The sequence below is a fragment of the Corythoichthys intestinalis genome, chromosome 11 (assembly GCF_030265065.1).
Source record: "Corythoichthys intestinalis isolate RoL2023-P3 chromosome 11, ASM3026506v1, whole genome shotgun sequence".
Classification (NCBI taxonomy): domain Eukaryota; kingdom Metazoa; phylum Chordata; class Actinopteri; order Syngnathiformes; family Syngnathidae; genus Corythoichthys; species Corythoichthys intestinalis.
This window is the reverse complement of record NC_080405.1, coordinates 22,726,353-23,014,710: the sequence shown is the minus strand read 5'-3', so window position 1 is coordinate 23,014,710 and position 288,358 is coordinate 22,726,353. Positions and strand designations below refer to the sequence as shown.

Below are 288,358 nucleotides of genomic sequence, written 5' to 3'. Positions count from 1 at the left end.
AAGTCTTTCTATCCGTGGATCCCTCTCACAGAAATTAATAATGTAAACGCTATCTTGAGGATTTATTGTCATAATAAACAAATACAGTACTTATGTACTGTATGTTGAATGTATATATTCATCTGAGTTTTATTCATTTTTTTCTTAATGCACGGCCAAAATGTATATAATCGGGAAAAATTATCGGGGATGATTGGAATTGAATCGGGAGCAAAAAAAAAAAAGCAATCGGATTGGGAAATATCGGGATCGGCAGATACTCAAACTAAAATGATAGGGATCAGACCGGGAGCAAAAAAAAAAAAACATGATCGGAACAACCCTAGTTAGAACTGAAATTTTGCCTTAAAACCTGCTATATTCCTATTTTGATGGCATTATATCAGCAGTTCTAAAACTTTCCAAACCAAATTCCACCTTAATAAATACTGTGATCTTCAAGAAATAAAACGCAGAAACAAACAAATGAAAACTGCTTTTGAATGTAGGAATACCTGAACATGTTCGAAAATAAACAGTTCTAAAAGATGAAAATAAACTGGATTATGGCATACTTAAACCCAAAGAAGTGACTGTGATTGTATCAGCTTTGAGTGTGTTATGCCCACCCTGTAGCCATACACATAAGTCCCATTGCTGCAGCCCAGCTGATCCAGTGTAGGCCTCTCCCAGCCAATCAGGAGACTGCTCTGACCAACTTGTTTGATGACCTCCACGCAGTTCACCTCTGCTGGAGCATCTGCAAAGGATATGAAATTAAAATCATTGTAGCAGTCTCCAATTTTTTTTTTCCAGAGGTGTCCTGTGATTCAGTCCGATGCGTCGTATTACCTGGTTCAGGTCTTCGTGTTCTAATTTCCTCTTCAGGAATGTGGAATTTTGTGTTATTTGAAGATTCCTCAGCAGAGTGTTGAGTAAAATGGGACTTGATCGTCCAGAATTCTAAGCCGTCGCATGCAGAAGGAGCAGCACCATTAGGTTTTATTACCGAGCTGAAAACCTCAGTTTTGCTGGCAGTCGCTTTTGTCAGGGCAGTCGTGTCTGAGGCAGTGCTTTTTAGATTTGTATCAGAACACACCAAAACACTCGAGTCAGTACTTTTGGAGGTCATTAAAGGAGAGGAAGCGGAATGTTCAGCAGTGGCCACATCAGAAGAAATTTGTCTTTTAGATTTTAGGGACATTGGTACATTGCAGTCATGCCTTAAGGTCGAGTTGGTTTTGCTTGAGGCAGCAGTGCTGATCAGTGAGTTAGGAGCTGAGCTGGTTTGGGACACTGTCGCTTTAAAACAATTGTTGGCCAACAAATGAGGTGTGAATGACATGTTAGCGCATTTTGCGGTGACTGCATTAAAAAGTGTTGCGGGCCGACTTCGAGAAACCGGCGTCTTCATCATGGGAAGAGGGAGCTCGGTCGTGCTCGGGAGAGTGCTGAGTGGGTAAAGGCCATTAGGTGGAGCAATAAAACCGAAGCCTTGCTGTTTTTTGTGAGAAGACGGATTAGGGGATGCGGGAGCAGAGAATGACGTTCTTCTGGATTTAATTCTTTCTTTGCCCACCACAGCCTTGAATAAACCAAGAAACACACATATTAGACATACAATGTTTTTCCAATTAAATCTGACCAAGTACTGACTGTCTATCGTACTTCACAGCCACTTAGCAGAGTGTGCTGTAACTGCTCTTGGAGGTTGATGATCTTCTCAGGACTGCTCAATCTCCTGTTAGGACTGACATGGGCGCGCGATAGCAGAGGGACAGGACTCTTGAAGGACCTGTTCATGTCATACACGTTGAATGGACTCGGGCACGACTCGGGTCTTATATCCAGATGAGAACGTTGCTCTTGTTCGGTGGAAGAGGGAGGCATCTGTATTGTAAAAGAAAACATTTTTTGGTTTGTTTCTTTGGGTAGTGTAATTTTTGGACACTTGACTATAAAGCTGCACCCATCAAATTTGCAAAAAAACGTTATTTGGGTAACACTTTATAATAACTATCCGTTTTACTAGTTAATAGATCATTAGTAAACTGTTGATAAATGATTTATTGTTTTGTGAAGTATTTGTTAACAGTTTGTTAAGCATTTACAGGGTGTTCCAATATGGTTGACCCCATAAATGCCCATGCTAGTTGATGGATCTTAATAAAACTATATGCACTTTATGTTGAAGGTCATACGTTTTATTGATTAAATATACAAAGAAAAGTACAAATATTTGTCGGTTCTATGGCAGATTTTCATAAATGTGCAACATGAGCGCTGCCTGCAAAATGCCTTATCAAAATGCCTTTTCTTTTGAAGTGAATGGCATTTCTTAACCTGAAAAGATAGAAATGCCAAACGTTACACGAAAAAAATTTGAAACGTTTCTACACAAACTGTGTTTCAGGTTAAGAACACCCTGTAAATGCTTAACAAACTGTTAACAAATACTTCACAAATCAACAATAAATCATTTATCAACAGTTTACTAATGATCTATTAACTAGTAAAACGGATAGTTATTATAAGGTGTTACCCTTATTTGTTCACATGTAGGCCTCACAGGACTATAAGCTGCAGGTGTCCCAGTCTATATTGCAATACTTATACAAAAGCTCAATAGCATGTGAAAATCTATAAATAAGCCACACTATTATAAAAATAGTTATGCCCAGCAAAAAGTGTTTCTAGGAAATGTGAGGTCTTACATTGGTTTGTTCGGGACTAGGAACATCTTTCCCAGGTTCAGATGACAGTGGCACCCGGTTATCCTCTTTAACAATTGGCACAGGTGAGTTGGCATTTTGCGTCCTTCTTTCAATCGGTGAACATATGGCATCACGATTGCAATCAGGGACATTTGTTGTAGACGCTCCCAGAAAAAAGGGTTTTGCGCTTGTCTGTTCTTTGTCGGAATCATTCAGTGTGTGGCTGCTTGTGTAGTTGTGGAATTTGGAAAGAAACCCTGGTGAAGGCTCACAATCCTGGCTGTCCTCACAGCTTGCAGGTGCAAATGCCGCAGAATATTCGAGCAGTGCAGCATCTCTGAGGAGCTCGTCAGCTCGCTGTGTCAGAGTGAAATCCACAACACTGTGCTCACGCATGACTTTCATCATCCGTGCCAAAAGGCTGTTTCTCTCTTGACACTTCACCACCAGACAGGAAAGCTTGGCCTGCCATTGAATGATTAGATCTCTTTTCATCATCACATAGTGACAGAAGTGTTCTTTTTAGCAAAGCCATGAAACAATTTCCTCACCTTTAAAGGAACTATATCCACATCAGTCTTGCTCCTGGTTTGCTGGAGTGCATCATACTTAGAACAAAAATAAATTGATTTGTATGGCGTACAGCAGTGGTTCTCGGACATTTAACAAGTACTACTTAAAAAAATATTTGGCTCTTGGAATACCACCATCTGGCCAACATTGCTACCATTGATGGCGCCAGTGATCCTATCTACAGTGGTACCTAGACATACGAATGCATTGACATCCGACGAAAATTTTGACTCGCCATCAGTCTCAAAATATGGCGACATGCTCGAAATACGACGACTTACAACAGCGTCGCATTTTCATTGTTTTCCCGCAAGATGACAGCACGGCATTTTCTTGTGAGAGAAATCAACATGGGTCCCAAAAGGGTTAGTGCAGGTGGTGAAAAATAGGAAAAGGGTGATGTTGAAAATTGATATTACAATGGAAATTATAGGAAAATATGAGCGGTGTGTGCGCGTCAGTGAATTGGCTCAACAATACGGCCAGTGGTCTGTCAGATTTAGCTCCCATGACTATTTTACATTCAGTTGGACTCTCAATATTATCCAAAGATGCTAAATAAACAAGTTACATCATAAACGTACATGTGCAACATTAATACGGCGTGGATAAATGCTTAATAGCAGGAGGTAGACGTTAACGGTTAGAGAGCAGCTTGCAGTCGAGTTCAGCGCAGCCACATAATAGGATGTGTGTGAGGAAAACTTTCCTTCGTGTGCGTCCATGACCAAACCTAAGTACATATTCATTTCTTGATAAAAAGATAGTGGTGCTTACTTTGGAGCCGCTGGATACGAGGCCATTTGTAACGTGACGCACATGCGCAGAACAGCAAAGTTGCAATTTCTGATGGGGAGCAAAAGCTGACAGAACACATACGTCTACGATCTCGACAGTCCTCCTCCAACCTCCGTTTGCCAGTCTTTATACGTTAAGGTGACAATTATTATTATTGTAACATCAACAATTAAGTCGCCAGCTTCGTCAGGTTTTTAATCATTTATTTCAGTCCGATGTAGCAGACATCTGAACAACAGAACATAAAAAGAAATTAGAAACCTCCCATTCTTCCGTACCTCCCTCTCTTGTCAGTCACACAGTGGGTTCAGGAATGGCATGCAAAACACAACCGCCACATTAGAACGTGATTCGTTACATTATTATTATTATCTTACTATTATTCAAGTTTGTATTGTATTGTATTGTTTTGATATGTGTAGTTGTCATTTGTAATTGTACATGCAGTATTTATGAAGGATTTAGCGTAGTTTTTGGCTGTGGGACATATTAATCGTATTATAGTGTATTTTTATCGGGAAATCCTTTTTGACATACGACCATTTCGACTTACAAACCAGATCCTGGAACGAATTAAATTCGTATGTAGAAGTACCACTGTATTTTGACTGGGAGAGCACGGCAGCTAATGATCCCTGCCAGACCTCCCAGTCAAATGGATTGGACATCAAGCGCTGTCAGTGGTACTGAAACATCAGCATGTACTGCTAGTCGTCTCTGGTTATATAAATCGGGATCAATGGCATTCAGTGAGTTACAATACTTACAGGCCCAAATGGTCACTAAAAAGGCAGATTTTTGTATCATTTTTATAAGCCAGTTTGAGCATTAACACTGCGCTTAGATTTTGGTGAAAATCTCGAAATGTACTTAAGGATTGCGTCAAATGGCATTACACTTACAAGTTATTCTTAAACATTTGAAAACAACTATGTTGTAAAACATTCAATGTGAAGTTTTGTAGTTTAAGTTGAATACAACTATGGCCATGTCTACACGTAGCAGGGTATTTGGCAAAAATAACTTTTTCTGCGGTTTGCTCTATTATCCAAATGCACATGCACATTTAAAAGAGGGTTCTTAAAAACGCAGTCCAAAAAGAAGATGTGCGAATTCTCCATTTGTGGCGGCATCATGTGGACACTGATAACCGAAGATTTAACTGTGGAAACGTCACTCACTACAACAAAATTTGTCCTTACGTCACACATGAGACCAATGTTTATATTTGGAGTATATTAGACGGGTGCTTTTTTGCTTTCATTTATTTATTAACTCTTGCAGTGCTTCATATTGAAGAACACAAGCGAAGGATGGTGGGCTTATGGACCATTATTTTTTGCGCATGGTAATGAATGTACTTAAAAATGAATGAATGTGGTTGGTTGTGGAAAAAAAAATCTAGAAATGTGCTGGTGTGGACGTAATTATTCTTTCCTGACCTATTAAATAATAATAATAATAATAATACATTTTATTTCTAGAGCGCTTTTCAAAACACACAAAGACGCTTCACAAGAGACATGGAATCACAGTACGATAAAAAGGTATTAAAAGGATAAAAAATTAAAAGCACAATAAAAAGAAGTAAAAATATAACAGAGCTAGGGGTTATGGTGGGTAAGAAAGAGTGAACAGGTGTGTTTTCAGTCGAGATTTGAAAAGTGATAGGGTGGGTATGCTGCGAAGATCAGGGGGTAGGGAGTTCCAGAGATGGGAGGTACAATGACTAAAAGCTCTGGAACCAAAGGTGGAGAGGCGGACACGGGGGACGGAGAGGGGAAGAATAGTAGTAGAGCGAAGTGAACGGGTTGGATTGTTTAGACGGAGAAGATCGCAAAGGTAGGGAGGTGCCAGGGCATGGAGTATTTTGAAGGTGATGATGAGGATCTTGTAGTTGATTCTTTGTTTGACGGGAAGCCAGTGAAGTTGACGGAGGATGGGGGTGATGTGGTGTGTTGCGGGAGTTTGAGTGATGAGGCATGCTGCTGAGTTCTGGAGGAGCTGCAGTTTCTGGAGGGACTTGTTACGGAGACCGAAGAGCAGTGAGTTGCAATAATCAAGCCGGAAGGTTATTAGATTACAGATCAGGGTGGAAGCGGTATGGCGGGTGAAAGAAGGGAGGAGGCGAGAAATGTTGCGAAAGTGGAAATAGGCTGATCTGGTGATGCTGTTGATATGTGACCGGAAGGAAAGTGTGCTGCCGAGGATGACACCCAGACTCATAACCTGAGACGAAGGAGAGATCGGTAAATTGTTGATGGTAATAGAGAACTTATGGACATTAGAGAGCATTGCGGTGGTTCCAACTAGTAGGACTTCTGTTTTGGAGCTGTTAAGTAGGAGGAAGTTGGAGGAGAACCAGGAGTTAATGTCATCTAAGCAGAGGGTGAGGGAGGAAGGTGGGAGGGAGACGGTTGGTTTTGAGGATATGTAGAGCTGGGTGTCATCCGCGTAACAGTGAAAGTGAATGTTGTGTTTGCGGAAGATGGAACCGAGGGGGAGAATGTAGATGATGAAGAGGAGCGGCCCCAGGACAGAGCCCTGGGGCACGCCAGCGGAGACAGGGAGGGAACTGGATTTATAGGGGGCCAAGTTTGACAAATTGTGTGCAGTTGGACAGGTAGGAAGTGAACCAGGAAAGGGGTGTGTGGGTGATACCAATTAAGGAGAGTCAGTCGAGAAGGATTGTATGGGAAATTGTGTCGAAGGCGGCAGTGAGGTCGAACAGGACAAGAATTGATAATAAACCGGAGTCGGATGCTTTGAGGAGGTCGTTTGTAATTCTAAGTAAGGCTGTTTCGGTGCTATGGAGGGGGCGGAAACCGGATTGAAAGTGCTCGTAAATGTCATTGGTAATTAGGTGGTTATGGAGTTGGGATGCAACGGTTTTTTCAAGAATTTTGGAAATGAAAGATAGGTTGGAGATGGGGCGGAGGTTATTGAAATTGGTGGGATCCAGGTTGGGTTTCTTTAGGATGGGTGTGATGGAAGCAGTTTTGAGAGATGGAGTGACTGTACCGGATGTAAGTGAAGAGTGAATGATAGTAGTGATGAGGGGGGCTATTGAGGGAAGACAAGTTTTGATGAGGGCGGTGGGAAGAGGATCAAGGTGACAGGTAGTGGGTTTGGATTTGGTGATGATGTCAGAGATAGCCGGGATTGAAGGAAGGGTAAATGAGGGTGCTAATGAGAAGAACATGAAAGGGAACAGGGTCAGTCCCAGAAACTGCAGCTCCGTGGTGAGTCAGGGATTGGTGAATGTCAGTGATTTTCGTGGAGAAGAATGTCTGGATGGCTTCACAAAAATTAGCAGAACATATGTGACGAGGGAGTGGATAGGGGGGCTTAGTGAGTTTGGCCAGAAGTGAGTACAGGCTTTTAGAGTTGTGTTGATTAGCTGAAATGAGACTGAAATAGTAAGTTGATTTGGCTGCATTGATTTGGTCCTTGTATAAAGTGCGTTGTGAACAGTACATTTCTTTGTGTATTGATAGTCCAGTTTTCTTGTACAGACGTTCGAGCTGACGGTTTCGTGACTTAAACAGGTGGAGAGCAGGGGTGAACCAGGGCGCGGATTGGGTGAAGGAAACAGAACGGGTTTTTAGGGGGGCGTGGTAGTTCAGGAGTGAGTGGAGATGGGTATTGTAATGGGACACTAAATCGGCAGGTGGACTGGTTGAGTTTGTGGGAGGAAGGTTGTCAATGTCACAAGAGTGCTTGGGTGTTAGTGCTCTCGCTTTTGCGAAATGAAATCGATCTGGGGAGGATAATCTTTGAAAAGGGGATCTAGAAAAGGGGAGTTTAGGGCATTATCCTCAGTTTAAAAAAAAAAACCTGCAAGGTGTAGACATGGCCTAAAATCAAGGGTCTCCAAACTATTCCACATAGGGCCGCAGTAGGTGCAGGATTTCACTCCAACAAAACAAAACCACACCTTTTCACCAATCTGTTTTTTTTTTTTATAAGTGTAATCAGTTGATTGCAGTCAGGTGCTGATTGTTTTATTAGAAACCACAATGGTTAAAAGGTCTGTGCTTGATCGGTATGAACAAATACCAGGACTCACAGCGGGCCGGTTTGGAGACCCCAGGAGAATTGTACTTGATAAACGCACTGTCCTGAAGTAAAGAAAAAAAACCATAGCCTGAACATTTAAATCAGCCCTTCACATGCCACTAGAGGGAGCCCGGGTACCACTGGTGGTTCTCGAACAACACTTTGAAAAGTACTGGCAGTATGACAGTATATGAGAATGGTTCAAGAATACCCACCTTGGCTCGGATATTGTTGTAACGTGCACGGAGAGAGATGAGAGTGCTGAGCTCATCTTTGCCGTCTCGCTCTTTTTTTAGAGTGATATATTCAGAGTTCAGTTCCTCTAGCGCCACCGTCTATGGGGTCAGGCACACATCAGGTTTGATAAATGTATACAAATGCAAACCACCACATCATAGCAACCATTTAATATTGTTACCTTGGCTTTGAGCTGAGCTGTGAGAAGGTTGCGTTGGTCCTCAATTTGTGACTTGAGTGTTAGAGCTGTAGACTTGTCCTGGATGAGGACGGATACTTTGCTCTCCAACTGTTTCACCTACAATGTACATAGTTAACAGTTTGGGATCAGCAGAAGCTTTCACATAAAATATAATATTCCAAGGAAGCCTGACAGAATAAAGTTCACTACAGTTGATGAATAAAATGGCTTTTTAGTTTCACTTACCTGCGTGGTAAGACATCTATTTTCCTTAAGGGTTTCTTCTGCCTGATTAGCAAAATCTCTCAGTTTCTTTAATTCATCAGCTGCTTGGATTGATAACTTCTCAGCATTTTCTCTCCTCGCTTCTGACTGACTCAGCTGCCCATGTAAGGCAATGGACAGCACACATAGAAAGTAAAGGCAAGCAAAAGTCAATATTCAATCTGAATTCGTACGAAGAGAAAAGATGTTCACACTACTTCTGCACGTCTTCTGTCCAGTTCTTCTTGTGATTCATTCAATTCTCTTTGCACAGCTTCTAGCTTCCTCACCAAATCACTCTGTTCCTGTTCTCCAAGAAAACGTTTAGCGAGAAACCAAAAGGTGCATTATTCTATTTTGAATGTTGAAATTACACTGAATCATCCCATGTATTTTGTACCTGTATAGAGTTTCCAGTGAAGTTTCCTGTCATATTTTGATTGTTTTCTTCAGTAGCTTTTATCTTTGCTGACAGCCAATCATCAGCTGTGTTCTCTGGCGTCTGACTTTGAGGATCAGTTTGTTGACCACAATTTTTTCCTCTTTGTGACTGAAGTAATGACATTATCTGTGATTCCTCATGTTTCAAAGACCTGACTGAATGTTCAGTTCTTTCTTTTTGTTCCTTCAAAGTGTTGAATGACTTAAGCAGATGGTCATAGTCTGCTTGTAAATGATCGCATGCTTGATTCCTATCTGTCGACTCTGGATGAGAATCTGTTAGTTTGTCTCTCTCCAGTTTTAAACTGAGGACTGCCTGACCTAAATGACCCTTCTCATTCTCCAACTTTTGCACAGTCAGTGCAATCTGTCTGACCTCCTCTTTTCCACTTGAGAGTGACTCGAATAGTTTTTCTTTTTCTCTTTCAAGGGCCGGAAAACACTCTGTGAACTTCTCTTTCTGTACTTTCAGACTGCTCACAGACTTTGAAAGGCGAACTTGAACATCTTTTAGCCCACTGACTACTCTGATTATTTGCTCCCTCTCATGCTTAAGACCATCCAGAGATCGAGAAACCCCGTCCCTCTCATCTTTGAGAGCCCAAATTGTCCGAGTTAAGTGTTGTTTCTCCTCCTTCTGTGCTTGGACTGACAGAGAGAGTTCTTTTTGTTTCTTTTGGAGAGGCACCAAATAGCCATACAACTGCTGTTGCTCAGCTTTCAGGCTTCGGATGGACTTTGTGAGCTGTTCTGCTTGATCACTGAGTGACTTAACATCGAGATGGCTTGGTGGGCTGTCAACAGGCTTTAAATATGTAGTCTTGTCTTCTGGTAACGAAGTTGAAATCAGTCGTATTTGTTCTTGTTTTGTTGTTACACCTTCGATCCCACTGCCCAAGAATTTCTCTGAGTTGTTCTCTTGACACCGTTCCAATTCCAAAATTGTATCCTTAGTTTGCAACAGAGATCCACACGCCACATTTTTTAGTTTATTACAATCCACATGCTCTTCTAACTTTTGCTGTAGCTCCATAATTGTATTGAGATCATCTTCAGTCTTTCTAGTAAGTTCTGTGACAAGACACGCTTGCTCAGTCTTCTCTTGTTCCAGCTTAGCTTTGTCTTCCTTCAGGCACAAAATATCTTCCCTCAGCTGAGAACGCTCACTCGTCATTTCTTTCTCACTATGCTCAATGTGAGCCAGCAATTCCTGAAGATGGAGAGCCAAGGCTCTGTTCTCATTATTTAGGGCGTGGAGAAGGCCATCGGGTGCGGTGACGTCGTCTTCCATGGGAGGTAATTGGCAAACATCTGCTTCATAAATGGTTGATGTTGGGGTCAACTAAAACAAAAATAAATACTAAGTTATAGTCGTTCAATTGATCAAGACATGATACACTACAATACCTTATGTAACAAAGACTCTTGCATCTCCTCCCCTTGGTTGCTGAGCTGTAATTTCAGTTGCGCATTCTCCTGAGCCATCATCTGCAGCTGCTGTTTTGAGTGCTGAAGGGCCGCCTCAAGGTGGTCACATTGCTCTCTAAGACCCTTGAGGTCCTCACCTAAACCCAAGCTCCTGTACGCCTCCCTCAGGGCCTCAGATTCTGCGCTGTGACTGTCCTCCACATTGAGGCCCCCTGTAGAACCCCACTCTTTTATCTCTGATACCAAGGAAAGGGGTTGGAGATTGAGGAAAGGATAAATGATTCGGGTGTCTTTTTTAGAGGAATGTTGAGGTCCATGTTTGGCAGTGAAGCTAAAATCTCGGATGGCACAGTTAGGACTCCCTTCTGCAGCCTGGTGGTGGAAGATTGGAACTGCATCTTGCTCATCTGATGCCTAGCCACACAAAAAGAGCATAATTTAGTGCACAGTTTTTTCTTGAATATGCAGGTAGAAAAATAGCTGAAATAATACATTTTGTAGAAATAGAAGTGAACAAGCATACAACAATTTTCTACAATGCTTTTCCTAATTAGGGTCACCAGTGAGATGGACCCAATTCAGTTTGGGTGGAAGGCGCAATGCTTCCTAAACTGCACAATGCACAAATAATATATACAAACAGTCACACTTACATCCATACCAATGGAGTATTTTGCATCTTCACTTCACCTAACTTGCTTTTGGAATGTAGGACAAACCCATCCAAGCATAGCCCCAACAGGCCAATTTCACACTGGAAGGCTGTAGCCAAGATTTAAACTCTAAATGTCAAAATTTTTGTGATGCGCTCTAACACAATGGATACTCACGGAAATATATGATTATCAAAATCATAATCGTCAAAAATATATAAATCATTAAAACTCACACCTTTTCAGAGTCTTCTTCTGGATGATGCACAGTTGGATCCGTCTCACTAGGGCAACCATTAGCAGTGATCGCAGATGACTGATCGGATATTTGTTTAGTTGAATCCTTAATGTCATGTTGGACCCTGGTGTTTTCCACTCTTAACTCTTCCACCTCCTTTATCAGGGCACTTTCAGACAGGTTCAGCTGTTGTAACTCAACCTTCATCTCCTCTACCTTGCAGCACAGGAAAAGGTTGTTCTCCTGTGCCTCCTGGAGCTGCTCGATCAGTCTCCTATGCTCCGTCACCCCTCTTTCTTCTCTGTCCAACAGCACCCTGAGATCCTCCTGCAAAGTCAGGATGAAACCTTGCAACCTGACTTCATTTGAGGTCAATTTGTTGTCCGTGCTCCATTTGTTTTCAGCTATTCCCTTGTTCACTTTCAGTCTTCCATTGCTCTCTCCTCCATTGTTTGGCTGCCATTGACTTGTGTTGCCTTCATTTTTCTCCTCTTCACCCTCACCTTCTTCCCTAGCACCAGGCAGCCTCCCATGCTCCTCCCGGTGTGTTTCGCTCCTGGGTGCAATTCGGACTGCATTCAGTGCAGCAATATTAGTGGCTGCGCTCACGGTCATGTCCAGTAGTTGCTTTTCTAAAGTGTAGATGCGCTTCTGCAAGCTCTCCTCTCTGTCCCTAGCAAGGCTGAGCTTGTGGTGGAGTTGGCATTTAAATTTTTCAAAGTATTCGGACTGGCGACGCATCTCATCCTCTTTAGCCTTCAGCTGCCTCTGACAGCGCTGCAGTCGCTCTCGCCACACACGCTCCACTTCCTCTCCAGTCTGCACAAAGCGGTGTATGTTATTATTGTTTCTTCTTTGACATTAATAAAACTATAATACCGTGAAATTAAAAAAAAAACAACAAGAGCGCCAACTCACCATGGTTCCAAACTTCTATCTCAGCATGCAGCGCCTCTGAACCAGCCAGTGAGAGTATTATTGCATAAAGGGGTGGATTGGAGTTGGAGACAAGCAAGTCGAGCTGGAGGCTCCTCCTTCCGCTCTGTTATTCTTTGACCTAACCATCAAAACCGCCAGACACAAAGGAAAAGTCACACTGTATCATCCACCCCCACCTTTATTATTAGCAATCAGAAAAAAGGAGCAAATTGGTTCTCTTAATGTGAATTAAATTGACACAATTGTGATGGCTGCGTACCAAAATTTAAATACGACGGCAAGGTGTGTGCGTGTCACCAGATCCCTTCTCACCTGTTACTTATGTTGCCTTCTGACCCGATGGTTGAACTTGGGAGTCCCCTCAGAGACCCTCACTCTTCTGTGCATATTATGTAGAGTTCCGAGTTGCTTGCAGCTGTAACCATGGTAATAGAACTGTTTTCACGTCTCTGGAGCAATCCGCGAGTCATGTGACTGTCTTTTGGTCTGCCAGTGTTCCCCTGGTGACTTTTTTTTCTCTATCCTATGACAGGAAACAATTGTATTTGATGGGGTTTGCGCCACACAAACAAAGCATTTTATAGAAATGTAGACACAATTCTGTAACCTTCGATATTAATTACAGTCATCTATTATTAATATTGTGAACAGCTTGGAGAGGACAGGACAGCCATTTCTCAAATTACCCCAACCTCTCCTTTTTTGTGTGTCAACATGTATTTCACCAATAATGACATTAACTTAAAATGCTAACTGGATCGAAGATTCAAATGCTATAAGCACAAATACAACTATTCTACTTCATTACAACAACTTGTGATAACCTTGCAACGTTGCACTGACGGTTGTTTCTTCTTCTCCTCGCAAACATGAGCTAGTAAATTCATCTGAGCAGCTTTGTAAACGCGCGTTGCCCTGCCGTTTCCTTAGAAACACCCCAGTCGTGATACTTTGCCAGAATCCTTAACTTGTCGCCTCCCTCCTGCTCTGCACTTTAATCCTCTTCTCTTGTGGCCATCTCCCTCTGCCGTAGTGCTTCTAATCTAGTGTTTTTCTATAAATCCAAATTGTGTGCATCAAACAGCTAATCTAAGGTTTAGTTCCAGCTTCGAATACCAGCATAGCAGTCATTTAGTCGTCTCTTTATAAATAAATCTTGCATCTCGTATATATAAAATTATTTGTTTTGCGTGCTTGCAGGTGATTTCTTCTGCAAAAAGTGCACATAGAAAAAGGCCATTGGGTTTTCATGAGCAGTCTACAAATGCATAAAAAAGTTGTTGTTTTGTCCTCTCTTGGCTCTGCAGCAACTTAACACCTGAAGAAAAAAAAAAGTAAAAATACAATAATCCATATTATTTTTTAGCAAGTCGTGAAACATGAATAAACAATGATATAACATTTTATTGCATACCTGATGTGGTTGTACAGTCATGTTCATTAAGGCCAAAGGATAAAGGCTAAAGAAAAAAACAAAAAGAGGAACAAAAACTAAAAGAACAAAAGGAGTTCAATTAATGTGTAATGAGAAAAGAGAAGAAAAGGAGTCATCAGTGACAAATGTTGAATAAAAAAATTGCACTTTTTGACAAGATACATTTTTTCCTGACTATTACATAAGTGGTACCTTTTCTTCTATTTCCTTTATTTGTCTCTTTTGCAAGTCGATCCTGTCCTCCAGCTCTCTAATTCTCTGCATGGCAAAAACATGTTAGATGGTTAAAATGTTAGCATTGACGATAATACCTTCCACACTTTTTCTAAGGTAAATTTCCAAACTAACTAACAAAGTATTTAACTATTATGATTTATTTGCCATAATCTGTTCTACACATGGGTAAAAACCTGTTAACTATATTTAATTAAAGATAAATCCATAATAGTCCCTGAAATAATTTTAAACAGAAAAAGTGGACAAATTATCAACATTTTTTTTTTAAATGTTTTCCTCAACTTGCTTACAAATCTTCAGTGAGCTCACTTCTTTTTCCAAAAATACTGTTTGCTTTTCTACAAGTCTCTCCTGTTGACTCCTTGACTCATGTGAGTTAGTCAAAATGCATCTGATCAGTTAGTACCAATCATGAGTAGTTAATCATTAATGTGTTTAGTGGTTTAAGGGTGCCCATTGTTAGTGGTTCAAATGAAATTTCAAGGTGCCTTCGATGAGCAACATACAGTAGAAGTATTGCGTGAGTTGTCGAGTGGACAGATGCTGAAGGAGAAGGGCAACACTGTCAAGGGAAAAGGGGATCCATCACAATGAAACAAACACACAACCACAGACGCAGTGTTTCACTGTGGACACATTTACAGGTAGCGTACACACAGGGATACTGCATCTTTTCATAGCACCAGAGATTCGGTGGAGTGAAAGGTCACAAGGGTCAGATTGAGGGAGGGCTGTAACCTCACTAGAGTTTGTTCTCAGCCTTACCTGCTGGGCCTGCTGTAGGAGCTCCATACGCTCCTGTAAGATCTGACTGTCATACTGCCGGCTCTGCCGGAGAATCTGACGCCGCAGCTTGTCCACAGCGAGCCTCAGCTCCTCCTTCTGCCTGTCAGTCAGGGACTCGGCCACCGCCTGGCACGATGGCTGCTCCTGCTGCAGAGCGTTATACAGCGTGGCCTCCAGCTCCTCGATCCTCTGCACAGCCAGCCGCACACACGCAAGCATAACGGCATGCACATGCAGATGAAGAAACCCACAAATGCATGCGCAAGAAATCAATACGCGGCACGCAAACATGTGATCATGTGTGAAACATGTGATTCCATCTTGTTTCGCTGCAAAATTCCCCATCAAATAAACTGCTTAACTTGTCATAGGAAAATCTACAATAATCGAAATGACTTTGTGAACTAATTATAAGGTGTCTTTTAATCGTACAATTCAGGCATTAATTATTGGTTTGAATGGTGTCTACGTCCTCACAGTAACATTTCATAATATTATTTCGATGACTTCCTTCAGTGAAAAAAAATACAATCTGTTACTTGAGAAGAGAAAACATCAATTCTCTAATTTTACAGCAATTTTCAATTCAGTGGTAAAAGATGCAGTATCCCGACACAATGTGACAAATCTAACCTCCATGAAGAGTGTTGCATTCAAATGTCTCATGCTGAAATGAAAATGGCGCACCCCTATATTCATGACTGAAAATACTATGAACCATTATTTCTTTCGGAAAAAACTTTGTAAAACAATGTTCAAAATCTGCCATTAAAATGCAAGATGTTCTGCAGGTAACTTTCTGGTGTGGTTCCGTACCATGTAAGCCTGGTCCAAGGCCTGCTTCCTATAGTCCAACTCCTCCTCAAGGAAACCCTTCTGCTTGCTAAACAGCTCCTGTGGCCAGAAAGTTGAGTTTTTTCATTTAGTTTCATGTCTGTAGGAAGAAAACACTACAAATGTGAATATAGGATACTACAAGTAAGGCAATGAAGAGGTTGTATTGAATAGCACAAAGGCTAAAATGTATCTGTAAACTGCATATATATTTACAGTGCTTAACCAGTTTCAGGACCCATCTCAAAAGCTCATGCTGATTCAGTGTTCAGTAATAAACACTCTCAAACTGAAACCACATTTTTATACATATAAAAGGCTGAATGGATCTTCAGAAGTAAAAAATGAATGAGGCATAACATTTTTCCTGTCTAGGGTGTATGTTAAAAAGTAAATTTGCATTTTTATCAATAAACATTGACTTCTCCTAAAATGGTACATTTGATTGGTAATGTATTACTATAGTTACACGTTAAGGTTACAGAGAGTCTACACTGTACAGAAGTAATTATTAAAGAAACGAGTAAATAACTGGTCATGTAGGACAGCTGTGGCTTAAAAGCCAAACTGGGTAGTAGAGCAGGGCGGTAAACCGAAAATTTACCGTCACCGAAATTCTTAACGATGACCGACGTAATTTTGACCATGTCGGTAAATTCGGTAAATTAATAAAACAAGAAAATATAGTCTTTTCATCCCGCTTTGATTCTGTGTTGTTCGTCTATGTTCATTCCCCTTTAAGAAACAGTCAATGGGCTTACGTAGGGAGTCACGTGATCATCAAGGAGCCAATCAAACAAAAGCCCAGTAAGCTAACGCTAGCAGCTAACGCTACAAGCAAAACGTGATGGAGTGTGGCTTAAGGGAGGTTCACCAAACTTTTAACCGACATTTAGTAGACTCTTGGTGGCATCCAGACGGGCTTTCACCCGTTGTCCTCCCCGCTGTTCTCACGATTTCCGGAGATGGTGCTTTCAGTGCTTTCTACTGGTAGCCAGGCTATTGCTAGCTAGCGGCTAACGCTACAAATGAACGTGATGTAGTCGGATAGCGGCTCTAATCTTGTCGAAACGGCTGAACTTAATGAGTGGATTGGGCACGGACTGCATTTAGCAATTACTATGTGGCGTTATTTTGTATCTGTCTGTGTGTGATTCCTCTGATAGCTTTTGTGATGGTAAAGCATTCAGCTTAAAGTACAATCCAACGGCGAAACTTATAATGACCGAGAAATGGCCCCAGCTATTTTTCTGTATGTGCTTATTTCTGTGTCATTATTGCTATCATAAAATCTTAAGCGTTTCATTTGAAGAAGATCAATATAGCTTTAATGTGTGTGTGTCTCTCTCTGTTTGTTTGGGGGTTCATTTGTGCGTGCATTTATTAAAAAATGCACTGGGGGGGGACCCTGAAACCATAATGTAAACACTTGTATTTAATAATTATGTCACAGCAGCCATTAACAATAAGTTGTCTTTTTGAAGTGTACTGTTCAAGCTGCAAGTCATTTGTGTTACAATGACATGTTTGCACAGGCATATTGATTTTGATAATGTACATTGTTCAAGTCATACACGCTGTTATAAATGTTCATACTTGAATTCTTATTGCTTACATTACATTTTTATAAACTTAATGTTTAGACTGCATGTACAATTGTTAAATACAGTATATGAAATTGAATGCTGGTAAATAAATCAACAAGAAACAGTTAATCTGTATTTCATGCATTGATTCAGATTTTCAAATTATATAACAGTACGCTTGGCCGAATTTATCGTCATTTATCGTTATCGAGATAAATCTGCTCAATTTATCGTGATACATGTTTAAGGCCATATCGCCCAGCCCTACTGGGTAGTGACCAAATAAATGTGATAATCGCTGAACTTCTGACTCTTGACCCAAAAAATATTTTCATACTATCATATACAGGAAATTAAAGAGGCTATTTTTCACCTTGTCATTTTCCAAGTCAATCATTTTTTGCGTCAGAGCGGCCTCTGTGTTATCAACCTGTTTTAACCACTGCAAAGTAAGAGAAAGAAAAAAAACTATTAGATGCGTTTTAATTTTATGCCACCAACATGAACCATGGTCAGCAGTTCTAAGGCTCACCTTTTCACACAAAGCTATGACCGTGCCAGCCTGGATCACTGCAACCTGCTCCTCATTACGGAGATTCTGCTCAGGCAGATAATAAGGATGACTCATTCCCAAAAAGGTCAATCACTGAAGCACATTTCAATAAGCATTAAGCTCACACGCACCCCGTTATCTCCAAGGATATCCAGTTTCTTCATCAGTTCGGGAATGACTACATCCTGTGCGGATTTACACAGACATTGCATTAACAGTGTGTTAATGTGTTAGACTCCAAAGTTTAAAATGATGATTTTACCTTGACTCCCTCCTGGCGGCAGTAGAGCTGTAGGGCGCTGCTACTGTTCTCAGGGAATGCAGACATGTGAAGATTGAGGGCAGGAGACCTTCGTTCTCTCTCCTATAGACAGCACATTGAAGATTAACTCTAGTTTTGTAAAAATGCATGAGAAAAGTCACTGTAGCAAGTGATTCTTTGCGGAAAAAAACAATTTTGAACTTGTTGTGAACGTGTTTAAATAAGATATAAGGACTGAATGATGAGTTTACTTACGATACTGAAACATGATCTAGAGCAGCCAAAATGAAGGAGGTGGGACAAAAAACACGTCAACCCAACAAGGGGTATATAAAATGCATGCCGAAACTCAAAACTGACAATGACATCTGCTTCTCTGCTTTCAGTGAAAAAGCCCTGGAATATAAATAGATGCACACTGAACAAACAAGTGACCACTGATACAAGCATTATTACTCTGACTGTAATAAATATTACACACAATAGATATAATCTACAAACCTCAGGTTCATGAAACATGTAAAAGAAAATTTAGGACACACATGCACAAACAGGAGGAAAAACTGAACAAAGATGGTGTTTGGATGGTAAACTTAAAAACATTTTATTCAAGTAAAATTATATTCAACCTAAAACAAATCATTTATTGAACATTGCAAAACAGTGCAGGGGTATGCATACGACCACCATGCAAAACGAGAAGACACGGGTGCATACTTGGACAAAACATTCCTTTCAAAATGTGGAATATATACTATACAGTATACAGTACATTAATTTAGTGAGTCATTGTATGTAGGCATGTAAGCATCTGGAGCTGAGATTGTTTTTGTCGCCTCCTGGTGACAGTTTGACGATGGTACACTCTCTTACTTCCAATTCCAGCACCCGGAATTCCAGTAGCTCGTTTTGGTCTCGAGCATCCTGAAGTTCAGCCTGCAGCCGCGACTCTGCTTGCTGCAGGTCGCACATCTGCACACAAGAGTAGGTTATTAGTATCAGCTCATTATTTGGCGGGTTTTCAATCCAATATGAATTGTCAGGATTTAATTAAAACTAAAATTTCCAAGGTACTTCGGCATTTCTGCTTACGACTTCCATTTTACACTTTGTCTAACCAAAAAAACAGTGGAGCTGGAGTGGCATTACTCATCAAAATCTCTCAAAAAAGACCATTTGGAAATGCCGCATCCATCTGCCATCATCACAACATGGGAGGACAACATGAAGAAATGGCTAATGTCCCCACAACCAAAATAGTTTTGTAATTTATTGATTTAATGGCAGTGGATGGAAACACAATCAGGGAGCAGAAAAGCTCTGAAGCATCCAATTGAATGTGTCCTAAAACATGAATTTGGGAATTTATTGTTCATGAAGACAAATGTGGAACCAAGACGGTGCCACCATAAAGCTATAACAGGTACAATTATGTTCAATTTAACTGCAATTCTGTGTGTTGCGTCACAGCTGAGACATCATTACCTTTGCATTAGCGGCAACGATCGCCTTTTTACCTAAATACATAAATTCAAGTGTTACACATTTTTTGTTCGTTTGTTTACAGGTGGAAAACGCTGTTAGGCAAGGGAAGACAACTTGATGTGCCCCACAACAACACTTACTGTACATTGATGGACATACAAGTATATCTAGACTACGTGCATTCTACTTTGATGATGAAGGCTCGACTTATGCTCCAACTTCATTAATATTTTTCTAATAATTTTATAAATTGTGATTTATTGACCTATTTTGCACTTGCACCAATCGTTTTAAATAAAACAAGAAATGGAATAATGTTGTCAATGGGTTTTATTGGGATCAATATCTACAATATAAAAAGAATGACATATTATTTGTGTTTATATGAACATGTGTGATGAGCTCATAATACCATAACTATAATCTAACCAGATGAAAAATACCTTGTAGTATTTTTTTGTCACAACAAAATCAGTGTCAGCCATTCGGCAACTGTAAGATTATTTGTAATTTTTCCTCATTTTGGTCACTCAAGTGGCCGGCGTATCAATCTACACCTCATGTTAACACACGCTGCACAGATTAGCCACGTTTACATGCTGACTTTTATTCATACCGATTCAAATCATTCCGAATGGAAATTTCACATCAGCTGTTTACATGTCACTTCATCTATTCCGATCCAGCGTTTACATGTGACTGCCTTTATTCCGAAAGGACGTTTGACAACTGCCGTCTGACATGCGCAGATTAATCAAAACAAAGCGTCACGCTTAGACATGTGCCGGTAACCGGTTTCACGGTTTACCGTGGTGTGAAAACGTGGCGGTTTCAAAACCATTAAAATTTTCCGTCATACCTTAGTACGGTATTCGCTATTTTTCACGTGCCAAAATGCAGCCGAAGTGGCTTGGTGCGGCAGCGCTCACCCCTTCCCGTTTGTTGCCATGAGTGTCAGTGATGCTATTCTGCTAAACAGCCAGCAAACCCAAAAACAAATCCTCCAAATACAAGGCGTACTTTTCTTCAACTTATTGAGCTCTCAAATCGTGGTGAAATATACAAATGAATACATTTAAAACGTTGTACAATTGTATTTTTCCACGTGTGATTAGGTTCAACAGGATATCAGTAGCACCATTAAAAAGTTCGCCAAAACTAAAACGCACATTTTCCTTTCAAATTCAATATACAAACTAAAACTTACAAAGACGAATGTTAGCCTAGGCTAAGCTGGGAGACCAGCTTCGTCGAGGTTTTATGTCTCACAGCCGCTGAGAGACAAGCTTGAATGAAGGGGGGAAAGAAAAAGAATCGCGTCAAAGATCGCTAATTGAGAAAGGAAGTCTCACTCCTCACTTTTTTTTTTTTTTAGATGAAACCTTTCCTCAACAATATTTATATTTTAACTAATTTATAAAACTAACTTATACATTTTTAACTAACTTAATAACCTATGAATTCTTTGTTCTTTTTAACACAAAGGCATGGCATCATGTAGACTAGAGTTGACAAAGTGGCTGTAAATGGCGAAACTTCACTTGAGCTTCCCTCCTCAAAAAAAGTCATACAGTATATATTTTTAATTTTATTTAGAAGTCTTTTTACTCTTTATAGCAATTATTTTGTTCTTACTCTAATATTGAGCAACTTGAGCTGTGGCTGTGGGTATAGTCTAGGTTCTATTTATTTTAATTTTATATAAAATATTTGTTATTTTTTGTTTATTTATTTTCACATTATATTCATGTTCCAATTTGCAAATATGTTTTGAAAAAAAATCCTGTTCAATGGAATTTTTTTTTTTTTAAACCCATACATCTCAAAATTTTGGAGCTATAATTGCAATACCGTGATACCGTGAAACCGCGGTATTTTTGCTCACAGTTATCGTACCGTGAAAATCTCATACCGGCACATGCCTAGTCACGCTGCAATATATGGAGATCGATCGTCAGATCAGCTGCTGTTTTAACTTTTCGAGTGGAAACAAAACTTCTGAATGATACGCCGTTCATTTAAAAAGTTGTGTGGGTGCGCTGTGCGTGTGCTTGGAAGCCATGTTGCAAGTGACGTTACTTACGTCACCGAGTGACGTCACCACGTCAGTACGGAGCATGCGCAGAAAGAACGCAACCAGACACCATTCCGCTTCCCTGTTTACATATAATTTTACTTCTAATCGGTTTGGGAAAAGGAATATTCCACCCCTGTGAATCGGAATGAAATTCCATTCAGTTTGGGCCTGTTCATTCCGAATGAGGAACACAATGGAACACATTTATTCGGTTTGAACAAATATTCCGATTGTAATTGGAATATTTGGCTCCATGTAAACGTGGCAATTGTTAGACTTTTGTCCATGAACAATCAACGTAATCAGAACAAACGCAAAGCACAGAAAGTCCCAGTGCCTCATCTACGTCGTGCTGTTTCCATTTTTGGAGATTCCGTACGTTCTTCTGGTTTGATATTGCAGTTTTAACTTTGTCTACACACTGCTTACTTCAACCGCACTTCACGTTTTTCTGTCTAAACCGGAAGTCCGTAGCAGAAAATTTCTAAGATGGGTCGCCCATGTCTCGCTTCAGAAACTTGTGTGTCCTCTATACTTGTACAGTATAATTCCTTCGAATAATGCTAATATTTACAACTGTACTGTATGTGATTTTTTTTGTTAAAATACTGTAGTTTATTTGATGTATTAGTTAATTTAAGGTCCAACTTATCCGTGAACCTGATGAGGACAAGAGGTATAGAACATGGATGGAGGCAAATTAAAGCTGGAGTGAGGAAAAATAGTATAATCTTTTTATATTTTTTTTAAAATATTTTTTTGTATGACTGTTGTGCACAACTGTATTATAAGGCCTAACTAGATTTACCTTTAGAGTGGTAAATTCAGTTTCTGATTACCTTATGGCGTTACAACTGTTGGGACATTGTGTGTATAAATTCCTACACTTCAATAATATATAAGGTACCTTCTCGTGAAGTTCCTGGTTCGTCCTGAGTAAATGTTGCTTCTCTTCCACCCATTTTGAGTCCTGTTGCAGCAACCAGACAGAACATCAGAAAATAAATGGCACTCACAGGCAGGGGCAAGCAGTGGAAGTGCGGTAAGAGAGAAAATGCCAAAAATCAGACAATGCTGCCAGATAGTGGCTGCTGCCCCTAATTCCAAATGGCACATGCAAACAAAGACACAAAGAAGAGTGGTGGTAGCAAAAGTTTATTGATCCAGAGAAAGGAAGTCCTCTTTAGAGGTGGGGAGAGCATGCTGATGAAGCCACACTCCTAAAGATGTTTACAGTGAAAGAAGGCAATAAGGAAAAATAAAGCAGCCAGTCACAACACATAATTGGATTATGCAGGCATGCAGGAACACAAAACAAAGTTTTACTAATACTGTATTGTATAATAAAACCATGCAAGAATATTAATGCTGTAAGGCATTAAAAATACATTTTGCATGACAATATCAGTGAAATAGCCAAGATATTACCGGAGATAGACAGATACTGTATATCGGCCGGCTAATATATCGTGTCGATATTTGGGAATTTTACGTACAGTATATCGTTATCAGCTTTTTTTTTTTTAAATGTGACCGGTCTACATTAAAAAGTGAATTTAAAACTAGGGATAGGGACTAGGGATTGCGCCATTCTTCTGAGGATCAGAATCGGGTTTTTAATTTTAAAACAAATATTTTTTGTTTTTCGCTTCATGCTCCTACAACCTCACTCTCCCTCCTGCTGCTTTTCTTGGTCAGCAATGAACTGCAGGTTTTGCTTGTTAAAGTTAATGATCATTGACAGGCGTAGAAGCTTTAATCGTGCCAGAGAAGCTTAGCAGCGCTACCTTCAAAGAAGCCAAATGTGTCAATCATCGTTTAGCTTGTTAAACACTAGTGTGCTGTGGCAACTTATCGTGTGTGTGCGCGCTGCTGTTCTCAGCAGTGAGTGGAATTGAGTGGACTCACTCAATAAAGCATTTAATAACGACAAGCATTTTTTTACGTTATTGTTTTTTTCCGGAGAGCTATGTATTTAACATTTTAACTTTCTAAGAGACGTTTCTGAGTCTAGTATATTCAGGCACTTCTGGAGCTATTAGATTTTATTTGTGTGATTCAATAAACATGGTTTAGGCATTTCATTGAAGTTCAGTGTTTGCATTATTCAATTTTTTTTAAAATGCCAATTTTTACACTTTTACTATAAACGAATATTGGCTCCAAAAATCGGTATCGGTCCTGAAAAACTCATAGCGATCAGTCCCTAGATACTATTACTATAGAATGCAATCCAATTATATCCAATGTACAATATATACAGTACCGCACTTAAATTTTGTACATATTACACCAACTAATTAAAATGTCAAAATCTTATCTTTAGGCAAAGAAAAATACTTGGCCTAAGAGAAGGATGCCAAAATTATAAACGATCATATTCCTGGCTACAACACAGACAGGAAACGAGAACCGTCAAAAGGAAAGGTAGTAGACAGCATGCAAGCACCAAGTTGCGATGCAACACATGAAGGAAGTGGTTTCACAGGAAAATGCGGCAGACTTGGTCGGCGTATCGCCAGCCCAGGAGCAGAACGGCCAGACAGACATGCAGGAGGGCCAGTGAGAGGAGAACCCGAGAGCTGCGGTCGCCACCCCTCTTCTTTGTTACCTGCCCCCGCTCCACCAGAACTTTCTCCAGATCCACAATCTTGGCCTGACAGCCACTGAGCTCCGCTTGCAGTTGCTCACGTGTCTGAGGGTTGTTAAACGTTAAAAAGGAGCAGAAGAGAGAGGTAAGAACTCAAAACGTATTATCAGATTATTTTTTGGGGGAGGGGGGAGGGGTTGAATCAGCAATTGTAAAAGGCGTCTGTTTTATTGAATGCACAGAATCCCTGAATTGTATGATAAAATTATGTATATTGATACAGTGGCTGAAAAACATTTGTTAAGTACAGAGGAATTGTATGAATTTTCCAAACAATACAATTAATTTGGGACAATTCTATTTCACTATTGTGCCATATACTGTATTGTGCACAATTATAGCAAATAGACAGAAAATAATTGAATGTACATACCCTGGCTTCCCTCTCGGCATCAAGAGAGCCTCCCGTCTGCTCTTGTAGGAGGGCATAGGCCCGCTGGAGAGCTTGGTATTCTCTGGTGAGCTGACGAAACCGAAGCTCCGACTCCTCTCGAGAGACACTCTGAGAAAAGAGTCAGTACCTCAACTTATCTGACAAATATATCCTATCTAATGTTACTGGTTTCCAAAAGTGATGCTGACTTAGCCAGCCTACCATCTTGCAATACTGATGAATTTTGCATAATTCCTTACCTCCTCTAATTCCTCCTCTGGAGTAGCAGGTGTACGATCAGTGAGGTCAGTGTTAAAGGAGGTCAAAGAGGAGGTTTCAGACTCAATAGATTCCTCATCAAATCCAAAATATGTCTCCACAACATGCCTCTGTAGAAAACAACAGAAGAAAACTGATGTACTGCAAGTTTTAAAAATTAAGGAATTAATTAAAATAAATGCTGATGCCCTGTCTGGAAAGTGTCAAAAACAGGCCATGTCATGTTAGTCCCTGCAAGTGTTTTCCTCCCTTATTTTTGTAAAGCCTAAAATACTTACCATCATGTTTATAAGTCATCTCCTGGCAACCGGAGAAGTAAAGGCAGACCAGCGCGCACAGACAAATAAAGGCAGAGAAGTAAAGGATGAGAAGAAAGTACTCTGTCATGTTGCTACCGTATGAAAACCTCCCAAACCAGCTGAACCAAAAGCTACTAACGATTGCATCAAAACATCTTTCTAATCCAAGAAAGCCCAATAGTTAAAGCCGCAGGATCCACAATCATATCCACCTTGCCAAGGCGACAAGTATTTCCAGCTGGTGGGAGTGTGACAGCATACGCGTCGGCTAGCAACTCCTCCTAGCAACATCCACATCGGGCATGATCACAGCAATTACTTCACACACTCGGGCATCATCATCTCAAATCTCCTCAACCATACACACCCAATAGCGTGACCTCAGACCATGTTTTTCATTTGTTCTACTTCAACACTTAAGACAACAAATAACAAATTTAAAAAAAGGAAGAAGACCATTTATTATTTTCCTCGTGTTGTTTAAAGATTACCAGTACATCCTTTCAATTCATTGTTCTCATTATGAACTGTCACCAAACCTCTCGAGCCCAATTAAGATCACACAGGCACAGACTGCAGTACTTGGATGATCAGCCAAGCAGATATTAGGTGGTTACTTAGCTCCTTGATGAACATGGTGTACTTACTTTGGTTAATTTGAGAGGTTTTCTCCTTGTTTTTTTGCCCATCACCAAACGCTCACGTTCCTGAACACAAACACGTAGATGAACATCTAACCTTCTTAGAATGACATATTTTGTTCAATCTGACAACAGGCTTTTCACACATGTGTAAAAAGTTGACCTGAGTGAGTTCGTCGATGATGCCACGTTGTTCTGCAATTTGAAGTTTGAGGAACTCGACTTCCTGCTCTTCGTGGGCATGGCTTAAGTCTGTCAGGGAGCTGGGCCGTTTCAACTGATTTTGATGGGTTTGGTGCTGCAATGGGGGACGGGAAGCTTTTTCCTTCTAAGAAAGGGAAACACCAGTCAAATAGATGAAAGGTGATCAGTTGGTTCATGTCTTTCCTCAAGTAGCCGCTAGAGGCTCTCCGTGAGCGTAAAAGTAACAAAGAACAAATGCATAATGATCATTTCAACAGCGTGAACCAGGTGCTGCCCTCATTCATCTTTTCTGTCAAACAAAGTCAAGTTGATTCTTACCATCTCAGCATTTTCCCGGCTCAAGTTTTTAAGTTTCTCCTCCATTCGCTGCAGTGTTTGCAGGAGGTCATCGTTCTTCTTGGAGAGGCGCTTGGTCTTTTCAAACATGGGCTTCATCTGGCTCTCAGCCTCTCGAACTCTTTTCAGCTGGAAAGTGAACAAAACCAGGAAGCACTTTAATTGTGGGTCTGTTGACTGAATATCCTTTCCAGATGACACTTCAAACAGGTACTGCACACTAATTAGTCTCCTATTTGTATGTTTCACTTTTATCTCTTTTCACTGTGTGTGAGCGTTGGTGGAGTAGGTCTATGAATAACTATGCGATTGTGTTATCCTCACAAGTTCATTCCTCTCATCAGCCAGCAGCGCATTTCTGTCCTCCAGCTTCCTGATGACGGAGTGGAGCTCTGCTATCTTGAGCTGAAACCTTCTCGTGTCACGCTCCTCCGCCTCCTGGGAAGCAGGGGGAAGAGGGGAGGTAGAGTACAAAAACTGAAAAATGGGGTGAACATGCAGGCAGGCAGGTGGAGGTTCATGGGAAGGAGGATGTGACGAGATAGAGGATGAGAACTATGAATGCATTGATGCCACTGGAGACTTGATAAAAAGTATTTTTATACTTGCAGTGTTATAAATGTCATGTCAAATACATATGCTTTGCATTAAAACGGATGAATCAAGGTGATATAATAACCTGGTTGTTGAGCAGGTCCATGTTTTCCCCGAACCCAGGCACCACCTCTCTCTTTGGGCTGCCATGATTGTGTCTTTCGGCCTCTCGTACGTGAACTAGCTGCTCATCCAATGCTTCTTTTTGTAGCTGGAGTTTCTGGGTGTAACCCGCCTGCATCCCAAGCTCTCTCTCCAAGGCACACACTACACGGTCCTTGGCCTTTAGCTCATCCATCTATGAAGAAGAAGGAAGGAAAAGAATGGCGGCAATAAATTGGGAAACAAAATCTTTAATCTGCAACCTGGATGAAAACATGAATTTGTAGAACAAACGCAATTGGTGCAGATATGTCCTGTACAGTAAACTTATTTGCAATGCTATTGATTAAGCTGTGGTGTTAATGAGCATCTACAGTTTTTAATAGAATAAGATCAGAAAGTCCACACAGTGAGATAAAATCACAGCGGGGCAGACAGCTTTACTTAGCCTTGAACCTTCATCAGTGAGATAAACCCTTAGCTGAATAAGAAGCAGAAAAACAGATGCACGTGAGTGAAGAAAGCTTTGCGGGAAAACATCGAACGTAAACTAACGGATGTTGCATTTATCAAGCTGGTGCCGTATGTTGATTCTGCACCAATCTGTGGGAGCCCTTACCAGTCTTCGAATGTCTCTCTCACAGTCACGTTTGATGCGGTGCACTTCATCCTGGTGCTGCTGGTAAGCTGTCCTCAGATCAGCTGCTTTGGCTTTATCGGCTTGAAGAGCATTGGCCAGCGTCTCGTCAGCCTGCTTCTTGGCTGCCTTTAGTTCTTGGATCTAAAACAAAGGTCACTATTCGTATTCAAACGTTTGTAAACACAATGTTTATTCAATTGATTACTTCTGATGATAAATGCATAGTTTCTCAGGAAAAGCCAGGAACAATAGCCTGGCAACAGGCTTTTCCACACTGCATCCTGTTTTTACAGCATGCACAGTATCCACACATTCCTCGTCAACAAAAGACTCTGAGCCACGTACATGCTAAAACATACCTCTTGTTGTAGCTTTAGTCGCTCGCCATCGAAAGCTCTCCTGGCCTCTTCTCGAGCCTCTCCGAGAAGAGCATTTTTTAGCTTGTCCGCAGCTCCGTCTCTCAGGGCATGCACCAGTCCTTGGAGCCTCTGCACTTCAGTGTCACGGATCTTAATAGTCCTAGCCAGCTCCGCTTCGTGCTGCCGTGCGAGAGCTTCGCGCGCCGCTGCGGTCTCGCGTAGCTTCTCCTCGTGGAGTTTGGCGCGCAGGTCAGTCAGTGCCACAGCGTGCTTGTGTTGCTCCAGTTCCCGAGCTTGACGCTGCTCCTGGAGTCGCTCACGCAGCTTACACACCTGAAGAACACAGCTTCTGTCAGCCACAGTATAGAACCAGGAAAAATGTATTTGCTCCTATCCTTCCTAACACTTGCACATGTATCACACTTAAATATTTCACATCATCTCACCAATTTTAATACATTTATTATTTTCCTCTAACAGAGGGGTGAAACATAATAACCGAGGAGCACTGTATTCACGTCAGCAAGTCTTCCAAATCCCAAAGTAACAAAGCACCCCCAAATCATCAGACATGAAATGAGCATGATTTTATTCATGATAACCCTCACATGCAAGTTTTGTTTATTGGTAAAATATATTTTTCATGGTTTTGGTTGTGGTCTTTTTTTTTTTTTTGGCAATCTCTTCAGGATAAATAAGACTTATCTTGGTTGTGAAAAGTGGTCCCAGCAATTCATATTAAAATATTTCAAACATCCATGCTTTAAGCCATCTGATTTTAGGCAAAAGGCTGGCCTGTTTGCCAGGCAGTCGTGTATTTTTAATTCTTAAAACACCGGCATCGCTTTCATACCTTGCCCCGCTCCTGCTGCAGCTCAATCTGGATGTCCATCATTTTGCTCCTAAGCTCCTCGTTGGTGGCCTGAACTGGGTCAGCCATTACCTCTGATTTCTCCACCTTCCTTCCCTTCCTAAAGGATGGGATCGCAGTGGGTGTGGCTGACGACATGGCACTTCCAACCAATCGGGACAGACATGAAGATGCAGGTGTGGTGTACCAGGAGGAGAGAATCAATTGCTGCTTCCACTTCTGCTCTTCACGGCGTGTCTCACCTCACACATCATGGTGCTGATCATGTCTACATCATTGCAGGAGTACGTAGAGCAAAGGACTCTACTAGAGAGAAATGCACAAAACAAACAAGAGTTATTATTAAATAGAAAGCATTATCATGTAGAAAATTGGCCAAAAAGTAAATCCAAGAGCATTTAACAGATTAGTGTGCCGTAAAAAAAAAAAATCCAGCCATTTGTAGTGACAGGTAAAACAATAAATATGACCCCTTCAGATCAGAGGGTTCCAACTCTGTACTCAAGGGCCACTATGGGTTCAGGCATTTGTTCCAACCGATCCAGCGCAGACAGTTCAACCATTAAAGTTATTGCTGAAACATACAGCACTTCGCTGTAATAAAGTAATTACCAAAATTTTATAAGCCGCCACCCACCAAATTTAACACAAAAACAACATTTGTTCATAGATAGCCGCTTCTGACTATAAGCAGCAGGTGTCCTCACTGTATAATGGGGTATTTACATCAAAAGATATTAACCGGTAACACTATATTTATCTCCTTTTTGAATGGATGAAACAGATCTGACCTGGAGATAAATGGAGTTTGTGACAAAATTTGCCGGATGACACTTAATGACATCCGTCATTAGCATTCATTGATGCCCCTGACAGTATCATAATTATGACCGTCTTATAACAGTCTTATGACACCGCTGTCAAATAAAATGTTACCTATTAACCCAAGTAAATCAACAAATAAGCCGCACTGGACTATAAGCCGCAGGATTCAAATGAGGAAAAAAGTAGTGGCCTATAGTCCGAAAATTACAGTACACTTTTAAAACACCAGATTAGTGAAAAGGTGTCCCTCCTCATCTTTGGGAATGAAATCCTTAGTAGAATGTTTGCCCACCCCTGCTTTAAATGATGGCGGTACAATTAGTCTGAGTACATCAAACTACTACACTGTATATAAAAACAAACTTTGTGTTTAACTAAACAGACCCATACACACTTCATAGTACCTGTTTGGTTTCTAATATAAGAAGAGATCATCTATATTTCAGTCCATTGTTAGCTTTGCAACATTTTTGCAAGGGGGTGTATGATTTTTCTTAGGTAAAAAAAAAATTCATTGATTCAAAGGTTGGGAAACATTGGTCAACAGCAAGTGTCATGTAAAGAGTAACGATAAAGCAACCAAAGTATAACCATCAAAAGTGGTAAGTACGTAATAGTTGACAGTCACGTATTGTCTATAAGTTCCTAGCCGCAACTTGATTTGTCTAATACCGTCCTTATGGAGGAAAAAAAAGCTAAGTGAGCATTTACAACCCCATGCAGTGCCATTTTTAAGCTATGATGGCACTACCAAACATTGATACAACACAAACAGATGGCTGCAACAGTTGCTGCCCGAAACCCCTAGTCCCTTAAAAAGTCTTTTGCGCTCACAGATGACCAGAACGAACACTTTTGGATTTTATATCTATGAGATTCTCATTTGACGTTTCACATTTGAGAAGCAAAGCGTTGAAGCACGGTGTTATCGATTACAATCTCCCAAGATGAGGTTGACTGAGAGGCAAAAATGTGGTGATGCTAGAGTGTAAGGAATCCCACTCACACACAACAAGCATGGTCAAAACTTGGCAAGCAGTAAGACAAGGAAGCAAGACAGACTAAGGTTACGGCTTCTATCAATTATAGAGAGCTAGGGAAAAAGCCTGCAGAAAAACAAACCTTTAAGCGTCTCTGCCGTTTCACATTTTCCAACCCCCACGAGCTGTCATGGAAATAGAAGTGAGCTGAGGCAATCGGGGATCTCACGCTTGTTCACAAAGATGTAGAGAGTTCATTCAGTCACAGAGCAAGCGACGACACTGGCGCATTCTTTTGAATCTTAACACAGTGTTATCAAGGAGCAACACAATTGCTCTAGCACCAGAAGCAGCCCTGTGCTCTAATCCTCATTAAAAGTACTTACAGTGATTCATTAGATGTGACTTACAAGCATGTGCACGGGAAACTGCTAATAACTGCAAAGAAGGGGTACGCTAGTTCAAATGACTGCCAGATGGTTACACTGGTTATCTAGATAGGGGGAGGAGGCAGATTTCCAGAAGACCAAAATATAAAGTGAAATTTTTATATTTTTCTGGATTTGGAAAATGCAAACCTAAACAGCATGGAGCACTCCTGGAGCCACTTGCTGCCTAGATGACAGCCAGAGGCTTATGCTGATGATGTTGAGGTTTTAGGAAATTCAGGAATGTTATGAGGCAAAATGGAACATTTTATAGGGGCGGACCGCAAGGGTATTCACAGACCCAAACAAAAAGCACAACATCACAGAGTTTGAATTACTTCTACAGAGCTTTGATTAGCTCTTCTTTTACTGGATGAGGTAAAGTCTTCAAAAGTAAAGACAGAGACTCACTCAAAAGAAAAGGTTTAGTGCTCAGGAATAAGAGTGGATAAAATGCCCCCTGTAGTTCTTATACTATATATGCCACCTGAAATTATGTGAACTATTTTACATAATACAAAACCGACTGGGTAGAATCATCTACTAGAGTGCTTCCCTTGGAAACAAAAGGTTCGGAAAACAACTTTAGCTGCATTAATTGTCTCAAGATGCTTTCACACAAAAAATCAGAGGGACTTTTTTTTTCTGTACTCACTTTTTGAAGAGTACTTGTTAAGGTCACTACTGTGTAAACTTCCTCCAATAAACGCAATCACTAATTCGCAATGTTTTCAATAAAGAGGGAAAGACAAAACCTAGTATATAAATTACTTTTAAGCAATAGCAATAGCTGTTAGGAAATGGTTTGACAATGTCATTTCTCTTTAGAATTGGATTCTTTATGATTGATATCTAGATTTTATAAAATCTTACCGCTTTTGTCCCACGTGGTATCGAATTGTATCGGTTTGTTTCCTTATATCATATCGAATTGTATAATTTTCAAACTGAACCAAATCATTAACTTTTATGTTCTTTTTTAATCGAATCTTATCCCATGTGCAGAGGTAGCCAACTCCGGTCCTTGAGGGCCCCTATCCAGCTTGTTTTCCATGTCTCTCTCCTTTAAAACACCCGAATCAAATGATCAGCTCATCAGTAAGCTCTGCAGGAGCCTGATAACGATCCTGATTATTTGAGTCAGGTGTGTTGGAGGAGGGAGACATGGAAAACAAGCTGGATAGGGGCCCTCGAGGACCGACGTTGGCTACCCCTGGTCTAGAGCAATATCAAATCGGTCTCATCGCAGGGACTCCCAACCATGATTTAAAGAACTTTCAGAATAAATTAAACAAATAAATCATCTTGTGGAACAATTATACAGATCTAATATAGGTAAAAGTCTCAAAGAGCCAAAAATATTTTAAAATGGTTTCAAACATTAACCCAAATTGCAGGAGACGCATTCCAATTAAATAAATTGACAAAGAAACTAACATACGCATGATGAAAGACTTAACTGGCTGAAATATAGAATCAATAAGGTTAAGTATGATGGAATGACAACAAGCCCTGTTTCACTACAAGCACGACACACAAACATACATTTCATGGTTATTATATCAGTATAGTGGAGACTCAGAACAGGTCTGGCCTCACTCCAGTGGATGGCCACCCAGGCACACACTAGTACACACGCAGAAATAGAAACACCCCAACAACAATGTTTGAATCCCATTGTGAGCCTGTAACGCAGTTGAGTATATCTCTAGTGGAGCATGAGGCCTAAAACTACTCTGCCAGCAGAATGATGCATGTTAGTGACCTCAATGACCAGTGAACCTGACACACATAAACACCGAGTGTCTCCTATCCAGCTGTGCAGTCTATTATCCAAGTATTATCAAGTAATATGTTAATTTAGTCTTCGTTTTACAGCTGATTTGAGTTTGTGCAGTCTTACGACTGAACCAATCCATTTCTGGAACAAGTGACCTCCAATTTGTTCAAATTTTTAAACAAATTTTGCCAGTTGGAATGAAGGAAATAATGCATCCCAGAGTCTGCTTTAGCTTTCTCAGCATAAAAGAAGGATGAGGTACCAATGAAAGTATATGGCAATAGAGTGTCATGAAATATGAATTTGACAGTGAGGCATATTGTGTAGCGTTTGATAGTGGAATAGGTGTACAGCAGTTGAACGCAAAGAGGACTCGTCTGCAGTCTACTGGGATTACGGTGATAGCTGTGCCTAATCGTGAATTAAGAATAAGAAGAACAGATTAGGTCAAGCAGAGGAGAGGAGACAGAAAACTGAGGTTGCTAAACATTGACCTGATCAGATTTGACAACCTATTACTATTATTGCTCAACATTTGTCAAACTCATTGCCCACGTGATCAGGACTTCCACATTCATTATTTTTAAATGACTTGCAAAGATTTTCCATGATTTTTCTGGCTTCTGCTCAAAGCGAGTCATAAGAATGGCCATGGACTCGTCATCTCAAAATATATGAGTTTGGGTTGAATTTTTTTTTTTTTCGGTGCCCTACAAAATGTAAAAAAAAAAAAAAACTTCATGAATTGCAACCAAATAATGCATCAAAAACAGACTTTTTTTCCCAACTCACTGGAACACCCCAAGATATACATGCAGTCTCATTTTACAAAAAAACAAACAATTTATAAACAAGACATCCCTGCATTACAGGTATTGTGGCCTTCTTCAATTACCAGTGTGGCATCTTCAATTTTTTTGCAGTCAGATCAGCTTCGACACGCACATTTGCACAGCATTGCCCTGAGCAGGAAATGCAAGTGCACCACATGTTATCTGTCCACTAGGTTATTTCATTTGAGGCACTATGACAAACTGAGTGCAGGCATTGTCGAGAGGGGAAAGCAGTTTGAGCGTTTATTTCATAGCTTTCATAACCATATTTAACTCCTCGTACTACTATAGTACGCGCTTTGACCTCACTAACAAGACAACTCAGCACACGAATAGAATGACAAGTACACTCAGAACACTAGGACAATGCAACAAAGCTGATTGTGCGATATCCTGTTTAATATAATCACTGTCATTGATGATGAGAGACTTCCAATCCATTTGAACTGGGAAAGCTGACAGTGTCCCCTCAGTTCAAATGGATTGGAAGTCTATTGCTGTCAGTGGCAGTCAATGAGTGAAGCACCATGTTGCCTAACTAGTAGTCCTACTGCTGTGCAGAGATATCATATGATAGTGGAAGGCAGTAGGAAGAAAAGGAACTTGACTCGTAAGACATACCGGTTCTTCGACTGCATTTGATTGTCCTATTGGTATGGACAAAAGAGTACTATTTTCAGCCTTGAGATTTATAGGCCTATCAATGATATTGAATAAATGCTCTGACAGCTTTCCATAGAAGAGGCTGGAAAGGCAGGCAAAGTAGGGGGTTCAAGTATGCCATTGCCATCAACCACGCCCCACGGAGATACACATGCATACGTCTGCAGCAGCTACAGCATCAAGCAGCCTCCATACAGGTCGGTTGTCCTTGCTTCCTGCAAGGTCTCCAGTTGATGTGCTTGCAAAGCGCATGCAATCATTTGCGTGAACCTTGTCATGTCATATAGTGTTCTCGCTATGCGTGGGGGTGGCATGACTGCACCACACTGCACAGGAAGTGGAAGAGAGCATAAGACAGACAGGATATTAAAGATGGAACATTTTCATCAAGACTGATTATTCTGCTTGGGGCTACAGCAGCTCCAGGGGGCGACGGTGTGTGTTTAGTACAATCACCGCATCAAGTACACTCGTTGACGGCTATCCTATTCCCCATTGCAACCTCCCTTGGCGGCTTCACTGTCCACCGCTAGCAGCTAAAACACAGCACGGAATCCACAGACAAGTTGTCCAGCGGCTGCGCTTACCTGAATTAGACGTCCAGTGATGTGCAGGCTTCACGTCCAAGAGTGTGGACTGGCTTCAACGCAGGGTGTCATTCGTCACCTTTAATCTACACAGCAAGATTTAATACAAGATCCACTTCACGCGGGTTGATTCATTAACACCCACAGCGCGCCGGTGCGGTTTTATTCGATCCTAGCTTCAATGCTACTTGTCCGCCTACCCGATGACAAGAGATAACGCGCGATGCCAGGAGTCCCCAATGTGTTTCCAAATCCACGCGTGTACATTCAAAAATGCAATAAAAGTGTCTCGACGGAGGAGGATGCGAGGGGGAAGTGGGGCGGGCGTCACCGGCAGCGTGATAGAAGCGCGACACCTGACTGCGTATTCAAGAATGACACCGTCGGTACTGATGATGACGTCATCATGCCTTACGACTGCAATGTTCGACACAATAACTATTTTATTCACCACCCCCATTATTAATTAAGACCCGTTCCTGCCATTTCCCACCAATTTTTGCATTAAAAATATTTAATTTAGTCTGTTTATACCTAGGGGCGTCACAAGTCTTTAGAGACTTTGCCCCCAGGAGATGCACAGGATGTGAGCGAACATTGCACACACGCACAAAACTTAATTAATCAAGACAGATAAATTATTCTTTATTGTTATTATTAATTCCCTCAGTTTTTTAATCCAGTAAAGCAACGACAAAGTTTGCGCAATTACATTATTACAGAATTGATTAAAACATATATACTACTAACACAGCTACAATTACATACAGGGGTGAAAGTGGTTAGAATTTCTTGCCGGAACTCGCCGATGTGAAAGTAGCCACGGAGCCAGAATTTTATTTTATTTTATTTTATTTATTTATTTATTTATTTTTAGGGTGGGGGCGTCAAAACTACTGAAATGCAAAGAAAACTGTTTTGGTCAGTTATTTCTATAACATACAAAAACTGATTTTCTAACAAAATTGTATTTTTCAATGATTTGCAAAATAAAAGTTAACAAAAACAGCTATAACCCCAATCTCAATCTCCAAATTTTTATTTTTCCTCATTTCCTCACATACTAAATGCCAAATCTTAATTTAAACCACTTAAGAACAAAGGATGTATATTAAAATTGAAGATAATGTAAACATTTACTTTTTGTTGTGTTTTTAATAATAAAGATATAAGTAACATACATTCAGAAAAATAAGTACAAATGACATATTATGCAGAGTGAAATGGAATATATTTTGAAGATCGCGCAAACATTGACTTTTTTAAATCATAAGGAAATGAATAAGTAGCCTAATATAAATGAACAAATAAAAATCCAAAGTGCACATTGACAGCAAAGATGTTCTGAACCTCCCATCAGAGCAAATAAAACTAAATATGATAAATAGGCCACCTTAACTCTTTCTTTGCTCTTGAAGATTTGATCCATTTTCTGTTACATTGCCCTTTTTTTTCATTTGCTGTTTCAGAAAACATGTACTGAATCTTATACCGGAACTGTGTTCCTGACCGTTCCTGTCCACTTTCACCCCTGATTACATATACTTCTAACACTGCTACAACAAACAATAATAATGCACTTTATTTATCAGCACCATTCTGGGATTCTAAATTAGTGAGAGAAGGAAGATTTCATGCCTCCATGACATGTCAGTGCCATTATACAGAAACAGAGTGCCTGAAAACTTATTATACAACATTTGAAAGGTAAAAAAAAAAACTCTATTCAACTGCATCCCACCATTCTGCATCTGTGTTTTAGACAATTGTGACACAAAAAAAACCTTTTCTTGTTCCTACCCCTAAAGTTGGAACTTTGGCGGCTCAACTCAGTCCCCCCATTCAATGTAACTTATACAAAACACCAAATTGCTTTGTTGATGTGTGATGTGGAGTACACAGCATAGCCCACTTTGAAAGTGTCAATACAATACCATTATCATTGTTTTGCACGTGCTTGTAGTGCTTTAAAGAACATACCTTATCCGTCATCAGCACTTTATACTACTTTATGTAAGCCTTTTTATTAGCTAGCACAGTATATTTTTATTTTACTTGTCAATTTCCATGCAAGCAACTTGTTAATAGCCCCAGCAAACACTTATGTTGCCATTAGACATGATCGCCATCACCACCCAGTGATGATCAAAACATTACAATGATCAAACATTGCACCAAGCAACAGACTTGTACTTTCATCTCCATCTTCAATCTTGAATCAAAGACAGATCAGGCGCTCTTTGTACTTTTGACCATACGACATCAAATAAAAGTGAAATAATGTAAAAAAATATATATATATTTCTATATAAACAAAAGAAACATAAAAGTACATGCAGAAAGAGTGACCCAGATTCCAGTGGATGCATTACTTCCGCACAGCTGCCTGTCTCTGCCTCCCCTTACGCTGTGCCTGCATGTCTGCCATTCACAAACATATGCAGCCAGTGGCTGCGGGGCAACACAGGAAGTACAAGAGGCCATTTAGGGAGGATTATCTGTCTACAATTCGACACTATTTCCCATCCTGATTGCACAATTTGTGTCATTCAAAATTTAGCCTTGCTGTGTGATTCGGAAGAATTTTGCATCCTTCCATTTAAATTTATATTAAACTCGACCCATGTGGAGGCCTGAGGTGGAAATCACTGAGGTGAAAATCATTGTGGTGGAAGGCAGCGGATGGTTTGTTTTGGCAAAGTATTGACTCAGAGAGCAAAAGTGTGTCAGAGTTGTAATGAGTAACTCGGTTGATTGTTTTGCCCGAGGTATTTTTATGGTTTCCTGTTATTTTGTGGCACAGGCAAACTTGCCCTTTGAAATCCTTCAAAGGACTTAAGGACTCATGCATGTCAGAGTCCTAAAAAAATTCGACAAAATACGCAGAATCAAATATCAAATTGATCGTCCCGAACACAAGTGCCGTCAATGGGAGGGCGGGCCTCTTTGGTAATATATCAGTAAGCCTATTTTCCAGGCCTTGGAATGTGAGGACTGTTTCCATTAAAGCTGGCCCTAATAAGCTTAACATATTCATGACGTCTGGTAGATTAAAGGTATCCTAATGACATTTGGTATTCAAAGTGAAGTAGGAAATCAAATGAAGAATGCATTCAGATATATGTTATCATCCATAATGCCTAGTGGAGTAAAAAACATACACACCTAAAACTTTATACATTCAGACTAAAACAATCCAAATAAGGCTTATTTAGTTGCTGTGTAAGACCATGTACTTGTTTAACTAAGGGTAATTATGGTGGGTGGGCATGACTCACCACTGTAAGACTCAAGACATTGAGTAGTCTGTTCCACATCCATCTGCCAAAAAACATAATATAAACAAAGGCGCATGACAACCCGATTTCCTGAATATAGAAAAAGGTCTACAACAGTCACATCACTTTCTTTCCGTTATGGTTCACTTTTCACTAAATAAGTTTCATACACACCACTGGAATTTGTACTTTAAAAAATAAAGGAGTCCTGAGTGTCAATTTGCCTGAGAAAAGATACACACCTACAATACGAGTACAAGCACTTTCAATGCTGTATAAGTCCATTTTCTCACAGCCCTGGTTACTTTGGTTACTGACCATACCTCTTCATCCTGAAGTCTGCTTCTTGTGAAAGTGAGTTGTTTTTTAAAAGTAAATTCATGGAAACCTAAATGCTTATCGCTCTTAAGTTTTTGTTAATGCGCAGTTCCAGTGCAGCCCTCCAATAGACCCTACTCACCTACGTCACAAAATGACGTGTCGCTGTATCCGGCCGCCATATTGTCCGTATTTTTTAGACCTATTCTCATTGTTTTCAATTAGTCGTGCAAGTTATAGAGCAATTTCATGGAAGCCCCGGTGTTATCTGACGCTGTAAACTCATTGGATGCGTTGCATAAAAGGCGTTATGTGGAAAAGCTTCAGTTTATCCATTCGCCAGATCCATATTTGATGCCTAAATCGATGTTTTTCGACCCGCTGTCTTCGCCGTCTTTGCCTGACATCTGCTACCCTGATATTTACAACTATCTTGTCCACACAAAATCAGCCTATTCTCACCAAAGTTTGAAAAACTTTTAAGAGCTTGGAGGCTTATAAATACTTCGTTGCTGGTTGGCTGAAACAAGTCCGCATCCACGAAAATTCGGCAGGAATCTGTCATGTGCTCGGGAAGATGAGTTACGAAATTTTCAATTCAATATCTTTTGTTCTTGCTAACATCCACTGTCAAGTCTAATGTATTTCATGTCATTTGTCAATGGAGCTCGGGCTTTTAATGTTTATATGGTTTAGCGATAGCGCTCTCACTACATACATATGTAATATGTAATAAATATGAAGTGCGATAGCACTACTCCAGATTGTCCCTAGTTGAATTTATTTTTTGGCTTTTGACCTCAATAGTGAAATTGTAACTTAATTGTATGACAACTGTCTTATTATCCCCTTATAATTATATATTTTCAGGTAGTTCATTCACAACGTCTGAGTGTATGTTGTCGGCGATTAGCCTAGCAATGATCTTAATTGTGGTTGTCAGCCCAAAACCCTCTAAATATGTATTAAATGCATCTTACCAGATATAAAATGACTACTACATAATCTGTGGTAGTCGTTTGGAGCCCAGTTTTCTCGTCGAATTGCAGCAGTCCATCTCGCTCTCCTCTCCGGGTCTCTCGGAATACGGTAAAACTTCAAGTCTCTCCGTCTATCTTCTCTGTTTTTGCAACCGACCGCCACACACGACTTCACCATTTTCATTATTAATGTTAACGAGCAGAAAAACACGCCATAATAGGACGAATTTACGAAGCGCTAATGCATTAACATGACGAGTAGACGGACAACATGGCGCGGGGGCGTGGCTGTGACGTCACGTGAGTAGGGTCTATAGCAGGGGTGGGCAAACCGGTCCTCGAGGGCCGCGGTGGGTCCTGGTCTTTGTTCCAACTGACCCAGCACAGAGAGTTTAAATAGTTTATCCAATGAGGTTTCAGCAGAAATGAGAAGCACATGCCAGCAATCGACTGATTGAACTCCAGATTGGTGAAAAGGTGTCCTCTTAATGGGTTGCAACAAAAACCCGCACCCACTGCGGCCCTTTGTGGAATAGTTTGCCCACCCCTGGTCTATAGACTTCACTTGCTTTTGCATAGACACCTGCTTGGACTTCAGTCTTTTCATTAAAGATACACGATAATATCGGTCGTCGATAATTATCGGCCGATAATGGCAATTATGACGTCACACAGATAATCCAGATAATTAAAAAATTCAACCGATAATGCAATCCGATAATTATACAGAATACTTGATTTAGCCTCCAAATGTGGACAACCGAAGAATTCAGCGCGCCGCCTCCTCAACCCCTCCCCTCTTTGAAGCCCCTGAGGGAGGAGGGGTTGAGGAGGCGGAGTTACACGACAAGAAATAGTTGAATATTATGGCGGCTGTTACTAAAAAAACGACGCTCTCGCCATCTGCGAAACATGTACCGCAGAAGTTCCACGAGGCCGAAAGAAAGCGTCCTCATTCAAAACCACTAACCCAGCATCCATTTAAAACTGCATCACAAAGATTTTTGGAACGGATACGAGGCTTTTGCTAGCGGGAATGCTAAAGCTATTGTAAACACAAGCTAAACTACGGGGCTTGTGACATTACAGAGTTGGGTTGTTTGGGAAAGCAGCCCAAGGCGGGTGGTTAACTCGCATCTAAGGCTAAACATTGGCACGACTGGAGACCGATAGTCTGCAAGTAGCCGTCTTCCAACGGAGCCCGCCGCTCTGGCCGGTCCGGCAGGCCGCCACCGCCACGCCGTTGGCGGGGCGGGCAGAGCCCGGTTCCCCGGCTTCAGGACCTCTGGCGAACACCCTGGTTTCTCTAGTGTTCCCCACGGCGTGCGAGCAGAGCCAGGCCCCGAATACGCCGCGGCGAACCGGCCGGTGCGGGCGGATTATCCGGTACGAACGTAGCCGCCGCCAAGACAAGACACGATTTTTTTTTTTTACCGAAATGACCCGAGAGCCAAAGCCCTGGATAAAAGAATAATGCAGTTTATACGACCACCATTCTTCATGAAAAACATGCCAATCACATTTTCACCACGGGCATTTGGAAAAGTGATGTCCAATAAGCAAGCTTATCATGACGGCACAGTGGTTAAACGATCATTTAAACATGGAGAAAACGAAGTCAGCCAGTCAATAATGCATTCAGTATGTAAAATGACGAGCGGTCAGATGACTTTGTAACGCTGCCTTTATTTTCGGCTTAACAAAACTCAGGCACAAAACGACACGCACGGAGATGCGAGCTCCAACTCCATCCAAATCGTACTGCCGTGTATCAGTTGAGCTGCTTTGAAGCAAATGTCGTGAGTGCCGCAAAAGTAAACAAAGCGCTGCAGAATGGGTATATGACATGTCACTCTTTTGAGGTAATCATTTTCACAGTGTGCAACAAAGCATATAACATTAGCAATCACTTTTCAAATTAATTTAACTTATTTGTCTGCTCAATTACAGTCACAGTAGATAATCAAAACTTATTGGCACTTATTAACACTTATCAATTTAAATATGCACATTCCTGTTGTAATGAAATAACAATAATATTCTGTAGCCACAAATATTATTCAAAATCTTTTCTTCTTCCAAGTTTTTTTTTAGGATTAAGTATAATAATGTATTGCTTAAAATAAGGCTGTTAAGATATTTTCAGCTAGCTATTTTTCTTCTAAGAAATCTGAGAGAAATACACTTGAAGCGCTGGCAGATAATTTCATTTATTTCCAATAGATTTACACTTAAAACTGACTAGGTTTAAGGAGGTGTGTTTTGCAGTGTATTAATGTTATATATGTTAGGAATGGCTTACTTATAAAGGCATTTTTGTGCAACTTAGGTGTTTACTCTAAGTAATTGTTGCCAAAAGTTTACCATTACACAGTGTCAGACAATCTGTCATTATTTAGATGTTGGAATTGAATACTTGTTCATATGTTGAAAAAAAGAGCAATAAATTATATTTTTGCACGGTAATATTTTCTTTTGTGTATACTTTAAAATTTTACATAAATCTTTTAATAGAATTATCGGCTTGACATTATCAGTTATCGGTTGGAACGAGGAGGAAATTATCGGTTATCGGTATCGGCTGAAAAATGCATTATCATGCATCACTACTTTTCATCAGTGGTGGGAGTAGCATGCCTCCCCGTGCATGGTTCGACAAGAACAGATCCTAATTTGAGAAACTTTCCGTGGATTGCCTAAATTCTATTTTGCGCTTACATTAAGTTTGCCTATAACAACTAGAGCCCACTATGTATTAATATGTAGTCTCCACACCTGCATTAAAGCACAGATCAGTGAAATGTAGAGGCAATGACCTGTCCAGCCATCTTCCATCTGCTGTTGTGTTTATGCTCATAAGGGCAGTGGAAAAGGTGGAGTCAATAACAGCTGACTTTGAATGAGAGTCAGGCAAGTACGCAATTTGCTGGTTGCCAATCAATTACAAAACACATAGACAGAACCCAAATTCTGGACTGAAAACAAGATTAGTGTTACAATTCTACAAATTTAGAGTATAACATGTGTGTCCATTTAAAAGATTGCCTTGATGAAATGTGTGCAACACCATGAAATGTATGAAGGGCCTCCTCATCCTCTCAAGTGGATCGTGGTAATCTACTAATCAAGATACATTTACATAACTGCCTCATGGCGGATGCAGTTAAGCCTGCCCCCAATTTATTTTAATGCCTGCCATCTACAATCAAGTCTAGGAAATGTTCAGTGTGTGTTTTACAGTCACCGTTTTTTTCACTTTTAAAAGTTAAGTTTGCATTAATGTTATACCCTGTTGTGGAAAAACATGTGCCATAGATGTCACACATTTCATGCTAGTTTATGGAAATGTGGACACTCTATTCTGAGTCCTTTTTAAAACTGAGGATTGCTTCTTATATAATTTTTCACGAACGAATTAGGCTTTTTTTTTTTTTTCTAACTCTAATAAGGCATTTAACTCCATATTGACTGGGAGGAGCTAATGGGTCATTGGCACAGAAAAATCAGCATTAATGGCTAGTCCTCCCAATTATAATGAATTGGACGTATATCACGGTCAATGGCATGAAATGACTTAAATATTTTTTTAAATCTACTTTAGAGTGTTACTTATAGCCTTACCAAAGTATATTTGTTTTGATTCATTTTAATATCAGAAATCTAGCTTTTGTTAACATTGTATTCATTTATAAATCTATAATTATACAAAAATATCCATCCAGCCGTCCATCATCTAACGCTTAGTCCGGGGTCGGGTTGTGGAGACAGCTGCTTTAGCAGGGAAGCCCAGACTTGCCTCTCCCCAGCCACTTCAACCAGCTCCTCCGGCGGGATCTCAAGGCGTTCCCAGGCCAGCCGAGAGACATAGTCTCTCCAGTGTGTCCAGGGTCGTCCCCAGAGCCTCTTGCCGGTGGGACGTGTCCGGAACACCTCTCCAGGGAGGCGTCCAGGAGGCATCCGAACCAGATGCCCGAGCAACCTCAACTGGCTCATCTCAATGCGGAAGAGTAGCGGCTCGACACAGAGTCCCTCACGAATAACTGAGCTCCTCACCCGAGCCCTCTGTGAGTCATCACCTTATCGTGGTGGAGGGGTTTGCGTGTCCCAATGATCCTAGGAACTATGTTGTCTGGGGCTGCCTGGCAGGGTCGCCCATGGCAAACAGGTCCTAGGTGAGGGACCAGAGACAAAGCATGACTCCAAATACCCCTTATGATGAATAACACAAATGGAGTCAGTTTTCCCTTGCCGGGACGCAGGTTACCGGGGCCCCCCTCTGGAGCCACGCCTGGAGGTGGGGCTCGAAGGCGAGCGTCTGGTGGCCAGGCCTTTTGCCACTGGGCCCGGCCGGGCACAACCCGAAAAGGAAACGTGGGTCCTCCTTCCCATGGGTTCACCCCCTGTGGGAGGGGCCAAAGTGGTCGGGTGCCTAGGGAGTTTGCGGGCATCCACAGCCGGGGGCCTTGGCGGTCCGACCCCCAGGTACAAAAGCTGTACTTTTTATTTTATTTCTTTAAATGTTAATAATTTAAAAGTTATTCAATAATTATTGCTAATATTTAAATGGACCCCCCCCCAAAAGTCAGTTTCACTATAAAGAGTTAAAAATCTTAGGTGTCAAATAGCTGTGCATTGTAGTAAAACAGTCCCTAAAATTTGTTAATTGGGGAAAAGATTGGCTGGTTTTAAATGTAAGCAATGCTGCCGTCTTCTGGCAAAAGAGGTCACATATACACGAGAATAACTTTTTCAGTAAAACCTCGAAACAATTTCAACCAAAAAGTTTCCATTATTTATCTATTAAAATGTTTTTTCTAAATATAAAAATACAATACGTAGAATCAAATGTAAGAAAACAGTGATGGTTATTCAATTTAACAAATATGATCGATTGTTTTTGCCTGACGAGACAAAAAGCTTCCTGTTTTGGTAACCAATCAAAAGCCTTGACAGAAGCTTTCTGTCCAATCATAGAGGGGAGGCCGGAACCAGCTGTTAGCTTGTATGTCGTCATTTTGAAATGAAGAAACCGATAGTAACAACAGTGTATAGCAGTGTCTTTGTGGATAAACAGGACAAAATGACGCGTCCCATAGTGTGACCCTGAGGGATACTTCTCGAAGTTCCTCTTCACAGAGACTGATATATACGGACGTCTTTGTCACGCTTATAAAGGTGAGCCGAATATGTAACAGTTGGAACATATTGTAAAAATAAACTAGCGTAGCATTAAAACTATTCAACCTCCAAGACACATGAAATCTTTCATAACCCTGCAAAGAAATCCAGCAAATTCTGTTTCTTTAACAACAAGACCAGTACCAAACACTAAAAATGTGTCAGAACCTTGCTGGATTTGTTGTGTTTTGGTACCGAACTGATTTTTCCTCTACAGAAACCAGTACGTGATAAATTTCTTTTAGTAGGGAATTAAGATCCACGTATGTTTGATTTGCATCAAGTGCTATTTTCATAGGGGTCACTGGCTAGCTTTCAAGTGCATCTGTTCTGTTAGCTTCGTGGGGCTTTCCAAAAGGACAAAGCAGGTTTCCACTTCGGGAACTGAGAGGGATGTCACCTTCTCGATTTAGCATTCCAGTCTAACAAAATGCAGACTGGACAGATAAAACAGAGTGCTCTTGTGATGTATATGGCACAGTCGCAACATACAGTAGTTCATTTTCAACATAACAACTAAGGAAATAATGCAGAACGGCTGTAGACCAGTGTAAATCAGATCATTTAAGAGTGGCCCATTGTTAGAAGTCCCAAAACGTCAATGGTTTCACCATTAGAAAAGAAACACTATGAAGTGTGTAATCTAAGGCGTTGATTTGAGAGACAATCAGACAGTTTTTTTTTTATCCATCTATTTTCTGGAGTGCTTTGCCTCATGAGTGGGGGGGGGAAAGGGGCCTGACATATAGGTCGCCACAGAGCCAGAATTTTTTTCAAAGTGATAATATATTTTGAAGATCACGCATTGACCTTTTTTTAAATTATAAGGAAAGCCTAACATGAATGTACAAAAATAAATCCAAAGTGCACATTAACATGGAAGATGTTCTAAACCTCTCCATCTGAGCAAATTAAATAAGTCTCCAACTCTTTTTCCTAAATATCTGATCAAATATCTGTTGCATTGCCCTTTTTTATCGCATTAATTCAACAAGCTTGACCTTTTTTTCTTTTTCGGAAAGCATTTGCATTTGAACTAATCAGAGCTTACTATCACTGACTATAACTGATCACATGTCAGTCTGTCAGCCAATTGAACGGACAGCCAAGTCCAGGGTGGTTTGCTGCACACATGCGTACGTCGCCTCGACTCGACTCGACACTGAGTCGTCAGACTCTGATAAACTGCTGCAATTTGGAGAGCTCAGAGGAATAAATAAATAATAAATATCGGCGGAAACAGATTACGCTACACAGGCACTTTATTAAGTTTGTTAACATTTGTGTATGTAAATCTGACATTGGTAGATTGTTTTGTTCTTGGAGATGAGATGCATGGTGGCAGCCTACCAGTTTTTTTTTTTAATGTGAGGTTTTACAGTTGCAGTCATATTTTTGGGATCAAAGCAACGTACTGCCCCGTGTTGGCCCGAATCTTTTATCGGAACGGTGTTAGGGCTGTTCCTGCCCACTTTCCCCCCTGCTTACGAGGGACAAGGGTTAGCTGGACCTGTCAATCTCAGGGCACATATAGACAAAATTTATATTGCTAGATCTGACTCATGTTCTATACATCGTTGAGCCATGGAAACCTCACCATCAGGCAACCCGAATCTCAGCCCTTCTCCACCCGCCGCTGCAGGGATAGATCCGCTGTCTCCAAGAGCTTCGACTAAACTCACCATGCGGACCCCTGCGATGGTGTCCCCTTCTCGCCATGTTTATTCCCGCTCATCTTCGCTCCCCACGCCGACCGCTTCGCCACTTTCCTCCCCCACCAGAAGCCCCTCTCAACTGGGGAGAGCGCAGCTCAATGCGGCTTCCTCGGCCACCGCCGGAACATCAGCTGGAGCTACAGCTCCAACAGTGCCTGCAACAGGTAAGTCTTGTCAGTATACCTGTAATCTCTGGCATGTTTGAAATTCCCACTTTCATTCTTGCTTTGATGTGTGCCATGGGCTTTGACTTCATTGCAAACATTTGAGATATAAGCACAAGGTGGTGGCAGCAAAATAAACTCACTTCAGAACAAGCTGTTCAGCAGATACTTAACAATTAAAAATAATGCAAGGCCATTTGCTAACATCAAGCTGTTTGTTTTGTACTTTGTATTGCCACACCAATGCACCACTGTGTATTTTTCTATAAATATATAAACATGATTGAACATAATTTTGTATCTCCTTTCAGAGGAGCCAGAAGAGGAGACCAATCTGGAAGAAGTGGCTGAACGAGCAAAGTTAGGTGACGCTAGAGCGCAGACCAAGGTCATTATCAACCAGATGGTGGACTCACTGTGCCAGGGACATTTTCTCATATTAATGAGAACTCTCAGGCCACGGGACTGCTAAAGTGTCCTTTCGTCTGTCCAGATGGGACGCTTCTTCTTGGCTCTGGCCCAAGAACGAGACGAGGAGCTAAACAACTGCACGGCGGTCACCTGGCTGGTCCAGGCTGCTAAACAGGGCCGCAAGGATGCCGTGAGACTGCTGCAGCAATGCCTAAGCTCTAGGCAAGGTACTAAACGTGCCCTTTGCTGTCAAAGTGGTCATTTAACTGTGTGCTGAACGTACGCCGTGCTGCGTCCTGTTTGCCAGGTATCACACTTGAGAACTTTGAGGAGGTGAAAAAGCTGTGTACGGAAACTCGTTTTGAGAGGGGAGTTCGGAAAGCGGCTCTGCTCATGTACTGGAAGTTGAACCCGGAAAAGAAGAGGTCGGTGGCAGTTTCAGAGATGCTAGAGAACGTGGAACATGTCCACACAGTTCAAGGTATATTGCCCACCATCATTAGCTTGATTTATATAACATTACTTTACACATCTCGTTTTTGTTTTTGTTTTTTTAAATATTTGCTCATATTGTCCTTAGAATCTAAGTTTTTGTCCCAATCTTGAATTTGGCATCACGAATCACTCTTAGAATCTTCCTACAAAAAAGGATGCTATCTTTGTCTTGTGTCCACTTTCGGAAGCTACGCAATGTTACAAGCAGTTGCAAATCGTGAGCACTAAAACTCGGCCTTCAACATAGCTGCGGCCAATCCATATGCATAAAAATTCTAACCATTGGCGATCAGGTGAATGATAACCTGCAAGATAATGTACAGTACGCGAGAAATAACTGCCCTTGGTGTGCCAATTTGCAAGACCAGAGCTATGTTGTGATGCAGTTTTCATAATCTCATCATTGATATACTTATCTTACTTCTGTTTTTGTATTACCACATGAGCTGTAATCAGCTGTGTCAGAAAAGTGCTTGCCACAACTAGACATGTGCCGGTTACCGGTTTCACGGTTTACCGTGGTGTGAAAACATCGCGGTTTCAAAACCACTAAAATTGTCCGTCATACCTTAGTACGGTATTCGCTATTTTTCATATGCCAAAATGCAGCCGAAGTGGCTTGGTGCGGCACCGCTCACCCCTTCCCGTTTGTTGCCGTGAGTGTCACTAAACAGCCAGCAAACCCAAAAACAAATCCTCCAAACACAAGGCGTACTTTTCTTCAATTTATTGAGCTCTCAAATCGTGGTGAAATATACAAATAAATACATTTAAAACGTTGTACAATTGTATTTTTCCACGTGTGATTAGGTTCAACAGGATTCAACAGTAGCTCCATTAAAAAGTTCGCCAAAAACAAAACACACATTTTCCTTTCAAATTCAATATACAAACTAACTAAAACTTACAAAGACGAATGTTAGCCTAGGCTAAACTGGGAGCGCAGCTTCTTTTATGTCTCACAGCCGCTGAGTGAGAGAAAAGCTTGACTGCAGGGGGGAAAGAAAAAGAATCGCGTCAAAGATCACTAATTGAGAGAGGAGGTCTCACTCCTCACTTTTTTTTTTTTTTTTTTAGATGAGACCTTTCCTCAACAATATTTACATTTTAACTAATTTATAAAACTAACTTATACATTTTTAACTAACTTATTAACTTATGAATTCTTTGTTCTTTTTAACACAATGGCATGGCATCATATAGACTAGAGTTGACACAGTGGCTGAAAATGGCGAAACTTCACTTGAGCTTCCCCCCTCAAAAAAAAGTCATACAGTATATATTTTTAATTTTATTTAGAAGTGTTTTTACTTTTTATAGCAATTATTTTGTTCTTACTCTAATATTGAGCAACTTGAGCTGTGGCTGTGGGTATAGTCTAGGTTCTATTTTAATTGTATATAATATTTGTTATTTTTTGTTAATTTATTTATTTTCACATTATATTCATGTTCCAATTTGCAAATATGTTTTGAAAAATTCCTGTTCAATGGATTTTTTTTTTTTTTTTAAACCCATACATCTCAAAATTTTGGAGCTATAATTGCAATACCGTGAAACCGCTGTATTTTTGCTCACGGTTATCGTACCGTGAAAATCTCATACCGGCACATGCCTAGCCACAACCTTACATCAATGAAATTTGACTCCCTATTAGGGCTGGGCGATATGGCCTTTAGTACGTATCACGATAAATTGAGCAGATTTACCTCGATAACGATAAATGACGATAAATTCGCCCAAGCACACTGTTATATAATTAGAAAATTTGTATCAATGCATGGAATACAAATTAACAGTTTGTCATTAAATTTATTTACCAGCTTTCAATTTAACAATTGCACATGCAGTCTAAACATTAGGTATTAAAAAAAATCATGTAAACAATAAGAATTCTTGTGTGAACATTTATAACAGCTTGTATGACTTGAAAAATATCACTTGAATTTCATTAAATTCATTCCGCATTGTTATACACTAGATAGTGGCATACGTTTAGATATTTAGAATAGATACAAATACGACACATCCACCCGCCCCCCAGAAATTATACTTAATTTAAAAAATAAAATGTTTCACAAACCTTTCTTTTATTCGGCTCAATTATTTACATCTTATGATTTTGGAAATCCTTACAGTATGCAATAAATAATATTCCTGTTCCCAAGCACTGTGCTTACTCTACTGTAATTTTTACAAAAAATAAACAATACTTAGTTACTCCCCGTCATCTAGGACGAGCCACTTACAAGACTAGCACTGTCGTGTATTACAAATACTGCTTTGAACACATCTTCACAGACAAAAGCAATGACACAGGCTTAAAGAGGTCAACTTTAATTGTGTAAATCACACTTAATAACGACACGATCTCCTGGTTGAAATAGACGACATCCACTTAATTCTATTGAAGATGTGTAATGCTGAGGCAATTTGTCAACTTTACTTTTAAAAAGAAACGTGCACTGTTTATCCAGTAGATGGGGCTCTTGCAGTGTGTCAAACAGTGATTCAATTTAGGGCAATTGTCTTAAAAGTGGTTCATTGTTTCAGAAAGCCTCGGTTTTTCCATCCCTATCTGGAACCCGTCAAGAGTTTACTTAATTTCGGGTGAAAGTTTGGCGAAGCTAACTTAAGCCCGACTTCATCCCGTTTACTTGTAGCGTTAGCCGCTAGCGTTAGCTGCTAGCGTTAGCCTAGCGGACTTCTGTTTGATTGGCTTCCTGAAAACCATGTGACTCCAAACGTAAGCGCGCTGTCTGCTTTCTTAAAGGGGAATGAACATAGCCGAACAACACAGAGTCAAAGCGGGATGAAAAGACTATATTTTCTTCTTTTATTAAATTACCGAATTTACCGACATGGTCAAAATTACGTCGGTCATCGTGAAGAATTTCGGTAACGGTAAATTTTCGGTTTACCGCCCTGCTCTACTCCCTATAGTCCAGTGCTTCTCAATTATTTTCTGTCACGCCCCCCCAAAGAAGACGTAAATGTTTCGCGCCCCCCCCAACTCTCTGCCGCCACTGTAAATAGTATCATTTGTCTATAAAATTACTGTTATAAATACGCATCTGCCTAACATTGTCCTTTTTTTCTAATAAAGGAAAAAAGTAACATAGATCAACTTATAATAAAGTATAACTTTATTAACATTGTTTTGTTTGTAACAGAGAAGACTTGACGTGCATCAATTTGCCTGAATTTTTTTTTTTTTTAAAATTCACATCCAAACTAAAAAATACACTCAAGGTACATTTTTGACCATTTGATACAGAAAAATAAAATGTAATAAAATCAGTAAATAATAACAAATTAAAATTGATTAGAAACATTCACTCATGAGGACAATATGCCAAAAAATTTGACCGAAAAAACAAAACTGAATAAAAGAAAAAAAAAAGTGTCCTTGGACTGGACAGTTTTTATTTTTGCTGCTCACAGTATTTACCTCCTTTGCAATGGTGTGGAGTTATTTTGCAATGAGCATGCTAACAATGCTCACTGGTTTACTGATGTAACACTGACAAAGCAGGACGATTGATGGCAATATTCGGCACGTTTTCAATGAAAAAACCAAGCGGCTTAACAATGAGATTGGGGTCTAATGTCTTTAAGTGGCGTCTTAATTGATTTGGCTTCTGGCTGTCTGCTATAATTATTTTTAGACACAGTAAACAGTAGTCTTTCATCATCACCCACTGTATTAAAAGTCAAAGCTAAAAGGCAAACGGCACGAAAAAAGCGCATTCACGGCGGCCGAGGTAGAACCGTAGGTGAGGGCGGTCGTCGTGACGATCCCAAGCCGAAAATGGCACTTCTCGGGCGGCGACGTGAGAACCGGACAAGACAGTGGGTCGCTGCGTGAGTGAGTCCGGTCGGAAAACGGCTTTCGAAAACGGCGGTAGCACACTGCTCTTCATTATCTGTTACCTGTGTGTGCTGAGTGCTCTTCCCTAGTTCAAAAATACTGCGCGCACTCTGAAAATGAGAGCGCCACTGCCACCTACTGAGTGGATGTGCAAGTACACTTTATTCCAGTACGGCAAAAAACCCAAAAAAAAAACATGTTCCCCGAGGTCACATACGCCCCCCCTGGCATCGCTCTGCGCCCCCCCCAGGGGGGCGCGCCCCACTATTTGAGAAGTACTGCTATAGTCGAAACATACATATGTATCAATTTTGATACAGCTCCTTCAAAGAAGCCTATTAGATCGTTGTTTAAACACTTTAATGCACAAATAAAATGCCTTCATTTTGAACCCATTCTGCTATTTTCTCCATTTCTAGACAAGCCACTTTCCCAAGGCCCACTTAACAGCTCTACTAAGAAGCAGAGGAGAGTCCTGGAAACAATGGTGACCAGTGAGTGTAAGTAGGATCACCAATATGACAATCCGAGCTCTGTTGAAACTACAGATCCAGCGGTCGTGTTTAGCTGGAATATACACAGTTTGTTCTTTTTACAGCCATCTCCCATTTGGGGATGGATGAATTTGTGGAAATGACAAAGAAGTACGCTCAAGGAATGGCGCCACCTCCCGCCATGGCGGCCGTGTCAACCAGCGATGAAGATGACGATGACGACGTGGTGGTGAAGAATCCAGATGACCTGCCACTACACCAAAAGGTATCACCGCAGGGGTGTGGGAAACTTGTACGACAGTGTTCTAACTTCTCAGTTTGTCTGCCACCAGCTGCTGAAGTTCCCGCTTCACGCGCTGCTGGAGATCAAGGAGCACCTCATCGACTGGGCGTCACGGGCGGGCATGCAGTGGCTTAGCGCCCTAATTCCCACGCACCATGTCAACGCACTCATCTTCTTCTTTATAATCTCCAACCTCACCATAGAGTTCTTCATCTTCCTCATTCCTTTGCTGGTTTTCTACCTCTCCTTCTTCTCCATGGTTATTTGCACGCTGCGGGTATTCCAGGTCAGAGCAATTTTCCACTTTGCTCTTTGTCTGTTTTGGGATATCAAAACACATATCTGAGAGTGCCGTTTTTCCTGATAGAATTCCAAAGCTTGGGAGAACTTCAGGGCTCTGACTGATTTGTTGGCTCATTTTGAGCCCGCTCTCGATTTGGAGCAAGCCGAGACCAACTTTGGATGGACCCATTTGGAGCCCTATCTGTAAGATCCCAGTTTTCGTACAAAAACACCTGACTGACTGTCGTATGTGGGGTTCAGTACACATTAATACAAATTACTTAATCATTTAAAGGGGTTCAACAGAAAGCAAGGCATTTTCAACCATTGTGGTGTGCCTGTCCACCTTCAGGTAGCATTAGAGTAACACATCATAAATCAGACATTTAAAATATAACCAAGCCCTATAATAGGTTCAACATTTTCATGCACAAAACGTCGTATTAGCTGGGACTGATGGTGCTAGACGTCCAATTCATTTTGACCGTTCAATCGACCCTCCCAGTCAGAATGGATTAGACGTCTAGCACCGTCAATGGTGTGCAATAAGTACGATGAAAAAAATAATCTAGAGTTAGCTGGGGCTTTAGAAGTAAAAATCCTGCCAACTGTTTTTGTCTTCACTGGCCCTAATCCTCCTTTGTATTTTTGTCATTTTTAGTTCATGTAAGGTAGAATTGATGGTTCCTTGCACTACAAACAGCTATCGTTAAAAATAATCTGGGAAAAGTAATCATATGACATGACATTGTAATTTGTTCTGAGTGTGTTGGATTGACAAGAAAAATGTCTTTACCTCAGATATTTCTTGCTCTCGGTGGTGTTTGTGGTCTTCTCCTTCCCTGTTGCTGACAAGTCATGGATCCCGTGCTCCGAACTGGCAGCAGTGGCGCTCTTCTTCACCGTCACCGCCTTCCTTAGCCTTCACGCCTCTGCCAAGTTATTTGCTCGTAGAGCCCTGCTGACTGAAGTACTGTCAGGGGCCTGCTCCCTCGTTTACCTGCTGCCGGACTATATGTGGATGCTAAGGGTCTTTGGGAGGACTTTTATCTCAGTGCCTCTGGGCGACATCTTGGCGTTGAACATTGGTGTACCCTGCGCCCTCTATGGCCACCTGGTCTACCTCCTGTTCCGAATGGCGCAGCTTAGAGGCTTCAAGGGGACTTACTTGTGCCTGGTGCCTTATTTGGTTTGTTTTACTTGGTGTGAGCTCTGCTTGGTGTTCCTCAAGAACGCCTCAGCCATCGGCCTCATACGAACCTGTGCGGGTTACTTCCTCTTCCTATTCGCTCTGCCAGTTCTCTCCTTGGGACTGGCTGCGATGCTCGTCATTCAGCTACTGCAGTGGTTCGTGGCGCTGGAGATCACCAAGATGGCAGTTACGCTGACAGTCTGCTTTGTCCCGGTCGTCCTGAGGCTTTGGACCCGCTTCAGTCTGAACCCCATTGTGGTGTTTCGCTCACTGTCCCGGAGCAGCATAGTCAAACTCATCCTGGTGTGGCTCAGTGCCGTGCTGCTCTTCTGCTGGATGTACGTGTACAGGTCAGAGGGTATGAAGGTTTACAACTCCACCCTCACCTGGCCAGAATACAGCAACATGTGCGGCCCATTGGCGTGGAAGGAGTCCAACATGGCCCAAACTCAGATCCTCTGCTCACACCTCGAAGGCCACAGGGTCACCTGGACGGGACGCTTTAAATACGTGCGCGTGACGGACATTGAAAATGGAGCGCAGTCGGTCATCAACTTACTTCCTGTGTTGGTGGGGAATTGGATGCGTTGTCTGTACGGTCAGCCGTATCCTGCATGTGACAGGATGGCAACTCCGCCAGTAGGGCCTCACCCTTTCTTGGCCCCACCGATCCAAGACCCCCTGTGTAAACTCAAAAAACTCGCCAAGCACGAATGCCATGTGAAACGCTTCGACCGTTACAAGTTTGAAGTCACCATGGGCATGCCGCAAGAAAGGAAAACCAAAAATGGAACGGTCGTGGAGGACGAAGACGCCACCAAGGACATTGTTCTGCGTGCCAGCAACGAGTTCAAGTCAGTGCTGCTGCACTTGAACACGGGAAGCCTGGTGGAGTTCAGCACCATCCTGGAGGGCCGCCTTGGCTCAAAATGGCCTGTTTTTGAGCTGAAAGCCATTCACTGCCTCTCGTGTGGCAACACCCGCCAGTCTAGCCGCAGACAGTATAAGATTGAACACGACTGGAGGCGCACGGTCCAGAGCGCTTTGCAGTTTGCCTTCGACTTCTTTTTTAACCCCTTCCTGACCGCACAGCTACACCAACTCTCTGACACTGACACTGTGACAGATGTGACCGGGTCATAGGCGCGACTTATTATTTTAGATTTCAGCCAAGCTATTTTGAGAATACATTGTTTTGGGTGAAATTTCAGGATGAACTTGAAATGTACCACAGTTCTACTCGATTTTCTATGTTTGCAGCTGGGCTCAGTTCCCAACTAATATGTCCTGATTGACTTAGAAATTGTATTTATTTAAACCGTTTTTTGTCATCATTTCAGTTCACATTGTGACAGCTATAGAGAAAGACGTCTCAACAATCATCAACAGTACACAACCAATGCAATCCTACAAACAGGATGTCCATAGAGGGAAGTTGCAACTGAGCTTTTTGTTCACTTGTTAAAGTTATAGTGCCATTAATCCTGAAAATTCAACCAAAGTCCCTGACATTTTACCCTGTTTTCAAAGGCGAACACTTGTAATAAAGACCCCTCTAAAACCTGCTTAGTTAAGCTCACATTGTGTTGCACCCCATGTGCAGACAGTTTAAAATAAACAAGTGTTAAGTTGCTACTCAGTTAAATGATGGAGCGTCTGTTGACGTACGGCTTAAATTATCAAGTGATTGACTTAAGTAAATGCTTTATTGCATTTTAAAATACACTACAGCTATACACCTATGTTGTCCTTTTGATTTCAAAAGGCATTATTCCAATTATTTATCCTGCCTTCTGTTTGAAAGCCTGCCAATCTCGGAATCATAGGTGTTTTGTATTCTGTGTCCCATTAAAATGGAACAAACACTTTTAGATTTAAAATATATTGTTTTATTAAGTACAAAAGAAAACTGCAAAGCTTCAAGTATGGAGTAACTTTGATTATTATTTGATACTCATTAAAAGCGCGAAGAGAATTGTGTGGGGGTTTTTTGTTTTGTTTTAGGATAGTGGGATTTGATTATCATGTGCATCCAAAATGGAACGAGTTGATAAAAAAGTATTGGGCTTTAAAATGAAAGCGACAGATCATTTTTCAATTACTGACACTAGGTGGCATCCTAACCTTTAGTAACGATGACTCGCTATTAGGGTAAATAAACGGTTTTTGAAATCAATGGATGCAATTGTTGAAATCTTTATTCAAAAAACATCAGCATTGTTTATACCTGCCTGTTTGACAGGTTTGTCATCAACGTACATGAGCACAAAAATATGCAAAAATTGACATTAGTTTGGTCAGCATGTGGAGAAAATTGATTTTTTTTTTTATTCAAAAAGTGAAATAAAAGAATAATTTGTTCTCCAAAAATAAACAATTCTGCACATTAGCAAAGTAATCTGTGAAGAAGGCTGAGAAGATGAAACTCGCATCTCTCTGCTATCGCTTTGGAGGCAATCATTCTTGTAAATCACTGAGCCCACAGTTTATGGATTAAAAGAAAACTCAAAAGTTGTCTAAAAAAAAAAAAAAAAAAGATACATACAGACACCGTTTAGGCCCTTTTTTTCTTTTAGAGTACAACAACAACGCAAAACATTTTCCATTTGTATTGATTCTCCTTTGCACTGGATGGATTTCTATCCAGCATCATTCCAACTGTAAGCGTATGGACCGAACATCAGTAAACATGCGTTAGCGTTTTTAGACGCAAAGGTAAAGAGTTCGGTCATTTGTGGTTTCTTCGTGCTGTAAGCATTTTGTACAGCAGGTTCTAAATGTTAAAAAGGCAGCCAAGTCAGTCTAGTAGGCTAAATCAGTTTGACATGCAGCATATTCTTGCTTAATTGCTGATTTGAAAACAAAAAAACAAACTTTTTTTGCTTCATAAAATGCAGCTGCAGACCAGAAGCAGAATCTGTAAGGGGATTTGCAAACGTGTGGAGAAGAAACTTGTGTGCGTCCACACGAGAAACCACAATTCTGCTTCTGTCTGAAGGAATGCGAGTCTCCCACGAACCGAAGAGATCTCAGGTTAGCCGTCATCATGTTGTCGTCATCATCATTACTAGATCATTATCAAGAAGGGAGGGAAATGAAATTGGACTTCAAAGTAAAATTACAACCAGTAACATCAATGCCCCATTTATCATCACTGGTGCTGGTAGAAATGGTTTGGACCGGAGTACATCTGAGGTTAAAAAGAGCAGGATGAGGTGGAAAATGAAGGAGATGTAAACATCTTTTCAGTCTGAGGTTTCTGCTCCCCAGAGGCTGAAGTAGCAATCAACACATCGATTTTCCCCTCCATAATCCCATTCTGGCCTACTTGAGGTCCTTGGAGGTTTGTGGTAGATGAGAAATTATGAGTTTTGAATGCAACGTGGTATGGCGTCCTGTCTCTTTAGGCTTTGTCCTATGATTGCGTACATTCTGGCATAGTTACATCTCGACCCGTGCTCAAGAATGCATCTCCGAGTTGAGTTTATCCTGGAAGATGTACAAGTTGTTGGTGGCGGCGATGGCGATGATGTTCTCCGTCGGGTGCCAGGCCGTGTGCAGGATCTTCTTAGTAAAGTCCAGGCTGTCCACGCTGATGTCGTCCTTGCGCCGCTTGCCCCCGGCAGCGCACACTCGACGCGGCTTGAGTACGGCCCGGGGTTTGCTGCTCTCCCGGGACGCTTCTAAGGTCACGTCGCGCTTGGTGTTGCGGTCGAACATGCGGAAGAAGTTGTTGTAGGCCCCTGTCATGATCACGCTACACACACGAGAGGAGCGAAATGCTTATAATAGAAATCATAACCATATTGCCATTAATATTCCACTTCATTATGGAGGTGACGTATGAAGGCAGGTGGTGTGTGATCAGTTCCCACTTGATGCTTGTCGGTCGGATGGCAGTGTTTCAGCCTGAGTAACCAAAAGCTAATACAGTGGTACTTCGACATACCATCGGTTCGAAACACGATCTTTTCGACATCCGACGTACATTTTGACTCGCCATTTGTTTTTGCATCCGACAAAATGCTCGAAATACAACGATTTATGACAGCGTCACAATTTCATTGTTTTCCCGCAAGACACACAAGCAGCGGATTGTCTTGTGAGAGAAATCAACATGGGTTTCAAGAATGTTAAATCAGGTGGTGAACAAAGAAAAAACGTGAGGCTTACCAATGGAAAAATATGAGCGTGGGGTGCGCATCTTTACAATACTTCTCCGACCTCCTTTTGCCAGTCTTTATAAGTAAAGGTGAGAACCATCGCCAAAGAGATCGCCAGCTCCGTCAGGTTTTTAACAATTTATTTCAGAACTTGAGCATAAAACGGCCAACAGTCCGCAACAATAGGATGTTAAAAGTGAAAGGAATATCATAACTGCACTCTCTCACTCTTCCATCAACCTCGTGGTGCGTTCAGGTACACCACACAAAATACGACTGCAGCATTAGAACCCGATTTGTTACATTATTATTATTATTAATATTATTTATTATATTATTATTCTGATTTTTATTCATAATGCATTTTGCTCTTTGTACTTGCTATTTGCAATAGTAACAGCAGTATTTATTAAGGATTTGGTGTAGGTTTTCTGGCTGTGCAACAAATTAATGGAATTATAATGTATTCTAATGGGAAAATCCTGCTCAACATATGACCATTATGACCTACAAACAAGGTCCTGGAACGAATTAACTTCGTATGTAGAAGTACCACTGTAGCTTCCATTTTGTTCCTTTAACAAAGTTTTTTTTTGCACTTATTTAAAGTTTAAGCAATTTCAAAATGAACTACGACCACCCAGCTCGCTCCTAAACGTCATGTCAGCCCAGAGACATAATAAGCACAACCCAAGAGCACTCATGCCCTCTACTGGCCATCTCGGAATCTAGAAGCAAAAATAAGTCCACAAGTAGTTAATTTATCAGAATTAGCCGTTTTAGTTCGCGTCCTCAACAAGAACAACTACAACAACAAAGCAAGTGAGACCTGCAGCCCTCCCACTGAGTGGTCTAAAAATGTTGCCGTGTTCTAATAAAACTGCCATATTAGCATCCCTTTGGGGGACTATTGGGGGAGGTTGCAGCTTCACTTTGACTAAGGCAACATTTATCGGAACAAACGGCAACAGAAACATGACTGGACATCATTGAATCAGCATGGCAAGATTAATGTATGGCATTTACAGTTCAGAGTTGCCCTGAGTTAATTTTTTCCGTGACTACGCTCATGACATACAATTATGTTCCCTCATAGAAAATAATGGAAATAAAGTAATCGTTCACTGCCAGCCCCTCCCAGTTCAAATGGATTGGATGTCTATCGCCTGGTGGGCAATGAGTTAAGAAAATAAAAAACAGACCTGTCAGAGCCGTTCCAGGCGCACTCGAACTTGTCGAAGATGCAGTCATTTTCATAAAGGGAGCACAACTTGCTGCGGAGGTAATCGTGAACCTGGGGGGGCACAAAGATTAAAAATGAATCCTCCTCACATCTGCCTCACTTGGCTATCGACTGTAGGTAAACTAAAAATAGAAGAAGCGGAGGACACGCATGTTCACACACAGACAAAACACATTAAGCGTGCACAATTGCAACACTCACCTCCCTGAAGACATTGCTAATAAGACAACACATGCCCCAAGCAATATCAAGTACCAGGAGTACATTTTAATCTAAAACTCCATTAACGCCTAGCTATTATCACACACCACATTGACTAATAATTCCTTCCCTCCTGTGATTCCATGCAACCTGTATGTGTGTGTCAGCATTGTGTCTGCACTGTGCGGCTGAAATGCACACCTTCTCTTTCCATCATGCTGTCCACTGATCCTTTTTTTCCTACTACTGCATATATTCAGCAGACAACAACTTGAGATTGCATTTTTGCTGTATATCAAAACTGGGTTATGTTTTAGTTACCCCACGTATGGTCTCTTCCTAAAGTGGGCATTACCGTATGTTGTTTTAACATTATAAGTACAGGGCCTTATTCAATATAGCGACAAGGCTCTTTGGAGTACAATGACACATTCACTTCCTTGAGGACCTTGTTATGTTTACTCCAATCTTCCTGCCACATCCCAAGTCTTCCTCTCACTTCCTCTCCCATCCCCCTTTTCTCCTCTGTGCTGCATTGCAGATCTAGGTGTCAGGCACTGGGTGAAGTATCGGTTTTTCCTGTTCATCTTCACGAGACTGTAATTAGCTCCTCTTCGTCCTCGCGTGCCCCCACATGCTCAGACATGGATGACCTTGGCAGGAGTGTGGCCACACATAACTAATTGGAGCAGTTTCATAAAGGACATGTAATCAAACAGCATTTGGGAAAAAAAGTATGGCGTAATAGCGTGCATTAGTTTGCACTTGATTGGCCAATATTCTTAAAAAAAAAAAAAAAAAAAATAGACAGCAATAGATTCTTGCTTTTTATTTTTATTGTATTTTTCCCCTATTCCCTACTGTAATAATGTTTAGTCTGTCATTTGTAAATTTGCATTCAATTTACTCTCTACTATATATTGATGTGCACCACAGAGTCAATGATGTTTGTATAAAGGGAAAACAAAGTATGGCTGAGTACTTTCCATAAAAGGATGCGGATAACATAGGCAACAAAAAAATTCAGGCAATATCAAGTCGACTAATATGAATAAGGCACTCTGTGTACTGTAGTGAATCTCATTTTAAAAAAAGGATTTATTCCCTCCATTGAACAATCGATAAAAGACAGGACGGACACAATTTACACAAAAACATTTATGAACATGAAGCAACCATAGCACCAAAAATAAATATTCAACATTCCACCACAGCAACCATCTAAATTCGATTTTACTCATAAATCAATACCCATGCATAAATTGTGGCATATCAGCTATAATTAATTTTTCTGTATCTCTTTTAATCATAAAAGATGTTTTAACCAGCAATGCCAAGTCTATGTCACAGACAAGTCAGAGTGACCTCCTTTGAAAATAAAAGAACAACCCTGCTGTGTCTAATGAATTCCTTGACAGCAGTTTAGTCCACCTTGTTCCGAGCCGCTTCATTGGAGCAAACCATGCAGAGAAATAATAACTTCAACACAGCAGGCCGTTGACTCACTTGGTAGGTCTCCAGGGGTTTGCTCTCCATGTTGAGGTCCCACACTTTGGCAGTAAGGTAGTCCCTGGTGAGCAAATAGCGGCCACTGTGGCTAAACTTGACGTCAGACACTGAGGAGATGATCTCAGAGAAGAAGGAGCGAGCACTGGGGTCCTCTGGCTCCTCAAACACTGGGGGAGGGAGGTAAACATGACTTAAACTTGATACACGTGAGCATCGAATAACTCCGATGAATTTGATGGACTGAGCCAGGCGACAATGGCCACAAACACTATGATTGAATTCAAATTTACTGACAGATGCATGTGTCCCAACGCCACAATCACCAAAGACTGAATTACAGTGCTTAACAAACTTAGAAGAACAACTGCCAGGTCAATTGTGGTGAGTGAAGCGTTTATCATAAAGAAATGCTTTATTTAGCTTTTATTTTTTGTTTTTAATTTGTGTGAGCAAACATTTCATCATTTTGAAGTGTCATTTTCTCTTCCCAAAGATTTTAACAGATACAATTAATTTACTTATAGGGAAAGACAACAATTTTATTATGTCCATCTCAGTGGAAAATTTTCTTGAAATATATTGAGAAACTACAGAATTTTATTTTTCTAATGTGTAATAATGAAGAAAACCGCATACAAAAGCCAATATTTCCAGGAAGTGGTTGCCTTTATTGCCGGCAGATTTTTATCATCGACAGTGCTATTTCACCCAATCAAATGTGAGTATTCCAGATTTCCCTTTGCCGCGACGTCAGTAATACCTTTTGTCCTGTGCAACTGTGTTTGAATTTCTTTTTTCTTTTTTTTTTTTTTTACATTGCAAAGTGCATTAATTGTTGCAGCAACTGTGCCTGTGCAAAATATAACAACAACTATTTAAAACACCACATTTTATAGAGTCCCGAACAGATACCGAGAAAAAACCCAAAACATTTTAAACATATTACTCTCCCACTGAATTACTTTTAAACAAGAATAACGTAGAAAATTACTTGTCTTTATTAAATGCTTCATTGAGTCAGTCCACTCAAATCCGCTCACACTGCTGAGAGCACTTACACACACAATAGCCACGTTTACATGCTGACTTTTATTCATACCGATTCAAATCATTCCGAATGGAAATTTCACATCAGCTGTTTACATGTCACTTCATCTATTCCGATCCAGCGTTTACATGTGACTGCCTTTATTCCGAAAGGACGTTTGACAACTGCCGTCTGACATGCGCAGATTAATCAAAACAAAGCGTCACGTTGCAAAACATGGAGATCGATCGTCAGATCAGCTGCTGTTTTAACTTTTCGAGTGGAAACAAAACTTCTGAATGATACGCCGTTCATTTAAAAAGTTGTGTGGGTGTGCTGTGCGTGTGCTTGGAAGCCATGTTGCAAGTGACGTTACTTACGTCACCAAGTGACGTCACCACGTCAGTACGGAGCATGCGCAGAAAGAACGCAACCAGACACCATTCCGCTTCCCTGTTTACATGATATAATTTTACTTCTAATCGGTTTGGGAAAAGGAATATTCCACCCCTGTGAATCGGAATGAAATTCCATTCGGTTTGGGCCTGCTCATTCCGAATGAGGTGTTTATATGGAACACATTTATTCGGTTTGAACAAATATTCCGATAGTAATTGGAATATTTGGCTCCATGTAAACGTGGCAAATGACTTGAACCTCACACTACTGCTAGTGTTTAACAAACTCAAAGATGGTTGACACTTGGCGGCGCCTTTCAAGTATAGCGCTCCCAGGCTTCTCTGGCAACATCAAAACTTCAACGGCTGTCACTCATCTTTAACTTTAACAAGCACTGCAGCGCATTGCGGACCAAGAAAAGCAGCAGGACGGATAGTGATCGGATTGGGACACCTCTAGTTTGTTGGCTTGTGGCTGGCGCTGCGTTGGCACAGCACATTAGAAGTATCTACAGTATTGATACTCAGAAAAAAAGTATCGATATTTGATATTGGGACATAAAGGATCACAATATATCGCTAGATGATATGTTTTCCAAGCTTTATAATTTATACAAGATGATGTCTGTCTCTTTAAGTCATGAGTGTCCAAACTATTCCACGTAGGGCCGCAGTGGGTTTTTTCATTTTCATTTCATTCCAACAAAACAAGACGACACCTTTTCACTAATCTGGTGCCTTACATGTCTAATCAGTTAATTGCAGTCAGGTGCGGCCTCTTTTAGCAGAAAATTCATTGGTTAAACAGTTTTTCCTCAATTAGTAGGAACAAAAACCAAGACCCACAGCAGCCCTTGAGGACCGGTTTGGACACCCCTGCTTTAACATATATGAGAATTACATTTTAATTGAATCAACATTTAAGTACCCGGTACATTTAATGCACATGTTCAGGTAATTTGGATTTAAACTTTTTTTTTTTTTTTTTTTTTTGATAGATGCCCGGCCACGACTGAAGGGGACCCAGTAGCACAATAAAACCTATTGTTGTTTGAGTGGTCCTTCACAAGTGTTAGTTGACATTTTTAGGACAGAGCATCTCAGCAGGTTTACTCACATTTGGAGTGTCGGTCGCACAGCGCCGCCTCTCTCATGTCACATAAGCGCAGGGTGCCTTTGCTGCTGCTGTACACAAAAAGGTTACAGTGATGGGGGTGAAACTCTGCTGCTGTGATCACCTCGGTCAGATCCTCCATGTTGACTGGCTTAATGTCCACAATGTCTGAGAGAAAAAGCGGCCTTGCTCAGGGAAACAGCAAACTGCTTGTCGGGAGTATTTTTGCACTTCTGTCATTAATCCGTTGGTTTTGCTCATTAAATGAGTCCCTGGGAAACTAATTATAAATCCACACAAGGCAGTGTAAGTATTATGTAAATGAAAACTCCACATCAAACATAAAAATCACTACAACAGGAATGAAAGAAATCAATGGAAAATATAGATTATGATCTGACTGTCAAATGCATTTTTGCACAATCTAATAAATCCTGTCTGGGTCAGGAATGGGGCAATACTGTAACCTATTGAGCTGCAATAATGCTCAGAAAGGATCTGTAATATTTATAAAGCCTGTGAATTATTCATTAAGGTATATTTTCACTCCCCAAGAATAATAATCCCCTCCCCCATTACCATTCCTTTTGTGTAGCAACTTGCTGCTCGATGCACGTACTATACAGTTGTAAACTATTCATTTAGAGTATCATTGTGCACTATTTTTTCTGTGACTTTTTAACTTCTCGTGAAACCAACAAAGGATACTGAAGCTGCGGTCAGTGATGTCCAGGTGCCAAAGGTTTATCCTAAGGTCATCGGCCGACATGTAGGTTTCGTGGTCAGAGTTGACAGAGATGGAGTTGACGTGATAGGTGTGGGCGTTGGCGAACACTCGCCGCGGGCTCACCTCCACCATTAAGTCCATGGGCTTTAAAACAGGCACCTGTGAAAGAGAGGGAGACTTTTACTAGCAGAAGTGACAGATTAAGACAAGACAAATGGTATAAATACAGACCGTATATTCCATTTAAGTAGTTTTATTGTATCATGAATTAATATTTAACCACCTGCCTCTGTTGGCATAAATAATAGATTTCATGGTGGAGCCCAAATTCATTTGTCTGATGGTGTAGTGGAGCTGCAGTACTGAGCTTGATGGGCAAAACCTCCTTTGGCTGCATTTCTATTACCACACAATTTGTGTTGTTATTGTAAACTACCACACACTCATGCCCAGGAGAAGATAATGCAACTAGAAGCAATTTGACTCATTTAAACAAAGTGGATATGTAGTGCTACTGTCTATGGAGTGAGTGGGTGGGCGTCTGCATTCTGTGCCAGTTACCCAAATCTGCATAAACAACTGAAGGCAGAGACACACTTACCTGTAGGGAAGTAACAGTGGAAATGTCCTTGACGCGACCCTCCTCATCTTTGAGGTTGTATCCCTCTGGACGTTTGTCTCGTTCACTCACCTTCCACAGCTTAATGGTTTTATCTGGTAAATGAGAGTGCATTGTAGATTTGTGCTCAGCTTCTAATTTGTTGACCCTATTTTTTCAAATGTATGTGGAACAGTTTTTTTTTTCTTTTTAAATTTATGGATTTACATATGTTCAATCATATCTTCTTTGATTATATTTGGACAAGGTGTGTGGACAGTTCCACATGGCCAAACTACATTTGTTTGTACCAACACAAACAAGACTTAAAAAATTAAAATGAAAACAAAAATTGAAAACAGGGATGCGCTAATCCTATTTTTTGCAACCAAATTTGAGTCAAGTTAATTGATCTTAATTATAGGTATACACATTTACATTGTTATTGACATTCATCCGTCTTAATTCATGTATGATGAGTCAAAGCAGCATTACAGTCAGTTGGTCGGTGCTACACTCCGCTCATCTAATAACACGTTAAATTGCCTTGTAAGTGCAAAATGGGCAGATTTTCCCATTACAAAATAATTCACACTTGTTATTGTTCTACTGTATTTGAAGATAAAATGTACATTTTTATTTAGTATCATGCATCTTAATATATGAAGAGTCAAAAAAGCGGCACAGTCAGTTGATCAGTGCTCGACACCTCTCATCTGATAACACGTTAAATTGCCTTGTAAATACAACACGGGCACGTTTCCCATCACAAAATAATTCACACTTGTTATTGTTCTTATGTATTTTAAGATAAACTGCACACATGCACTACATTTGCTGACCTGTTTGCTCTTTCAACTGCAGTGTATTGTATCAGGCTTTGCATACTTGTTTTGTGGTACCTTACAGATTGCTGCAAACATCAGTCCTGTAAGCAGGAGGTTTTGAGTTGTAGACGAGTGTGCAAACTTGTGGCGATTATGAGCAAAAGCACATTTTCAGCCCTTATTTCTGATCATGTCATAGGATGGGGACAAGTGTATCTTATATAGAAAAAATAAAATATTATAGCATTGAATCATAGACTTGGTTGAATAACCTCTTAATACAACTAATAGATGGGCATTCATATAAGAAAACACACTTCCTAATTCAGTCCAAAAATGACACACAGCCCTGACAGAAAATCCCCTTGCACAACGTAAACCTAATAAATCGCTTTATCTAATGGAAAAGCTACTTAGGTTTTGTAACTCTGATTGAAATGCAGCCTTAATAGAATTTATTCCTGTAATGCGCTTCACTTCGTCACATGACCATTGAAGTACTGACCTCAGATATTGCCTACTCGGTGTCTCAGAGAAAATAATATATTAACTTGGCGTGAGGCAATCAGAAAATTACTAACTTGTTTGCAGTGCCACCTAATTTATGGCACACTCACCATTGGTAGAGAGGAGGAAGTGTGCCGCGTTCTGCTGAGGCAACCATCGGATCTTATTGATCTTCTCCTCGATCTCCAGGCTCTTAAGGTAGTCGAATTCGGGTTCATGGCTCTGGAAAGTGCTGTAGACATTGTACTCTCCCTGGCAGAATAGCTCAGTTTTGCTCTGTGGACAGAAAAAAGGGTTTAATCGTGCAAAAACAAAGAAAGGAGAGCTGAGGAGGAGTGTTTTATTGGTCAAACAGCATGTGTAACATCAGTGAAATCCATCTTGAGGACACACTGTGGCGCCGAATTTGCAGAACTGTAATGATGTGCGCCCACACACAGCGAGAGCATCAATTGTTTAACAAAACTAGACTAGTGAAGGGGGACCAGTCTTCGTCCATCATTGCCCTTGAGGAAGAAGTGAAACTACTCTAATTGTGTGTGAGAATGAGGTGTTTCTACCTCAGGTTCTCGCTGAAAGATGACTACTCGTCCTCCCTTATCCCCAGTGGCCAGCAGCTCTCCCGTGTGGTTGAACTCAACAGTGGAGATGATGTCGGCTACGCGGGGACAGAAAAGGAGACAATGATGAAGGGGGATGGAAGAATAGGGCAAAGGTCATTGGAGGTGTTGCATGAAGCAAAAATAAAGGAAAATGATTTGTCATTTGAACAACCACATTCATCTGCGTCATGATCAACCAAGCTGACAGTGTGCACTTTAAATAATGTCACGAGAACACAAAACACACAATTGCCACATGTTTGCGTCATTATGATTCATACATTGTAACACTACAACCCACAAGAGTCCTGTCATGTCACTTGAGTAATCACAAGTGTTTTCTATTTTAGTTTTGTTTTTAACAAATGATGCTCTCTTTGACACAACAATGTGCTGAAGTGCATTTGTAATTATTCAACCCTCAAACGGAATAGTTTGTTATGCTTATATGCATATCTGTCAGTGTCATTCCTGAGTACCTGTTAATTGGAAATTGTGTTTAAGATATTGAACATTTAAAAAACAACTACAAAATATGAAAAATAAAACAACATTTAACATTTCAAAGATCATTAAATCATTCCATTGACAGCGGACGAGAGTGATATCCAATCCATTTGTATTGTGAGGCTGGCAGTAAATGATCATGCATCAGTGCTATTGACTTTGATGGACATGTAATCCATTAGATCTAGGAAGGACTTACAGTGAAATGTCAACTCTCTTAGTCCAAATGGATTGGACACCTATGCACATCAGTGTGAGTGAATAAGTTTAATTGGTCAAAGCTTATATCGCTATGCCTTCAACAAAAGGAATCCATGGAGTTGTAATAGAAAAGAAAGCAGTCCTCAAAAAGCTGTGGTTGTAATAAAAGCAGAGCGTACGGGGGACATTTATTGAGAGTGTTGAGATTCAAAGCTGTAGCTCTGCCAATTTTGTGGCGGCCTTGACTGAGAGACTGAATTTATGATGAGGGCAAGCATTTCTTTTTCTGCCTCGCCATCTCCAGACACAAGCACTACACGACCTCACTTCTCACACACACACAAATACCGGCTGTTCTTCATCTTCATTGGACATTGCACTTATTGTAATTTTGACCACATTCCACTTTTATCCCTCATCTTTGTGGTTGTCTTTCCATATTCAAGCCTAACTCTCATCCCTCCCCCACAATGCTCTACAGCCCGGCAGTACACTCACTGGTGGTGGTGATGCTGGCAGTAGTAAAATGGGAAAAATGGAGAGGGAAGAAGGGCTTGGGCGGAGGCGGTGGAAGAAGGGAGGTGGGCAGGGAGGGGGTGTCCTCCAAAGAGCAGGGTTGCCTTGGCAACAGGCTCAGCAAACGAGTAGCGGTGGTACTCGACTCGGTTAGTCGTATATGACACTCGAGCAGAGAAGGAAGTGGGATTAAATCAATGAAGGAAGAAGGAACATGGAGAAATAATTGGGCCACTTGAGTTTTGCCCATAAACAAATTAATTCCAGAAGATTAAAAAAAAGTATTGCAGTTAATTATCAGTGTGCAGGCAATGCTGCAAATTGTTGTGCTAGACAGGTGTAGTCGATGTGTTTGTCAGTGTGTAAGAGAAAGACAACAGCGTCTTCGCAGTCATGGAGAAATTGTTAACCTAAGCAAAAAACTGCGAAATGGCAACATTGTAGCAGCATGAAATATGCAGCACATTGTCTTCTCATCTTTCCCTGTTTGAGAAACCCTTCTGTATGCATCTTTCTCTAACTTTTCAACAGAAGAAGTGGAGAAAAGACAAGTGCTTCATCATAGAAAGTGCATGTATGTGTGTTGTTCTCTATGCATATCTGCAAGGTTATCAGTACTGTGGATGTGTGTATGCTGTGGCAAGTTAGCTGTATTGACCTCCCACAGACAGTTGATTTGCACCAAGCAGGCCATTCTGACTCACTGCAACACTGCTGCATTCTCACATGCAACATAACACATCACATAGCACAACATTTACAGTAAATAGCAGTGCAGCTAAGAACATGGAAACAAACTCATCATTAGGGCTGTATTGCAAATTGGGACAGGTTTACGCTGTTTATGTCCCTACTTTGAGAGAAGTTCCAGTTGTATTTGAAGGGATAAAAGCATCCAAAGCAGTATGTTGCCACGACCATGATTTACTTTAAGTATGGTTACCAGGCACATGGGAAAATGTGATGTAGTCTGAATTATATACTTTTTATTTCTCTATCAAGATCTGATTTATTTTATTTTTTTATTTTTATTTTTTAAATCGAATAGTTGTAGGTGACATTTTTTGGAAAAAGCTTGGGCATGCATCCTGTTAACATCTTTTCACATACTAAATACCTGTCCTCTTCACAAGGGTGTGTAGATTTGCGTAAATACTACAGTATGTAGTGTTGAGAACAAGAGGTAGTCCTGCTATTCTCTGAATAAACAACACAACTTAAAGTAACAAAATTGGAGTACAGTGATCCCTCAATTATCGTGGTTAATGGGGACCAGAACCAAAGTGAAGTGAAAAACCGTCGTGTAACCCCTCAATTTTTAACACTTTTTTTGTGTACTCTATGTACATAATGTCAATAAAGTGTATATATAATGCGTATGATGTCATTAGAACATTAAAGAATAGTTTGAAATGTAAGTTAATAATATACAGCATACAGTATATGCTTTTTTTTTTTTACAATTTTAATCATATTATTTTTCTTAAATCCGGTCAAATAATTGTCTCCATCTTGTTTTGAATGTTAAAGACTAGATTACAGATTAATGCATCTGATTATTCCATTTACTTTAGGTAAATATTACTACTTGTTCGTATTAGCCCATACATCTAAAAGTTTTTCACCTTAATCAAGAAAAAATTGCTTTCAAATAATGTTAGATGCAGGGGTCGCGTTAACCGAATATTTTCCGTCGTTGACCGGTTTTTTACAACGGTGACGGAAAAAACTGAAGTCCATCTGTCATTTTGACAGGTTGCAATTAACACCCCAGACCACAGGGTGGCGAGTGAGCATATTAATTAGCTATTGTTAAAAAAGTTATACATAGTATAGCAACGCCCCTCACTTATATTTGTAATTTATCATTTCAATCGGGTCAATTTCCAAACAAAATGAAAATTGCTGAAGTAATTCCAATACACAAAAATGACAGTAAACACAGTTACACAAATTATAGACCGATATCACTATTACCACAATTTTCTAAAATCTTGGGAAAACTATTTACCTGCCGATTTAATAATTTTCTTGATAAACACAACATAATTAACCAGGGCCAGTATGGGTTTAGAACAAAAACAACCACCTCAATGGCAATTACAGATGCAGTAGAAGAAATCACAAATGCATTGGATGAAAAAAAACATGCAGTTGGAATTTTTATTGATCTAAAGAAAGCTTTTGACACAATTGATCACACAATTTTACTCAAGAAACTACATCTGTATGGTATCAGGGGGGTTGCTGGGGAGTGGCTGAGAAGTTATTTAACAGGAAGGGTACAATATGTGAAAATGGGGAAATGGTCATCAGAACATCTCAGTATCTCTCATGGGGTCCCTCAGGGGTCTGTTTTGGGACCAAAATTATTTAATATTTATATCAACGACATATATACTGTATCTCAGTTGTTGAAATTTATACTTTTTGTAGATGACACAAACATATTCTATAGTAGTGAAAACCAAAATGAATTGGTAACTACTGTTAATGAGGAATTAAGTAAATTAAAGAGGTGGATGGATATAAATAAATTATCACTTAACTTAAATAAGACGAAGGTAATGATATTTAGTAACCTAAAATATAACGCAGAACTACAAATAAAGATTGATGGGGTCCCAATCGGGAATGTAAATGAATTCAAATTTCTAGGAGTTATTGTAGATAGTAAATTATCATGGAAACCCCACATCAGACACATCAAAACCAAGATCTCCAAAAGCCTGTCACTAATAAACAAAGTGAAATCATACCTTGATGACAGTGCACTCCGCACTTTGTACTGTTCTCTAGTGCTCCCATATTTCACATATTGTATTGAAGTGTGGGGAAACACTTACAAATCTACCATCAATTCATTAATCACATTGCAGAAACGTGCGGTACGAATCATAGATAAGGTTGGGTTTCTCGATCACACCCACCGTTTATTTGCTCTCTCAAAACTATTAAAAATCAAAGATCTTGTAAACTATCATACAGCTATAATGCTATTTAAAGCAAAAAATGAATTACTGCCCCAAAATTTACAAAACCTATTTAAGGTTCGTGAAAATATCCATAGTCTGCGAGGCTCTGGAGATTTTATGTTGCCAAGATTTCGAACCACTTGCAAACGTTTTCGTGTGTCTGTATGTGGAGTGAAACTCTGGAACAATTTAGACAATCATTTCAAGCAGTGTCAGAATATCCAAAAATTTAAATCGCTGTATAAAAATATGGTCTGGTCACAAAATAATGACATTTGCTGACAATGTGTGTTGCTGTTTATGTCAGTTGGTGTAAATATTGAAATTTTTGGGAATGAGCCAACATTAGTTGGTTGTCTGTTGGTTTAGTTGTTTTTGTCTGTTTTTCCTTTTTTCTTCTTTTCATTGTGTGGACATGAGTATCCCACGAGTAAGGATGCTGGACAATGAGATCAGGGGTGGGACAAAATAAGTTTTTTTCTTCTTCCCGCTCCCTTTCGAGTACAATTATTTTTGTTGAATTATATTGTATGTTTTTTAGTTTCTTTTGTGTGTGCATGCTCGAAATAAAAGTTTCATCATCATCATCATCATTGTCTCTCTTGATGCATGACGTCGTTGGCCTTACTCGGGAAAAATGTCAAGGCAACTGAGTGTCCGAAGTTTCTTCAAAAAGCCCCAAAACGACAATGGTGTTGATAAAAGAGGTGAAAAAAGAGGGACTGATGCAGTGAAGGATGACAACGAATCAAGTGAATCGCCGGTTCACTCCTCACTGCGGCGAGCAGTTGAAAACGCCGCCAATTACCAAGAAGGGCAGAATTGGTAACACGGTGAAAGCGGCATAAAGCCAAAAAAAGCGGACCAGACTAGCCAGAGCCTGAAATTATTTCAAGGAAAATATGGAGGGTGCCACCACTGTGTGTACTCTTTTTGCTAAGCTGAGCTCGCATACCACGGTAGCACGTCGGCTATGAACGAACACTTGACACGCCGTCACCCAGGTGTATTTCGGAAGACAACAGGAAACAACAAGCTAGCGGATTGTAAGTCCATACAACTTTCTAACGATTTTTTTTTTAAATTGGAAGTTGCCTTCATGTGCGTCGTATCAACGTGCATTTTTATTTAATAATAATAAATGAAAAAAAAAAAAATATATATATATATATATATAATGGAATTATATAATATTTTTATTAAATGTATTAGGATCATGGAAGGTCCCACTTGGGGGAAGAAAAACAAACAAACAAAATATATATATATATATATATACCTGTATATACATAATATAATAAAAATATATATGGAAACACAGTACTGGCCTGTTTACTGTAATCCATGACTGCACTAATGTTAGTTACTTTATATTATATTGTATTATTGTGTATATACATATAGTGACTGCATCAAGATATAGTCATTTTAAAAATTTAAGTGACGGGTAAAAATAGATTATGACCGGATTTTTATGACCCTGTCCGTCAAAATGACAGACAACGAAAAAGTCTAGCGCAACCTCTGGTTAGATGTGTTTGTTTTGTTTGCTAATGTTTTGAACAACATCTTTTTCAATTAAGAACATTTCTGACATACAAACTTTTTTTTAAGATGAAATATACTAATTTATTGCTTAAAATAAGACTTAAACCATTAAACCCATTTTCAGCTAGCCATTTTTCTATTTTCAAGAAATCCCAGTAAAATTTACTGGCAGAGAATTTCACTTATTTCGAGTATATTTACATCGAAACAAGGGAATTTAACTAGTTTTAAGGAGGTGTGTTTTTGCAGTGTACAGTGATCCCTCGTTTTTCACGTTCACTACAAAAATGTCTGAGTGAGTGCTTGCCCGAGACTGATGATTCCATACTTTTTGCTCGGGGTTGTATGTATCCATCCATCCAGCCATCATCTACTGCTTAGTCCGGGGTCGGGTCACGGAGTCAGCAGCTCCAGCAGGAAAGCCCAGACTTCCCTCTCCCCAGCCACTTCAACCAGCTCCTCCGGCAGGATCCCAAGACGTTTCCAGGCCAGCTGAGAGACAGACTCTCCAGCGTGTCCTGGGTCGTCCCTGGGGCCTCCCACTGATGGGACATGCCGGAACACCTCTCAGGTGTTCAGGAGGCATCCGAACCAGATATCCGAGCCACCTCAACTGGCTCCTCTAAACGAGGAGGAGTGGCGGCTCGACACAGAGTCCCTCCCGTATGACCGAGCTTCTCACCCTACTCTAAGGGAGAGCCTGGACACCGTGCACAGGAAACTCATTTCGGCCACTTGTATCCGAGATCTTGTCCTTTCGGTCACGACCCACAGCTCGTGACCATAAGTGAGGGTAGGAACTTAGATCGACTGGTAAATTGAGAGCTTTGCCTTTCGGCTCAGCTCTTTCTTCACCACAATGGACCGGTGCAGAGTTCACATCATTGCAGACGCTGCACCTTGGAGGAGGCGCTCGAAGGCAAGCATTTGGTGGCCGGTGTTCGGCCATTCCTTACTACGCGGCGAAACGTTTTACACAATGCTCAGCGTGCTTGCGCAAGCATCCACACGCATGCGCACATCGGTTAGAAGCGGCGAGTATTCACTATTTTTTTATTTAGTTATTTAGAACCTTTTCACTGCCTCAAAGATACTTTTTGCATGTATTACCCTCTCATATTTTTAACCATTGTGTTTTTTTGTGTTAGCTCTGAAGCATTTGACCACATTAGTCACGTAACGTATTTAAACCGTCCTTATTTGATATAACTACATTCCAGTATTTTCTGCAGGCATTTTTTTTGTAGTACGTTATTCCTGTATGCATCTAAACAAAACAAGTTTAGAGCACACGGTAGTACTTTAGGTGTCAAATTCGACTAAGTAGGACGTTTCGCCGAAGTAGGAGATTTTGGCAGAACACCCGGCCTGTTCCTATGGGGCCCAGCCCAAAAAGGAAACGTGGGTCCCCCTTCCCATGGGCTCACCACTTGTGGGCAGTGTTGGGCACGTTACTTTAAAAAAGTAATTAGTTACATTACTCACTACTTCTTCCAAAAAGTAACTGACTTAGTAACTGAATTACTCTATAGTAAAAGTAACTAGTTACCTGGGAAAGTAACTATTTCCGTTACTTTAAAAATAACTTGTTGTATGTCAAAGAATTTGAAATTCTCTGAGCAGTATTCGAGTCAGTGGAATAGAGAAGAACATACAGGTAGTTAACTTGTTAGGTGCTTCAGCAGATTTGAATTGCTTACCACAGATGTCGACAAAAGCTTTGCCCCAGGACATAAATTACACATTACATGCAGGTTCTTTCCTTTAATTTCGACAAACTTGAAATAGTGTCTATATCTCCACCTCTTAAAGGACAATTTTTCTTCTGACTGCTCTGCTATCCCGACCCTGTGCATCTGTTTTGCGTGTGTGTTTGCCGCACGCGCTGTTCCGGTTTGCTTGTGAAATCACCGGCTCTGATTGGCTTACCACGACACATGACTAACCCTCAGCCAATCACAATCACCTCCATCGCATCTCTCGAGGGGCTGCATTCAGTTTCAGCTAGTTTCAGCTAGTTTCCCGACAATTCACGTCACCTTCAAAGCGTCTGCCGTCCTCAAGATGGAAGCAGAATTATTGCTGGCTGACAGTGGGAGATGGGAACGGGGCTAGCATCAGGTGTAGCAAACACAGAAACGTTACCAAACTTTGGAAAGCATTGTCTAATTGAATGAGCAGGGACAAACAGCTTGGAGTCAGAAGTACGTGCGCTATTCTCGAACCTGAACGCACCCCAAGTCTTGGATGACAAATCAACAGAGCAGAGAGTCGACTAGACACAGCTGGTAGTTTCTTAAATTTATTCAGAGTAAGTAACGCACCGCTTTTGACCGTCAGTAACGGTGTTGTAACGGCAGAAAAAGTAATTAGTTAGTAGTTAGATTACCCGGTTATTGAAAAAATAACGCCGTTACGTAACGGCGTTATTTATAACGGCGTTACTCCCAATACTGCTTGTGGGAGGGGCCAAAGGGGTCGAGTGCGTAGGGAGTTGGGCAGCAGCGAAAGGCGGGAACATTTAGAAGCTAACCCTTATGTGTATACAGTATTTTAATGAATAGTTTTTAAGCACTGATGTATAAAATGTAATAATTATGATATAAATGAGATATAGTGTATATATATACATACATAAAGAAAACGATTTTCACCTGTATACATGCATATATCATAACATTTTTAAATAAAATACTGTTTTTTCATTGAAAAAATCCGTGATGGACTGAGGGCGCGAAGTCTAAAGTGCGATATAGCAAGGGATCACTGTATAAATAATACGTACTGTACATTCATTCTCTCTCTCTCTCATATTGCTATATGTTGGTAAGTGTACATACATACGTAGATGTAAATGAAGTGAACTTGTGCTTTTAGAACTCATATATATATACATATATAAATATACATATACATACATATATATACCATTTACCATACATATACATATACATACATATATATACCAATTACCATACATATATATATATATATATATATATATATATATATATATATTTTTTTTTTTTTTTTTTTTTTTAATCTGCGATCTGTGATGCTCTGTGGGCACAAAAGTTGAAACTCCAATGTGGCCCATTAAAACTGTTTCAGCCTTCAAAGAACTCCAGATTTTAGACTGTCCACGCAGCTGAACAAGACTTTTTTTTTTTTTTAATATAACAATAGGTCAATAAAATAATAAACTTTAAACAATCTTATAGGAGTTTGATTCTCATGGAATGCAGTTGACTATTGACAACACAACAAAATCTCTTGTATATCCCTTCACATTAGATGTGAAGAGAAATATTTTAAGAAGAAAAAAAAAAAGACTTATAGGAAAGCATGGAAGATGCAGATGGAAAGAGGGGGAATTCTCTCTCTCTTTTTTTTTTTAATAATAAGAAGTACAATGGGTACAAGGAGAGGAGTAGGTTCCCCACTGTCCCAATTACAGATATGTCAGCTTTGGGAAAACAACTACCATTAAAGCCCAGCCAGAAACACACACTCCTCAAAAGCAGGAACAAGACTATGCTCAGCAGGAGATTTTTGTGTATGCTGACTAGTGTGTGTGCGCAGCATGTGCACCCGGCATGTATCTTCCTGTGTACGTGTGCACAAGTCTATGTACTCAATTACCCTGTAGAGAAATAAAGAAATAAACAGCTTGAAGAGAGGAGGGGAATGAAGGTCTGGGGTAAAATTGATCCCTGCCCTGCAGTTTAGGAGTTGTCTGGAAAAAGTGGCATATGCTGAAAGAGCACATGAATGGGGACAAATGAATCTGGGATGGCACAGCATGGGATGCTGGACACAAGGAAGCAGAGCTGGTGAGAAACTAATGCTCATCGACACAAACGATTAGAAGCAGCATGCTGGGAAAAACAACTAATTCTGTTGAGATAACGCGCATTGCTCAGTGCTAAAATTAATCATGTAAAAAACAAAAATACTGCGAACTGATTTGTCAGACTACTGTGACAAATTTGGAGGGGGGATTAGGGATTTACGCTAGTGTTAAAAAGTGATTAAGTGTGAAGAGTATATAAATACTTAAATGTAATCCTGTACATCTTCAACTTTGGGAGAGGAAGCCTTGGCCTGAAAAGGAGACTGAGCTTCGTCTGGTTAAGCTATTTAAGGAAATCAATCACACAGACACACACTCAACATCACACAGTCTGAGTTAAAAATAAAATGGTAGGTACAGAAATAGTGGCACACGAAAGGAATGAGACAGACTGACAAAGTGAGGTATGAAATATTTGTAATGCTCAGACGTAGACTGAACAATTCCCCCGACACACAGGGCCTCGCATATCTCAGACTGCAGTTATGCAGTGCGACTGTGAGGCATACTGTGCACATGTGACCTTTGGGGAGAGAAGAGGATAGAGCACACACCTTCAGTGTAAGAGGCAAACGGCTCAGGCTCCAGAGAAAGGGTAGTGATGTCGGAGCACAGCACCTGGATGGGGCTCAACATCCTGGGGGAGGTCTCCAGGGTGGAGAGGGGTGGACGGGATGGGCGGAGCTCTTCAGGCTATAGCCAGGAGCAGCCCTGCAAGAGGAGGAAGGATGGAGGAAGGAGAGATGGTTGGCAAAGGGGAAGGAAGGAAGGGGGAAGTGGTTAAGGTGGGGTCTAAGTTACTACATCACCACAATTTTACATGAGTACTCACCAAATAAGACACAGAGGGGATGTAGTCATGATTACACTACATCTACGAAAGATGGCTATGAGTAAGGTTTCAGGGAAAAGATTGTCATGCAGGATGGACACATACAAAGAACTAAATGAACATCAGTAAAGTTCATTTGTAAAGATACTCTCTTGTCTAAATACATTTCTCAAAAGAAAAAAAAAATAGATTTATTGTACAATGGAAGAGAGTTCTGAAAGAAATACTTTCCACCGTATTTCTATAAATTGTGACCACCAATCAGTTAGAAATTCTGGCACGCCTCCACTCAAATAGAAGTGTGATTCCCCCCCCACCCCACCCCCCCTTCACCAAAAAATTTCAAGTGGGTACTACTAGGTGGATGAAATTCCTTTTACTATTATAATTGATACGGTCATGAGTAGAACTTATTCTCAAAGGAACACTGTGAAGGAAAATATTTGTATTCACACCTACGAAAATAGCTTATGTTGTTTGATTAATCGCCAAAAGGCAGAAATGTACACTTTTCATTTTCAAATTGAGCAGTTGAATACATCCTTTTGTGTATAATCAAAAAATGCTCACACTGACAAGCCTTAAAAACAACACATGAATAAGTTATTCCCAAAGTATAGGGGGAAGCAGAAGGCAAGGCACAATATTTGGGTGAGTAATATTTCATGAGTCTTAAAAAGCAAAGCCTCATCCATCCCTGGAGAAAATTGTACTCCAGTAGGAGCAATGTGAAACAAAGACAGCTCGTGCAGAGCGAAAGAAGAAGAGAGAATAAGGTATAAGAGATGGAGAGAAATGGGGAGGGGGGGTATGTGGAGGAAGGTTAAGCACCCCTCCCTTTGTAGGTTTGAAGGCCAGAGGACTCCCCATGGAAAGGTCTTAGGACGTACTTTTATGTATGCACATGCACACACACATTTATATAACCTGAGTGAACAAAGACTCACAGGATGTTCTCACAGACTGACAAAGTGAATGTGATTGAATATATGGAAGCAACACAGGCAAAACGGTGAAAACAAAACAGTCATACACATACAAAAAAAAATCTTTTTAGAGCCACTCACACACCTCTCATTATATCTCCCTTCAGCACTAAGGCAGCGCCTTTCAGCAATGTTGGCTAATTATTTGGCAGACTTCAGCAATGCTGCAAGACGCTTTGGAGAATGCTGGGGAATGGAAAAAGGGTGGAGGAAGGGGAATGGACATGGAAGAAGGCATTAATCATTTTATTTGTGACAGAAGCTAACTGAGTGGTCCTCTGACATTGATTTACTTATTGTTCAGCAAGCTCTTGGTAATGTGTTGCACATCCCATCTCTGTGTGAAATTTGCACGTGTTCACGTGTGTGCGTGCATTTGCAGCCGCCATGCTGAGAGGTCGTCAGTAATTCAACCTGAATAATGCCCGCATGTGGGGGCGGGGAATAATTATTCCTGCTAATATTGGTGGGCGGTGACGACCTGCCAGTCATACCGGCCAAGCATGAAAAGCAGCATGTTTTTATCACTGACTGTTGCTATGGCAATAATGCATGATAGCTGGTGGCCAGTGTTACTAAAGACTTCCTGGCGCGCTGTGGCTTTTCGGACATAGCTAGTATATACTGAAGAAATATGTGAATCAAAAGGTCAGAGGCGCAAAAAAAAAAATAAATAAATAAATCTCTCAGAAGACAATAAAAAAAGTCACACATGCAAAATATGTCCCCCATCAACAGGCTGCACTATAGGCCTCTTTTGACTGATGCTGATTGAAGGTAGTCATTTCATAGCCGAGACTCACAAGCTTCAATTTGCAAAAAAGTAAGACTACAATTGTAAATATGGTTAACAGAAGGTGGAGGGGCAGAAAAACAAATTGCTTGCATGTGCAGCTGGACCAGTTGTAATATTCCCCTTGTTTCACATCTTATACGCTATCTATTCAATTTGACACCCAGCTTTATTATATTTGGGAGGCAATGGCGCACATGTGCCATACAGAGGCAGAGTCAGATACTCTGCTGTTATAAAAACACAAACATGCAGGGCAGAACAATCCTTCCCTGTATTGAAACTACATAGGATGTTTCACTACGGAAGCGGGCAGTTCTGAAAGCTTTTTAAAAAAAATAAAAAATAAAATAAAAAAAAGGTTCAAGAATAAAGAGTATAAGGAAATTAAAGAGAAGACTTGTCAAAAACTTCAATTTGGTTAATTGGAGAAAGGCTGCTCCTCCTTTTTGCAGCTCTGTCAGCACTTCTTCAATCAATTGTAGATTTAAAAAACGATTACGGGGTAGTCCTGACCTTCTCAGTAAGCACACACGCACTTGTGCAGATATTTTGTCCACAAGACACAAATTGGAGACTGCCTCAACAACCAGTTGTCACACACAAACATTCACATGCCACTCTGCTTACCTTCAGTCACATAGTTGTGGTCAGGGAGGAAGCCGCGGTGGTTGAGCGTCGGGGTGGCCTCAGTGTCTTCGCCCATCAGCGGGGCCGAGGGGAGCGCCCGTCCTGGGGGGGCAGTGTGGGAGAGGCGGTGGTGCTGAGGGTGGCAGAGCGGTATCGGAGGGGGTGGCGGGGAATCCGGCCAGCGCAGCGTCCATTACTGCTGCTCGCCGACGCCTCGTCAGCACAGAGCTGCAGTCATCCTACAGCTGATGAGGATGTGGGGAGGCGGGGGGCAAGCCGGGTGGGAGTAAGCCTGTCCCAAGGGGTAAGCGAGGGTTCTAAAGCAGACAAGTGGGGGCCAGATGGAAACCTGCAAGTAGGGAGGTTAAGCGAGTTTTAAGAATTAAAAATAATAATTCAGGCCGCCACCAGACACATATTTGTACTCGAACAGAATTGATCATGTATAGTCTACTCATGTATGGGTAATCCAGGAGGAGAGAAGTAGTGGGGGGAGGGGAGAGTGGGATGAGCCGATGGTTGGTGTCACCGCAGTGCCAATGCTTCTGCAGTAAACTCATAAGCATGGACACACACATCCAAAACCATAAACACACCAACCTGCACTTCTCCTCTGCAGGACCTGGAAACACTTGATAGATCCTCTGGGGGGAAAAAATGTCACTTCTTTCTCATTGGCTGGTAGCTGAACCTCATTTGTCTGCTCTTCGAGGATGAGGAAAGCCCGGTGGTCCTGCTGCAGTCTGCACTCTGGTATGCAAAAGGCAGCGTGAAAGGTAGAGGGAGGGAGGGAGAGAAAGTGACTATGAGCGTGTGATGCATTAGACAAAGCCACGCCCACTACACAGCATGCCCAATCAGGTCTCTGACAGTCTTGCCTCACCAAAGGTTATTAAAGATCTGAAATAGGCGACAGCAGTGGCAGACCGTCGTTCAGGGGGAATTAAGAAGAGATAAGACGGCTAAATGGGTGTCGCAGTTGTCACCACACAGAGTAGAAATTAACCTGGACACATGAGAGAACAGATGAAAGAATATAACAAAAAGGAAAAAAAAACACACAATTGCCAGTAGAAGCAAAACTACAGAAAAATGTAACTATTAAAAAAATAAAAAAATAAATTAAATAATGAAGCGTAATAAAATTCTCTCAAAGAGTCTTTTATTCCGAGACATTGATACTTATAAAGTAGGTGGTTAGAAATTGTGTGCAATTAAATGACATTAACAGAAAATGTTTAACGAGAACAATGTCTCATCCAATCACTGTCGGACACATTTTTAGGCAGATTTCAAGTATCATGGGCTCACATAAAACAAGTGCATAATGTTCTTAGTCTGATTTTGAGCAAAGCAACAATGACACTCAATAGATGGGAACCCTTCACATAGACAATCCTAAAAGTGCCCATAAGAAGGATGATCGAAAAACTGAGGTGCACAGGTGACACAGCAGTGCCAATCCTGTTAGTTGCGGCAATAAATTCATATTTTCACCATTGCTTTATCTAATCAAATTTTTGGGGGGGGTCACCACTCAGTGGAAGAGTAGTCGTTCCTCAAACCAGAGGTTGTGGTTTTTGATTCTCCGACTCGATGAACTCGTCTAAGTATTCTTGAGCAAGATACTGAACCCCACGTTGCTCCTGGTGCTGCGTCACCAGTAGGTGGATGGGGATGTAATGTAAAGCGCTTTGAGGGCCTTGAAGGTGGAAAGGCGCTCTACAAGTATAAATCCATTTACCATTACAATTTCTACTATTTTTGTGAAATATAAAATGAGACCAAGAAAAACTTTTTTTTTTTTTAAACCATTACATTACAACCTGCAACAACAACTACAATGCTTCTAGCAATGCTAGTCTTGAGAGCAAGACGGTACTCCCTGATTCATTGATTCATCATGCAGTACCATCTTGCAAACCTCATCTGTCCAATCACTTTCCCATCCATCTGATATTTGAGCTAATCAGGAGAAAGAGGCCAGGAGCTGCAGACGTGACCAGTAAGCAAGTACCTGGTTGAATACAATCCCGGAGTGTGAAAGCGGTTCTAGGACATAGTTTAGTGTGTGATGTTTTGTCAGAAACACTTAATTGCAGATTTGAATTTTGGAATTGCCATTTTCAGATGTTTCCACAGGTGTTCTATGGGATTCAGGTCTGGACTCATTGCTGGCCACTTTAGAAGTCTCCAGTGCTTTCTCTCAAACCATTTTCTAGTGCTTTTTGAAGTGTGTTTTGGGTCATTGACTTGCTGGAAGACCTATGACCTCCGAGGAAGACCCAGCTTTCTCACACTGGGCCCTACATTATGCTGCAAAATTTGTTGGTAGTCTTCAGACTTCATAATGCCATGCACACGGTGAAGCAGTCCAGTGCCAGAGGCAGCAAAGCACCCAAAACATTAGGGAACCTCAGCCATGTTTGACTGTGGGGACCTTGTTCTGTTCTTTGAAGGCCTTTTTTTTTTCTGTAAACTATATGTTGATGCCTTTTCCCAAAAAGCTTTACTTTTGTCTCATCTGGCCAGAGAACATTCTTCCAAAATGTTTTTGGCTTTCTCATTACACTCAAAAAAATGACTCCGGTCGGTTGTAAAGTTTACTAAAAGACAATGTGCATTTTCAGCAAGAACACATCATGTTTCCAAGGTGAGCATGATTAAATCATGCAGGCCATACATAGACATGAACAATGAACGAGTAACTAGATTAGATCACGTTGATGCAACATAATGTTAACGTGCCTTTTCAACCAATTGCAAAAGTCTCGTCATTTCTCGCGAGATTTAAAAGTAGGGTTGCCAACTCCCTGAAAAAAGAAGTGACACCTCATTGGTAGAGCCGGCTGGCCCGATAACCTTCACCATTTAATTATTATTTTGTTTGTGAAAAGTGATTTTTTTTTTTATTAGATGGGGCTTTGCAAGGCACAGGCCCAGCTAGTAAAATTCCTCAACTTTTTTTTCTTTCTTTCTTTCATAATCTTTTTATCCACGTTTTTTCTGCACACTGGAGACTCCAAACTGTTTGACCGACCGGCACCGTTTAAATATCAAAATGACCGGAATTCCATTCATTTTTAATGGCAAGCATTTTCCCTTCATTTTCAATGACAGGAAAGCATAGATGGTTGTGATTTTTGACCACTTACCATTACAGCCCATTGACATTGAACTGGCGCCCAAGTAAGTCCATACCACTTACAGCTATGTACGTCCATGCCATTGACTATCATAAATGTGGCTACTATTGATGTTAATGTACTGGATTCCATTGAGGCATATATAAATTGATGCCATTGACAGCCATTTACGTAAAATTAGGGCTGTCAAACGATTAAAATTTTTAATCGAGTTAATCACAGCTTAGAAATTAATTCATCGTAATTAATCGCAATTCAAACCATCTCTAAAATATGCCATATTTTTCTGTAAATTATTGTCGGAATGGAAAGATAAGACAAGATGGATATATACATTAAACATACTGTACATAAGTACTGTATCTGCTTATTATAACAATAAATTCACAAGATGGCATTAACATTATCAACATTCCTTCTGTGAAAGGGATCCACGGATAGATTCTTAAAGGATAAATGTGAGTTTGTATATTATGACTAAATATTGCCATCTAGTGTATTTGTTGAGCTTTCAGTAAATGATACTGTAGTGACTAAACTGTTCTGCCCAAATGCATGATGGGAAGTGGCGCAACCATGACTGTGTGCAGTGGCTGCAAATGCTATATCTTCTCTGCGTTGTGTACAATGCAGGGTGTTAAGAAAAAGATCAACTCCTGTCATTCTTCCCCACGTTGCTCACCTCAATAGTTATAATTGTTGTGGAAGATTTTAGCAAAGCTTTTGGCAATTAAAAGCACGGTCCAAATGAATGCCTGTATCCACTCCACTCACTTGTCACTGCCTCTTAGCTCTGTATATACGTAAAACGGCGCTATTGTAGTCTGTTTGCGGCAATGCGTGAGTGGGTTGTTCTGTGCATGCGTTAAATATTTTAACCTGATTGATTAAAAAATTCATTACCGTCCGTTAACGCGATAAATTTGACAGCCCAATTTGTGCCTTATGTTGGCTCAACATGTGTGCTTTATGTTAAAAGAACGCAATTGCTAAATACTGAAAGAAAGCAATTTAATCAGGTGCAAATTATGTATTTCTTTCATGTCAGTTCAACATGTATTTTGGGGTGAACATGAGTGCCTTATGACTGACTTTTAGCGTGGGATTGCCCATGCTTCCTCACAATTTTGCTTCTCAAGTCCTCAGACAGTTCTTTGGTCTTCTTTCTTTTCTCCATGCTCAATGTAGTACACACAAGGACACAGGATGAGTCAACTTTAATCAATTTTAACTGCTGCAAGTTTGATGTAGTTATTGCCACAACTTGTTATGTGCCACAGGTAATTAACAGGTTTTCGTAATTACACAAATTAGAGAAGCATCACATGATTGTTCCAAGGGTGCCAATACTTTTGTCCGTTATGTGTGAAATGATAATGATTTAATTTTTTCCCATTCTCTGTTTTTCCATTGCAAGCAAAATAAATGACGATATTACTACCAAAGCATTTGTAATTGCAATCATTTTCTGGGAGATATTGAGCACTATCTGACAGAATTGCAGGGGTGCCAATACTTTTGGCCAGCAGTGTATGTAGCCTACAGTATTTCTGGAGACAAACTTAACCAACAAAAGGCAAATAAAGATCTCAGGGTACTTAGTACTGTACAACAAGCTGTCAAACACTACTAATAAATCGAAATTCCCAAGATGGTGATGTATTTAGATTTTAAAGCAATATGGGGTAGAAATAAGCTTTTTGAATAAATCTTTGAAATGCAAATGACCCATCAAATTTACCTAATTTGACTCACAATATCAATTAGATGCCATAAGCTTAGATTTGGCATTTCTTTGAAATTAGATAAGAAAATCCCTCATTAGTTTGATCATTGTACAAACACACACACACACACACACACACACAAACTTCCATCACCGTGGCGGCAGCAGTGACGGCTGCCAGTAACAGTTGGTGCCATCACTGGTGCTGGCTGACTGCCACTGGGCATTGAACCTGCCCCCCACCCACACCCAACTGCAGGATACAAGTAGAGCTGTTTATCTGGCTTTCTCAGCATGTCGGCATTGCCCTCCCCCATGAATTTAGAAACCACCCGCAGTTCAAATATAGCAAGATTGTACTTGCTTTTATCCACCTATTTAGCCTCAATCATAAGCCAACAATCCTCCTCTGGTTAAAACTATAATCCCACTACCGTTTTTGTGTAGTCTTTTTTTCACTTGTTCCTTTGGAATTTGCAAGATGGATAAGTGTTAAAAAGGAACAAAGACAATTGGATCCTCACCCAAGCTAATCCAATACATTTTCTCACCCCATTGAAAATGATTAAGCTATCATGATTACCAGCATTATGATTACATGGGTCAACAAGTAAAAGCTACTGTTACAAACTACATCCATCATACCAGATCTGACCCGTCTCCAGTAGCGACCAAGCCACTAAGGCTTGAACCTGTGTTGTTGCCTTGGCAACACATCACTAACAATCAGCAATTGCTAGCGTCACTTGGACACAGAAATGAACATTGTGTACTCACACTAGTTATGTGCTAGGCTGCAAGATTCAAATGTGGAGACCATTAAAGTTGGCCTACATTTTAGGTGGGACAAAAAGCCTTTGCCATAAGCCATTTTAGCTTGAAGACCCCATATTATGTTTTTTACCCTGTTCAATCTAAAAATATGGCTTTCAACTCCAATTTCAAAGCCCTGCCTTCCCTCCGTACACCCATTATCATTAACTTTGGCCGTAGCCACTTTCTTCTCATTGGTTGAATCGTCTTCTTCGGTTTCTTTTTTGGGGGTGAGTGGTAGTTGGCAAACGAACCAAATGGTTACTGCCTCCTCCAACTTGCCTAATTAGCGAGTACTTAATATGTGCCACTGTGGTCGAGGACAGTTTACTGAGCTGGCGCTTGACGCTAAGCTGTGCGGAGGGCGAAAACCACCAGTTTCAATTGTGTCTCCAAAAATTGCGGAACACGCACCCCTACTAACGTGTTTTTCCACCTTTGCATGTAACTCCTGCGGCAGAGTCTACTTGTACAAAGAGCAGAAGAGAGTTACCGTGATGTGGTAATACCAATGGACGCCAACATCAGGAAAAAAAAAGGAACATGAGAAGGTGGAGAAGTATCAAGGGCTAAGAAGGCAGTTGGAGCGGATGTGGAAGGTGAAGTTTAGCATGATTCCCTTGTTAGTGGGAGCACTCGGGACTGTAACCTGCAAACTGGGAGAATGGCTCCAGCAGATCCCAGCAACAACATCTGAAGCCCTCAATCCAAAAGAGTGCAATCTTAAGAACAGCTAAGATACTGCGCAGAACTCCCAAATCTTCCAGGCCTCTGGTAGAGGATCTGAGCTTGAGGATGACACATTATGTACAGTGCCTTGCAAAAGTATTCGGTCCCCTTGAACCTTGCAACCTTTCGCCACATTTCAGGCTTCAAACATAAAGATATAGAATTTTAATTTTTTGTCAAGAATCAACAACAAGTGGGACACAATCGTGAAGTGGAACAAAATTTATTGGATAATTTAAACTTTTTTAACAAATAAAAAACTGAAAAGTGGGGCGTGCAATATTATTCGGCCCCCTTGCGTTAACACTTTGTAGCGCCACCTTTTGCTCCAATTACAGCTGCAAGTCGCTTGGGGTATGTTTCTATCAGTTTTGCACATCGAGAGACTGACATTCTTGCCCATTCTTCCTTGCAAAACAGCTCGAGCTCAGTGAGATTGGATGGAGAGTGTTTGTGAACAGCAGTCTTCAGCTTTTTCCACAGATTCTCGATTGGATTCAGGTCTGGACTTTGACTTGGCCATTCTAACACCTGGATACGTTTATTTTTGAACCATTCCATTGTAGATTTGGCTTTATGTTTTGGATCATTGTCCTGTTGGAAGATAAATCTCCGTCCCAGTCTCAGGTCTTGTGCAGATACCAACAGGTTTTCTTCCAGAATGTTCCTGTATTTGGCTGCATCAATCTTCCCGTCAATTTTAATCATCTTCCCTGTCCCTGCTGAAGAAAAGCAGGCCCAAACCATGATGCTGCCACCACCATGTTTGACAGTGGGGATGGTGGGTTCAGGGTGATGAGCTGTGTTGCTTTTACGCCAAACATATCGCTTTGCATTGTGGCCAAAAAGTTCAATTTTGATTTCATCTGGCCAGAGCACCTTCTTCCACGTTTGGTGTGTCTCCCAGGTGGCCTGTGGCAAACTTTAAACGAGACTTTTTATGGATATCTTTGAGAAATGGCTTTCTTCTTGCCACTCTCCCATAAAGGCCAGATTTGTGCAGTGTACGACTGATTGTTGTCCTATGGACAGACTCTCTCACCTCAGCTGTAGATCTCTGCAGTTCATCCAGAGTGATCATGGGCCTCTTGGCTGCATCTCTGATCAGTTTTCTCCTTGTTTGAGAAGAAAGTTTAGAAGGACGGCCGGGTCTTGGTAGATTTGCAGTGGTCTGATGCTCCTTCCATTTCAATATGATGGCTTGCACAGTGCTCCTTGAGATGTTTAAAGCTTGGGAAATCTTTTTGTATCCAAATCCGGCTTTAAACTTCTCCACAACAGTATCTCGGACCTGCCTTGTGTGTTCCTTGGTTTTCATAATGCTCTCTGCACTTTAAACAGAACCCTGAGACTATCACAGAGCAGGTGCATTTATACGGAGACTTGATTACACACAGGTGGATTCTATTTATCATCATCGGTCATTTAGGACAACATTGGATCATTCAGAGATCCTCACTGAACTTCAGGAGTGAGTTTGCAGCACTGAAAGTAAAGGGGCCGAATAATATTGCACGCCCTACTTTTCAGTTTTTTATTTGTCAAAAAAGTTTAAATTATCCAATAAATGTTGTTCCACTTCACGATTGTGTCCCACTTGTTGTTGATTCTTGACAAAAAAATTAAATTTCATATCTTTATGTTTGAAGCCTGAAATGTGGCGAAAGGTTGCAAGATTCAAGGGGGCCGAATACTTTTGCAAGGCACTGTATACAGTACAGTATATACAGTGGGGCAAATAAGTATTTAGTCAACCACCAAGTGTGCAAGTTCTCCTACTTGAAAAGATTAGAGAGGCCTGTATTTGTCAACATGAGTAAACCTCAATCATGAGACAGAATGTGAGAAAAAAAAAAAAACCAGAAAATCAGTTTTATTTTTAAATAATTTATTTCCAAATTACAGTGGAAAATAAGTATTTGGACACCTACAAAGAAGCAAGACTTCTGGCTGTCAAAAAGGGGTCTAACTTCTAACGAGGTTTAACAAGGCTCCACTCGTTACCTGTATTAATGGCACCTGTTTTAACTCATTATCGATATAAAAGACACCTGTCCACAAGCTCAGTCAGTCACACTCCAAACTCCACTATTGCCAAGACCAAAGAGCTGTCGAAGGACACCAGAGACAAAATTGTAGACCTGCCCCAGGATGGGAAGACTGAATCTGCAATAGGTCATACGCTTGGTGTAAAGAAATCAACCGTGGGAGCAATTATTAGAAAATGGAAGACATACAAGACCACTGATAATCTCCCTCGATCTGGGGCTCCATGCAAGATCTCACCCCGTTGCGTCAAAATGAAAACAAGAACGGGGAGCAAAAATCCCAGAACCACATGGGGGGACCTAGTGAATGACCTACAGAGAGCTGGGACCACAGTAACAAAGGCTACTATCAGTAACACAATGCGCTGCCAGGGACTCAAATCCTGCACTGCCAGACGTGTCCCCCTGCTGAAGCCAGTACACATCCAGGCCCGTCTGCAGTTTGCTAGAGAGCATTTGGATGATCCAGAAGAGGATTGGGAGAATGTGTTATGGTCAGATGAAACCAAAATAGAACTTTCTGGTAGAAACACAGGTTCTCGTGTTTGGAGGAGAAAGAATACTGAATTGCATCCGAAGAACACCATACCCACTGTGAAGCATGGGGGCGGAAACATCATGCTTTGGGGCTGTTTTTCGGCAAAGGGACCAGGACGACTGATCTGTGTAAAGGAAAGAATGAATGGGGCCATGTATCGAGAGATTTTGAGTGAAAATCTCCTTCCATCAGCAAGGGCATTGAAGATGAGACGTGGCTATGTCTTTCAGCATGACAATGATCCCAAACACACACAGCCAGGGCAACAGAGGAGTGGCTTCGCAAGAAGCAATTCAAGGTCTTGGAGAGGCCTAGCCAGTCTCCAGGTCTCAACCCCATAGAAAATCTGCAGAGGGAGTTGAAAGTCAGTGTTGCCCAACGACAGCCCCAAAACATCACTGCTCTTGAGGAGATCTGCATGGAGGAATGGGCCAAAATACCAGCAACAGTGCGTGAAAAGCTTTTGAAGAGTTAAGGAAAACATTTGGCATCCGTTATTGCCAACAAAGGGTACATAAAGTATTGAGATGAACTTTTTGTATTAACCAAATACTTATTTTCCACCATGATTTGCAAATAAAAATTCTTTAAAAATCAAACTGTGATTTTCTGTTTGTTTTTTTTTCACATTCTGTCTCTCATGGTTGAGGTTTACCCATGTTGACAATTACAGGTCTCTCATGAGAGAACTTGCACAATTAGTGGTTGACTGAATACTTATTTGCCCCACTGTATATATACAGTACATACCGGTATATATACAGTGAAGAGCAGAAGTATTTGCACCCCTTGTGATTTTGCAAGTTCGCACACTTAGAAAATAGGTAGAGGTCTGAAATTTAAATCAAAGATGCATTTCCACTTATAGAGACAAGCTATTAAAAAAAAAAAAATCCGGAACTCACATTGTATTGTTTTTAAATAATTTATTTGTATTTTTCTGGGGTTCATAAGTATTTGTACACTTGAGAAAATCAGTGCTAATATTTAGTGCAGAAGCCTTTGTTTGCAGTTACAGAGGTCAGACACTTTCTGTAGTTCTTCACCAGGTTTTCACATATGAAAACAGGGATTTGGGCCCATTCCTCCACACAAATCTTCTATGGATCTGTCACGTTTCGGGGCTGTCGTTGAGAAACACGAAGTTTCAGCTCCATCCAAAGATTTTCTATTTGATTGAGGTCTGTAGACTGGCTAGGCCAATCCAGAACCTTGATATGCTTACACATAATAATAATAATAATAATAATAATATATTTTAATTATAGAGCGCTTTTACTGATGCTCAAAGACACTTTACAGTTGAAACAAAGAAAAGGCTCACACAACGTGCGCAGTACAAAACAGAAAAGAATTACAAATTAAAAGCCAATTTAAAAAAGGTGAGTTTTTAACAATTTTTTGAATCTGGGAAGATCAGAACAGGTGCGGATGGTTTTAGGGAGTGAGTTCCAAAGTGAAGAGGCAGCAACGGAGAAGGCGCTGTCCCCCAAGTACGGTGTGTTATTTGTGGGGGCAGTGCGAGTGTTTCCATGAGATGAGCGGCGGTGACAGGAGGGGGTGTAGGGACAGAGAAGGTCCATGAGGTAAGAAGGAGCAAAGTTATTGAGTGCTTTGTATGTAAGAAGGATGATTTTGAACTGTATCCTGTGTGAGATGGGAAGCCAGAGCAGTTTGTGGAGGACGGGGGTAATGTGATTCCTACAGGGTGTACAGGTGAGACGGCGTGCAGCGGAGTTCAGGATATATTGTAGTTTATTGAGGAGTTTGGATGGAGAAACGAAAAGAATGCTGTTACAGTAATCGAGGCTGGAGGTGACCAATGCATGTATGAGGGTTTCTGCAGCAGAGTGGGTGAGGAAGGGGCATAGGCTGGCTATGTTCTTGAGGTGGAAGAAGGCAGTTCTGGTGATGTGGTTGATGTGCTGGTCGAATCTTAGTTTATTGTTGAAAATGATACCTAGATTGCTGGAGTGTTTAGAGAGGGAGGGTGCAGTTGTCGATGGTAAGGGAAAATTGACCATCTTTGATGTGAGCTGCAGGGACGATTATGATTATGTCAGATTTGTTACTGTTGAGTTGAAGATAGTTTACTTGCATCCAGGATTGTATTTCGCGGAGGCAATTGTGAAGTGTAGATTTGGTGCTGTGTGAGATGTTTTTTGTGGAGATGTATATTTGGATGTCATCGGCATAGCAGTGAAATTGTTGTCCAAATTTATGGATGATCTGACCAAGGGGAAGGATGTAAATTCTGAAGAGGGGGCAAAGAACCGAACCTTGGGGGACACCTTGTGGTAGGGAAACAGCAGCCACTCCTTGGTCAGCTTGGCTGTGTGCTTCGAATCACTGTCATGTTGGAAGATCCCGCCATGACTCATCTTCGAGTCTCTGACTGAAGGAAGGAGGTTGTGGCTCAAAATCTGACGATACATTTCACCATTCATCCTCTGCGTTATACAGTACATTCATCCTGTCCCCTTGCCGAAAAACATTCTCAAAGCATGAGATTTCCACCCCCATACTTCACAGTGGGGATGGTGTTCTTGGGATTGTACTCATCCTTCCTTTTCCACCACACACAACGAGTAAAGGTTGCACCAAAAACTTCTACTTTGGTCTCATCTGACCACATGACTTTTTCCTATGACCCCTCTCTGCATCATTCAGATGGTCCCTGGCAAACTTCAGATGGGCCTTCACATGTACTGGCTTCAACAGGGGAACCTTCTGAGCAATGCATGATTTTAAACCATTGCGTAGTAGTGTTCTACTGACAGTAGCCTTTGAAACTGTGCATCCAGCTCTCTTCAGATCATTGACCAGCCCCTGCCGTGTAGTTCTAGGCTGAATCCTCACTTTTCCCATCATGAGTGATGCCCCACGAGGAGAGATTTTATGTGGAGCCCCTGTCCAAGGTAGATTGTCAGTTATGTTTAGCCTTTTCCATTTTCTAACAACTGCTGCAACTGTTGATTTATTCTCACCAAGCTACTTTACAACTGTCCCATAGCCTTTTCCAGCTTTGTGGAGCTTAACATTTTTTTCTGTGATGTCTTTCAAAAGCTCTCTGGTCTTGCCCATGGTAGCAGTTGGATTATGACTGACTGTGGGGTGCACAGGTGACAATTATGAGCTCAAACTCGTGGTGGTTAATCCTTGAATAAAGGTGGACTTTTTTTTAAGGTAGACTGACAACTCTTTGAGTGTGATAATTATTGCTGATTCTCAGGGGTACAAATACTGATGAACCCAACTAAATTACAAATAAATTATTGAAAAATCTTACAATGTGAGTTCCAGATTTGCTTTCTTTTTTTGTTTTTTAGATTATGTCTCTAAGTAGAAATGCATCTATGATAGAAAATAGGTACAGGCCTGAACTTTCAAAGTGGGTGAACTTGCAAAATCACAAGGGGTGCAAATACCTCTGCTCCTTGTGTATATATATTATATATATATATATCTATATATACACACACACAGACTATATATTTATACACATATACTTTTAAGATATAGTATGTATGTAGCACCCTCACTCTAGTCTTATAATACAGTATTAACACATTAAGAGAGTACTTAAATACCATCAGCAGACATTGGATCAAGCCAGTGCCCTGAGCGGAGATGTTGTAGTCCCTTAAAAGAGCAATTTCCCTTCAGTAATGGCGACCCACATGAAACAAAAGTCCCAGGGGACAGCGGAAGCAGATATTGCGATTAGAAGCCTCAGCACATAAAAAGCACCAGAGGGAAAAGTATGTTAAACCTGACACAGAAAAATGTAAATGATATGAGTGCAATGGGATGTTACTGAGTGCCTCCCGTAGAGCACTAGAAAATATTTCTTCACATTTCACATTTCAGCTTGACGTATTTTGGGAGCATGGAGCAATAACTGGCGTCTGGAGGATCATTTTACTCCTGGGGGATTATAGAATGGTGGTGAAATGATACGAAGGCCAAACACATGAGTTTTTTTTTTTTTAACTTCCCTTGTGAATTAAAGCAGCTGCCTGAGGACAGGAGAAATAAACTGAAACATGGGGACATAAAAATGTAAAGAGCACATTATAGCTTAGCCAGATAGGCGACAGGAAATTCATTGTGATATATATATTGTCAGCACTAACATTAAGAACTCATTTATACCAAATCAACCTACAGTGCAGGAATGGCCTGTGAAACCATTATTGTCTGTTTACTCAATGTCCAAGGGCAGAAAATAAAATGCCAATGTCCACATGTATTTATAATATACCTGCATTATCATCTTTGTATGTGCTTGAATTTTCGCACTCAACTCAGTCCTCTGTCGTCAGCTGTTCATTTGTTGCCTTTCCGCCTGGTTTAAAGCTGCTTAGAGCAGAAAGGAGATTAAGGTTTTTTTAATGCATAAACAGAAAACACTACACAACCACCATGACCCCCTTGAAAACACACCCAGATACACAAAAGGTATGCCGAAAACCAAATTAGTTGTGGATCTGAGTTTTCTCTATACAGTACATACAACATACAGTGCTGTCCAAAGGTATTGGCCCCCTTGCAATTCTTTTAGATAATGCTCAATTTCTCCCAGGAAATGATTGCAATTACAAATGATTTGGTAGTGATATCTTAGTTTATTTTGCTTTCAATGAAAAAACACAAAAGAGAAGGGGGGGGGGGTCATTAGCATTTTACACAAAACTCCAAAAATGGGCCGGACAAAAGTATTGGCACCCTTAGCCTAATACTTGGTAGTACAACCTTGAGACAAAATAACTGCTAACAACAGCTTCTGATATCCATCAATGAGTTTCTTACAACGCTCTGCGTTCTCCAAACTGCCATTTTCAGATGTCTCCACAGGTGTTCTATGAGATTCAGGTCTGGGCTCATTGCTGGCCACTTTAGAAGTGTCCAGTGCTTTCTCTCAAACCATTTTCTAGTGCTTTTTGAAGTGTGTTTTGGGTCATTGTCCTGCAGGAAGACCCATGGCCTCTGAGGGAGACCCAGCTTTCTCACACTGGGACCTAAATTGTGCTGCAAAATTTGTTGGTAGTCTTCAGACTTCATAATGCCATGCACACGGTCAAGCAGTCCAGTGCCAGAAGTAGCAAAGCAACCACAAAACATCAGGGAACCTCTGCCATGTTTGACTGTGGGGACCATGTTCTTTTCTTTGAAGGCCTCGTTATTTTTCCTGTAAATTCTATGTTGATGCCTTTTCCCAAAAAGCTGTACTTTTGTGTCATCTGACCAGAGAACATTCTTCCAAAACGTTTTTGGCTTTCTCAGGTAAGTTTTGGCCAACTCCAGTCTGGCTTTTTTATGTCTCTGGGCCGTAAGTGGGGTCTTCCTGGGTATCCTACCATAGAGTCCCTTTTCATTCAGACGCCGACGGATAGAACGGGATGACACTGTTGTACCCTTGGACTGCACTCCTGCAGGACAGCTTGAACTTGTTTGGATGTTAGTAGAGGTTTTTTATCCACCATCCGCACAATCTTTCGTTGAAATCTCTCGTCACTTTTTCTTTTCCGTCCACATTTACGGAAGTTAGCCACAGTGCCATGGGTTTATGGCACTTATTGATGACACTGTGCACAGTAGACACAGGAACATTCAGATCCTTGGAGATGGAATTGTAGCCTTGAGATTACCCATACTTCCTCAGAATTTTGCTTCTGAACTCCTCAGTCATTTGGTCTTCTTTCTTTTCTCCATGGTCAATGTGGTACACACACGGACACTGGACAGAGGTTGAGTCAACTTTAATCCATTTAAACTGCCTGCAAGTGTGATTGTTATTGCCACAGGTAATTAACAGGTGCTGGTAATAACCCAAATTAGAGAAACATCACACGATTTTTGAAAGGGTGCCAATACTTTTAACTGGCCCATTTTTCGAGTTTTGTATAAAATGATAATGATTTAATTTTTTCCCCCCTTTCTCTTTTGTGTTTTTCCATTGCAAGCAAAATAAATGAAGATATTACTATCAAAACATTTGTAATTGCAATCATTTTCTGGGAGAAATTGAGCATTATCTGACAGAATTGCAAGGGTGCCAATACTTATGGCCAGCACTGTACAGTTGTTACTTTACACAAATACCTCTAGAAGCTAGTACACAAGATATATTCAATCCTCATCATAAAAACATCAAATGTTACTCACTTTAAAGTCGATCATGGTCGGTTTCCATTCCTCTGGACATGTGACCCTTAGGGAAATTGGCCTCAATAAATCTGCATGCTAAGGAAGAAACTGTCTTTTTGGCAATCCTAGTTCAGCACAGGCCAGAGCGAAGCAATTCATAACTTAAGAATTGTGGCATGTTCACATCAGAGCATTTTAAATTTGAGGAAATAGTTTCTGGTTACCTTTGATCACATGAAGAAAAGCACACATGGAGAAATACACAGTGATTTTGCCTGGTATGTACTTGCTTGGAGACAGACTCCAAGACATTTATTGCTGACAATGGTGAAAATATATGTGAAGAGGAAAATGTCAGAAAATTTGGGGAATACAGTATATTCAATATGCTGATGGCAATACCTGTATAGTATAATTCTGTCTGGGGTGGGGCTTACTTGCGTGTTAATGCTGCCACCCGGTGGTGATAGAAGGACGCAGTGAGTAGAAAGATCCAGAGTCATTTAATTTCCCATCAGAACAGGCTGTGAAATAAAATCCTGTATTTACCTTGCAAAATACTACCCACTCACTTTTTTGTACAAATATTTTGACTATATTCGCACGTAGTTTGTCTAAGCTTAGCGGCTGTATTTCCTTAAGAAAATAAAACACAATTTTAGGCAACTAATGAACTCTTGGCTACTGTGATACAAGTTGAAGGGAAGAAAAAATGTAATACTACTAGTATCTTCGTGCATATATACAGGTGGCGCGGAAAATGAATATTATACATAATGCACAATTAACCAATTTTGCTACCCTTGACGACAATAGACATCAAATGCATTCATACTCGGAGGGCCTGTTAAATGGATTTGACTTGTCTCTGTCTATGATAATGTATATCAAATTTAAGCCTAAGAAAAACATTTCAAGAATATTCTAGACAATATTTTCATTACACTAGAAATACAATCAACGGCAGCAGCGGTGAACTGATATATTTTGGTGATGAACGGAGAACATAACCAATTTTAAATGGGATTATGGGCCATGCATGGTTCTGTCTGATGCTCCGTGTAGTAGGGATCCCCTTGGTGCACTCTGTGATTGTGCACTCTAAGATTTCCTCTGTGGGCAAACCTCTTTCCACATTCAGCACAAGCGAAAGGCCTCTTCCGCATGTGAACGTCCCGTTGATGTGCTCTCAAGTTACCGCTACGGGCAAAACGCTTCCCGCATTGCAAGCAACTAAAAGGCCGCTCGCCAGTGTGTGTGCGAGTGTGAACGGTGAGTTCGGAGGGCGTGAGGAAGCTCTTGTCGCAGAACTGGCAAGGATGCAGACGGATACCCGTATGGCGTAACAAGTGTCTTCGTTGATGGGAGGGGTAGGTGAAGCTTTTGGTACAGTATGGGCAGGTGTACGGGCGACTGCTACCTCCGCTAGAAGCGCCATCGAAGCTCAGTGGGTTTGCTGGCCGTGCTCTGAGAGACTGTGAATTGGGTTGCAGGCATTGGGGGTCTTTGTTGCTGAATAAGGTCCGCCTAATGTGATTAAACGAACCTCTCTCGTCATCACTGTGTTCGCATGGTGAGACAGCTTGTAGCTGATGTTGCTGAGCCTCAGTTTGCTCTGCTTTTTGGCCCTGCTCTGATGCCTGATTGGAGTTGTGCTTATCTGGTTTTTGACCCATGAATAGTAAAGGGTCATCCTCCTCTTTGCTGCTTTCAGGTCGGAGGTAGGTGCTAGTGGCAGCTGCAACAAGGCAGCGGACACTTGTGGCCTGCAAGCCCTCCGGACCACCCATCCTACCTTGAGTGTTGTCCAGAACAAGTGGCCATTGGCTAGGTTGTGCTTGGCTGGGGTCATGTCTGGGAGGGCAACGTCCGCTCTGAGTGATGGTAAGAAAAGGGGGAGAAGCCCTTTCTTGTTGTGATTGGTGGTCTTCCACCTGGGTCACCTCATCCCTCTGACAAACTACAGACAGCACGAAGGCAAGGTAAAATAAAATATATATTACCACAGCAAAATCATATCCCTATTTTAGAAGTCACTTCTCACCTTTGACATAGACGTGGGTGTCAGTCGGAAGACGTGTTCTCTGGTCTGGAATGTCGATGCTTTCGTCTGGGACTTTGACCACGAAAGACGCCAATGGAAGCTGAGATCCCTCACATGGGGATTGCTTTAAAGTAAAAGGGGTGCAGCAGATACACGTTACGTTATGGCTACAAAGAAAATATATTTTGAGAATGGATGAAATGATAAGAATGGTTACACTTGTCATTTTTCACTTTGTGAAGTATTATGTGCTTTTTGTATGGGAAGGAGGATTTGGCATGAGCGCAGACTTTTATGTGCACAGCTGGCAAGGGCAATGTGTATGATTCTAATGAATGACTACAATATTAATTATGTGGTTATGCCCCCCCCCCCCCTAAATTATCTGAAAATAGAGGTTGACAATGAATGATTTGTTATGATGGGAATTGTATACATTTTCGTTGACAAGAAACAAACTTGTGCATAAAGAGGACAAGGTCAAACCTCATGTTTTATCGAAGTTAAAGAATCTGTGACCTCTTTCTGTTCACTTGAGGTGTTTTCACCATTTGGCTCCTTGCCTGTTTAAAATATGGCACATCTCCTATGATTCCCAAGTGAACAACATTTTAAGGGAACAAATCTAAGGCATCCATCTAGTGTATTACCATACCTGCTTCCGTCATGGGTTTTGACTTCATGGTGTTCCCTCCCTCTGCAGACGTGCCATCTCTTTCTGTTTTGGTCCTCTGTTTCCTCTCCACTTGCTCCAGTTTGGCGAGGAGACTGGAGATTTCTGCCTGCTGCTCACACATGCTGCTCTCGAAGATCTTTGCTATCTCGCACACGGCAGCAGCCAGCAGGGAGTCCATGACAGCGGCTAATTGCGTGTGGAAGGTGCTCCGCACGCTGTCCATTGTCTCAGTTCGAAAGTGATTCGATTCCGAGGTGAAGAAATGATTGAGAGTTGCCTAATGATTGACAGCTCCGTTGTTAATTTGGGGGTAATAAGAAGGCGAAAGCGAGGTTGTCAAATTAAATTGGGTAATTTCCACCATCTCTTTAGCATTCCACGTTTCACTTACGCTTTTAACAATTTACGCATGAATATATCGATTTAAACGTACGAGAACTTCAATGACGCTGCGCGTGCTAGCTATTTTTAGCTAATATGTGAAAAGCTAATGTTTGCTCTACGTTAAATCAAATATTCATTTTTTAAGCAATTATGAAGGGAACATGACTAGCCACGGGTCGTTCTTTTCCATATCCCGTTTCCCTCTAAATCCAGTGACAGTCCACCTACTAAACTACTCGGCTGTCTTGTATGCGGGCCGGTAGCTTGCTAGGAGAGGGTGAAGTCACGACAGATCTCGCGAGAATGCAGCTAACCCCACATTTTTATTTATTTATTTAATTTATTTATTTTATATAGAAAAATATACACTACTAACAATTCTGATATCCTGTCAATTTTACAAATGTATCATTAAAAGTGACGTTATAAACAGTATAATCAAAAGAGAAATTTAAATGGGAAAATATATCAATGTGAAAATGAATAAATACAAGCAGACTAATCGACCCTACTCACCAACGTCACAGAATGACGTGTCGCTGTATCCGGCCGCCATATTGTCCGTCATTGTTTATCCGTATTCTCAATGGTTTCAATTTGTCGTGCAATTTATAGTGCAATTCATGGAAGCCCCGGTGCTTCCAGACGCAGTAAACTCATTGGATGCGTTGCATAAAAGGCGTTATGTGGAAAAGCTTCAGTCTATCCATTCGCCAGATCCATATTTGATGCCTAAATCGATGTTTTTCGACCCGCTGTCTTCGCCCTCTCTGCCTGACATCTGCTACCCTGATATCTACAACTATCTTGTCCACACAAAATCAGCCTATTCTCACGAAAGTTTGAAAAACTTTAAGAGCAGCACTCTAAGCAACATTACCCCGTGCGACCCTTTACGTCCAATTTTCTAAAATGGCGAAATTCAATAAAAAAATAAATGTTGACTGCGATGGCCGACGCTTCAAGGATAGGTGGATATTGGACTATTTCTTCAATAAAACACGCAACAACTGTGTCAGCCTCATTTGCAAAGAGACAGTCGCTGTTTTCAAAAAGTTCGATGTGACGCGATAATGATATTACCGAACAAGACACGCTGACATGTACGAAAACATCACAGGGAAGATACGCAGCGAGAAATTATAGCAACTTGAAGCTAGTTTAATTTCACAGTAGCAGTATTTCGCAAGAGCCCGAGTGTCGAAAGAGAACGCCACAAAGACGAGACTGTTGAAATTATGAATTTAAAAAAATAAAGCAAATGTGACATACAGAAGGGCTTGCTAAAATTTGTTTAAATATATTGTTCTATGTAAATCAGCCAAGGTAGCCCCCCGCATTTTTACCACACCAAATCTGGCCCCCTTTGCAAAAGGTTTGGACACACCTTTTTAACTGATGATCCGTAGACGAGGCCAGCTTCTTTCACTTGGTACCAGCTAAATATTATTCAAAATGTAATGATGGTGGAAGAAATAAGCATCTTGAATTTGAAACTGTATGTTGTCGGCAATTAGCCTCGCAATGATCTTAATTGTGGTTGTCAGCCCAAAACCCTCTAAATATATATTAAATGCATCTTACCAGATATAAAATGACTACTACATAATCTGTGGTAATCGTTTGGAGCCCAGTTTTCTCGTCGAATTGCAGCAGTCCATCTCGCTCTCCTCTCCGGGTCTCTCGGAATACGGTAGAACTTCAAGTCTCTCCGTCTATCTTCTCTGTTATTGCAACCAACCGCCACACACGCCTTCACCATTTCGATTATTAATGTTAACGAGCAGAAAAACACGCCATAATAGGAGGAATTTACGTAGCGGTAATGCGTCAACACGACGAGTTGACGGACGATATGGCGCGGAGGCGTGGTTGTGGCGTCACGTGAGTAGGGTCTATAGGCAAGCAACACACCAATATTAGGATCAAAGTTTGTGAATTTCTTTAAATATCAAATATCAACCAACACTTTGTCTTTGCTGTTACATATAAAGTGTACCAGGTTTTGATGAGGCAAAAGTATTTTTATTTTTATGTATTTATTGATGTGCCAGCATGGGCAGATACAGTGGTATGAAAAAGTATCTGAACCTTTTGGAATTTCTCACATTTCAGCATAAAATCACCATAAAATGTGATCTGATCTTTGTCAAAATCACACAGATACAAAAACAGCGTCTGATTTAATTAAAACCACCCAAACATGTATATGTTTTCATATTTTAATGAGGATAGCATGCAAACAATGACAAAAGGGGAAAAAACAAGTAAATGAACCCTTTTCCTAAGGAGACTTAAAGAGCAATTGAAACCCATTTTTACCAAACAATTTATGTCAGGTGTGTGCCCAATCACTGATGAGTGGTTTAAAGCTGCCCTGCCCACTATAAAACACAGAGCTGGTAAGAATCGTCTTGATGAGAAACAATGTCTTATATGCATCATGGCCCGGTGAAAAGAGGGGTCTGAAGACCTGCGATCAAGGATTGTTGATTTATATAAAGCTGGGAAAGGATACAAAACCATCTTTAAAAGTCTGGATGTTCATCATTCGACAGTCAGAGAAGTTTTCGACAAATGGACAGTTTGACACTGTTGCTTCTCCCCCAAGGAGTGGCCGTCCACCTAAGATGACGCCAAGAGTTCAGCGCAGAATACTCAGAGGTATTAAAAAAAAAAAAAAAAGAACCCTAGAGTGTCTCCTAAAGACTTGCAGAAATCACTGGCACAGTCCAGTATCTCTGTTCACACATCAACTATATGTAAAACTATGGACAAGAATGGTGTTCCTAGAAGGACTCTACAGAGGAATCCACTGCTGTCTAAAAAACATTGTTACTTGTTTAATGTTCGCAAAAAGGCACTTGGACACTTGGCAAAATATTTTGTGGAATGATTAAACCAATGTTGAATTGTTTGGAAATAAAACGCAACGTCATGTGTGGTGGAAAAATGGAACAGCTCCCCAACATCAACATCTCATCCCCACTGTGAAGCATGGTGGAGGGAGCATCATGATTTGGAGCCGTTTTGCTACTTCAGTGCCTGGACAACTTGCAATCATTAATGGAAGAATGAATTCAAAAGTTTCTCAGGATGTTTTGCAGAAAAACTTGAGGCCATCTGTCAGACAGTTGAAGCTAAAAGAGGATGGATGCTGCACCAAGACAATAATCCAAAACACAGAAGTAAATCAACTTCTGAATGGCTTCAGAAGAGCAAAGTACAAATTCTGGAGTGGCCAAGTCAAAGTCCAGACTTGAACCCCATTGAGATGTTGTGGCATGACCTAAAGACAGCGATTCATGCCAGACATCCCAGGAAACTGACTGAACTACAGCAGTTTTGTAGAGATAAATGGGCAAACTTTATTCCTGATCGATGTGCCAGACTGATCTGCAGCTACAGGAAGCGTCTAGTTCAAGTGGTTCTTAACCTTGCAAAAGGTTAAGAACCCCACAAGTTTCACATATGGATTCACTGAACCATTCAGAAATAGATAATGAAGCAATCTTTCTCAAATTCAAAGTCAATGTATATAAGCTAGCAAGCTAATGATTTAGCTAATTCCCATTCAAAATTCTTATTTTGACAAAATGTTTGATAAACAAGTCAAGATTTGAGACTACGCTGCCCACTGGTGTGTTGTATTCCCTCATACCAACTGCAAGTCAACCTTGCACTGAGCAACCAGTTCCTCCCTCCAGCTGATCAAGGACTAGCAGTTAAAAGAAATCGATTAAGCCTGTGAATTGGGAGCAAACCAGTCCAAAACCTTGTCTACAAAAGCCACTTGGCCTAGATTTAATCAGCTAACGAAAATAGGGCTCTGCGTTTCTTTACCTTCGCCGAAACTCTTAGACTTATTTACAGAACCCCAGGGGTTCGACTGAACCCAGGTTAAGAACCACTGGTGTAGTTGAAGTTATTGCCGCCAAGGGGGGGGGGGGGGGGGGGGGGGGGGTGTCACAAAATATTAAATGTGACGGTTTACTTACTTATTTTTCTCCCTTCTGTCATTGTTTGCATACTATCCTCATTAACATATAAAAACCTATACATGTTTGGGTGGGTTTATTTAAAGCAGACACTAATTTTTCATCTGTAATTTTTAACAAAGATGAGATCACATTTGATGGTGATTTTATGCAGAAATGTGAGAAATTCCAAAAGACTGATACTTTTTCATACCACTGTACGCCTTTGTCTATCTTTTTCAGAAAAGGTCTGCAATATACTGCACATCTCCATTGTCTTCAAACAAACATTTTCTTTGCTGAACAAACCAGATGAGAGAATTGGTTTCCCTTTCCATTGAATGAGGTGAGGTGTCAAGGCCGCCAGGCCACCTGGATCAGCTGACGCTGATGTGAAAGGACGGTGAAGAGGAAAAAAGTTGAGGCAAAGAAAGCCGGAGTCGACTTTCTCTTTTTCCAGGATTTTTAATCTCTTAAATAAACAGAAGATGATGACAGACAATTCAGGTGCAAAACGAGAGCAATTAACATCTAAGCTAAATACATAATGTTGTCATGAAATGAACAATTAAAAGCAGGCTGACCTAGACCTTTGCTCTCGAGTGCACCATGATGCTTTCGAGACGATTCGGTCTTGACCTCCGTCAGTCATACTTTTTGTTAGGGTCATACAAATTGTCAGGCTTGTGTCAGTCTACAAATCAACCCCATAAGGGCACTCTATTAGACTCACTATAGTGGAAATATTGTGCACATCTGTATACAGTGGCAAAAAAGTAAAACAATAAATGTCTATCACCTCATCATTTTAATTAGTTTTGACACGTGCATGTTCACTGACAATGGAGAAAAAAAAATGAGAGCAAAGCGCTTGTATTTATTGAATGATATTTAATTACATACAACAGCACTACATTTCCCTTTGTTTTGAAAATATATTGTTTAGTTTTTTTCTTCTTTTTTTTACTATCCTTCTAAAATTGAAAATTAAAACAGTTCAATTTTATTAACTTAATCATATTTTTGGCTAAATGGCATGTCCACAAATCCTGATACTATAACCATAAGCCTCTTTTTGTTGTTTTGAAAATTAAACCAAACTAATATGAAAGTCAATTGAACATTCCTCAAGCTTTAAAACTCATAAAAATACATTTCAATAGAATGTACGTCTCTCTGGGATTTGCATTGTTTTTTGAGTTTGTGTTAGCTGTAGTGCTGCACCTGCATGCTGTGACTGTATAATTCTGTTGTGAAATTAAACAACAACAGCAACCATCAGTTAGCTGACTCGCATACCCGTAGCCATATGTAAGTTTAGTGACAAAAAAATGGTACTGCGCCAGTACCAAAAATTTGAAGTGCACATCCCCATCGTCTCCTTTCATACAGTACTTTATCGGACGACAATAACGCTGCATCATTTCCACCTTAATTTAACAAAGTATATCTACTAACACATACACAGCTGGCCAAAAGTATTGGCACCCTTGCAATTCTGTCAGATAATGCTCACTTTCTCTCAGATAATGATTGCAATTACAAATGTTATGATAGTAATATTGTCATTTATTTTGCCTGCAATGAAAAAACACAAAAGAGAATAGGAAAAAAAACACAATTGTTAATTATTTAATTAAACATCATTTTACAAAACTCAAAAAATGGGCCAGACAAAAGTATTGGCACCCTTTGAAAAATCATGTGATGCTTCTCTTATATGTGTAATTAACAGCACCTGTTACTTACCTGTGGCACATAACAGGTGGTGGCAATAACTAAATCACACTTGCAGCCAGTTAGAATTAAAGTTGACTCAACCTCTGTCCTGTGTCCTTGTGTGTACCACATTGAGCATGGAGAAAAGAAAGAAGACCAAATAACCGTCTGAGTAGTTCAGAAGCAAAATTGTGAGGAAGTATGGGTAATCTCAAGGCTACAAGTCCATCTCCAAAGATCTGAATGTTCCTGTGTCTACCATGCACAGTGTCATCAATAAATGCCATAAGCCCATGGCACTGTGGCTAACTTCCGTAGATGTGGACGGAAAAGAAAAACTGACGAGAAATTTCAACGAAAGATTATGCGGATGGTGGATAAAGTACCTCGACTAACATCCAAACAAGTTCAAGCTGTCCTGCAGTCCGAGGGTACAACAGTGTCAACCCGTATTATCCGTCGGCATCTGAATGAAAAGGGACTCTATAGCAGGATACCCAGGAAGACCCCACTTCTGACCCAGAGACATAAAAAAGCCAGGCTTGAGTTTGCCAAAACTTACCTGAGAAAACCGAAAACGTTTTAGAAGAATGTTCTCTGGTCAGATGAGACAAAAGTAAAGCTTTTTGGGAAAATGCATCAGCATAGAGTTTACAGGACAAAAATGAGGCCTTCATGAAAAGAACATGGTCCCCACAGTCAAACATGGCGGAGGTTCCTTTTAAGGTTTTGGGGTTGCTTGCTCCCTCTGGCACTGGACTGCTTGGCCGTGTGCATGGCATTATGAAGTATGAAGACTACCAACAAATTTTGCAACATAATGTAGGGCCCAGTTTGAGAAAGCTGGGTCTCCCTCAGCTGTCATGGGTCTTCCAGCAGAAAAATGCAGTGGCGCCACCAGGGGGTGGCCAGGGGTGGCCACGGCCACCCCTATAAATTGGTTGGCCACCCCACTGGCCACCCCGCTTGCCAGTATATCGTTAGATTGTTGTAGCATCAGTTATGCATCTCATCCCAAATGAATGCATTTATTTTGTTTTGTTAAATGTAGGGCTGTCAAATTTATCGCGTTAACGGGCGGTAATTAATTTTTTAAAAAATAATTATGTGAAAATATTTATCGCAATTAACGCATTCGCGGTACGACTCATTCACGCATTGCCGCAAACAGCCTACAATGGCGCCGTTATACTTATATACAGAGATAAGAGGCAGTGTCAAGTGAGTGGAGTAGATACAAGCATTCATTGGGGTCGTGCTTTTAATTGGCAAAAGCTTTGTCATCACTCCCACAGCAACTATAAATATTGTGGGAAGCGACGTGGGGAAGAATGACAGGAGTTGATCTTTTTCTTAACACCCTGTAGTGTACCCAACACAGAGAAGATATGGCATTTGCAGCCACCACACACAGTCATGGTTGCACCACTTCCCATCATGCATTTGGGCAGAACAGTTAAGTCGCTGCAGTATCATTTACTGAAAGCTCAACAAATACTGTACACTAGATGGCAATATTTAGTCACAATATACAAACTCACATTTATCCTTTAAGAATTACAAGTCTTTCTATGCCATCTTGTGGATTTATTGTTATAATCAATTCAGTATTTATGTACAGTATGTTGAATGTATATATAGCAGTCTTGTCTTATCTTTTAATACATTTTATTTAAAGGCGCCTTTCTGGCACTCAAGGTCGCCGTACAATCATTTAAAAATAATAAAAGTGAGAAAATGAAAGTATATAACGTATAAGGAAATTTAAAATACTAAAAGAGATATAGGGGCAGTTAAAAAGACCAGAACTAAGTGATTATTGTGTATAGGCTAGTCTAAACAGGTGAGTTTTGAGTTTTGTTTGAAAAAGGGGGAGGGAATCTGTGTTCCTGAGGTCGGGTGGGAGTGAATTTTAAAGTCGGGGGGCCGAGCGGCTGAACGCTCGGCTCCCCATGGTGCTAAGGCGAGCGGGGGGGACAGACAGTTGTATGGAGGAAGAGGATCTAAGGGCACAGGAGGGAGTAGTAACATAAATGAGATCGGACAGGTATGGAGGGGAGAGGTTGTGGATGGCCTTGAATGTGAGGAGAAGAACTTTGAACTGTATTCGATAGTGGACCGGGAGCCAGTGAAGCTGTTTGGAGGACTGGATCTTTTCATTCCAACAATAATTTACAGAAAAATATGGCATATTTTAGAGATGGTTTGAATTGCGATTAATTACGATTAATTAATTTTTAAGCTGTAATTAACTCGATTAAATTTTTTAATCGTTTGACAGCCCTAGTTAAATGTGCACCTTATGCCTAATATATAAAAGTAACACAATAAAACAGAATTGTTGTGGAACTCAAAATGTTGACTGGACAGTTATGGAGTATGCACATTAAATCATTAGTAACATCAGATATTACACAATACACCAATGTATATCAGTAGTCGTGTCCTTCAGTCTTTCAGATAGTTTTCCCCTGACCTTTTTACTGCAGTAATATAGTGAAAACCTGAAATTATGGCTTTTAGTTTTGGCGACCCCAAGATTTTAAGTGGCCCTTTCTGGCCACCCCTAAGAGAAATTTCTGGAGGCGCCACTGGGAAAATGACCCAAAACACACTTCAAAAAGCACGAGAAAATGGTTTGAGAGAAAGCACTGGAGACTTCTAAAGTGGCCAGCAATGAGTCCAGACCTGAATCCGATAGAACACGTGGGGAGAGATCTGAAAATTGCAGTATGGAGAAGGCACCCTTCAAATCTCAGAGACCTGGAGCAGTTGGCCAAAGAAGAATGTTGTAAAATTCCGGCAGAGCAATTTAAGAATTTCATTGATGGATAGGCCTACTGGAAGCGTTTGTTCGCAGTTATTTTGTCTAAAGGTTGTGCTACCAAGTATTAGGCTGCAGGTGCCAATACTACAAATCAATTGTCCAGCCCATTTTTGAAGTTTTGTGTAAAATGATAATGATTTAATTTTCTCTCCATTCCCTTTTGTGTTTTTTTCATTGCAAGCAAAATGAATGAAGATATTACGACCAAAGCATTTGTAATTGTAATCATTTTCTGGGAGAAATTGAGCATTATCTGACAGAATTGCAGGGGTGCCAGTACTTTGGCCAGCACTGTAAAAGGAATTGTTTTTGAGCATCGTGTGATGTAGTGCTTGCAGGTGTCCAGTAACTTTCCAAAGTTGGGTGTCCACTCCAATAATTTTACACTGATAAATACGGTAGGCAGTGCCGCATAGTAAATAAGAAAAACATTTATTTATGATACAGTATTAATAACACAATGTTCCATCAGTGAGCTGCAAAAAATATCTGAACATTGTTTTAGGAAGTATCATACTATTACCTCGTTGCGCCATAAGCTCCAACATGTAATATTAACCTACAAAGTATACTGTTCACAAAAATTAAAGGAACAAAGTGTTACTTTAATTTTTGTGAGCAGTATATACTACACTGCACAACAGTTAGACAATTTCAAAGGTTTGGCAGAACTGAAATAAACGGCATTCAATTCAGTTGGGAGTTGTGAAGATGTGTGGACTTTGGGGAGGTTCGTACCCCAGAATGTAGTTCATTTCAATTGTTGTTTTTACATCTTTATCAACAGCAAGTTTGACCTTGCCATACATGGTATTGTGAAATGGTCACCACCCTCCCGGCTTCAAAATTACTAGAAGTTTGATGATGTTTTGGCTGTCAAGCAACATTTCTCTGTTTGCCTATTGAGTTTGTTTAACCATCCTGTTGTAAATTACTTGTATAATGAGCATTTTGGTGGCAAATTATACGTAATTTGCTCATAAAATGTTTTTTTTTTTTTTTTTTTGCTTGGTTGACCTTGTCAAGACTGAATTTGTTTGCTTTTGTTTGAATTGCTTCAGGGCGGATGTAAATTCACACAAGGTTAATTAATTTGAAGAGAACACACTGTACTTGATTAGAAAGTCGGCCGTTTAACAGTTCTGAAATTGTTATATTTATGTTATATTACATACAACATGAAAACAAAACTATCATTAACCCATTGGCTGTCATTGATGGCAAGAGAAGACCAATTCATTTGAACTGGCTGCAAGCTGCTCCTTGTTCAAATTAATACCTTTGGACGTCTTTCACCTTCACAGGCACTGCAGCACGATCATTTATTGCCAATGGGAGCCAATGAGTAAATTTGCAGAAAGTTTCGAGCCATCACCGTCTGATTCCGAAGCTCTTCTTCTTAGTGATAGTAATGATAGGATAGCAATGTGCACTGCACATGCAAAATTATCCTAACCTGGGGGACACCATTTGATGGGGCATTTTCAATCATCAAACTAAGGCTGCAAAAACTAATCGATTAAAATCGAATAAATTAATTGACAAATAAGTGGATAATCAATTTTTGCCGGCAGCTATGAGTAGTTGTGTGTAATGTGAGGCTCCGTGCGCGCGCCAGTGATTAGAGCAAGAGAGAGTTCACTGCTGCATGTGTTGCTGCTGTTGGGTTGCTGATTCAATAATATTGTATTATGAAGTGTTAAGAGTTAGATTGTCTTTTGTGTCGTTAGATCCAGTGTGCCTCCGTCAGAGGTGAGTAAATAAAGCCAATTTTATTGTTTGTGTTCTTTGTTGATGAAACGTTACTACTTAGCACAGAGCGCTAAGCTAGTTAGCGATCACGCTAATTAGTGTCTTAAGTGTCCATTTGTATCGTGATTTGGAGAAGCGTATTAGCACTTGTGTTATTGTTAGTAAAGTTGACTAATTTATTTTTATACAGAAACCACACATCCAAACTGAGTCATATAACAGCTTTCAACAAGTCTCCTTTCAACACAAACTCAAACTAAATTGTCATACAAGAGTGTGTGCTTTGAAATTGGATTTGGATTGTTCATATGAACAACTGTTGATAAAGAAAACTGATTCATTACAGTCTTTCTCTTCCTTATTCGATGTTGTTGTTTAGTTTGTTTAAAGAAAATAAATGAGTCATTGACACAATTTATACCAGCGCTTTGCCCACAAGAAAAACATGTCAATCAGCAGAATTTTTTTATTTGAATCATCAGGACTTTTGTCTGATTTGTGTACTGAGAAATTCTTTTTGTTTTATACTCAGGACCTTTATTGAAAACTTATCAAGTTTTACATACTTAAAACGGTACATTTGTAGACTACAGTAAAGTCAGGAAGCTGTAATAAAAATTTTTTTTTGAAGGAAGTAGTCATCCATTTTGTCTTCATTGTCACTTAAAACTAGAGGTGCAAGATAATTATCGGTCTGATAATAGGAATTATGACATCATCCCAATAAATCCGATAACGTTATTAATAGGCCCGATAATATATAATATTTTTGGCACTATGTCGGTGGTTTGTGATGTGTGCGTTTGTTTCCACTCTTGTTTTGCCAGTATGCAAAGTTTTGTTACCGTTCTAGGAGCCTTATTTTTCCATCATTGAGTAATAAACCTTACTATGGCGATTAGCAAATGTTTGGATTTTACAGTGTTATGTTTACAAGTTCTTGAGAGGCCTTTTGGTTATTGATAGGCTTGCTGTCCTATATTTGCCAGGTTAAGAAATTTGTTTCATGGACATAGACCTCAAAAGTCTCCTCTCCTGTTGCACCAAATATTTTATCTGCTGACAAAGCACAATACCTGTTGGGTTTGTTTTAGTTCAGTGCTCATTTTTCAGGGGAACACATCGTCAATGATATTGACTGATTGATTGTCATTGACTCAAATCATATTTATTTGAAAAAATAAATATTGGCACTTCATTTGACGTCAGAACTGTACTAGTCTTTGTTTTGTTCATTAATGTTATGAAAATTTTGGTTAGGTCAAAGGCAAATCTATGCTGAATCCACCACTAGTATTTTTGACCTTCAGGTGTTCAAAGACTCAGGTGAATATACATTTACAATATATATTATCGATTATCATATCGGTATCGGCCTTGAGGAGCAAGACGTTATCGATATCTTTTTTTTTTAAAAAATGGGTATCGTGCATCCCTACTTAAAACATGTCTAAAACAACTTGGTTAAATTGTGACGGTTATTGAAAAACAAGCGACATTTATCCGATTAATCGATTATGAAAAATAATTGTTAGTTGCAGCCCTATATAAAACCGATTATAATGGGTATCTATCTAATCATTTTGGCTCTTTGACTTGTGTCAGTATCTTGTTGTTGTCCTTGTTTTAGTTTGCCAAAGAAAAGGTCAAACAAGTTATTCTGGCAACACTTAAAACACTGCCTTTCTTACACATGTTTACACAATCAAAATACTGGCTCTTCTCACCAGCTATGTTTACCTAGTATTGTTGAAGCTTGCAATGCAATGCACTAAGAAGGGACAATCAATGAGAACACCTGAATTTATGTATCGCATGATGAACTTTATTGCAGAGATGAAAGAACAGTGCAACATCTCTTGAAATAGGTAAAACATAATAATATGGGTTTGCTTCTTGGTAACTTTTAACTATGACTCTCCAATATGCCTGCAAATATGATTTCTTTCAGGACCTCAACCAGCTCAGCCAAAAGTGGTGTTGTTGCAAGCCACATTGCAAGCATCCATGTCCACAAAATTAATATAAATCCTGAATATACACACACAAATAGAAAGTAGACACAAAGAAAGAATTGTGTATTTCAGATCAAATTCATTCCCCCAAAAAATAAACATACAGATCCACGTGTTACCTTTCAGGAGAAATGCCCAGCTGTTTGTGGACTAGTCCACACAGCATCTTAGAGTACTTCTTGATCTCATCACAGCTGAGCTTTTCAATGCTCTGGAAGTAGCAGATGGCAGAGGGGTCTGCATTTCCACCAATCATAATAATTTGATCCGCGTGAAAATGTACAGCAATGAACTGATCAATGTAAGAGACAAAATATTAGGTCAGGTGGGTTAGTGAAGTATGATAATGCTCATCAAGTAACCAATTTGTATTGTAGGTCTTGACATACCTGTGCAGGCTTGCTCATGACTTTAGTCAGTTCTTTGGTTGCTTCTGACAGCAAAGCCTCCGACAATTTGTCTTTGGTCACGCTGGTGTTAACGACAAAAATCGACATGGTTTCCGAGTGTCGTCTCTGGATTTCTTCAAAATAGGTCTGACTGATGTTCCAGCAGCTCCGAGGAGGATTAAGACGTAAGGCGGGGCGATCCTTTTATCTTCTTGCTGTTTAGCAGTTGGCTGAGTCAATTATATAATTTAGTTAATTCATTTTTCATTATAATGCCTCGACGGGGAAATTGCACTCACACTCTGCACTGCGTTTGTGCCTGGCAATGAGTGCAACACTCGCAGTTAAAATGGATTTGACATTGATAATAGTGTCTTCACTCGTTTACGTGACTGATCATTGCCAACTCTCCATGTTAAAAATTGATTTAGCATATAGCATTTAGCATATATCACTGTCCATGCACAGAAACATAACCATTCGCTTCCAGCCCGTCCAGTAAATATGGATTGCATGTCAATAGTTGTCAATAGCAGTGCAATAGCAATGAGCTATGATAGTTATTTTATTGCAAGATTTGTTTTTCTTCATTGGCGTTTTGCTTGCAGCAGTCTGCCTAACAATATGCCTATCACAATAGATTTGCTTTGAGTAAAAATTGGTTGGCATCTTCATTACACTACGATACATTTATTATGGCAACAATATTTATGCATAATTCTGCATCAATGAAAAGTTAAAGGGAAACAATGAGGGAATAACTTATGTACTCCCAGATGTGCTTTATTGATGAGAGAAAAGATCAGAACAAAGCTATGGTGAATACGCTAGTAAATGATTAACAAGCAATTATCAGGTATTGGTCATAATCAACTATCACTCTAAATACAGCTGGAATGAAGCCTAGGAGGAGCACAACCTCCACCTCAGCCAAAAGTAGAGCTGTTCCAGGCCACGTTGGCACCATCCATGTCGAAGAAATTAATATAAATCCTAAAGGAGACATAACGAAAAAATATATTGTGGCTCAAAGCCGATGGAGAGAACACTGTGTGCATTTTCTGCAGCATCATAACTCATTATCTTAAATAGCTTACCTGTCAGGTGAAACGCCCAGGTGTTTGTTGAGCAGCCCACAAAGTAATTTCGAGTACTGCTTGTTTTGAGAAGAACTGATCTTTCCAATGCTGTGAAGGGAGCAAAGTGCACACGGGTCCCCCTTTCCTCCAAATACCATCATTCGATCTGGGTTGATTTGCACAGCAATGTACTGACGCAGGCAAAAGGGAGAAACAAAAGAGCATATTGTGGAGAACAAAAGAGCATATTGTGGATCCTTACAAGACCACGCATCTATTTGCAAAAGCAAAAAAAAATCATAAATACATACAAACAAACAAACAAACTCATAATTAATAACAAAATGCAATACTAAAGATTTCGCGAATTGTCAGGATTCAAGACAGGAGATCGTGGGAACTTTACAAGCTTGTCGGACAACCCTGTCATGCAGTGGAATTATACCTGTGCAGGCTTGCCCATAGCTTTAGCCAGCTCATCGGTAGCTTCTGACAGCAGAGCCGCCGGCACGTCGCCTTTGGCCACGTTGGTGTCAACAACGAACATCGGCATGATTTCAACGTTGAGTGTCTTGATGTTCTTCTTTCAAAGTAGGCCCCCGACTGACAGTCCGGACGCTCAGAGATATCCAGCTATACACACGTAGCATTGTCACCATTGAAATAAGTCAGCATATCCGCCATGTTTCATGTGGCAGAGTTGAAGATACTTCAAGGTGACCATGTGCAGGATGCTGTTCTTTCTTGGTGTTGCGTGCATCAGATATGTCAAGTTTTTTATTTGATTGCAATAGCTTTTGTAGATTGCAATATTCTTTTTGAAGACAAACTACAAGATTTGAAATTGATAACAATGTGATTTAACATCACGCCGATTAATAAAGATCTAAAAGAAAAAAAGGGAACATTTTTGTTCTTTTCAAAAGCAGATTAAATTGAGGGTTTTTTTTAAAATTTATTTTAAAGATAATATATTTGTTTGTCTCAAAGGCTGAATTTTTTTTTTTTTTTTCAAACCTAAGCTTTCAAAAGCGACAACAATTACTGATCACTTTCACTGACCAGTTTCGAGAGATTGAATATTTGCAAAGAGAATGCTCAGCTTGTTTGGGTCGACATATTTGTGTGAGAAGACATTCTCGGTTATGAACTTAAATAAGAGCCGTGTGATTGATTTTGTTTGTTAGGATTAAAATCAGTCCTAAATTCAGGCAGGTTATCAGTTTTCACTCCAGAATAAACTTTTAAAAGTTCAGTCAACGTTTATAGTTACTGATATGTCATATTTCAAATGAGCCTTGCATATTGTTACTTTCTCATTTGTCTAATATTTTATTCAAAAGTTCTGTGAACATTGAACTGCCATGTTGTTATATTTCATTTTCAAATGTAATTTTCACTCAAGAGTACATTGGGGTTTGGAATGGTTACAAATCCCTTAAACCACAGAAATGCAAAAAAAAAAAACAACAACAAAAAACTGGTTTTAAACATCACATGCATTAGGCTACTGCATTACACTTTCTGTAACAAGGCATTAATGAGAAACTGATTTTCATTCAAAATTGTATTTTAAAGTAACATACATGAACAGCATGAGTACAAATGACTTACATTATGCACAGTGAAATGGGATATACTAGTACTGTATTTTGAAGATAACACAAACATTGACTTTTTTATATTATAAGGAAATAAGTAGCCGAGCATAGGTAAATGAACAAAAATAAGTCCAAAGTGCACATAAACCATACTGCCAAATCAATCACATTTGAGAGTATTTCTGGACCTCATTGCAGGAAAAATGTTTAAAATCTTATTGTGTTCAATCTCACGTTAGTTAGGGCCCGAGCACTAGTCGTGCGAAGGCCCTATTGTTTTGCAAAGGATTTTTTTTTTTTTTTTTTTTTTTTTTTTCAGGGCAAATGAAAACGGCCAATTTGGAGGCCTGAACATGCGCGAAAAGTCACCAAAATTTGCACATACGTGTGGAAAATTGTAAATTTCGATAATTTAACAACGTTGCAAAAAAATGTAACAAAATGGCTCAGTGTCGCCCCCTTGAAATTTTAAAATTGGCCTATAACATTAGGGTTTGTCAGCGTAGAGTGATGAAATTTGGGGAGTCTATACCTTGTCTAAAACCGCTTCAAAAAAGCATTTACACCCATATTCCAAACCCAACAGGAAATCGGTTATTTTGGATCGAATATGAAATTTTTATCGATTTACAGGGTGCACATTTGAGACCTTTTCGCCGAGGGAGTTAGTTGGATCATCTTCAAAATTGGTGAGACTGTTCAGGAGACATATGAGATCTTAAGTTTCTAAAATGGTGTGTTTTCATTCACGGGTCTGACCTGGGCGTGGTGCCAAAGTCGGCCATTTTTTCGGCAAAACACTGAATTCAGTAAATGACTAATAATTCCTTGACACAACTTTCAATCTTTTTCATATCTGCCATGTATATGCGGTATCCCAGCCTGAACAGGACTGCATTGAAATATTACCCATTAGGCCTAGCGCCCCCTAGTGAGAACAGGAAATGCCTTTTTTTACGAGACAGGTTCCTCCTCCAAGGGAAAAAAATCTGTTGACCTCAAATCTGCATCAGGGGAGCCTTAAGACCTGTGTTCAGGTGCCTGATGAAAAATATTGAGGTTTCGTTGAAGCGGAGGGGTCCAAACATGAAAATGAAAATGATCGTCAACAATTTGTCTCGCAAAATACTTTGAACAGTCATAACTCAGCAGATATACAACATATCTGCGCCAAACTTCCCATGCTTGTTGAGAGTCATACCCTGAAGGGTCCTGTAGGGGTCATTTGCATCAACTCTACAGTGCCAACTAGTGGCGACAGAAAGGAGTTTTAAAAAAGGCCTTTCCTATTGGGTTTTTTCAACGTAGAGCAATGAAATTTGGAGAGTAGATACCTTATGCCTAACTGCTCAAAAAAGCCTCTTGCACCCATATTCCAAATCCAACAGAAAATCGGGTATTTTGGATCGAATGTGAAATTTCTGTCCATTTCTAGTACAGTTTACATTTGGAGGCCTGGACATGCACGAAAACTCACCAAATTTTGCACATACATGCGGCTTTGTGTGGATTTCGATAATCTTGCAACGTTACAAAAAAATGTAACAAAATGGCTCAGTGGCGCCCCCTTCAATTTTTAAAAAAAAGTGTTTCCTATTAGGTTTTTTTAAACGTAGAGCAATGAAATTTGGGGAGTCGATACCTTGTGCAAAACTGCTCCAAAAAGTCTCTTGCACCCATATTCCAAACCCAACAGGAAATCGGGTAATTTGGATCGAATGTGAAATTTTTATCAATTAACAGGGTGCACATTTGAGACCTTGTCACAGAGGGAATCAGTTGGATCATCTTCAAAATTGGTTAGACAATTCAGGAGACATATGAAATCTAAACTTTTCAAAATGGTGCGTTTTCATTCATGGGTCTGACCTGGGCGTGGTGCCAAAGTCGGCCATTTTTTCGGCAAAATGACAAATTCAGTAAAGGACTCATAGCTCCTTGAAACAACGTTCAATCTTTTTCATATCTGGCATGTATATGCGGTATCCCAGCCTGAACAGGACTGCATTGAAATATTACCTATTAGGCCTAGCGCCCCCTAGTGAGAACAGGAAATGCCTTTTTTTACGAGACAGGTTCCTCCTCCAAGGAAAAAAAATCTATTCACCTCAAACCTGCATCAGGGGAGCCTTAAGACATGTGTTCAGGTGCCTGATGAAAAATACTGAGGTTTGGTTGAAGCAGAAGGGTCCAACAGGAGAAGTAAAAATGACTGAAGCCATTTCGTCTCACCACAAGTTTTGAACAGTCATAACTTCTACAACATATCTGCGCCAAACATATCGTGCTTGTTGAGTCATAGTCTGAAGGGTCCTGTAGGGGTCATTTGCATCAACCCTACAGCGCCAACTAGTGGCAATAGAAAGTCACTCATTTTTAAAAATATATGTCCAGTTCTTTTCAGGTTAGTCATTGTAGTTTGAAGACCTTTTAAAATACTTATTTTACGGCCCATGTCCACATGTCTCTGTCTGTTGCTGTGATGACCCTTTATTCGCTCCTTTTTTGTAGTCCTCTGTCCAATAGGGGTTTTTATCTCTTAGGTGTGTGAATGTAAAGAGGCAACTTTCGCGCATGTTAGGTTCTAATGAGATGATTAGAGAGGACGATCTGCCACCACACTGACCTGCACACTGTCCGAGTTGCATGACGTCCGAGTTGCGCTAGATTGCGAGGGCCCGTTCAGTCCTGCTTGCAGGCCTAGTTAAATTTGTTTTACCACGAGAACTGCAAGTAATGCTTAATGTATGATTTGTGATACAAATTAGAGAGCATACCGTGTATATATAATTTTTTTTTCTTTTAAATTACGTTTAAGGGTAACATAAAGATGTCAAATTGAAAAAAATCTGAATTTTCTGTTCATTATTTCTGGGGTCAGGCATTATGGGGTTAACATGATTTTCTGAACCTGTCCGTCATAGAAAATAAAATAAGTCTTTTCAACTCTTTCCTTTCTCTTAAATCTATCTGATCTATTTTCCGTTGCATTGCCCTTTTTTATCGCATTAATTCAACAAGCTTGTTCTTTTTTTTTTTTTTCTCCCAGAAAACGTGCATTTGAACCAACCAGAGCTAACTATCCATGCTGATCACATGTCAGTATGTCAGCCAATTGAACAGGCAACTGGACTCCCGGCCAGGGAGGGTGATTAGCTGAGCGCATGCACACATCGACACGACACATCAGACACACGCTGGGACAACTCCGTGCTGTCCGTGGAATAAATAAATAATAAATATCGGTGGAAACGGATGACACTTTATTATGCTTGTTGTTAATACTTGTGTATGTAAATCTGATGTTATTAGATTGTTTTCCTAGTCTGGGAGATGCCTGCATGACAGCCAGTCAGGTTATTTTTAGCATGGGGTTTTAACAGTTACCGTCATATTTTCGGGATCAAAGCACCGTTCTGCCCTGTTCCTGCGCCGAATTTCTTGCTGTTTGTAAGGTTTGTCTATCTACACAAAATAGAAATATATTTTCTGATGTGTAATTGTGGCGAAAAACCTGACATGTGGGCAGACATTTTACCAATGCAATTTTAGCCAGTCAAATGCAACTATCCCAGATTGCCATCCATTCCTCCTGATGTCATGAATACTCATTATTCTGTGCATCTGTGCTCTCATCTGTGCTCGAGTCTATCAGTGTGTGTCACTTAGTATAACTGACGTCATAAAATGGCTGCGCTGCTGCGCATGTATGCAGTGTCATTTTATGGGTTTGAACATTTTTCCCCCCTGGATTATCAGAGGTCTAGGAAATTCGTCTTTTGCATACTTACCGTACAGTAGATAATTCAGCAACAGTCTTTGACATGGAAGCTTTTTATATTACGCGTTGTCCGTCCATTTAAAAATTACAAATTAAGTCACGGGAACAGTTTTGTGGGTAGCGCTTTACACATCATTGACTGTGTTTAGGTATTTTGCGGGCACATAAATATTATACTGTTGCAAGTAGTAGTTCTCAAACCAAATATACTGAAGCAATTTATATGATATTGAAATTGTATGTTATAAAGAATGAGAGAAATATGAGGTAAACATACAGTGTAGCAATTCAAATCATGAGTTCAATCACTAGATGTACATTATTTGTTCATAGTGTTTGAGACAAATTCATCAAAATGTGTTAGGAAAAGTGTGTTACTATGACAAAATTCAATCGCAAGTGATTGTTTAATATAAATCCTATCATGAAACTTAGACTGTAAAACGTTTGGTAGTTCTAGAAGAAATACAAATGAAGCATCGCTCCATTTGCCTTGCCCAACATGGCGGACAGATCAACGTGTAATGTAGCGGGCAGGTAGGTTTCTTTGCCATGTATCTATGCTTGGCGCGATGTGATATCTTTTTCGTTTCGTAAGGTTGTTCAAATCGGTTACGAGCTTTCCACAGCGCCACCCCCCGTCCAGAGTGTAATTTCACGAACTAACAAAATATCGCTATCAACAAGTTTTATTGTTTTTCTATATACAGGACAACTACAGGAGATATACATATACGACCATAAACGATTATTCGAAATCATTTTTGGGCTCATAGCGCTACTGCTCTTCCCTTTACGGAGAAGACTTTACTGAGCATGCGCAGAGTCCCCGGGCTTGATTGGCAGCGTTGACTCAAGCGAGGGAGAAAACACTGACAGTCGCGGTGAGAAATAGCGGAGAAGTTAGATGGAGCTATTCTTTGTCGCCTTCTACCTTAGCATTCAAATTATGCTGAGCCTTCGTCCAGACCGTTGAACCAAGCTTCCTTTCCGCGATTTCAAGCATTCGCCACAGGCATCAAAGCATACGGTGCGTTTTTTTAATTTTTTTTTATTTTAAAGGCAAAGTAGCCTTAGCTTCTGGCTAATAATGCGACCTTTCTGTTGTTGCTGCTCCTCTGTTTATAATTCATCTCATTATTGCTTGATTCGCGACATTAAAATACATCGTTTGACATTTGGTAGTCGTTTAACTCCATAAATAGCCAGAAACTAGCATTTAGGACGATCAAATGAATAAATATTCGGTTCAAATCACTATTCACAAGAAGCAACGATTGTAGATATGGATCATCTACAATTCTATTTGTTACAAAGGTGTGTGCGTATGTAATGAAGTGAAGGGAGAAAATTGCTTTATTTAAATGCGAATACTGTATTTATATATGCAGCCAGTGCCAATCACCAATTCCCAGTTTCTCCTAACCCATCCTTTGTTATTCCATACAGATTCATCTATTCTGTATTTCCATCATAGCAATGGATGCATCAGTAATCAGTGACAAGAAATTATGATGCATCGTGATGCTTTAACATCTTTGTAGGGAGAGGAAGAGCTGATTGTTAGTAGTTAGTGTAGTTAGTCAGAGTCAAATCATCTAAATAAAACAAATTTTAAGTTAAATGCTGGCTAGAAAAATTATATGTGTTCAGTGTTAAATGTTTGGGGACTTCGGTTTGTATTGTATTGATTCACAATTGAAGCCAAGCCAAACCAAACTTTCTACACCTAGTTATGTTACTGCAGCAACTACTAGTAAGTTTTTAAGGGGCGTGGCCTAGTTACAGTAAAGCAGGGGTCCCCAAACTTTTTCCTGTGAGGGCCACATAACTTTTCCCTTCTCTGATGAGGGCCCGGGGTCAGTTTGTAACAGAAAAAATGTGACGATTGCAGGAGTGCCTAAATGTAAAAATGTATTCTTTTTCAGAAAGCCACAATCAAATAACCCTTTCTGGATTCTTCATGGAACAAAAGTAAATAAAATCAAAATAATATAAATATAATATAATATTATATAATATTATAATAATAACACTATTAATTAAATAGATAATAACCAAATAACCCTCGCTAGGTTCTTCACAGAGAAAGCCAGAAAATAAATAACTAAAGTAAAAAGAAAATAAATAAAATTCAGGGGGCCGGACCAAATGTGGAGGCGGGCTGTACCCGGCCCGCGGGCCGTAGTTTGAGGACCCCTGCAGTAAAGTCAAAGCCAACGGACTCCAGTTCTGGTTGGGCATGTGGTTAGTGTATGGTCCCTGAGTCTTTTAATTTTGTATTTGGGTCATTGATTGTTTTAGCTGTTCGCTAATTATTGTTGGTCTACTACAATACACGCACAAAGAATTCACGAGGTCTTGTATTTGAAGCTCAATTGTAATTGAAAATTCTGGTTGCAACACAATGCATTAAAAAATGGATCAAACCATGGTGCTCAAAGTGAAATTAAAACATACAATTATGTAATTCTAAATATTTTAAGGGAGGTTGAGGTCCTTTCGTTTATTTTGTCTGCATGAATGCTCCCATAGTAACAAACCTATCATCATATCCAGGTCCCGCTTAGGCCTGTCCCTGCGATGATGGAGGAATCGGTGACCACTTTCGAGACTCATTTGACAGCTGTCATGGACGGCCTCATACGGTCGTCCGTGTGCGAGATCACCAAACTGTTCCAGGAGACGGTGGCCAACTACTTGGTGGAGCTATCCCTCAACCGCAAGGAAAACGATGCTCTTAAGCTGCGCCTGAGGCTCACTGAGAACAAGCTGAGGACGGAGCGAATGTATGGTGCCGGCTGGGCTGCCAGTCGTCGCAACGCCGGGCCTGCCACTACCATTGCCGAGGAGGGAGGACCGCACAAACGGAAAATTGAGACAGACCGTAAGTGGGCGTGATTCTTTCGCATTCGTCTTACTGCTGTTTGATGATGTCGTAAATGTTATAAGCGGGAATATTGTTTGGAAAACCAAGACACTTGTTTTGTTTCAAACCATCTGGCAAGAGCTCATCACTCCCTCGGCTTCCTCCCTTTATTCTCTACCTCCCTCCTTTTCTCCTTCCTGTGCTTTGACACTATCCCCCCCCCCCCTCCTTTAGTACTGCCCCCACTTCTCTCTCTGTGTATTGACACACTGTTCTTCCCTACCTCCTCCTCCATGTCCTCCTCTTCCTTCCTCCTCTGCCTCATCCTTCCCCTCATCTCTCTCTCTCCTCTGGGCTTTAGTACTTTTTCTCCCTCCCTTCCTTTATCCCCCTCCTCCTCTTTCCTTATTTTCTGCCTTCTCCTCCATCTGTCCTCTAACCCCTCCTCTTCTCGCTCTGCTTTGAAGTCCTTCCTCCTCTCCTTCCCTCCCCCACCTCCTTCACCACTCCGCCCCATCTCCTCTCTTCCATTGCCTTCCTGCCCGCCCGCCCCCGCCTCCTCCTGTGCTTTACGCTCCCTCGTCGCGTCTCTTGTGCTCTCCTCTTCTCCTCCAGTGCAATTAAGCGTTCCCTCTCCACTTCTGTTTATGCCCGTCCTTCCCACTCTCCCTTCACCACTTGTCACTGCCATCTACCCACTTTTCTCCTCCAAACTCACCGCCCACCAACACCCTTTTTTCTCCCTCTGGCTCTCCAATCATCTCCTACCACTCTCCCTCCACCTCCTCACACTGTTCAGTGTATCCCATCATCACATCTTCTTTTCTACTTGGCAGGCAAATCAAAGAAAGGCCCTGGAGCAGCCTATCGCCGAGGCTGGCCTGGAGGCATGTGGGAAGAGGGCGGAGAAGTCGGAACAGGAGCAGCAGCAGCAGCAGTGATGGCAACTGGACAAGGAGGGAAGGATTCCAGGCAGATGTACCTTGTCCAGCTCCCCAGGGGTGAAGAGGATGAGGAAGACATGGTCCGGGATGGAGAAGGGGAGTGCAGCCTCAGTGGTGAGGTGGAGGATACAACCACCATCAAAGAGGAGGTGAGGGATAAGAAGATGTATAAGAAACAAACAAAGCAACTTGGCATAAGCATTCAAAATATAGCAATAAAACCATGGTCATAAGCAGCGCAATGTCCTGGTTTACATAAAACATCTCATTAATAGAGCTGGGAATCTTTGGGTACCTAATGATTCGATTACGATTCAGAGGGTCCGATTCGAGTAAAAATCGATTATTGATGTAACCCCATTAGGCCTGTCGCGATAACAAATTTTAGTGTGCGATAATTTATCTAATAAATTATTGCGATATGCGATATTATTGCGAACCCCCAATTTTTTTAAAACCAATTTACAATAACAGTGAGAATACAGTATATATTAATAGATCACGTACACCCATTTAAACGCGATAAGAAATCACAACTAAAAACAATAGACCATGCCCCTTAAGTAAAAGACAACAATATTAACACTGCACAGAAACACAGAATAATTCAAATGTGTTTTTTAAAAAAACAAAATACAATTGCAGTTAATAACTAAAGCACTTAGGCAAATGAAAACTTTTCCCCTCATAGCGTCTGCAATGGTGTTCCATAGGGATGCAACGTTACAGTTAAGTCACGGTTCGGTACGATTTTCGAACTTATTCAATAAATTTAATGCTCTGGAAAAAAAAAATAACAACTGTATTTTTTTGTTTCGTTTTTTTTTTTTTTTTGCAACAGCTCTCTTAGCAGCTAGGTTTACTACACGAGCAAGACATCCTATTTGTGGTCACAATCCATCTGTGTCACGTACTGAATTCACAATATTTGCAGCATTGTCAATAGTCATTGGTATGGATTGATTTCGCCTTCTTAACTTCCATTCAGTCATGGCGGTTTATAATTCATCGATGTAGTATATGGGCTACGTGTCCCATAACCACTCTGGGCTCACGTAGCCAATGGCATGGGACGTAGCACATCTAGTTTGCTATTTTGTGATATCTAGCTTGCGCACGCATTAAAAAAGTTAGCAAACGCCACAGAAGTCACGTCTGCTCATTACTGCACAACACCAGTATATGACAATCGACTTTCATAAACAGGACGAGTTTGAAGCACAGCGCTCTTAATTTTCTACTCAAATATCCGGTGTTGTGCCGAAAAATAGCCGCCCCGCGTGAAATGTCACCCCTGACGGGCGCGCCCACACGTCAACAACACCAGCACGCTGGAGATGGTTCGCAGTCAATCCGGAGCACTGACGCGGCCGTTATACGTTGAACAATAGGATATAATGGGAACGATTGACTCCAGCGCTATTATTTGCCGGACCTGGAACGAAGATGCATTTTGCGCGCAGTTGGTAACAAAGAATCCGAACTTTTAACAGCATGTCTGCCGCACGCGCGCACGAATGTGCATGCGAGGCGATAAATCGCAGCCGAAAAATTACCGCCTTCATTTTTATTTATCGTGCAATAAATGGAATTATTGCATATTGCGACAGGCTGAAACCCCATTGCCCCCCTCCCCGCTTTTTATGTTTTGTACATTACTTCCAAAATACTTAAAGAATCCTATTAGCCTAAACCGAACTAATATTTCAGTATCAAGTTAACAGTTAAAAACATTAAATAAAATACTGAAGTCCCCATTCTGTATCGGCAGCTTTAAACTACATTCAATTAATTTAATGATGTGAATCAACCATTAAAGTTGATAAAATTGCTCCCGTTATTCCATATTTTCCCTTTTGTCTACTTACAACATGTCAAAGCTATAAAACTGTTTCATCATTTAAAGATAGATTCAAGTCAAGATTTGGCTGATTTAGGAGTATTTCTGATAAAAAGTTAATTTGGGTCGCTACAACAGAGCCTTCTAGAGAAGTCTAGTACTTTAAGATGGCGGTGTTTACAACTCGGCAACTACTAAACGGCAAGTCTGTCATTTCGCATCTAGTTCTCTTTATATGTTCTAACAACGCCGTCGTCTGTCATTTAGCATCTAGTTCTGTGTATATGTGATATCTACTATAGCCGTATGTGGCCGTATGTTTGTAGCAACTAGCAACTGTGCGTTGTTTGAAGCAGCTGTCAGCCGCCGTCAGGTATTTTTGTTTTTTTATCTAGTGGCTTGAGTTGAACATGATATTTGCTCTCGGTCCGTTCCTCATTGCGTCCCGAAGACCGCACTGACTGTGTTTTAGTTCTGCTTTACCTGGTATAATTCAATAATCTGAATTTGGATGTTTGTGAATCGTTCTCGAATCTTCTACGGCCGAATTGCAAATAATCTAAGAATCGGAAATTTCGCACGCCTCTAGTCATTAATGTTCATTCGCAGTAATTGTACAACTATGCACTGTTTACATTTACAAGACGAGTGCAGTGAGGCACAATGCAAATGAATGTTTCTTTGTACATTGAACAAGTTTTAGCATTGAATAAATGCATAATTGCTAGAGGTGGGAATCTTTGTGTACCTAATGATTCGATTACGATTACGATTCAGAGGCTCCGATTCGATTATAAATTGATTATTGATGTCACCCAAACCCCCCCTTTTAATGTTTTGTACATTACTTCCAAAGTAATTTAAAAATCCTATTAGGCTAAACCAAACTAATATTTAAGTATCAAGTTAACAGTTAAAAACATTAAATAAAATACTCAAGTCCCCATTCTGTATCAGCAGCTTTAAACTACATTCAATTAATTTAATGATGTGAATCAACCGTTAAAGTTGATAAAATTGCTCCCGTTATTCCATAATTTCCCTTCTGTCTACTTACAACATGTCAAAGTTTTAAAACTGTTTCAATATTTAAAGATAGATTCAAGTCAAAATTTTGCTGATTTAGGAGTAGAGGTGTGCAATATTTCCGATTCTTAGATTATTCGCGATTCGGCCGTGGAAGATTTGAGAACGATTCACAAACATCCAAATTCCGATTATTGAAATATGCCAATTAAAGCAGAAGTGCGACACACACAGCGCGCCGCGCGGTCTTCGGTACGCAATTAGGGACGGAGCGAGAGTAGCTAAACATCATGCTTCTCATTACCCGGCCCCACGGGTAACGCCAATGCTCAACTCACGGCTCTAGCTCAACTCATGCCACGAGATTAAAAAAAAAAACACAACAACATACCTGACTGCTGCCGAAAAGCTGCTACAAGCCACATTATGTTACGGTAGATATCATTTATATAGGACTAGATGCATTTTAGCTTCGGTATCGTTACCAGCACATCTACAAAAAACTAGATGCAGGCGTTAGTAACGGCCGCCATCTTAAAGCAGTATACTTCCCTGCAAGGCTGTTGTTGCGAACCTTCCAAGCGAACCTAATTAACTTTTTATCTAAAATACTCCTAAATCGGTAAAATATTGACTTGAATCTATCTTTAAAATAGTTTAAAAACTTTTACATGTTGAAAGTAGACAAAAGAGAAATTATGGAATAACAGGAGCAATTTTAACAACTTTAACGGTTGATTCACAACATTAAATTAATTGAAAGTAGTTTAAAGCTGCTGATATAGAATGGGGACTGGAGTTTTTTATTTACTGTTATTTTTGTATATTTGTTTACTGCTATATGTTAACTTGATACTGAAATAGTAGTTTGGTTTAGCCTGAGAGGATTTTTGAACAATTTTGGAGCTAATGTACAAAACAAATTTAAAAAAAAAAAAAAAAAAAAGGGAGTGGGGTGCAGCAATAATCGTTTTATAATCGAATCGGAGCCTCTGAATCGTAATCGAATCGTTAGGTGCCCAAAGATTCCCAGCTCTATTTAGGAGTATTTCAGATAAAAAGTTAATTAGGTTTGCTACAACAGAGCCTTCTAGAGAAGTCTACTGGTTTAAGATGGCGGCTGTTTACAACGTGGCAACTACTAAACGGCAAGCCTGTCGTTTCACATCTAATTCTTTTTATATGTTGTAACATTCCAGTCGTCTGTCATTTAGCATCTAGTTCTGCATATATGTGATATCTACTATAGCCGTATGTGGCGGTATGTTTGTAGCAACTAACAACTGGGCATTGTTTGGACCAGCTGTCGGCCGCAGTCAGGTATTTTTGTTTTTTTTATCTAGCGGCATGAGTTGAACATGATATTTGCTCTCGGGCCGTTCCTCATTGCGTCATGAAGACCGCGCTGACTGTGTTTTAGTTCTGCTTTACCTGGTATAATTCATTAATCGGAATTTGGATGTTTGTGAATCGTTCTCGAATCTTCCACGGCCGTATCACGAATAATCTAAGAATCGGAAATTTCGCACGCCTCTAATAATTACAGACGTTTTTTTTTTTTTTTGTTTTGGTTTTTTTTTATCAGTCACATATAACGTGCTGTATCGTTGAAGAAATGTCTTACAATATACAGTATGGACTATTGTAGACATCGGGTATCGTGATATTATCATTATCGTGGGCCGCATATCATCACAGTACCGAAGCGCGAGTATACATTGACAAAAACTTGTCGTTGTTCGCTGCTACATTGGAGACTAACGACTGCTTCCTAAGGGTACAAGATTTTTTGTTTCGTGTATATACTGGTCTATCACGGAACTCATGACAGGTTTATTGTCTGTGTTTCTCCATGGAGTTTCCTCAAATCGACGGATATCAACCAACGTCTTTCAAGTTGATCAAAGAGGCTCTGAAGATGGACCAGGCAAATAACAACTTCTGCGATAGTTCCAGATCCCAAAGTGAAGGTAACAAGCCCAGAGCACACTTTCAAATAATAATAATAATAATGCATTGCATTAATAGCGCTTTTGAGGACATGCAAAGCTGCTTTATATTGCATTATTAATGCACTCCACACCAGGGGCGATAAGCTACTAACATAAACCACAGCTGCCCTGGGGCAGATAGACATAACCTTTTAACACAAGAGCCTATTTTGCCCGAATTTGCATGCCTTTGATGTTACCTTCATATTTCAAAGAAAACATTGTTCACAATGGCCTGCTTGGGTCCCTTTTTTCAGGACACCATAACCTTCATGTCCAAACTGTTGTTTTCTTCACTGACCAATTATAATCAACATTTTGGAGTCTTGGACCCAAAAAGACAACAACAACAAAAAAAAATCCAAAAATATTTTGTCAAAATTTGTAATAATCATGTCCCATTGACAACCAAACATGAACATCGATGAAGCTTGATAATATTTATTTTGGCTTGTTAGGATGAACATTGAAAAGGAAAAAATATCATTGAATAATTTTATACAGTGCCTTGCAAAAGTATTCGGCCCCCTTGAATCTTGCAACCTTTCGCCACATTTCAGGCTTCAAACATAAAGATATGAAATGTAATTTTTTTGTCAAGAATCAACATCAAGTGGGACACAATCGTGAAGTGGAACAAAATTTATTGGATAATTTAAACTTTTTTAACAAATAAAAAACTGAAAAGTGGGGCGTGCAATATTATTCGGCCCCTTTACTTTCAGTGCAGCAAACTCACTCCAGAAGTTTAGTGAGGATCTCTGAATGATCCAATGTTGTCCTAAATGACCGATGATGCTAAATAGAATCCACCTGTGTGTAATCAAGTCTCCGTATAAATGCACCTGCTCTGTGATAGTCTCAGGGTTCTGTTTGAAGTGCAGAGAGCATTATGAAAACCAAGGAACACGCCAGGCAGGTCCAAGATACTGTTGTGGAGAAGTTTAAAGCCGGATTTGGATACAAAAAGATTTCCCAAGCTTTAAACATCTAAAGGAGCACTGTGCAAGCCATCATATTGAAATGGAAGGAGCATCAGACCACTGCAAATCTACCAAGACCTGGCCGTCCTTCCAAACGTTCTTCTCAAACAAGGAGAAAACTGATCAGAGATGCAGCCAAGAGGCCCATGATCACTCTGGATGAACTGCAGAGATCTACAGCTGAGGTGGGAGAGTCTGTCCATAGGACAACAATCAGTCGTACACTGCACAAATCTGGCCTTTATGGAGGAGTGGCAAGAAGAAAGCCATTTCTCAAAGATATCCATAAAAAGTCTCGTTTAAAGTTTGCCACAAGCCCCCTGGGAGACACACCAAACATGTGGAAGAAGGTGCTCTGGTCAGATGAAACCAAAATTGAACTTTTTGGCCACAATACAAATGATATGTTTGGCGTAAAAGCAACACAGCTCATCACTCTGAACACACCATCCCCACTGTCAAACATGGTGGTGGCAGCATCATGGTTTGGGCCTGCTTTTCTTCAGCAGGGACAGGGAAGATGGTTAAAATTGACGGGAAGATGGATGCAGCCAAATACAGGAACATTCTGGAAGAAAACCTGTTGGCATCTGCACAAGACCTGAGACTGGGACGGAGATTTATCTTCCAACAGGACAATGATCCAAAACATAAAGCCAAATCTACAATGGAATGGTTCAAAAATAAATGTATCCAGGTGTTAGAATGGCCAAGTCAAAGTCCAGACCTGAATCCAATCGAGAATCTGTGGAAAGAGCTGAAGACTGCTGTTCACAAACACTCTCCATCCAACCTCACTGAGCTCGAGCTGTTTTGCAAGGAAGAATGGGCAAGAATGTCAGTCTCTCGATGTGCAAAACTGATAGAAACATACCCCAAGCGACTTGCAGCTGTAATTGGAGCAAAAGGTGGCGCTACAAAGTATTAACGCAAGGGGGCCGAATAATATTGCACGCCCCACTTTTCAGTTTTTTATTTGTTAAAAAAGTTTAAATTATCCAATAAATTTTGTTCCACTTCACGATTGTGTCCCACTTGTTGTTGATTCTTGACAAAAAATTAAAATTTTATATCTTTATGTTTGAAGCCTGAAATGTGGCGAAAGGTTGCAAGGTTCAAAGGGGCCGAATACTTTTGCAAGGCACTGTATTCCTTTCTTTAAAGAAAGTTTGTAGTGTTTACTTTGGAATCGCTGCATTCGCGGCCATTTTTAACGTTACGCGCATGCAAAATTTGTCAGAACACCGGCAATGTGCGGCACAAAAATACAGCAAATATAAAATAACATTTCTTTTTAGCCCCGTCGTGTTAAGTGCAGGGGAAATCTAACTCACCCGCTGAATCAGTGGGAGGCCTGAGCTTGTTTCTTTCAGATGAGATGGTCCCATCAATGTGTGATGGTAGAGTGAGAGAAGCCCGCTTCACAAACATACGATGTTGGAAAGTGTAGCACGGTTTTCAATGCTCTCCTAGCGATGTAAGGATATTCCGGAATGACTTTAATCCAGAACCTCAGTAGAGTAGTTGTCTCAAATGTACGCTTAAGGTCGCCGTCATTTGTGATCTCTACCAATCGATCCTCCTGTTGCACAGACATGCTCGAATCTCTCTGTTTATTCACAAACGGGTCACAAATCCACTCCTAAAGACTCCTGGTGGGTCTTTAGTGATTGGGAAGTAGTGTAGATTTTGTTTTCTTCAAGGTTGTAAGCTCATCTTCTGGCTCGTCAGGTGCCCTTTTCCCCGTAAAAAATCTGTCCAAAGACGTCTATTTTTCAGTCATTCTAGTGTGGGGGCTAATTACTTCCGGGAACAAATGTGATTCGCCCGCCCTACGTCAGACATTATTAACGAGGACAAGCGCACATAGATATACAAAACAAGCTGTACTGCTAGCAGTCCAATAAATGGATTTCTATGACGACATTCCATCCTGTAGTATTATATCTAGAGTAGACAGGGATACTGGTGTGTTAAGGCGCACAGGCCAAAGTTAATTTGGCCATTATGCAGTCGTCAATAAATTATTGTTTCTTTTGCGGCCCGGTACCAAATGCGCCACGGACCGGTAACTGTCCGCGGCCTGGTGGTTGGGGACCCCTGCATTAGCTTACACTAAATTTAGTTTTCGATTCATTCTGCACGTTTCAAAGTCGCTCACTCAATCCAACTGGCCGTCGCTCGGCACCTCGCCTCCCTCTCCTTCGATGGCGCCTCGCTCGGCTATTTTTAAAAATGTTCACATTCTGTCCGCCCTCCTTGACCTCACAATGGCTCCTGGGATATGTAGTCTTTCATGGTGCTTTCGGACAAGAAATTATGGTAAATATGGACATAAACACATGGTTCATGCAGCGCTTTAATGCTTATTTATGAGGGCAATAAAACTCAAATATTTGACATCTCCCGTTTTACATGGTCGATTGAGTCCAAGTAAAAACGGGCGTGGACCTCAACTTCAGCACTTTGAAATGAGACCAAACAGCGGCACGTAGGTGACGTAATTACAGCGTGACGAGGCTTCAAAGATGATATGCCTAATTTTGTCGCCGCTGACACGTTCAGTGTTAAAGGGATAAGCATTATGCAGCCAATCTGACCATCAGCCCTTCTGACCACTACCAACCACGTACTACTTGCAGACGTACGACTTGCAGGTTAGGTGAAGTCTCTTGCCCAAGGACACAATAAAAATGCGAACAAGCAGAACCCGGCATTGAAACCCCAAATCCTTAAATCAAAGCACGACCTCCTCAACCATCTCTGCCACCATCATTAGCAATGGCATTCAATAGAAGATACAATTCACAGACCAGCCAAAACGATATGAACACTTTCACCAAATAATGATGTTTGCTTAACCTCGAGACATTAGTCGCAAAATGTTTGGCATATTGGGATTTTGGGTGAAATTTCAAGATGATTAGAAGATCTGCTCATTGTATTTTAACTGGTGTATCTTTAAACTCATTTCCTTTTTCCTCTTAGGAGACCCAGCAGATCGTCCCCTGACCCTCACTTCGACCAAAAAAGAGGATAACGACTGGGACATGGGCTCAGCGGAGCAATCGGAAGGCGGTATGACCGCAGACGAGTTGAGGGGCTTGGAATCCGCGCTAAGAGCAGAGAGAGGCCGTGAACAGGCCAGTATAACAGCTTCCCAGCCCGTGTGCCCGGCGACGGAGGTGGTCTTAGGTGGAAAGAAAGGTTTACTTCCCAAGTACATTGGATTGGATGGCTTGGAGCAGGAAGGAGATGCGGAGCAACAGCCACCCATGCTGCAGCGTGAGCACCAGATCGGAAGAGGCACGGTAAAGGACCATGTGAAGGGTCGCGTTAGGACTGTGGGGGTTGGGTCAGGCAGGTTCAGGAAGACGAGAGAGAGCAACTCTGCTATGAGTGGAGAGGACGGAGCGGAACCGGGTGAGTCCGATCATCTGCATTTGTCTGCAACGGGAAGTGCGGGCGAAAGTGGAGGTGAAGAGGAGGCCAATGCCGACCTGCTCCACTTCTGCCCTCAGTGCGGGGGAGGCTTCACCACAGAGGCTGAGATGGAGGAACACCCCTGCCCGCTAGGTGGAGCACATTTACAGAACAGTGGTGGCGAGGAGAACATTTTTCCTTGCGCCCACTGCGGAAATACATTCAGCCATGCGTGGGCGCTCAAAAATCACGAATGTGCCTGTGCTGCCGAGAGGCCGCATTGCTGCGAAATATGCGGCAAGCGCTTCACACACTCGCGTTCGCTAGAGCGCCATCATCTTGTGCACACGGGTGAGAGGCCTCACCAGTGCCCGTTGTGCGGGCGTAGCTTCAGTCGACTGGGGAACTTAGAACGGCACCAGAGGATTCACACAGGCGAACGTCCTTACGGGTGCGAGGCTTGCGGCAAGCGCTTCAGTCGAGTAGAGTACCTAAAGAGACATCAGCTGATTCACAATGGTGAGAAGGCTTCAGTGCAGTGCTCTGCTTGTGGGGTGAACCTCCGCGATGTGGAGCAACTAAAAAGCCACCAGTGTTGTTGAAAACATTTGTGGAAAAAGCAACTTTCAAACTGAATGTGGTAGTTGACTAATGTGCTTTCTTCAGTGCTCTGCCGTCCTTAAAATCTAGATGATCATTTACTGATGTAAATGGAACAAAGCGGCTATAAGCTGAATGACAAATGTGTCATTTTAACAGATGCTATTCCTATTTGAAGCCTGTAATTATTTATAGAAAAAAAAGTCAATTTTTATGTTTGTATTGATGCTTGACTCCTTTGCAAGACAGTGGCATTTTATCCTCTATGAAGTGACAGTGTTTTGTACATTTGTCTAATGTCTGTATCCAGAAATAAACATTTTGGTTCATCAGAACACATATAAAATATTCTCGCCAACCCTCTTTATTACTATATATATTGTATGTAGTACAATATACAGTGTAAAATGGAGTCACAATGTGCTGAATGCTAGCACAAAAATAACCTTAAATCGTAGGTAATGTAACTGGTCTGGTGATGATTTCAATGCGCTATTCTGTTCCAACCTACCGCGGATCAAACCCGCAACAGACACCTTGTGTAGAATGAACCAAGCGTGCTGACCGACCGGGTTCAGCCGCTAAAACCCGAAGTGGAAGGAAGGAAGTGAGATTTTCCCAACTTTTGAAAAAGAAAAAAGTTGATTTGTTCTGTTAATAAACAGGACACGACGACATGTAGTTTGGGAACAAAAAGCAATAATCACCTAAGTTAATACATTTAAAATCAAAAGCTGGCCGGCCAGGACAAATGCCCCCGAGTGCCCCAGGGGCCCTCGGGAAGATCTGCGCCGAACTCTCAATGCATACAATTTTGTTTTTTCCAATGCGAATAGGCAGGCCCCCAAGTTAACTCATGAAGGTGCTACAAGAAGTGGAATTTTTCAAGGCAGCTGTGTTGTATGTTAATGACCTTACTTCAAGTTCAGAGTAGAAGCTAAAAGCTGTTTATCAGAGAGGCAAAACAACATACAAATGAATGTGCCAAGTGCAGTGAACAAAGATGGAAAAAATATCTACGCTTTCTCCACACACAGCACTCTGAATCAGAATTCAGGCTGCTAGTGGGAAAAAGCCTCCCGACCTTAACACTAGAAGGTGCCTATTGTACAGATGCTATATAAAATGAATGTAAAACTCCATAAAAATGGGGCAGAGGAAGGAATTTAGCCCTTTGCAGGAATATTTATTGTAAATTCAAAAATAAAACAATTGTGCATTTTTAGTTACATTCTTAAAAAAGTGAGACGATAAGCAATGAAATTATGAAAATTCAGTGGCTAAATACATTTTGTCCACAGAAACTCGTTAGTAGGATGAACAGTTACTGACACTTCCCTTCAAACAAACTAATGGGCATGTGCAGCCTTTGTGCGAGGATGCCCTCCAGGGTGTCCAATGGCATCTTCCTCACGTCGTAGCCCCGCAACGGTGTCCTCACTTTGGGGTTCACTGGCACGATCTCCTCACCACTATCGCGGTCGTTTCTGCCCACAGCGGCGTATGTTGGAAACAGGGGTCGCACATCCTTAGGGATCTTGGCCTTATAGACTGGGCAGCAATAAGCGGACCACATGTACTCGGGGACAGACATCCTGTTATTAATCCAGTGAGTTTCATTTGCATAAGGCATGGCTCCTGTGATCACGTACATTGGTCCCTCGCAGAAGGCTTTGAACTTCCTCAGGACTTCTTTCTCCAGGGAATTCCACGGACCTGAGTTAGAGCCCGCCCGCTGAGGGACAACATTGGTAAGGGTGAATGTGGCTATGCGGTCCTTTCTTGTCTTTTGGTGCATGCTGGGATTCAGGTGGCCCCTGGTGTAGTTGGAGTTCTTGTAATCCTGAAGTACTGCTTGACTCTCTTGCACGTTCTGATCCACTGGTGTGCTGAATGGTTTCATTTCAGGGCTGGCGAGGGAGAATGCCAACTGAGTACCAGAAAAATATATTTTATCAACATGGAAAAAACAAAATATTTTGTTTTTGAAATGAGTGATTTTTATGTAATTTGAGCTCCTTACAACTACCATATTATTTACTGGCTCCAGCCACAAAGTTTTTTTTTTTTTTTAGCAAATATGTAAGAATAGATTATTTAAAATAAATGCAATGGTACCTCTACTTACAAAATTAATTGGTTCTGAAAATAGTTTTAATTTGAAAATTCTGTAAGTAGCGACACGTTTTCCATTTAAGTGCCCTAATCTATTCCAAGCCCCCCCAAATTCAGATATAAAACTTTTATAATGCATAAAAATGCATCAAAACATGTAACAAATACATGTTACAAATAGGTTATTGCACAATAAAAATAACATTTGAGTCTTGCATAATGTAAACAAAAATCAAGACTAGATTAAGGAATAAAAGTTAATACACTCATCTGAAGCTGTCGGAACACAAGGAGCGAATAAAGAGGACGCTGGGATACACACATACAGTAGAGGTCCCTCTTAACCAATTGGATGCCAAGAATGCTAGGCAATAACCAGTGGCAGAGCAACTATAAGTATGTTACTTTCAGTAAACTGGGAGCTGCAGGGTACCAGCCAGACTGTATTTTTGCCATTTGTATCCTGAAATGTCATCCTTAACAAGAGGCAATATTTTCCAATTGAGGCGTTTATTAACCTGAATATTCTGCATGTAGAGATGTTCTACCACTTTAAATAAATAAATAAAAGGTAAATTGGGAAACATCATGCGATTCACCGTGCTACAAATAAATCCAATACGGTATAAGCGCTGTTTGAAGCACTAGGTAGTTGTCACTTTTGACTGACATTGGCAAATTTAACATGCATCTTCCTATTTTAACTGTCAAACTATGTTGTGTCACTGACCATACTGCAATGTGAACTATTCATTAAAATAAAAAGCTATACTAATAATACTGAATACAGGGTGACACATACAAAACAGGCCCAAATTTTAAATTTTGATTTATTTTTTTTTTTTTTTTTTTGAGCTATAACTACTGTATTTTATTTTTATCAGAACGCCAGATATAATATTAAAAATAAACTAGTTTTAGCTGCAGTCTCATTAAATAAATATATGTATATATATATATATATATATATACTGGACTGTCTCGGGAAATTAGAATACACAATATTCTAATTTTTTGAGACAGTCCTGTGTATATATACAGGACTGTCTCAGGAAATTAGAATACACAATATTCTAATTTCCTGAGACAGTCAGGAAATTAGAATACACAATATTCTAATTTCCTGAGACAGTCAGGAAATTAGAATATTGTGTATTCTAATTTCCTGAGACAGTCCTGTATATATACACAGGACTGTCTCAAAAAATTAGAATATTGTGTATTCTAATTTCCTGAGACAGTCCAGTATATATATATATATATATATATATATATATATATATATATATATATATATATATATATATATATATATATATATATCAAGAAAATGACACTCATCCAAATTTGGGGCCTGTTTTTTTTTTTTTTTGGGGGGGGGGGGGGCACCCTGTATATGGCTTAATTCAAAATTACATAGACTGTATACATTGCACACTCTGTTGCAATCAACCACAAGTTTTCAGTTTAATTTTTCTTACCTGTGGCTCATACATCCAGGTGCAATTGGGACGTTTCCCATCCGCAGAGCTAATTATGTATGCTGAATACAAAGGTGTGCGATGCTCACGGTGGTACATGGTAGCAAAGCGGTACTGGTTTTCAAAGCGCTGGCATATGGGCTGGTATCCTGCTCCAATGACACCCTTCGGTGGCGTTTGCCTATGAAAGAAATCCAGGCATTTGGAGAAGTCCTGGTGGAGCTCTCCAAGGACCACAAAGTCACACCAGCTCAGGAGCAGAAAAGAAGCTCCAATGAAGGCACACAGTTTGTGTGAATGAGACATCCTGGACAATTTCTGCTTGAGAGAGACACTCGAAGGTTGTCTGGTTTCCCTTTTTATGCAGACGGCAAGAATCCTGCGGGCGACAGTTTTGAATCAGCCCCCTAACCCTGGTTTGCAAACTTCCCCTCTTGATCAGCTGTCTTCCAGGAACTATAGAATATCCTAAATGTGTGAATAATCTCAGAAATTTTTTCTCTAGGTGAATTACAAAAGTCGCACTGTAGTTTCTATGCAAAAAATGATGAGACTGGTAAATTAAACACTTTAAAAGTTGCAACACATAATACTCACGTGTCGCTCAAAAGATTTTGACCAAATTGCCTTGATCGATTTGAAATTTTTTTTAATGAATTAGTTGACTGTGATGTTTTAAGGTTATGGAAGGATGTATTTCTTCTTGTTTCCATGCCAGTGTTGTATTGTACAGAACAACTGTGAAGCTAATTTATACATTAATTGATTGCAGATTTTTACTATTTGCGCCAGGGCTTTGAGCGTAAATCAGAATTTTTTTTTTTTTTGGTAACATACATTGCAAGTGACACATATCTAATTTTGCCTTGTTTTAACCAGGGCTGCAGGAGCTATCATTATTATTTTTATTTATTTATTTATTTTTAATCAAGCCATCGATTAACAGTCTAAGAATGGATTGCTAGCATTAGCAAACAAAAGGGCTTGTATTATTATCTTCCACACTATTATTACTGTGACATTAAGTATGTGTGGCTTTGAAAGGTGGGTCTCTGCCAAATATGCCATTAGCTGTCTTGGTGTTTTTAAATAAACAAACCCTAAAGAAAGTGCAGATAAAAAATATGTGGGTAAAACACCCCTTAAATTTTGGTCAACTGTCCAAAAGTGAGTTAAAGGGGCTGCTGCCCTTTCACGGGTGGTACAGATTACTGTAATGGGAATGCAGACTTTCACCCCCCTCAGTATCTGATATTTCTTTTAGGAGATGGGCGAACAATAATCTGAAAATTATTGATCAGTTATTCCATGACAATTTCCTGCAGTCATTCGCGTATCTCCCCCAAAAATTCTCTCTACCACAAAGTGATATGTTCAGATCTTCAAACTCAATATTATATTACAACCCATAACGAAAGGAAAGTTATCAAGAATGTGCCATTGAATTTTCAATATAATAAAAAACAAATTGCCCACCAAAAAACATGTCTCTCATTTACCGTAATTTTCGGACTATAAGTCGCACCCGACTATAAGCCAACACCTACCAAATTTGACATGAAAATGGCATTTGTTCAGAGATAAATCACAATAGATTATAAGACACAGCTGTCCACATTATATTATGGGATATTTACATCAAAAGATATTAACCACTAACACATTATTTGACAGAGACACCATAACACTGTCATGATACCAAATGAACCACCATGAAGCTTTGAGAACCAGTTGGTTGCAAAGCTTCATTGCTTCAAGAAGCTTCATTTGTCCATCACTGCTCACTTGTGGGAGACAGTCAACCTCTGCTGCCAACACTGTTGTCGTCCAACATGCGTCATAGCATGCATTGCAGAGCTACAGATGTAAATAAAAATAGTCATGTTCTGAGCTAATTATTTCTTCAGTTACTCTTCCAGTTGTTTAATTGATTGCTAGCTCTAGTATTTGGTAACACTTTATTTGACAGGCGCCATAAAACTGTCATAAGACCATCATTATTATGATATGACACTGCAATGATCATTAATGAATGGTTATGAAAGATGTCATTTTGTGTCACCTGGCAACAGTGTTGGGAATAACGCCTTTATAAATAACGCCGTTACATAACAGCGTTATTTTTTCCGTAACGGGGTAATCTAACTAATTATTTTTTCCGCCGTTACAACGCCGTTACCGTTACTGACGGTCAAAAGCGGTGCGTTACTTTGAATAAATTGAAGAAACTACCAGCCGTAGCGGGTCTACTCTGCTCTGTTTATTTGTCATCCAAGACTTGGGGTGCGTTCAGGTTCATGGCAATAAAAATAGTAAACACACATAGCCTACCTTTGCAAGAACGATGGAGTTGTCGTTTGATACGTTCATAATGTGCAGGTCCTGCACCCATCCGCAGCAAAACTGTTCGTAGGTTTGTAGCGATTTGTAATTTCGGAATCGCTGATGAGTTTAGTAACATACTGTACACCAAACAATAAATACAGCAGAATGTCCATTTCGCGTTATTGTGGAAGCCCGTCGACATCTTCACTCAATTTGTCTTTGGCTTGCTCGTAAGGGTCAACATTGTTCACATCCTTAAGTTTGATCACATATCTGTTCTTTGCCTTAGTAACGAGTGTCTCTTTATCGAACTGGCAAGTTAAAATTTAATGTCCCGTGAGCCAGACCTGCTTCCAATATGGCTGCGTTGTTTTCAGATCTCACGTGATTCCCCCATTCTGTGACGTAAACTTTCGAGCCTAATGGCGCACGTACTTCAGAGCCGGAACAGCGCGTGCGCCAAACACACACACAGGCAAAACAGATGCAGAGGGATATGATGGCAGAGCATTCAGAGGAAAATTTGTCCTTTACGAGGTGGAGATATAAACACTATTTCAAGTTGGTCAAAATTAAAGGAAAGAACGTGCATGTAAAGTGTAATTTATTTCCCAGGGCAAAGCTTTTGTCAACATCTGTAGTAAGCAATTCAAATCTGTTTATTTTTGTTGCACTTCAAGCGTAGGATAAATCTGTTGCTGGTGAGGTGCAATAAATATTACAAGGTTCTATAACACAACTACCTGTCTGTTCTTCTCTATTCAACTGACTCGAATACTGCTCAGAAAATTTGAATTTCTTTGACATACAACAACTTCTTTTTAAAGTAACGGAAATAGTTACGTACTTTCCCTGGTAACTAGTTACTTTTACTATAGAGTAATTCAGTTACTAATTCAGTTACTTTTTGGAAGAAGTAGTGTGTAACCATAACTAATTACTTTTTTAAAGTAACGTGCCCAACACTGCCTGGCAAATGATCTCACTTTTGAATAGATGTAAAAGATCCGATCTGGACATAAATGGAGTTAGTGACATATTTTGCCAGATGATACTTTCCACTTCTTATCATTGGCATTCATTAATGCCCATGATAGTGTCGTGTCATAATTATGACAGTCTTAATGCAGTCAAGTGACGCCGCTATAAAATAAAGTGTTACCTGTTAACCCAAAGAAATCCACAAATAAGCCGTACTGGACTATTAGCTGCAGGATTCAAAATGAGGGGGAAAAGTAGCGGCTTATAGTCCGAAAATTACAGTATAAAGAAATCTGTTGATAGATGTAGTAGATAATACTTTGATATCAAAAACAAATGGGAGCTTGAGATGAATGTTATAATTGCAGATTTGGAATGGGGGAAAATGTGTACTGGTTGCCACAATGGATTAATAGAAACACGTGGGAAGAGTTTGATTGGAAGACAAAAACAAGGTTCTTAAGGACTCCCCTGGCTGTCTCTACATTTGTAAATGACGCAAATGTACTGAAGTGCTGGAGGGACTGTGGGTTGATTGGTGACCATACTCATATACTTTGGGACTGCCCGAAGTTGCATGCTTTTTGGAGGGGTGTGAAGGATATAGTTGACAGAGTCCTTTATGTTGTCTTGGAGCTCACCTCAAAACAGTTTATTGTGGCTCTAACCCTTGAGGAGGTTTACACTTGGGAACAAAAGTATCTCCTACACCTATTATTAATGGTGGCCAGGAAAATTGTGACTATTAAATGGATGAATCCACAGGCTCCCACAGTGTTGCAGTGCAAACATAAGTTGCGGGATGTGTATAAAATGGAGGTTATAGGTACCAGGTTACAAATGAGGTATATGAGCTTCCAGAAAAAATGGAGGCCTATTGAAGAGTACTTATCTTGTTGAAAGAAAATCCATAATATGCTGTATTTATATGAATAATGAGTCATGTATAAGTGTATTTGGTTTTCACTCACCAGGTCTAATATGTCTGTTTGTCTCGATATATGTATGCATTCTGTATATTACTGATGAAGTTGTCAAGGATTTTCTTTTGTTGTAATCTTTATGTTTTACATACAGTAAAAACAAAGTTCCAAAAAAGAAGGCTGGGTCTTTCCTGGTGAGTGACATAATAGATGTGAATCCTGTCATATGGTTGAAGCGAAGACAGAAAACTATCTCAATGAATACATGGCGCCTCTGCAATTTGCAGTCAAGTAGTTCTGAATTAGGCCCTTTTAGTGGAGGTCTTGGTTTGAAGCATAATCCAGTCCACTTGATGCCTTTGTCAAACTCTTCAGAGACCTTTCTTTAACCTTCATGTTTCTTTTCTGAGACTTTCTGTATTACATTTAGTTGTCAAAGCTTCCCGTAAACGTCAGAACATTTTCGTAAACTTACTGTCCGTTTCCCGTTGTTATTTATGGGGAAATCCTCTTTTTGGCACCCCCCCCCCCCCACTTGTTTTACCGTGTCAATGTTTCAAGAATTTAATGCACATGAGGCAATCATGTGGGAAATCACAACAAAAGCAAAGGACAGAGTGCCCAGGATGTGCCACATAAGTAGAATTTGACAAGACAATGTGCCGTTGCCAACTCATTTGTCTGAAGTTAAGTTTTCCTGCTTTTACTTCTTAATTTTTAGTGTTGTGTGTTTTTCTAGTAAATAATTTTTTACAAAACAATTGTGTGTATTTCCTCTTATGTGCCTGTATTGTTTGATGGCTGATGATGTAAATACAGAAAAAGCTTTCTGGGCAGATGAATGAATCATTATGAAACCTGCAAGAAGTATTTGGTATTTCCAGGTGATTATGCAACACGGGAAGAACAGAGATTGTCATTTAGTTCCAGATTAAAAAATAGTAAGACGTTTTGACAGCGAAGTGTCGGCTAGTCTCCATGCTTTGTATGTGAGTCAGATTTTATATTATTTATTCTCCTTCTCAGCACTCAGTTTCTCATTGCTGCTCTTTTGCAGAAGCTATCAGGACTTCCAGAAGAAAATGCTGATAAACACGATTTGCACTTGACTTTTTTTTTGCATTTGTTTTGCTTTTTTAAGAATTTCTCTCATATTGTCTGTGCGCTGGTGTTCATGCGTGATTGTGTGTCTGTGTCCGTGCACTGATGAAATGTGTCATTTGGATGATTTCAACGGATCATCCCGCTTGACATTTTTAGACACAGGTAATCGCTTGCTGTTTTGCACCGCTCAGGGGCCGAGTTGTTGTCAAAACTCCCACAAAAACGTGTCCATTCACCACTATTGATTTTCAACTTCAACAAGCAACAAGGAAGTGACCCACAATTAACTCATTGCCTGCCATTGACAACGATAGACATCCAATTCATTTAAACTGGGAGGAATGGCTATGAATTCTAATTAACGAATTGTAATTATCTTTATTTTAATTATTTATATTACTAGATTCATACATACATATATACAGTGTATCACAAAAGTGAGTACACCCCTCGCATGCAGATATTTAAGCATAACTTTTCATGTGACAACACTGACAAAATGACCCTTTGACACAATGAAAAGTAGTTCGTGTTCAGCTTATATAATAGTTAATTTATTTTCCCCTCAAAATATAGCCATTAATATCCAAACCCCTGGCAACAAAAGAGAGTACACCCCTTAGTAAATACATACATCCCTAAATGTCCAAATTGAGTACTGCTTGTCATTTTTCCTCCAAAATGTCATGTGACTCGTTACAGGAGTGCTGTCAGCATTGCTGCAGAGATTGAAGAGGTGGGGGGTCAGCCTGTTAGTGCTCAGACCATACGCCACACTCTGCATCAAATTGGTGTGCATGGCTGTCATCCCAGGAGGAAGCCTCGTCTGAAGACGGTACAGAAGAAAGCCTGCAAACAGTTTGCTGAAGACATGTCAACATAGCACATGGATTTCTGGAAACATGTTCTATGGTCTGATGAGACGGGCTGGCTTTCTTGTGTAATAATGAATAAGAAATAATTCACTTAATAGTGGTAGGGTCAATTCTTTGTTACAAAATATGGGACAAAAATCTAAATTTCTATAACTGAAGTCATTACATAATGTAATACGGTTGCTCAAAAGTTGCTTGGGACAATTTGAGCATCCTGAAAAGTTGGTAGTGTTATACCCCTACCGTCCCTATGCAAACCTACGCCCTTGATGTATTATAACCAGTGTTGGGAGTAACGCCGTTATAAATAACGCCGTTACCTAACGGCGTTATTTTTTTTCAGTAATGGGGTAATCTAACTAATTACTTTTTCCGCCGTTACCGTTACTGACGGTCAAAAGCGGTGCATTACTTACTCTGAATAAATTGAAGAAAAACTACCAGCCGTGTCGAGTCGACTCTCTGCTCTGTTGATTTGTCATCCAAGACTTGGGGTGCGTTCAGGTTCGAGAATAACGCACGTACTTCTGACTCCAAGCTGTTTGTCCCTGCTCATTCAATTAGACAATGCTTTCCAAAGTTTGGTAATGTTTCTCTGTTTGCTACACCTGATGCTAGCCTCGTTCCCATCTCCCACTGTCAGCCAGCAATAATTCTGCTTCCATCTTGAGGATGGCAGACGCTTTGAAGGTGACGTGAATTGTCGGGAAACGAACCTACCTAAATGCAGCCCCTCGAGAGATGCGATGGAAGTGATTGTGATTGGCTGAGGGTTAGAGTCATGTGTCGTAGTAAGCCAATCAGAGCCGTTGATTTCACAAGCAAACCGGAACAGCGCGTGCGGCAAACACACACACGCAAAACAGATGCACAGGGTCGGGATGGCAGAGCATTCAGAAGAAAAATGGTCCTTTAAGAGGTGGCGATATAGACACTATTTCAAGTTTGTCGAAATTAAAGGAAAGAACCTGCATGTAATGTGTAATTTATGTCCCGGGGCAAAGCTTTTGTCGACATCTGTGGTAAGCAATTCAAATCTGCTGAAGCACCTAACAAGTTAACCCTTTAACACCTAAGCCTATTTTGGCCGAATTTGCATGCATTTGATGTTGCCTTTATATTTCAAAGAAAAAAATGTTCACAATGGCCAAGTTGGGTCCCTTTTTTCAGGACACCTTGAACTTCATGTCCAAACTGTTGTTTTCTTCACTGACCAATTATAATCCACATTTTGGACCCAAAAAGATAAAAAAATCCCAAAATATTTTTTCAAAATTTGTAATGTTGGTGTCCCATTGACAACCAAACATGCTCGACCAACCGTTTTGAAGCTTGATAATATTTATTCAACTTGTTAGGATAAACATTCAATAGAAAAAAATAAGATTGAATAGTTTTATGTTTGGCTATTCAACACAAACAGCGGGTATGGTCATAGGCGTTTTTGGCCTTTACACATACTATGGTCAAAACAGGTTATATACAGTGCAAAATAGTGAGAAAAAAAATTATATATATATCATCTAACACAAAAAAGATTTGGAGGATATCTCATTGTGACGTTAGGTATTATACCCATCACCTTATCTAAAGTATACGTACATGCAATCAAGCTTCTCGAACACACATCTATATAAAAATTGAAAAGATTCATAGTGAAGAAAAAAATATATATAACTTGAAAAAAAGTATTTTCAAAAATATTGACAAGTAGTTCAGTTCAGTTCAATTTTTTCAAGCATGCGACCCGATAGTTTTTTTTTTTTTTTTTTTTTTTGCGCACTCAATAAAGTTTGTTTTTGAACAGGTCACTGAGCTGCGTCACATACAACGTCACACAGCCTACTCATCTGCCGTTTGAGCGCTGCTGTCACTTCTACTCGCCGAGACGCTGACTAATCCGAGGAAAACAACGACAAATGCAGCTCATCCTATTCCTTGAGTTGATGAAAAAATGCATTAGCTTGCGCTAAATTTAGTTTTCGATTCATTCTGCACGTTTCAAAGTCGCTCGCGCAATCCAACCGGTGTTCATGCCTCCTTTTCCTTCGTTGGCGCCTAGCTCGGCAATTTATTAAAAATGTTCACATTCGGTTCGTCCTTCTTGACATCACAACGGATCTTGGGATATGTAGTCTTTTGTGCTGCGTTCGGTTTTGAAAAAGGACAAGAAATTATGGAAATATGGAGATAGATACATGGTACATGCAGCGTTTTAATGCATATTTATGAGTGCAATAAAACTATAAAACTGAAATGACATTATCTCCCGTTTTTCATGGTCGATTGACTTCAGATAAAAACTGGCGTGGACATTAACTTCCGCACTTTCAAATGAGACCAACCAGCGGCACGTGGGTGACGTAATTACAGCGTGACAAAGCTTCAAAGATGGCATGCATAAACGCGTCGCTGCCGACACGTTCGGTGTTAAAGGGTTAACTACCTGTCTGTTTTTCTCTATTCCACTGACTCGAACACTGCTCAGAAAATTTCAAATTCTTTGACACACAACAAGTTCTTTTTAAAGTAATGGAAATAGTTACTTTCCCTGGTAACTAGTTACTTTTACTATAGAGTAATTCAGTTACTAACTCAGTTACTTTTTGGAAGAAGTAGTGAGTAATGTAACCAATTACTTTTTTAAAGTAACGTGCCCAACACTGATTATAACATACAGTATATGTAATAATAATTGATCATATATGTCTTTTTTTTTAATACAAAAAATAAACAACTGCCCAATAAAGTGGAATAATAAACTGTAGATATTTTATTGAAATAACCATTCACAAAATAGTACTGTATTGGGAATACAGTCTGCTTGTGGTTGCTTGTGAACTGCGTGAAGCATTAAGCAACAACTACGACAGTTGTCGAGCTTGTTGGTGCATGTCAGTCCCACTTGGGTTGGTCTTTTAGAAAAAAAAAATAAAAAACTTAGCTACTAGTTTTCAGACCACGCCCTTTTTGCTGCTTTTCGTCCTGCACTCAAGTCAATTGCGTCTCGTGTTCTGCTACAGGAGAAATCAAATCGGTTCTTTTTACCGAAAAACGATTATGTGCACACGAGAGGGCAATGGCGGAGGCCGGCGCACTTGAAGAACTCCAGTCGGAACTCACCTGTCCAGTGTGTCTGGAGATCTTCCGCGATCCTGTCATTCTCGAGTGCGGACACCACTTCTGCCAGGTTTGCATCGTTCAGTGCTGGGAAGCCAAGGCGGAGGAGCTGTCAACTTGCCCCAAGTGCCGCAAAACTTGCGCGAAGAAATTACGGCCCAACTCGCTGCTGTGTAACGTAGTCGAAAGCGTGCGTCGAGCCAGGGCCATGGACGCCGCCGGTGGGGGCGGTGCGCCGCCGCCGCCCGGCTGGGACGCCGAAGGTCCACCGGAGGAATTGGAGGAGCGGGAGCCAGGGTCCAGTATGAGCAGTGTCGCCTCGTCCGTTGGCCACTGGCCGCGCATGTTCGGAATAGATATGTGCGAGGAACATGAGGAGAAACTCAAACTTTACTGCGAGGACGACCAGTTGCCGATATGTCTGGTTTGCGGCATGTCCCGGGACCACAAGACACACAACGTCATCCCCATTAACGAGGCATTTGAGAACTACAAGGTATCAATAATCAACCTGACTTGCATTATACTGTACTGTAATAGGGCTAAAAAGTATATTTATGATAATGATTGCAGTTTGAACAATAGTGCACTGCAATCGCAGTTGTATAGCATATATATGGCGGAAAACACAAACAAGACTGAAAAAGCAGTTTCTGCTTTGCACTCCTCTTTAAAATAAAGTGCTGTATTTTAGGCTAAAAGAACTGTTGTGTTTGGTAGAACAATATGTCTATATGCTGACATAGCAGACTCATGGCGCGTTAGGCCCCCAACTATTTTTAATTTGTCCGTTTTACCCTGGAAACCCCCGTTTACAGACGTACAACCGCTTTTGTTTCAACCCAGCCATAAAACGAAGGTAATTAATTATATTTATTATTCAAAATGTCTGTCATTTTTAGCTTAGAATCATTAATTGATGCCTAATATTTCGTTTAAAAAAAAAAAAAAGACTAAAATTTTCACTCGCATATTTTAAACTTTTAAACAAATTATTTTACAATGAAAAAAATGGCATCTGTAAAAAAGTCACGGATATCTACCTCATAACTATCGCTTAATTGTATTTTTTTTGTGTGTTGCTGTCGCATTTTCTCCGATATTTTAGTTGATAAATAATCGATCCAAACAAAGAAAATTTGAAAAAAAAAAAAAAAACTTTTAAAAGAGTAAATATATGAAAATGAACATCTTGACCACTCTTTGATGTCTGCGATTTTTGCATCGTGACCCTTGTTATATTACCATGTTTCACCCATAAAATCTGCCAAAAATCCAGCTGTGGCCATTCACAGCTGTGTCTTGACACACGGCGATACATTCTACATGGAGTTTTTAGATCGAAAAGAAGTATGTACGCCATAATATCTCGTTAAAATCATGGTGTCTTTAATTCTGCTGTCGCGTAACATCACCTCCAGTAAGGGTTTTGCTGTTTAATTTTTTTTTTTTTAATGCCCTCCTGTTTAAAAAATTTCTCCCCCCAGAAAATTGAGATTTTAAGATTTCCATGATGTGTCACACATGCATATAGGACAATTTTGAAATCTGGCCAAACTGGGTGTCTCAGGGCGGAACTTCAAATCACCTGAGTGTTTTCCGCCATATATATTTTATTTTCTTAAGTATTTTTTTAAATATTCTTCCCTAATTTTCAATCCTGCGGTTTATAGTCCAGTGCGGCTTATTTGTTAATTTTATTGGGTTAAAAGGTAACACTTTATTTGACAGCGGTGTCATAAGGCTGCCATCCGACCATCATAATTATGACATAACACTAATGGGCATTAATTAATGCATATGAGAAATGCCATTACGTGTCCTACTGAAAATTATGTCACTAACTCCATTTTTGTCCAGGTCGGACCTGTAACATCCATTCAAAAGTGAGATAATTTGCTGGATGTCACAAAACAATACCCGTCATATTTATCCATTCATGCCCATTATAGTGTCATGTCATAATTATGATGGTCGTATGGCAGTCTTATGACGCCGCTGTCATGTAAAGTGTTACCAAATACCATAACTAGCAATTAATGGAACAACTGGAATAGTGAATGCAGAAATAACTAGCACAGAACATGAATTTTGATTGTTGTTTACATCTGTAGCACTGCAATGCATGCTAGGAGGCATGTTGGAGGACAATAGTGTTAATAGCAGGTGGCAGTAGAGGTTGAGTGTCTCCCTTAAGGGAGCAGTGATGGCCAAATGAAGCTTCTTGAAGCTTTGCAGCCAAGTGGTTCAAAGCATCATGGTGTTTCATTTGGTTTTATGACAGTCTTATGATGCTGCTGTCAAAAAAAGTGTTACCGGTTAATATCTTTTGGTGTAAATATACCATAATACAGTGAGGATAGCTGTGGCTTATAGTCCAGTGCGGCCTATCTGTGAACAAATGCCATTTTTGTGTCAAATTTGGTGGGTGGCGGCTTATAGTCAGGTGTGCCTTATAGTCCTAAAATGACGGTATTTTAAATACAGCTTAACTGCACTTTAAAATAAACTGTGATTGAAATTGAATGATGTTCTGCATTTCATTTTATTTGTCTTTTAAGTGCTCTACAGAACCAAAAACATTCAAACAGGTGATATTCAGAACTACAATCCTATTACATGATTGATGTTTCAGGTTTTTTTTTTTTATTTTATTATTTTTTTTTTTAATTATAATGATTATTTCAGTCATACTTTCGCATACTAAGAGAGGGTGCACTCTGTAAGTAGGGTAACAATATTTACAATGTATACCGTAATTTTTGGACTATAAGCCGCAACTTTTTCTCTCCGCTTTGAACCCTGTGGCTTATAGTCCAGTGCTTTTTATTTATGGATTTTGCAGGCCGATAAGGTGTATTTCTTTAGTAGGGTTGTTAAAATTATTGAATTGTATTGATATTGTAATGTTGTATTGGGATACGATATTTGATTACTAAGTTATCTATTGGTTTTGGAGCTATCACAGGTTAAGAGAACTTTGTTGTCATGGGGTAAATTTGATCCTGCATGACTCTTAAATGGAGGATATTTTTGCAGTTTCCTCGCTAACTCAGTGGCTGCTGTTGACTGAGCTTGATGTCAAATCCATTTGAAGCGAGAGGGTTGCAAGCGAACATTTATTCGATGCCATTCTCCCAGTTCAAATGGGATGGACGTCTACTAGTTATAAAATCTTTTAAAGATTTTAGATTTTCTATGAGCCGCAAGAGTGGACGACGTCTATCATCTTCCAGTGGCACTGAAAGAGTTAAAAAGAGAAAAGCGTGTCAGGTTATCGTCCAGCGTGGCTGATACATGAACAAATTGTTTTAAAATTTTGTTGGTGCAGCTTATAGTCCGGTGCGGTTTGTTTGTGGGCAAATGCAATTCTCGTGCTGAAATTGTGGGGTGCGGCTTATAGTCCGAAAATTACACTATACATGCATAAGTCATTTATCATTTATTTATAAATTTTCTGCATGACCATGTTGTGACTACTTTCCTGATTCATGTAATGTTGTCTCAGGAAAAAGCTTCTTAAAAATAGATAAGTACAACTATATGACGACAATATGTAGTACCATATACAGTATGGATTTCCTTACATTTGAAAGGAAATTCTCATTTTATTCATTCCTTTAGAAGTCACAGATGGCATAGTGGTACTTTTGCCTGACTTTGGCGAAGACAGCGCGGGATAGAGTCGGATTCAGTGGTGGTATGGTTGTGAGTACGAATGGTTGTCTGGAAATGCCCTTCGACTGACTGGCATCCAGTCTAGGGTGTAGTTCACCTTTTGCCTGAAGTCAGCTGGGATCGGCTCCAGCATACCACAACCCTGACAAGCTGTGTTCAAAATGTATTTATTTTACCACATGACAATGTTTTGACTACATTTATGATTCATGTAATTTTGTTGTTTTTAAGTTAATACATTAATAAATAAATAATAGGGACATATTTGTGTCCCCAAACATTTTAATGGTACTGCAAATGCAAAAGTTTTTCATTCAATAGCGCCAAGTACATGTCAAAACTTGAGAAGCTCTGTTTGAAATTAAACAAAAATATTATTTTATCATCTCACAAACATAAAAAACAGCAAAGAGAATGGCTGTGCCATTTTCCTTGCTGATTAAAAAACTGCCCTACTTTGATTGCAATCACATGACACTTTTGGTGTTAACAAATAGGACTTTTGATTTCCCACATCATGGTTTGAATTCTTTTCAAAAAGCAGACGAGCCAGTTCGCAGCCTCTAGCGACTTTAGTGTTGTGTGTTGTTAGGAATTCAGCAGGCCAGTGAGAGGTCTGACATCTCTTGTTGGACCCCTCTTTTAAAAAGTGTGTTTTTTTTTGTTTGTTTGTTTTTTTCCAACTGAAAAGGCATTTTTGTTTGAGTTTCTGAGTGTGACTTGTGTCATATGAGTGCCATTAGAGTGTTGTTCGGGAAGGAAAAGGGGGCGGAGCAGGCTTTAATCCAGTTTATTTCAGCAGTATTTTGAATTTGATTCTTCGTCTTTACAGAATAAACTGTCTGTGGCTCTGGAGAGGGTTCAACAGCAGTCTGAGGACGCCTCACACTTCCAAAAACATACCAATGAAAAAATCCTTCTGATTAAGGTACGTGTTTTTCCAATGGTAAACGGTGACATAAATATCTGTCCAACCTCATCTACCCACTTTACCTATTCATTACACAACATTAAATAGTTCATAATTACACAAGTTTACGTTTTGAACAAGAACACCCTTGCAAAATGCCAATGGAGACTCAGATATGACTCACTGGAAAGGTGCCTAATCACGTCATGTCGTGTTTGTCTTTGTCACGTACACACAGAGATGGAATGGACACATTTAGAATTGCATGCCACACCGACTTCAGTTAGGCTGGGCTGCTTTTTCCAAAGTCAGTTCAAATAGACTGTGTGTGCACAGATGTTAAACTGAGATATGAGAGTACCGTAACATTTTCACCATTTGGAAAGAACCAGATAAGTCCATATACAGTACATAATCTTTGCTCAGTGCTTCAGCACATTTGAAAATGTTTATAATTGCCTATAAAGGTTTAACTCTATTTGACAGGACTCCCTACTGCTTGACCCAGTTTTAGTGCACATTCACCCATTTTCACTTCTCTTTCTGTGTCTGTGTGAAAGGATGTAAGTCAAGAACGTGAGCGGGAAGTTTACCAACTCTTCTCTTCCTGTCTGTTTTTTTTAAGGCTCACAAATGTAGTGTTTTGTGTATGAAAGCACTGGCATATTGTAGTGTACTGTATGCAGTTGAACACTGTACACAAATAATTTTGACAGTTTGTGTCGCCTTCAGCAGCTACAATGCTGGCCAAAAGTATTGGCACCCCTGCAATTCTGTCAGATAATGGTCAATTTCTCCCAGAAAATGATTGCAATTACAAATGTTTTGGTAGTAATATCTTCATTTATTTTGCTTACAATGAAAAAACACAAAAGAGAATGAAAAAAATTAGTTAAATCATTATCATTTTACACAAAACTCCAAAAATGGGCCAGACAAAAGTATTGGCACCCTCAGCCTAATACTTGGTAGCACAACCTTTAAACAGAATAACTGCAAACAACTGCTTCCGTTATCCATCAATGAGTTTCTTTCAATGCTCTGCTGGAATTTTAGACCATTTTTTCTTTGGCCAACTGCTCCAGGTTTCTGATATTTGAAGGGTGCCTTCTCAAAATTGCCATTTTCAGATCTCTCCACAGGTCTTCTATGGGATTCCGGTCTGGACTCATTCCTGGCCACTTTAGAAGTCTCCAGTGCTTTCTCTCAAACCATTTTCTATTGCTTTTTGAATTGTGTTTTGGGTCATTGTCCTGCTGGAAGACCGATGACCTTTGAGGGTGAACCAACTTTCTCTTGTAGCCTTGAGATTGCTCATGCATCCTCACAATGTTGCTTCTCAAGTCCTCAGACAGTTCTTTTGTCTTCTTTCTTTTTTCCATACTCAATGTGGTACAAGTACACACAAGGGCACAAAACAGAGGTTTCAAAGGGTGCCAATACTTTTGTTCGGCCCAGTTTTGGAGTTTTGTGTAAAATGATAAGAGAATGGGAAAAAATATATATATTTTGTGTTTTTTCATTGCAAGCAAAATAAATGAAGATAAAACTACTAAAGCAATTGTGATTGCAATCATTTTCTGGGAGAAATTGAGCATTATCTGACAGAATTGCAGGGGTGCCAATATTTTTGGCCAGCACTGTAAATGCTAATATGTAGATCCAACAAATTTGAATTGACCTCATCTTATATTTTGCATTCAAAGCATTTGAAGTTTACAGTATTTGTGTGATTGTTTCATTTCAGACTTAATTGGTAGGCAGGCGTCCCAGACACCAATATGAAAACAATTCAAAAGTATATGCATAAAAATGACAATGCTAGCATGATGAAATAAAACAGTATAAGTGTTGAAGAAAATAATGTGACGTATGACTCCTTCCCTCTCAGGAGCGAGCTGGGGATCTGGAAGAGATGGTGACTGCAGAGTTTGGCCGTCTGAGGGAGTTCCTCCAAGAGGAGGAGGATCGCATCAAGCAGAAACTGCAAAAGCAAAAGGAGGAGAAACTCACGGAGCTGGAGGAGGCGCTCACGGAGGCCACGCAGCAAATCAGCCAGCTGGAAAGCACGGCTGACCAGCTCCGCATCAAACTGATGGAGGAAGAAAACCCAGAGCAACTAAAGGTGAATGGGCGGAAATGTATAATGATGTCAGCATGGGAAGTCAGTGCACGGAAAATATTTGAAGTACATCTTGAAGTGATGTAAGCGTGATAATCTGTTTTGTTTTATTCTGTTTTAGGGGATTAAAGATTTTATTGGCGGGTGAGTACCATGACTGATTTGTTTTATTTTATTTTATTTTTCTGTAATCGTTGTGTTGTATGACTGATTACATTATAAATCTGCGATTCAATTCCCCCCCCCCCCTTTTTTTTTTTAACAATATGTTTTTTCAAAACAATATTTTAGTCAATTTGACTTGTTGTACTGTAGCTGCTTTACCACTTGAGGGCAGACTGGCAAAGGCAGAGGAAAGAACGTCTATTTTCTTGCACGTTTATTAAAATTGCAAAATTACCTTTGCCACAATATTGTTTAAAGCTGCACAATGTAGTAGCCATTCTAAGATCTTCTCTTTTGGTGAAAATTATATAATAACTAATTTTAATACAGAAAATGATTGTATATAATTAGAAATGATGTACTATAGTCTATACGTCATTAATCTGACAGTTTGGAACAACAATTTACCATTGTCTATAGTCCTATTGAAGATCACATAATACAGGTGTGTCAAAATTACAGCCCACGGGCTAACTGCGGCCAACTGTCCAGTTTTTATTGGCCTGCAGCAAGGCAAGGCAAGGCAAATTTATTTGTATAGCACAATTCAACACAAGGCAATTCAAAGTGCTTTAAATCACACGAAGGTCATAAAAATCACATTCAATCAAAAGAACGTTAAAACAAATGCAATCGATACAGGAAATAAAATTATACGTAAAAATTGCATTAAATTGAAATCAGATATGGAAATAAAGCAGAAAAGGAATAAAAATCAAATAGCTTGAAGTTTGAAATATGTAGACAGTTATGGATATGCTGTGATAAACAAAAGCCTTTTTAGCCCTGACTTAAAGGAGCTGACAGTTTTAGCACACTTCAGACTTTCAGGTAATTTGTTCCAGAGGTAAGGAGCATAATATGGTAAATGCTGCCTCACCCTGCTTGGTTCTTGTTCTTGGAACATACAGAAGACCGGTTCCAGACGACCACAAAGCTCTAGATGTTTCATAGGGATCCAACAAATTAAGCATGTTTTTTGGTCCAAGGCCATTTAGTGTTTTGTAGACAAGCAGTAGTATTTTATAGTTTATCCAGGCGGCCGTGGCGCAGTTGGGAGCTAGAGTTGTCCTTGGACCGAAGGGTCAGTGGTTTGATTCCCGGCTACGACTGCCCACTGTTGAAATACCCTTGGACAAGGCACTGAACCCTGATTTTCCTCCAATGGGTTGACAGCGCCTTGCATGGCAGCAGCCCCATTGGTGTGTGAATGTGTGCGTGAACGGGTAAATGTGTGCCAATGTAAAGCGCTTTGGGCATGGTAAACATGCAGATAAATGCACTATATAAGTACAGTCCATTTACCATTTACCATCCTTTGACTAACTGGAAGCCAGTGTAACAATTTCAAATCCAGTGTAATGTCGTCTAATTTCCTTGTAATTGTAAGCACTCTAGCAGCAGCATTCAGTACTAGCTGTCGCTTCCTGACTGATTTTTTTTTATTTTTTATCAAGACCTGTAAATATACCGTTGCAATAGTCCAATCTACTGAAAATGAATGCATGCATAAGTTTTTCCATGTCTTGTTGAGTCAGAAGCCCCTTTAATTCTGGCTATATTTTTTTAGGTGGTAATAGACCCTACTCACGTGACGTCACAGCCACGCCCCCGCGCCATGTTGTCCGGATACTAGTCATGTTAATGCATTAGCGCTTCGTAAATTCCTCCTATTATGGCGTGTTTTTCTGCTCGTTAACATTAATAATCAAAATGGTGAAGTCGTGTGTGGCGGTCGGTTGCAAAAACAGAGAAGATAGACTGAGAGACTTGAATTTTTACCGTATTCCGAGAGACCCGAAGAGGAGACTGAGATTGACTGCTGCAATTCGACGAGAAAACTGGGCTCCAAACGACTACCACAGATTACGTAGTAGTCATTTTATATCTGGTAAGATGCATTTAATATATATTTAGAGGGTTTTGGGCTGACAACCACAATTAAGATCATTGCTAGGCTAATCGCCGACAACATACACTCAGACGTTGTGAATGAACTACCTGAAAATATATAATTATAAGGGGATAATCAGACAGTTGTCATCCAATTAATTTACAATTTCACTATTGAGGTCAAAAGCTAAAAAATAAATTCAACTAGGGACAATCTGGAGTAGTGCTATCGCACTTCATATTTATTACGTATTATATATGTATATAGTGAGAGTGCTATCGCTAAACCATATAAACATTAAAAGCCCTAGCTCCATTGACAAATGATATGAAATACATTAGACTTGACAGTGGATGTTAGCAAGAACAAAAGATTTTGAATTGAAAATTTCGTAACTCACCTTCCGAGCACAAGATTCCTGCCGAATTTTCGTGTACGAGGACCTGTTTCACCCAACCAGCAACGTAGCATTTATAAGCCTCCAAGCTCTTAAAGTTTTTCAAACTTTCGTGAGAATAGGCTGATTTTGTGTGGACAAGATAGTTGTAAATATCAGGATATCAGATGTCAGGCGAAGCCAGCGGGTCGAAAAACATCGATTTAGGCATCAAATACGGATCTGGCGAATGGATAAACTGAAGCTTTTCCACGTAACGCCTTTTATGCAACAGATCCAATGAGTTTACAGCGTCAGATAACACCGGGGCTTCCATGAATTGCTCTATAACTTGCTCGACTAATTGAAAACAATGAGAATAGGTCTGAAAAAGAGGTACAATATGGCGGCCGGAAACAGCGACACGCCCATTTTGTGACGTAGGTGAGTAGGGTCTATAAGTAAAGATTCACCGATACCGATACTAGTATCGGCAGGGGGCGCCGATCCGGCCTGAAATGGTGGTATCGGTATCGGCGAGTACCAACAAAGACGTCGCCGATACCATTTACCGGTCCATTATTATAACATTTGACCGCATTTTTTTTTTTTTTCTCCTGGCGCTCACTACACCCTGTCTCTGTGTTGTGTGATGACACGTGAACACCAAGCAGCTATCGCTATTGGCCTGCTCCAGACCAATGAGAACGGGCCAATAGCCACTCCTGACCAATGACAAGGCCGCTTGGCGGCGCCGACATGGCGGCGGTCGGGAAATATTTCAAAATAGAAATCCCGTCAATTAAAATCAATGGCTGCATATAAGATTTGCGGCCTGAAAGTTTCGAGATGTGGAGTTAAATCGGCCAGTTTCAATACCTTGAACCTGATAAAACATTTGAAGACGAAACGTGAACGAACACAACGAGTTTGAGCCTGCAAGAGCAGGACTGCTATCCAGAGGAAGGGCGCTGGACCGGTGCAACAATCTCTGGTCAGTTCACTACGTCAACTTTACTTTGTCTTTTACTTAAAGAAATGCTGCAGTAATTTGGGAACTGTTTCCAAAGTAGGGTTGCCACCTTTTAGAAATAGAAATAAGGGACCCCCCCTCCCGAAAAAAGGCGGCTAATAGAGAGACAGGATGCTGTGGTCAATTATTATTACTTATAATTGTTAGCGTCCGCAAATGCGGAAACAAGGTTGGACCTCGAAGCGGACAACAAGCGGGTGATACGTACAAGGGTTTAATGATTGCAAACAAAAAATAAAGCGAGTCTGTGACAGCAGGTCAACGGAGCTCAATACTACAAACTCGAAGGTTAACTAAGACGATAGGCAGCGGGCCAAAAAGCCAAAATAAAAACACTCAAATACCTGCACAGGGTAGAGGTTACAAATGAGTGCAGCACACTAATAGAAAAAACCCAATGCAGGGGCGTAACAAGCAAATGTAGCGAGATTATAGTGCGAGATGTCAAATGGCGATCAGCAAAGCAAATATCTCGGCAGCCTTCTCTGAGCTCACCCATGCTTAAATGCTGCGTTGATGAGCCCGCATTGGATTCAGGTGCGACGTCAGGAACGCCCCCACTAACAGCCCAGCAACAAAACACAATCTAACCAGCAGCAGAACGTGACAATAATTTCATGAAAGTTGCTCTGTTTGGCCTTTGAGAGGTTCAAAAAAGTTTACTCAGTTCATTCAGAGTTTTTACTTTCTTACTGTTGGGCTAGTATTATACTTTGTACTAGTCTTTTTCCTATTTTGCAAAGGTAAGCAACAGCCTGACAAAGCCTTGATAGCAATGATTACACATCCAATTATGTAGCTCTTTGGGGGGGGGAAAAAAATTATATATATATATAAACGGGGTGGTATCGGTATGGTATCGGTATCGGCCGATACTGCACAGCCAGGTATCGGGACCAAAAAATGGTATCGGTGCAACACTAGTAATAAGCATATTTAGTGACTGACTTTAGATGGCTATCAAATTTGAGGTCTGAGTCAATAATTACACCAAGATTTCTGACTTGATTTGTAGCTGTAAGTGACATTGTGCTAAGGTGCTCGCTTATCTTTCCTTTTTTGGTCCAAAAATCACTTCCGTCTTCTCCACATTTAGCTGGAGAAAATTCTGGCACATCCATTCATTGATTTGATGAATGCATTTACTCAGGGAGACTAAGGGAGTGTAATCATGTGGGGACACAAAAATGTAGAGTTGCGTGTCATCTGCATAGGTGTGATAGAAAATGTCATACTGTTCCATGATCTGAGCGAGGGGAAGCATATAGATATTAATTAATGCAAATTATAAAAAGCATCATTAAATATAGCCAGCACAAGAAGCTTGAATTCAGCCTACAAAACATTACATGTTCAAATCAGTCCAGCAAATTGTGTTGAATTTCAGTATTTTGTTTTACATTAATAAATGATTGTAAAAACTAATCCAATGTGATAAATTGACCTATCTTGGTTGCAATTTTCTAGACTTTTCTCTTTATTCTGCTGTTTTAGTCATCTAAATATAAATATATATTTTGCAATATCCACATGACTATGGATTATTTTTGCTTGTAGCCCTTTAACTCATCCAATGTCATTGACAATTATAGAAATCAAACTGGCATTGAGTGATCACGATCGCTGCCAGCCCCCAGTCAAATTAAATTGGAAGTCTGTCAGCGTCAATGGCAGCCATTGAATTAATACTTTAAAATAAATACTGGCTTCCATGTGTTACTTAGAATTTACCTTTCATTTTTTTGGGGGGGGGGATTGTTGTTGCTCTGGCAATATTTTCCTTTTTTGTGTCTTTCTAGGGCTGAGAGCTTATTTGAGCGCCCCCCAGAGGTGAGTGTGGATCTGCAGTCAGGAGAGTTTTTGGGACCATTGCAATACCGGACCTGGCGGAAAATGAGCACCATTTTTCGGCCAGGTAACAAATGCACTCTCACACAGTACAACCTATGTGTTTTGATGTCAGTGTGATCATGTTTTTCCTGATATTTGTAGCTGTAACGGCAGTGTCAATGGACCCAAACACGGCCTACCCTTGCCTGTGGGTTTCCTTATGTCGCACCAGCGTCCAAGTGGGCAAAATCCAGCCCAATCTGCCAAACAACCCAGAGCGCTTCACTCGCTACAACATCGTCTTGGGCACGGAGGCCTTCTCCACGGGCAGACATTACTGGGAAGTGGAGGTGGGGTCCAAAACAGCGTGGGGTCTCGGCGTGGCTCGCGCTTCTGTCAACAGAAAGGATGAGATTAACCTTTGCCCCGAGGATGGTTTCTGGACCGTGGTGCTGAGAGACAATGGAGATGGCACCAGCGAGTACGAAGCGTGCACGGACACGGAAGAGGACAGCTTGTTATATCCTATTAAACCCCCTAGGCGGGTGGGGGTCTACCTGGACTACGGGCGAGGTGAAGTGGCTTTTTATGACGCTGGAGATATGAGCCACCTTTTCACTTTCTATGATGCCAAATTTAATGAGCCGGTCTACCCATACTTTAATCCCTGGCCCATTATTAATGGCTACAACTGGGAGCCACTGACCATTGTCTCGCCACACTGGGGATAGATAAGTCAGCACAGGTATTAAGAAAACCTTGCTAATCATTCAGTGAATCTTGCATATTTGCATTTTACCAATTCATGCATCTTTGTGGGGTCCATAATTTACTTACTGCAGTTTTGTGATCAAGCAGACCAAAGCAATAACAGTATTTGGGGCACCTTCTGGTTGCAACGTGGTGCTTAGCTTCATTTAGTCGTTGACATCGTCTGGCATCTATAACCAAATACGGTATGAACACTATTCGGGACAGCTTTCAGTTAGTTCCTAAAGCAAAGGGGTTCTTTGTGAATCGCATACATAAAATTAGAATGCAAAGATAAAAGCAAATATTGCATGAGAAAGGACAAAGATTGTTCCCTCTTGGACTCAATGTTTGCTATTACAGATAGTCCCCGGTTTACAACGTACCCGACTTATGTGATTTGGACTTTACAACTTTATTTTTCTTATAATGTTGACTTTTGTTTTGTGATGCATGCTTTTATAATGGCACAGGAAGCATAGAGCAGGTAGTACTAATGGCACGCGAGTAAGAGCGCATATTGACACGAAGAAGAACGTATTTGCGTGCATGAAGAAGAGCGCGCAGGCACGCGCACACACGAGGAAGAGCGCATTTTTTCCCACAAAGAAGTTGCGCAGCCGAGTGAGAGAGTCAGAGAGAGAGAGGGAGAGAGAGAGAGGGCGGGGGAGCGCATTTGTTGCTTGTGAAGCATCCCAGGAGGCAACATATATATAACACCTTTTGTACTGTTTATTGTGCGTTTTCAATTGTGGTCGAATACTTGGGGTGTGATAGTTTTTGATGATGGGCAGATGCTAACTGATGGATGCTAATCGTTTGTGTGTATTGTTATTGCTGTATCAGCAGCTAGTTATAAACGCCAATTTGAATTGCTGTTATTGAAGATGAAACTGATTTAATTTCATTTTTATTTTAGTTACATTCTGCAAGTGTTGATGTCATGAGAAGCTGAATAAAGTCAGCAAACCACACGGATGTCTGACATCGTCATTTCGGAGTTTAAGCTCACTGTCTAGCTAGGACCTAGCTCCAATATCCTGGCGAGGACAGTACAATGACGTTTCATACACACTTTTGGATAGTTATTTTGAGATTTAGGGGGTATTTAGGGGTACTGAAAGGGTTAATTCCGATTTATGACTAAATTCAATGATATTCCCTTGACACACACATACACACACACATCCCAAAACTCATTAAATGGGCAGATAACACCTAATTAAAATGTGCAAGATGTGAAAGATGGTTGCTCAAGGTATTTAATTATCTAAAAAAAAAAAAAAACTAATTTCTTGGACCACAACAATAGAAAAAGTAATGTTTAAAACACAAAAAAAAATTAGACGGCTTATGAGCAGCCTTTTTGTGACGTCAGTTTTATACCCACGGATATAAACACTGATAAACTCGAACACTGTTGCATGTGACCAAAAAGGGTACTACTGCCGTTACGAGGAAAGGTGTCAACTGTTTTTTTTTTGTCCTCACTTGAAAATTGGCAGCATTTTTTTCCCAACTTTGCTGACAGGGGTATACAAAATAGAGCCCTAGGGTAAGACCAGAAAGATTTTGGAATATGAGGAACAATTTTCGTGCAATAGATGAATAAACTTTGTGTTTTGTTTATACTCCAATGCTTAAGTATCTAATCTCTTTCATGAAAGATGTTGAAAAAAATGATTGTATAGAACCATAGAAAAATAGCTACAGTACATTAGAGATATTTTATTAAAATGTTCCTAGCTATATGTATGTTGCTGCCAGAATGCGAACAGAACTGACTTTTAACAACTGCAATAAATTTTCTTTTACGGTTTTTCTCAATTGCTTTGGTACGTTTCTCAGATCAGAATTAAAATTCTCAAAAGTACTTGTTCAATCCTCACAACATGTCGCACAAAGAGCAAAACAACATGGATTACCTGCAAAATTTTTGTGCAAAATACTAATGAGCATGTCAGTGCTGTCAGAATGACAAGTCCTTGTTTGACTGTGTACAGACAAGACAGTCAAATGGCTTAGTCATGCTCTCAATTGAACAGTTACTCTAGTGCAAAGCTCTGATGCTGAAGATGGTGTACGTTCTAAAGTTTTGATTTAAAAAAAAAAAATCGCAAATTACACCTTTGTGCGTGGGAGATTGATTGCATGAGACTTGACAAGATTCAGATTACACATTTATTGTTTTTAGAATTTCTTGACAGACCATGTCACTGTGATTCAGAAAGCAAAAGACTGCACTGAGTATCACAAAGAAAAACAAAAGCAAAATTGGAAGTGTGAACATAAGACAATGGGCACAACTAAACTTTGAGTGCTACATGTCGGGATTTTTTTCCCCATTCTTTCTACACATTATGACATTCTTGCCTAATGGACCACAAGTTTTCATCCACGTCACAATGGATGTCCTCTCTTGCTATACAGTGTAGAAAGAATTTTCTTGAATACCCTATCCAGCCTGTGCAGGCATCTGCTGTAATGTCACTGTATGCTGCATTCATGGCATCCAGAAAAGTCAACTGAGTGTGAGGCTGGCGATCATACACTTGCCATCTCCATGTGGAGAAAAATTATTCTATGGGATTGAGGAATCGGGAATATGGTTGGAGGAACTCCATCACCATTCTGTTGTGGGTTGCAAACCATTCCATGATTATGTTGGAGTAGTGGAAACCCACATTGTCCCAAACTATCACAAATTTTGGCAGGTTAAGATAAGTAACGAAAATGCTTACAAATAAGCACACACATGTTGACATATTCTGACAACATGTTCATGCATTTAGCACGTAAAGACTTATGCAATGAGGTAATGACTAAATGTTGTGGGTGGGGAGACTATTCAATAGAGACCCATGATCATCCAGTTTGACCATCATGACAAATGCAACTGATAATGTAGGACACAGCAGAGAATTGTACAAAATCATTTGCATGGATGCACAAAAACATCTACAACTTGCTCAAAGAAATGAGAAACTGCTTTTTTGATGTGCACTAGGGATACGATGTTGTGATGATAGAACAGATAGTTTTGAGAATTTCAGTTCTGATCTGAGAAACGCACCACAGGAATTGAGAAAAACTCATAAGAGGGCAGTTTTTTGTAACTTTTTGTAAATACGTATATATATTTTATGACACATAAATGGCAGAGTTGTAACAAAATGCATTGTTAAGGTTATCGTACTGTTTCATCCTACAACCGTGAATAACTTCTCAATCATCAGTTGAAATAGATGCCACTTAATGTGAAACACCATTTGTAAATATGAGCTTGTTTTTCAGTGCCAGCTTGATATATATCTGTTAGCGGGGCCAATTGGATATCTTTCACCTGTAATACAAACAAATAAATAATGAGAACAATGTGTCTGCCCTGGATGAGTCACTTATTCATGACTGTTTGTATACTCCCTTTATTGGCTGCCAGGGTTACACATAGTGTCTTGATCTCTAATTAGATATCATTGCAAGCCCGTTAACACGCAGTAACTCAAGACCCTGCTATTAAATTCTGGCCAGGATGACGCTCTTGTTTCGGGTCAACTTTGTCCTTGTTACAAAATCCTCTATAAGCATTAAAATGATAAAAGAGAGCTGAATCTAGTGTCACAGAAGAAGAATTTCACACCAAAAAGAGTCTTTACCCCAGTCCTGGACCTTTTCTGGCACTCCTTGATGCGCAAGGAGTCAATGTCTACAATTAAATTGCTACAAAAAGCATTACAAAGAATTGGATGGCTCAACAGTGGTATTTTGTATGGTGCAAAGTAGCGTGACATTGAATGTTCCCGCCACTAAAGTTACATAGTCATCATCACACATTTTCTCTAGCCATTGCTGGTACCTTTCTTTTGCTTTCTTTCGCTTCCAGCTTCCTCCCAGATGAAACAAAGTGGACATCTATTGCCACACTTTACAATAAGGGTACCTTAATTAACATTAGTAAATGCATTTTTAGACAATAACTAATGTTTAGGTAACATTACAATAATTCATTTAATCCCTTATCTAACATTTATTAATATATTAATTACCATGAGTTAATGCATTAAGTTAATGCATTAGTTAATCCATTTTGAGACAATAACTAATGTTTAAGTAACATTACAATATCTCATATAATCCCTTATTTAACATTTAGTAATATATCGTATTTTCCGCACTATAAGGCGCACCGGATTATAGGGCGCACTTTCAATGAATGACATATTTTAAAACTTTTTCCATATATAAGGCGCATCACATTATAAGGCGCATAGAATAAACCCTAAAGTAGAGGCTGCGGTTATGTCAACAAAGCTAAAGTTAATGTCAACAAAACAGTAACACAACAGCAAGGTAAAACATGTAGTGCCACATTTATATCACATAGTGGAGGGGAACTTTTTTTCTTTTCCCTTTTTGTGTTAGATGGGTATATTATGATGGAGAATGTTATTTGTGGTTTTCTTATTATAATGGTGCAATTTTGTAAGCCTGTTTTTGTTTGCAGATTTGTACAAATCTGTCAAAAAAAACAAAATAAAAACTGTTGCGGCTCAATATTGATTCATATATATATGAGGCTCACCGGATTATAAGGTGCACTGTCGGCTTTTAGGTGCGCCTTATCGTCCGGAAAATATGGCATTAATTAACATTAGTTAATGCATAACCAGACAGTAACTAATAGTTTGATAAAATGAAAATAAAATTTAAAAAAGGTGTATATAGGTTTAGGGTTTGTTAACTTAAGCATTTATAATTTCTTAGTTAAGGGACACATGTGCTACACTTTACAATAAGGGTCCAAAAAGCATTCAGTAATGGTTAATTAAGGTTAAGTAAAACTTTGGTAAGTTCACGTGAAATAATACCATACTTAAGGTTAGGTTATAAAATATAATATATATAATACATTACTTAACATTAATTCACATATACATTATAGTGCGTTAATAAATAGTTATTAATGTATACTGGTACTGGTAAGTGATTATGTTATTTTAAAATGAGAAACATTGCTCTGTGAGTCCTTGGGTGCTGCTAACCTAACCTTAAGTATGGTATTATTTCATATGAACGTACCTCATAAGTATTACTTAACATTATTTAACCATTACTGAATGTTTTTTGGACCCTAATTGTAAAGTGGAGCACATGTGTTCCTTAACTAACAAAATATAAATGCTTAAGAATGATATTATACCTTCTCAGAAATTATTGATGTAAATGGTAGAATTGTGGAATTTTCCCCCTGCTGGCATAGTATCCATTTTCTTGGAAACACTTTAGGGCAGGGTTGGAACTTAAGGGGTGCTGGGGGTTCGTGCGGACCTGGGCCCAGGCCTCCACGGGGGCCGGTAAAAGGGGGTGTGGTTGGGCAAGCGGAGGGACAAAAACAAGGGTAAGATAACGCGTGGGGCTATAATACAGTGTTTAAGTGTTGAAATATTTCTGATCGTCTGGAGGGGCCCGCATCTTGATCGTCGCACTCGGGCTCTGTTCACATTTCTTCCGCCACTGCCAGAGAGTCATGAAAAAAGAGATTTAGCGATTCAATGAGCATTCGTCTTTAAATGTTAAATAGTTTCTGTATCGTGTTTGTATCAGCAATATAAGTTTGATTGATGCCAAAATATGCAGTATCACATCTCAATATTCTTCACACAGTCACAGGAGAGAGAACAAGGCAGTGCAAATGAATCTTGATGACACATGTAATTCATTGCACTAAATATGTTCATTGGTCATTTTATTTTAGGGCTGCAATTAAAATTTTATTCATAATCGATTAATCGGATGATTAATCAAACAATTAATCTGACAAATACCAATCATTTCTTTCAGTTACCTTCACAATTTCCCTTGAAGTTGTTTTCAGCATGTTGTAAGCAGCAATAACTGGCTCTTGACTTAACTGTAGTCTACAACTGTAACGATTATAGAATTCATTGGCAACTAATTTATATATCGATTTAAATGATTAGTTGTTGCAGCCTTATTAAGAAGCTAGTTTAGACATTAAGATGTCCGAAAATTGGCAAAAATGTGAATTGTTGTTTTCCAAAGTAAAAGCAAATTTGTGTTCATATATCACTTTGACTTAACAAATAGATGATGAAGAAATCTGATAATAGTTACAGCTGAGAAGTTATATATACAGTTTGTTATAATTTCAAGAATTTAGACAGGTTTACGGTGAAGAAGGTCCTAAACGATTAGTCGGTTATCAAAACAGTTGTCGATTAAATTGCTAATCGATTAGTTGTCGATTAATTGTCTTGCCTCTATTTCATTTGATGGATGATAAGTCTATATAGTAATTAGTGTGATAAACCTAGTTATATATATATATATATATTAGGGCTGTCAAAATTATCGCGTTAACGGGCGTTAATTAATTTTTAAAATTAATCATGTTAAAATATTTGACGCAATTAACGCACTAGGCCCGCTCAGACAGATTTAAATGTCAGTACAGTGAAAGGCCAACTTGTTAATTGTGTTTTATGGAGTTTTTCTGCCCACTGCTGGCGCTTGGGTGTGACTTGCATAGGTTATGTGGCGTAATGTCGCCCTCTGCTGGCGATTCAGTGCAGCTGATTATTTGGGTTTCGGCGCGCTTTTCTGACGTGATTATATGTCGACGCGAACTCACAATAATAGACAGTGCTATTCAGACCAGCTAACGTCCGCATCCAGTATTCAGTGGCAATTCTCATAGACCCATCACACTGTTTGTGTCTAATACATGCATCGCTTGTGAGTTATATTCCTCCTTTGCTTATATTCATGAGCATTAGATAGTTATTGATGATGTGTATTTGAATTTGTTCACATATATGGTGAAATGCAGTTACATTGTTTGATGCTTGTGAGCTAATTGGCTAGTGCTACTGCTCAAATGGACACGTGTGTGTACATTTTATGTTATTTTGTGATTTATGCAAGTAATTGACACATTGCCTTGTTATTTTCAGTTTTACAAAAATACAAGAAACGTGCTCCTGTCAAAAAGAGATGACTTCAGTAAAGCCCATGCAACTTTGCCACACCGTCTGATTTCTTTTTGGAACTTATGTTCGCTATCTGTCAATTTGTGTACTCACACACATTGAGGACAGAATAGGGCTACTAGTTTATTTTTTGATTGAAAATTTTACAAATTTTATTAAAACGAAAACATTAAGAGGCGTTTTAATATAACATTTCTATAACTTGTACTAATATTCATCTTTTAAGAACTACAAGTCTTTCTATCCATGGATCACTTTAACAGAATGTTAATAATGTTAATGCCATCTTGTTGATTTATTGTTATAATAAACAAATACAGTCCTTATGTACCGTATGTTGAATGTATATATCCATCTTGTCTTATCTTTCCATTCCAACAATAATTTACAGAAAAATATGGCATATTTTATAGATGGTTTGAATTGCGATTAATTGCGATTAATTACGATTAATTAATTTTTAAGCTGTAATTAACTCGATTAAAAATTTTAATCGTTTGACAGCCCTAATATATATATATATATATATATATATACTGTACACTGTGTATATACAGTATATACATATATTATGGCGGAAAACACTCAGGTGACTTAAAGTTCCGCTCTGAGACCCCCAATTTGGCCAAATTTCAAAATTGCCCTATATGCATGTGTGATACATCATTGGAAAGCTTAAAATCTCAATTTTCTGGGGGAATAAAAATTTTGGACAGGAGGGCATTTTAAAAAAATGTTTTTTAAACAGCAAAACTCTATCTGGAGGTGAGAGCAGGCGAGAGCAGAATTACAGACGCCATGATAAAATATTATCGTGTACTTAACTTGTTTCCATCCAAAAACTCCATGTAGCATGTGTCACCGAGTGTCAAGACACAGCTGTGAATGGCCACAGCTGGATTTTGGTTTTTTTTTACAGACACCATTTTTTTCATTGTGATGTCATTTGTTTAAAAGTTTAAAATATGCGAGTGAATAATTTTTTTAAAGTCGATTTTTTTTTTTCAATCAATGATTCTAAGCTAAAAATGACAGACATTTAAAATAATAAATATAATTACTTACCTTGTTTTCATGGCTGGGTTGAAACAAAAGCGGTTGTGCGACGTCTGTAAACAGGGTTTCCAGGGTAAAACGGAAAAATTAAAAATAGTTCGGGGGCTTAATGTGCCATGAATATGCTATTGCAGCATATAGACGTATTGCTCTATCAAACACAAAAGTTCTTTTGGCTTAAAATACAGCTGTTTATTTTGAAGAGGAGTGCAAGAGCAGAAACTGCTTTTTCAGTCTTGTCTGTGTTTTCCGCCATTTATTTATTTATTTATTTTTAATTATTACTAAGGTTCTCCCTTAGAGACTTATTTTTTTAAAAATTAATACAAGCTCTTAGACATTTGTATCATCATTTTCTGTAACTAGAGCTCTTGTCATTGCCTTAGCAGAGGATTTTACCTTTCCCTCTACATCAATAAACAATGCAGGGTGACTGGTTTACATGTCTTTGTCCTCTGACAAGAGGTCACTGAATGCATACTTCACTGAGTCTTATAAAAACAATTGTTTTGTTGGTCACTGAAAAACATTGTGTTACAAAGTGACAGCAAGCACAAAAATATGCTTACATGGTCGGCTTTAAGCCATTGATCTAAAAATAGAGATGAAACATTCACCTGTGTGCACATGTGTGTGTTCAGTGGCGCTTGCAGGATGGGATTATGCATGCAGGAGCCCTTTGAGGTGATGCATTTGAGACCAAACATTTGGATGCGGAATTTGAATGCACTAAAATCACACAAAAACATGAAAGTATATCCCCTGCGTGCTGTATAACCAAATGGATCCCTGACCCGGGCAAATGGGAAATTAATCCAATTTATGTCACAGCCAAGGCTTCAGATATGAAAAGGGGATTTGAGCCCAGATACTATTGATGTGGACAGAACAGATGAAAAAAAGAAACATGATAATCCTATGATGTGTACAACATCGTTGAGTTTGAACGCTTCCATTGGAGAATTTATGGGAATAAACCATATGCGAAGAGTAATCCCCGCCACTAAGGTTACATAGTCATCATCACACATTTTCTTTAGTCATTGCTGATACTTTTCTTTTGCATCTAATTTCCCCCCCCCCCCCCCCGCCCCGGTGGCCGAAAATATCATTGCATGTAATTCACTTTCCAATAAATGAATTCAAAATTAAGCCTTTGCCGGTAAAATGTTGTCTATAAAAATCGTAAAGCAATAAAACCAGCAACAATAATGAATGAAATGAACACAAAAAATATTTTTATAATAGGTCTAAATTTTTTTTTTTTTTTTTTTTTTTAAACCTGTCCTGTTCAGCTGTTTGACACAGAGAATTGAAGTCTAAGTGCCCGGATTCTGAACAGTTTTAATGTTTCACATGGAGAGTTTGACATACTCCCATTGTGATCCTTCAAAATACCTTTTTATTATGACAAAGCAGCGAACAGGAAGGGATTATGGGGGGACAGAAGAAAAGAAATACAAGAGAAGAAAGAAAAGAAACACATACACAAACAACAAGAAATACATTGAACATCTAAACTAGTTACTAATATGCTGGTGCTATCGTCAGCGAGATGTATTTCCGGTTTACACCATGTGGGGGCCAATTGGCCAGTGAAAGAGGAGAATGGGGGTGGGGGTGTCTATAAGACTATAAGCTAAGTGACTGAAAGGGGTAGAGTGTACACAAATCAGTTCTGTGATCTAGAACCCAGTAATCGTGTGAATCTCTTATGAGTGTAAGCCCGTTGGCGACCAACCCTACGCCGCCTCATCGCCAATCCCGGCACCGGAACCCCCAACCCGAGCATGCCCTACCACATCCAGCAGCACGCAAGCCCCACCGGGCGCGCGACAGCCACGCAGACGGGCGGAGAAACCGCGCGGGCGCCAACCCAGGGCCACGGCCCCCACCCAGCCAGCCTGGGGAGGGAGGGCGGGCGGGGGGTTGGGGGGGCCATGCGCAGCCCATCCCTCCTCCCGCCGCCCAGCAAAGGAGCCACCGTCCCCCCCCCAGGACCCAGGGTGGTCCCCCGGGCCACCCGCGCGCCCATCAACCGGCCTTCAGGGATGGCAGGAGGGGACGGGTCTAAATTAATTTTCGAACAGATCATGTGACTAGCACCTTAGAGACGGTCATTTGCTTTGCTTAGCCAAAACCACCTAACCTAAGCTTTCAAAAGCAAAAAAGCATAGCTGTCCTAAGCAACCTGATTTAGAATTCCCCTAAAAAATGATGGGAAACAAAAATCGCTCATTTTCAATGTTTGACTATAAATATTCCTGAAAAGTTGCCATCTCCTGTTTTCCCTGCCACCATTTTCAAATTCACCATGGTGAGGATTTGTTTGGCAAGGGTGTGAGTGACTGGAAAAACTTGGCATTAAATTGGACATCTCCGCGGAATGCAAAAAAATTGGCGTCTACTTCTCCACAGGAAAACACAAGCGCTCACATACGCACGCACAACCACACACACATACAGTACATAGCTGGGATGCCTGTATTTACGAGCATGGGCTAAGCTACTAAACGAGCAAATATCTTGTAAGTTCATTTCAATGCTGACACCGCGTTTCAGGGTCATCAACATGTTTTGTTCCCTCAGCCACAAAAGTCAAACTCTACTATGAAATAAACTAATAATTTACACGACTGCAATAGTACAGTACAGTAACAGTAACAGCTTTTTTTGTTGTTGTTAAAATAATTCTCTGAATTGTTTGATCCGCCACCCTTTACATTACAAGCCAACATTACAAGCAACCGTTTGGAAAACAAATAAACAATAAGGACAGTGATTATAATTTAAGCAAGTATAATTATTTATTTTGCCTGTATGTCTGTTTGGGACAAAAAGGTTTTTATTCATGCTTGAATACTTTATTGTTCCATTAATGACCCTCAATTACCAGCTAATTCCAACAAAGTTTCAAGTTTGCAATATTTCTTAATTCTCCATTTTACCCTCTTATAAAAACTCACCGCAAACTCATTAGAGTTTGTCCACCCTTTATAACTCTAATGATGGATTACTCAAGGTGAAAACGTGAATTTGGATGTTAAGGCTGTAAACACATCAGGCAGGATGGTTTCTTGTGGAGGTAAAGTGAGCGGTATCCTTAGATGGCCATGTTGAAAAAGAGGAGGACGTTAAGGTCGGTAAGACGTAAAGCGCAAGAGGTATAGAGTGTCACCTAAAAGGCCAAGAGATAGCGAGTGAGGGCAGAGGTTCAGGAACTTAATCCTGGGGCCAAGACAAAAGCTGATGATAAAAAGCCACCAAGAAAGAAATTTGTACCGGACAAGCTCAACGTCAAGGACTTGAGCAGAAGAAACGCTGAGCTTTGAGCAGGACCACAGGGTGAGAGATGCAGGACAAAGAATTGGATGTGAGGTTGAGGAGCTTGAGAGCGGCAACTCTAGGCAACTTTTGAGGAAAAACCCTTGAATCCACTGACCTTTTCCTCAACTCAATTTGTACCAGATTTTGCACTTAAAAATAAAAGAGGAGAGCGGCAAAGAAGGACAAGAGAGGGAGGGTGGGGGGAGTGAGAGAGAGAGGGTGCGTGCGCCTGAGTCGCATCGACATGTTCATGATCATTCGAGAGTCGTCGGCCGCAGGAGGGACTGCTGCAGCCATGAGCGTGCCACAGGAAAGGACCGCCAAACAGGTGTGTTTTTATTCTGTTTCCTCTACAAACACCATAACAATATGTTACTTTAGGAGCGGGAAAAGGTTTCAGATAAAATACATTTGCCATCAATATAATCAACTTCAAGTTTTTAATATTATTTGCTTAACCTGGGTGAGGTGGAGGTAAACATTGTTATGCAATAGTTGCTGCTACTATTGGTACTACCTATGTAAAAAAAAAATTAATATTATCATTGTTATTATTACTGAAAAAATGACTACTATAATATGGTACTTCTACTATATGACTATCTAATGCGGTGGTATCCAAGTCCGGTCCTCGAGAGCACCTATCCAACTTGTTTTCCATGTCTCCCTCCTCCAACACACCTGACTCAAATAATCAGGATCATTATCAGGCTCTTGTAGCGCTTCCTGATGAGCTGATTATTTGATTCAGGTGTGTTAAAGGAAGGAGACATGAAAAACAAGCTGGATAGGGGCTTTCGATGACCGCACTTGGATACCCTTGATCTACTGTATACTAGTACATGGTAGAAAACACTCAGGTGAATAGACCCTACTCACCAACGTCACAGAATGACGTGTCGCTGTATCCGGCCGCCATATTGTCCGTCATTGTTTATCCGTATTCTCAATGGTTTCAATTTGTCGTGCAATTTATAGTGCAATTCATGGAAGCCCCGGTGCTTTCAGACGCTGTGAACTCATTGGATGCGTTGCATAAAAGGCGTTATGAGGAAAAGCTTCAGTCTATCCATTCGCCAGATCCATATTTGATGCCTAAATCAATATTTTTCGACCCGCTGTCTTCGCCGTCTCTGCCTGACATCTGCTACCCTGATATCTACAACTGTCTTGTCCACAGAAACTCAGCCTATTCTCACAAAACTTTGAAAAACTTTAAGAGCAGCACTCTAAGCAACATTACCCCGTGTAACCCTTTACTTCCAATTTTCTAAAATGGTGACAATAAAAAAAAAAAAAGTTGACTGCGATGGCCGACGCTTCAAGGATAAGTGGATATTGGACTATTTTTTTCAATAAAATACGCAGCAAGTGTGTCTGCCTCATTTGCAAAGAGACAGTCGCTGTTCGATGAGTTCGATGTAACACAATACTACCAAACAAGACACGCTGACATGTACAACATTACACGGAAGATACGCAGCGAGAAATTATAGCAACTTGAAGCTAGTTTAATTTCACAGCAGCAGTATTTCGCAAGAGCCCGAGTGTCGAAAGAGAACGCCACAAAGGCGAGATTGTTGAAATTATGAATTAAAAAAATTATAATAAAGCAAATGTGACACACAGAAGGGCTTGCTAAAATGTGTTTAACTATATTGTTCTACGTAAATCAGCCAAGGTAGCCCCCCACATTTTTACCACACCAAATCTGGCCCCCTTTGCAAAAAGTTTGGATACACCTGTTTAACTGATGATCCGGAGACGGGGCCAGCTTCTTTCACTTGGTACCAGCTAAATATTATTCAAAAAATAATGATGGCGGAAGAAATAAACATCTTGAATTTGAAACTGTATGTTGTTGGCGATTAGCCTCGCAATCATCTTAATCGTGGTTGTCAGCCCAAAACCCTCTAAATATATATTAAATGCATCTTACCAGGTATAAAATGACTACTACATAGTCTGTGGTGATCGTTTGGTGCCCAGTTTTCTCATCGAATTGCAGCAGTCCATCTCGCTCTCCTCTCCGTGTCTCTCGGAATATGATAGAACTTCAAGTCTCTCCGTCTATCTTCTGTTACTGCAACCAACCGCCACACACTCCTTCACCATTTTGATTATTAATGTTAATGAGCAGAAAAACACGCCATAATAGGAGGAATTTATGCAGCGGTAATGCGTAAACACGACGAGTTGACGGACAATATGGCACGGAGGCGTGGTTGTGACGTCATGTGAGTAGGGTCTATAGGAAGTTCTGCTCTGAGACCACCAATTTGACCAAATTTCAAAATTGTCCTATATGCATGTGTGATACATCTTTGAAAAGCTTAAAATCTCAATTTTCTGGGGGAATAAAAAATTTGAACAGGAGGGCATTTAAAAAAAAAAAAAAAAGTTTTTTAAACAGCAAAACCCCATCTGGAGGCGAGACCACACGAGAGCAGAATTACAGACAACATGACTTTAACGAGATATTATCGAGTGCTTGCCTTGTTTCGATCCAAAAACTCCATGTAGCATGTATCACTGAGTGTCAAGACACAGCTGTGAATGGCCACGGCTGGATTTTTGGGGGATTTTATGGGTGAAACATGCTAATTTAACAAGGGTCGCGACGCAGAAATCGCAGACATCAAGGAGTGGTCGAGAGTTTCTTTTTCATATACTGTACTTACCCTTTTAAATGTTTTTTTTTCAATATTTTTGTTTGTTTGGGTCGATTATTTATCATCTAACACATCGGAGAAAATGCGACAGTAACAAAAAAAAAAATATATACAATTAAGGGATAGTTATGTGGTAGATATCCGTGACTTTTTTACGGACGCTATATTTTTTCATTGTGACATAATTTGTTTAAAAGTTTAAACTATGCGAGTGAATAATTTTTTAAATTCATTTTTAAAAAAAAATTAAATATTAGACATCAATTAATCAATTAAGCTAAAAATGACAGACATTTTGAATAATAAATATAATTACTTACCTTCCTCATATGGCTAGGTTGAAACAAAAGCGGTTGCGCGACATCTGTAAACGGGGGTTTTCAGGTTAAAATGGACAAATAAAAATAGTTCGGGGCTTAATGCGCCATGAATTTGCTATGGCAGCATATACACATATTGTTCTACCAAACACAACAGTTGTTATGGTTTAAAATAAAGCAGTTTCTTTTAAATAGGAGTGCAAGAGCAGAAACTGCTTTTTCAGTCTTGTCTGTGTTTTCCACCATATACCCTGTGTTAGGTTGGCGACCAGTCCAGGGTATTCCAACCAAAACAGCAAAATAGATGAAAATTATATTTAAATTGTGTTTTTACAACTGCAATTTTGGGGTATTTCTAATATGCTGACCAAAATATGTTGTGCTGCTACATTGACCAAAATAACAGCATTTAGTTTGAAATGTAGGTGAATTTGTGCAGTGTGACCGTGACCAAAAATTTTCTGTCAAATTGCTGTTTTTGAAACAGTGTAAATATTCATTGTCCATGATAAAACAACAAATACTGTAGATGAAAAAGTTCAAAGTAAATAATTTTTTTGGGGGGGTCATACCAAAAATCTGGAATCTGATCTCCGACTACTCAAGCATATTCACCTCTGCACTAAGCAGCCTCAGAATTACATCTCATTCTCCACATTCGGAACTAAAACAAGAGCATCATTATATTATATTTCATCAGAGTCTGTACGTCTGTCTGGATTTATTTAAAGAGTATGAATCAAACAGACATCAAACTTGGTGATTGGTCAGATAGAAATGGCCTCAAATGAATAAAATATCAGTAAAAATTATGATGGCTTGTAAAAGAAAATCAACAGAGTAACTGTGGGGTATGCATTTAGCGATGCAGATTGTTTGCGTTTCAGTCATGTAATCTTATTCACAAATGTCTGTGCTGTTAAGATTATTTGTATGTGGCCTTAATGTTGTGCCCAGGGGTAGGTGTGCAAGTTTTAGATTAATTTGACTGACCCCTAGCGAAATCCGAGCAAACAAATTACAAGTCACGCTATCAGTTATATTGTATTCATTAAAGCCTAATTGATGAAAATGTTCACCCTATATTGGCTGAAAGAAGGTAGAAACAAAGTAGAAAAACAAGTATAGGAAATAAGTATAATATATGTGATATTTATAATATTACAATGTACGGAACTGGTGCAGGCAGTGTGAAATGTTCATTTAGTTTTATTGTGGGCCAATAATAAGCAGATGTTTGGTCACAATTGACCTCATGGCTGCAGTTTGGACACCGTAATCGGTATTTCATCACCATAAATCCCGAATTTCCGTTACTGGTCGAAGCACAATGGAGTAAAGACTGTATTTGTCCCGAATTTCTGAAAGTCTCTTTGCTGCCACAGGTGCAGGCCGCCATCAAGAAGAAGGTAGAGAAGCGCAGGAAGCGTGCTAATGAGCAGGGAGGGGGCATCACAGCCGACATCCAAGTAGCCGCACTGCAGCTCGGCCACCATCAGAGAGGTGTCCACATTACGAAGACGGCCTCCGAGAACGAGCAGACGTTGGAAGAGAGGCTGGAGGAGATGATGGAGGGAACGCGGAAGAAAGACAGCATCAAAGAAGAGGTGGAGGAGCTGGAGCCTGTCAACCTGCTGCCCATCGTTGACTCTGTGTTTGGACAGGTAGATAATCATAAAATTAGTGGTGTGTTGACCTATTCCCAAATGAAATTCAACTGGGAAACTTAGAGGGTTTCAGCAGACAACAGTGGGGGTGGGGGGGCATTTACATTACTTTGTTGCATCTCATATCGCTCTGTCCGTGACAAACAGGAAATAAATAGGCTGGTGATAGAAGTTTCAATTGAGTATAAAGCATAAGGAACAAAACGAGAATGGATAAAAGGGAGTGACGGCAAAGGTGAATGTAATGTTTGAAATCAAAATAATATATTGTACTTAAGAAATTTATTACATCTGTCATAAGACTCAGAAAATAACCTTAAGTAATTCAATGTAGACTTTCCCTATTATTATGCGCTCTTAACATTTGTATCACTATTGAGCATGTGGAATAATCATTTTTTTATTATTATTATTATTAGTATTTTAAAAACAATGCAATTGAAATTTACTATGAATAAAAACCGCAATTAACGTTCATATACATACACATATTAGGGATGTACTGATGGCATATTTTTGCACCTGAGTCCGAGTCATCTGATCTTGAGAATCTGCCGATACTGAGTCCGATCCGATAGCAGAAAAAAAGGTGTGGTTTTTTTGGTGTGGTTTTATTTAAACAAAAGTTCCAAACATGTTACAGTACTGTACTTGTTACCGTAATTCCTCTTCTGCTTTTTCCATGAGTGTTGTGGAGTATTTTGGTGTCCTTTTGGCAATGCTAGTTTTGGGAGGGGATTATGTTGTTACTTTTTAGCCGTTAAAAAGTAAAAAAAAAACATATATATATTACACCTGATTGATAATGGAAAACATTTACATTGTGATATATACTGTATTGACAAGGCTCCACACTTACTTTTTTCTTAAGGTGCACCAGCACAAAATGTAGGCACACCCACATTTTTCATTGCATCACTTTTAACGCCATACTTTTAATCACTCTCCATAACATTCATATAATTCATACGGGCGAGTCCACTCAAATTCACTCACGCTTTGACGCTCACGCCTCTGAGAACAGCCTCGAGACACCAAACTTTGACTAAACAATGACTGACACATTTGTGCCTTTGATCGTAGTGCTACAGAGCCTTCACTCGCCAGATCAAAGCTACAAACCTGTCAATCATCGTTAACTTGAAGTAGCAAACTCCAGCTGCCTGCTGAACAAGAAAAGCAGCAGGAAGGAGACTGAGAGGCTGTATGAGTACAAAGCAAAAAAACCTAAGAATATATTTTTTTCTCAAAAACACAATCCTTTTCACCCGATTCCGATCCTCTGAAAAATGGCGCGATCGGCCCGATTTCTGATCAAGTGATAAGAGTGGGACAGCCATAATATGTATATGTGTGTATGTGGGGCAATATAAATAAATAAATAAATATATATATATATATATACATCTAAATATATATATATATATAAATTGTCGTCTCGCCCACCCGGGCGGTATGGTCTCTCCTTTCAAGCTCGGGTCCTCTACCAGAGGCCTTGGAGCTTGAGGGTCCTGCGCAGCATCTTAGCTGTCTCTAGGATTGCGCTCTTCTGAATGGAGATGTCGGACGTTGTTCCTGGTATCTGTATATAAATATACGTTAATATATATACGTTTATATATATATATATATATATATATATATATATATATATATATATATATATATATATATATATATATATATACACACACACAGTGGGGCAAATAAGTGTTTAGTCAACCACCGATTGTGTAAGTTGTCCTTCTTGAAAAGATTAGAGAGGCCTGTAATTGTCAACATGGGTAAACCTCAACCATGAGAGACAGAATGTGGATAAAAAAACAGAAAATCACATTGTGTGATTTTTAAAGAATTTATTTCCACATTAAAGTGGAAAATAAGTATTTGGTCACCTACAAACAAGCAAGATTTCTGGATGTCAAAGAGGTCTAACCGCTTCTAACGAGGTCTAACGAGACTCCACTCGTTACCTGTATTGATGGCACCTGTTTTAACTCATTATCAGTATAACAGACACCTGTCCACACCTCAGTCAGTCACACTCCGAACTCCACTATGGCCAAGATCAAAGTGCTGTCGAAGGACACCAGAGACAAAATTGTAGACCTGCACCAGGCTGGGAAGACTGAATCTGCAATGGGTAAAACGCTTGGTGTAAAGAAATCAACTGTAGGACAATTATTAGAAAATGGAAGACATAAAAGACCACTGATAATCTCCCTCGTTCTGGGGCTCCATGCAAGATCTCACCCCGTGGCGTCAAAATGATAACAAGAATGGTGAGCAAAAATCCTAGAACCACACGGGGGGACCTAGTGAGTGACCTACAGAGAGCTGGGACCACAGTAACAAAGGCTACTATCAGTAACACAATTCGCCGCCAAGGACTCAAATCTTGCACTGCCAGACGTGTCCCCCTGCTGAAGAAAGTAAACCTCCAGCTCCGTCTGCGGTTTGCTTGAGAGCATTTGGATGATCCAAAAGAGGACTGGGAGAATGTGTTATGGTCAGATGAAACCAAAATAGAACTTTTTGGTAGAAACACAGGTTCTCTTGTTTAAAGGAAAAACAATACTGAATTGCACCATACCCACTGTGAAGCATGGGGGTGGAAACATCATGCTTTGGGGCTGTTTTTCTGCAAAGGGACTAGGACGACTGATCTGTGTAAAAGACAGAATGAATGTGGCCATGTATCGAGAGATTTTGAGTGAAAATCTCCTTCCATCAGCAAGGGCATGAAGATGAGACGTCTCTGGGTCTTTCAGCATGACAATGATCCCAAACACACAGCCAGGGCAACAAAGGAGTGGCTTCGTAAGAAGCATTTCAAGGTCCTGGAATGGCCTAGCCAGTCTCCAGATCTCAACCCCATAGAAAATCTGTGGAGGGAGTTGAAAGTCCGTGTTGCCCAACGACAGCCCCAAAACATCACTGCTCTAGAGGAGATCTGCAAGGAGGAATGGGCCAAAATACCAGCAACAGTGTGTGAAAAGCTTGTGAAGAGTTACGGAAAACGTTTGGCCTCCGTTATTGCCAACAAAGGGTACATAACAAAGTATTGAGATGAACTTTTGGTATTGACCAAATACTTATTTTCCACCATGATTTGCAAATAAATTCTTTAAAAATCAAACAATGTGATTTTTTTTTTCTTTCCGCATTCTGTCTCTCATGGTTGAGGTTTGCCCATGTTGACAATTACAGGTCTCTCTAATATTTTCAAGTGGGAGAACAATTAGTGGTTGACTAAATACTTAATTGCCCCACTGTAGATATATGTAGATTAATGAAAATAGTCCATATTGGAAAGAATGGTTAATAACAGCGGCTCCTGCTGTTTCAAGAAAGTCCCTGGTCCCTATCCAAATTTAAAGACGTTCCCTTCTGAAAAATGTTTTTCCTTAGTGTTACCAACACTTCAAAACCAAATTTATGTTTGTCACTCATAGCCATGGCATTGCAGTGCAATTAATCTACCACATCTGACATCTTATATTATTAGGCAAAAGGCTGCATTTAATACAGCCATATCAACTATTTTCCATCTCATTTAACCCCCAGTGCACAGCAGGCGCGTCAATGTTAAGGATGAGATAGCGTGTGTTGGAGAGGATTTAAGCTCCTTTACTTTAGGAAACATTAGGAAAGTGTAATCCGTAACAGATAGTGCCATGAACGGCCAGAGATGTGATGATACAGCCGTATACTCCCAGCCATTGTGCACTGACTCGCATCCAATCACATCCCGTGTCCCTCACATGGTGACACAAGACACGCAAGTGACACAGGAGAGGGCCACACCATTACATACATGTGTACATGTTGCATCTGTCAGCGCCGGCTGAAAAATGAGTAATGACGGTATTAGGATCCGTGGAAATAAAATGTGAGATTATGCCTTGTGAGTCATTCCTAGGACGATGTAACATCCTCACGTCAGCAGAATATCTCCAGGAAAAGAAAAATAGCTGATGTCAGTGGTGATGTGACAGGACCAAAAATAAGACATTGAGTGGTGAGAGAGTGTCAGCACAATCAGGAAGGAGCGGAAGAAGCAGGCGCCTCTATCTAATTAAAAGCTCATTTCCAGGTTGTGCTGATGGATCATCCTCTGCCCACTCGGGGTGAACTCAAGGCAGACAAATGACGACAGAACTGTTGCGCAACTCCAGTATGAGTCTATTAACTTTGAATCAAAGTGCTGTATTTGCCACTGACGTACTGACTTTTCAGAGATCCAACATCTTGAGATCTTCACTGAAAATAAGTTAAATATCTAGGCTTTTGCTGTTGCATATTAGGTCATCACAAATAAAGATTAGATTAAAACGCTACATAATTAGCCCGTTCACGCACGACTTTTTTTTTTCTTAAATGATTTTATTACATCCATGTAGGAACGGGGTGTCAAACTTGCAGCCCGGGGGCCAATCGCGGCCCATGTGAGAACATTTTGCGCCCCCCCCCTTCTGACATCCAACATTGCAGAATTAGTGTTGCCCACACGTATTTTGTAGTGGGAAATAATTATTCATACATGTATATAAATATATTAGCGATTGACAACCGATTTTTGGAGCCGATATTGATTTGCAATAAAAGTGTATAAATTGGTGTGAAAAAAATGAATAATGCAAACACAACGTCATTGAAATGACAAAAGCATGTTTATTGAATTACACAAATAGAAAATAATATCACCAGAGGTGCGTGAATTTCCTAGACTCAGAAACATCTCTTATAAAGTTGAATGAAAAGTTAAATTACTAGCTCTTTGAACAAATTCTACAGAAAAGAAAGCACCGATGACCTCGTCAAAGCATCCTTGAGCAAGATACTGAACCCCGCGTTGCTCTTAGTGCTGCGTCACCAGTAGGTACATGAGGATATAGTGTGAAGCTCTTTGAGGGCCTTAAAATTATCATTTAACCCAGGGATCGGCAACCCAAAATGTTGAAAAAGCAATTTTGGACAAAAAAACAAACAAAAAACAAATACGTCTGGAGCCGCAAAAAAATTAAAAGCCTTAAATAGGCCTAAAAATTAAGGCAAAACATGCTTGTATGTATCTGTATTAGCTATATTAGCCTACCATTTACTATCAGAATGACTAAGTCAGCTAAAAATACATAATGAGTCTTCAGGATATAATGTTTATTTTCCCTGAAGTGGGTCCAACGCACCACGTGACTACTCTGTTATATGATGCCACCTCAAGTTTAACTTCATTACAATATCAATTAATTGTTTCATTGCTTTTACTAAATTATAGAAATGCAATAAAGAAATCCGATTTTTGTTGTCGTTTTTATCTTGAGGTTTCGAAAAACAACGAAATGGAACGTGCATAATAAGCCCTTCATCTGGGCATGTCTTTGATTTTCTTTATTATTTCGGGTTTGTTTTTGAAGTCTGCTAATAGGTGTTCTGATATGTTGATGAATGTTTCCTTCATATACTCACCATCTGTGAACGGTTTTCCAAGCTTCATTATCTCTCGGGTTGCAACAAAATACGCAGCATCAATGGAGTTTGGGAATGCAAAGCACTTCTTAAATCTATTTTTGCGCTCCTCTAAGTTGTTCAGAAGTAATGGAATCACACTTTTTCTCACACTGCCAACTAGGTACTTGGCTCCCGGTTTGTTTACAAAATCGGCCTGTCTGAAATCCCGTCCTGCTGATAGAAACGTGTGTCGCAGGCTATGACACGAATCTTCGTTGACAGAAACGTGGAAACTTAATACTTATTCTACACATTTTTATAGAATTGGAAAACGTTAAGAATGTTTGTGTCATTTTTGTCCTCCTACCGAAACCATATCAAAACAAAAAATATATTTCCTTCAACCATATTTTTCCATTTTCAAACATTTTTGAAAATGCTCTAGGGAGCCACTAGGGCAGCGCTAAAGAGCCGTATGCGGCTCTCAAAACACTGGTTGCCGACCTCCGATTTAAACAATCAGAAGACAGGATGAATACTAGTGCAGGACACAGCAGGCAGGAGAGGAAGGCGTGGGTGCATCTGAGCCGAAATAACCCATCTTTAAATTGATTTTTTCATATTGGCTGGTCGGATTTAAATATAAGCCGATACCGATATGCGTCAAATTTCCATATATCAGCGCTGATAATCAGCCCGGCCGTTAATCGGTCTATCTCTAATGTATATACTGTATAATTTCAAATGAATTGAATGAAATAATTGAAGGATAGATTTTGGTGAAAAAAATAGTAATAACATTTTTAAATTATTGAAAAAAAACATTTAAAAACAGCTATGAGTAATTAAGAAGTAATGATTAAATAAACTTAAAAATATAGTAAACTAACAGTAATAAATAATTAAAAGAAATTGAAAATTGAACAAAAAAAGATTGTTTTCTATATTTGTTTTGTAAATCTCTCACATTAACTCTTCTGCTGCCATTAAAATACAGTCGATGTCCAATTCATTTTCGCTTCTATCCTCTTCCAGCTGAAATGGATTGGACATTTTACTAGCTAACACAACACAAATTCCGTAACCTGGGCTGGCAGTGAATGAGTTAAGCTAATGATAACTTTTGAAGAGATGTCCACTGTAGTGACAATGCACTACCCATGTAAGGGTTAGTATCAAGTGACATCGAACGTATCCACACCCTCATACCTTATTCCTTACACCATTTATCTCTGATTGACAGCTCTTGTTAGTGGACACCAGTTGCAGAACATCGGACACCAGATCAGTACCCAATGTGCACAAACAAACAAATATGATGTACATACTGAATAGAAATGTGATCAGTGGCAACTGAGCTGCTAATTAATCAGTTATAATGGTTAGTTTCTGGTGTCAGGTTGCCTCAAACTCATTTGAGTGAGTCGATTTGTAATTCGACAACATGGAATGAGCAACATGGCACAACAGCTACAGGAAATAATATAATGTGATTTAACTTAACTCAGACTCAAAATTCAAGGTCTATTACAGTCATACCAGTAAAATGCACACGTACCGCCAGTCAGGGGATGCCGCTTGAACCTTCAAGGCTTTAAATCATCGACAGCAGGAGTAAAATTACTAACGGTGTGAGATCAGAAAGATTGACAAGTTTGCAAGTTTGTCACCCCCTTGGCCTGCAGCCAAGTGCACCATTTAGGTCAGGAGCATAGGTGGAGTTTGACTTTTGGGGCAGAGGGGGGACAACATGTTGATGACCCCGAAATGCAGTGTCAGCAATAAAATTAACATACAAGAATGTTTATAATAATAAGTTGAAAATGAGGGTGTTTTGTTTCCCATCATTCTTGAGGGGAATTCCAAATCAGGCTGCTTAGGCTATACTTTTCGCGAAGATCGTCATCCATTTGATATGGTACCCTGCCAATGTAGTTACCCTGGTCAAAAATTGTATCCCCTGGGCGGAGTCACTGCGCTGCACTTATTTGCTTGATTTCCGTGTTTTGGTGATGTAGTTATCCAAAAGGCACATCCATTAAAAAAAAAAAAAAAAAAACTTTTTTTTCTGTCGTATAACATAACAAACATACTGAACGTAAAAAAGGCCATGTTTTACAGTTTTACTCGTCGGATGACCAGCATGACCTATAACTGTTATTACTGTAATTCAAATCCTGTATGGATCTTCTCCAGTTTAATAAACGTCGATGTCCAAAATATATAACTGGTTCTATTCTGGTTTCAATTAATTGTTTAAGTCGACATAAATCATAACTAATGCTTGTGTGTGCGCTCCCGCGGCCAGGGGACACAATTTTTGACAGGTGTAACTACATTGGCAAGGCACCAGTGGTGGCTCCGTTGTACAATTAGCATCTTTAGTGTCAGTAGTTGTTGCTTTTGAAAGCTTAGTTTTTTTTAAAAAATCGAGTTGTTTTGGCTAAGTAACGCAAAGGACCGTCTAAAGTGCTAGTCACATGATCTGTTCGAAAAATAATTTTGATCCATTATAAAAATATTGTTTTTTTTTTCAAATGAATTTTTGTTGTGTGTTTTATTGCTTTACAACTTTTATAGACGGTATTTTACGGGAAAATTTTAATTCTAAAATTATATACTCTATAGGGAAGTCAATTACGTGTAATGACACTTTTTGGACACCAGGGGGCCTGGCCCCCTTGGCCTCCCCCCGAAAATCCGCTTATGGTCCGGACCTATTAATTTATCTTAACGATCGGAGGGAAAAAATTACATTTTACAGAAAGCATTTTGCATGTCCGTTATGGAAATCAGCCAGTGGTGCCCCTAACTCATAAACTCAATTCACTTGTAAGTCTAATCACCTGCATCTCAAATGTGCTTTTCTTATTGAAATGCTTGTATCGTCAGCAAGTATAATGCATTGAGAAAAGTAGCATAAATTTGTAGTTGAACTAGATTCCTTGTTGAAATTTGTGACCTCAATGCAGGTAGAGTGGCACTAAAAGGAAATATAGATAAACAAGTGCCCCATCCCTGTGACCATAACAGGTTAGTAATTTGTCTCTAATGACCTCTAGCGGTAGCAATTGTGGGCAACAGCAAAACAATACAATGATATTAACATCACACTCCTCCTTTTCTTATCATTTTCTTTCTTTTCCTCACATCCATTAATCAAACACACACTTACCTTGGTGTGAATGTGAGTGTGTTTGTTTGTCAAAGAGCGTCCAAATTGTCAGTAAGTGTAAATGTGAACGGAAGCTTTCGACCTGCTTACCTTTTGACCAGTCAGCTCAGATAAGCTCTAGTCAGCCACAATCAAAATGAGGACAAGTGATGTAGAAAATTGATAGAACAATATTAATCCCATGCTGTATTGATATATATATACATTTTTAATGTAAATTTATTTCATGGCTACTGACGTTCATTGAAAAAATGGTTACACATCTGCTCTTGGTTTATTATTATATTAGTATATATATGTATATATATTTTTTTAAATTTAAAAGTACTGGAAAAATAAGTATGCTTACTACAGCTGAGATTCGATACCCAAACCAGTGAATTCTGATTTACATTCTGACTGCTTATTCAACACAAAATATTTTCTAAAATCCTTAAACAACTCTCAGATCCTATGATAATGAAAATTTCATCCATGAAAATGTTTACGGTGTAATTGTCAATTCATTTTATAATTGTTTCCTGATAAAGGACTGTACATAAATGAGTTTAGTTTTAGTGAGCTAGCCTTCTTTAGCAGTTGTTAGTTTCATTACAACATTATTTTTTTAATTTCTTCGATTGAAATTACTGTAATTTTCGCACTATAAGGGAGATACAGCAAAAACTAAAAGTGGTATTTGGTTTGTGGCAAAATGGATTTTGCCATGTGGCATTTTTTTGCCATGTGGCAAAATGGATTTTGGCATGTGGCATTTTCTTTTCCATGTGGCATTTATTATTATTTTTTTTTTGGTATGTGGCAAAATGGATTTAGGCATGAGGGATATTTTTTTGCCATGTGGCAAAATGTATTTTGGAATGTGGCATTTTTTTGGAGTATGTGGTAAAATGGATTTTGGCATGTGGCCTTTTTTTGCCATGTGGTCTTTTTTTGGGATGTGGCAAAATGGATTTTGGCATGTGGCATTTTTTTGTCACATGGCAAAATGGATTTTGGCATGTGGCCTTTTTTTTGCCATGTGGTCTTTTTTTGGTATGTGGCAAAATGGATTTTGGCATGCAGCATTTTTTTGTGACGTGGCCAAATGGATTTTGGAATGTGGCATTGTTTTTGCCATGTGGGATTTTTTTTTTTTGCCATGTAGAAAAACTGAATTTTTTGGGGTATGTGGCAAAATGGATTTTGGCATGTGGCATTTTTTTGCCATGTGGTCTTTTTTTGGGATGTGGCAAAATGGATTTTGGCATGTGGCATTTTTTTGTCACATGGCAAAATGGATTTTGGCATGTGGCCTTTTTTTTGCCATGTGGTCTTTTTTTGGTATGTGGCAAAATGGATTTTGGCATGTAGCATTTTTTTGTGACGTGGCCAAATGGATTTTGGAATGTGGCATTGTTTTTGCCATGTGGGATTTTTTTTTTTTTGCCATGTAGAAAAACTGAATTTTTTGGGGTATGTGGCAAAATGGATTTTGGCATGTGGCATTTTTTGGTCACGTGGCAAAATGGATTTTGGCATGTGGCATTTTTTTTTTGCCATGTGGTCTTTTTTTGGTATGTGGCAAAATGGATTTTGGCATGTGGCATTTTTTTGTCACGTGGCCAAATGGATTTTGGAATGTGGCATTGTTTTTGCCATGTGGCATTTTTTTTTTTGCCATGTAGAAAAATTGAATTTTTGGGGGTATGTGGCAAATGGATTTTGGCATGTGGCATTTTTTTGTCATGTGGTCTTTTTTTGGTATGTGGCAAAATTGGATTTTGGCATGTAGCATGTTTTTAGCCATGTGGCAAAAAGGATTTTGGCATGTGGGATTTTTTTTGCCATTTGGCATTTTTTTTGTATATGGCAAAATGTATTTTGGCATGTGGCATTTTTTAGGGGGCATGTGGTCGTGCTTTTTCAGTTTGTTGTAAAAATCAATTTTGCCGCATACTAAATACCACTTTTCCTTCTCGGCCCTGCTGCTATAAGACCCAGCTGACTATAAACCGCCACCCAGGGGTGAAAGTGGCTAGAATTTCTTGCCTGAACTTCCCGACGTGAAGGTCGCCAAGGAGCCAGAAATTGTATTTATTTATTTCATTTTTTTGGGGGGGGGGGGGTCAAACCTCTTAAACTACTGAAATGCAAAGAAAACTGTTTTAGCACAGCTATTTGTATAACACATACAAAAACTGATTTTTATTCAAAACTGTATTTTTTTCAATGATTTCCAGAATAAAAGTTAACAAAAACAGCAATAACCCCAACCTCTATCTCCTAATTTTTATTTTCCCTCATTTCCTCACATAAAAAATGCCAAATCTCAATTTTAACTACTTAAGAAAATAGGATGTACTGTGTAATAAATTTGAAGTTAATGTAAACAGTTATTTTTTTTTTAATAATAAAGATATAAGTAACATACATTCAGAAAAATAAGTACAAATGACTTTTATTATGCAGAGTAAAATGGAATATATTTTGAAGATAGGGCAAACATTGACTTTTTAAAAAATAATAATGAAATGAATAAGTAGCCTAACATAAATTAGCAAATAAAAGTCCAAAGTGCACATTGACAGCTAAGATGTTCTGAACCTCCCCATCAGAGCAAATAAAACTAAATATGATAAATAAGCCTCCTCAACTCTTTCGTTGCTCTTAAAGATTTGATCTGAATTATGTTGCATTGCCCTTTTTTTGTCGCATCAATTCAACAGGCTTTTTTTTTTTTTTTTTTTGCTGTTACAGGAAACATGCACATTTGAACCAATCAAAGCTAACTATCTCTGCTGATCACATGTCAGTATGTCATCCAATTGAACGGATGAATGAGTCCAGGCGTTTTGCTTTGCTGGGTGCATTCGCACATTGACTTGACTCATGATTGTCAGACTCAGATAACTGTAGCAGCTGGGAAAACCTCCATGCCGTCCGTGGAATAAAATAAATAATACATATTGGTGGAAACGGATGACGCCACACAAGCACTTTATTATGCTTGTTGTTAACACTTGTGTATGTAAATCTGATGTTGGTAGATTGTTTTCTTCTTGGAGATGAATTGCATGTGTGGCAGCTTAGCCTTTTATATTTTTTTTAACAAAGTGTTTTGACAGTTGCCATCACATTTCCGGAATCAAAGCACCTGAATCTTACACCGGAACAGCATTCCGGCCCTGAATCTTATACCGGAACTGCGTTCTGGCCCTGAATCTTATACCGAAACTGCGCTCCTGACCGTTTTGGCCCACTTTCACCCCTGCCGCCACCCAACCAAATTTGACACAAAAACGGAATTTGTTCATAGCTAAACCGCCCTGGACTATAAACCGCAGCTGTTCTTACTGTTTTATGGGATATTCACACCAAAAGATTTGAACCGGTAACACTTGATTTGACAGCGTCATCATAAGACTGTCATAAGACCAAATGAACCACATTGAAGCTTTGCAGCCAATTGGTTGCATCGCTTCAGGCTTAATTTGGCCATCACTGTTCTCTTGGGGTAGACAGTAACCTCTGATGCAACATGCTGTCAAAACTGTTGTCGTCCAACATGCCTCCTAGCATGCATTGCAGTGCTACAGATGTAAATAACAATCGAAATTCATGTTCTGAGCTAATTATTTCTTCAGTTACTGTTCCAGTTGTTTCATTAGTTGCTAGTTAAAGTATTTTGTCACACTTTGACAGCAGCGCCATAAGACTGTCATAAGACCATCATAATTATGATATGACACTGCCATGAGCATTATTGAATGCTTATGACAAACGTCATTTTTTATCATCCGGCAAATTATCTCCATTTTGAATGGATGTAAAAGATCCGAACTGGACATAAATGGAGTTAGTGACATAATTTTTTGCCAGATGAAATGTAATGATATCTGTTATAAGCATTCATTAATGCCCATGATATTTTCATGTCATAATTATGACGGTATTATAGCAGTCTTATGATGAAGTGTTACCTATTAACCCAATTAAATCAACATATAAGCCGCACTGGACAATAAAACATAGAATTCAAAATTAAGGAAAAAAGCGGCTTATAGTCCGAAAATTACGGTAATTCACTGTTGGCATCTTGGTCTTGGTTTAAACTTAGTTCAGTTATAGATAAAAATGTTTCTTTTTTGTTCTTTTTTTTCCTTTTCACTTTTATTCCTCCCTTTCATCATCACACCCCCTTACTTTTAATCCGAAAGCGCTCCGAATAATCCCCTTCTGTTTTTACCCTCTTAATTCTCCTCCTAAAAGTGGTCTTGCTGCGGATGAAGTCATATGGGTGCTGATGCAACTTGTGTGAGATTGATGGAGAAAAGCGAGATTACAGTAGTTGATCAGTGTAAAAGAGAGACAGAAATGCACTCGAGTGAAGCCTTCACTTGACACTTTGATTTAGGATGGTTAGTTTGGTTTATGTGTGATGAGGACACTTTGGGCTAGGCAAAGGTGGGCGGAGTCAGTCATAGATTAGAAGTGTTCTCCATCATTGTGTGGCATATCATCTGATAACCGCCACAGTGGGACATTTGAGGAAGATGTTCTCCGCAACGTTGGAGCTTGATTTTTAAGGTGAAAAGCTGGTGAACAGACACAAAAGGAATAAAGTCAAGAATTGCAAAAAGAAGAGGAAGAAGGGGAAAAGAGGGTGGTAGGTTAGGTGATGGGAAATTGCACCAAATCATCCATGAAAGAAAAAATAAGAAAGGTAAGAACTCGAGACTTATCTTTAGCAGTTAGAGCGACCAATATTTCCTTGTATTCAAAGTAATTCACAATATCATATCAATTGATTTGACCATGCCGGGTTATTTAGTTAAGGATTAGCCAACCCAGTGGATTTCTTTTTATTTTATTTTATTTTTATACGGGCCAAAACTCCGTCGCTATTGGAAAAAATGAATACATCAGGTTTTAGATTTTAATTTAAGAAATGCATGTCAAGACGTAAATGTAAATATTTACCATATGACACTGGACAAGCACTGGAGCAGAAATCTAATGTGGATCAGCAAATTCATTAATAATATTCTTCTATTTATGATGTTGCATAATTGTTTAAGATTTTAAATAGTATGTTTTATAATCACTCCTTTTGTCCAGTAATTAGGAAAGTACAGTTTAAATGCTACAAGTATACAGTATTTGTTTTAAACTTTACATGCTGACCGACCGAGAATTATTATTTAATGGAATTTTTTTTGTGAGTAACTATCCACAACGTATCAACTTATGACTTTAAATTGGTCATACATTGACTCAATATAGTGTCAGGTGGATGTGTAGCAACCATTTCGTAAAATTGAGAGCTTGGAACCTTAAATGGCTCCCGGGTCTGTTTCAATTGGGTCACTGACTGGAGTGTTATTGATTAGCCAGCTGGCGCACTACTAGCAGCCAAATATTTTGGTTATGTATTGTGTTCATGATTTAAAAAGGATGAATTAACTGGACTGATTATATAACACAAGGGCTGTGATATGATGACTCATTTTAATGGCGATTAATCGCGCGAGATCAATCGTGATTAACCACATTCAGTATAATCATGAATTTGAAAGCAGTAATTACCACATTTATTCTGTATTTTAAATGTATCTTTATATTTGCAAATTATTAGTCTATATTAAAGTAAATCACAATGAGACAATGAGTTAATCCGTGGTTTAAAATATTTAACTGTGTTATTCAATATGTGAGTTAACTAATTAATGTAAGTTATTTCCCCCATGTGTTCCGATAAAACATGTCAAAGTTCTTTTCTTTTCACAGACTAAATTTACAGACAGATTGTCCAAAGTTTGGCACCATTTCACACTTATATCATTGGCTGCCATTGAAAACAATAGATGTGCATTCCATTTTAACTAGGAGCCCTCCCGATCAAAATGGGTTGAATGCTTAAATACCTTTTAAGCCATAAACACTCAAAGTCACAGATACTGTAGTATAAGGTTAGACAAATGAGACAAAAATAAGTCCTGTATCTTACATGCAGAGGTGGGTAGTATTGTGTTTCATGTACTCTCTTACATTCACTTGAGTAACTTTTTGAGAAAAATGTACTTCTAAGAGTAAGCCATATATTTTACTTTTACTTGAGTAGATTTGTGAAGAAAAAACAGTACTCTTACTCCGCTACATTGGGCTACACAAGAGTTGTTACATTTTTCCTCTTTATTTTACATAATAGATTTTTTTTTTTTTTGCCAGTAATGCCAAGAGTAGCTCTTCCAATTTCACCAATGAGGCGTCGCAACAATAATCGTATGACTCAATTACATCAATCTGACGCAAGCTTGCCGTTCTATGATCTCGCCAGCCTGTTCAATCACGTGGTGTCTTTAAGGCACCGTAAAATATGAAGTATTTGACACAGAGCGCTGCCCTCAACATCATTCGAAATCGCGGATTTAATCATCTCTCCCAGTTTTTATTTGGCACCGATTGACTTAAGAAAACCCGAGATAGAGGGCACTCATGCTCTTTGGACGAATAATGCTTCATTTCTTTTTTCTATCGCCGGAATACAATATTTATATATATATATATATATATATATATATATACACAGTACCGTAATTTTCGCACTATAAGGTGCACCTGATTATAAGCCGCCACCCACCAAATGCGACAGGAAAACGGCATTTGTTCACAGATAAGCCGCACTGGACAATAAGCCGCAGCTGTCCTCACTGTATTATGGGATATTTACACCAAAAGATAATAACCGGTAACACTTCATTAGATAGCGGCATCATATGATGGTCAGAAGACCAAATGAACCACCATGAAGCCTTGAACCAATTGTTTGCAAAGCTTCATTGCTTCAAGAAGCTTCATTTGACCATCACTGCTCCCTTGGGGGAGAGAGCCAATCTTTTACGCCAAATGCTGTCAACACTGTTGTTGTCCAACATGCCTCCTAGCATGCATTGCAGCGCAACAGATGTAAATATCAAAATACGTTCTTAAATGTTCTGTACTAATCATTTTTCAATTACTGTTCCTGTTTTTTAATTGTTAGTTACGGTATTTGGTAACACTTTATTTGACAGTGGCGCCATAAGACTGTCATTAGACAATTAGACATAATTATGACATGACACTGTCATGAGCATTAACAAATGCTTATAACGGTTATCATTTAGTTTTATTCGCCAAATTATCTCACTTTGAATGGATTTAAAAGATCCAAGCTGGACATAAATGGAGTTGGTAACATAATTTGCTGGATGACACTTAATGACATCTGTCATAAGCATTCAGTAATGCCCATGATAGTCTTATGTCATGATTATGACAGTGTTATGACAGTCTTATGACGCCACTGTCAAATAAAGTGTTACCAAATACCATAACAAGCAATTAATGAAACTGGAACAGTAAATGCATAAATAATTAGCACAGAACATGAATTTTGATTGTTACTTACATCTGTAGTGCTGCAATGCATGCTAGGAGGCATGTGTTGCCAATTAACCCAAATAAATCAACAAATAAGCCGCACTGGACTATAAGCCGCATGATTCAAAATGAACGAAAAAAATAGCGGCTTATAGTCCGGAAATTACGGTATTTATATCGTATATTTTTTAAATGTATTTCTTAAGCTTAATGTGGTTATGTAATGGGTTATACAGTATCATCATAACAACAAGGTTTGTGCTAAGAGAAAAAAAATAGCATTGTTTAAAAAAAAAAAAAAATGTTACTCATTACTGTTCACTGGATAGTTTTTTACTTGTACTTGATTACATTTTTGGGATGACTACATTTACTTTTACTTGAATAACATTATGTTGAAAGAACGCTTCTCTTACTTGAGTAAAATTTTTGGTTATTCTACCCACCTCTGCATACGTGTTCAGAACGTTATAATGTTTAACGAAGTGAAACCCATTTTATTCTAATCATGCATCTCTTGTTAAGACGTTTGATACCTTTTAAATTAGGGTGAAGTCGGTGTGTGTAGAAGGCAGAGGTGGGTAGTAACGCGTAGCATTTACTCAGTTACATTTACTTGAGTAACTTTTGGAGAAAAAAGTACTTCTAAGAGTAGTTTTACGAAGCCATACGTTTTACTTTTACTTGAGTAGATTTGTGAAGAACAAACACTACTCTTACTCCGCTACTTGGGGCTACACTAGTCATTACATTTTTCCTCTTTATTCAACATATTAAATTTTACTCTATTTTTGCCAGAGACGCCAACAGTGGCACTACCAGTTTTACCAATGACACGTCGCAACAATAATCACATGACTCCGTTATACCAATCAGACTTATGCTTGCCGTTCTATGATAACGCAGGCCTGTTCAATCACGTGGCGTCTTTAAAGCACCGTAAAAAAAAAAGAAAAAAAAGTATTTCACACAGAGCGCTGCTGTCAACATGACTCGAAAGTGCAGATTTTAACCTCTCTACTAGTTCTTTTTTTTCTTTGGCACTGACCAGAGGTTGCGCTAGACTCTTTCGTTGTCTGTCATTTTGACTGACAGGGTCATAAAAATCCGGTCATAATCTATTTTTACCCGTCACTTAAATTTTTAAAATGATGATAATGACATTGTGGTGACCCTTTGTTTGGCATAATTCACCTTCCGTACTTGTGTGTCCATTTGGCCGAGCGCGTTAGCGGCTACGACACAGTCACGTGACAGAGACACTTAAGAGCCGCGCGCGTTCCGGCTTTAATAGAGAGTTCACACCAGTGGCGCCCCCAGGGGGTGGCCAGGGGTGGCCACGGCCACCCCTATAAATTGGTTGGCCACCCCACTGGCCACCCCGCTTGCCAGTATATCGTTAGATTGTTGTAGCATCAGTTATGCATTTCATCCCAAATGAATGCATTTATTTTGTTTTGTTAAATGTAGGGCTGTCAAATTTATCATGTTACGGGCGGTGATTAATTTTTTAAAATTAATGACGTGAAAATATTTATCGCAATTAACGCATTCGCTGTACGACTCATTCACGCATTGCAGCAAACAGCCTACAATGGCGCCGTTTTACTTATATACAGAGATAAGAGGCAGAGTGGAGTAGATACAAGCATTCATTTGGGCCGTGCTTTTAATTGGCAAAAGCTTTTTCATCTCTCCCACAGCACCTATAAATATTATGGGAAGCGACGTGGGGAAAAATGATAGGAGTTGATCTTTTTCTTAACACCCTGAAGTGTACCCAATTCAGAGAAGATATAGCATTTGCAGCCACCACACACAGTCATGGTTGCACTACTTCCCATCATACATTTGGGCAGAACAGTTAAGTCGCTACAGTATCATTTACTGAAAGTTCAACAAATACATTAGATGGCAATATTTAGTCACAATATACAAACTCACATTTATCCTTTAAGAATTACAAGTCTTTCTATCCGTGGATCCCTTTCACAGAAAGAATGTAAATGTAATGCCATTTTGTGGATTTATTGTTACAATAAACAAATACAGTACTTATGTACAGGATGTTGAATGTATATATCCGTCTTATCTTTCCATTCTAACAATAATTTACAGAAAAATATGGCATATTTTAGAGATGGTTTGAATTGCGAATAATTACGATTAATTAATTTTTAAGCTGTGATTAACTCGATTAAAAATTTTAATCATTTGACAGCCCTAGTTAAATGTACACCTTATGCCTAATATATACATAACACAATAAAACAGAACTGTTGTGGAACTCAAAATGTTGACTGGACAGTAATGGACTAGGCACATTAAATCATTAGTAACATAAAATATTACACTATACACCAAAGTATATCAGTAGCCGTGTCCTTAAGTCTTTCTTAAGTTTTCCCCTGACCTTTTTACTGCGACAATATAATGAAAATCTGAAATTATGGCTTTTAGTTTTGGCCACCCCAAGATTTTAAGTGGCCCCATCTGGCCACCCCTATGAAAAATTTCTGGAGGCGCCACTGGTTCACACTCACAGAGAGCAGCAGAGCTACAGCGGCTGGACACAGAAAATTCGAGCTAACAAGACTCTTAACATTGCTTACCGCTTCAACATATTCAATAGTATTTAGTTTTCATTCATTTTAAATTAATATTCTGTCCGAACAAGCTTAACAGAGAATCCACACCGTGCCATCACACATCAAGCAGATGAATATGTAACTTTTTCTCCGCAGTGACAAAAACAGCTGACTGTGGCCCCAGTAGGCAGGTAGCCTACCATATGTAGCATATGGAACAATGAAATTAACAGTTCACCTGCTGTGGCCTGAACGTAGTTTCACACCTTCCTCCTGGTGTGCATGGACTTGAATTGCGTGCCCGCTTGTGCAGTCCCTGTGTTTTTCTCCTTTTTTATCAACACCATCGTCGTTTTGGGGCTTTTTGAAGAAACTTCGGGCACTCAGTTGCCTAGACATTTTTCAGGGTAAGGCCAACGACGTCATGCATCAAGAGAGACAATAGCTAATTAATATGCTCACTCGCCACCCTGTGGTCTGGGGTGTGAATTGCAACCTGTCAAAATGACGGATGGACTTCAGTTTTTTCCGTCACCGTTTTAAAAAATCGGTCAACGACGGAAAATATTCGGTTAACGCGACCCCTGGCACTGACTGACTGCGGAAAACTGGGAGATATGATCCTTTTAATTTCATAAGTGCAACTATGATGGAACTATTCACTATTAAACTATTCAATCTAGGAACTATTTCCTCCACTAGAGGGCAGTCATGTTCTTTGGTCGAATGATGCTTCATTTCTGTATTATTTTTCTCTGGCTGGAATTCAATATTTTTTTTAAATAATGTATTTGACTTAATGTGGTTATGTAATGGATTAGTGTACAGTATAATAATAACAACAGTTCGTATAGATAACTTTGTGCTGGGAAAAAATACACATCGTAAGATATTACTTACAATGTTTCTTATGACTTGAGTATTCTTATCACCAAATACATTTTTACTTGCATTTCAGTACATTTTTGGTGAATACGTTTACGTTTACTTGAGCGATATTATTTTTAAGTAATACTACTCTTAATTGAGTAAAACATTTTGCTACTCTACCCACCTCTGGTAGGAGGGTGCATAATATATCTCCTTTAAGACTGCTGTGTTCTCACTGTTGGTAGGTTTGAGCTAAAGAGGTAAGGGGAAAGCATCTTGTCTCGAATAGAAGTTTTTAAAAGCTTTTTTGAACCGAAAAGTTCCATGAAAGATTATGTGATCATGTTTCAAGTGTCAGCAAACAGAGCTGACTGAAGTTGCCTGGTCTGCCTCAAAAGGGTGTGTCAGACAGGTCCCTGGGGGGCGACGTGAGGGGCCTCAGGCCCGAGCAACAGCAGAAAGAAGAAGAAGACGAAGTGAAAGAAGAGTCATTCAAAGATCCTTTCAGGACGTTGCTAAAGAACAGTGAAATGCTGCACAACATCGCAGGCCCTGCTTGCGTCTTCCTCAAGCGAGGTTTTTTGCTGACGCTCGTACGTAACAAGCTGTGAACACCCCCTACCATCCCCGCTCATCTTCATCCCTCCATCACGGCCGACAACTGCATCACCGGTTCAGGGTCGATCGTTGGGCAAACCGATTGACTTTCAATTGTCTGGCTCTCACCCCCACGTTGGAGTGATGTGGTGTTAGTGCTGAATCTTGTGTCTGACCTTCATTCATTCATTTGTGATGGAAAACTGCTGACCTTCTATTCAGTTCAGCCATTAGTGCTGAAGTTAAAATATTAACTAAATTTATTAATGCTATTTCAAAGGTTAACCAGGCTGAGGTCTTAGAATTTTTGTGCTTTTGGGTTTCAGCAATGTGTTGTTTGAGCGATAAAGTGAGGGTATAGGACAGTGGTTCTTAACCAGGGTTCGATCCAACCCCAGAGGTTTGGTGAGTAAGTGTAAGGGGTTAGGCGAAGGTAAAATTAAGACAGAGCCCTAGTTTCGAACGCTGATTAAATCTAGTCAAAGTGGCTTTTTAAACCACGTTTTGGACTTGTTTGCTCCTAATTTACAGCCTTAATCCATTTCTTTAAACTGCTAGTTCTTGGTCTAATGGAGGAGGAAATGGTTTGCTCAGTGGAAGGTTGACTTGCACTTGGTATGAGGGAATACCACAGACCAATGAGTAGCGTGGTCTCAAATGTTGACCCATTTATAAAACATGCTGTCAAAGTGAAAAGAATTTTGAATAGGAATTTGCAAAATTATTAGCTTGCTAGCTTAGATGTATCGGATTTGAATTGGAAAAAAAAAAAACTAACTAATTCCGAAGGGTTCGGTGAATCCACATGGGAAACTTGTGGCACCTTTAGCGAGGATAAGAACTAGTGGTATAGGAGCTGTATTTAGTCACAGCTCAGTCCTGAATAATGGGACAATATAGCTTTGTGGCTTATTTAGGGTATTATAAACCTTGCAACTACATGCAGCAGGGCTCATTTAGATAAATAAATATCAATAAATAAATAGTCAATGGAAAAAGAAACATTCCTTTCTCACAAAACCTTTAAACTGTATATACTGTAAAAGTGTGTATAACCACACTTTTTGGACTACGTATAAGTCGCTCTGCAGTATATTGGTTAAAAAACAAACAAACAATATATTCAGTATAAATCACACTGAACTTTTTCAAAAAGCAAGACCAAGAACCAGAGCTGGGCAATATATAGATGTATCAGTATATTGCGATATGAAGTAACACATTACTCATATCATAATGCAATGTTCTGTTCCTAATGTATTGCTTGAATATCTTTAATGAGAAATAAGTAATTATCCATTAATTTTCTTCATCACTTTTTCTCACAGACACCATCTTACCATGTAACGTCACAGGTCAAAATCATGTGCTTGAGGGGATTCTCTTGAAAGCAAGCCACAACCATAGACAATGGATCGTAGACAACTCATTGAATTGGGCCTGCAAAACCCAAGAATAAACATTATTAAAAAAAATAATAATAATAAATAAATAAATAAATATTTTTTTTTTTTAAATGTTCACAACCCTTTTAAACTGATTTTACACAGTTGTTATAAATGTCTTACCTATAGGCTTAGCTACGTATATGGTTAGCTAGATAGCTAACTATAATTCCTCAAAATTGTAGCCATAACATTCCATAAGCAGAATTAGTTAAACAGTTAACAGTTAAAAAGTTTTGTTTATCATTCATTTGTAAACATTAAAAAAAAAAAAAAAAAAAAAAAGATAAATATTGCCCAATACAGAGAAGTGCATTGCGATACTGCCTCGTCCATACTGGATCATATCACAATACACTTCAAGCCGTAAGACCAGTACTTCTCAAATGGTGGGGCGCGCCCCCCCCAGGGGGGCGCAGAGCGATGCCAGGGGGGGCGCGAGTGACCTCGGGGAACATGCTTTTTTTTTTTTTTTTGCCGTACTAGAATAAAGTGTACTTGCACATCCACTCCGTGGGTGGCAGTGGCGCTCTCATTTTCAATGTGCGTGCAGTATTTTTGAAGTAAGCAAGAGCACACGGAAGAGACTCATGCAGAGCTGGACTCACGCAGCGACCCACTGTCTTCTTCGGTTCTCACGTGTCCGGCCGAGAAGTGCCGTTTTCGGCTTGCGATCGTCACGACCACCGCCCTCACCTACGGTTCTCCCTCGGCCGCCGAGAATGCGCTTTTTTCGGGCCGTTTGCCTTTGACTTTTAATATAGTGGGAAATGAGGAAAGACCACTGTTTACTGAGTCTAAAAATGATTATAGCGGAGAAGCCAAATCAGTTAAGACGCCACTTAAAGACATTAGACCTCAATCTCATTGATAAGCCGCTTGATTGTTTTTCAGCGAAAATGTGCCGAATATTGCCAATTGTCACAATCGTCCCGCTTTGTCAGTGTTATATCAGTAAACCAGTGAGCACTGTGGTGAATCAGCTAAAATAAAAACTTTCCTTCTGTCCAAAGACTTTTTCCCCCCCTTCTATTCAGTTTTGTTTTTTTTTCGGTCAAATTTTTTGGCATGTTGTCCTGAAGAGTAAATGTTTCTAATCAATTTGAATTTGTTATTATTTACTGATTTTATTACATTTTATTTTTCAGTATCAAATGGTCAAAAATGTACCTTGAGTGTATTTTTACAGTTTGGATGTGACTTTTTTTTTTTTTTTTTTTAAACTTCAGGCAAATTGATGCGCGTTAAGTCTTTTCTGTTACAAGCAACAAAATGTTAAAAAAGTTATACTTTATTATAAGTTGATCTGTTACTTTTTTTCTTTAATAGAAAAAAAAGGACACAATGTTAGGCTGAGGCGTACTTATAATAGTAATACTGTATAGACGAATGATACTATTTACAGTGGCGGCAGAGAGTTGGGGGGGGGGGCACGAAACATTTACGTCTTCCTTGGGGGGGCGTAACAGAAAATAATTGAGAAGCACTGCGTAAGACCCAGCCCTAACAAGAATTGACATTTCATATTAAATAGCAAGTTATTATGGTAACAGAATAAAGAACAAAATACTGAATGGGTGAATAGTATGTTATTGTAACACATTGGTGGTTATTTAGCTAGTCGGTAGGAAAATAATATTCAAGAATTTTTAAATTTATATATTTCAATAATTACAAGTTGCACCTGCGTATTGGTAGGTCACAGGACTGGCCAAAATATGAAAAACAAGCACGGGTGTGTTACTGCACAGTGCACACTAGAGACTGAAGGCTCTGCGGTGTGTGCCCTCTACTGGCTAACTCATAACCTACAAGCAAAACAGGCACCAATAAGTCTGCGACTAATTAGTCAGTCATACAAAACCATTAAAAATCCGTCTCTGAGCATCGATTGATACTGGCTCATTTTGCATAGCTACCAAATTTCACCAAGATCGGTTCACGAATGACGGAGGGGTAGGACTTCAAAGTTGGATTTTCCAAGAAGAACAAGACTAACATTTTTTAAAGTGGTTCCTTGACAGTCCTTCAGCCTATAAAAACGTGACTTATAGTTTGAAAAATACTGTAATTGTCAGGACTTTTCAAACAGGGCATTTATTTTTTCATTGTAAAGACTATACATCTTTGTTGCACAAGTTTCATGCATTGTGTGAAGAATCCATTGAGAATTGAATATGGCATGATAGTAACTAAAGGGAAACATGGGTTCCAGCCAAGAACGAGAAGTTAAAATGGGATCACAGTCAAGTTGTACGTTAATGTCTCCTTGTGGTTCTAAACACAGTTATCAAGCTGCGATTTTGTGAGTGTAGTGTGAACCTCAGTTTGTGTTTGTGCTCATCTGAAGGGCTGCAAATGTCTATACCCTCTAAATCTTCTAATCTTCACATGTGTGTTGCCTGGCAACATCGCAAAAGTAATCTGGTTAGCCTTACATGCAATTTTATGTCATAATTCTGCATACAATTTAATCCTGCATTTGTATCCAGTGTTCATTAAGAGAGGGGTTTGGTATACTCTAGATTCATATCATACATGAATGTGAGCTGAACTACAGTCACTGGCCTGTTAGCTACACCTGCATAAAATCATATTTAATTATAAGAAATAAAAATGATAAATATTTATTCTGTATGCTTAATTATTCAATATACACTCACCGGCCACTTTATAAGATACACCATGCTAGTAACAGGTTGGACCCCCTTTTGCCTTCAGAACTGCCTCAATTTTTCGTGGCATAGATTCAACAAGGTGCTGGAAGCATTCCTCAGAGAGTTTGGTCAATATTGACATGATGGCATCACACAGTTGGCGCAGATTTGTCGGCTGCTCATCCATGATGCGAATCTCCCATTCCTCCACATCCCAAAGATGCTCTATTGGATTGAGATCTGGTGACTGTGGAGGCCATTTGAGTACAGTGAACTCATTGTCATGTTCAAGAAACCAGTCTGAGATGATTCCAGCTTTATGACATGGCGCATTATCCTGCTGAAAGTAGCCATCAGAAGTTGGATACATTGTGGTCATAAGGGGATGGACATTGTCAGCAACAATACTCAGGTAGGCTGTGGCGTTCCAACAATGCTCAATTGGTACCAAGGGGCCCAAAGAGTGCCAAGAAAATATTCCCCACACCATTACACCACCACCAGCCTGAACCGTTGATACAAGGCAGGATTGATCCATGCTTTCATGTTGTTGACGCCAAATTCTGACCCTACCATCCGAATGTCGCAGCAGAAATCGAGACTGATCAGACCAGGCAACGTTTTTCCAATCTTCTATTGTCCAATTTTGATGAGCTTGTGCAAATTGTAGGATCAGTTTCCTGTTCTTAGCTGAAAGGAGTGGCACCCGGCGTGGTCTTCTGCTGCTGTAGCCCATCTGCCTCAAAGTTCGACGTACTGTGCGTCCAGAGATGCTCTTCTGCCTACCATGGTTGTAACCGGTGGTTATTTGAGTCACTGTTGCCTTTCTATCAGCTCGAACCAGTGTGGCCATTCTCCTCTGACCTCTGCCATCAACAATACATTTCCGCCCACAGAACTGCCGCTCACTGGATATTTTTTCTTTTTCGGACCATCCTCTGTTAACCCTCGAGATGGTTGTGCGTGAAAATCCCAGTAGATCAGCAGTTTCTGAATTACTCAGACCAGCCCTTCTGGCACCAACAACTATGCCACGTTCAAAGTCGCTCAAATCACCTTTCTTCCCAATACTGATGCCTGGTTTGAACTGCAGGAGATTGTCTTAAACCATGTCTACGTGCCTAAATGCACTGAGTTGCCGCCATGTGATTGGCTGATTAGAAATTAAGTGTAACGAGCGGTTGGACTGGTGTACCTAATAAAGTGGCCAGTGAGTGTATGTTTCACTTTACAACTGGAACTTGAAATGGATTTGAAATGAAACACAAACTAAATTGTAATAGTAATCACATACAGTGCAGATTTTCATCTGTTTCTACTGTGACAGTGTCGCCAATTTTGAGTGTGTAAGATTTAAAATACAGACCACAGTAAAACATGTCCTTTCATGGTCAGTGTCATCTCTTCATTGGTCATTGTGTCCTCAAGACATAAAAAGTCTATTTTAAAGTGTTCTTAAATGTGTTGAATCAAACCTGCTTGCTAGTAATCAAATTGTTGACTGAAAAAGTTTGACATCTATCATGCTTGCCTCCAAACAGGACCGAGAGCTGAGACCAGAAGAGATGGATGGTGAGATGAAAATCCTTTTTTTCCCTCCAAGTTCTTCCTTCTTTTGTACACTTAATAACATAGCTCACTATGTCTGTCTTCAGAGCTACGGGAGGCCTTTTTAGAGTTTGATAAGAATAAGGATGGCTATATTAGTCATAAAGATCTGGGGGAGTGCATGAGGACCATGGGATACATGCCTACTGAGATGGAGCTCATAGAACTGAGTCAGCAGATTTGTGAGTGGCGGCAAAAATGCAGACTGTACAGAATACTTTTTCCTCACTTTTTTTTTTTTTCCAGCGCTTTTCATTTCATTCATTCGTTTATTTCAGGCCATTATTCCTTGTCAAGACAACAAATATATACAGCTCATATAATCAAGTAACAAAAAGAGCAGCTAAGCTAAGTAACATTGCAACATCAACTACATGCCTGAAAAGGAGTGGGAAGAAGAAAACTTATTTAATCCCACCCCTATTCTTATCTAATTAAGAACAAAAAAATTCTTGCTACTTCCTTCCAAAAATGTAGGCCACCAAAAAATCAGTCCAAACAGTTTTGCATATACACATTTTTATAACAAATTTTGTCCCTTGTGATGAAGTTACCACAGGTAACACCCAAACCAAAACCAATTTCATACCAACATGGTAAATGAAAGTAAAACCATACCAACAATGGTAAAGGCCACACACACAGGACAACAAATTATAAATGGCAACAATAACTATACCAACAACGGTCACGGACAATATACCAGCAATGGTAAGAAACAACCAGCACTCATACCAAGACAATTTATTGATGTAATTAAGACCTTATATCAGTATACTGTGACCAGACCATAAGTTTGTATAACCTTTTAAATCTGTAGATAGTTTGGCATTGCTTGTGTTGCATTCCTAGATTATTCCAAAGTTTTACTCCACACACAGACACACAAAAACTTTTACGAGTTGTTCGAATTTTTGGTATTTTGAAGAAATGAAGCGCTTAATGTCAAATATGCCTGTCTTCCAGGTGGAGGCAAAGTGGACTTTGAGGATTTTGTGGAGCTGATGGGACCCAAAATGTTAGCAGAGACTGCCGACATGATTGGAGTGAAAGAACTACGTGATGCATTCAAAGAGGTTTGGATACTTGGCTACTCTTTCATTTGCTATTTGACTTGAACAGTACTTGAGTACTGGAGACATATAAGTCTGGCTTCAAAACAGTGAACTATGGCAAATCTACTTGGTCAAACAAACTGTAGGAGACAGTGTAGTTAATCAAGTAACTTAATAAAATCCAGTTATTAGATGGTCAATAGTGTTGTATTTAATCTTCTTTCTGTTGGTAAGGAGAGACAGGCAAATGTTCTGCAAAAACTAAATACATGGTTTTCTTCTCTTCCACGATTACTGACAATGACTTACCTGGAATCAAATCCCTAAATGGCACTCAAATTACTCTCACTGATTCATACAAATACTTAGGAATTTGGATTGAACGTAATTTATCATTCAAAACTCATATTCATCATCTAATCCGTAAATTTAAATTTAAACTTAGCTTCCTGTATAGAATCAAAGGCTGTCTGTCAACTTCTAACCGAAAAACCATTGTATTATCTTCTTTTGTTTCTGTTCTTGATTATGGGGACATCCTGTACTGTCATGCAGCTCCAGCAACACTTCAACAGTTAAACCGGGTTTATCACAGTGCACTACGTTTCATCACCAATGACAATTTCTACACTCATCATTGTACCCTTTTTCATAACGTTGGTTGGTCTTCACTACAGTCAAGAAGAAATATCCATATCATGTTATTCATCTATAAGGCTTTACTGTGCAAACTTCCGAACTACCTCACATCTCTCTTGTCATTCAAATCCAGTAACTACAAAAGACGATCATCCAACTACTTAACCCTAAACATTCCATCCACTCGCACTAATGTTGGCAGAACTGGCTTTAGCTACTATGCTCCTCTTAAATGGAACGAATTGCAAACCACTCTTAAACTACAGTCAATCATTCATCTTGGTGATTTTAAATCTCTTGTCTGATGTTTTTACTGATTATTGGACTGTTTCCGTTAGTGTATTTTGTGTTGTTTGATATTTGTGAATGTTTCTTTGTGCTCAGGCCTCTATTGTAAAAGAGATATTAATCTCAATGAGACTGCCTGATAAAATAAAGATAAAATGATAAAGATAATAAAATAAATGTATTTGTATAGCACAATTCAACACAAGGCATGCGCTTTACATCACATGAAGATAAAATGATTCGTAAAAATCACATTAAATCAAAGGAAAGTTCAAACAAAGACAATTGAAACAGGAAATAAAATTATCCATAAAAATCACATTAAATGACGAATAGAATCAAAAAATAATAATTGAAATCAAAAATGGAAATAAAGCAGAAAATGAATAAAAAGCAAATAGTGTGGAATTTGAAATTGAAATATATAGACAGTTATGAATATGCTTTGATTAAAAAAAGCGTTTTGTTTTGCCCTGATTTAAAGGAGCTAACAGTTTGATCACACTTCAGACCTCCAGGTAACTTGTTCCAGAGGTGAGGTGCAAAATAACTAAATGCTGCCTCACCCTGCTTGGTGTTTGTTCTTGGAACATAAAGGAAACCGGTTCCAGATGACCTTAGGGGCTTAGAAGCTTCATAGGGATCCAACAAATCAAGCATGTATTTTGGTCCAATGCTATTCATTAAGTGTTTTGTAGAAGAGCAGTAGTATTTTATAGACCCGACCCACCGACGTCACAAAATCACGTGCTCGCTGTATGGTTCCGCCCACTTGTCCGTCATTTTGTGTCTGTATTATCAATGGTCTCAATTGATCGAGCAATTTATAATGCATTTCATGGAAGACTCGGTGCTTTCGGATGCCGTAAACTCACTTGATGTGTTGCATAAAAGGCGTTATGTGGAAAAGCTTCAGTTTATCCATTCGCCAGATCCATATTTGATGCCTAAATCGATGTTTTTCGACCCGCTGTCTCCGCCGTATTTGCCTGACATCTGCTAGCTACCCTGAACTGTACAACTATCTTGTCCACACAAAATCAGCCTATTCTCACGAAAGTTTGAAAAACTTTAAGAGCTTGGAGGCTTATAAATACTTCGTTGCTGGTTGGGTGAAACAGGTCCTCGTCCACGAAAATTCGGCAGGAATCTATCTTGTGCTTGGAAAGGTGAGTTACGAAATTTTCAATTCAAAATCTTTTGTTATTGCTAACATTCACTGTCAAGTCTAATGTATTTCATGTCGTTTGTCAATGGGGTTAGGGCTTTTAATGTTTATATGGTTTAGCGATAGCACTCTCACTACATACATACGTGTTGTCGGCGATTAGCCTAGCAATGATCTTAATTGTGGTTGTCAGCCCAAAACCCTCTAAATATATATTAAATGCATCTTACCAGATATAAAATGACTACTACATAATCTGTGGTAATCGTTTGGAGCCCAGTTTTCTCGTCGAATTGCAGCAGCCCATCTCGCTCGCTTCTCTCCGGGTCTCTCGGAATCCGGTAGAACTTCAAGTCTCTACGTCTTCTCCGTCTATCTTCTCTGTTATTGCAACCGACCGCCACACACGCCTTCACCATTTTGATTATTAATGTTAACGACCAGAAAAACATGTCGTAAATAGGAGGAATGTACGTAGCCGTAACAGGGAAACATGATGTGTTGACGGACAATTGGGCGGCACCAGTCAGGAGGAAGGAGTTGTGACGTCACGTGGGTAGGGTCTAAAGTCTATCCTTTGACTCACTGGGAGCCAGTGTAACGATCCAGTGTAATGTGGTCCAGTTTCCTTTTATTTATGAGGACTCTGGCAGCGGCATTCTGTACTAGCTGTAGCTTCCTGACTGATTTTTTTTTTTTTTTTAAATCAAGACCTGCAAAATATACTGTTGCAATATTCAAATCTACTGAAAATGAATGCATGCATGAGTTTTTCCATGTCTTGTTTAGTCAGAAGCTCCTTAATTCTGGCTATATTTTTTAGGTGGTAATATGCATTTACTGACGAACTTTAGATGGCTATCAAATTTTAGGTCAGAGCAAGGGCATATTGGTAGGAACGATATAACAGCATAACCTGCATGTGCACTTTTTGCTGGGGACGGGACATTAATAAAACCAAACAGATTGGGTGAACGGGGGTCAGGGCTTCATTTTTGTCACCAATATGAACCTAATTAAATGATAGGCTAAATGATCAATGCAAAAATAAATCTGTATTACAGTAACTTTCACACTGCAAAATTATAACGTCTTTATCTGATAATTTGTCTTAAATCAAGTCGAATAATTTCATCCACCTTGTTTTGAGTGTTAAAGACGAGTTAACAGATTAATGGGTCAGATTATTCCACTTACTTTAGGTAAATATTACCATTTGTTCTTATTAAGCCCATACATCTAAAAGTTGGTCATTTTTCACCTAAATCAAGAAAAACTGCTTTCAAATAATGTTTTGAACAATATCAATTCTTGAATTGAGAACATTTCTGATGGGAAAAAAAAGCCTCTTTTTTATATCAATTAAATATACTAATTTTTCCTAAAATAAGTGTGTTAAGACTATTTTCAGATAGCTATTTTTCTTATTACAAGAAATCTGAGTAAAATTTACTTGAAGCACTGGCAGATAATTTCACTTATTTCTAGTAGATTTACACTGAAAACATGGGACTTCAACTAGTCGTCAGCCAATCAAAAGTGCGTTTGAGGAAAAAAAAAAAAAGGGGGTCAATGTAAGTCTGAACATAATAAAAGTAATTCACTTAATAGTGGTAGGGTCAATTCTATCCTTACAAAATAATGGAAGATAACCTAAATGACCTCTATACTGTAACTGAACTAATTATATAATGCAAATAAGGTTGCTTAAAAGATGGTGGGGACAATTTGAGTATCCTGAAAAGTTGCTAGTGTTATGTCCCTCCCGTCCCTATGCAAACCTATGCCCAAGGGTCCGAGTCAACGATTACGCCAAGATTTCTGACTCGATTTGTAGCTGTAAGTTACATTGTGCCTAGGTGGGAGTTTATCTTTAACCGTTCCTTTTTTGGCCCAAAAATGATCACTTCTGTCTTCCCCACATTTAGCTGGAGAAAATTCTGGCACATCCATTCTTTGTTTTGATGAATGCTTTTACTTAGGGAAAATAAGGGACTATAATAATCGGTGACACAGAAATGTCATGTGTCATCTACAATAGTGTGATAGGAGATGCCACTGTTCTTCTAAAGGCACTAAAGTATTTACCCCTTAACCTTTAAACACTGGACATTCTGAATTTTTATTTTATTGTGTCATTCTCTCCTGGGGCCCAGTTTGATTCCAATGGTGACGGTCAGATCAGTTTAACGGAGCTACGTGAGGCCATGAAGAAGCTGATGGGGGAACAAGTGACCAACAGAGAAATTAACGAAATTCTCCGAGATGTTGACCTTAACGGAGATGGTTTGGTGGATTTTGAGGGTGAGCGCAACTCCGCTATTTGCCTTTTGACTGTTTACTTGAGAGGTGCAAACATTATTTATTTGATTGGCAACTACTTTTATAGTGCAAGTGACTAATTTTGGTCATTCGAAAACATTTAAATTAGAGATGTCCGATCACGTCATTTTCAAAGTATCGGAATCGGCCAAAAAATATCGGCCATGCCTTTATTTATTTTTAATTAAATCGTTTTCTAATTGTATTTAACGTCACAGACACAATATGTTACACTCATTCAGAGACTTTAGTTTGGGCTTAAGGTAGGGTTATCAAATTTATCCCGATAATGGCGGTAATCAATTATTTTACAAATGTATCACGTTAAAATATAAAACGCAATTAATGCATGTGCTGCACGACCCACTCACGCGCTCAATCTGTAATGGCGCAGTTTTACCTATATAGTGAGATAAAAGGCAGCGTAAAATGAGTAGAGTGAATTTTGGCAGCCTTTGGAGCCTTTTTTTAATTGGCTAAAGCCTTACAATCCCACTCCCTACAATTAGAAATATCATGGGAAGCAATGTGGGGAAGCAAGGTAGCAACTGATCTTTTTCTTAACACCTTATGTTATTTCCCAACACAGAGAGGATATATCAATTGGTAGCACTACGCACAGTCATGGTTCCACTTCCCATCATGCATCTGGGCATGGCTACAGTATCATTTACTGAAAGCTCAACAAATACACTAGATGGCAATATTTAGTCACAATATACAAAGTCATAGGTCTTTCTATCCGTGGATCCCTCTCACAGAAAGAATGTTAATAATGTAAATGCCATCTTGAGGATTTATTGTCATAATAAACAAATACAGTACTTATGTACTGTATGTTGAATGTATATAATCGTCCGAGTTTTATTCATTTTTTTCTTAATGCATTGCCAAAATGTATATGATTGGGAAAAATTATCAGGAATGATTGGAATTGGATCGGGAGCAAAAAAAAAAAAGCAATCGGATCGGGAAATATCGGGATCGGCAGATACTCAAACTAAAACGATCGGGATCGGATCGGGAGCAAAAAAAACATGATCGGAACAACCCTAATTTAAATATTAGAAATTAGTATTATTATGTACATATACAGTTTATTTGTTATTAATAATCAATATCAATTTTTATATTTCTACCATTATAAATAAATTATAAAATGAATATAATGTTAAAAAAATAATTAAAATGAAATGAATAAAAACACATTGGTTACAGCCCCAAGTAATACTCTAAAGTTGATTTTTATTTTCACACATGGCGATAAACATCCAATTCATTTCATCCGTAAAGACTGGCTCTGAATATTCATAAATTAGTGCCCTTGACGGTGCTAAATGTCCAATCTATTTAGACTGGGAAGAGCAAATGAATGAATGGAAAAGAATTGAAATTAATACGTATTTTCAATCCAATTCATTGATTCATCAGAGGGGAAAGCAATCAATTTGATTATTGTTTATCAAAAGTATTGTAAATTACACCCATGTTCTTGTCTAAACATTCTCCTGTCATTTATGTCTTTCAGAGTTTGTGAGAATGATGTCACGGTGATGTTCACCACATGAGCGATGGACTTAAACATACAAAACAGGGATCACACGACACCTTCTTGGGCTGTAGCTATTGTACTTGCATTTATTTTTACATTTTCTAGAAAATAAAAATATACAGTATATACGGTATTTAAAAAGTCATAAATTTTATGACAAAATAAAACATATGATCTTAAGTGTTGGGACATAAATAATAGCATGTGTTGTCAATACTGAATTGATAGTTTTTGGGAAAAATATATCTCTGCTCTTTCTGTGGAATAAGTGTGTACACCACTGGAATGCCCAAATACTTTTGTCCATATACTACAGTACACAAATATGTTCATAGTCCGAGACTACACTGCTGACTTTCTATTGGTGTATTTTTGTACATCAAATGTTTGTTTGAGTGAATAATTGGTTTGTACGACTAGAATAAAAAAAAAAAAAAAAACTCATAAGACGTGAAATGGGTAGATGACTAACAAATGCATGTAATACATCCAATGGTATTGAAAATATTTGTTTTGCTGTTGCTGATGTGAATCAATGAATGTGTTATCAAACAGAGCTACGGTGGATATAAAAAGTCACCACAACTTTGTGTAATCAATGAGTTTTTGTTACATAAAAAAAATAAAATAACTGTGAAACATTAATCCGTGTTCAAGTCAACAGCAACTTTATTTACTTTAATAAAAATATTTACCGAATTATTTAAATGATGATGATGAATAGGTGACTAGGTTCTCTAGGTGAAAGTCTAGCTAGGACCCCCCATCCCTCCCAAAAAACACAATGTATTTTCATTAGAATAGTCCGATAATGACTTTTTAACAGATAACCCATATCCCGATATTGTCCAACTGGATGCTTTAATAATGATAAATGTAACATCTTAAAGGTTTTCCAAATAATCATTCTGTTAAAAAAATAAAAGAACAACTTCAACTTAAGTTATGGAAAAAGTACCAATATTGCAGCACTAATCAAAAAGCGCAAAGATCAGTTCTTTGGATCAAGTGCCAGTGAACAGTGCCAATTTAGGAACCTATTCTGTCCTCAATGTGTGTGTGGGTACACAAATCGACAGATAGGGAACAAATCAAAGAGAAGTCAGACAGTGGAGTAAAGTGGAATTGGCTTTACTGTGGTCATCTTTTTTTTGACAAGAGCACTGATACTTTATTTGTTAAACTAAAAGCATCAAGACATTGTGTCAATAATATGAAATAATGTGACAAATAAAGCAAAGTATACACCACGTGTCAATTTGAACAGCAACTGGTAGTATAGCTCGCAAGCAATGAGTAACCACATTTAACCACAAATGCAAACAAAACGAAATATACACATCTCCACTGTACTACACAACGCTCATGAATATAAAACAAAGGAAGAACATAACTTACAAGTGATGCTTGTATAAGGCACAAACCATTTGGTTTGATGGCAAGAACTGCTATGGTACATAGGCAGCAGATGTTAGCTCGTCCATTTAGCTCTCTCTATTCACAATGAGCTAGCGTCCACATATGATTATGTCAGCAGAAAGTGCTGGAACTAATTACACCTACCGCCAGCAGGGGGCTTCAAAACAACAGAAACACAAGCAGGCAAAAAGTGGACATGATAGCACTGCCATATGCATATTGGCCCAACACATATAATGAAAAACCGATGTCGATATTATCTGCAATCATTTTAAAATGCTTTTATCGGCCGATATGATCGGCTACCTAATAATATTGGACAACTCTAATTTTTAAATACATCTTGTATATTTTATAAATATTGTATTTTCACAACTTTAAGGGTGTACGTCAATGTGTATGTTTCACCTGAAACTAGTAATTAAAAGCTCCGCCCCTTATACTAGAGTCCCATTTGAAGTGCGTTGCAGTGACATACCCAATTTTCATCCTTCTCCTTTTGTCGCTTACTTAAAGCAGCACCTGAAGGATTGGGCCTTTTCATATCAAAAGTCTTAAATGTCGTATTAACAGTAACAGAAGTGAGACATTCATTTACCAATAGCGCTAGCCACTAACACAGGGACATGATGTGCAACCCCTCCCCAGACTTTTCACAGTCAACCATAGCGCAAGAGCAACAAAACAAGAAACAAGCGGTTTAGGGCACCTGGTCATGATCTGACTCACGGTCACGGGTGAATGTAGATATGTACATATATATTTATAAATGTAGCATGAGAAGTTTTTTCCCATGAATATTTTGACCCCAGGCTTCCCCAAAGTAAATTGCCGCCTTCTCCACTAAGTGGCACCCTAGGCAACTGCCTAGTTTGCCTATGCTGATGGCCGGCACTGCTCTACACTTCGCCTTTTTGACTTGTGTGATCAATACAGGTAATCACTGATCCCTTCAAGTCAAAATGAATCACCATCAAATACACTGAAAGATGATCATTCCCTGCCACGCCTCCCAGTTCTAATTGGATTGAATTTATCTAAATGTCAGTAGAATTAAATTAAGAGAGTCAAAGTTGTAAGTACTGTATGCAAATCGGTGGTTTTGAAGTCAAAAAGTAACCTGACAACATCTCTGAAATCACATCCTTTTATTGAAAACTTGACCAGGAGTCTGTACAGCAGAGAATGTGTGCAACGCACAAGGGCTAGAACAAAAGGAGCTAAAGACTCAGTTTCCCATGGTGCTTTGTATACTGAACCAAGACTCTTGTGTAAAACAGCATTAGGTATCTTGTTCCATCTTCAGAGCAGTGCAGGAGAATGAAGACAAGGATTCAAAATTAAAAAAAAAAAAAAAAAAAAAAAAAAAAAAAAGCTGGGAGAAAGGGGGAAACTAAGCTCAGCCCACAGGGGAGAAAGAGAAAAATGGATAGTGAGGAATGGAGGTCCTTTCCACGAGATGTGGTCTGGGTCAAGAAGATCCTCACCCTTCCCCCTCGTTGCCTTCCGACCATAAAGGTGGTTGGGTAAAGCCTTAGACGTCTCTCCCCCTTCCCCTCTTCTTGCGCCCCTCTCCCTCACTTCCGCTCTTTCTCTTTCTCTCCTTCCCCGAACCTCACTTGCTGGTCAATGTGAAGCAGCCCTGTTGGTGCCACTGCATGTCACGGATACGACGCACGGATTGCAGCTGAGGTGTGCGGGCGCCGTACTCATTGAAGTGTCTGTATTCACCCTTCTCCAGTAGGTACTGGCTGCCGCGGTAGCCAGGGAACTGGTATCCCACAAAGCTGGAAGAAGAACGGAAAAAAACAAACATAGGTCAACCCTAGTAACACGACTGACAGTGTTTTAGGTTCAGCTGCAAGCTGCCCTCACGTTCCGCAGCTGACAATGATGCTGCCCACTCTGTCGGTGAATCCATAGGAGAACAAACTGGGGACGTCATCATCCATGATCTCCATCTTTCGGCCCTTGAACTCTCCCATCTCGTGCAGGCAGATCTTGTGCTTATCAGGGTCCTATGGGTGAAATGGAGATACAAACCACTTGATGACTTACTGAGGGACGTGAGTGACATCAATTTTTGGTGGTTACCATTCTGACAGGCCTGAAGGACAGCAGGTAGTCATTCTTCTGACAGTTACTCCAGGAATCCCAGCGAGGATACTCGCCCTTCTCCAGGATGTACATCTCACCACAGAGGTTTATCTGCTCAAAGCCCACGAAGCTGCCAATCAAACATCATTATGTAACACCAATGCAAAGATGCCAAAAGTTAAAGGGGACAATAGGGAACTTACGGGCCGTTTTCAACACGAAGCGAACGCACACGTTCCATGCCCAGTTCGCAGATGTTCAGCACTTCGCTGCTGATCTCGATCATGCGGCCCTGGAAATTCTCCTGGTCAAACACCAACATCTACAGAGGGAAGATGCAACGCATGAGGCGATGCTCCAACACATTGTTTAATTTCAGCCCTCACCTTGTAGGGAGTGATTCCGAACTCAGACTTCTTGCTCTGAGCGCCCTTCCCATCGGTCTGGGAAGAAGACTTCGATTTGTCACTAGACATGATTGCTGGGTCAAAAAAGAAGGGACAACGTTATACTGTATAATCCATGACTGTACATCCACACACTAGCACAGAGGGTACGTACAATGTGCGTGCGTGTGCCTTACCCGATGCTTACGCCGAGCCTCACTAAAGAGTGTGCGACCCGAGTGAGCCCCTCCCTTTTATATGCTGGCGCCCACAGGAGGGGGATTAAGTCAAGTGAAACGAACCTGCTGAGGTCAGAGATGTGACACAAAAGAAAAGACCTCATCATCAGAGGGGGACATACAATACATGGGCGGAGACGGAGCGCTAGGGTGAGCGTCACCCAGTCACCAGCAGGACTAATTTACTGTACTTTACATTTAAAGACATGCTTGTCAGTGCGAGTAAAACAGGCACTGTATAGATAAAACATTAAATGTGGTGAGCATGCAATTTATATTATATTTGTTTCATATTTTACTAAAATGTTTGACTGCTGTACATGTCACTTTGGTTATGCAAGTGGAACTTTTCTTGTTGACTCCTGATGAACATTAAAGACATTCAAACTAACGCATATGAATTACTATACTGTATATTAGGCCTGAACGATATTGGAAAAAACTAGTGTTGCGATTTTTGGGGGTTTGGGATATATTGCGATATTATATTGTGATATTAAAACTATATACTGGTCCTTCTCAAAAAATTAGCATATTGTGATGAAGTTCATTATTTTCTCTAATGTACTGAGAAACATTAGACTTTCATATATTTTACATTCATTACACACAACTGAAGTAGTTCAAGCCTTTTATTGTTTTAATATTGATGACTTTGGCAAAAAAAGTCAAGAAAAAACAAAAACCCCTATCTCAAAAAATTAACATATTTCATCCGACCAATACAAAAAAGTGTTTTTTAATAAAAAAAAAAATCAACCTTCAATTAATTATATCAGCTATGCACTCAATACTTGGTCGGGAATCTTTTTGCAGAAATGACTGCTTCAATGTGGCGTGGCATGGAGGCAATCAGCCTGTGGCACTGCTGAGGTGTTATGGAGGTCCAGGATGCTTCGATAACGGCTTTAAGCTCATCCACAGTGTTGGGTTTGGTGTCTCTCAACTTCCTCTTCACAATATCCCCCAGATTTTTTATGGGGTTCAGGCCAATTGAGCACAGTAATGCCATGGTCAGTAAACCATTTTACCAGTGGTTTTGGCACTGTGAGCCAGGTCGTGCTGAAAAATGAAATCTTCATCTCCATAAAGCTTTTCAGCAAATGGAGTCATGAAGTGCTCTTCAATCTCCTGATAGCTAGCTGCATTGACCCTGCCCTTGATAAAACACAGTAGACCAACACCAGCAGCTGACATGGCACCCACAGACCATCACTGACTGTGGGTACTTTGGACCACTGAGCAAGTCCAGTGCTGCTTCTCTGTAGCCCACGTCAGGCGCTTCTGCTATTTCCAGCACACGCTTGTGCACGGTGGCTCTGGATGTTTCTACTCCAGACTCAGTCCACGGTTTCTGCAGGTCCCACAAGGTCTGGAATCGGCCCTTCTCCACAATCTTTCTCAGGGTGCGGTCCCCTCTTCTGATTGTGCAGCGTTTCCTGCCACACTTTTTCCTTCCCACAGAGGTGCCTTGATCTCTGGGAACAGCCTCTTCGCTCAGAAATTTCTTTCTGTGTCTTAGCCTCTTGCTTGAGGGTGCCAATGATGGCCTTCAGGACAACAGTCAGGTCGGCAGTCTTGCCCGTGATTGCGGTTTTGAGTAATGAACCAGGCTGGGAGTTTTTAAAAGCCTCAGGAATCTTTCGGAGGGGTTTTGAGTTAATTCGTTGATTCAGATGATTAGGTTAGTAGCTTCTTTAAAGTACCTTTTTATGATATGCTAATTTTTTGAAATAGGGATTTTTGTTTTTTCTTGACTTTTTTTTTTTTTACCAAAATCATCAATATCAAAACCATAAAAGGCTTGACCTACTGTACTTCAGTTGTGTGTAATGAACCTAAAATATATGAAAGTCTAATGTTTATCAGTACATTACAGAAAATAATGAACTTTATCACAATATACTGATTTTTTGAGAAGGACTTATATATATATATATTAGGGCTGTCAAACGATTAAAAATTTTAATCGAGTTAATTACAGCTTAAAAATTAATCGTAATTAATCGCAATTCAAACCATTTATAAAATATGCCATATTTTTCTGTAAATTATTGTTGGAATGGAAAGACGAGACACAAGATGGATATATACATTCAACATACGGTACATAAGTACTGTATTTGTTTAATATAACAATAAATCAACAAGATGGCATTATCATTATTAACATTCTGTTAAAGCGATCCATGGATAGAAAGACTTGTAGTTCTTAAAAGATAAATGTTAGTACAAGTTATAGAATTTTTATATTAAAACCCCTCTTAATGTTTTCTTTTTAATAAAATTTATAAAATTTTCAATCAAAAAATAAACTAGGAGCCCGCCATTGCTGATGCCAATAATTACTTACACAATGCTCATGGGTGCTGAAGCTGATAAAATCAGTCATACCAAAGTGCCAGCAGAGGGCGACAAAACTGCGAAAAACACAACAAGTACACATTTTACTGTGCTGTCATTTTCATGTTTGAGCGGGGCATGTGCGTTAATTGCGTCAAATATTTTACCGTGATTAATTTAAAAAATTAATTACCGCCCGTTAACACGATAATTTTGACAGCCCTAATATATATATATTTTTTAAAAGAAATTTTCACTAGCTGACTTGAATAGCTGTTGAGAAAGACTTTGGATGACTCACCATGACCACAGTTTACAGTGATCCTTTGTTTTTCACGTTTCATGGGGACCAGAACCCGCCGCGATATGTGAAAAACCGCAAAGTAGTGCACAACCCCCCCCCCCCCCCCCAATTTCTTAACTTTTTTGTGTGTGCTCAATGTATTTTATTAGATTTAGCATTGGAAAGAGATGCATATAAGACATGTTTTTTGACCTTTTTCCCCAAAGTATAATATACACACACACACACACATATATATATATATATTATATATATATATATATATATATATATATATATATATATATACAGTGCCTTGCAAAAGTATTCGGCCCCCTTGAATCTTGCAACCTTTCGCCACATTTCAGGCTTCAAACAAAGATATGAAATTTATTTTTTTTGTCAAGAATCAACAACAAGTGGGACACAATCGTGAAGTGGAACAACATTTATTGGATAATTTAAACTTTTTTAACAAATAAAAAACTGAAAAGTGGGGCGTGCAATATTATTCGGCCCCTTTACTTTCAGTGCAGCAAACTCACTCCAGAAGTTCAGTGAGGATCTCTGAATGATCCAATGTTGTCCTAAATGACCGATGATGATGAATAGAATCCACCTGTGTGTAATCACGTCTCCGTATAAATGCACCTGCTCTGTGATGGTCTCAGGGTTCTGTTTAAAGTGCAGAGAGCATTATGAAAACCAAGGAACACACCAGGCAGGTCCGAGATACTGTTGTGGAGAAGTTTAAAGCCGGATTTGGATACAAAAAGATTTCCCAAGCTTTAAACATCTCAAGGAGCACTGTGCAAGCCATCATATTGAAATGGAAGGAGCATCAGACCATTGCAAATCTACCAAGACCCGGCCGTCCTTCCAAACTTTCTTCTCAAACAAGGAGAAAACTGATCAGAGATGCAGCCAAGAGGCCCATGATCACTCTGGATGAACTGCAGAGATCTACAGCTGAGGTGGGAGAGTCTGTCCATAGGACAACAATCAGTCGTACACTGCACAAATCTGGCCTTTATGGAAGAGTGGCAAGAAGAAAGCCATTTCTCAAAGATATCCATAAAAAAGTCTCGTTTAAAGTAAAAAGCCACCTGGGAGACACACCAAACATGTGGAAGAAGGTGATCTGGTCAGATGAAACCAAAATTGAACTTTTTGGCCACAATGCAAAACGATATGTTTGGCGTAAAAGCAACACAGCTCATCACCCTGAACACACCATCCCCACTGTCAAACATGGTGGTGGCAGCATCATGGTTTGGGCCTGCTTTTCTTCAGCAGGGACAGGGAAGATGGTTAAAATTGACGGGAAGATGGATGCAGCCAAATACAGGAACATTCTGGAAGAAAACCTGTTGGTATCTGCACAAGACCTGAGACTGGGACGGAGATTTATCTTCCAACAGGACAATGATCCAAAACATAAAGCCAAATCTACAATGGAATGGTTCAAAAATAAACGTATCCAGGTGTTAGAATGGCCAAGTCAAAGTCCAGATCTGAATCCAATCGAGAATCTGTGGAAAGAGCTGAAGACTGCTGTTCACAAACACTCTCCATCCAACCTCACTGAACTCGAGCTGTTTTGCAAGGAAGAATGGGCAAGAATGTCAGTCTCTCGATGTGCAAAACTGATAGAAATATACCCCAAGCGACTTGCAGCTGTAACTGGCGCAAAAGGTGGCGCTACAAAGTATAAACGCAAGGGGGCCGAATAATATTGCACGCCCCACTTTTCAGTTTTTTATTTGTTAAAAAAGTTTAAATTATCCAATAAATTTTGTTCCACTTCACGATTGTGTCCCACTTGTTGTTGATTCTTGACAAAAATTTAAAATTTTATATCTTTATGTTTGACGCCTGAAATGTGGCGAAAGGTTGCAAGGTTCAAGGGGGCCGAATACTTTTGCAAGGCACTGTATATATATATATATATATATATATATATATATATATATATATATATATATATATATATATATATATATATATATATATATATATATATATACAGTACTGTGCAAAAGTTTTAGGCAGGACACCTGCCTAAAACTTTTGCACAGTACTGTATATTTTTATTATACTATGTATATACAGGATATACTGTATGTATATATTTTCCCCAAGTGGAAGCTTCCATGATCCTAATAAATTTAATAACTAAAAAAATATATATACAGTACTGTTCAAAAGTTTTAGGCAGGTGTCCTGCCTAAAACTTTTGCACAGTACTGTATATATAGTTTTAAGCATTTCAAATGTAATAAATATGATCAGTTTTAAACAAAACTGTCCCACCGAATCATTTTTAAACAAGAATAAAGTTCTATAGTAGAAAAATGTTTGGCTTTATTAGATGCTTCTGTTTACCTATCTTGGCTGTGAATCTTGGAGTGACATGTAGAAATTACAAACTCCTTAGGATCACTTTATTACCATGACACACCATGTCAGGCTGCCTCGAACATCTCCACACACACAAACATTCATTCCAGCGAGCGCTTCCTTGCAGAAACTGTTGAACAAGTTAAACGATGATTGACACATTTCTGCTTCTTTGGTAAGATCAAACACAACCATCTTTTAATATCGTTAACTTTAATGAGCAAATGCCGCAGTGACTGAGAACTGGGAGGGGGGAGGGGGTGAGGCTGTGCCGAGCGCATGAAGCAGAACAAAAGTTTGGGGATTAATAAAAACAAACTATCGCACTTCTTTGCGATGGGACTATCGAGCATACGCACATTGCGATGGCGATGTTTAAACGATATATCGTTACTGTATATGTTGCAATGTTGCACACGCTAAATTGTTAGGCAATTGAACTGGAACAGTGGGCAACAGATGGAAAGAGACAATACAACTGTACAAGCATTCATATATTCTTTATCTTCTGCCAAGAAATATTTATGTTATTGGTGTATTGATGAGGAGAGAGGAGTTAAGACCAGTATGTCGGTGTTATGCGAAGGTGGGTACATGAGAAAGTGCAGGACAATGGCCATTCAGTTGATGAAACGTGGGGAAAAATGGTTTCATTATTTTGACACCAATCAATGGCATTTCCATTCATTTCAACAGAAATTGATGATTTGAGATATGCATATTTTGAGGTATGAGTGTGCTAGCGGAATGAATTAAAATGCTATCTCAAGGCACAGTGATATTATAATGGAAAGATGAGATAACATTGTTACAGGAATGATAAAAATACAGTGTCATCACACAATCATTTATCTAAACTTCAGATTTTATTGTGTAAGATATCACACGTACATTCTCTAGTGATTGGTAGTAAATGGCTAGCTATACGTAGATATAGCAAAAGGCCTCTACACTGTAGCAGTCCTGTCCGGCCTCCTGACCTTTAGAGGTGCCCCTATGCTCCATTGTTAATCCGCTCACTCTCCAACCTTATCAGGGGTCTTTTGTGCAGAGACATAGATGCTGGACTGCTGACCGGGGTCCGAACATACCGGACTGCCTTTGTCTCTTCTCTATGATATGTGCTGAGCTGGTCACAGCCGGCAACTAGCGGCCTGAGGGCGTGAGGGATGCGAAGGCCTACACTCTACAAGGGAGTGTGTAGCCTCGCGTGAACACACAGCTGCAGGACCGCCCCACCCAAACGCCATCCCTCGCCCACCTCCCCACCCGGCATGACCTGCATTGCCATATAAAACTGACGCGCCAGCTTCTCCCAAAATTCTACGCGAGGCGGGTGAATTCACTTCAGAGCTCTTCTAAAAATAAAACCGGTAAGGCCTTAACTCCGCTTCAACTACAAGCAAAGTATGTCAAACAATGCACTCAATAAAGGACCAAATACGAAAGGTTTAATTTTGGGGCGATTCATTTTATAACTGAGACCTTCTCACGAGTCTTTGTGTTTGTCTTGCAACAGGAGTGGAGATGTTCAGAACTACAAGGTCCCCACTGATGCAACCACTGGCAAACTCAGGACTGGGCACGGCGCCAGTCTTCAAGGTAAAATTAAGGACATAATGGATTTTCATGTTTGAAATTCACTTTCATTTCGTATCCCCTCGACAGGTGACTGTTTTCGAGCAGGAGCATTTTCAGGGCAAGAACTTAGAGCTTACCTCAGAGTGCATTAACATCCAGGAGTGCGGTCTGGACAACATCCGCTCCATCAGGGTGGAGAGTGGCGCGTAAGTCTCACTGCTACAATGTCACCTATTTACAGAAATTGACGAAATGAGCTGTCTGGATTGCATCCATAAATGCTGACTTTCGATGTAAACTCTGCACAATAAGAGAATTTCAATCCCTTAGGGTGAATTGTTGTCAAAAGTAAACCATACCTTAGAGTAGCTTGCACTGCTGTCTTGATGCAAGGTGCTTCTGTAGTTAAACTTTTTTAATTTACCTGATGTCTAATTGTGGAGAAAATTTCCAGGAAGTGGCCGCCCTGACATGGGGGCTGACATTTCATCAATGCCGGTATGGTACTATTTTAGCCAACCAAATGTGAGCATCCCAAATTTCCCGCCCTTCCTTGTTGTAATGAATACCCATTATCTAGGCCATGTCACTCGCTCTCCTGCTCACCTTCGTTGTGGCAGAAATTTAAAGATGACAGTGTTTTAGTCAAGTTTGCATGCAATGCATAAGTTTATGTTCATGAAAATTGAGATCTGAATTGCTGTCATAAATAGGGTTGCCAACCGTCCCTTAAAAAACGGAATCGTCCCGTATTTAGAAACAAAATTAGGCATTCCGTAATGCGTTTTCAAGGTATGCGCGATTATCATGAAACCTGAAAACAGTGTCTTATTTGTAAAAAGGAATACTAGTGTGGTGCTTTACAAGAATATGCAGGGAAACCCATTCCCCCGCCTCTCCTGCTTTTTGACCAATGAGCTGATGGAACAATGACAATCCTGCTCATATCATTGGTCGAGGTACTGCACTTGTAATTATGGTACAGGAGACAACATGTAGTTTACTTCAGAGTTTATGTTTGCACTTTTTTAAAAAGTATTTTAAAAAAACGGGTTCAAAACACAAACACGCACACACACAAAAAAAAGGCTCTGGACTTTAAGGGTTAAATTATACAGTTTTAAATTTAGAAGGACAGATGTTTTTATTCTTGTATTTTTTGTATTTAAAATACATTGCATACAAGTTTTGCTTTTCCATGTGCTTATATCACTTAAATATATGCCTAATTTAGGTTTGAGTAGAATTATTATCATATTTATAATATTAAAGCTGTTAATAAAATTTAAAAAAACATTTTTTTTTTTTTTAAATTCAACATACAAAAAAGTAATTAAAGGGTGACAGTGAGTTGTCCTTTTAGTTTCAGGGAATTGGCAACCCTAGTCATAAATGTCAATCAAAGTGGAGGATGAGCGGGTAGGCTAAACTAAAAGAGCTTCCAAATAAGGATGCGATCGACTGACTGATTTTTAGTACCAGTCAATTGCTGATTTTGCAATTTGCCACAACCAGTTTCAAATGCTACGACACTAAACAGGACCAGATTTAAAGATTTGATATCACAAAATGGCTGCGTCCATATTTTTTTTAAACATTATTGTCTCCTATATTAGAGGTCTAATAAATTTGCACATTTAAATACCTCAAGGAGCAACTGTCTTTTATATGAATGTCATTTATGCATACTAGTTGTTGTCGAAGGCAAGGGTGTAGGTTTGGTCTTAACATTGGTAGGGACAATATAACAACTTAACTTGCGTGTACACTTTTTGCTGGAGAAGGTCCATTTTTAAGACCAAACAGATTAGAAGAACAGGGGACAGTTTTACATTTCTCACGAATATGAACCTAATTCATAAATGATGAATGCAAAATAAATGTGACTTTCATATATATTGGTTCAGGTGATACACCGTTTGAGTCAAACCGTTGTTTTCAAAAACTACCAAAGAAACATTTGGAAAAACTTCCAAAATAAATGTCTGGATTTTATTAGCAAACTTGAATTGCAATATTTGAACATAAATTATATTAACATACACAATAAATGCAAATTTGTTAATTATCTCTTAACTATCCATGTCTTAAGACCAATCAACATTGTCTGTCTCAATGAAATATTAAATATAACTGAAAAAAAAAACTCTTAGGGAATAACAAAAATTAATAAAAATGATGCCTTCTTTTAGGTAAAACACTACTGCTTTTTTCCTCAGGCACAGCCAAACTCAACAAAAAAATGAAAGCTCCTTTGGGCTGCTTTAAGACCACATAAATAAAATAAAAATTGGAAAGAAGGGGATAAACCTCGGTTCACTAAATTTCTCACAGTTTAATTAATGTGAACAGTAGAAAACACATACAGGAGGACAATCCAAATTGCAGGTTAGCAAATTCACGCAGTTTAATGTTATCCTATGCTAGTTGTGTTTTCCCCACCTGCACAACATTAACGTCCTTTTAAATTACTTACAGTGTCTGCTGCTGCTGACCGAAAAAAAACTGCTTATATGCCTCCTCTTCGAAGGGGGCGGAGGCGGCGGAATGTTGTATTTCTGTCGGGACCGTGCCTGTGTGTATGCAGGGGAGGGGGGTCAAGTCATCAACCAATCAAACGTGCATTTAAGGGGAAAAATCAACAGGCAAATTCAGCAGGTTAAAAGGGGTAAATGCAAGTCTGAAAAAAAATTGAAAATAATTCAATTATTAATTGTAGGGTCAATTCTATTCTTCCAACTTGTGGGAAGATAATCTAAATGACCTGTATAACTGAAGTCATTATGTAACGCAAATAAGGTTGCTTAAAAGTTTGAGCATCCTGAAAAATGTGGTAGTGTTAGGTCTCTACAGTCCCTATGCAAACCTCCGCCCTTGGCTAATGGCAACTATATTACGATGCCTTCAATGATAGAATGCTTAGCCTAGTATGTAAAGCATCATCTACCTGTTTGTGAAGTTGGGTCGGTTTCGAGCATCATGACTTCCAAGGCCAGCAGTTGATCCTGGAAAGAGGAGAGTACCCCCACTGGGACTCCTACAGCGGCTCCCTCGCCTACCACGTGGAACGCCTTATGTCTCTGCGCCCCATCCCTTGTGCTGTGAGTATTCTGCACTCACAAAATATAGTCCTCTGCAGTTCCTCTTGATCCAAAGCCGGTTCCCCCTCTTTCAAAGTCACACCAAAGCAGCCGCATGACCATCTTTGAGAAGGAGAACTTCATGGGACGCAGCGTGGAGATCTGTGATGATTACCCCTCACTGCAGGCCATGGGATGGCAGACGCCCGAAGTGGGCTCCATGCATGTGCAATGTGGCGCGTAAGATGATGATTATAATGTTGTTCATCTATCTATACCACTGATACAGATTCCTACATCTGGCTGTATATTTTTTTCTTTTAAAATTAAATTACTGCATACTAACTTGAGTGCAAGGGTTTTGGTAACAAGGCTTGGTCAGACACTGCTCAACTCGTTGTCTGCCATTGACGGCACTAGACGTCCAAACAATTTAAAGTGGGTGGACATTTTTTTGCGTACCCCTAAAGAGAGCCATGTACCACACTTTGAAAAAAATCGCTTCATTTTTTTCCCCCGATTTGGTGGTAGGAGCTGAAAATAACAGCAGCAGAATAAGTCATGACTCACGATAGCGTTTCAGCTTATTGTTCAATTAAACACACTGAGTGCATTTGTGAGTACTGTAATTTTCAGACTATAAACTGCTGCTTTTTTCCCTCATTTTGAATCTCGTGGCTTATAGTCCAGTGCAGCTTATTTCTTGATTTATTTGAGTTATTAGATAACGCTTTCTGTGACAGTGGCGTCATAAGACTGTCATAAGATCGTCATAATTATAACATGACACGACACTACTATGGTAATTACTGAATGCTTATGACAAGTGTCATTAAGTGTCATCCGGCAAATTATGTCACTAAATCAATTTATGTCCAGCTCGGATTGTTTTCAAAAGTGAAATAATTTGTCAAATGACATTAAATGACATCTGTTGTAAGCATTCATTAATGCCAATGACAGTCTTATGGTGCCACTGTCAAATTAAGTGTTACCAAATACCATAACTAGCAATTAATGAAACTGGACAGTAACTGAATAACTAATTAGCACAGAACAATTAATTTTGATTGTTATTTACATCTGTAGCGCTGCAACGCATGCTAGGAGGCATGTTGGATGACAACAGTGTTGACAGCAGGTGGCAGCAGAGGTTGACTGTCTCCCCCAAGGGAGCAGTGATGGCCAAATGAAGCTTCTTGAAGCTTTTATCTTTGCAGCTAATTGGTTCAAAGCTTAATGGTGGTTCCTTTGGTCTTCTGACAGTCTTATGTGGCCGAAAAAAATTGTTACCGGTTAATATCTTTTGGTGTAAATAAAATACAGTATATAATAATACAGTGAAGACAGCTGCAACTTATAGTCCAGTGCAGTTTATCTATGAACAAATGCTGAAGTCCGAAAATTACAGTAAATCAAAAATCATTTCTCAATCCCATCATATAGTTTTCATGACTTTATTTGATTGTCCACATGTACAATGACTGACTGCCTTTGCCAAATAAGGTTGAGATTTACGTATCTATAACCACCTTAAGACTTCTTTGACTACCAGCTTCAGTGTCATCCAAAAGCTGCTCCTTGCACTAGTTAAAGTTTGATTCTATAACAAAAACTGACACCATCAAATGTGATTCCTCCACACAGCTTTGTGTGCTACCAGTTTCCTGGTTACCGGGGCCAGCAGTACATCATGGAGTGCGAGAGACACAGTGGGGACTACCAGCAATGTAAAACCTGGGGTTCCCACTGCCAGACGCCCCAGATCCAATCCATCAGGCGCATTCAGCACTGAAAGGAGGACAGCAAGACTGACAGAACCTATGATTGCCTTCTATCGCTCTCCTCCTCATTCCTGTTGGGTGGAGCCACAGTCCACTCCACAGTTTCACAGTTGAGTACAAGAGACAGTACAGAACTACTAAAGAACAGGAACCTTCAGTCCACACACACATACGTCGATATAGATGATACCTGATTAAGGTGTCTTTTTATTTACAGTAGTTCGTGGGCCCAACTCACAAACAAGCACTAAGCTGTTTTTTGAAGGCCACTGAGAGGGGAATTTCCAAGTTGTGGTGTAGCACAGGTGTGAGCCTTTTGTGTGGATGGGGCCAACTCACAGGTTTATAGCAAATAAAGTCTTTTTTCCTGAAATACAGTTTTTTTTCTCCTTCTGAAATGCTTATAAAAAAAGCATGGAACTGAGTAAATCTTGTATTAACATTTGCAATTTTAGTAAATTACTGTCATATATTGTATACATGACGATAATGATGAAGAAATACAGAAAACTAATAAACATAATTGAATAGTACTGAACTTTTTATGAAAGTGCAACATAGTGGCGCAGGAGGTTAATAACACAGAGTGCAATGTGATAAACTGGCTATTACGTTATGTTAAAGACACTCTTGTTTAAGGCGTTTTGTTCCACCTGAACATACCAATGACTAGATCCTGTTGTCACGTGGCAACATGATATTAACCTGCATCCCCACATCAGGTTGTTGTTATTTGTTGATTCGTTGCGCTCTGAAATTTTGCCAGGTTCAAATAAATCCAGTCAATGCTTCCTCATTGTCTTGCTCACTTCCGGCATACAGAGTTAAGTTGATCTCTGTTGATGAGAATAAAGGTGGTAAAAGACACAGAGTCACTCTTCTGAACCTTCGCAAGCAAGCTGTATCTTTTTGGTCTTTGCTTACTGTATGGTTGGTCCAACAGTGGCAAGAAAATGTCAGGAAAATTATTTAATGTCATACTGGTGGTCTGAAATTCAATGTTTATTCTTATATGCAGCGTATATATATACACAGTAGGGCTGCAGCTATCGAATATTTTGGTAATCGAGTAATCGACTGAAAATTCAATCGATTAATCGGATAAAACAAATATATTTTTAGGTGAAGAGCAATTATAAATATACATGAGAAAACAAGACATTTCATCTAATCTTGAACCACTTTCAGTCAATCAATGCCTTTATTTTCGATGTATATTGTTGAAAACAGCCAACAATTGTATCTCAGATGTAACTAGAATAAAAAAAGACTAATTCACTGCTTTCACTCAAAAAACCTTTAGATCTTATTAAGAAAAAAAAAAATATATATATATATATATATATATATATATATATAAGAGTGTGACAATATCTCGATACAGCGATATATCGCGATATTTTGCAACCCGATGGGTTATCGATATGCTCCCGCCAAGTATCGATACTTTTATTTAACATATTGGCCATACAATGGAGTATGGATGCTGTAAACTGCTCAATGTTTGTTGAGCAATTCCTTGGCGGTCCACTAGGGGCGCTCAGAAGTGGCGGTGAGGGTAAAGTGCGCAAAAGTTGTCTAGAGAAGGAGAGGTAGCTCCAAGTGGGTTGAAAAAATAAAAAAGCTCCGTGAGAACGGTGGAGATAAAAATGAGAAAAATATTGCTACAAATCACACATGGGGACACATTTTAGATTTTACACCAACAAGAAAGGAAGTAAGGTGAACAAGGACTTTGCTGTATGCAAGAATTGTCTAAGAAAAATAAGTTTCACTGGGAGCTGGTGACGTAGTGGACACCGGAGATTGTTAGCTTCGCTTTCATCACTTGAGGTAAGAAAGTTTTGCAATGTAATTGACTTTTTAATTTACATGTATTATTTTGATGACATTTGATGTTGAATGATATAAAATCAACCAGGACCCTAAACTGGATGAAAATGAATATCGAACAAGCCCACATGAATTTACCGATTTATTTGATACTATTTCAGAACCACTTTCCATCTAGTTTACTACACAAACTGTTATTACTGTCATTTTGATACAATAAGCTATAAAAATGGTTTGAATAGGTTCCAAGATATATAAAGTGATGTGCATGATAATTAATGTAGCCTACATATTAAAAATAGGTATTTATTGAATTTTTAATTTCTATACATTCAATTCATATATTTTTTTAATTCAATACTTCCAACACAAAAAAAATCAGGATTTCAACTCAAACACTATGAAGTAGCTAATATTTTTTGTTTTATTTTGTCGTTTTTAAGGTGAGGAAGACTGACTGAGCAAGTCTGACATCTTAAATGCTGAAGCAGATGGCGGAAGTGCTCAAACCAAGCAACAAAGGTCATATACAAAGAAAAGACCCACCAATTTTATCATTGCCCCACTCCAAGCTCAACTGCTGACACCTACGGCACTTTTTATTTATTTTTTTTTTTTTTAAAGATTTAAAACTTTAAATAAATTAAGGGTGCCCGTCATCATGATCTCTCAAAGTGATATCAGTGGTCGTGGTTTGTTTCTTCTATATAAGCAGGGGCACCATTTGCAGTAGATTTATATTTTACAGCAATGTTGCACAGAAAAGGTGTCACTGTTTAATAAATGACTTAAACAGTATTTTTTCTAATTTTTTTTTTTTAATCGTTTCAACAGTTGTATTGTAGAATGTCGTATCCAATTTCTGACCAATATATCGATAATCGCTGTATCGTGATATAATCGTTATCGTGAGCCTTGTATCGCGAATCGTATCGTATCGTGAGGTCCCCTGAGGTTCCCACTCCTATATATATATATATATATATATATATATACATACATCTAAAAATGCCTTTAAGCTTGATAACACACATCACTTAAAAGTTAGGATTTTTTCCCACGTGTTTCAATTGAATTTCTATGTGTCAAGCCATTTTTAAGTTCTAGTTAAGTTTTAAGTTAGTCTAAACTGTAAGTCCTGATAGGATTTTGAGTTTTTGCAGCGTTCAAAATAAATTTATGATACAGGCTTTATTGGAGCACATTAGGGACTAGTGCTACCTGGTGTTTTATCCAGCAATGACTACTGAGCTAAAATTGATAGTTAGCATTATTGAGTTTTTATTTTACACCCTCATCACTCCACAACGCTATGTTATGTTAAAGCCTTTATGTAAGACACGTTAGCCAAGCATCGAAAGTGGTCATAATTAATAGAAACCTAGCCCTCCGCAGGGCTAACGTTACGTGAGCTAGTCTTATTTAATCTTATTTATTAGCGCTTAGCGCTCTCTATTAGCGCTTAGCGCTGTACTGCTTTAAGATGGCGGCTGTTTACCAACGCTGCCCAGACGCGGCCCAGTCTGTCGTTTAGCATCTTGTTCAACATACATGTGATCTCTATGAGACTCATCAGACGCTACCTGCTACCAAAGTAGCTAGTATTTAGCAACGTCGGCGTCGTTTGTAGCGGCTGTCGGCTGCAGTAAGTTTTTTTTTTTTTTTTTTTGCTTCTTCCTCTACACACGTGACATCAGCGCGTTGTCCCGCATTAAAAGTAGTCCGAGCAAAACGTGATGCTTAGAGCTGTCAAAATAAACGATTACTCGAGGTGAATAAAATTACTCGGATCAGTTTTTAAACTCGAGTTACTCGAGTTGCTTGAGTATTCGTTTCAGCTCTAATATACAGTGGGGCAAATAAGTATTTAGTCAACCACCAATTGTGCAAGTTCTCCTACTTAAAAAGATTAAAGAGGCCTGTTATTGTCAACATGGGTAAACCTCAACCATGAGATAATGTGGAAGAAAAAAAAAAAACAGAAAATCACATTGTTTGATTTTTCAAGAATTTATTTACAAATTAGAGTGGAAAATAAGTATTTGGTACCTACAAACAAGCAAGATTTCTGCCTGTCAAAGAAGTCTTAACTTCTTCTAACGAGGTCTAACGAGGCTCCACTCATTACCTGTAATAATAGCACCTGTTTTAACTCATTATCGGTATAAAAGACACCTGTCCACAACTTCAGTCAGTCACACTCCAAACTCCACTATTGCCAAGCCCAAACAGCTGTCGAAGGACACCAGAGACAAAATTGTAGACCTGCACCAGGTTGAGAAGACTGAATCTGCAATAGGTAAAACGCTTGGTGTAAAGAAATCAACTGTGGGAGCTATTATTAGAAAATGGAAATAGAGGTCAAGACACATGACCACTGATAATCTCCCTCGATCTGGGGCTTCATGCAAGATCTCACCCCGTTACGTCAAAATGATAACAAGAACGGGAAGCAAAAATCCCAGGAACACACGGGGGGATCTAGTGAATGACCTACAGAGAGTTGGGACCTCAGTAACACAATGCGCCGCAAGGGACTCAAATCCTGCACTGCCAGACGTGTCCCCCTGCTGAAGCCAGTACACGTCCAGGCCCGTCTGCGGTTCGCTAGAGAGCATTTGGATGATCCAGATGAGGACTGGGAGAATGTGTTATGGTCAGATGAAACCAAAATTGAACTTTTTGGTAGAAACCCAGGTTCTCGTGTTTGGAGGAGAAAGAATACTGAATTGAATCCGAAGAACACCATACCCACTGTGAAGCATGGGGGTGGAAACATCGTGCTTTGGGGCTGCTTTTCTGCAAAGGGACCAGGACGACTGATCTGTGTAAAGGAAAGAATGAATGGGGCCATGTATCGAGAGATTTTGAGTGAAAATCTCCTTCCATCAGAAAGGGCATTGAAGATGAGACGTGGCTGGGTCTTTCAGCATGACAATGATCCCAAACACACAGCCAGGACAACAAAGGAGTGGCTTCGTAAGAAGCATTTCAAGGTCCTGGAGTGGCCTAGCCAGTCTCCAGATCTCAACCCCATAGAAAATCTGCGGAGGGAGTTGAAAGTCCGTGTTGCCCAACGACAGCCCCAAAACCTCACTGCTCTAGAGGAGATCTGCATGGAGGAATGGGCCAAAATACCAGCAACAGTGTGTGAAAAGCTTGTGAAGAGTTACAGAAAACGTTTGGCCTCTGTTATTGCCAGCAAAGGGTACATAACAAAGTATGGAGATTAGGCCTGAACGATATATCGTTTAAACATCGCCATCGCGATGTGCGCATGCGCAATAGTCCCATCGCAAGGACGTGCGATAGTTTTTTCATTTCATTTTTTTAAATCCACAAACGTTTGTTTTGAGGAAGGAGCGCACAACCTCCTCTCATTCCCTCCAACTTGCAGTCATCGGCTCCTCCCCCTCCCCTGCTACAGCGGAGTGGAGGGAGGAGGGGCCGAACAGCAGAGCAGAGGGAGGAGGGGCCGTTTTCAAAGTGAAAGCAAGCAACACGTTGAATAGGGAAGACTGTCTCCAAAAGGAGTTTTGGAAGTATTTTGGCTATCGACAAGAATATAAGGAACAAAAAACAGCCCTGTTGAGAGTGCCTCGCCATGGTTGCCTCAACAAGAAGTAATCCGTCGAACATGTGGGACCATTTAAAACGCAGGTATCTATGCATTCCTGCTACGAGCTTCCCATCAGAGGCTTTTTAGTACAGGTGGGAACATTGTTACGTGCCAACGTTCTTGTCTCAAGCCTGCAATGGTGGATAAACTAGTAGTCTTGGCCAAAAACCTATGAGACCCAGTTGAGAATTGCTGAGCAAGGAAGGTGGACGATATGCAGACAAATATATAACACAGCTGCAGGAATGTCTTTTCTTCTTTTTATTCATGTGACAGCTATCAGGAAGGCAGGAAATTTGGGAGTTAAAATGGTTCTGTTATTCATCAGTTATTTGCTGTTATTCAGTTCAATTATTTACAAGTTCAATTGAGTTTCTGTTTCTTTTATATTTAAATTAATTGTAAATCGTATTTTTCAAATAACTATAGTACAGCTGCACATAAAGTTTTGATACTTAATATTTTTTAAATATTTTTACAACTTTGTTGCAGTTTTGCAGTTTTATATTGTTATATTTTGTGTAAACAACTCAGTGGACTAATGCACTTGCACTTTTATTTGACAGATTTAATATTTAAGTTCAAATATGTTGACAACTTTATTGTTTTACTGAGGTTTTTATTTATTGTTATAGTTTGTGAACAACTCTTGTCATATTTAATATTTTTGTTCAACTATGTTTACAACTTTGTTGTTATTTTACAGAAGTTTTTATTTATTGTTATATGTTGTCAAAAACTTAGGGGACGAATGCACCTGCTCTTTTATTTGTCATTCAATGTATTTGCTGCTGTTGAAGTGTCAAATATTGTGTTCAATATATTATCTATTTTGTGCAGACATTGCTTCCTGGATCCCTTCATAATAATACAGCAATCTTAATCATTCACAAATGAAACGGTATTATATGAATACACTGTGGTCACGGTGTGTCATGCAAAGTACAGTGGTACCTCTACATATGAATTTAATTCGTTCCAGGACCTTGTTTGTAAGTCGAAATGGTCGTATGTCGAGCAGGATTTTCCCATAGGAATACATTATAATTCCATTAATTCGTTCCAAAGCCTAAAAACATACACTAAATTCTTAATAAATACTGCTGGCACTGTTACAAATGGCAATTAAACATAGAAAAACAAATAAGTTATTAATAAATAATTCAGAATAATATAATAATAAGAAGAATAATTAATAATTATTCCTGTAAATAATGTAACGAATCGGATTCTAATATGGCGGACACTTTTTACTGTCCCTGAACGCACCGCGAAGGTGACGTCTCAGTGGGATAGGTCGGTGCGGTAGAGATAATACTTTCGTTTTCTTGAGAGCGGTCAACTGCTTAAGACAATGGGCGTTTTGTGTTGGATAAGTTCTTAAATAAATGATAAAAACGTGACGAAGCTGGCGATTTCCTTGGCAATGTTACCACAATAATAATTGTCACCTTAACTTATAAATAGTGGCGAACGGTGGTCGGAAGAGGACCATGGAGCTGTATTGTTGAGCCAGTTCAGGGACGCGCACCCCAAGCTCATATTTTTCTATAACTTGCATCTTCATTTCAAAGGTAAGCATCACTTTTTTCCTTGTTTCTCCAACTGTATCAACTTTTTTTGAAAACTGTGTTGATTTCTCACACAAGAAAATCCACCGTGCGTTCGTTTGCAGTGCTGTCATGTCGTCGTATTTCGAGCAACTCGTCGGATGTAGAAACAAATAGCGGCTCAAATTTTACGTCGGATGTCGAAAAGATCGTGTGTCGAAGTGATCGTATGTAGAGGTACCACTGTATTTCCAAACAGCTATTCAAGTCATCTAGTGAAAATTTCTTTAAAAAAAAAATCGCAATATAATATCGCAATATATTGCACACCTCAAAAAAATCGCAATAGTTTTTTCCAATATCGTTCAGGCCTAATGGAGATGAACTTTTGGTATTGACCAAATATTTTTTTCCACCATGATTTGCAAATAAATTCTTTAAAAATCAAACAATTTGATTTTCAATTTTTTTTTTCACATTCTGTCTCTCATGGTTAAGGTTTACCCATGTTGACAATTACAGGCCTCTCTCATATTTTGAAGTGGGAGAGCTTGCACAATTAGTGGTTGACTAAATACTTATTTGCCCCACTGTATGCTGTAAAATTACTGCATCTTTGACATTTATGATGAACAAAACCTTTTGTAAATGGGTTGAAAATTGAGAAATCTATAGATATTTCATATGTCATGTTGATCGAATGGCCCCGACGCAAAATAGCTGATGAGTAACGGGTCGAATGTTTTTAATGTCCTGTTTCCATTGGCTAACAGCGCACATCAGCTTTATATACTGTATGTGATATTTATAGTCGCATACCCAATGTAGAATGTTGCATTGAGAACACTAACACCCAGAAACAGAAAATAGACAACGGTATCAATTTGCTTACTAAATTGGAACAAAACTAACAGACCCCAAGAGTGAAAGCAGCCTAAAACCCCATGTAACCATAGCAAAAAAATATGTAGGTAAATTATGTAAAGACTAACACCTTATTTAAAGTATATTTTCATAATATTGCTTACCATTGGTGAAGAAGTCATATGACATCTATCTCCTCCTCTTCTTCGTCCTGTTCGCTCTCTGAAATCACTGGACAGATGATGGGGACTGGATCTTGGCAGGATCCGGCAAATCCAATCACGTCGATGTTGTCCTCATCATTGACCCCCTCCTCACTTCCCGCTCCCATAGTTAAGCTGATCTCTGTTGACGAAAATAAAGGTGGTCAAAGAAAAAGCAGTCACTCTGTTCTGTTGGCGACCTTTTTCTGCACGTTCTGTCCAAGTCACCACCTGAATTGGAGTTGGCGAGCTCTTTGCTGTGCTCCACTAGCCCCATCTCTACTTCGCTTGCTGGATGTCCTACGCTGGCCAGCGATGCAGCGTTTTCTGATGAATTCAAAGAAAGTGAAGCCTTTGGATCTTCACGTTTTTTCTTGGCTTCAATATCAGCGGTATTTTCTTGCTGAGCTGGCCTCTTAGGCACGGTCCTTGCCTCGTCCTTCTCAGTTATTCGTGACTTACAATCACCTTCACTAGGAGGCTGTGTCTTCATACGTTGTCTTGGCCTATAAAATGGTTGGTCCAACATTGGCAGTAGTTCTTCTCGGAGTGGCTGACCCTAAAAAAAAAAAAAAAAAAAGTGGCAAAAGTAATTAAATCTACTGAATACTAGTGGGCCAAAAAAAGATTGTTTATTCTCGACAATTGTGAAAATAAAAAATTTTACAAAAGAAAGACGATACAATTCATCTGGTTATTCCCCCTAAACTTTTTATAACATCCTGACCTCTTCAAGAAATTACAAACCTAATTGGGTGGAGATCAATTTTTGCAGAATTTGGCAGGAGTTGACTTCAGTCATTTTTCAAACATTTGTATTTGGTGGTGCGCTGCAGTATGTTTTCAAAGTAAAATATGCACCTTGGCTCAAAAAAGGTTGGGAAACATGAGAAATGTGACAAAGCTATCACTGCAAAGTGTTCAGAGGTAAAGCAGGTGATAAGCCAACTCACAGCGATCTCGAGTGCCTTGATCCTACTTCTAGTAGGATAGAGCTTTGTAATAACTGAGACAGGTTGATGCACCGATGATGAACTGGTTTTCAATTGCGCAGAATTCTGGAAAGAAATCACATTGTGATTAATTCATCCCGAATTTTTTCCATGACTGCTTGTACAGTACATAGGGGTGCACGACATCCATTTTTTGAAACCGATAGCAATAACTTCCTGCTCCTCAAGGCCGATACTGATACGGTAACCGATAATATATATATAATTTTAAATGTATATTCACCTGAGTTTTCGAACACTTGTAGGTCAAAAATAATAGTGGTGGATTTAGCATAGATTTGCTTTTGACCTAACCAGAATTTTCATGATGACATGAACATTATTATAATGAACAAAGCAAAGTCGAGAACGGTTTTCACTTCCAATAAAGTGCCCATACTGTATTTAGTTTTTCAAATATATATAATTTGAGTCAATCAGTCAATGTCAGTGATGATGTGTTCCCCTGAACAATGAACTAAAACAAACATAAACCCAACAGGTATTGTGCTATATGAGCAACTAAAACTTTTGGTGCAACAGGAGAGGAGACTTTTGTGGTCTTGGCCCATGAAAAAACTTTTTTAACAAGGCAATTATAGGACAGCAAGCCTATCAATAACCAAAAGGCCTCTCAACAACCTGAAAATATAACAGTGTTAAAAGCAAACATTTGCTAGTTCCGATAGTTAGGTTTGTCACCCAGTGATGGAAAAATACGGCCCCTAGAACAGTAACAAAACTTTGCATACTGGCAAAACAGGAGTGGAAACAAACGCACACATCCCAATCCACCGACACCATGCCAAAAACATGATACAGTATATTATCTGGTCTATTAGTAATGTTATTGGATTTATTGGGATGACGTCATAATTCCTATTTATTGGACCGATAATTATCGAACCGATAATTATCGTGCACCTCTAAGTACCGGCCAGGGTACCCCTAAAAACGTACTTACTCTTTGAGTGCATATTACTCTTCCGGGTTCAAATAACTTTGACAAGGGTCTATTGTTTTAATAAACATTGAGAAACACTGAGCAAGCATCACAAGAAAGGAGGACTAATACTAAACTGAAATGTTTCCTTTAATTTAACTCTGTCAATGTCAATGAACACACTAATGACTAGAGGTGGGAATCTTTAGGCACCTAACGATTCGATTACGATTCAGAGGCTACGATTCGATTATAAATCGATTATTGATACCCCCCCCCCCCGCTATTTGCTGCTTTTAATGTTTTGTACATTAGTTACAAAAACTGTAAAAAAATAAAAAAATTTAAAAAAGGCTTAAATAAACGACTATTTCAGTATCAAGCTAACAGTTACAAACAATACTCAAATCCCCATTCTGTATCAGCAGCTTTAAACTACATTCAATTAATTTAATGTTGTGAATCAACCGTTAAAGTTGTTAAAATTGCTCCCGTTATTACATAATTTCCCTTTAGTCTACTTTCGACATGTGAAAGTTTTAAAACTTTTTTTAAAGATAGATTCAAGTCAATATTTTACCGATTTAGGAGTATTTTAGATAAAAAGTTAATTAGGTTCGCTTGGAAGGTTCGCTACAACAGCCTTGCAGGGAAGTCTACTGCTTTAAGATGGCGGCCGTTTACTAACGCCCGCATCTAACTTTCTGTAGATGTGCTGCTAACGCCACCGAGTCTATATTGCATCTAATCCTATATAAATATGATATCTACCGTAACATTATGTGGACGTACTTTGTAGCAGCTGTCGGCAGCAGTCAGGTATGTTGTTGTTTTTTTTATCTCGCAGCATGAGTTGAGCTAGAGCAGTGAGTTGAGCATTGGCATTACCCGAGGGGCCGGGTAATGACAAGCATGATGTTTAGCTACTCTCGCTCCGTTCCTCATTGCGTCCCAAAGACCGCGCGGCGCACTGAGTGTGATTTACTTCCGCTTTACTAGACATATTTCAATAATCGGAATTTGGATGTTTGTGAATCGTTCTCGAATCTTTCACGGCCGAATCGCGAATAATCTAAGAATCGGAAATTTTGCACACCTCTACTAATGACCAGTCAAAGAGTGAGTTTTATGGGTACCCTGTTTTTATATGAATTGAGCCTTGCAGCATCAGTAAACACCTTGAGTCCCTGACAGCTGACAGTCTTCGATGAGGCATTTAAAAGCTGAGTGGTACTTCTCTTTAGCGCCACCAAAGGCAGCTGTTGCAACTTCTTGTCTCCTTGCTCACGATGGAGTTTAGCTGTTGTTTTCCTCAATGACTTAAGGATTACATCCTTAGGTCGTCCAAAATGTGGTTTTCTTCCTTTCTTCGTTTGTGTCGTTCTTGCTCTTCTAGAGGCATTGCGTGAAGTTGCTCTTTGCAAGTTTTTTCTTTCCTCTTTTGTACCCTCCAGGCATGGAATGCTACGGCCATTTTGTCCCTCTTGCGACTCTCCGGTAAGAAAACTGAAATTATGTTCTTGGACAGATTTCAGAATTTCTTCCCAAATGCTTGGCAGATCTCCCTCGCTGTTTGCTTGTTCCGTAGTCACAACCTCTGTGGAGCCATGATTACTCATACCAACAGGACAGCCAGTGTCTCCATTACAGCACGCATCATTGCAACAGAAGTTCTGGGCTTCTGGACATGGCCGCAAGTCCGTCACACTACTATTTGTTCCAACGCCCATGTCTTTCATAAATTCCTCTAAAAGAGCGTCAAAGGGCTCTGGAGGGTTCAAAGGCAGAGGGGCAGGATGCGGGGCAGTGGGCAACACCTGGCAAAAAAGTACATATATATATATATATATATACATATAAGTACAGATTTTCTACTTGAAAAAAAAAAAGTTAAGAGCGTCAATGGGTAAATGTTTTGGTACACCTTGCAATTGTCTAATAAGAAGCCAAATGGTAACATTCTACTCTGGTGTTTGATCCATTAAGCACTGAACATGTTCTAAGCCTCACTCTTTTCATGCCAGTGGAAATGGTGCTTGGAACCTTCATGAAATATGAAATATTGGTCCAATTGTTCTACCGTTTTCAGAGAATGATGTGGGCATGAGTAGGTACTGTACAGTTATTTGAAAAAATTAGGACACCCCATTAAATATTCAGTTCTTTATTAGGAATTGTTCACATATCAATGTCTGATCATGTTTTTCTTTATCTCTGGAAAGGAAAGTGATTTAATTGCAGGTAAACAACAAAAAATAACATTGTTTTACTCATTAAACCAAACGTATCAACAAAAATGCATATTCTAACTAAGGAAAAAGTTAGGACACCCTACCACCTAATAGCTAGTGTTACGCCCTTTGGCACCAAACGTATCAACAAAAATGCATATTCTAACTAAGGAAAAAGTTAGGACACCCTACCACCTAATAGCTAGTGTTACGCCCTTTGGCTGAAATAACTTCAGTGAGACGCTTTTTGGAGCCATCTACCAGTCTTTAACATGGGCCTGATGAAAGTTTGCCCCACTCCTCAACAGAGAATACTTTCAACAGTGACTGACTGTTGAAGAGGGTGAAAACATCATGGTGGGATCAAAGGAGCTGTCTAAGGTCTTCAGAAAGACGATTGTAGACGCTTATGAGTCCAGCAAGGGATTTCAAAAGATCTCAAAAGAATGTAAAATCAGCCATTCCACAGTGGAAAATAGTCTACAAGTGGACGACATTCAAAACAACTGCCAACATGCCCAGGTCTGGCCGTTTAAACAAGTTCACCCTGAGAGCAGACCGGAAGATGCTAAAAGAAGTCTCCAAAAACCCTAAAATGTCATCATGGGACCTACAGCAGGCTGTTCCTACTGTTGATGTGAAACTGCATGCCTCTACAATCAGAAAGAGACTTCACAAGTTTAACCTTCATGGGAGGTGTGCAAGGAGGAAACCTTTGCTCTCCAAGAAGAACATGAAGGCTAGACTGAAGTTTGCCAGAGTGAATGTAGACAAAGACCAGGACTTCTGGAATAATGTACTTTGGACAGATGAATCTAAAATTGAATTATGTGGACACGAGAACAGACAACATGTTTGGCGTAAACCAAATACAGTCCAGGAAAAGAACCTCATACCAACTGTGAAGTATGGAGGTGGAAGTGTCATAATTTGAGGATGCTATGGTTTAGCAGGACTTGGCCAGCTCACCATCATAGAATCTAAGAGTGTGACAATATCTCGATACAGCGATATATCGCGATATTTTGCAACCCGATGGGTTATCGATATGCTCCCGCCAATAATCGATACTTTTATTTAACTTATTGGCCATACAATGGAGTATGGATGCTGTAAACTGCTCAATGTTTGTTGAGCAATTCCTTGGCGGTCCACTAGGGGCGCTCGGGAGTGGCGGTGAGGGTAAAGTGCGCACAAGTTGTCTAGAGAAGAAGAGAGGAGGCCCCAAGTGGGTTGAAAAAATAAAAAAGCTCCGTGAGAACGGTGGAGGAAAAAATGAGAAAAATATTGCTACAAATCACACATGGGGACACACTTTAGATTTTACACCAACAAGAAAGGAAGTAAGGTGAACAAGGACTTTGCTGTATGCAAGAATTGTCTAAGAAAAGTCCGTTTCACTGGGAGCTGGTGACGTAGTGGACACTGGAGTTTGTGAGCTTCGCTTTCATCACTTGAGGTAAGAAAGTTTTGCTATGTAATTGACTTTTAAATTTACATGTATTATTTTGATGACATTTGGTGTTGAATGATATAAAATAAACCAGGACCCTAAATTGGATGAAAATGAATATCGAACAAGCCCACAGGAATTTACCGATTTCTTTGAGAACCAATTTCCATCTAGTTTACTACACAAACTGTTATTACTGTCATTTTGATACAATAAGCTATAAAAATGGTTTGAATAGGTTCCAAGATATATGAAGTGATGTGCATGATAATTAATGTAGCCTACATATTAAAAATAGGTAATTATTGATGTAGCCTACATATTAAAAATAGGTAATTATTGAATTTTTAATTTCTATACATTCAATTCATATTTTTTTTAATTCAATACTTCCAACACAAAAAAAATCAGGATTTCAACTCAAACACTATGAAGTAGCTAATATTTTTTGTTTTATTTTGTTGTTTTTAAGGTGAGGAAGACTGTGACTGAGCAAGTCTGACATCTTAAATGCTGAAGCAGATAGCGGAAGTGCTCAAACCAAGCAACAAAGTTCATATACGAAGACAAGACCCACCAATTTTATCATTGCCCCACTCCAAGCTCAACTGCTGACACCGACGGCACTTTTTATTTATTTATTTTTTTAAATATTTAAAGTTTTAAAGAAATTAAGGGTGCCATTCATCATGATCTCTCCAAGCGATATCAGTGGTCGTGGTTGGTTTCCTCTATATGTGCAGGGGCACAATTTGCAGTAGATTTATATTTTACAGCAATGTTGCACAGAAAAGGTGTCACTGTTTAATAAATGACTTAAACAGTATTTTTTCTATTTTCAAATATCTTTTTTTTTTTCTTTTCGTTTCAAGTTATATCGTAGAATGTCATGTATCCAATTTCTGACCAATATATCGATAATCGCTGTATCGTGATATAATCGTTATCGTGAGCCTTGTATCGCGAATCGTATCGTATCGTGAGGTGCCCTGAGGTTCCCACTCCTAATAGAATCCACCATGAATTTTATCATGTATCAGAGGAACATGTGAGATCATCTGTAAAAAAATTAATGCTGAAGCGAAACTGGACCCTGCAACATGACAATGACCCGAAACATACCAGTAAATCCACCGAAGACTAGCTGAAAAGGAAGAAATGAGTCCTGGAATGGCCAAATCAAAACCCAGATCTTAATCCCATTGAGACGCTGTGGGGTGACATGGGCTGTACATGCAAGAAACCCCTCAGACATCTCACAGCTGAAAGTATTCTGCGTTGAGGAGTGGGGCAAACTTTCTTCAGAGGGGTAACACTAGCAATTAGATGGTAGGGTGTCCTAACTTTTTCCTTAGTTAAAATATGCATTTTTGTTGATAAATTTGGTTTAATGAGTAAAACAATGTTAGTTGTTTACCTGCTATTAAATCACTTTCTTTTCCAAACATAAAAAAAAAAAAGATCAGACATTGATATGTGAACATTTCTTAAAGGGCAACTGAAGAGCTTTCCGGATTTTGGTGTAATTTTATGAATATAAACTTTGGACGAGTTCGTCAAAACAACCATGACATTATTAACACGTAATTGCAAGGATAATTTGCGGGGGTTTTTTTGCACTCCGTTAAATTTCCATTCCCAAGCCCGGAAGTGTGACGTAGATTCCCCGACGCAACAGAAGACTAGTATCCACAGCTAGCTTAGCAGCAACAACTATATCAGTGATATTTCCACCAAAGGTAACCATTCAGGATCGCTCTTTCGTGACGCTACCGATGGCAAAGGCTCCCAGGAAAGATGATCTACAATTAATCCCTACACGTTTAAACCTGAGGCGTCAAATGAGGACGATTTACTTGACACAGCAGATGTCGTCATGACACCAATTCACAGCTCGACACTTCACGAACAGGAGAGTGAGTGGTAAGCCTAAGTCCAGCATCGTAATTTTTCTATTTGAGAGAATGTGATTACATGGTTGTATATATTTTCCATGCTCTCCACATAGCTAAAACTGGATATTAGGTTATGGGATAGCTCCTACCGATCTAAAGGTGGTAAAGCTAGCCCAAATGTGGCTAAATACATGATATGTTATTGATTTTCAAAATAAATGACAAAGCGATTTTATTTTCCAGGTGTTGCTGTAAACCTACTAGTAATTACCAATGCTGTCAAGTGATTAAAATATTTGATCGCAATTAATGACACAAATGTCATAGTTAACTCGCGATTAATCGCACATTGATCACAACTTTTTATTTATTATAAATGTCCCTTGAATTATTTTAATACTCTTATCATGGAAAAGTGGATAGGCTTGCTTTGTGCATTTTTTTTTTTTTTAATTGAAAACAATATGTAGTGTTATATTTCGCAGTACCATTCTCACTTTGTGTAGTCATTCACATTTCAAGCAATATCTCACACAAGTGCAGACACGTACCTGCAATAATATAAAGAAGCTCTTCATTGTTGTTAGTCACATAGAGCTCCCTCACTCACTCACTCACTCACTCACACTGGTATCAGTAGTTACAGTAGTATATGGGGAGAGAGGAAGGATACGTCTCTCTCTCTCTCTCTCTCTCTGTCAAACACCCCCCCCCCCCCACACACACACACATTAACATTACTGTTCTGAAACATATCTACTTTGATTATTAAATTAACAGATAGGCACATGACATGGACAAACTATGAGTTACCTGCACTGCGCCAACGCAGCTTTGAGCTTCCTCATTTTCTCCAGCTCAGTAGCTGTTGGCATGGCGACATTGCTTGGGTGTAGGGCCAGCGCGTCTCTCAGATGTCCCGTATTCCGCTGGACGTGCTTGAGCATTTCAAGTGTACTATTCCATCTAGTTGACACTTCCTGCGTGAGCAACTTTTTCTTCTGATGGTGTGCTAGCTGTTGCTGCTCTAGCTCCACGGCATTTTCTGGGCTGTGTTTGAAATGTCCAACTTTTCGGCATTTTGCCAATGCACTGTCAAACGGGCTGCTGTGTAAAGTAACCGTGACTGCTCGGTGCACACTGTGTGTGATGCACGACAAGTTTTCAAAAGGAAGCTGTCTGGCCGCAGCAATCAAGTTGCCTGCACTATCAGTGGTCAGTGAGACCATGTTGTGTTCAATGTTCCAGTCTTTGGCTACTTGCATGAAATGCGCTGCAACAACGTCGCTGAAGTGCCTCTCTTCGGTCTTCATAACAGTCAAAGCATGCGACTGAAGTTCCCACAGTGGGTCGAAATAATGTGCTGTTACGCCGAGATAGTTATCATTACTGAGGGACGTCCAGTAATCTCCAGTGAGCGCGACTGTGTTTGTCTGCTCCAACGCGTGCTGTACCTTGGACTTCTCCGTGAACTTTCCGTTCAGAATTGTTTTCGTTTCCATTTCGTTTCACTCAAACAGCCTACTCTTTCACAGCGAGTGAGCAGGCAAGACCAAGCACATGCCCGTGGCGTGCCTATTGTTTTGTTTCCGGGTTACAACTTTTTTTCTCACGTTGCAACCAGTCGCCACAGTTGATAAAAACTACAAATCCACTTGGTCACAATGAACGTTAATCTCGCGATAAAAAAAAATGACGCCGTTAAAATTGATTTTCGTTAACGAGTTAATAACGCGCTATTTTTGACAGCATTAGTAATTACCCTTCCAAGAGTATGCCTGTGACGTCAGGAGATCCCAGACGCGAGAGCCAAACTTGAGGAGGCTGAAGCACTGACAGAGGCATTAATTACATTAAAAAAATAAAACCATAAATTGTAAACAACATTGACATATTTTGTTGACTGTTTAATGTATTCTATTGGTATATAATATATTGTAATTATATTACATTCTGAAACAATATTCAATAGGCCACAAGTGATACCAGATTTATGTTGAATCGGCATCAGCTTTCGCTGTTAGATTGTGACACAACAAAGTTAAGTTATACCAAGCAAACAATGTATTTACTCTTATAATTAACTTACTTACTTAATATGTATTTACTCTTTTCTGTAGCATTAAGTGTTCTCTATACCAAGATAAATCATTATTATTAAAATATGAAGGTAACTAGATTTTTCTTTTAAAAATGTGTACTGTATATATGACTAGTTTATGATTTCATTTCATCAAAATTTGCTACATTTATTTCTCCTGTCATCGTCATCTGATGTTGCAGACGGAAGAAATTCAGCATCTGGCAGGCCTCATAGGATTTCTTCAGTCGTCATCGCTGGACACCGCATCACGTGGGTCATCATATGACTCGACCCACTCTCTCTTGATTTTGGGAAACTAGGTGGCGACTGACTTGCAACCCTTTTTTCATCGTGTTGAGGGTTTCCGCCGCTTAATTTTTTGTTTGGCTTCCTGGAAAAAAAGGGGGAAAAAATCCCAGCAGCATGAAAATATTGGATTAATCCTAATTTTAATTTAATAATTTTTAATAATAATTTCTTGGTGATCAAATAATAATGCCCCAGTCAAAGCAGCATCTATTTGACGCTATTGTTCCCTCTTCACACAGGCAGACCTTGATGTCGATGCTGTAGTACAATACTCATTGTTTTATTGAGATGTATTTGGTACATTAGGGCCTGGCAGGTGGACTGTTTTATATATAGGCTTTACATTTACCCTGTGATAGGCCAAAAAACTACGAGCCAAGGACCTATTTAGTGCTGGGGACATTTGAATTTACATAATACCTATTGATATAGTAATAAAATAATATGAGTAGAACACCTGTCAGCAAACCTATCTACTTATTACAGGCCAACAGCAACAAAAAAAAAAATAATGTCGCACTTCAACAAACAGGCAGTAGGAGTCCCCCTCGTTTATCAATAAAAGCCAGTAATGGTCTACTTACGTCTTTGTAAAACCAAGGTTCCATTGTTGTAGGTTTTCAAAGCTGTCGTCGCTGAAATAATGAAAACAATGAGCCGATTGGGGACCTGTATGCATGCTCACAAAAACGGTCCAAACCTTTGCAGAAGTTTTTTTTTGACCACTCATAGAGTCTCGAGTCTTGCTGTGAGCAAATCATCGCTTCACATCGAGGTGGCATGACGAATCTCACGCGTAAAACCCAGAAAATGTTTGCAATATATGGCGAGGATAGCGTGGTGCTATATTTCCGTGTTCAGAGTGGTGGCGACGCTCCCTGGAAGCTACGTCATCAGGTAGCGGTCGGCAGGGTGGCGCATCCCTCGTTGCTATGGTGTTGTTATGGCCATAACTCAAAAACTACACGGTCAATTATTATTTATTTTTTCGTGTGTGACTTTTTGAAACAGCGAATGATGCATTTAATACAATTCAACCGAGTAAAACACTCAACAATTCAACCGAGTAAAACACTCAAGAACGAAATCCGAAAAGCTGTTCTGTTGCCCTTTAATAAAGAACTGAACATTTAATGGGGTGTCCTAATTTTTTCACATGACAGTGACAAACATCCATCCACATACACACTCACACCTACTGACAATTTGGAGTGTTCGATCAGCCTACCATGCATGTTTTTAAGATGTGAGAGGAAGCCGGAGTACCCAGAGAGAAACCATGCAGGCACAGGGCGATCATGCAAACTCCACACACGGAGGTCGGAGCTGGGATTGAACCAAAAATCTCAGAAATGGGAGGCCACTGTGCTAACCCTTTCTTCTTGTTGATCTTAATCAGAGGTATCGACGAGTTGTCTCCACGCTAGTAGTGTTAATCATCCAAAAACCCGAAGCAACTCTGAATAGCGATCCCTGTCAACTTGCGGCAGCAAACTTTGGTTCCCACCCCATATCAAACAGATTAAATGCTTGCAATATATTACACGTTACTTTAAGTTATTGAACTATTAAGATAAAAGGCCCATTATATTTAGGAAATAAAGTTAATACACTATACTTTCCTGCCCCCTCTCATACACACATACAATTTTTAGTCTGCCCATTGGTGGTACAGTATAACATTTGTAGTTTGCTTGAGTAAATGTGTATTTGTATGTTTGTGTGTGTCTTAGTGTCACCTGTTTATCCAGGTGTGATTTCCTCCTGCTTTCATGCTTCACATTGTCATCTCCTCCTATTTGCCCTTCAAAGTGACTTTTACCACTGAAGCTAAAATCCCACTTTTTGGGTCGACCTCGTCCCTTGTGACGGGTCCAGGGAAAGTCTAGCGCGTGTCGAGTCTTCAGGTACAACTTTCTGCCTGTCGTTCCACCTCCCTGGCCTGTCCTCATAGTGGTCGCGTTCCCACACCTATGGAGGAGTGACTTGTGCTGCTTGCTCACGCCCACTTCCTGTGTGTCTACCTTTTGCATCCATCCACCTTTTCCTCTGCAAGCTCGCGGTCTCCGGGCTCTTGTCCCAGATCTTTTGCGTTGCCTGGCCCCACCTGCTCCTCGTGGCTTCCCTTTCACTTGCCCTCCATGCGCACCCTCTTTGGGATTTATGTTTAAAAAGTGGTTGATGAATCCTGGGATGTTCTCACGAAACTGCTCCAATTGCTCATCCACCTCTCTTTCGTCCTCTAAAACTCCGAATTCTGCCTGAGAACTGCTGGAAAAGTAGTTTTGGGAGTTCTCAGCAATTGATGGGGTGACCACTTGCCCAGCCGTAGAGGAAGTTTGAGGATTTTGGGCTTCATCAAGCGTGCAAACGAGGGGAATAGGAACATATAAATTATGATTTTCTGCCTGTCTTAAACATTGAAATTGAGACATATCAATGGTGTTGTAAGCATGTACAGGCTGAGGAGACGAGGCGGAGCTTACTCGCATTTCTTCATTCTCAGTCATTATGTTTTTTTCACAGCTTGAAAGCATCTCTTTACCCAGGTTCGTGCTGCTGTCGATCACCTCCTGCCTCAAGCATGCGACATCCTTCTCCCTTAGCTCCACTGGATCAGTCTGCACACCCACTTCAGTGCCCACAGTGCCTTGCCACACCCTCGGCGTGACTTCAACAAGCCCAAGGATGCCCATCTTGGCTGCTGCCGACAAAGCTTCCTGCTTCTCGTGCTCCCCTTCCCCGGTCATCTCACCTGAGTACAGTAGTCTGACCATGTGAAGCAGGGAGCTGTCACCTATAGTACCAAACTCCACCAGATGGTTATAACTGGCTTGGCGCGTGGGTGAGGAGGACAGAGCAGCGGACAACTTGGGGCTGATGGCTGAGATGACACAACTGTGTGCTGGGACTGAAATACCTGCAGAGACGAATGATACCATCAGGGCCGGCAAAGTACGGTTTGCCAAACTCTTTCATCCTGGGCCACACTTACGATCTGATTTACGATTTACGGTTTTGTTTTCATTTAAAGTGCGTATGACACCGAAAACCATGTTTATTTCATCTTTCTCGTGGTGTTTTATGCTCCTGAATGAAATGGACCGCTTGGATATGTGTGGTAGCGATTAGAGGTGTGCAAAATTTCCGATTCTTAGATTATTCGCGATTCGGCCGTGGAAGATTCGAGAACGATTCACAAACATCCAAATTCCGATTATTGAAATATGCCAAGTAAAGCAGAAGTACGACACACTCAGCGCGCCGCGCGGTCTTCGGTACGCAATTAGGGACGGAGCGAGAGTAGCTAAACATCATGCTTCTCATTACCCGGCCCCTCGGGTAACGCCAATGCTCAACTCACGGCTCTAGCTCAACTCATGCCACGAGATAAAAAAAAAAAAACACAACAACATACCTGACTGCTGCCGAAAAGCTGCTACAAGCCACATTATGTTACGGTAGATATCATTTATATAGGACTAGATGCATTATAGCTTCGGTATCGTTACCAGCACATCTACAAAAAACTTGATGCGGGCGTTAGTAACGGCCGCCATCTTAAAGCAGTACGCTTCCCTGCAAGGCTGTTGTTGCGAACCTTCCAAGCAAACCTAATTAACTTTTTATCTAAAATACTCCTAAATCGGTAAAATATTGACTTGAATCTGTCTTTAAAATAGTTTTAAAACTTTCACATGTTGAAAGTAGACAAAAGAGAAATTATGGATAACAGGAGCAATTTTAACAACTTTAACGGTTGATTCACAACATTAAATTAATTGAAAGTAGTTTAAATCTGCTGATATAGAATGGGGACTGGAGTTTTTTACTTACTGTTATTTTTGTATATTTGTTTCCTGCTATATGTTAACTTGATACTGAAATAGTAGTTTGGTTTAGCCTGAAAAGATTTTTGAACAATTTTGGAACTAATGTAAAAAACAAAAACAAAAAAAATAAATAAAAAATAAAAAAAAGGAGTGGGGTGCATCAATAATCGTTTTATAATCGAATCGGAGCCTCTGAATCGTAATCATAATCGAATCGTTAGGTGCCCAAAGATTCCCAGCTCTAGTAGCGATCGTTTTATATATTCAAGTTTTGAATCCGGCGCCATGAAAATGAGTGACTTCCGGCTTCAAGTCTCGGGTTTAGGATGAATGCAAATGTGACGTCACCAGGGTCAGCAGCTCACAATACAGCATTGCTTTATAGCATGCAGATTGACTCCGGATTCAGCTGATTTTGCAGATTGATTCATTTATTTTTCACATTACGCCAGCCAAACGGCTGCAGAAAATTGTTGCTGCACGAGGGAGAGGCATGTGAGTTTTTTGGGGTTTCAAAAGGTTCCAATTCACCGAGGATAATGGCCAAAACATGCCCTACTAGTGTGGGACCATTGGACTTACGAGGAAGTGAGTAAACATCGTATTTTGTATTATGTCAAATACTGGAATCATGGCACACGTTTTAATACGGAGTTGGCTTGTATTTTGTGGCTGATTATCCGCCGAGAATGCCACTCGGCCGACGATCAGCAGCTTGTTTGCACACCCACCTCTATCCTCTCTCCCGGTGTTCTGTCAAATTTTAACCCCATCAGAAAATGCAACTTTGTGTTAAAAATGGCCGCAAATACAGCGAATACAAAGTAAACACTACAAACTTTCTTTAAATTAAACGTAAGTAAATAGTCCTTTATCATGGACATTCATGTAAAAAAAGTTCCCCTCAAACATATCCTGCCATGTTAGCTGCACAACGACTGCACGCCGCTCTCTCACCTTTTACGTCTATGCCGTGTAGTAAAGCATTATTTCACGGCATATTCGTGTTTACCATGTGGCAGCTACGCGCTCCTCCGACGTCGGCCGGTTTGTCCGGCGGTACTCTCCAGCTGCTTCCCCGGCGAGCTCTCCTGTCCGCAGCAGGGGAACAATCTGTAAATTGCTCACCGCCGGGCGGGTTGCCGATCGGCAAAGACAATCGACAACCCTGCCGCCGTGTGAAATGATCCGGGCTAGTTTGGTGTGATTTTTCGCTTCGAAAAATCTTCGAAAATAAGACTTTGAGATGTCACTCGGTTCGGGTTAGCATGTCGGCTAGCTGTCACGCCTCTTGGTTTGTTTACATTCTCCCAAGCCGGGGCAGGGAAATAACAAAAGGCGGACTAACTACGGTGGCATAAAATATCGTTCAGGATGTGCGACAGTAAAGGTGAAGTCGACAGTTTTGACCATTATCGAGTAATTTTGCCATGTCGTACTGAATAAATGCATTTTTATTATTTCATATTCCATTTAGCAAAACACTGTTATTTGTCATCACCATACCATTTATTCAGTAATTGGGGAAAAATACTTCAATAAAAAGAATATGCTGTAAAAATATTGGAGTAGAGAGAAACAATGACATTTTGCGGCTCTCTTCGTCGCATTTTCCTCGTTCTGAATAATTTCCCCTCAATGGGCTGAATTCTAAATCAGATGAAACCATGACCCTGCCGACGTCATCCTGCTGTTGGGGACGCTAGAGCCCTATAATGGTAGGCGTGGCTAAACGGCAGATTAAAAGACTAATTTGTCGTTGTCTGCGCTTTGCCAAATTGTTGTATACAGTCGAATCGTCTCAAAAATGATTCTAATTTACATAATAATGCTATTCAAGACTTTTTTTTATCCTGTCGTACGCACTTTAAACACTTAAAAAAATACAAGCATATTTAATATATTTAAACAAATGGAATATGTTGGAGAGCAAGAGCAGTGAATAACAAAAACACTATGCAAACAACTAATCCATCGATAGATTTTCTTCCTTAAAATGTTTAACACAGATGTGCATCATGCCTGAGTGTGAGAATTTAATCTTTTAGTGATTGTCAGAGGGGTTACACCCTAAAAAAAACATAAAAAAGGCAGGACATAAAGTACCTGCCCCCACCCAAAAAAATATAAATAAATAAACCTGTGAGTTTGTTTCTTGTGAGAATCTTCTAAATGTCATTGCAAGGAAGAACGAGTGATCAGGCTAAGGACAAGAAAAAGAATTGATGGGGGGGGGGGGGGGGGTGAATGAATGAAATGAAATATAGAGGGTAACAAAGACAATTACGGTATACTATATTTCAAAGACATTAATTACTTTGTGCCCGCAGCATGGTGTCACAGAACTGTGGTATCTGCTGCTGTCTTTGCAACTCAGCCACAAGGAGGGCTTCAAATCCTGGCATCTTGTAGCACCACATCTCTCCATCAACTGCAGAGAAACAGGTGGGTGGATATTCATTCTGTTTCACAGTATGTACTGTTATTTTAGACATCATGCTGCATTTTATGCATCGACAGTACAAAAATAAAGCCGATGTGACTTGTCAAGAAACTCCAGTTTTGCGTTGACTACAAGATCCTTTCTTATGTGTCAACAACGCAGGGATATTCCTGTTTTGTCAAATTGAAATTATTTTAGTATAAATGGGGTGTTTCCTTTGTTTACAGGCAGGGTACAATTTTCTTAAACTTAAGAGCAGGTCTTTATCAAACCCACAGTATCCGTATCGGACAGTATCGGATTTGAGAATAAGATCGGATCTGATCCAGTATTCATGTGTTTTCAGAACCATTATGCTTTTCGGCTGCTATGAATCAAACCACTAGGCAAATATGTCCGCTGAGTGAGACTACTGATCTTTGAAAACTAAAGATAGTAACAGAGCATCGTCTAAAATACTTTCGGAGGTATCAGCAAAGCACGGTTTAACACAAAAAAAACTAAAAATTTTTTGCATTATTTTTACTAGTCTAAAAATATCGGTATCAGAACGACATCAGGTCAGTATCGGCAAAACATATCTTGAAAAAAATCGGATCGGAAGTAAAAAAAAAAAAAAAAAAAAAGCAACGGGACATCCCTACTGTAGGATAGGGGTGGCAACCTCTTAGTACGTCATGATACGATACAATTTGTGATACAAAGCTCAAGATAACGATCTCATGATATGGCGGCACAACGATTATCGATACATTGGTCAGGAAATCATTCGAAGATATTCAACAAAACAAGTAATACACAGAAAAACAAGCTATTTTCATCCTTCTGCTTTACGTCTATCACTAGTAGACATCCAATCCGTTTGTACTGGGAGAGTGGCAGCGAACGATCACCTCCCACTTCAGGTGGGCCCCTCCAACTTCTATGGCCGTCAGTGGCAGCCAATGCCAGGAAACGAGGTAATTTTGAGCTATTTCAGGTGCATTACCTGTTGATTTTCAGTCACGTCCTGTTGATTTTGGTGCATTTCATTGGTCACTCCCAGTTGATTTTGGGTTACAGAACAGAAAGTGACCAAGGAATCTCCCAAATGAAAAGGCAGTGACTCAAACTCAACAGGAAGTGACCTGTAAATGCCCCAAAATGACCAAAAAGTGACCTGTAGATGCCCCGAAAATGGGAAAGTGACTGTGAATGCTCTTGTTTTAACCCTTACAGGGCACTCATTTAATCTATAGGCTGCCATTGACGGCACGAGGCGTCCAATCCATTTTGACTAGGAGGGCCAAATGAACGTTCAAACGTAAAAATGGATTGGACATCTCGCTCCGTCAATGGCACAGAAATATGAGCGTTCCATTGCGAAATATCAGCATTCCATCGCGAAATATCAGCATTCCATCAATGGCATGCAATGAGTTTACTAATATTAAAACAAACAAACCAAACAGTCAACTGAAGTGTTTTTGGGGCTGTACTAAGTATGAATTTATATAATTATAAAACAATAATAGAAAAATGAAAAATATATAATTTTTTCAAATGACCAAAAAAATGTACCTGCCCTATTAAGGGTCTAATGTCATTAATAGCTGTGTCCCTGATAGGGTTAATAGATTTGGCGTCGAGCGCTGTCAATTGCAGCCATAGAGTTAACTGAGACACTATTATGGTGGAAGATTTTGGTAGCAACTTGTTGGGTCCTTTTTTTATTTTTATTTATTTATTTTAAACATTGACACCTTTTAAAAACGATATCTCGATTCTTGGCATGAGCATGTCGATAACCTTTTGGGATGCAAAGTATCACGATATAGCACCATTTCGATATTTTGTCACACCCCTACTCTACTGTAGGATGCTCGATATTGTGTTTTGAAACAACGGCATACTATTTTGTAGGGCAGGGGTACCCAATCCCGGTTCTCTAGAGCCCCTATGCAGCTTGTTTTCTGTGTCTCCCTCCTTTACCACACCTGAATCAAATGATCAGCTCATCAGCAAGCTCTGCAGCAGCCTGATAACGATCCTGTTTAGTTGATTCAGGTGTGTTAGAGGAGGGAGACATGGAAAACAAGCTGGATGAGGCTCTCCAGGACCGGGATTGTGCACCCCTGTTCTAGGGGAATAAGTCTCCAAATTCATCAAGATACAATACCATACAAATTTATCACGATATTTCGTCAGTTACATTCCGCCTAAAATGTAGGTGTTAAACCAGTGGCTCTAAACTTTGTTGGAGCTACCGAACCACCAGTTTCATATACTCATTCAGTAAACCCTTCTTCAGCGTAAATTAAAATGATTTTTTTTTTTTTCAAATTCAAGACATAGTTTTCTACTCGTGCACAAAATGAACCGTGCAGAACAGATCAATATCAGATTCGCCATCTTTAACGCAGCTGGTTTTACAAGTGTTTCACCAATGGTGTGTGGCTTGCCCTGCTTTGCGATCAGGTACACAACTTCATATGATGCTGTGAGGATCGGTTTGTTAATGGGTACAAGAGCAGGCAGAGGGGCCTTATAATCCAATCTGACTCTCTTCACCTTGAATTCAGCAAGCATTGTGTTCTAATAGTCTCCATCTCCATGCAGTTTCTCAAAGTGCTCCTTTAATTTTGCCTGTGCGAGACTAGAGTGGCTCAACTTGGCATTGTAAATCATGCAGATAGGACGCAGACTCCCATCCCGTTCCATGATACATAAGAATCCATATTGTACTGTATTAAAATATGAAGAAAGTAATTACATAAGTGATTGGCCAAGCAATGTCACGTGATCATCAGCAGCTAATGATGGCCAAGCGGGGCATGCCATAGAATAGACATGATGGGTCGGTGTGTCTTGACCTCAGCGGCAGAGACTCCACCAAACCCCTGACACCATCTCACCGAACCCCTAAGGTTCGATCAAACCCAGGTTAAGAACCACTGAGTTAAACTCAAGGCCCGGGGACCAGATCTGCCCAACCACCTCATTTTGAGTGGCCCACAATAGCATTGACATCATGTTTCTCACCAAAGTAGGAGTGGGAACCTCTTGAACGTCACGATACGATACGATTTGCGATACAAAGCTTACGATAACGATGATCTGACGATATGGCGATACAACAATTATTGGTATTCTACAAACAACTTATAAACAGAAAAACAAGCTTCTGCTGTGAATTGGAAGGAGTTCCTCCCTAGTAGACGTCCAATCCATTTGAACTGGGAGGGTTGCAGCGAATGAGCATTCGTTCATTCGCTGCCATCCCTCCCACTTCAAACTGATTGAATGTCTATGGCGGTCGGTGGCAGCCAATGCCAGGCAATAAGGCAATTTTGGGCCATTTAAGGTCATTTACCTGTTGATTTTCAGTTACTTCCTGTTGATTTAGGAGTATTTTAGGGGTCTCTTCCTGTTTGAGTTACAGAACAGGAAATGACCTGGGAATCACCCAAAGGAATAGGCAGTGACTTAAACTCAACAGGAAATGACCTGTAAATGCCCTGAAAATCGGACATAATGACTGTGACTGCTCTGGTTTTGAGTTAATGAACGTTCCCAGTCTAAATGGATTGGGCGTCGAGCAACGTCAATGCAGCCTTAGAGTTAACTGAGACACTATGATGGTGGAAGATTTTGGTAGCAACTTGTTGGTTCATTTTTAGTTATTTTTTTTTTAAACATTGACACCTTTTTTAAACGATATCTCGATTCTTGGCAGGAGCATATCGATAACCTTTTGAGATACAAAGTATCACGATATATCACCATTTCGATATTTTGTCACGCCCCTACACCAAAGTATCAAAATTTCAGATTGTTGTAACATTAACCACAGTTTCCCAAATTTCTTCTTCTATTTAAATAATTATCGCACACGTTCCGTAATGATACACTTTATATCACCTCTAAAATATATTTTTACTGCTAATTTCCACATTAACATACAAGCTATAATTTACTAAAGAATAATTTTGATAATTATTAGGGTTGCCTAAACTAATCATAAAGTTTTTTTTTAACCTGTTAAAAAAGTATCTCAGTGAGGCAATTCAAAATTATTAATTAGTATCATAAAGACATAAATGTTCAAAATTATCTAATTGAAGACTGACAACATTAAACTGGCGATAAGGGCAATGTTTCTGTAGAATAATTAATAATTAGTTCAGGAAAACACTCGCGTACAAATTGTTGTTAGCATGCTGCTAGCATGCAAGTGCACTCATTTAGTTGTAATTTCTCACGTCACTTTGTTAACGAGTCATGACGAGTCACACTCTCATTACTGGAGAATGAGTGATAATTTCTCTCAAAGTGTTCTCACACCGAAACAATAACACGACTTTAGTAGAACTTCGACCCCCATTTTGTACGTCAATTCACTTTCTCTTGCGAGCGGCCATTGACATGATATACTGTACAGTACACGTTTATCGCTGAAATGTTGACCCGAGCATGAAGCACTCACCATTTACCTGTGTAATTCCACGTTAATTAAAATGATAAAAAAAACTAAATTATTACACTATTGTAATATTTTAAAGCCACACCGAACAGACCCGTTCATCTAACTTTTCAGACTTATTATTGATGACGTCAAACATGGATAACAGTGGTTTGATTGGTGTAGTATTCATCTTGACCACTGAGAGGCAGGAGCGTAGTAAAACAGACATTTTGAAAACAAAGATGAAACAATGAACAAGACACTTACACTGTATTATAAAACGTTTTGTCAGTCGTGTTAATGTGTCACGTATTTTGCACTAAAGCCCAAAACATTAGCAGAAATTCTCCCAAGTGGAAATAAAAAGTAAAATATAAATTAAATAGATCACAATTCAAGCAAATAACCTCTTCCTTTGTTTCTGAAGATGAAAGTTTCAATGTAAAAAACAAAAGTGAAATCCAAGAAAAATAGAAATACTCACTTGAATTTATTCAAGAAAAAAAAAAAACATTCAGATGAAAAGTGTGTACAGTACGAACCCCCCCACCCCCCCCGCCCCCATTTCACTCAGAACAAATTTTTATTGGACATCAATGAACGGAAATTGAAATTATGTCATGTCTGTAATTCTTTACTATTAACAAAACACTGGACAAAACAATGGAATGTTAAAAAAAAGTGATGACAAAGAAATCAGATTTTCAACAGGATGCTTGGGCATACACATATAACATCGAGGGATTCTCTTTTAACCCCTTAACTATCCACTGGGCAATTACTAGACTTTTTAGCAATTTTAAGGAAGCATGCTGGACCATTTGGCCATCCATGTTTTTAAATGATTATTTAACAATGCAACATGTTTTGATATTTTAAAACCAAAAAATGTAAGCTGCTACATCCTGTAAAGATTAGATGAAGTTAGAAATGATTTCTGATAAAGTTTCCATACAATAAAAAATTGTGAATCCAAATGAATGAGTCCAAAGAAACTTGGAACATTTTAAGTAGGCCTGAAATCTATAGACTTCCATTTCTTCTTAATTTAAACCAACTTGTTTTACTTTGTAAACGTATATAATAAACACATAAAAATATGAATTTCACATTCAACAGCTTATTAGTTATTAAAAATATGTGAAGCTGATCACTGCTGCGCTGAAGGCTATGTACTGTATATGTACAGTATATGTGTAAACAAACTGATTCCCTGCTTTGTCTTCTTCAAAGTTAAAAAAAAAAAAAAAAAAAAAAAAAAAAGCACTAAAGATCTCAAAGACTGGTTACTATTTTCTTCTTTAATTAATTTTGGGTAATTATTCAGTAAAAATTAAATAGCTGAGTGTTGCCAAATCAAATATAGGTACATTTAGGTACGTTTGGTTGGTTGGTTGGTTGGTTGGTTGGTTGGTTGGTTGGTTGGTTGGTTGGTTGGTTGGTTGGTTGGTTGGTTGGTTGGTTGGTTGGTTGGTTGGTTGGTTGGTTGGTTGGTTGGTTTGTTTGTTTAACTACAATGCATAGCTGCAATAATTTTTTTCAAGCCATTTGAACCAACTCATCAGCTTTTACAGGAGAATGAGTGATTGTTCAAACACTGACAAAAACACACACGTGAATCGTGTCCACAACAGAATGGAGTATAGTCTTCCCCACCGACACCTGGTCATCCAAGCAGAGCAACAGTCACACTCTTCATTGTCTGTTCTAATGTGCAGGTCCACTCTGAGTAGAACGTTCTAGTTCCTGGAAAGTGTGTCCAGTTGTTTTGGAGTGGGCCTGGGCCAGCGCTGGTTGAATTTGACAAAGAAGAGTGGGTCTTTGAATGGACCTCCGTAGATGATGGCTTGCATCAGGTAGACAAGGGCTACCACCAGGAAGCAGATTAGAAAGAATGGGATGAAAGGCCTCAGATGACGCCATGCCACATTGAACCCGTAGCACAAGCTGCTGATCCCGCCCTGCTTCGTCCTGTGGGATGTGAACCGAGAGGAACCTGGGACCGGCGTACTGTCGAGCGACGTGTCATCTGAGCTGCAGGGAGAAGGACTCGAGGAATCGAGTGAAACCATTGTGATGTGATCCCAACCTTTCCAAAGGAAAAAAAAAAACACATAAGTTCATCAGTGTATTCCCTCCAAGCGGAGCCTTCTGATCACTTGAGTTGGATGTCACTGTATTTGAACATAGGAGCGAGATGGTGATAATGTGAGACCAAGCACAGGAGCGCTCTAAATAGACACGACTAAAAGGGCGCGGGGACTATGAGCTCAAATTTTGGAGGGGAATGTTTTTCCTGCAGCATGGGCTATAAACATCATAGAAACGTAAACACCCACACAAGGCACGCAAGACGGCACCTCCACAATTTGCTGACTAAGCGGCAGCTGACATACTACGATCCAATAGTCCTCTTGGATACAAGCAATGCTATAAATAATGATTGAAAACACAATAACGCAACAAGATATTAATAGCAATACTAACCTTGAAAAAAGGAGATGCTAAAGCAATGACTCCCAACCACTGTGTCATGTTACATTAGTGTAGTGTCAATGGCTAACTAGAAAATAAGAATATAGGGACAAACTTTTTTGAGGAGCATTGTAAAATGAGGTAGTGGCAGAATGGCGTCCGCGTAAAAGGGAATGGTTGGTTAGCGGCACAGGGGTGACAAGCTTAACCAAGATACAAATAAATTTGTGAATTGTGTCACATTATGAATGACCTTAGAATACGGTGAATGTATTTGGACTACAGCCAGGAGAAGCATGCCTTCTACAACAACTGTCAAGCAAACAACTGCACCAGTAAATCTGATGAACAAGAACTGGAGTTTTGTTTTGTTTTTAAGTAGACAACAGAATAGAATAGAATGTTTTATCTTAATCTGTCTATGTTGCATAGTGATGCAATCATGATCCAGATTAGATGACATCACTGTTAACCCTCCTGTTGTCCTCGGTTCAAAACTGTCAAAACCAAAAAGAAATTAACTTAAACAATGTTTCTTTTAATTAAAATTTTAGAAAAGCGGCATGGAAAATGAATGAATGACTGCCTAGACTGGCCCCAACAGTAGAATAAGTGAAATGTTGCTTTTATTCACATTTCCATGTAAGATGTACAAAAAAAATTACTCAGGTGGTCTTTGGTTCAAAACGACCCGTGAGGCAAATAGAGTCAAGATCAAAGTCACAGAGTTATTTACACATCTTACAATGTTACAATGTTTTAGTTGTGTTTGTTGAAGAAGACTGAATAGAGGTTTGACTGGATGCAATAGCTGTATTTCAAAGATTTTGTGACGAACTCAAATGCTTCAAGGAATTAAACTTGTATAGTGTACAGAAAATTGGACAGACGGTGTACTGTACACAAATGCTCAAGAAATAGAGAAATGGGGTATGTACACGCACATGGGATTAGTACAGATGCCGAATGTACGAGCCAAATGGGAGATGGAGACAAGGTACGCTGCTGTTTGCGATGTAATGTCATGGTGTCGATTCCTGAATTTGCTGACACGTATTCACTTTCAGGACAAGCTCAATGTGTCTGAGCATGCAAAAAAAGATACAGTGTGGAAACTTGGTTGGTTGGGCCATGGTTGGAGAAACTTTGGCAACAGTCCATTTGTGTACCAGCTGAAGAATGTCACTCTGTTGACAAAATGGTGCCCTAGTTTGTCTTGTCCATGTGATTACCCAATGAATTTACCTGTTGTGGCCTGCTCCTTGTGTGACCAATCCGCTGCCTTTTGTGTCACCCACCTGTGCCTCATTGTCTCCTTACCCCTTGTCTGTATTCAAGTTTCCCATGTGCTGTCTGTTCTCGTCTCGTGCGTCCATGCTCCAATTCTTCCTAAAGTAGCACAGCAATTGATAGGATGGAGCCAGCAAGAAAAAGGACTTCCCCTGAATGTTGTTTTTGAATAAAAATGAATGAAAATCACCCAACCAGTACATCAGTGTTCTAGATACACAAGCATACTGTCCTCTGCCTGATTATGCTCATGCCATTTTCAAAAATAACATCACACACACTCTATTATGATGATACCATTTGGGGAATAATTTTCAGACACATACAAACATGCACATACTACATTCAAAGAACATTTTGTACATATTTCATAGTATATACATGTACATAGAACATTTGGTCAGACAATATTTTGTAAATTAATTCCTTCCCAAAAGACACACACACACAACAAAAATCACCGAATCACACGTGATTGAAAGACCACGGTGATTATACACTTAGCCAGTAGGTGGTACCGTGCACATATATGCTTCGAGAAATGAACCCTTTCTTGAACCAATTGGCTCAAGTAGTTCAATGCCTCACGAGGCTTCATCTCACCATCACTACTTCTCATTCTGAACAGCCCAGATGGCTTTTGACTGTACCTGATGTTACTCTATGCCGCCTTATGCCATTGGTTACCACTGTCAGGTGTGTTGATAACTTAACCCATTCTGAACAGACAAAGATCTGATATGAACACTTGCTAAAATAGTGTGAACGGTCAGCCCTAAAAATCAGATTTGAGGAGGGAGACTACACCCTTTGAGATTGGCTAGTAGATACATGCATTCCAAGATAGCCGTCACGTGTACCAGGTGTACATGGTATGAATAGGTTTAATAGAGAGCCCATAAAATATTGTGTTGTAACATTTGCATAGCGATTGCAGATAAGCAATGAGGCGTTCTCTACATAAAGGAAGAGTGTGGAAGTAGTGAAGAGACAGCCTCTGGGGAGCTCCAGTGAGGAACTAATAGGTAAGTGTAATTTTTTATTCATTGTTTTCATGTACTCATGGTATGCTTTGGGTCAGTTCATTTTTGCGTCCTACATAGCCTACTCTATGCGGCTTTCTGTTTACAATTTCATGGATAACTAAATAATATTGTTTGGAAGAAGTTCTTGTGCATGAATTTTCAGTTTTGTTATCACATATTCATCCAAAATGGAGCATTTCTGATATTGTATTGTTGAATGTGTTGGAATGTTTTAACCGGGAACTGCACCCTACTCGGCCCAGTAAAAATTCCCATCCCCATCCATATTGGCTTAAAGATAAAACAAACTGCTAGACTAGCTAAATAGCTTAGCTAGGTCCTAGTCTTTAAAAGCGAAGTGATTACATTAACATTTTTATCCTGATTTTAATAGCATTTGTCTTTTACTTTAAAGTAAAGTGATGTTTCATTTGACAATAGGGTTGCCAACTCCCTGAAAAAAAAAAACGGGATAACTGATTGGTAGAGCCGGCCGGCTCATTAATCTTCACACTTGGATTATTTTTTTGCATGTGAATATGTGATAATTATAATATAGTAATTTTACTCAAAACATAATTTATTGGGTATATATTTGGGTTATATAAGCACATATAATTATTATCTATTTTAATACAAATATTAAATCTGTCCTGCTAAATTTAAAATTTTTTAATTTAACGCTTAAGGTGCTGAGCCTTTATGTGTGTGCTTGTGTGGGCATTTTTTTAAATACCGTATTGGCCCGAATATAAGACGGCCCTGATTAAAAGACAACTCCCTCTTTTTCAAGACTCAAGTTTGAAAAAAGACTTTTTGAACACCAAATTAATTTTTATACAGAAACTAATTACAGTACATCCGAAACAAATGATTATAACAATATATTTGAGAGAAAAGGCATGTTATCTTGCCTCATTCAAATCTTAATATCTGAACATTTAAATATGTAAAATAAAGTGCAATCACATTTGTAAATGAATGGCTTCTGGTTTTTGAAATGTAAATAAACCAATCTATTGTGATAAAACAACAAAATCTGAATAAGGAAAAACATTGCAATAAAATAATGCAAACTGGTTAAACTTGAGAGTAGCTGAGATCTATCCTGACAAAACATCTCTTCAATGATATCTGGCGACATCGAGCGTCGTGAATGGGGAGAGTAGCTGAGATCTGTCATGACAGAACATCGCTTCAATTATATCTGGCGCCATCTAGCGTCGTGAATGGGTATAATGTCTAGACCGCGAATATAAGACAACCCCCTCTTTTTCAGTCTTATTTCAATGCAAAAAACACCATCTTATACTCGGGCCAATACGGTACTTATTTTTTTTAAGTGCAAACAAATACCTCTTTTTTTAACAATTCAGGTGCATTTAAAGTCCCCTCAGCAATAACTTTTTCACAAATGATCACTCTAAAGCCCCTTTCACATACACCAAAACCCTGTTTAAATTCCAGGATTTAAACAGGCAGGCCTTGTATGTTGTGGAAGCATTTTACCAGGTCAACTGATACGGAGATTACGCGGACATTTAACGGGTCGCGTCTTAGTTTAATGTCCAGGACTTTCCGGTACCGAGGCGTATGTGAAAGCAAGCGTTACATTCCCGCTTCACTGTACGATGGCTGATGACATAAATCTGTTTCTCAGCAGTAAGACGAAAAGCGGTAAACAAACATCGCAATTATCAACAAAGCCAGCTGGAAATGGATAAACTGAAAACATTAAATTAAAACAAATTAAAAACAAATTAAATTGCTTCTGGATTGTAGAGCCGTGGAAGCAAGTCCATCATCCATCTTTGGAAATGTATGGTCTATTTTGTTGTTAGGGTCTGCAACTGCGGAAACAAGGTTGTACCTCAAAGCAGAAAACAACTGAGGGAAGTGTTCAAGGATTTATTAAATACAAACAAAAATACATACGATCGCAGAAAAGGGGGGAATAACACAATGTGTCCGTGACAGTAGGATAAATAAAGGTAGAGAGCCGATAAGACAACTAAACAAATACACTCAAATACCAGCACAACGTAGGGGAATTCAAAAAAAGGGTGGCAGATGAACAAGCTAGCAAATGACCGAAATTCGAGAGTACAAGGTGTCCATTGGCGCCCAGCAAGTTAGTATTTTGGCACCCTTCCCTTGGATCGCCTGGGCTTAAATACACTCTTGATGTGCTTGAATTGGCTGCAGTTAGGACATCGGGAACGGTTCCACAACCGGCTCTGTAACAAAGCACGATTTGACCAACATTGTGACAGCCAATGCAGACCAAAAATGACGTAATGTCTGGGTCATAAAATCGCGCCAGCAGCCTTCCCTTCATAGAGAGCGCCAGTGGGCAAGATGGGACAAGTCTGTGAAAGTGTCCAACCCGCGTTATTCCCGAAATATTTCTACATGCGTGAAAGCAATGGCCCGAATAAATCCTGCATCCTTACACGGGAATTTACCGTGAAATGTTTGTGAAAGAAGCTTGAATATAATGATTTTGACAGACCACAAAAATATGACACAATATGTGAAAATCGAGTACACAGAGAATAACAACAAAACAAATCATCATCATTTTGAACATGCTTTCTACTCACGCTTCACTCAAACCTCTTACCTCCCACACTCTTATGTTGTCTTCCGTCAGCGACAGTACCTCGACCAATGAGATGAGTGGGATTTCATTTTGTCATTGTTTTGTCAGCTCATTGGTAAAAAAGCAGAATAGGTGAGGGAATGCGTTTCCTTGCATATTGTTGTAAAGCATCATACCAGTATTCGTTCATTCTATAAATAAAGACACTAGTATTTCAAATTTTGATGATAATAAGGGACAAAACGCTCCCTTCAAAGCTCAATAAGAGACGCGTACTTTTGATTCTGATTACAGGACGATTCCGTATTTCAATGGACAGTTGGCAACCCTAAATAACAATGACAATTACAGTAGATTTATCCTTGAAAGAAACACTACTATCTGTTGGACGAGTTACATCAAGTGTGGACAACACCACCGTTCTCACCTATTTGTGGTTTCATCAACATCATCAAATGGGCATATTTCATACTTTACATCACATCCTCTTTGCCAGGTGTACAAGAAGCTTGAACAATGTTGCCACAATGTTTGAAGAACTTCAACGTGCGAAAATGTCTCACCTTCATCACAGGCATGGTGGAGTGTCTGTTCTTTGCAGGAATAGTACTCGGGTGGGCTTCACTTGGGTTCCTTTTTAAGGCACAGGGGTTCTTTGGTTCCTTTTGTGTCAACACCACAAATACGGATGGTTTGCAGGTCCAAGGTCAGTTTATTCTTCTTCACCCTGACTTTAAAATTCTGGGCAACTGTTGATATCATTTAAAGAGGTAGAGCAGTGGCGGTTTGTCAATAGTTGACAGGAGCTAATGCAATTGAGTCACCTTAAAAAAGAAACATCAGAAATTTTTATTGTCATTATTATTGATATATTCAAGAACTTGACTGCAGTAATTACATGAAGCAGATAATTAGATTTATACATACAGTGCACATCATAACTGAGGACACACTCCGTGGAAAGTGAGAATTTAATCAACATCTCTCTTAATATTATAGCAACATTACGTTTTATACAATGCTGGCTTGACTTGTATCGTGAAACTTGTTGATAGAACCTAACACACACACACACAAAAAAATGAATACACCTCTAACAAAAGCTGCCACATCAATAATTTTGTATAACTTTTAAGAACATCACCAACACTTTGAGGCATTGAATGAACATGTTTCTAAATGTTTACAACATCTAGATTTTCTCTAATCTTCAAGAATGACCTGTTTTGAAATTTTGATGTTGAATGGAGAGTGAGACACTTTCTTCAGAATTCCATACAGAGATGTTCAGTCAGGATTCGATAAGGAGACATACATTGGTATGAAAAAGTATCTGAACCTTTTGGAATTTCTCACATTTCTGCATAAAATCACCATCAAATGTGATTGGATCTTTGTCGAAATCAGACAAATGAAAAAACAGTGTCTGCTTTAACTAAATACCCAACCATTTAGAGGTTTTCATATTTTAATGAGGATAGTTTGCAAACAATGACAGAAGGGGGAAGAATGAGGATAGTTTGCAAACAATGACAGAAGGGGGAAGAATAAGTAAGTGAACCATCACATTTAATACCTATTTGTGGCCCTCCCTTTGGCAGCAATAACTTCAACCAGACGCTTCCTGTAGCTGCATATCAGTCTGGCACATTGATCAAGACTAATCTTGGCCCATTCTTCTCTACAAAACTGCTTTAGTTCAGTCAGATTCCTGGGATGTCTGGCATGAATCGTTGTCTTTAAGTCACGACACAGCATCTCAATGGGTTTCAAGTCTGGACTTTGACTTGGCCACTCCAGAATGTGTATTTTGTTCTTCTGAAACCATTCTGAAGTTGATTTACTTCTGAGTTTTGGATCATTGTCTTGTTGCAGATCCATCCTCTTTTTAGCTTCAACTGTCTAATGGACAGCCTCTGGTTTTCCTGCAAAACATCCCGATAAACTTTTGTATTCATTCTTCCATTAATGATTGCAAGTTGTCCAGGCCCTGAGGCAGCAAAACAGCCCTAAATCATGATGCTCCCTCCATCATGCTTCACAGTGGGAATATGGTGTTGATGTTGGTGAGCTGTTCCATTTTTTCTCCACACATGACATTGTGTGTTACTCCCTAACAATTCAACTTTGGTTTCATCAGTCCACAAAATATTTTGCCAAAACTTCTGTGGAGTGTCCAAGAGCCTTTTTGCAAACATTAAACGAGCAACAATGTGTTTTTTTAGACAGCAGTGGTTTCCTCCGTGGAGTCCTCCCATAAACACCATTCTTGGTCATAGTTATACATATAGTTTATGTGTGCACAGATTTCTGCGCTGAACTCTTGGCATCATCTTTGGTGTACGGCCACTCCTTGGGAAAGAAGCAACAGTGCCAAACTCTGTCCATTTGTCGACAACTTCTGACTGTCGATTGATGAACATCCAGACTTTTCGAGATGGTTTTGTATCCTTTCCCAGCTTTATGCAAATCAACAGTTCTTGATTGCAGGTCTTCAGACAGCTCTTTTGACTGAGCCATGTATCAGACAATGCTTCTCATCAAGACAATTCTTACCATGTGTGTGTTTTATCGTGGGCAGGGCAGCTTTAAACCACTCATCAGTGATCGGGCACACACCTGACTTAAATTGTTTGGTAAAAATTGGTTTCAATTGCTCTTTAAGTCTCCTTAGGCAGAGGGTTCACTTAATTATTTTTCCCCCTTCTGTCATTGTTTGCATGCTATCCACATTAAAATATGAAAACCTACAAATGTTTGGGTGGTTTTAGTTAAAGCAGACACAGTTTTTACAACTATATGGTTTTGACAAAGATCAGATCATATTTGGTGGGGATTTTATGCAGAAATGTGAGAAATTCCAAAAGGTTAAGATACTTTTTCATACCAATGTATGTCTCCTGACGTTTCTCGTCAGGTGGGTCTCCTGTCAAGGTGTTAACTTCCTTGGATCGCCAACAAAGATGATTGTATTTCCATATCTTTGAATTTTTTTTGCATCACTTTTACAACCGTGCTTTGTCTAATAAGAAAATCTTCACTGATCTTTATGTAGCCCTCACCGTTCCTATGTAAAGAAAGTATTTGTTTTCCTGGGATCTTAAGACATTTCTCACCCACGCTATTGCTGCCAAGAAGATGTGTTTAGGGGTTCCCTCATTAGTTATCACCCTTTTGAGAGTTTCCTGTGTAATGAATCATTCGATTCATCTGTTTTTGAGAACTTGTTTTGCCTTTGCCCAAATTCTTTCATTGGGGTGTATTTATTTCTTCTCCATGATTTTATTTTTACTGATTAGTTAAAACACTTTCCTTTTTTGGAAGTGCAAGTTAACCTCCTTTGTCCACCATCTACAACTGTCGGTGCCTAGGAAGGGAAAGGAACATGATAAAAGACTCTAGACACCACAGCTTCCACCTCTTCAACCTGTTGCCCTCTGGCAGGCATTATAGGGCCGTACCAGCCAAAACAAACAGACTGAGAGACAGCTTCTTTCCAAAAGCTGTCACCGCACTTAACTCAAGTTTGCACTGAAAAACTGACATGCTTTACTGCTTTACAACACTGACAATGTCATTGTCATTGCACTGCTAATGCCACAATATTGTCACATGCATCTCATGAAATAATATTTTCTCAGACATCTGTCTTGATCTGGGTGTCATGCCTTGAGTTGAGTTTTGTTAGGATCTTTCCCTCGTGTTTATTGTCCACTGATTTCACCTGTTGTGGCCTGCTCCTTGTGTCTTGACCAATCCGCTGCCTCTTGTATCAACCACATGTGTCTCATTGTCTTGTTATCCTATGTCTGTATTTAAGTGCTGTCTGTCTTGTTCGGTCATTGTTTTTCCAAGTGTCTTTCAGAGCGTCTATCCAACTGTCTCTCCTAGCGTCTGTTCTCCGTTCATGTCTGTGTCCCTCAGTAAGTTTGATACTCAGTCTTTTGTTTGAATTTGGTTGGTGCTTTGCTTTTTTTGGCCTTTTGTTCATCCTTTGTTTTGTCACCTAAATTTATAAAATGTTGAGTTGATCACCTCCCTCCCTTGATGCTTTTGCTTTTTTTTGCCACCTTGTTTCCCTGCGTTTGGGTCTTCCATGCCACCCCCACATGACACCGGGTACTGCATATGCAATATGTGCACTGTAACATTATAGCATTTTTGCACTGTGACATCAATATCTATGGTGTCATGGTGTTATGGTGTTACACTTATATAGCGCTTTTCCACCTTTCTATGCACAAACTGCCATTGGCACTATCATATCAAGTCAGCAATCTGCCTCCTGGTCCGAGTACTTTAAATTTTCATATACGAACTGTTATATTACTACGACCTCACCACTTGCTGCTAATCACTCATTCACTTTATTCCCAATCTGCGTACCCTTTAACCTGTGTTTTTATATTAGCCTTATTACACTTTTGTTTTATGTGGTGCGAATCTTTGAATCTTGTTGTGCTCTCTATAATGACAATAAGGATTTTCTATCTATTCTAATCTTGCTGTAAATCAAAAACCCTCATTTGTGGGATTATCTAGTAGTGCAGTTAGCGTTTCAAACTTTTTTTTTTTTTCCCGGAAAAGAAAACCAATTTTTTTTTAAATATCAGTTTGGGTGTACTCAGTTGTGATTTGCACTGACTCTATATGAACAGGGATGAATTATCCCCAGTATATACTGTATGAAGGTATGGTGTACAGTATATATATATGTGTGTGTGTGTGTGTGTATATATATATGTGTGTGTGTGTGTGTGTGTGTGTGTATATATATATATAAATATATATACAGATTTAAATGACGGTACAGTGAAACACCACTTGTTAATTGTGTTTTATGGAGTTTTGCCGCCCTCTGCTGGCGCTTGGGTGCAACTGATTTTATAGGCTTCAGCCACCCATGAGCATTGTGTAAGTAATTATTGACATCAACAATGGCAGGCTACTAGTTTATTTTTTGATTGAAAATTTTACAAATTTCATTAAAACGAAAACATTAAGGTTTTAATATAAAATTTCTATAAATTGTACTAAAATTTTTCTTTTAAGAACTACAAGTCTTTCTATCCATGGATCGCTTTAACAGAATGTTAATAATGTTAATGCCATCTTGTTGATTTATTGTTATAATAAAAAAATACAGTCCTTATGTAACGTATGTTGAATGTATACATCCATCTTGTCTTATCTTTCCATTCCAAAAATAATTTACAGAAAAATATGGCATACTTTATAGATGGTTTGAATTGCGATTAATTGAGATTAATTATGGTTAATTAATTTTTAAGCTGTAATTAACTCGATTAAAAATTTTAATCGTTTGACAGCCCTAATATATATATATATATATATATATATATATATATATATATATATATATATATATATATATATATATATATATATATATATATATATATATATATATATATATATATATATATATATATACATATATATATATGGGGGGGGTCTGTGCGTGTTTTTGTATGTACGTATTTGTAATGTGAATTTTCATTGAAAAAAACATACATTTTCGGAATTTTATACATTATGCTTTTGTGGTTTGTCTTTGTTAGATTGCAGGGGGCAGGATGAGCAGTTTTCTTTGGTATTCACCATTGCATCATTCTTGATGAATTTCTTGACATTACTAAATGGTCTCATCTTTGACCGCTTTGGGACCCTCATAGCGCGGCTCTTTGGATTGTAAGTACTAAAACAAAATATGTTCACTTACAACTGTATTTTATGTTCAATCTTCGTTTTAGCAATAAATCTCAAATATGTTCGCAGCAGATGATGTTTTTTTTCTTTTCATTTTTTTTAGCAGTCTGTTTACATTCTGCCTGCCTACAATGCATCATGATCTAGTTATGATGTGTTTTTTTGCACCAGAGCACTTCACACAGGGGGACTCTTAATGTTGGCCTTTGCAACTCCAAGTAAATGTCTTCATCTTTCTCTTGCCTGTGCCAAGGGTCACCAACTATTGTGGCGCCAGTCTGCCTCCAGATCCCTTCTTTAAAATATTAACAATTGCTTTAAAGATGCTTCAGTTATTCGCAGTGATCCAACGCCTGATTTAGGATTGAAAAAGTGCAAAAGCTGTAACACATACAAATAGGAAGGATTGTCTCAGGAGTAATTTGTTCGAGGATTCAAGGTAATATATTTTTCGTACCATGCATGCATTTTGAAACGTGAAAAAAATCAATAGGAGAAATTAACAGCTACAGACTAGCGTCATTCTTCGACATATTTACGTAAAGTAAATGCAAACTGCCCGTTTTTTTTTCTTTTTTTTTCCCCCTGCTTTTAACTAAGAATCGAGACTCTTTTACGTCCATATCTATGAAGAATTCAGGGATTTAACCATTTATTCACAAGAATTTTCAACAGAAAAAGCCATTGTGGCAGCCCCCTTATTACAACAAGGAGCTAAGAGACTAGCATCATTCTTCGACATAGTTACGTAAAATAAATGCTAACTGCAGGTTTTGTTTTTTTTTCTTTTGCTTTGAACCAAGAATCAACACTGTTTTACGTCCATATCTATAAAGAATTCAGGGATTTAAGCATTTATTCACAAGAATTTTCACTGGAAAAGCTGTTTACATATGGCGGCCGTCTCATTGAGTAACAGACTAGCATCACACTTCGACATAAAATAAATGCTAACTGCACGTTTTGTTTTGCTTTTAACCAAGAATCGAGACTTCCATTACTTACGTTACTTCCATATCTATAACGAATTTGGGGATTTAAGCATTTATTCACAAGAATTTTCACCGGAAAAGCTCTGTTTACATAAGGTGGCAGCTAGCTACATTTAGTAACAGACTAGAATTGTACTTGGAAATATTTACGTAAATTACGAGCGCGCAGTCTGGGCAAGGCTGGGGGGCCACCGGCAGCCGCGCATTTGGGGATTCCCATGTTGAATCAAATTAAGCAGCTGGCTCTCGGATCATAGAGGTGCTGCCTCCCATCGAAGTCATCCACGTTAGGTGTACTATTTTCGGGTTGGGCTTGAGCCGACGGCTGGGGCCCGACTATTGGTGGCCATGATTTTTACTTCATCATACTTTTAAGGCATACGCCATCGGCATAGTCACTTGTCACTCAAACATGTCTGACTAATAGCGAACATTTGTGTCAAAATGATTAAATTTTTTTTTTAAAAGTGTTTTCAAAACTTTTTCGTCTTCAATCAAAAAAAGGTAGTTCAAAACTTTTTTGCACTCCAAAAAAAGTGACTCTTCAATAATAATAATAATAAAATAAAAAAATCAAAGAAAAATATTTTCAAAGAAAAAAAATTTAGGGGAGGGCAATTTTATTTTTGCAAATGAATTTTTTCTTTGAAAATTTTTTTGATTGAAGCAACTTTTTTGGGGTTGAATGATTTAGACACAAATGACCGATACCCATAATATGGCCCAGAAACAAAAAGGATTGCTTAAATCAAAGAAACCACTTTCAATGAAAAATTAAGTGTTCAAATGCAAATTTTTGAGTCTCGAAAATTTTTTCACGTTCAAAAATTTTTTTCTTTGAATTTTTTTGATTGAAGAAGCAACTTATTTTTTGTTTGAATAATAAAGACCCAATTATCATAGCCAAAATGTGGCCCAAATGCAAGACACCATTGCTTCAATCAAAAAAGTTGTTTCAACCAAAAAAAAAAAAAAATACTTTACATCAAAAAAAAAAAAAATTAAGAAAAATCATTTTCAAATGCATTTTTATGAGTTTTTTTTATTTTTACATTCAAACAATTTTTTTTAATTTAAGTGACTTTTTTTGATTGAAAATATATATTTCAATTGAAGCGACTTTTTATTGAAGCTACTTTTTTAAAAAAAATTTGATTGAACAATAAAGACACAAATCTACCTCCATAGGATCGTACCAATATTTTATTTATTTATTTATTTTTTTTTTTCTTTGGAGTGACTTGTTGGTGACCCCTGGACTAGTCATTGTATATGTCACGGGGGGGAAATGTGAGAAACCTGGTGGAGAGCGACACCATGGGACCAAGGAGATACGTGAGACTTCACAGTACACAATATTTATTAAAATTTCAAAAAACTAAAAAGGCTAAAAAATGCTAAAGGGCTGAAAAAATGCTAAAGGGCTAAAACCATAAAAGTCACAAGCCAACAATTGGAGGAGGGCACTCGAAGTTGATCTTGGCCAGGTGGAGTCCAACGTCCTTTGGGCAGTCGCTCTTGTCTCTCCACTGTCTGCAAACCTGAGATGCAAAACACAGCAACCAGCAGTGCGGGTGCCCGACTCTCTAATGCCCTTGGATATAATAATTTTGCTCCGCCGCGTGCCACGCTCGTCTTCGCAATACTCACAGCCGAGGCAGGGCCTGTCACCCTGCCGCTGCGGTTGTCTCAGGTCGTGACACGTCGGCCAGGGCCTTCCGGTGATCGTCTCCAGTCTCTAGGCTGCCTGGTCATTCCAGTGCCTCTCGTCAGGACTTGACTTAAGATTCGGCGTCCTCCTGGCCCTGTGCCGTCGTGGCTCTGTCTCCCCTGTGTCCACGTCACCTCGCCTTTTATTGACCAGGCCCCGTCAGCCTCCAATTGGCTTAGTCCTCCATTTTGTTATCTTGACCAGAGTGTTACAAGTGTCCTGCGTAAGTGTTCTGATTGGTGTCAATTAGGTTGGAAGTTAAAACTACAAACAATGAATCTAAAAGCAACCCACAGCACACAATATTAAAACAAATCAAATATTAAAACACTTCCACCTTGTGACATATACATAGTTAAGATAGAAATCTAGTCATGTACAAAGTATGTTGGGATTCTGTTTGTCCTCATTTTTTTCTTTCTCCAACAGCTCTGTCCATGTTGGTTTATCCAGGGCTCTCATGCATAGCCGTGGGTGGCTTTATGCTGCTCCTCACCAACATGCAAGTATGTAGTCTACGATTAGTTTTTAGTTTGTTTTCTTCAGGTGACACTTTCCTGCATGTAGAGGATTTTGGCAAACCACTTAAAAAAAGTTCCTATCTGTTGTTGTGATCTTGCCCTGATAATTTCATGGTATGACCTTGATATAAAATAGAATTAATTTACAGTAGGGCCTATACGTTGATAAAATGCTTAAAATTCAACTTTGGGTTATGTATTTGAAGAACATAGGTAGAGTAAAGTTTAGCAGGACCATAAAAGGAAGCGTCTACCTTTGTCGAGAGCAGGAAGAAGAATGGCAATACTGTGTGAGTTCATCAAATCGTATGATTCAGATATTACTACAAGGCCAATGATAAAAGTGACCATTGCAGATTGGTATGTTGTCTGTCGTGCGGACATGGGCATGATTCAAATCTTTGTTGAAACAATTGCATGAGTATTATTGTATTTTCAACTATTTAATCTTTAAAATATTTTTTCCCAACTTCACATGCAGTATAAACAGTAAACAAGAAAAGAAAAAAAATGCTACGGTATCAGGACCAGTTATACGTTTCTAACAGATATTTCTCATCTGAGGAGTTATAAAGTATCTGATTTTATTTTATTCCGGTTAAATTCACTGCAAACCCTGGCTGTGCATTATGTTTAACGAATATTCAATGATTAATCTGCATGTCTAGATGCCTGGCTCTGAAAGTTATACTCCAATTTGAACTGTAGAAGCTTTTTGAATTTATTTCAGGTTTTACGAAACCCCTTACCACACATTTGAGTGCACACATCCGCCGTTTTTTTTTTTTTTTTAATTGTAATTCTTGAATTCTCTTTCTTAAGGTGGCAAATCTGTTCGGAGCTCATCGTTCCACCATCATCACTGTCTACAATGGGGCCTTCGACTCTTCATCGGGCGTATTCCTCCTTGTTAAAGTGCATATAAGCAGAAGACGTGTTGGCATTTGTCATACTACAGGCTTTATTGATGAATGATGAGCTCAGCTTTTTCTCAACAGTTTGCATACGAGTCTGGCATCTCTCTCAAAGCCAGTTTCCTGTTCTTGGCTGCCGGAAGCATCCATCACTTGCTCAGGACAATCTTCCTTTTTCCCAGAACCACAATCCCATACCCATTGCCTGACAACTACAAGTATGGGTATGAATCCTAAATAATACTCATCAGAGTAAACTAATATGGATTATGGTGGAAGTACAAAACACAAACAGGTCACAACTTTTATCACAAAACACTCATTTCTCAAATTACACTTTCCCTTACTGAAACAAATGGAAATTCCGCGTCCATAAAAAAACACCAACTATTACAAAAAGTACCGTATTTTTGGGATTATAAATTGCAGTTTTTTTCATAGTTTGGCTGGGGGTGCGACTTATAGTCTGGAGCGACTTATGTGTGGATTTATTAACACATTATTATATCATTTCACATGTTATTTTGGTGTTTTGGAGTGACACTGATGGTTTGGTAAACTTGTTAGCATGTTCTTTATGCTATAGTTATCTGATTAACTCTTACTAGCTATGTTACGTTAACATACCAGCCACGTTCGCATTTCGTTGTTCATGCATCATGTAACATTATCATACTGTACACTTTTTCAGCATGTTGCTCTCTATTGCATTTTTATTTTAAATTGCCATTCAAGATGACATATTTGTTCTATGTGTTGGATTTTATCAAGTAAATTTCCCCCAAAAATGCGACTTATACTCCGGTACGACTTATATGTTTTTTTTCCTCTTTATTCCACACTTTTGGGCTGGTGTAACTTATACTTAGGTGAGATTTATAGTCTGAAAAACATGGTACTAGAATAGTGAAATACCAAAGGAGGCCTACTGTTTTCTCTGATCGTCCTCTCTGATCTCAGGATATCCTGCAGAAGATCAAGGAAGACCAACGGAACTGTGGAGACTGACTCTAAAATGACAATGGACGATAATCCACCGGATCAGGAGGAACTTAAAAAGACTGGTGTGTGCAATTATAAATTACACTAAATAAATCCTGCCTTTACGCACAGATGTGGAAGTTTGGCAGAGGGCCCTACACTATTTAAAAGTAACTGTGGCAACACTGAATTCATGTTAACATAGTTCATTCCAGACAGTTGAATGCTCTTAGCTAGTTGCCAACCAGGCTTCTTGTCGCTGAAAATACTAAGAAAGTTTCAGGCCTGCAAAAATTAGCTGTCAACGGTCAAAGGTGACGTGAACATGCTGTGATACCCGGCAACAGAGCTAACAACAGGAGCTAACACTTCTGCTCAGGATAGATCAACTACGTATTTTTTTCAAATTTCCACAATCTTTTGTTTTACTTTTTCTGATCCGCTGCTCATTGAGGAAACACCATGGAAACATCCAGCCATCGCAGCGATCTCCCGGCAAAGTGTGAAAAGGCGAAAAAGCGATTGACTCCGCTATGTTGACGGAAGATTTCTTGGAGAGTTTATCAGCGCGGATATAGGATCAATCGATAGGAAACTACCAATTGCTTTGGAAATTTTATAAGCAGTGATTAAAGAGCTTAAAGTGCATGTGACAAGAAAAACCATGTTTATTTCATAATACACGCGGTATTTTATGCTCCTGAATGATATGGACTGCTTGGATGTGTGTGGAAGCGATCGCTATATTTATTTAGTTTTTTTAATCCCGCGCCATGAAAATGAGTGACTTCTGGCTTCGGTCTTGCATTGAGGAGGAGGGCGGTGTGACATGTACGGGAGAAGGACTCCTCTTCACTATACAGCCTACTGTTGTGTATGAGGACTACGGATTCAGCTGATTTTTCGGATTAATACGTTTATTTTTCACATCACGCCAGCCAAACGGCTGCAGAAAAATCTTGCTGTATGAGGGAGAGGCGTGTGCGCCTTTTTGGAGTTTCAAAAGGTTCCCATTCACCGTGGATATTGGCCAAAACAAGCCCTACTACTGTGGGACCATTGGAATTACGAGGAAGTGAGTAAACATCTTGTTTTGTATTATGTCAAATACGAATACAGCGATTACAAAGTAAACACTACAAACTTTCTTTAAATAAAGGACTACTTACATTTGATCATTGATAGGCATGTAAAAAGCTCTCCTCATGCACATTAGCTGCACGTTAGCTGCACAACAACTGCAGCCGTCCTCCTCCAGGGAACGAGCTGTAAATTGCTCTCCGCCGGGCGGTTTGCCGATCCGCGAAGACAATCGACAACCCAGTCGTCATGTCAAATAATCCGGGCTAGTTATGTGTGATTTTCCGCTTCGAAGACTTTGAAACATCACTTGGTTCAGGTTAGCATGTCGGCTAGCTGTCACGCCTCTTTGTTTGTTTACATTCTCTGAAGCCGGGGAAGGGAAATGACATATGTCCGATTTAGGTGTCATAAAATATCGTTCGGGAGGTGCGACAGTAAAGGTGAAGTTGACAGTTTTGACCATTATGGAGTAATTTTGCCATGTCGTCCTGAATAAGTGCATTTTTATTATTTCATATTCCATTTAGCACAAGACTGATATTTGCCATGACCATGTCATTTATTTAGCAGTTGGGGAAAATACTTGGATAAAAAGAATATCCTGTATAAATATTGAAGTAAAGAGACAGAAACAATGACATTTTGCAGATCTCTTTGTCGCGTTTTCCTCGTTGTGAATAGTTCCCCCTCGACGGGCTGACTGGTCCTTCTCAAACCATTTATTTAGCTATTGGGGAAAAATACTTGGATAAAAAGAATATCCTGTAAAAATATTGGAGTAGAGAGACTGAAACAATGACATTTTGCGGCTGTCTTCGTCACGTTTTCCTCATTCTGAATAATTCCCCCTCACTGGGCTGTATAGTAAAACCGATGAGCCCAGTCTCCCGCTGACATCATCCACCTGTTGGGGACGCTTGAGCCCTATAATGGTAGGCGTGGCTAACCGGTAGATTAAAAGACTAATTTCTCATCATCTGCGCTTTGCTAAATTGTTGTATATAGTCGAATCGTCTCAAAATATGATTCTAATTCACATAATAATGCTATTTAAGACTTTTTTTCTCCTGTCGTATGCTCTTCAAAGAAAGCTTTGTGTTCACACAAACGTGGTAGTAGAGCTCAAGACAGAAAATGCTACGCTAAAAGCTTGCATAGAGTCGATCGCTGCCTCACTCGAAGCCGTCAAACCGCATAACAAAATAATGAAAGGCACAATTTTGGACATCCAGTCTAGAAGTATTAGGGACAATCTCATTTTTTTCAGGCATCAAAGAAAGCGCGCCGGACAATCAAGAAGCTTTAATCAAGACATTTATGGTAACATCCCTTAAACTACCAAAAGAAACAGTGGACAAAATTTCATCTGAAAGCTCGCACTCACGCAATGCCTTGCGAAGCCTAGAGGAAATGGAACATATTTGCGCACCTTCATCATAAAACGCTCATGAAATCAAAAGGAAGAGCACTAAAAGGAACACACTTCGGAATGAACGATTAATTTCCCTGTGAAATCAAAGAAATACGCAAGATCCTCTACCCTATATTAAAATTGCATCCTCTCATCCCTTCCCTGAAGGCCGGTTAACCCTTTAACACCTAAGCCTATTTTGGCCGAATTTGCATGCATTTTATGTTGCCTTTATATTTCAAAGAAAAAATTGTTTACAATGGCCAAGTTGGGTCCCTTTTTTCAGCACACCTTGAACTTCATGTCCAAACTGTTGTTTTCTTCACTGACCAATTATAATCCACATTTTGGACCCAAAAAGACAAAAAAATCCCCAAATCTTTTTTCAAAATTTGTAATGTTGATGTCCCATTGACAACCAAACATGCTCAACCAACCGTTTTGAAGCGTGATAATATTTATTCAACTTGTTAGGATAAACATTCAATAGAAAAAACCAAGATTAAATAGTTTTATGCTTGACAATTCAACACAAACAGCAGGAATGGTCATAGGCGTTTTTGTCCTTTACACATACTATGATCAAAACAGGTATACAGTGCAAAATAGTGAGAAAAAAAATTATATTCATCATCTAATACAAAAAGGGTTTGGAGGATCTCTCTGTGAAGTTAAGTGTTGTACCCATCATCTTATCAAAAGTATGTACATACATGCAATCAAGCTTCTCGAACACACATCTACATAAAAATTGAAAAGATTATAGTGAAGAAAAAAAATATATAACATTGAAAAAAAGTTTTTAAAAAATATTGACAAGTAGTTCAGTTCAATTCAAAATTTTCAGGCATGCGACCCAATAAAGTTTTTTTTGTTTTTGTTTTTGCGCACTCAATAAAGCTTCTTCATGAACAGCTCACGGAGTTGCGTCACACACGTCACACAGCCTACTCTTTCGCATTTTGCGCGCTGCTGTCACTTCTACTCGCAGAGACGCAGACTCATCCAAAGAAAACAACGACAAATACGGCTCATCTTCTGCCTTGAGTTAATGAAATAATGCATTAGCTTGCGCTAAATGTAGTTTTAGATTCATTCTGCACGTTTCAAAGTCGCACGCTCAAACCAACCGGCTGTTGCCTGCTTCGCATGCCTCCCTTTCATTAGTTGGCGCCTCGCTCGGAAATGTATGAAAAATGATCACATTTGGTTCGTCCTTCTTGACATCACAACGGCTCTCGGGATATGTAGTCTTTTGTGCTGCTTTCGATTTTGAAAAAGGATGGAAATGGATGGATGGAAATGTGGAGATAGATACGTGGTCCATGCAGCGTTTTAATGCATATTTATGAGTGCAATAAAACTATAAAACTCAAATGACCTTATCTCCCGTTTTTCTTGGTCGATTGACTTCAAATAAAAACTGGTGTGGACATCAACTTCCGCACTTTCAAATGAGACCAACCAGCGGCAAATGGGTGACGTAATTACAGCGTGACGAAGCTTCAAAGACGATATGCGTAAACGCGTCGCTGCCGACACGTTCGGTGTTAAAGGGTTAATGGGGGCGCAGATGTTTTGGGGGACCACCCTGGGTTGCGGGGGGGGGCGGGGTGACGGAGGCCCCCTTGCTGGAGTTGCAGGAGTAGGGACGAGCTGAGCTGGCTCAACCCTAGGGTGGCCCCTGAGCAGCATTTCCACTTGCCTGCACGGCTATCACACATCTGATGGGATTCACGCATGACTTGTTGCAATTAGACACTCTCAAAAAGAGAAACTATCGGTGCCAGGATTTGCGATCAGGCAGCATAGAATAGGATGTTAACATATCCACACTTACAAGTGATTCAAACAATACTAGGATCTACACTTCACATTGCTGATTTGTGCACACTCCACTCCACCTAATCACATCTTTTTCTGACTCTCCCCCCATCCCTTTTCTCCTCAGTCATCAGGCCCCCGCATGTTGTCATCCGGAAATACAATTAGTTAACGATAGCGCTACGATATTTATAGTTAGTGTCGGCATTGAATGTGTTTCTTGTTGTAGTTTGTTCTCTTCTGTCTCTCTCTCCTTTTCTATCTCCCTTTCTGCCCCCCATAGCCTCTTCCTGCTCACTGCTTTCTCCTAATAACCGAAACAAAATGAATAATCATTACAATGGGAGTATATCATACTTCCATGTGATACATTAAAAGTGTTAAGACCATTTGGACACTCAGAATTGCTTTCTTCGTGTCAAGCAGCTGTACAGGACAGATTTTAAAAAAAAAAAGAAAAAAAAACTTTTGCTGTCAACATTAAGCATTTTCAGAAACAGGCAGTGGTGCTGGATTAGCAGGAGTAGCACTCGAGTTGAAAATGGCCCCTGCTTTATGGCTTCTTCTGTGTTATTCAGAGAAAACCTTCCGTGAGTGCATTCTGTCCAAATTCTTCTTCTTGGTCCTCCTCTGGTTGTCAGTGATCCAACTGAGACACTTCGTGTTCATTGGCACCCTCAACCCTGCGCTGGAGCGTCTGGCTGATGGAGATGCATCCATTGGTATGTGTGCATGTGTTAGTAAATATGCACACAAAAACTCTCAGTCCTAACAATACCAGTAACAATACCAGTACATCAGCCCCAGAATACCACATAGACGTAATATCACATTAGTAAAATGTTGGTTGGCATGATAGCGATTGATTGCAATGTTAATAGAGGTGTGACACTGGAAATTCATTGTTATACTGTATCTCAACTTTGCTTTTTATGCATTGGCAGTGAGCAAGTACATCAACGCCTTTGCATTTACACAGATGTGTGGATTGCTGGTTGCTCCCATTCATGGCACTATCCTAGACCGACACAAGCGCAAACCTCCGGTCCCAGGTACGGCTGTGGTTGACCCTTTAGAACAGGGGTCCCCAAACTACGGCCTGTGGGCCGGATACGGCCCGCCTCCACATTTGGTCCGCCCCCTGAACAATATATATACTGTAATTTCCGGACCATTGAGCGCCCCGGATTACAAGCCTCACCCAGTACATTTTTAAAGGAAAAAGCATTTTGTACATACATAAGCCTCTCCTGCCTATAAGCCGCGTGTGCCCACATATTAAACTGAAATATTTATAAAGAAATACACAGTTTTCCAAGTTTAAATACCATATTTTAACTAATCGGGTTATGATACAGCGCGTGACTTACAGGTAAGGGAGGTGCGGAAGAGCAAGAGACGTGCTGTCGTTGCTGTTGCGGGTTTGTCTGTGTGTGTGCGTCGGCTGCTAGAGGCAGCAGTCGTGTGTTGTTCGACGAGTTTCCAAAATAAAGAATTGCAACCTAACTTAACGGGTTACTATTTGTCATCGTTACAATACCTTAACTTTTCTTTCCAAACAGCGCCAGCAACACGGCACTTAGCTGACTCCTCAAGCTCACTCCTTAGCGTGTCGTCCTCTTCACGCAGCAGACCGGCTTTTCGAAACCCGTTGGTGATGGTGGATTTTTTTCACGCTGCTCCACGCTGTCAGACTTTTGCAAAAGTTGCTCTTCGCATACGACCACTTTTGTAAACGATCTGACGCCGCTGACCATCCAAGCCTTCAATTCAACTCGGAACCGTCAAATCCAATTCTTCTAGCATGATGCGGGTATGCTAATTCTTGCCTGGCATGGCCAGACTGTTCTCCGTGTGTTTTTCAAACACTGAGAAATTAGTCTGAGACCCAGACCATTAACGCCCTCTCGAACAAGTACAAAATCAATCGATAAATCAGATTCGTTTATTTGCGTGATGTGCTGTTAACGAGCAGTGTCACTCTTCCGCGTAGGAAGTCGTCTCCACAACACAGATGGTGAACAGGAGAGCCGAAAATATGTTCCAATCCAAGGTAAAATCAGTTTTAAATGACCAAAAACACATCGACACAAGTCAGTGACAACAGTCTGTCTCGCGCTAGCCATGTTGAATAAACTCCGCTCTCCTCGTATGTTTACTTCCGCGCGCAAGTCCCTCGTCCCGCCCGTCGCTGATTGGTCCACTCCGCTGTCTGTTTGCTGTGGCTTGCTCCGCCCTGAAAATTTTATCCGCTTAATGGTGGCCAGACTCAATAACTGGAACAGCGGTGAGTCTGGGGTACCAGGCTATGCTAATTCTACTAATGCACAAAGATGAGGGTCTGCTACTTTTATTCATGCACAAAGCACAAAGTTAAAATACAGGTAAGAGTGCCAACTAGCGTCTTCCTCGACACACATATTCCACGTGTCTTATGCTTGCATTTTATGCTCGAGTGCTCCTGGCGGTCGTTAGAAAAATTGATAAATTGGCCGCATCATTGCATACGCCGCAGGATTCAAAATGAGGGAAAAAAGTAGCGGCTTGTAATCCGGAATTTACGGTATATATATATATTTTTTTTCCCAATAGTGTTAATTATTTCCTGTTTTAGGGTTATTTGGTTATTATCTATTTAATCAATAATGTTATTATTATATTACATTACATTATATTATATTATATATTATATTTATATTTACTTTTGTTCCGTGAAGAATCCAGAAAGGGTTATTTGATTGTGGCTTTCTGAAAAACAATGAATTTTTACATTTAGGCACTCCTGCAATTGTCACACCGTTTCTCTTACAAACTTCTCATCAGAGAAGGGAAAAGTTATGTAGCCCTCACAGGAAAAAGTTTGGGGACCCCTGCTCTAGAACTTTCATCTTTTTGCAAAAATATCTTGCTCCATATCATGTCAGATACACTCTGTCTGTGGGGAAGCCTCATTTAAAAAGAAGCATGCTTTTCCAATAGCATTACATAACATACATAATTTTACGTAATTGACAAGTATAGTGGTGGATTTCCTGAATCAATTAGATGGCTTTGTATGTGCATATATGTGTGTTCGTTCATAGGAATGAGTGAAGAAGAGGCCGACCTAAACTCAGCAATAATCTCCTTCTTCCTGACATCAGTGCTGGCATTGCTGTTCTCAATTTGCTCTTCCATCCCCGTGCTGCCACTTCAATACTTCACTTTTGTCATGCAAATGATCGACTTCAGTTTCCTGTATGGCGGAATGACTGTATTTGTCGCAGTGGTGTGAGTAAATTTTAAATTAACGCCACAGCCCACAAAAAGTGTGAACCGTTTCCATCCCATTCCTAAAGATAAAACATGTTAGCTAGCCTATCATCAATTAAAGGTACAGTGTCTGACTCACATTTGATAAAAAAGAAAAAAATGGCACAGTAGTTCCTATTCTTTTGCAATTTTAACAGTATGCTGGATAGCCAATCTAGTTCATTTGGCACAAGGTAGTAGGACTGAACAATGTTGGAATAAACTGACATTGTAACTTTTGAGGGTTTGCGATATTAAAACTGTAAGAATTTTCACAAGATGACTTTGGATAGCTATGTTTGGGAAGACTTGGGCTGACTCACCATGACCACATTGTATTCATATAATACTGTTGAATACCAATTAATAGGGTGCTCCACACAGTCTAGTACACATTAAGACACACTTGGACAGTTTTCATATACCTTGACAGCACACATGCGTGTTAAAAACAACAACAACAACAATTGCACGTCCTGCGATGGAACTAATGCACATGCGCACATCGCAATGGTAATGTACAAAACGATATATTGTGCAGTCCTACAAACAAGTGTAGTACAGGTATGTTCAATACATTGATTTTCAGTAGAATTTAAAACCTTATTTTATATATACCGTATTGGCCCGAATATAAGACGTGTTTTTTGCATTGAAATAAGACTGAAAAAGCGGGAGTCGTCTAATATTCGCGGTCTAGACATTATACCCATTCACGACGCTAGATTGCGCCAGATATCATTGAAGTGATGTTCTGTCATGAGAGATCTCAGCTACTCTCAAGTTTAACCAGTTTGCATTATTTTATTCACAATGCTTTTCCTTATTCTGATTTGTTTCAAGACTACAGTTACAGTTAGACTTCACTTTGATGGTTAATGCAGTTATTGCAAGTTTGTTGTTTTATCACAATAGACTGGTTTATTTACATTTCAAAAACCAGAAGCCATTCATTTACGAATGTGATTGCACTTTAGTTTACATATTTAAATGCTCAGATATTAAGATTTGAATGGGGCAAAATAACATGCTTTTTCTCTAAAATACTGTATATTGTTATAATCATTTGTTTCATACGTACTGTGATTATTTTCTGTGTAAAAATCAATTTGGTGTTCAAAAAGTCTTTTTTTTCAAACTTGAGTCTTGAAAAAGAGGGGGTCGTCTATAATCAGGGCCGTCTTATATTCGGGCCAATACGGTACTAAATACTTTATTATATTTTAGTTAATTAGCTTACCTGTATTTTTGTTTCATCTCAAAAGACATGCTTAATTCCAACATTGTGATATTGAGAATCCGCTAACCTCTCCCTTTCTCTTCTTTTTCTGTATGTATTATGTGTTTAGTTTCCCACCATGTCATTTTGGGAAGCTTTATGGCCTTATTACCACACTCTCGGCAGTGTTCTCTTTACTGCAGTATGCCTGCTTTGCTGTTGTGGAGGAACTTCTGGATGGAGATCCTTTATATGTAAGCGAATGACTTGTGACCATAGATAATATTACACATAGCTACAGTATCTTCATAGTTGGACGAAATTGCTGGCACTCTTCTGTCAGAGAGAGAAAGCAACAACGATAAAGGACTTGAAATGGAAGAATGGAATAAATAATAAAAATCTGATGACAATTAAGAAATACCAAGCATTACTCTAAAATAGTGTAGTGATTGCCAAACTATGTGAAACTACAAAGTTTCTTTGCAAGTATCTTTTGGGCCATCACATTTGCTGTGTTTACAAATGTCAAAATGAGGCGAAAAAAAGAAAATAAGATGCTGTGCAGTGCTTTGCTTATTTAAGCACATCACCGTTTTGACTCAGGATCAAGAATATCTTTTGTAAGCAAAACGTGCAGTTAGTTGTCAAAAGGTTTGGTCAGCTCATGAGTCCTAAACAGAAAAAGACAAAAACACAGCTAAAGCCTATACAGATTGCAGTTTGGTTTTTGTGTTTAGAGTACTGTTTTGATTTAGTTCATAAAAGTGATCTTCTCTTCATTCATGTGTCTGCAGGTGAACATCGCCCTGACGGTACTGATCCTGTTCTCTTTCAGTCATCCGCTGAATGTTTTTCTGCACTGTCGAAAGCTTGCATCGCAGCGGGCAAAAGCCAACACCAGCACTGCTACGAAAACTGTCACTGTTACTGAAGTCGAGTCGATGGTTTCCCTGACCTAGAAAGCATTCACACATCCATACATCAATGATTTGTAAATGTGAATAGAAATTATGGTATACTGCTTTGCCATACAACATAATGGTGCTTGTAAAGCTATTGAACATTGGCTCAAGAAATCGTCATATTTCTTATTGAACACAAAGTTTGTACATCTTGCTCCACATTGTGGAATAGACATATGAGATATTTATATTGTACTGAATGTTTTTAGGTTTTGTTTTTGTTTTGTTTGTTTATGTGGCTGCTCAACATAAATAGGTTCAATAAACATTGGTTGTAGTAAATTATTACATTGTGAAAAAAAATATATATATATATATATATATTTTTTTTTTTTAAACAAATGAAACTCATCAATGTTTGCACAATGCGTAGGCTGTAAAACATCTGCAAAAGGCAAGGCAAATTTGATTTGCAAATCACAGTTCAGCACAAAATAATTCAAAGTGCTTTACATCACGTTAATTAGCAAGACACATTTAAAACAGGAAACAATTAAAACAAGAAGTAGAAATTAAACCACAAATGAATGGATAAAAAGCAAAAGTCATACATTACATACAGTCAGGCCCGGAGTGACTAATCGGGAGCTTCTGGACGATTCCAGAAGGGCCGGCCGGCCAGATGGGCCGGTCCGCGTTTTATTAAAAAAAAAAAAAAAAAATTACACTGTTATCATTTTTTGTTTGGTATTTATTTATGACAGTGTCACTGAGTATAACTTACATTCTGTTACCGCTGTCCCTGTGGGCCGTCTTAAAAAAAAAAAAACAGTATTATTTTTTTTTCCAGACTCATCCTCACGTGTGCAGACGAAAAATACAGCATGCAGCTCCGCCCCCTAATTGTAGTCTGTATTGAGCCAAATTAGCTGCTATCTCGGTGCTCGGATGGATAAAAAGAGCAAGGGTGGCGCTGAAAAATAAGAATTAAAAAGAGAAAAGCACTCGTGAAAGAATCGGCAAAATGCGCGAAAATAGCTAATTTTTTTCATGCAACGACCTTGCTGCCTCAAACTACAGAGGATTACAACGAAAGTGGTAAGGCCAGATGGCGAATAAAATGCAACTTGCACCGTGTGATACGACAATATGTAATTGTGGAAACTTTGGCTTCTTGTAGCACCTCACAAGGGATATGTAGCAGCAAGCATTAGCCATAATGAACACACCACAGGTGCAGAGCTGGAAGGTAGGATTGCCATGTCGTTCAGCGAGTGAACATTAGAATTAATATAATCAATTACGTGGCGTTTTTAAAGTGGAAATGGAAAATGGATAATAGTATCATTAGAAGTTGTTACAATGTGCAATACGTATTCTTTATTTTTCATATTGTTATGTTGCTATGTTTGTTTTATCTGTAAGCACTCATTTTGTTAATATTTGATGTTGCAGAAAAGGTCTTATTTATTCATTTATTTTGGGGCTGCCAAAATTATCGCGTTAACGGGCGGTAATTAATTTTTTTAATGAATCACGTTAAAATATTTGACGCAATTAACGCACATGCCCTGCTCAGACAGATTTAAATGACAGTACAATGACATGCCCACTTGTTAATTGTGCTTTATGGAGTTTTGCCGCCCTCCGCTGGCGCTTGGGTGCGACTGATTTCATAGGATTCAGCACCCATGAGCATTGTGTAAGTAATTATTGACATCAACAATGGCGGGCTACTAGTTTATTTTTTGATTGAAAATTTTACAAATTTTATTAAAACGAAAACATTAAGAGGGGTTTTAATATAAAAGTTCTATAACTTGTACTAACATTTATCTTTTAAGAACTACAAGTCTTTCTATCCATGGATCGCTTTAACAGAATGTTAATAATGTTAATGCCATCTTGTTGATTTATTGTTATAATAAACAAATACAGTCCTTATGTACCTTATGTTGAATGTATATATCCATCTTGTGTCTCATCTTTCCATTCCAACAATAATTTACAGAAAAATATGGCATATTTTATAGATGGTTTGAATTGCGATTAATTACGATTAATTTTTAAGCTGTAATTAACTCGATCAAAAATTTTAATCATTTGACAGACCTAATTTATTTTTCAAATGTATCATTTAATATAGTTTTTTTTAAAATCCATTTTTAAATTTGTTCAAAATATGTTGTGTTGCACTTGTTAAAATAAAGCCACCTTGTTAAACAACCATGGCCTGCACTGAATTGGAATACACAGAATTACAGTACACGGCTTTAGAGAACACTGAACTTAACACGTGTATGCATAATGACATAATTTTAAATGAGTGGGCCGGTCTGAGGCATGAAATTCCAGGGCCGAAAATGAGTCCCACTCCGGCCCTGCATACAGTGGTATGAAAAAGTATCTGAACCTTTTGGAATTTCTCACATTTCTGCAGGGCCGTTCCTGACCAATTTGGTGCCCTAGGCAACACATTTGTTGCCCCCCCCCCACACCCACATTTTCACCACATATATTTAAACACTCACACTGAAAACGCACATTATCTCTTTGTAATTTATAACATAAAAAAGACAACGAACAAGTGCATAAATTAAAAGAAAAATACTGTAATAACTATTCAAAAGCACAAATAAAAAAAAAACACTTCAAAAACAAATGCATTAAATAAATTAGAATTGTTATTACAATATGATTAACACCCACCCACACAAACCTATATAAAGACACACAGAACACTTTAAAATGAAACTTTTTTTTTTCACCTTGACCTATAACCTTACTCAACTTGGCTTCACTGATGCAAAAGCATCTATTGCACTTTCATATGACAGTTGTTTTGGAAGGTGCACTTCTTTCCTGGACTTGGTGGGCTTGGACTTAGTGCTGATGTGGATAAGTTCGCTGTAAAAGATGGCCCATGATGGACAGATGTAGAGGGAAAATATTTCAGAAGAGCGTCTACAAAGAGAAGAAAGTGGAATGTTACATTATATTAGTCAAATAGCTGTTGATTGTGAAACCAGCATGACATAACCATAATAGCGCCTAAATTCTTGCAGCCTACTGTACCTGTCTATTGGATCAGGCCACTATCTTTGATGGCTGTAGTTAAAAGAAAAATTCTTGAAAACGTCAACTACACAGGACTATCCAATAAAAATAATGAATTAAATAATATACATTATGAAAGCAGAAAAAAATTATAAATTGAATATGTTTTTACATGAACGTGATCGCCATTTTAATGAATTAATGACGCATTTAATAACAAATTTTTGCATTTAAATCTGTGGCACTTTTAGTCCCCCATACCACAGAACTTTGAAATTATTAATTCCATATTTAATGGTGTATTTATTTAATTAACCTTGGCACTTTTAGGCAAGGCAAATTTATTTAAAAGCACAATTTAACACAAGGTAAAAGTGGTTCACATCACATGAAAATAAGCAAGACAAATTTTATTCTCCCATACACTTAGTTCAAATTTCTCTAAAATTTGAGGGGGAGTAAATTTAACTGAAACTAATCCACAGCTGGCTGAATACGGAAAATATTTCTAAAACAACAGCTTGGCTAATGATACAGTATAATTTTGCTTTAGCACTAAATAATATTATCTCTATGTAAATAACCGCTAACTTGAAGTTGCGCTAAATCTACGTGCTTATGCTGTTGAAAAAAAATCATTACAACAAACCTCTGTTTTTCTTCACGTCTTTGCTGTCTTCTTTCTTTTTCTTCTTGGTCCCGGAGGGCTTTTGTCTTTTCATAAAGTTGACTTGTCACCGTAATGTCGCTCAATTGCGGAGGCTAAAAATAGCACCTTCAGGTAGCTCGCTGGTCTGCTGGGTGGTGAATGAGATTAGGGTCTGTAGTGAAATTATCGCATCACAGGAAAAAGTGAAACGGGCAGAAGGCACACTAGAAAAATGATTTCATTATTATTTAAAGACTTACTATGAACGGGTTTGTTGTTGTTTTGTTTTATTGTTTTGTATACGTTTTTGGATACTGCTATCATCAAATATTATTTGAATATTTTTTTGACACCTTTTTGGACGCTGGTGGGCCCTTAGGCGGTTGCCTAAATCGCTTTATGGGCGGCACGGGTCTGCAATTCTGCATAAAATCACCGTCAAATGTGATCTCATTTTTGTCAAAATCACACAGATGAAAAAGCATTGTCTGCTTTAACTAAAACTACCCAAACATTTATAGGTTTTCATATTTCAATGATGATAGTATGCCAACAATCACAGTTGGGCGAAAAATAAGTAAGTGAACCATCACATTTAATATTTTGTCCCCCCCTTTGGCAGCAATAACTTCACCCAGACGCTTCCTGTAGCTGCAGATCAGTCTGGCACATCGATCAGTCTTGGCCCATTCTTCCCTACAAAACTGCTGGAGTTCAGTCAGTGTAAGAGCCATATTCCTGATTTGTATTATTATATGTAATTTTACTCCTCGCCACTAGAGGCTGTCAATCGCGTCTTTCCACTGACCTGGAATCAGCCCAGGTACGTTTAAAATGACAGCTAATCATGTCACAGGTGTTGGCAGTTAGGAGGGCAAACAGTTTTTGACTGTTGCTTAGTTGCAGCGTGCAGGAAAGGAATGTACTCATTTTGGTTGTTTGTTGTAAATACGTTTTTTAGTCTTTTGGTTTGTTACTTTTATGTGGATGAAGAACATTTGAGTTAAGTTATTAGACGCCACCTAAAATAAATTATTAGAACTGAGAAATGGACTCGCTGTGTTGGCTTCGCTTCTTCAACTGCACCAGGCGCACGTCATCAACACAAACTCCTAACTATCATCCAGTGCTTGACTAAATACAGGGATTAGTCAGTACAGTCAGATTCAATGTCTGGGATGAATCGCTGTCTTTAGGTCATGCCACAGCATCTCAATGGGGTTTAAGTCTGGACTTTAACTTGGCCACTCCAGAACATGTATTTTGTTCTTTTGAAACCATTCTGAAGTTGATTTACTTCTGTGTTTTGGATCATTGTCTTGTTGCAGCATCCATCCTCCCTCTAGCCCAGTACTTCTCAAATAGTGGGGCGCGCCCCCCTGGGGGGGCGCAGAGCGATGCCAGGGGGGGCGCATGTGACCTCGGGGAACATGTTTTTTTTTTTTTGCCGTACTGGAATAAAGTGTACTTGCACATCCACTCAGTAGGTGGCTGTGGCGCTCTCATTTTCAGAGTGCGCGCAGTATTTTTGAAATAAGGAAGAGCACTCAGCACACACAGACAACAGATATGAAGAGCAGTGTGCCACCGCCGTTTTCGAAAGCCGTTTTCCGACCGGACTCACTCACGCAGCGACCCACTGTCTTGTCCGGTTCTCACGTCGCCGCCCGAGAAGTGCCATTTTCGGCTTGGGATCATCACGACGACCGCCCTCACCTACGGTTCTACCTCGGCCGCCGTGAATGCGCTTTTTTCGTGCCGTTGCCTTTTAGCTTTGACTTTTAATACAGTGGGTGATGATGAAAGACCACTGTTTACTGTGTCTAAAAATAATTATAGCAGACAGCCAGAAGCCAAATCAAGACCCCAATCTCATTGTTAAGCCGTTTGATTTTTTCAGTGAAAACGTGCCAAATATTGCCAACAATCGTCCTGCTTTGTCAGTGTTATATCAGTAAGCCAGTGAGCATTGTTAGCATGCTCATTGCAAAATAACTCCACACCATTGCAAAGGAGGTAAATACTGTGAGCAGCAAAAATAAAAACTGTCCTGTCCAAGGACACTTTTTTTTTCTTCTTTTATTCAGATGTGTTTTTCGGTCAAATTTTTTGGCACATTGTCCCCATGAGTGAATGTTTCTAATCAATTTTAATTTGTTATTATTTACTGCTTTTATTACATTTTATTTTTCTGTATCAAATGGTCAAAAATGTACCTTGAGTGTATTTTTTAGTTTGGATGTGAAGGCAAATTGATGCACGTCAAGTCTTCTCTGTTACAAACAAAACAATGTCAATAAAGTTATACTTTATTATAGGTTGATCTATGTTACTTTTTTTCTTTATTAGAAAAAAGGACACAATTTTAGGCAGATGCGTATTTATAATAGTAATTTTATAGACAAATGATACTATTTACAGTGGCGGCAGAGAGTTTGGGGGGGGCGCGAAACATTTACGTCTTCCTTGGTGGGGTGTGACAGAAAATAATTGAGAAGCACTGCTCTAGCCTCAACTGTCTGACAGATGGCCTCAGGCTTTCCTGCAGAACATCCTGATAAAAGTTTTAATTCATTCTTCCATTAATGTTTGCAAGTTGTCCGGGCCCTAGTGCCTTTTTGCGAACATTAAACGAGCAACAATGTTTTTTTTGGACAGCAGTGGCATCCTCCGTGGAGTCCTCCCATGAACACCATTCTTGGCCATAGTTTTACATACTGGACTGTCTCAGAAAATTAGAATACACAATATTCTAATTTTTTGAGACAGTCCTGTGTATATATACAGGACTGTCTCAGGAAATTAGAATACACAATATTCTAATTTCCTGAGACAGTCAGGAAATTAGAATACACAATATTTTTAATTTCCTGAGACAGTCAGGAAATTAGAATATTGTGTATTCTAATTTCCTGAGACAGTTCTGTATATATACACAGGACTGTCTCAAAAAATTAGAATATTGTGTATTCTAATTTCCTGAGACAGTCCAGTATAGTTGATGTGTGTACAGAGATATTGGGCTGTGCCGGTGATTTCTGTAAGTCTTTAGCAGACACGCTAAGGTTCTTTTTTTTTTACCTCTCTGAGTATTCTGCGCTGAACTCTTGGTGTCGTCTGTGGTACACGGCCACTTCTTGGGAGAGAAGCAACACTGCTAAACTCTCCATTTGTAGACAAGTTCTCTGACTGTCGATTGATGAACATCCAGACTTTTAAAGATGGTTTTGTATCCTTTCCCAGCTTTATATAAATCCTCGATCGCAGGTCTTCAGACCGCTCTTTTGATCGAGCCATGATGCATACCAGACAATGCTTCTCATCAAGATAATTCTTACCAGGTGTGTGTTTTATAGTGGGCAGGGCAGCTTTAAACCACTCATCAGTGATTGGGCACACATCTGACTTAAATTGTTTGGTAAAAGTTGGTTTTAATTGCTCTTTAAGTCTCCTTAGGCAGAGGGTTCACTTACTTATTTTCCTCCTTCGGTCATTGTTTGCATGCTATCCTCATTAAAATATTGAAACCTATAAGTGTTTGGGTGGTTTTAGTTAAAGCAGACACTGTTTTTACATCTGTGTGATTTTGACAAAGATAAGATCACATTTGATGGTGATTTTATGCAGAAATGTGAGAAATTCCAAAAGGTTCAGATACTTTATCATACCACTGTATTAGAGCAGTTACGTAGTTGTTGCTCTTGTGAGCGATTTTAGCCCTGATTGAAAGGAATTCAGTTTGAACACACCACAGATATTCAGGTAGCTTGTTCCACAGGTGAGATGCATAATTTAAAAAATCATGGTTTTCTAGTCAAAAAGTGACACAATACAGCCAAAAGGTAGAAAATGATTCTATTCTTATATTATTGATATATTTTAAGGATTTGGAAATTTAAAACATTTTCAATAATCAGACAGAGATGTTGTGTGTCCTTCATAACCCCTATAGTCGTGTCCCATGCTCGATCCCAATCAATTTGATGCCAAACACGACTACAGTTTTTTCTCACCAATTTGAAAATTGATTGGCTTTTTTAATCAAATACCAGAACATAAACATTAATAACATTTTTGGCCTCTCTGGGCCAGTTTCCTGTTCTTGGCTGCCGGAAGCATCCATCACTTGCTCAGGACAATCTTCCTTTTTCCCAGAACATCATTTCCATACCCGTTGCCTGATGACCACAAGTATGGGTATGAATCCTTAATAATACTTAGCAGAGTAAACTAAAATGGATTACGGTGGACATACAAAACACAAACAGGTCGCAACTCATATCACAAAACACTAATTTCTAAAATCACACTTTGCCTTACTGAAATAAATGGAAACTTGTTAATAAATTCCCCGTCCCTTAAAAAAGCACTAACAATTACAAAAAGTATTAGAAAAGTGAAATAACAAACAAGGCAGTGATGCGGGACATGGGGTGCTGTGGATGCTGCAGCACCCCCAGGTGTTGGGGAGAAAATGTTTTGGTATATTATTTTCATTAAAAATACATAAATAACATGGCTAGATGGTTAATACATGGCTAGGGCCTCATCACCAAATGTATCACTATGTCGTTATAGTCTTGCCTTTAGTCTGTGGTTTAAGAACATTTTTATCAATTAATCAATTTTACTTCTATAATAATTTATTCCAATAACACAGTTGTAATTGTTGTATAGGCCCATGTAAGCAGATAAATTGAAAATAATTCAAAACAGTGTGGCCTACTTTATTGCATTCACCTTGAACTGAGCTGCTATCCAAACAGTTGTGCATCCCATTCCTGACCTGTCGCTGGATGTCCCACATTCTTCTCCGCTCAGTGCGCTCTCCTCTCCTTCTGAATCTCCAGTAAGCGGCCTGATGTTGTGGTTCCCGCCTTTTGCTCCGGCTGCTCTACCGGGCTAGTTGATGCTAGGGTACTGGCCTGTTGCTCCGGCTGTTTGTGGTCCACCTGGCTGACTGCTGGCACTGTAGCTGGCCCCCACTCCGGGTGGCGCTGAACCTGACTAGCTGCTGCCACGGTAGCAGCCTCCTGCCCCGGCTTGGCTGGCTGTCCGTGAACCTAGCTAGCTGCTGCAGCACTAGCCTCCTGCTGCACCCGGTCTTGCTGCCGCTGCTTGTTGCTTTTCCGACTCGTTTTCAACCATCTTTCTTCTTTTTGAAAAAGGACAGTAAATGCAACTGTCTTTTTGCATGTTGAAATACCGTTTGATCCTAGTTGCTTGCTCCCCAAATGCCGCAAATTTCCAAAGTTTTTTTTTTTTTTTTAATGATAGGGGTGTGATTTGTTGGTCCAGCTTTTCAGTGCAAATCTCTGACTATTTCAAATGATGTTAATTGGCTGACTGTCCCCCGCTGGTTTTTGTTTAGTTAATAAAAGTCTCCATGCATCAGCCATCCGAGACGTCTCTGGTGTTTTTATACACTACATCACCTCCCCAAAGGAAGAACCGAATGTAGGAACGGCGACGAACGAGCCACGGAAATCGCCAGTACACATATTATTATTATTATTGTCTATACATGAGAGGTGCCATATCTGCCCAAATATGTCCCGGAACACAAGGAGGCCAAAATCAAGGGGTGCCAGATCTTCTTTCGGCAGGATCTGGCACAAATTAACCCCTGGTCAGGGATTGTAAAACATCTGCAAAAAACACGGCAAATTTCATTGGCAAATTACAATTCAACACAAAGTAATTCAAAGTGCTTTACATCACATTAAAATTAGCAAGACACATTTAAAACGGGGAACAAAGAAATATAACAGGAAATAGAAATAAAACCACAAAGAAATGGATAAAAAGCAAACGTCATACATTAAATATTAGAACAGTAAGGGCATTTAAGTAAGTTTTTTGTTTTTTAAGTGATTTTAGCCCTGATTTAAAGGAACAAATTTGAGCACACCACAGCTATTCAGGTATTTTGTTCCACAGCTAAGACATATAATAACTTAGAACATAACGACATAAAAGGGGAAAAGAATCATGGTTTTCAAATGGCAAAAAAGTGGCCACAGTATAGCCTAAAGGTAGAAAATGATATGTTTTAAGAACTTGAGTTGAAAAAACATTTTCATTAAACAGACAGTGATGATGTGATCCTTTGTAACCAGTGCGGTTGTGTCCTATGCTCAATTCCTTTCGATTCGATGTCAAACACAACCACAGTTTTTTTTTTCCTGATCAATGTGAAAATTGATTGGATTTCAATCAAATACTGTAACATAAACATTAATAACATTTTTGTTGATGACTTTCTTCAAACTGTACAGCTGCGTCCTACACTCACTCCCAAATGATTTGAACACAGTAGCCACGTTTACATGGAGCCAAATATTCCAATTGCAATTGGTTTAGATGTTCAAACCGAATAAATGTGTTCCATATAAACACCTCATTCGGAATGAACAGGCCCAAACCGAATGGAATTTCATTCCGATTCACAGGGGTGGAATATTCCTTTTCCCAAACCGATTAGAAGTAAAATTATATCATGTAAACAGGGAAGCGGAATGGTGTCTGGTTGCATTCTTTCTGCACATGCTCCGTACTGACGTGGTGACGTCACTTGGTGACGTAAGTAACGTCACTTGCAACATGGCTTCCAAGCACAGCGCACCTAATTGGAGTCCGGCGAAAAGTTTATATCCATGAATCCCTCCACCAGCCCACACAACTTTTTAAATGAACAGCGTGTCATTCTGAAGTTTTGTTTCCACTCGAAAAGTTAAAACAGCAGCTGATCTGACGATCGATCTCCATGTGTTGCAATGTGACGCTTTGTTTTGATTAATCTGCGCATGTCAGACGGCAGTTGTCAAACGTCCTTTCAGAATAAAGGCAGACACATGTAAACGCTGGATCGGAATAGATGAAGTGACATGTAAACAGCTGATCTGAAATTTCCATTCGGAATGATTTGAATCGGTATGAATAAAAGTCAGCATGTAAACGTGGCTAATGATTTGCTGGTGACTTTGAACATTTATTGGATTTTAATTAATCAAAATTAAATAAAGTCATTAGGGTAACAGTTTAAAAAATCGTGGTAAAGTTTCGATGCGGATGTACTTCTAGTATATGCATGTTGACGTTTCAGATTAACCAATCCAAAGGAGGAA

At 39.5% G+C, this 288,358-nt stretch overlaps 15 protein-coding genes across 57 annotated transcripts in view; 6 read left to right on the top strand and 9 right to left on the bottom strand.

Annotated features, from left to right (window-relative positions):
• Positions 1 to 13,161, bottom strand: part of LOC130923979 (myosin heavy chain, striated muscle-like) — a 20,074-nt gene extending 6,913 nt beyond the window's left edge. For 4 of the 6 annotated variants that reach the window (XM_057850195.1, XM_057850196.1, XM_057850198.1 and 1 more), the window contains exons 1-14: positions 12,817 to 13,161; positions 12,484 to 12,622; positions 11,566 to 12,384; positions 10,654 to 11,088; positions 9,206 to 10,588; positions 9,024 to 9,110; positions 8,788 to 8,943; positions 8,542 to 8,658; positions 8,339 to 8,458; positions 3,245 to 3,301; positions 2,694 to 3,158; positions 1,648 to 1,869; positions 832 to 1,564; positions 609 to 739 (exon numbers count right to left, since the gene is read on the bottom strand). In XM_057850195.1, the coding sequence (XP_057706178.1) occupies positions 609 to 739; positions 832 to 1,564; positions 1,648 to 1,869; positions 2,694 to 3,158; positions 3,245 to 3,301; positions 8,339 to 8,458; positions 8,542 to 8,658; positions 8,788 to 8,943; positions 9,024 to 9,110; positions 9,206 to 10,588; positions 10,654 to 11,088; positions 11,566 to 12,384; positions 12,484 to 12,486 (4,728 nt within the window). In that variant the 5' untranslated portion in view covers positions 12,487 to 12,622; positions 12,817 to 13,161. The remainder of the gene's footprint in view (positions 1 to 608; positions 740 to 831; positions 1,565 to 1,647; positions 1,870 to 2,693; positions 3,159 to 3,244; positions 3,302 to 8,338; positions 8,459 to 8,541; positions 8,659 to 8,787; positions 8,944 to 9,023; positions 9,111 to 9,205; positions 10,589 to 10,653; positions 11,089 to 11,565; positions 12,385 to 12,483; positions 12,623 to 12,816) is intronic. The other 2 variants (XM_057850197.1, XM_057850200.1) reach the window with 2 other exon arrangements.
• A 163-nt stretch (positions 13,162 to 13,324) lies between these two features.
• Positions 13,325 to 35,560, bottom strand: jakmip1 (janus kinase and microtubule interacting protein 1). 19 transcript variants are annotated; one of them, XM_057850214.1, is made up of 23 exons: positions 35,204 to 35,560; positions 29,350 to 29,413; positions 29,090 to 29,207; positions 28,237 to 28,569; positions 27,857 to 28,018; positions 27,221 to 27,433; positions 26,866 to 27,018; positions 26,524 to 26,670; positions 26,165 to 26,329; positions 26,008 to 26,067; positions 25,043 to 25,171; positions 24,783 to 24,911; positions 24,371 to 24,454; positions 22,667 to 22,729; positions 19,071 to 19,169; positions 18,198 to 18,299; positions 18,067 to 18,120; positions 17,756 to 17,980; positions 15,779 to 15,856; positions 14,942 to 15,151; positions 14,132 to 14,197; positions 13,919 to 13,995; positions 13,325 to 13,822 (listed from the first exon to the last, which is right to left on the bottom strand). In XM_057850214.1, exons 3-22 carry the CDS (start codon positions 29,174 to 29,176, stop codon positions 13,945 to 13,947), a joined length of 2,610 nt encoding a protein of 869 aa, XP_057706197.1. In that variant the 5' UTR covers positions 29,177 to 29,207; positions 29,350 to 29,413; positions 35,204 to 35,560; the 3' UTR covers positions 13,325 to 13,822; positions 13,919 to 13,944. The 19 variants fall into 19 exon arrangements, with proteins under 19 accessions (XP_057706197.1, XP_057706198.1, XP_057706204.1 ...); XM_057850215.1 differs by having other exon boundaries at positions 29,350 to 29,410; XM_057850221.1 differs by having other exon boundaries at positions 13,919 to 13,964; positions 17,756 to 17,824; positions 17,915 to 17,980; positions 29,090 to 29,413; positions 35,204 to 35,559.
• Positions 35,561 to 46,541: 10,981 nt separating this feature from the next.
• Positions 46,542 to 56,120, top strand: wfs1b (Wolfram syndrome 1b (wolframin)). Its single transcript, XM_057850062.1, has 9 exons — positions 46,542 to 46,836; positions 47,148 to 47,224; positions 47,330 to 47,474; positions 47,555 to 47,728; positions 52,033 to 52,113; positions 52,212 to 52,372; positions 52,440 to 52,676; positions 52,758 to 52,876; positions 53,474 to 56,120. Exons 1-9 carry the CDS (start codon positions 46,542 to 46,544, stop codon positions 55,005 to 55,007), a joined length of 2,823 nt encoding a protein of 940 aa, XP_057706045.1. The 3' UTR covers positions 55,008 to 56,120.
• LOC130923922 (serine/threonine-protein phosphatase 2A 55 kDa regulatory subunit B gamma isoform) lies at positions 56,045 to 95,792 on the bottom strand. Of its 5 annotated transcripts, XM_057850064.1 has the most exons (16): positions 94,996 to 95,792; positions 94,790 to 94,896; positions 92,886 to 92,980; positions 80,505 to 80,627; positions 80,222 to 80,371; positions 79,622 to 79,970; positions 78,284 to 78,384; positions 76,935 to 77,091; positions 66,739 to 66,836; positions 66,289 to 66,454; positions 64,848 to 64,960; positions 64,228 to 64,405; positions 63,523 to 63,687; positions 60,978 to 61,147; positions 59,230 to 59,321; positions 56,045 to 57,621 (listed from the first exon to the last, which is right to left on the bottom strand). In XM_057850064.1, exons 8-16 carry the CDS (start codon positions 77,014 to 77,016, stop codon positions 57,324 to 57,326), a joined length of 1,362 nt encoding a protein of 453 aa, XP_057706047.1. In that variant the 5' UTR covers positions 77,017 to 77,091; positions 78,284 to 78,384; positions 79,622 to 79,970; positions 80,222 to 80,371; positions 80,505 to 80,627; positions 92,886 to 92,980; positions 94,790 to 94,896; positions 94,996 to 95,792; the 3' UTR covers positions 56,045 to 57,323. The 5 variants fall into 5 exon arrangements, with proteins under 5 accessions (XP_057706047.1, XP_057706048.1, XP_057706051.1 ...); XM_057850065.1 differs by lacking the exon at positions 78,284 to 78,384; XM_057850068.1 differs by lacking the exons at positions 76,935 to 77,091; positions 78,284 to 78,384.
• On the bottom strand, positions 95,209 to 98,157 carry LOC130923923 (uncharacterized). Its single transcript, XM_057850069.1, has 5 exons — positions 97,471 to 98,157; positions 97,302 to 97,378; positions 96,816 to 96,939; positions 96,567 to 96,731; positions 95,209 to 95,295 (listed from the first exon to the last, which is right to left on the bottom strand). Exons 1-5 carry the CDS (start codon positions 97,712 to 97,714, stop codon positions 95,216 to 95,218), a joined length of 690 nt encoding a protein of 229 aa, XP_057706052.1. The 5' UTR covers positions 97,715 to 98,157; the 3' UTR covers positions 95,209 to 95,215.
• A 10,352-nt stretch (positions 98,158 to 108,509) lies between these two features.
• LOC130924077 (macrophage migration inhibitory factor-like) lies at positions 108,510 to 110,694 on the bottom strand. Its single transcript, XM_057850415.1, has 3 exons — positions 110,555 to 110,694; positions 110,285 to 110,457; positions 108,510 to 110,181 (listed from the first exon to the last, which is right to left on the bottom strand). The coding sequence occupies exons 1-3, from the start codon at positions 110,660 to 110,662 to the stop codon at positions 110,115 to 110,117; spliced, it is 348 nt and encodes a 115-aa protein (XP_057706398.1). The 5' UTR covers positions 110,663 to 110,694; the 3' UTR covers positions 108,510 to 110,114.
• Positions 110,643 to 112,272, bottom strand: mif (macrophage migration inhibitory factor). Its single transcript, XM_057850414.1, has 3 exons — positions 112,079 to 112,272; positions 111,652 to 111,824; positions 110,643 to 111,547 (listed from the first exon to the last, which is right to left on the bottom strand). The coding sequence occupies exons 1-3, from the start codon at positions 112,184 to 112,186 to the stop codon at positions 111,481 to 111,483; spliced, it is 348 nt and encodes a 115-aa protein (XP_057706397.1). The 5' UTR covers positions 112,187 to 112,272; the 3' UTR covers positions 110,643 to 111,480.
• Positions 112,273 to 117,852: 5,580 nt separating this feature from the next.
• On the top strand, positions 117,853 to 131,021 carry si:dkeyp-121d2.7 (zinc finger protein 696). The gene is made up of 5 exons (XM_057849364.1): positions 117,853 to 118,045; positions 119,575 to 119,902; positions 120,721 to 120,977; positions 125,553 to 125,664; positions 129,657 to 131,021. The coding sequence occupies exons 2-5, from the start codon at positions 119,599 to 119,601 to the stop codon at positions 130,691 to 130,693; spliced, it is 1,710 nt and encodes a 569-aa protein (XP_057705347.1). The 5' UTR covers positions 117,853 to 118,045; positions 119,575 to 119,598; the 3' UTR covers positions 130,694 to 131,021.
• Positions 131,022 to 131,913: 892 nt separating this feature from the next.
• Positions 131,914 to 136,107, bottom strand: LOC130924257 (endonuclease domain-containing 1 protein-like). The gene is made up of 2 exons (XM_057850697.1): positions 134,288 to 136,107; positions 131,914 to 132,621 (listed from the first exon to the last, which is right to left on the bottom strand). Exons 1-2 carry the CDS (start codon positions 134,591 to 134,593, stop codon positions 132,016 to 132,018), a joined length of 912 nt encoding a protein of 303 aa, XP_057706680.1. The 5' UTR covers positions 134,594 to 136,107; the 3' UTR covers positions 131,914 to 132,015.
• Positions 136,108 to 143,399: 7,292 nt separating this feature from the next.
• Positions 143,400 to 159,856, top strand: LOC130924517 (nuclear factor 7, brain-like). Its single transcript, XM_057851145.1, has 6 exons — positions 143,400 to 144,111; positions 148,126 to 148,221; positions 150,095 to 150,328; positions 150,447 to 150,469; positions 155,593 to 155,708; positions 155,786 to 159,856. Exons 1-6 carry the CDS (start codon positions 143,575 to 143,577, stop codon positions 156,352 to 156,354), a joined length of 1,575 nt encoding a protein of 524 aa, XP_057707128.1. The 5' UTR covers positions 143,400 to 143,574; the 3' UTR covers positions 156,355 to 159,856.
• An 8,118-nt stretch (positions 159,857 to 167,974) lies between these two features.
• On the top strand, positions 167,975 to 207,606 carry LOC130924254 (calcium-binding protein 2-like). 3 transcript variants are annotated; one of them, XM_057850691.1, is made up of 7 exons: positions 167,975 to 168,094; positions 172,144 to 172,422; positions 198,154 to 198,184; positions 198,268 to 198,402; positions 199,187 to 199,296; positions 203,527 to 203,674; positions 205,221 to 207,606. In XM_057850691.1, the coding sequence occupies exons 1-7, from the start codon at positions 168,011 to 168,013 to the stop codon at positions 205,244 to 205,246; spliced, it is 813 nt and encodes a 270-aa protein (XP_057706674.1). In that variant the 5' UTR covers positions 167,975 to 168,010; the 3' UTR covers positions 205,247 to 207,606. The 3 variants fall into 3 exon arrangements, with proteins under 3 accessions (XP_057706674.1, XP_057706675.1, XP_057706677.1); XM_057850692.1 differs by lacking the exon at positions 167,975 to 168,094 and adding an exon at positions 168,557 to 168,626; XM_057850694.1 differs by lacking the exons at positions 167,975 to 168,094; positions 172,144 to 172,422 and adding exons at positions 185,107 to 185,756; positions 192,312 to 192,506.
• Positions 207,607 to 207,806: 200 nt separating this feature from the next.
• On the bottom strand, positions 207,807 to 209,501 carry crybb1l1 (crystallin, beta B1, like 1). 2 transcript variants are annotated; one of them, XM_057850695.1, is made up of 6 exons: positions 209,344 to 209,501; positions 209,147 to 209,241; positions 208,964 to 209,082; positions 208,758 to 208,890; positions 208,539 to 208,681; positions 207,807 to 208,450 (listed from the first exon to the last, which is right to left on the bottom strand). In XM_057850695.1, the coding sequence occupies exons 2-6, from the start codon at positions 209,234 to 209,236 to the stop codon at positions 208,279 to 208,281; spliced, it is 657 nt and encodes a 218-aa protein (XP_057706678.1). In that variant the 5' UTR covers positions 209,237 to 209,241; positions 209,344 to 209,501; the 3' UTR covers positions 207,807 to 208,278. The 2 variants fall into 2 exon arrangements, with proteins under 2 accessions (XP_057706678.1, XP_057706679.1); XM_057850696.1 differs by having other exon boundaries at positions 209,322 to 209,356.
• Positions 209,502 to 214,790: 5,289 nt separating this feature from the next.
• Positions 214,791 to 221,993, top strand: cryba1l1 (crystallin, beta A1, like 1). Its single transcript, XM_057850502.1, has 6 exons — positions 214,791 to 215,784; positions 215,931 to 216,013; positions 216,080 to 216,198; positions 218,952 to 219,093; positions 219,170 to 219,312; positions 220,720 to 221,993. The coding sequence occupies exons 2-6, from the start codon at positions 215,939 to 215,941 to the stop codon at positions 220,865 to 220,867; spliced, it is 627 nt and encodes a 208-aa protein (XP_057706485.1). The 5' UTR covers positions 214,791 to 215,784; positions 215,931 to 215,938; the 3' UTR covers positions 220,868 to 221,993.
• Positions 218,961 to 249,700, bottom strand: LOC130924133 (uncharacterized). Of its 7 annotated transcripts, none has more exons than XM_057850490.1 (9): positions 249,573 to 249,700; positions 244,982 to 245,095; positions 240,571 to 241,751; positions 232,039 to 232,677; positions 229,879 to 229,983; positions 229,394 to 229,484; positions 229,157 to 229,252; positions 228,887 to 229,067; positions 218,961 to 221,692 (listed from the first exon to the last, which is right to left on the bottom strand). In XM_057850490.1, exons 2-8 carry the CDS (start codon positions 245,082 to 245,084, stop codon positions 228,901 to 228,903), a joined length of 2,382 nt encoding a protein of 793 aa, XP_057706473.1. In that variant the 5' UTR covers positions 245,085 to 245,095; positions 249,573 to 249,700; the 3' UTR covers positions 218,961 to 221,692; positions 228,887 to 228,900. The 7 variants fall into 7 exon arrangements, with proteins under 7 accessions (XP_057706473.1, XP_057706474.1, XP_057706470.1 ...); XM_057850491.1 differs by having other exon boundaries at positions 229,157 to 229,484; positions 240,571 to 241,184; positions 241,377 to 241,751; XM_057850487.1 differs by having other exon boundaries at positions 229,157 to 229,484.
• LOC130924134 (equilibrative nucleobase transporter 1-like) lies at positions 245,999 to 277,827 on the top strand. Of its 7 annotated transcripts, XM_057850496.1 has the most exons (14): positions 245,999 to 246,066; positions 254,254 to 254,341; positions 257,440 to 257,649; positions 262,526 to 262,655; positions 262,845 to 262,891; positions 265,806 to 265,882; positions 266,720 to 266,812; positions 266,896 to 267,035; positions 267,772 to 267,875; positions 272,689 to 272,832; positions 273,055 to 273,162; positions 275,194 to 275,380; positions 276,751 to 276,874; positions 277,418 to 277,827. In XM_057850496.1, exons 3-14 carry the CDS (start codon positions 257,460 to 257,462, stop codon positions 277,580 to 277,582), a joined length of 1,509 nt encoding a protein of 502 aa, XP_057706479.1. In that variant the 5' UTR covers positions 245,999 to 246,066; positions 254,254 to 254,341; positions 257,440 to 257,459; the 3' UTR covers positions 277,583 to 277,827. The 7 variants fall into 7 exon arrangements, with proteins under 7 accessions (XP_057706479.1, XP_057706481.1, XP_057706480.1 ...); XM_057850498.1 differs by lacking the exon at positions 245,999 to 246,066 and having other exon boundaries at positions 254,138 to 254,341; positions 272,752 to 272,832; XM_057850497.1 differs by lacking the exon at positions 245,999 to 246,066 and having other exon boundaries at positions 254,138 to 254,341; positions 275,254 to 275,380.
• Positions 277,828 to 288,358: the final 10,531 nt, after the last annotated feature.

Excerpts from the sequence above, each read along its gene's own strand:
- jakmip1 (XM_057850202.1), bottom strand. The coding sequence starts at position 29,245 with ATGTCGTCAGCCACACCCACTGCGATCCCATCCTTTAGGAAGGGAAGG. Across the intron at positions 15,152-15,778 it reads CCTTGGACCAGGCTTACATG|AGGATCGAGGAGCTGGAGGC; the intron begins GTACGGAACCAC and ends CTGGCTGTGCAG. Across the intron at positions 14,198-14,941 it reads TCCTACAGCAGGCCCAGCAG|AGAATTAGAGAGCTGGAGGA; the intron begins GTAAGGCTGAGA and ends TTTGCCATGCAG.
- wfs1b (XM_057850062.1), top strand. The coding sequence starts at position 46,542 with ATGGAAACCTCACCATCAGGCAACCCGAATCTCAGCCCTTCTCCACCC. Across the intron at positions 47,729-52,032 it reads ACATGTCCACACAGTTCAAG|ACAAGCCACTTTCCCAAGGC; the intron begins GTATATTGCCCA and ends CTCCATTTCTAG. Across the intron at positions 52,677-52,757 it reads GCACGCTGCGGGTATTCCAG|AATTCCAAAGCTTGGGAGAA; the intron begins GTCAGAGCAATT and ends TTTTCCTGATAG.
- LOC130923922 (XM_057850064.1), bottom strand. The coding sequence starts at position 77,016 with ATGTTGAGCCCCATCCAGGTGCTGTGCTCCGACATCACTACCCTTTCT. Across the intron at positions 66,455-66,738 it reads TCTTTCAGCGAGAACCTGAG|AGCAAAACTGAGCTATTCTG; the intron begins GTAGAAACACCT and ends TTCTGTCCACAG. Across the intron at positions 59,322-60,977 it reads AACCCCTGGAGACCTACCAA|GTTCACGATTACCTCCGCAG; the intron begins GTGAGTCAACGG and ends GTGCCCCCCCAG.
- LOC130923923 (XM_057850069.1), bottom strand. The coding sequence starts at position 97,714 with ATGGACAGCGTGCGGAGCACCTTCCACACGCAATTAGCCGCTGTCATG. Across the intron at positions 96,940-97,301 it reads TAACTTCGATAAAACATGAG|CAATCCCCATGTGAGGGATC; the intron begins GTTTGACCTTGT and ends TTTACTTTAAAG. Across the intron at positions 96,732-96,815 it reads CACCCACGTCTATGTCAAAG|TTTGTCAGAGGGATGAGGTG; the intron begins GTGAGAAGTGAC and ends TGCTGTCTGTAG.
- LOC130924077 (XM_057850415.1), bottom strand. The coding sequence starts at position 110,662 with ATGTCGATTTTTGTCGTTAACACCAGCGTGACCAAAGACAAATTGTCG. Across the intron at positions 110,458-110,554 it reads TCATGAGCAAGCCTGCACAG|TTCATTGCTGTACATTTTCA; the intron begins GTATGTCAAGAC and ends TACATTGATCAG. Across the intron at positions 110,182-110,284 it reads CTGGGCATTTCTCCTGAAAG|GATTTATATTAATTTTGTGG; the intron begins GTAACACGTGGA and ends GTGTATATTCAG.
- mif (XM_057850414.1), bottom strand. The coding sequence starts at position 112,186 with ATGCCGATGTTCGTTGTTGACACCAACGTGGCCAAAGGCGACGTGCCG. Across the intron at positions 111,825-112,078 it reads CTATGGGCAAGCCTGCACAG|TACATTGCTGTGCAAATCAA; the intron begins GTATAATTCCAC and ends TGCCTGCGTCAG. Across the intron at positions 111,548-111,651 it reads CTGGGCGTTTCACCTGACAG|GATTTATATTAATTTCTTCG; the intron begins GTAAGCTATTTA and ends TGTCTCCTTTAG.
- si:dkeyp-121d2.7 (XM_057849364.1), top strand. The coding sequence starts at position 119,599 with ATGATGGAGGAATCGGTGACCACTTTCGAGACTCATTTGACAGCTGTC. Across the intron at positions 119,903-120,720 it reads ACGGAAAATTGAGACAGACC|GCAAATCAAAGAAAGGCCCT; the intron begins GTAAGTGGGCGT and ends TCTACTTGGCAG. Across the intron at positions 125,665-129,656 it reads TTCCAGATCCCAAAGTGAAG|GAGACCCAGCAGATCGTCCC; the intron begins GTAACAAGCCCA and ends TTTTCCTCTTAG.
- LOC130924257 (XM_057850697.1), bottom strand. The coding sequence starts at position 134,593 with ATGTCTCATTCACACAAACTGTGTGCCTTCATTGGAGCTTCTTTTCTG. Across the intron at positions 132,622-134,287 it reads CCTGGATGTATGAGCCACAG|TTGGCATTCTCCCTCGCCAG; the intron begins GTAAGAAAAATT and ends TCTGGTACTCAG.
- LOC130924517 (XM_057851145.1), top strand. The coding sequence starts at position 143,575 with ATGGCGGAGGCCGGCGCACTTGAAGAACTCCAGTCGGAACTCACCTGT. Across the intron at positions 150,470-155,592 it reads ATTAAAGATTTTATTGGCGG|GGCTGAGAGCTTATTTGAGC; the intron begins GTGAGTACCATG and ends GTGTCTTTCTAG. Across the intron at positions 155,709-155,785 it reads GAGCACCATTTTTCGGCCAG|CTGTAACGGCAGTGTCAATG; the intron begins GTAACAAATGCA and ends TGATATTTGTAG.
- LOC130924254 (XM_057850691.1), top strand. The coding sequence starts at position 168,011 with ATGTTCATGATCATTCGAGAGTCGTCGGCCGCAGGAGGGACTGCTGCA. Across the intron at positions 172,423-198,153 it reads TTGACTCTGTGTTTGGACAG|GACCGAGAGCTGAGACCAGA; the intron begins GTAGATAATCAT and ends GCCTCCAAACAG. Across the intron at positions 198,403-199,186 it reads AGAACTGAGTCAGCAGATTT|GTGGAGGCAAAGTGGACTTT; the intron begins GTGAGTGGCGGC and ends CCTGTCTTCCAG.
- crybb1l1 (XM_057850695.1), bottom strand. The coding sequence starts at position 209,236 with ATGTCTAGTGACAAATCGAAGTCTTCTTCCCAGACCGATGGGAAGGGC. Across the intron at positions 209,083-209,146 it reads TCGGAATCACTCCCTACAAG|ATGTTGGTGTTTGACCAGGA; the intron begins GTGAGGGCTGAA and ends TTCCCTCTGTAG. Across the intron at positions 208,682-208,757 it reads CCTTCAGGCCTGTCAGAATG|GACCCTGATAAGCACAAGAT; the intron begins GTAACCACCAAA and ends TTTCACCCATAG.
- cryba1l1 (XM_057850502.1), top strand. The coding sequence starts at position 215,939 with ATGTTCAGAACTACAAGGTCCCCACTGATGCAACCACTGGCAAACTCA. Across the intron at positions 216,014-216,079 it reads GCACGGCGCCAGTCTTCAAG|GTGACTGTTTTCGAGCAGGA; the intron begins GTAAAATTAAGG and ends TCCCCTCGACAG. Across the intron at positions 219,313-220,719 it reads ATGCATGTGCAATGTGGCGC|CTTTGTGTGCTACCAGTTTC; the intron begins GTAAGATGATGA and ends TCCTCCACACAG.
- LOC130924133 (XM_057850487.1), bottom strand. The coding sequence starts at position 245,084 with ATGTGGTGCTACAAGATGCCAGGATTTGAAGCCCTCCTTGTGGCTGAG. Across the intron at positions 241,752-244,981 it reads CACCATGCTGCGGGCACAAA|GTATTTCAGTCCCAGCACAC; the intron begins GTAATTAATGTC and ends TCGTCTCTGCAG. Across the intron at positions 229,984-232,038 it reads TCAGCTGTCAGGGACTCAAG|AATTCTGCGCAATTGAAAAC; the intron begins GTGTTTACTGAT and ends ATTTCTTTCCAG.
- LOC130924134 (XM_057850496.1), top strand. The coding sequence starts at position 257,460 with ATGTTGCCACAATGTTTGAAGAACTTCAACGTGCGAAAATGTCTCACC. Across the intron at positions 257,650-262,525 it reads GGATGGTTTGCAGGTCCAAG|ATTGCAGGGGGCAGGATGAG; the intron begins GTCAGTTTATTC and ends TGTCTTTGTTAG. Across the intron at positions 262,892-265,805 it reads GTTGGCCTTTGCAACTCCAA|CTCTGTCCATGTTGGTTTAT; the intron begins GTAAATGTCTTC and ends TTTCTCCAACAG.